This window comes from Dermochelys coriacea, chromosome 19 (genome assembly GCF_009764565.3).
Source record: "Dermochelys coriacea isolate rDerCor1 chromosome 19, rDerCor1.pri.v4, whole genome shotgun sequence".
NCBI classification, from domain to species: domain Eukaryota; kingdom Metazoa; phylum Chordata; order Testudines; family Dermochelyidae; genus Dermochelys; species Dermochelys coriacea.
Window position 1 is genome coordinate 820,151 of NC_050086.2, and position 282,805 is coordinate 1,102,955.

At 48.0% G+C, this 282,805-nt stretch overlaps 7 protein-coding genes, 3 long non-coding RNA genes and 1 pseudogene across 21 annotated transcripts; 6 read left to right on the top strand and 5 right to left on the bottom strand.

The window, feature by feature from the left end:
* The first annotated feature begins 12,010 nt into the window (after window positions 1–12,010).
* FHL3 (four and a half LIM domains 3) lies at window positions 12,011–49,608 on the top strand. Of its 2 annotated transcripts, none has more exons than XM_038377389.2 (6): window positions 12,011–12,139; window positions 43,647–43,828; window positions 43,916–44,090; window positions 44,845–45,014; window positions 45,701–45,887; window positions 46,972–49,608. In XM_038377389.2, the coding sequence occupies exons 2-6, from the start codon at window positions 43,673–43,675 to the stop codon at window positions 47,121–47,123; spliced, it is 840 nt and encodes a 279-aa protein (XP_038233317.1). In that variant the 5' UTR covers window positions 12,011–12,139; window positions 43,647–43,672; the 3' UTR covers window positions 47,124–49,608. The 2 variants fall into 2 exon arrangements, with proteins under 2 accessions (XP_038233317.1, XP_043361800.1); XM_043505865.1 differs by lacking the exon at window positions 12,011–12,139 and adding an exon at window positions 13,494–13,647.
* Window positions 26,074–28,918, bottom strand: LOC122458249. The gene is made up of 2 exons (XR_006278173.1): window positions 28,837–28,918; window positions 26,074–26,760 (listed from the first exon to the last, which is right to left on the bottom strand). It is a non-coding gene; the product is annotated as an uncharacterized LOC122458249 (long non-coding RNA).
* Window positions 49,609–64,970: 15,362 nt separating the features above from the next.
* On the top strand, window positions 64,971–84,678 carry SF3A3 (splicing factor 3a subunit 3). The gene is made up of 17 exons (XM_038377848.2): window positions 64,971–65,175; window positions 65,809–65,856; window positions 68,395–68,447; window positions 70,025–70,130; window positions 71,051–71,123; window positions 72,632–72,723; window positions 73,140–73,222; window positions 76,581–76,719; window positions 77,058–77,126; window positions 77,506–77,573; window positions 77,996–78,103; window positions 78,309–78,378; window positions 79,124–79,288; window positions 79,390–79,500; window positions 80,846–80,936; window positions 83,529–83,584; window positions 84,367–84,678. The coding sequence occupies exons 1-17, from the start codon at window positions 65,080–65,082 to the stop codon at window positions 84,442–84,444; spliced, it is 1,506 nt and encodes a 501-aa protein (XP_038233776.1). The 5' UTR covers window positions 64,971–65,079; the 3' UTR covers window positions 84,445–84,678.
* A 116-nt stretch (window positions 84,679–84,794) lies between these two features.
* LOC119845578 lies at window positions 84,795–109,087 on the top strand. Of its 5 annotated transcripts, none has more exons than XM_043505867.1 (10): window positions 84,795–85,011; window positions 91,433–91,747; window positions 98,623–98,693; window positions 100,177–100,239; window positions 100,902–101,023; window positions 101,427–101,525; window positions 102,337–102,502; window positions 104,364–104,428; window positions 105,349–105,444; window positions 105,970–109,087. In XM_043505867.1, the coding sequence occupies exons 3-10, from the start codon at window positions 98,657–98,659 to the stop codon at window positions 106,228–106,230; spliced, it is 909 nt and encodes a 302-aa protein (XP_043361802.1). In that variant the 5' UTR covers window positions 84,795–85,011; window positions 91,433–91,747; window positions 98,623–98,656; the 3' UTR covers window positions 106,231–109,087. The 5 variants fall into 5 exon arrangements, with proteins under 5 accessions (XP_043361802.1, XP_043361804.1, XP_043361803.1 ...); XM_043505869.1 differs by having other exon boundaries at window positions 91,433–91,551; XM_038378045.2 differs by lacking the exon at window positions 84,795–85,011 and adding an exon at window positions 98,793–99,034 and having other exon boundaries at window positions 91,575–91,747.
* Window positions 109,088–116,505: 7,418 nt separating this feature from the next.
* On the top strand, window positions 116,506–162,503 carry INPP5B (inositol polyphosphate-5-phosphatase B). 7 transcript variants are annotated; one of them, XM_043505871.1, is made up of 23 exons: window positions 116,506–116,738; window positions 117,069–117,134; window positions 117,787–117,866; window positions 118,336–118,433; window positions 118,942–118,971; window positions 119,757–119,867; window positions 144,605–144,698; window positions 146,805–146,975; window positions 147,891–147,992; window positions 148,398–148,512; window positions 149,250–149,366; window positions 150,222–150,409; window positions 151,903–152,014; window positions 153,085–153,194; window positions 155,401–155,536; window positions 156,235–156,345; window positions 157,296–157,437; window positions 157,651–157,886; window positions 159,089–159,202; window positions 159,700–159,784; window positions 161,199–161,326; window positions 161,579–161,690; window positions 162,082–162,503. In XM_043505871.1, the coding sequence occupies exons 2-23, from the start codon at window positions 117,078–117,080 to the stop codon at window positions 162,204–162,206; spliced, it is 2,574 nt and encodes an 857-aa protein (XP_043361806.1). In that variant the 5' UTR covers window positions 116,506–116,738; window positions 117,069–117,077; the 3' UTR covers window positions 162,207–162,503. The 7 variants fall into 7 exon arrangements, with proteins under 7 accessions (XP_043361806.1, XP_038233640.1, XP_038233641.1 ...); XM_038377712.2 differs by having other exon boundaries at window positions 116,507–116,738; window positions 157,296–157,458; XM_038377713.2 differs by lacking the exons at window positions 116,506–116,738; window positions 117,069–117,134 and having other exon boundaries at window positions 117,853–117,870; window positions 157,296–157,458.
* LOC119845603 lies at window positions 133,372–133,470 on the bottom strand (annotated as a pseudogene).
* Window positions 162,504–167,255: 4,752 nt separating the features above from the next.
* Window positions 167,256–200,723, top strand: MTF1 (metal regulatory transcription factor 1). The gene is made up of 11 exons (XM_038377610.1): window positions 167,256–167,418; window positions 168,652–169,116; window positions 183,463–183,701; window positions 184,167–184,298; window positions 184,877–184,950; window positions 187,272–187,405; window positions 188,870–188,947; window positions 190,803–190,905; window positions 191,604–192,157; window positions 193,164–193,227; window positions 194,570–200,723. Exons 2-11 carry the CDS (start codon window positions 168,703–168,705, stop codon window positions 194,953–194,955), a joined length of 2,178 nt encoding a protein of 725 aa, XP_038233538.1. The 5' UTR covers window positions 167,256–167,418; window positions 168,652–168,702; the 3' UTR covers window positions 194,956–200,723.
* A 1,771-nt stretch (window positions 200,724–202,494) lies between these two features.
* Window positions 202,495–205,712, bottom strand: LOC119845553. The gene is made up of 4 exons (XR_005289629.2): window positions 205,422–205,712; window positions 204,998–205,163; window positions 204,289–204,408; window positions 202,495–203,946 (listed from the first exon to the last, which is right to left on the bottom strand). It is a non-coding gene; the product is annotated as an uncharacterized LOC119845553 (long non-coding RNA).
* A 2,636-nt stretch (window positions 205,713–208,348) lies between these two features.
* Window positions 208,349–214,421, top strand: YRDC (yrdC N6-threonylcarbamoyltransferase domain containing). Its single transcript, XM_038377242.2, has 6 exons — window positions 208,349–208,570; window positions 209,236–209,431; window positions 210,462–210,576; window positions 212,010–212,129; window positions 212,626–212,768; window positions 213,147–214,421. The coding sequence occupies exons 1-6, from the start codon at window positions 208,405–208,407 to the stop codon at window positions 213,214–213,216; spliced, it is 810 nt and encodes a 269-aa protein (XP_038233170.2). The 5' UTR covers window positions 208,349–208,404; the 3' UTR covers window positions 213,217–214,421.
* Window positions 214,422–215,784: 1,363 nt separating this feature from the next.
* On the bottom strand, window positions 215,785–222,112 carry MANEAL (mannosidase endo-alpha like). Its single transcript, XM_038378026.2, has 4 exons — window positions 221,286–222,112; window positions 218,783–218,892; window positions 218,169–218,245; window positions 215,785–217,362 (listed from the first exon to the last, which is right to left on the bottom strand). Exons 1-4 carry the CDS (start codon window positions 221,767–221,769, stop codon window positions 216,726–216,728), a joined length of 1,308 nt encoding a protein of 435 aa, XP_038233954.1. The 5' UTR covers window positions 221,770–222,112; the 3' UTR covers window positions 215,785–216,725.
* Window positions 222,113–250,015: 27,903 nt separating this feature from the next.
* Window positions 250,016–251,796, bottom strand: LOC122458250. Its single transcript, XR_006278174.1, has 2 exons — window positions 251,149–251,796; window positions 250,016–250,540 (listed from the first exon to the last, which is right to left on the bottom strand). It is a non-coding gene; the product is annotated as an uncharacterized LOC122458250 (long non-coding RNA).
* Window positions 251,797–282,805: the final 31,009 nt, after the last annotated feature.

Sequence of the window (282,805 nt, forward strand, 5' to 3'; positions counted from 1 at the left end):
CCCGGCCCCTCCCCCCACATCCAGCCCCCTTGGGTGCTCTGCGGCTCGAGCTAGCGGAGAAAGGTACACCACCCTCTAAATGCTGGGAGTTGGAGCTAGACAAACTCAGGCTGGAAAGAGGTGTACATTTGCAACAGTGAGAGTAAGTAACCATGGAACAACTTCCCCAGGGTAATGGTGGAGTCTCCATCACTGATCATTTTAAAATCAAGATTGGGTGTTCTCCTAAAAGATCTTCCCTAGGAATATTTTGGGGACGTTCCATGGCCTGTACTATAACGGAAGTCAGGTTAGATGATCACAATCATGGAATCCTAGAATATCAGGGTTGGAAGGGACCTCAGGAGGTATCTAGTCCAACCCCCTGCTCAAAGCAGGACCAATCCCCAACTAAATCATCCCAGCCAGGGCTTTGTCAAGCTGGACCTTAAAAACCTCTAAAGATGGAGATTTCACCACCTCCCTAGGTAACACGTTCCGGCGCTTCACCACCCTCCTAGTGAAAAAGTTTTTCCTAATATCCAACCTAAACCTCCCCCACTGCAACTTGAGACCATTGCTCCTTGTTCTAGCATCTGCCACCACTGAGAACGGTCTAGATCCATCCTCTTTGCAATCCTCTTCAGGTAGTTGAAAGCAGCTATCAAATCCCTCCTCGTTCTTCTCGTCCGCAGACTAAACAATCCCAGTTCCCTCAGCCTCTCTTCCCCCCTAATAATTTAAGCACAATAAGGCCATCAGGCCTTGGAATCTATGAAACTGGTCAGGGGTCTTAAAGCCAGGCTGGTTTCAGATCCACAGAGTTCAGTGGGAGAGCCATCCCTGTCTACACTGCTAAGTATCAGAGGGATAGCTGTGTTCATCTGTATCCACAAAAACAACAAAGAGTCTGGTGGCACCTTAAAGGCTAACAGATTTATTTGGGCACAAGATTTCATGGGGAAAAAAACCCACTTCTTCAGATGCATGAAGTGAAAATTACAGATGCAGGCATAAATATACTGATACATGAAGAGAAGGAGATACCTTACAAGTGGAGAACCAGTGTTGACAGGGCCAGTTCAATCCAGGTGGATGTGGTCCATGCCCAATAATTGATGAGGAGCTGTCAATTCCAAGAGAGGGAAAATTGCTTTTGCAGTGAGCCAGCCACTCCCAGTACCTATTCAAGCTCAAATTAATGGTGTTAAATTTGCAAATGAATTGTAGCTCTGCAGTTTCTCTTTGAAGTCTGTTTTTGAAGTTTTTTTGTTGAAGGATGGCTACTTTTAAATGTTATAGAATGTCCATGAAGACTGAAGTGTTCTCCTAGGCTTTTTTATGTTACCATTCCTGATGTCTGATTTGTGTCCATTTATTCTTTTATGTAGAGACTGTCCGGTTTGGCCAGCGTACATGGCAGAGGGGCATTGCTGGCACGTATTACATTAGTAGATGTTTCAGAGTAGCAGCCGTGTTAGTCTGTATTCGCAAAAGAAAAGGAGTACTTGTGGCACCTTAGAGACTAAAATTTATTAGAGCATAAGCTTTCGTGAGCTACAGCTCACTTCATCGGATGCATTTGGTGGAAAAAACAGAGGAGAGATTTATATACACACACAGAGAACATGAAACAATGGGTTTATCATACACACTGTAAGGAGAGTGATCACTTAAGATAAGCCATCACCAGCAGCAGGGGGGGAAGGAGGAAAACCTTTCATGGTGACAAGCAGGTAGGCTAATTCCAGCAGTTAACAAGAATATCAGAAAGAAAAGGAGTACTTGTGGCACCTTAGAGACTAACAAATTTATTAGAGCATAAGCTTTCGTGAGCTACAGCATCCGATGAAGTGAGCTGTAGCTCACGAAAGCTTATGCTCTAATAAATTTGTTAGTCTCTAAGGTGCCACAAGTACTCCTTTTCTTTTTGCGAATACAGACTAACACGGCTGCTACTCTGAAGAATATCAGAGGAACAGTGGGGGGGGGTGGGGGGGAGAAATACCATGGGGAAATAGTTTTACTTTGTGTAATGACTCATCCATTCCCAGTCTCTATTCAAGCCTAAGTTAATTGTATCCAGTTTGCAAATTAATTCCAATTCAGCAGTCTCTCGTTGGAGTCTGTTTTTGAAGCTTTTTTGTTGAAGTATAGCCACTCTTAGGTCTGTGATCGAGTGACCAGAGAGTTGAAGTGTTCTCCAACTGGTTTTTGAATGTTATAATTCTTGACGTCTGATTTGTGTCCATTCATTCTTTTACGTAGAGACTGTCCAGTTTGGCCAATGTACATGGCAGAGGGGCATTGCTGGCACATGATGGCATATATCACATTGGTAGATGCGCAGGTGAACGAGCCTCTGATAGTGTGGCTGATGTGATTAGGCCCTATGATGGTACCCCTGAATAGATATGTGGACAGAGTTGGCAACGGGCTTTGTTGCAAGGATAGGTTCCTGGGTTAGTGGTTCTGTTGTGTGGGTGTGGTTGCTGGTGAGTATTTGCTTCAGATTCGGGGGCTGTCTGTAAGCAAGGACTGGTCTGTCTCCCAAGATCTGAGAGAGCGATGGCTCGTCCTTCAGGATAGGTTGTAGATCCTTGATGATGCGTTGGAGTGGTTTTAGTTGGGGGCTGAAGGTGATGGCTAGTGGCGTTCTGTTGTTTTCTTTGTTGGGCCTGTCCTGTAGTAGGTGACTTCTGGGTACTCTTCTGGCTCTGTCAATCTGTTTCTTCCCTTCAGCAGGTGGGTACTGTAGTTGTAGGAATGCATGATAGAGATCTTGTAGGTGTTTGTCTCTGTCTGAGGGGTTGGAGCAAATGCGGTTATATCGTAGCGCTTGGCTGTAGACAATGGATCGAGTGGTATGATCTGGATGAACGCTAGAGGCATGTAGGTAGGAATAGCGGTCAGTAGGTTTCCGATATAGGGTGGTGTTTATGTGACCATCGCTTATTAGCACCGTAGTGTCCAGGAAGTGGATCTCTTGTGTGGACTGGTCCAGGCTGAGGTTGATGGTGGGATGGAAATTGTTGAAATCATGGTGGAATTCCTCAAGAGCTTCTTTTCCATGGGTCCAGATGATGAAGATGTCATCAATGTAGCGCAAGTAGAGTAGGGGCATTAGGGAACGAGAGCTGAGGAAGCGTTGTTCTCAGTCAGCCATAAAAATGTTGGCATACTGTGGGGCCATGCGGGTACCCATCGCATTAGTAGATGTGTAGCTGAATGAGCTCCTGATGGTGTGGCTCATGTGGTTGGGTCCTCTGATGGTGCCGCTAGAGTAGATATGGGGACAGGGTAGGCAATGGGGTTTGTTACAGGGATTGGACCACTGATGTGGTCACCACTTTCACAAAATTATGATGAATCTTGAACAATGTCTTATGAGGTATCACTGGAAAAGTCATAATCTGTTACATGCATTTCAACAGGAATGTGACTCATCGTTGTATTTGAAGTGATGAGATTTTGCTATAGATTTGTTACTGAAACATGTTGTAAGTCTGGGAAACATCCACAGACCAGTTCCTTAGAAATAAGGGATTGTGAACACAACCTTTACATGTCAAGCCTCACATAAACAAAGGATAGGAGTACTTGTGGCACCTTCGAGACTAACAAATTTATTTGAGCATAAGCTTTTGTGAGCTACAGCTCACTTCATCAGATGCATTCAGTGGAAAAACTAACAAATTTATCTGAGCATAAGCTTTCATGAGCTACATCGGATGCATTCAGTGGAAGCAAGAATGTGCAATTAATATGAAGGACTGAATGCAGGGCATGACACAGCAAGGATTTTTCCAGCACCGGGAGGAGAGTATAAAATAAGGGACAATGACATCACCAGGCCACCTCTCCTCCCCCCCATATTGAAGGTAACAAGATTGTTTAGAAGACATAGAAACATTTGAACTGGGTGGGAGTGGTCCTAACTGGAAAAACTTTCCAGTTGGCACAGACTGCTATAGGGTTTTGGGTAAGAGAAACCTTATCACTTCAAATTTGACTTACCTTGGTAAAGTTTAGGAATTGGACTGCAATTTTATCTTTTATTTCTTTTTGTAATCAGTTCTGATTTTCTGTGCCTATACCACTTATAATCACTAAAATCTGTCTTTCTGTAGTTAATAAACTTATTTTAATGTTTTAGCTAAGCCTGTGTGTTTTTGACTGAAGTTTGGGGAATCTACTCAGGTTACAAAGGTTGGTGTATATTCATATCCTTTGATGGAATGACAAACTAATTAATGAGCTTACTCTCTGATCAAGGGGGTCTTGAGCAAGGTGAGACTCAGATTTCTGGGGTGCAAGGCTGGCACTACGGATATGCAGGTGTTGCCCCATTTGTAATTCAAGAGTGGCTAGGCATAGCATTCTGATGTATGTCTTGGGGGGTGACTTGCATGCGGAGGCTGGGGTGAGTGGGCAGAGTGACAGCTCACACAGCAAAACAGGGCATAGTGCACACCAGACGAGAGAATTAAGGTGGCACAGCAATTCCACAGTCCAAAATATACTCTGGGGCATGTCACACTCAGTCAATAGGCTTTCTGCAGTATTGCCAGTGCCAAAAGGGTTCCCAAAATCACAACACTGGCTTAAAAATCATTAGGTTTTTTTAAAGGTGGCATCTTTTTATTTGGCGTCTGGTTTTTAATCTGTAGGTCACACTGGGAGTCACATTTGCAAGCTCTTCTCCTTAACCATGAGGGCTGGCAACTTAATTGTTTCTCTTAATCCTAGCTGAGATTCTCAAGTACATAGTCACTTATCTCCAGGAACTGGGACTTTAAGTAAAATACCAAATATTGTGAGACTTGTAATAAAATTGTGAGAATGGGTAACACTGTTTCTGTGACCTAATAGGGCTTTTCATTTCAACTTCTATGATTCATTGTGGAGTTACACACCTTTTGGGAGGCTTGCAAACTCCCCAATCCTCAGTTCAGCATAATGACACAACAGCCTGATGCAAGCCCCTTCACAGTGAAATGGAGATAGGGAATACAGAAGAATTTGCAGCATGTTAGAGTATTTGTCATCTGAAAAAAATCAAACAAATGGATTTTTGTTTTGTTACAATGACAATGCCTCTCTAAATTAATACTATTAATTATGTTAATCTGTGATAAAATCATTTTATTCTATTGAAAATATTTGACTTTGAAATTGGTTACCCAGCTGTTGAGAGAATTTAATAGCTTAAAACAACTGTGATTTGGTGTGCTGTTTTCTCAACATCCTACAGGAGAGAGTTTTGGCTCAAAAAGTCTCCTGGGGCCAGTTTAATTCAGGTGATACTTCACTAGAATCCAGACTTGTCTATAGAGCTAAAGGCAGTGTCTAGGATTCAAGGATTTAGACAGACATTGAGGGGGAGAAGGGATCACGTCTGCGATCTCCACATTTGCATCTGTCTTCAGACACCTTGGAAGTGACTTTCTTGTTCATGGTGGCAGCAGTCTGTCTTCAAATGAAAGGGTGGGGCCTCCCGCTGAACATTCCCCTTCTCTATTTCCCTCCCCACAGTTCTCTGTAATGTGGAAAGTATGCGTTTCCCCATTGCAACTTCTTTGGCTGGCATTGCCACATTTACAAACAGCCTTGTGTCTTAATCCAATTACAGCACCCTGGGCCCTCGGAAATTTTACCAGAAACCTTTATTTGGCTGAACCGCTAAGATTTATTTATGAAAATAAAACCTAGAATACTTGACTAAAACTTCTGCAGATAGTTGTCCATTCCTTGCCAAACTGTGGCAAAGTCCAAAATACTAGAAATAAGTTCTTGCACTGTTAAACAACATTCTTTTATTGATTCTGTTACTTGCTATATTGAGATATGTATCAATCAGAGTCTGATATTGGCTGTGAGTGTTATGACAACATAATTGCATGTTACTGAAAACCTGCATTTTGCCTGGTAACAGATTTGTCACATCTCTGCAGGTTCCTGTCTTCATACCTGATCAGTAGGAGCCTGGGAGCTGGAGAAGCAAGCCACAGGTGAAAATAGACCCCTGAGTTTCTGCTTCTCTATAAACAATAAAAGTGTTGCCCATAGTCATAGATACCATGGGTTTAATCCTATTTCCATTGAGGTCAATTGTAAAACTCTCATTGACTTCAGTATGTGCAAGATCAGAGTCCTAAAATACATTATTTTCTGCCATGGCTTATTGTGGCTCAGATCTTTGCTCTTTCCTGCCTTTCCTCTCTTCCACTGGTTGGAAGCATCATCTGTTCTCTTGACGTCATGCATGTTGGTGAATTCCAGGATTGATGTGGCAGCAGTTGTGAACGTCCTGTTTTCTTGTAGGGAAGTTTGTCTCTTTCTTATTAAAACTGTTGAGCTCTCTCTTGCTGATGAAAAGATAGAGGTTTTGTTTTCACACCAACAGCACAATCTTTATAAAATTAGAAGAGATGCCTCTGTTTAAAAAACAAACAAAAAACCTTATTGACTGTATGGGGCTGGGTGGCTCAAAGAAATGAGTTATGGAGACTTCAATTTTTAGGTTTTAAGCTTGATTCTGATTTAAGCTAGATCAGAAGTGAGTGAATATTGTTACCATTTTTTGGCTGTTCACTGACCTATGAGAAAGTGGACTCAACCTAGTTCCAAGTGGACATAACCGCTTTTCATAAAATTCATCATCACAAGTGGCACTATTTGGTCTTCTGGTTGGCAGTCTGAGCTCAGACACAAGTACAATCATTTTGGCTAGACTGTGCACCAAATAGTTTAGATTTGACTTTAAGGCTATAAGCTTCTTGGGCACGGATTGTCTTTTTTTTCTGTCTTGAACAGGGTGGGGAACATAGTCAGCATTTAACAAACATTGTATAATGAAATGTGAGAAATCTGTGCAGTTGGTGACCATGTGAATCACTTACTGTGCCTCAGGTCCCTATCTGTGAAATGTGGATAGTACTTCCCTACCTCACAAGGCCATTATGATGATAAAACCCATTAATGATAGTGAGGTGCTCAGATACTTCAGGTGAAGAGGGCCAGATAAGTACCCAGGTGGAGCAGAATCCCCAAATTACCACTTAACCTTGACTTGAGCTGTCGTTCCCTTCAAAATTACAACAGACTTTTAGCACACTAAGGAAAGATGTATTCAATGACTTAATGATGGAAAACAAACCTTTACTATGATCCAAGTGACCTCGCTAGTCTAAACAAAGAGTGAGTCACCAAGGAAGGAGTGACCCTGGATGTAGAATCTGCAGAGAGTGCCTTAAAACTGAGATCTACTCAGTACAGCTCCTAGTGACTCAACTGGCAGACAGAAGACTCTGACAAAAGAGAAGACAGGAGGCTATAATCCAACTGAACTAAACCATAAACTTTGAGCTGTGCAATGGACACCACTCTTGAAATGGCTATTTGCCTCCAGTGTCCTAGTTCCAGACAATTTGGCTGTATGATCTATTGTACCTCATGTTCCCAGTGTATCCTATATACAAAACTAGATGTACTAGAACAAAGAGAAATGTGGCAAAGATTTTCCTTCCCTGGTACAATCCATCCACTTTTACAATGTTATCTTTACTCATGCTGTGAGGAGAAATTGAAAACCAGCAGTGCACAAACCACACACAAATTGGAGGTTTGTTTCATAGATGCACCAAAAAGATGCCTTAATTTTAGAGACGGCATCCAGCTAGAATTGTGTGAACCTGTTAATCCTCTGGTCTTAATGAAAATGCCAATCTGAGTGCTGACCTGGGAGTGGGTGGGTGTCATATACAACTTGCTTGCTGCATTCCATTTCTTCTTATAATTCATCGGCCTTTCTGCAACATTCCTTTCTTGGATTTATACCTTTTTATGATCTTGAAATTCATCTGTGGGGTTCCATCTACTCCTCTTGGAACCACAATAAAGTTGTTTTCTATTCTTTTTATCTAAATCTTCATTTAGCACAAAATGGCACTGCTAGACAAATTCCTTGTTTGTTTTACTTAACTCCACTATTCACATTTGAAGGTTTCTACACTTCCTAAGCACCTTGCTGACTATAATATCAGCTTAATATCTGATATGTCCTCTCTCAGAGGATTCTACCATGCCTTTGCAAAACACAGACTCGAGGATTTAACAGGTCTCTTCATATCTAACTACTGAGAACTTAAGTCCATTTAAAGATTTTGCTTTTATCTTATAAGACCCGAAATTTTATGGTGTGTTTTGTTCTTTTGAAGTTACGTGTGAGAGATTTCCTGCCAGCAGGAATCTGCTTCAGTCTGGTCTGGATTTTAGCCAGGGACCCCAGCTCTATTGGCTAGCTAGGACAGGCCCCAGTGAATAGAAGATGAGGGGGCAAAAGTGGCTGGTAAGCCCCTAACATTAAAATGCTGTTGTGGCCACATCCTCCCCTGATGTAAATCACAATAGCTTTATTTAAGTCAATGGAGCTATGTCAGTTCACAACAGCTGGTGATCTGCTCATTTATGTTTTAAAAAGAGAAGAAAAATCCCAAACTCAAGCAAAATTTACCTGTGCAGCCTGGCCTGTGGATAGTGCCCTGGTTTGTGTCATGCTTGAGATGAACAAAATGCACAAATTATTTATTTCGTCTGCCTTTAAATGTCAAAAATGGGCAATAGACAAAACTCTTGAAACATAAACTAATACGTGAGAGACCTAATTAATTTAGAAAAAGTGAGAAAATTAGGTTTTTATAAATTGTATCTAATTTAATTAGAATTTTACAGTTCATTTAGCAGCAAAAGAAGACTCTGTTGTAGGAGCTGTGGGTCTTTGTGAACTGACTGATATGTGGTGTGCTAAGGGCTAGAAATAATAGGGATGAATGATCCTTCCAAAGCAAAATCACCAGTCCATCCAGGTCTATCAGATATTCTGTCCTATTTGTTCTCAGATGCTCCTGTTCACTGTAAAGTAAAGCAGATGATGAAACAATAAAAGGCACCCAACACAAACAGCAGTTTCATCAAAACAAAGAGAAACAAGATAACTGAATTGCCTCTGTCCATAATAAAGGGAGGAACCAAGGAGAAAGCAAGTGGCCAGACGCTTCTTGTATTTAATATGTTTAAATGATTTACAAAAATTCACATTTTCTGCTGTGACAGTCCCTACAAAATCCAGGGTTGCAGAGCAAGAGAATACTGTGATTCCTAGCTTGATGAGCACAACAGCTCCCAGGAGGTGGTGCTCCAGGGCAAGAGATGGAGGAGGTTGGTGCAGACATTTTCAAACTAACTTTAAGAGAAAAGTTTCAGAGTAGCAGCCCTGTTAGTCTGTATTTGCAAAAAAAAAGGAGTACTTGTGGCACCTTAGAGACTAACAAATTTATTAGAGCATAAGCTTTCGTGAGCTACAGCTCACTTCATCGAGTACTGTGGCACCTTAGAGACTAACAAATTTATTTGAGCATAAGCTTTCGTGAACTACAGCTCACTTCCTCGGATGCAAATGCATCTGATGAAGTGAGCTGTAGCTCACGAAAGCTTATGCTCAAATAAATTTGTTAGTCTCTAAGGTGCCACAAGTACTCCTTTTCTTAATGCAGAAAAGTTTCACAAGGCTAATTCCCTTTCCAGCAGCCACTGGCTGCTGCCAGGACTTTCCCAAAATACAGCAGCAAGTACGTCTCTCTAGTGACCTCAGAAAAAGAACAGTGGGAAAAGTAGCTCTGACTGAAGACTATGGCTACCGTGAAGCCTTATTATATGTTGTTTGCAGGCTTGTTGTAGGCATGTTAGTCCCAGGAAATTAGACAGACAAAGTAGGTGAGGTAATATCTTTTATTGGACCAACTTCTGTTGGTGAAAGAACAAACTTTCAAATGACACACAGCTCTTCAATACGTATTTTCCTGCCAATAAAGTTTAATTAAACTGAACTGAAACTGAATTAAATTAATTCCTTGGTTCATCTACAATTTTTATATCTGTCCTCCTCCCTTATACAACTCCGGGTTGAACTTTCTTCTTATTTAAACCAAAAACATGGGTATTAAACTGAACTGATTCTACAGGCCCACTATGGTAGTTTGGCTCTTTAATCACTGCCTGTATGTCCAAACAGAACTTTAAAGGATAAAAGGAGATCTTGTTCATTCCCTGACCCTTAGTAGGAGAGTCCTGCTCTGCAGCAGGTACACTATGTACATGTCCACGCTTTTCTATAGCTGTAAATGGCATTGACATTCTTTGTAAGGCATGTTGGAGAAAAAGTATAATGACAAAACTGGATTTAAAAAGATTGAGAATAAATGAACTCATCATTAAGGGAGTTTGAAGGATCCTAATGTAACCTGAATTCCTCCTAAGATTTTAAGGAGAGCTGGTTTTGGCCTTTTGCTGAACTGAATTTCTTTGGAAGATAGTTGGAATATTTTCATAACTGTTTACGTCCATGCTTTGCAATAATGCAAACTGAGCCTCTGCTGTCCCTCACTCAGGGCTATTTATGCAGTGTGGTAAGCCTATCTACTTGGCTTGGAGCAGGGACTACTTTAGAGGAACATTATAAAAGGCTGTGAAGGAACACCACATTATTAGCACCACACATAAACCATAGATGTGGGGGACACTATGAAATCAAAAGGTAGCAGGTGCTTCACAGGCAATGGCAGTGCAAGCTTCCCACACACATTGCTCTCTGCCAGTCCATCTATCTCTTGCCTTTTACATTGTCAAGCATTGCAATGGAATCTGAGGGGTTGCATCTAAACTCTGCTTAGAAGGGCCCCCTCAAGAAATTAGAGGCTGACTGGCCCATTCAGTATCACTAGTGTGACTTCTCATTGCAGGGGCATTCTGCTGGTAAGGTGGCTACCCATACACTAGGAATGGGCTGAGGCGGAAACATCAATAGCGGAGGAACAGACTGAGCACAATGAGAGGGTAACAACCTTCACTCCCTCCTGACCTTGGGCAGATTCAAACCCAGGGCATAGAGGTGACATGAGATGCTCTTCATCCCCAGTCCCCTGCACCACCAAGGCCTGTCTGCTAGCCTCATGCTAAAGGGGAGGCAAGCTGTGAGAGAGTCAAGAAGATTTGGGTCAGGGCTAGGCTGGGCACTGCAGCGCCAGTCCTGCTGGCAGCTCTTCAGTGGCCTTCCTCCTGACTGCCAGTGGGCGCCCAAAGCCCTAGTTTGCAGAGACCAATCACAGGATTTCAGGAGGGAGTCTCTAGGGTTAGGCACCTACTTGGGCAAATTAATGCCCTTCTCCCAGGGCCCTTGCACGCCCAGCATCCCCCCTCCGGCCCTTCCCCCAGTGCCCTGCCTCCTTCCCCCAGTGCCCTGCCTCCTTCCCCAAGTACTCTCCCTCCCCCACCCTTCCCCCCAATGTCCTGCCTTCCCCCATGCCCTGCCACCCCCACCCTTCCCCGCAGTGCCCTGCCTCCTTCCCCCACTGCCTGCCTCCCCCACCCTTCCCCCCACTGCCCTGCCTCCTTCCCCCACTGCCCTGCCACCCCCACCCTTCCCCCCACTGCCCTGCCTCCCCCACCCTTCCCCGCAGTGCCCTGCCTCCTTCCCCCACTGCCCTGCCACCCCCACCCTTCCCCCCACTGCCCTGCCTCCTTCCCCCACTGCCCTGCCACCCCCACCCTTCCCCCCACTGCCCTGCCTCCTGCCCCCACTGCCCTGCCACCCCCCACCCTTCCCCCCACTGCCCTGCCACCCCCACCCTTCCCCCCACTGCCCTGCCCTCCCCACTGCCCTCCCCCCACCCTTCCCCCTGCCTGCCCTTCCCCCACTGCCCTGCCACCCCCACCCTTCCCCCCACTGCCCTGCCTCCTTCCCCCACTGCCCTGCCACCCCCACCCTTCCCCCCACTGCCCTGCCTCCTGCCCCCACTGCCCTGCCTCCTTCCCCCACTGCCCTGCCTCCTCCCCCACTGCCCTGCCCCCCCACCCTTCCCCCCACTGCCCTGCCTCCTGCCCCCACTGCCTGCCCCCCACCCTTCCCCCACTGCCCTGCCTCCTGCCCCCCCATGTCCTGCACCCTCCCCCCGCCCAGCGGGCGGGGCCGGGGGCCGGGCTCCGGCTTCCCCCGGGGACGGGGCGGCTGCTTCCGCGGCCTGAGCCGTGTAGCGCGGCGGCGCGCGGCGGCGGGGCGAGGAGCAGCCGGCGAGCGCGGCTCGGCCCGGAGCGCGCGGACCAGGGGGGACGGGGGGCGCCTGGGGCGCCGCTGGAGAAGGGGGTCCCCCTGGGGGCGCTGCTGGGCATGGGGGTCCCCGTGGGTGGCGGGGTCCTTGGGGTGTCGCCTCCCCCCTTGTCCCTGCGCGGGGAGCTGGCGGGCGAGCGGTGTCCCCAGGCTCGGGCACCCCGCGGGATCCAGCTGCCCCCGCCAGCCCGGCCCCGGCCGCCCTGACCCTCTCTCTGGGCGTGGGTTCGGGGCAGGACAGCCCTGTTCTGCCGGGTGCCCACGGGGCAGCTGCCCCTGCTGGAGCTGAATCCTCGGGCAGCCTCTGCCGGCTCGGCACCCCCGGGGCGGGCACAGGGCACCTGCGGGTTGAGCTGCCTTTTACAGAGACTCGGATATTCCGGTCCTGGCGCGGGCAGTGGTGGGCAGACCGGCGCCCCCCTTGCACGGGCCCTGGGGCAGGGGCCACGCCTGGAAAACTCCAGCCACCCTTCTGCCTCGCCATGTCCTCCCTCCTTCAGCGCCCGGGGGCAGAGTCTGTGTCTCCTTTATGTGTTGTATAGGGCCGCGCACGCCAACAGCTCACTAAGGGTAGAGACAGTCCCTTCCTTGCGAAATACTCGGGCACAGGGCAGGAGCCGGTGGCTGGTGGGCTAGTGCCCTCCTTCCTGCTCTGTAAATTGGGGCATGGGCAACACAAAATGTGAACTGTCTCTAGGAACTGTATGTGTGCCTCTACAACGAGGCTGGTCTGAGTCCTCTCTGATTTACAGAAATCCTGTGTCCTGGCTGTGAGCTGCCTCTTTGTTTTGGGATGCTGGGAAAGGGGATTGGTGTTTTTTCTTTGTTCAGAGTCTATCCTTTTAGTAAAAAGAAAAGGAGTACTTGTGGCACCTTAGAGACTAACAAATTTATTAGAGCATAAGCTTTCGTGAGCTACAGCTCACTTCATCAGATGCACTAACAAATTTATAGGAGCATAAGCTTTCGTGAGCTACAGCTCACTTCATCGGATGCACTAACAAATTTATAGGAGCATAAGCTTTTTAAAATGCATCCGATGAAGTGAGCTGTAGCTCACGAAAGCTTATGCTCCTATAAATTTGTTAGTCGCTAAGGTGCCACAAGTACTCCTTTTCTTTTTGCGAATACAGACTAACACGGCTGCTACTCTGAAACCTGCAGAATCTAAGACTTCATTTAATTAAAGAAGCTCCTTGCCCTTCTAGTGGTGAAGAAAACTCTGTCAATGTGACCAGAGTCAGTGTTGCCTTCCTGAGTCTACAGACTAGAGCTATAGTGCCACAGCTGCTTCTACCTTTGACTGAGCTTTGGGTGAAATTAACAAGACTTTAGACAGGTTCTCTGCTGCTCTTTAGAACTGTGGTCAACAGTGAACTTGACAAGAATTTGTGGCAATTTAACTTGGGGAAGCAGCTGAGGCATTGGGGAGGTGGATCACAAAAACCAGAGGCAGAGGCAGGGTAGAATGTCAGAGCACCTCTTCTCAACTACCAGCACGAGAGGTGAGCAGGGAAAGATGGGGACTTGGTTTTAAATGTATCAAATACATAATAGCCAAACCGTGATTTGAAAGCACCTTGGTGGGGATCTCTGCACCCTTTTCTTTCCCAGCAGTTGGTAAAGGGGACTTTGCTGGTGGATTTACTCTCCCCAGCAAGTAGGCGGTGAACGTTGATGGTGCTTGCCTCTTCCCTGTTTTCATATAGCTTCTTGTTAGTAAGTGTCTACTTAAAAACTTTAAGCTCTGTGTTTGCAGCATATTTCACAAGAGAGCTCAGTGGGTAATTTTACCAGTTGCTGATTTTCATGTGCCTCAAATCTGGAGAAGAGAGTTTATGTTTATTTCCTGTTAGGCACATTTCTAATGCAACTGACTCTGAGTTTGCTTTTTCTAAGGGCTTTCACTTGATTTTAAAGTTTTGATTTTTATTCTTTCACATTTTTGCAAAACCAGTGACTACCTGTGACACTCTCCTTCCTTGGAGTTCGAATGAATTCAGGGAAATATAACCAGGGATGAATTTGGCCCCAAATGTCTAATTTTTCATTACAATCTGTGTTTCTACCCCAGGGTAAATTCTCAGTTAATTATTCACTTTTTATGAATTGTGACTTTGGCACTGCCTTTCCCTTGTAGGGAAAGATTGGAAAGGAAAATCTTTTTGAGGTGAGTTCTCAGTGAGTTCTTAAAGAGAAAGTGGGAATTAAGGGCCAAGGGGATCATTATGATTTAATTTTGTAATAAAAGGAAGATGATTACACTGGAAATCTGGATTTATTTTTTGGAATGTCCAATAAGCTTTGTGGCATTTTCTGAAAGGAATATGAGAAAGGAAAGTATCCAGCCACGGTTTCTCCCAGGAAACTAGAGCCTCTGCCTGCTCTAGTACAGTTGTGATTGTTAAAGTCCTGAGCCTTAAACTTCATCCTTAATGAAGAAGTCCTGAAGCCAAACAACAGATACAGAAAAGAAACCTAAATCAAATGCTTAAACTGAGTTGCTCTGAGAAGGTGTTAGTAGGGGGGGCATTTTGCACACATCCGGATGGCACAGTGAAATCAAGAGGCTTTGGCCTTCCTATGAGTGGTTATTTTCATCCCTCAGTTGTTTGGTTTTCTAAAATTCACCTTGCTGTTTCTTTTAAACAAAGACAACAGAGAATTTGCTGCTTTAAGCAACAGGTCAGTATCTATTCAAAACGTTTTTATTAAAAACCACTTAACCTCACCTACTGCTGTATTCTTAGCTCTTCAGGGAATGCTTTTGACTTGGGTTTGTCACCCATTTGAGGTTATACGTTACAATCCCTCTTCCAAGGGCAGTGGCAGAAATCCCATTACCAGAGACACTTTAAAACCAGCCTGGACGAAGCAGCAGACAGCACCTTGTGAGGAACAGGGCCTGCCCCGACCCGAGGCTGGACTAGATGTGACGTGATGTTTTCCCATCTCTGACTTGTAGGCCTCTAGACTGAGGTCTGCTTGTTTTAAGTTTTTATTTGCTCTGCTTATCACTTTAATGCTTTTAAAATGGTAAGCCAAAGCTGCTGAATTAAAAAAAAAAAATTCAACTACCCCTATCTGTTCATTTTTGAAAAAGCATTTGATTGACTATTGCATGAGGAGTCTTTAATGTTAAAAACCTGTCTTCTACATGAACAGCTAAGTGATCTGTTGAACTCACAGCCCTTCCATGACTTGTTTTATCAAGGAACAATATAGCTTCTTGGTGGACCAGTCCAGGCACATGGCAGGAAAGAGGGAGTTGCCATTTCTGCCATCCTGTTCTTCCTCTGTGCAGTTTCCTCCACTTTGGGATGGGTACTACATGGTTGCCTGCTCCTTGCTCACGCTGGCTGGTTGCTTCCACAGAGCTCCTGATAGTGCTAGCTGCTAGCCTTGGTTTAAGTTTTTCTTGTTTAGGAATCATGCGGACCAAAAAAGTCACCTAGAATTGCAGGAGTGGTAGAAGGAGGCTCCTGTGAGCATTAGTGACTCTTTGAAACTTGCGCTGCCTGAGGATGCAGGGGGATTTGGGTTTTGGTCCACTTCGAGCGTAGGACTGCAGAGAATACAATTAATAGCTCTTCTGTGTGCAGAAGTGGCTGCTGGAGCTTTGGGAACACATGGCAAAAAAGCACAAACGGGTGGGATGGACTCTTCTCCCCAGGGGGGTAATGCTGGGACCATGCTATAAAGACTGACTGGAGTTCCTTGCTCTCAGTTGCTGAACCATCACATTCTCTCCAGCTTGAATGTTTCTAAGGCACCTGTCACCAAGGTATATTGGTGGCACTGGATGTTGTATCTACATGTCCTTCAGAATGACACCCCAGGAGCTGAGTGCTGACGGATAGGCTAAAGGTCAGATCTGATCCTTGGTAGGATGCTAGGTCACCAGCCTTCCCTCCGCCAGACTGGTGATTGGTCCCCTGCAGGGTTTGCAGCCATCTGCAGCATGCCTGCTGTCAGAGCTCTGCTTCCTGTTTACACTGCAGCCCATTTCAGAAGAGACATTGGGGTAGTCCAGCTGGCAAAGGATGCAGCAGGCAGCTGGAGTGGCTCAGTTCTCTGGAGTCATCACAGGCAGCAGTCTCTTCCCAGCCTGTATTGTAGTTCTCTCCTCTTGCCTTTATGTTGACTCAGAACATTAGCCTTGTACAGCTCTAGTGGTGTTCCCTGATGATAGATTTCATTTCAGAAGGGGTTTCGACATTTACAAGGTCAATAAGAAAAACATCCACCGTTACTCAGATAACCACTCGTAAGGGCTATAAATCTGCCAGCTTCAATGTACAAGCCAACTCCAAATTGCTGGGGTCAGGAAGAAACTTCCATACAGAGAAGTTACTGGCTGAAGTGGTCACTGCAGTGTTCCTCGCAGTGTTCCTTCCTCAGAAGCATTTAATACTGGTCAAAATAAGACAGGCCTCCCTGCCCACCTGGCTCACCCAATAAGGCACTTCCTACAGCATGTTCCTAATTCCAGCTCCATCCACACCATTGTATAGCCTTCCACTTCCTGCATGCCTAAGAGGGGAAACTAATAAAGTGATTCCTCAGGGCTCAAACTTGCATCTTCCCTAGAAGAGGAAGAGTTATTTGTGGCAGCCATAGCAGTGGTGTGGAAAATGTGTGTGGGGCCAGCTGACTTTCTGTTCGTGCTCATGGGATTCCTGCTATACTTGGCTTGCCCAAAGCCATGCTTGCAGGGCCCTTGTTGCCCCAGAAGCTTTGGCCAAAAGGACTGCAAGCCTGTGAATTGTTTGGCCTCTGCCTGGCCTTCCATATCAAGGATTCCTCAGACAAAGGGGTTATTTACAGACAACTGGGGACTGACTAATGGCTTTGAATAGATGCCAGCCTTCTGCTGGAGACGCCTGATTCGGCAGCTGTCCTAGTGACTCTTGCCGATTGCTCCAGTAAGGAAGCCATCAATCTTGCACTGGGATTGGGCTACTTTGGCATGTCTGCCATTCTGAACTTGCCAGAGCTCCCCCCGTAGAGTGCCAGCTTGGGCTGGAAAGAGGGACGTACTGGTGAAAGTCACTGTTCCTTTGCCTACTGGAATGTCTCCCTCTTGTTTCCTGTGTTTAGCTAATTCTGCCTATGTGAGACACTGCAGTAAAACTAAACATGTTTTATCCCAGCAACGTCCATCAAAAAATCTTTTAAACGGGAAACTTCACGTCCATTTTCTTGAATTTTGGAAAACATCTAAAAGGGGTGTCTGGGGTGGCGCAGAGAGAAAGGAGAGGTCGGCTAGATCTAGAGTCTTACTGGGGTGAAAGGAACAGAGAAATCTACAAAAAGAAAAGGAAAGAGAAATCTACAGCAGCAATCCCGAACTGCAGCTGGGAAGGGGGCGGAGCTGTGGGAAGGGGAAATGCCTGTTGCTGCAGTGAGAATTAGAGAAATTAGTACCCAGGTTTGTGGCAGTTTGGAATTATTTTTAAAACCCAATTATTTGGTGTCAGAGTCCCTTTCTTAAAAACCAGACTATTTTAAATATGAGTGGTGAGATTTTGGAAGCTGACTAGGCCACATAAGCCCTATTTATTTCAGTAGGGGTTGCATGGCTAAAACCCTTAGCTGATGTTGAAAATCTTTCCCCACTGAATATTCTTACTGAAGTAGCCATAATGCTGCATTGGAGCTGCTGCCACAACCTCAGTGCTTAGATACTGCGGTGATAGGACCCCAGATGGTCACCCGAAGGCCCTTTGCTTCTGTGATACATAGCTGCTAGACTTTGCCATCCCAAGCAAGCCGTGTCTTAGCTACGGTTCCATGGAGAAATGCTCCACACTGGGAAGATGTACTTGCTGTGAGCAGGTCTTTGTTCCTTCTTCCCCTTCTGACTTCTGTTGACTTTGTAAGGTGTAAAGTACAGTTGTCAGCAGTTTACAAGGAGGGAGAGAACAAGGTTTCCTGTTGAGAAAAATGTCAAGGGTCGGGTTGAGAAAGGAAAGGGGGAACTGAAGAATGTCACGTCTCCCATCTTCCTGTATCTCATCCTAAAGGAATCGCCTCTGCTCGTGCCTCACCATGTTGCTGTGTTTGCTAATTTGGAAGGCAATTTAATTGATTATTTTTTCCTTTATTCAGGCAGGAGCCCACTGAGATGGCATCCCAGGGAGGGCTGGCAAAGGGCAACTGTTAGTAGCAGTTCCTGAGTTACACTTCACGCCATTTAAAATCAAACCAAGTTACTTTTAAAATGAGGCATTAAAACTGGATCTAAATAGCATTAGTTTAAATGCATTAATATAGCATCTTAGCCATAGAATCCAAATAGCAGTGAAACAAAGGAGCTGGAGTCTCTGCTTTTGTTCTTGATGCAATCTCACTATAAGCCTTTAATTGGTCCTGTGCTCATGTTACCATTATGTTCCTGGAGATTTAAAGCTCACTTATACTATTTCTAAGCTAGCTGTGTATATAGAACCCTGTATCTTTCCCCCTTGCGGGAAATGGCTGCATCTTCCTCTGATAAAGTGTGCTGAGCTTCTCAGGTAGAAAACTAAAGAATTCTTCTTAAATCAGTGCATTGAATAAACACCCAGAAACCCCAGACCCTTTTGTTTTCATCAGAAGGCTGACTTGAGTCATGGCGGGAGAAAACTTTATGTAAGTGTTCGTGCCCAAGCTGCCCAATGCCAGTTCTATTCAGGAATCCAGATCAACTTTCTGGTCCAAAGCTGGGGGCCAGAGCCAAGAACAAAATCTGAACTGTTTCAAACTCCCTAACATAGCTTTGAATGTTTAAGCAGCCAGCCAGAGCCAAGCCGGAGCTGTTATCAGCACCAACGACCCATAAATCCTGTGTGCAGGTGACTGGACAACTGGAGTTTTTCTCTCCACACATGAGAAGGGAAAGGGAACTCTGAATAACGTAAGGAAATGCCTAGTGTTGGAGCTGCTGCAGCCTGGCTTCCCTAGTGCTTCCTTTGCCACATGTTACGCTTGACCCTGCCAGTACCAGCCGCCAATAGGAGTCAAGTAATTGTCTCCAGTGACAGATTAAACCTCATTGCCATTGTTAAGGGTCCAAGATTTTCCTTTTTTTCTCAGGTTAAACAACTGCTTGGATGTGCAGCCAAAGCAAACATGAGCTCATAAAGATGTGGAGCTAACCAATGATAAACAGCTCCTAAGAGCTGATCACTCCCATTACAGAATAGAAATGGGGATTTTTGCTACTAGGAGATGAGTAGAGGGAAGTGTGGGGATAGCCTTCCATCTGTTGCTATTAATGGGAGTTGTAGGTGTGCATTAAGGGGAGAAGTGATCTCTAAGGTAACCTCAGAGTCTATTGCTTTCATTGCATGATGCCATGCTGAGAGCTGTGTTCAAGTCCTGAGCTTGTACTCCCATTCCTGGGGTTGGGAAGGCTGCTGAAGTGGCATATTCATTCTCTTAGATGGGTCCCTTGCTTGCTAAAAGGAAATGCTTTTCCACACACTACGGAGTTTGCCCATGGAATGCATTGACGTATCGGTGAAACAAAGAAGTTAGCAGGATTCAGAAAGAAATTAGGCACCTACATGTGTGACAAATACCTAGGATTGTAATAAATTAGAGAAAACACAAGAGTTTTGGAAGGGATATTAAACTCCTCTTCTTCAGGGCATGAGCCAACCTCTAACTATTGGGGATTAGGAGAAAAACTTTCCTTGGGGGTAAGTTATTCCATATCTCCCTGCGGCAGGATTTCTTGTACCTTCCTCTGAAGCTGCTGGTAGTGGCCACTCTCAGTGACAGGATACTGGACTACATGGACCCCTGGTGTTATCCAGTGTGGAGATTCCTGGGTTTCTTGTGCAACTTGCAGCCAATGTAAAAGGAATCTGTACTGTAGGGTCTTCGAGGTAATGAAGTGAGCATCTAGGTAGACTGTACAGCGTTTGGGTATCTGTCCATCTCTGGTGCTTTGTATCTACCTGAAGACAGCTGAGATGGATAGGCCCTTTTACGTTGGACTCTTTTGCATTCCTGCTTCTGTAGGTTGTGTGGGCAGGGCCCAGGTGCCCCCTTTGTGAATCCAATCTTGAACATTTTGCCATTCTCCCATAGACCCAAAGCAGCAGATGAAAAGCAGCTGAGAAAAGTGATGTAACTTTAGAGGATTCAAAAGCTCTGGGTAGTAATTATTATTAATTATGCAGACACCTTCAGGACTGGGAACACTGTTCCCACTTTTATCTCAAGCCAGCCAGGACTCATGCTGACAGCGCACCTGGAAATGAGGTAATTGAATACTCTGCCCACACTGTTCAGATTTTGCTGGGTTTGGGCAGAGACATAGCATGTGCATTCTGTGTTCCTGGGCAACGTTTGTTCCTCAGCAGCCAGAAAGTCTTTCCACTTGAAATGAGGCAAGACAGAACATTGCTCTTCCCAGCGTGAGTAAGAGACTCTGAAGCAGCTGCGGTATGGCTTTCCTCAGAAATTTCCTTTGCAGATGTGGAGGTTTTGCTGCCGTTTGAAATACGGTTAGGAGATGTTTCCAGAGCTGTTCAAATCTGCTATTTATTTGGGTTGCCAGGGATGATGGTAACGTGGATTGGAGGGGAACGTGTGTGGGATTGCGGCAGTTAGAGCTGGAAAAGGCTCATTAGGTAACATCCAGCTCATCCCTTACAATTTACTTTGGTGCTTTGCACTTGACTGCTCTTGGACTTTGCTGTTTTGAAGTGACTTCCAATGCGTGTAAACTAACAAGGAGTGTATGGAGGGGTGTGGATACAGCACAGGTGTTGGGATCACATTTGGTGGGTGGCGAAAGCTATTCAATCCAATGCAGGATCCTGGATGTTGGCACTCATCCAAGCTGGGGAGTCCTTTGAGACTCCCCCATGAGCTAGCTCTCCTCTGGCAGCATGGCTGGAGCAGATTGAAACTGACGCTCGTTTTCTTCAGTGTTTTGTGCATGCCTGCATGTAAGGCTAATTGGACTAGTTATGGAGAAGGCTAACAAATTAAAGTTTTCAACCTCACACCACCCTCTTTCCACACCCACCCTGACTTCTCTCTGAAATATGGAGGTTGGGAGAAGTCCCCTTTGTATCCACACCTACACCCCGTGGAAAAATGCTAATCAAAGCTGTGCTCCTGACAACTTCCATTTTGGCAGAAACAGATCCCCAAGAGCCTTGCCTTTGTGGAGATAGCCCATTGGTGCGCGTGCAAGTGTAGGTGGCGCACACAAGCTATGTGCTCTGAACATGGTGTAGCTGCAGCAGTGGGAGTGCGTGACAACGTGCCCAGGTGTTGTAGGTCAAATCAGCAGGGCGGTAAAAGTAGAATCACCAGCCCTTCCATGTTAGGACTCCATCTGCATGTCAGCAGTGGGTGGGAAATGTGCTAAAACTGTCCTAGTGTAGGCAGGGGCTGAAAGCACCGAATTCCCCTTCCCAGAAGAAGTAGCCTGTGCTTACACACTGCTCTCTGGAGAGTTGTTGGGCTGAAACAAATCATTCAGATGCAATAGAAAACACTTGGACTCACCTTAACTGATGAAGCAGTTTGCCAGCATTTTGCCTCGAGGTCCCCTGTCCCAGAAGGTTTCCCAGCATAAGGACTTGAGCTGGTTTCCCAGAAAGGCTTCTCTTGGATCTGTGCTGTTGGGGATGTTGTGGCATATCATTGGCCTTTTCATTTTTCCAGGAGCCAGCCCTTGTTAGCTTCATTCTCACACCATTGTTTGGTTTTTCGAAGATGCTTTCACTAGCTCTTCCAGACTGTCATGTGGGAATTGCTTACTAGCAGGGATTTTTTGCTTTGACCCAAAGCTGCACACTGCTCCTTCTGTACCACTGCCAATGGCATTTCCAGTCTCTTCTGAGCATATGTTTTGCAATAATACACAAACTCCTTGGCTCCCGAGAACTGCCTTACGGAAAGATTAGTATCTCTTAACAAAGGAATTAAGATACTAAGAGTGAAAGCAAAGGCAATATCTTGGAGCCTGGAGGACTGTCCTGACCTTTCCCAAAGGCCTCAGTGCAGACACTGGTGTCTGGCTAGCAGATGGAAGATGTTTGCGCGGATTTTAGTCAGCTTGTGAAGTCCTCTGTCTGGTGACCGGGCTTGCTGTGAACATGCTCTGCACATTATTGCCATTTGGTTTACATCTTGCTGATCTGCAGCAGCCTCACCAGGGAGCCCCTCCTCTCTGAGATTGCCTGTGCTGGAAGTCTCCCTGCTCTGCCCTTATGTCTGGGTTAGCTCACTTCTAGATGGAGTGGGTTTTTGAGCATTGCAAGCCATGTTCCTCATAGGAAGGGTCTCACAGATGGCTTCATCACTTCTTTTTGTCTATGACTGGAAAAGGAAGAGATTCCACTTGCATCAGGGTTCAGTAGTGACCCCTTGAATAGTATCTTGCCTGTTACCAGCTGTGGAGGACATCAACATTAGTGCTTTCAGAACTATAGGAGAAAAGTACTCCAGGAAAGCACAGCCCTTCACAAAGGCAATTTAAGAATTATTATCCCTGCTTTACAATGAGGAAACTGAGGTACAGAGATTGGAAGGGACTTGCTCAAGATTACGCAGCAAATTGGTGAAAGAGCTGGGAATATAATCCAGATCTTCTGACTCTTGATCTGTTATGCCAGTAGATCTCCGCCTTTTCCAGATTGGGACTCGCCTTCAACCTAGCAACATGGCAAGATCAGAATCGTCGCGTGTGCCACACTGAGAACCTCTGTGTTAGGTCATAGCTCCCTATGCCTGGTGGAGACCTGTTTTTTTTCCTGTAGGGACAGAGAATGAATGATTGATTAGCAAATTGACTTCACTGTTCCTAGAGTGAAATGTCTTCCCCAGCTCCTGATTATTGGAGAGTATTGCCCCTGAAGGGTTTAGATGAATCAAGACATGCTGATACAGTTCCAATTGCTGGTGCTTTGTTCTGTTTATCCGTGGTTTGAGTGCTTCCCTCCGGTCTAGTTATAGCCCCAGTAACTCTTTGATTAAAACGCTTTGCTGCTGTTGAGCTGTGCTGGGGGAGCGAATGAATGTAGTGTGGACATTATAGTGCTTATTGGAGAAAACCATATGCCCTTGAGTTTCCTTCTCATATGTGAGAGTATGGGGTGTTGTGGTGACCCTTGGTTTGGGGGCAGCAATTGCACTTAAGTCATGCTGAATGGCTCTGGCACAGTTTTTAGTTAGAAACCTTTGCTGTTGTCCCCTTAGATGCAGAAACCTCATGTACTAGACTGAAAATATTTCCACCAAAATCAGAGGCGACATGTAACTTTTACTAGTGCAGGGGCACAGTTTAAAGGTTCTGGGGGGCATGTGATGACCCCTCCCCCTCCCCAGGCCACCCCTCCTGCATCTCCCACACTTGCTCCAAGCCAGCACCACCTTGCCGCCATTGTATCTATACCACCCTCTCTTGGGACAGAAAGTAGTTGTTCCCTTAGAACAAAGCTTGAGCACAACACCTTTCCTTTGACCTTCTCATGTCGGTACTCCAAGCAGCCAGAGGAGAAATCCCCAGTCTCTGGTGTTACTAACTGAAGACCATCCAGCTGGTTTGCTTACTTGTGTGTGTGTGTTGCAATATTATCTCTTAAGTCATGCAAGCTAATGGAACTTGTGATTTGGCAGGTAAAGTCTGACCTCATGGCAAGAGGAGACTTGGACTCACCCAGGCACGTGATTAAATTAACTTTGAACATAATGTTTTAGGCCAGAGAATTTCAGACTCCTCTGAGGATGCCCTACAGCCTGAAACTAGGGAGAGTCTGCTTTACCACGCTTTCCAGAGAAATGAACAGCGACTGCTTTCACCTTATTGAAACTCCTGAGAGCCTCTTCCAGGCACCTGGGTCTCGATTAGGCAAAATGTGCAGTGATAGGTTTGGAATGAGTATTTGTTTGGTGTGTTTGGGCCTGGGGACCCCATGTAATAATCTGAACAGTTGCTGCTGAAGATGTAGCTGGGGGAGCATAGTTGGAGTGACCAGATAGCAAGTGTGAAAAATCGGGACGGGGGTAGGGCGTAATTGGCATTTATATAAGAAAAAGTCCCAAATATCGGGACTGTCCCTATAAAATCGGGACAACTGGTCACCCTAAGCGTAGTGTCCATGAGATGATCCCCATGAAAATAGGGACCAAACCACTACTGCACTGAACAATCTAGCTCTTTGGAACTACGTTGGTGAGCATGTGGCCCAGGGCACCACAAGCTGAGCAGTGCAGATCCCCTGAGCTGCAGTTCCCTCCAAGTTCCCAGTTGCTGTTGAACCTCTGGAGAAGACCAAAGCTCCCTCCGAGTTTGACACCCTTAGGATAAAGGGCATCTCCAAAGAGCAGAGAGCTTCATAGGTGGCTCCCTGGCTCCTGCCTGTGATTCTTGCTTCCCCTCCCCACATGGTGTTTTCTGCATTACAGCCCCAAGGAATGCGATTTGGGATCTAGATACAAATAGTCTCATTGCTTCTGTCTGTGTGGAACTTCTTTCACTTCCACAAAGACCGGGACTAGGGACTAGGCCTCAACTTGTTTATCTGAACTCTCCTGCTCGTCTGTCTAAAGGGTGCCTTGGAGCAGGGGGAAATCTAGCTGGAGCTGTCAGTTCCTGAGATGTTCGCCCTTTGTGTGCAGGACTTTCTGGCCACGTGGTGCCAGTGTGCGGACAGCAGGCCTCATGGGCAAGGCTTCGGAAGGCTGCTTAAAGGCAAAGCCTTCGAGGCTTCGGAGGTGGTTGGATGGGTTGGGTCTGCAGCATGAACATTGCGATGAGGCTTCACAATTCCAGAGCATTCTCCAAGCGATGGTGCTCGTCATCCCGAGTAGCAATGTTCTCTTCTGCTCACGCTTGTATATGTGTGGTTCTGTGCTCCAGTGGATACGGCACTGAGCTGCCTCTCATGCTGGATTCTGAATTACTGAATGTACAGAATCTACTGGTATATTTCTCTTCCCCCAACTCTGTCTCACATGTTCTGTCCCTTTGTATCCTGGAGTCCCAGTCTTTCCTCGGCTGGGGAACTCTCCTCCTACACCGGGGCGGGCAAACTTTTTGGCCTGAGGGCGGCATCGGGTTTCTGAAATTGTATGGAGGGCTGGTTAGGGGAGGCTGTGCCTCCCCAAACAGCCGGGCATGGCCCGGCCCCGGCCCCCGCCCCCTATCAGACCCCCCCCATGCTTCTCAACCCTTGACGGCCCCCCCAACCACATCAACCCCCCCAACCCCCACCCCCCCCCCCGGACCCTGGCCCCACCACCCTGCTCTCTGTCCCCTGACCGCCCCTGGATCCCCCCCTAACTTCCCCTCGCCGCCCCATCCAACTCGCCTCTCCTTCCTGACTGCCCCCCCGGGACCCTGCCCCATCCATCCGCTCCTTCTCCTTGACCACCCCCGGAACTCCTGCCAATGACTGCCCCCCACTGCCCCATCCAACCCCTCCTCTCCTTCCTGACTGCCTCAACCCCTATCCACACCCTCAAACTCCCCTGCCCCTCTATCCACCCCCGCTCCCTGCCTCCTTACCACGCTGCCTGGAACACCTGTGGCTGGTGGCACGGCTGCACCAGGACAGGCCACCGCACGGCACAGAGCACTGGGTCAGGCCGCGGCTTTGCAACTGTCCAAAGCATTGGCTGGCGGCACAGTGAGCTGCGGGGGTGGGGGAAAAGCAGGGGAGGGAGCTGGGGGCGAGCCTCCCGGGCCAGGGGCTCAGGGGCTGGGCAGGAGCGTCCCGCGGGCCGGATGTGGCCTGCGGGCCGTAGTTTGCCCACCTCTGTCCTACATGCTGCTAGGAGCTCTTTGTAAAAGTGGCTTAAAACAAGCTCTACAGAGAATCTGCGTGATCCTCCCAAAAAGGCTTCTTTCCAAATCTCTCCTGCAACAGCTTTGTCCCTTCATTTCTCAGCCGTAAAGGCTGGCTGCTTTTTATACTGCCTCTGGCTTAGCTGGCCAGTGCTCATTCGGCCACACTCTTAAGAAATCCTAGTGGAGAATTAGACCTGGCAGCTGCAGGCCTGTTACCTCACCCCACAAAAATGCTTTGTTATTGAGAAAATGGAAACTGTCTGAGGTTTCTGGGCTGAACAGAAATCACTGGGATCAGTTTTAACCACAGCTTGGTCATGGCTGCAGAACATTCCCCTAGCTGAGCATTCTCTCTTCTAAACCATAATTTTCAAGACATTGGAGAGCTGTAGGGGTTTCACTGGTTAGCTGAGCAAATATTGGAGACTGTTATGCACTCTGCTGAAGCCTCACTGAAATCTCAGGCTTTCTCAGCAAAGACAGCCATGCCACCAGGTAACCCTTTGAAACCTGTTGCCCAGAACAAGAGTGTCCTGTGGAAACTATGCCAGGTTCATCTCTGATCTATAACCCAGACTGCCCCACTTGCTGGCATTCGCTTCCTGGAAAGTTGGTCACTCTGCCTTTGTTAAAAAGGTGGGTAAAGGATATGTAAGCAGTCTTTAAGCCTCAAGGAGAGGAGCTGTGGACGTATGTGGAGCCTTCCATGTTGTAATCCTCTAGCATCCAGATCGAATCCCCAGTTCTGAAGGAGGAGCTTTGCTGTTTTAGTGACCTTTTAGGGTCAGTCTCAGGAGTGTTCTCTGGACAGGGAGTTCTGAGGGGAAAAGAGAGAGCAGAAAAATTCAGTATGAATTGTTTTCCTTATCTGCAAGCTGATTTCCCCCCATGTTTCTGTAAAGGATATGAAATGACATTTTGGTCAATACTGGTTTGCAGAAGCAGCATTAATCTAAATATAGAACGCTCCTTGCTAACAGATCATAGTTCTGTTTACATACAGTTATATTGGTAGCTTACAGCTCCTGTTGAGAAAGTTGCATAAGCATTCTTCACTTGATATGCTAGTAGGACTGGACAAAGCAGCATTAGTTCTTTGGATGCAAATTGAACACATGATCCGGGTTTTTTTAAACCTAGTGAATCCTAGTAGGCCAAATGAATTCTTCCATCTGCTACAGATGTTTTACGTGACCAAATAGTTGAGTGCATAAAAAAACAAATATCCCTAAAATATTGCAACCATGATTAGATATTTATCATTTGACAGTGATATGTAAATATGGCTTTGGTATTTTGAGAGTTTATTTACCCAAGCTTCTAGTGTTCCCTAGGAAATCCCGTAACTAAAATGGCTCATACCTTGTCATCTGAGGAGAACAGTGACTAGTCAGCATCTCCTCGGAGCCCCTTTGAAACTCAGAGTGGGTTTTAGGAATAGTAATTCCTAAACTTACTTAACTTGTGAACTAGGCCCAGCTGTTCAGGGCAGAGTCCAGGATCAGTGTTTTAGCTGTAAAGAACTGTTTCCATTCTAGACCCCTACTTTCTGTGAGTTTAAAATGTGGCCATAAAAATCCCTTCCAGGCTCAGCGCTGGCTCCTGAGGTCTCTGGGAGATGTTTTAAATACAAAATGCAAATGGTAAAAACAATTGGCAGTTTTTTCACATAAAAGTATTTTACCCTTGTGGGGTGGGTATGGGTGGGTGGGTGAGAGTGAGTGAGATTCCGATAACTTTAAAGCAGCCTCAGTTCTGCAGGACCGAAACTCGCAATGTGGATTTCCCTCTCCTGGGTACATTGCAAGTAAAGCAGTTTCTGTGGGTGCAGCCACTGGCAGTAGAGCATGCCCTTTACATACATTCTGCACCGGCAGCAATGAGGAGGAGTGTTAACTTCCGAGTTACAGAGAGTTTCATGCTGTTCTAATGAAACAAAAGAAGTTACACTGAAGTGCAGAAAGACTCCTGAGTTAGGCAAACTTCAACTCACTAAAGCCAAGAAATTCCCCTCTCAGGTTTGCAGTTCTCCTATGACCCATTGTGCTGTTCTTTACACATGTTGTTCTGCAGTCCCTTGTACAGTAAGAGGTAGGGGAGTGGCATGGTGCTGAAACTAAAAGCTTGTCTACAGGTAAAAGTTAACATCAGTTAAGGTAGGGTGTGAATTTATAGTGCAACAGCTGTTCCTGAATAACTACATGTGTGGAGATTTGTTATTCAAGAACAAGAGAACCTTGTTTCTGTTGGCTTAGCCTGCTTTCAAAGCCCGAACTTTAACAGAAGAAGCTGGAAAAGACACGGTCACATGTGGTCACATATGAAAGACCTGTGGCCCACAGTAACTTAGTTCTATACATGTACGTTCCTCTCTCTTTTATATTTTATTTCTCTTTGTGACGAGGGTTGCCTGTAGTAGAGAGACTCTGGGTTTAGATCTGTAGCATATATACATAGGGGACTTTAGCAAAGGAGAAAATAGTCTTATAAGCATTTCTTGTGATCTATGTTTAAATAATTCCAGCAGGCTGGACTATATAGTGTATTTCTGAAACACAGGAAGCACGATGGCCTTATGGTTACAGCATTGGACTGGGACTCAGATCTGGGTTCGATTCCTAGCTTTGCCACTGACTCGCTATGTTACTAAATCCCTCTGTACTTCGGTTTCACAGTCTGTGAAATGGAGACAAAATGCTCCCTGACCTCACAGGAGTGCAGTGAAGATAAGTGTGTCCGTGTTTGTGAAACACTCGGATAGCACCGCGGTGGAAGCAGTAATGTTATAAAGGGTGGAGAGATTTAAGAACTGGTTACATGTGGAAGCTGAGCCGCTTTGCACTTACATTCCTGAAGTGGCGGGGGAAGCCTGTATCGGCAGGGAAGTACGTACTTTTCTAGTAGAGGAAACGTTCCTCAACTCAGCCTTCTCTGGAGGTGGGCAACAGGTTTTGGCCACTCACCTATGGCCTAATGCTTGGTCCTGGAGGAATAGAGAGCAGCACTGTTACATTCCCGCATGCCACAATAGCAGATTATTCAGTTTTATAAAACTACAGTGCACCAAGAGCTTCGAAGATCTTCACATTTGTAGTATGCTTTTTCTAAAGTCCATGAATTTAACCTGGGTATAGTTCAGTGGCTGCCATTAACTCAATGTACGCCTTGGTCCCCAATTCAGAGAGTTCTGGAGTATGCAGAATAATTGTGCACTCACTCAAGAGGTGTAATTAGTCTTGAGTATACAATACATTGCAAGGAACTCTGACCAAGAGAAGCTACGCTGTGTGTGTATTTTCCAGCCCTACACAAACCCGTCATGTAAGCCACTGAGGGGTGAGCACTGTGCTTGAATGGACACATCATGCACATAACTCTGAGCAGCTGAGAGGCCCTAGACCACATGTGGGAAATCCCAAATGTGGTTCAATCTATTGAAGAGAATAGACTTGACTTGACCATGCTGCCACAGGCAGTGATGCAACTAAAGTGAACAGGATCATTCTGGCTTCAGATCTTCAACATGTGAAAGTGAGTTTTGGAAGGGGATGCAGAGCTCTGGTTCTGGACAAGAGTCTCTGGCTCTGCATATCCCTCTTAAGAACCAGGCCCAGGTAGTACCTTCTGTTTAAGTAATATAGGGCCTGATCCGGCTGCGCTGATGTTAGTGGGAGTTTTGCCATTGACCTCAATAGGATGAGGCTCATTAGGTTAGTATGATGATTTTTGTTAGCAATTCATTTTAGATTAGCAAAAAGAAAAGGAGTACTTGTGGCACCTTTGAGACTAACAAATTTATTTGAGCATAAGCTTTCGTGAGCTGTAGGGGATCAAATCAAATAAATTTGTTAGTCTCTAAGGTGCCACAAGTACTCCTTTTTTTTGCAAATACAGACTTACACGGCTGCTACTCTGAAACCTGTCATTTTAGATTAGGGCACCCTTCCTGTTTGCGCTCTCCCTCTTGTCTCAGTGTGCTAGTGAGAGATGAAAGGGGTTCAGAAACTAAGTATCGCCAACAAAACCAGAGCCAGGGACTTTGTCAAATGCGGAGACTTTTAGAGGAACTTTAACAAGAGTCCAATCTTCAGCCCCATGTAGTGAAACCTGAACCTGGGTAGGAAATGCTGTGTTGATGTCACCCTCTGGTTTGTGATGTGGCTGCTTTTGTTTCTGGGCAAGCACTTAAATGTTTTGCTAGTGAAGTGGTGATTTACCGGTGAGTGGTTTTGCTCACAGCACCTGCTGTAACAGATTCCAGTATGAGTCACTGGGAGAGTCAGTCTGTCCATTGCTCCTTAGGTCATTGTGGCTGTTGGGATTGTGTTGAGTTTTAATCAGATCCATTGCATTCAACAAGCCGACGTAACTTTCTGCCACAGTTAGAGTATTGGTCTGGCTGCGTTATTGTTGCTTTGGATGGCTTGCCACAAATACCCTATTCAGCTAGCGTGTTCTCTGTTTGATGGGGAGAACAGAGGGCTGGTTATTAGCATGCTGGGATCTCCATTACTCCCCTTGTTGTTGAACTGGAGGCCCTGATCCTACAAACATGTGAGCGAGCAAATAAACTTGGAAACTTTTTAACTGTAACCAAACTGCCTTGCTCTGTGGCTGTTCTCCACTGGCTGTTGCACCATGTGCCTTGCCATGAACAGAGGAGGTTGTTGTCATTTTCAGTGAGTGAGCACAGCACATCTTCTTTACAAAAAAGAAAAAGATCATTTCTTCACCGCACAGGGTGTGAACCCTTCCTGGCCTTTACCTTGAGGACATAGCGAGCTGGGTGTCTCCTAGTTAAAATGCTGCCCTATACTTATCCCATTGTCCTGAAAAGTAAATCTGTTTCTTACAGGTTTCCCTTGCTGCTTTTTACTACTACCCCTTTACAGCTCAGTAAACACCAGGTCTGTACCGTTGTTGTTACTTCTACGTGAGAATGTAGTGCAGGAAACAGGCAGCAGACGTGGGTCTGTTTTTCTGTTTTCATAGCTCTTCAGGGCACTTTAAAGAGAGATGAGAACTTGGCCCCTGCACCAAAAATCTCAGAAAGAGATGAAGAGTCAGTGCTAGATGCTGCTTGTTGCCCAAACACAAAAGCTTTTCCTTGTGGCTGTGGTGGCAGGTAGCTCTAGTTCTGTGAGGTCATGCAGCATTTGTACAGCGGAAGTTTGAATTCCAACTCCTTACTGTTAAGTGCGGGCACCTGGATATTTGTGTCCATAGTGGCTGTTTGTGTAGTTTTGCCTCTCGAGTTGGCAAAAAGCATTTTTACCCCCCCTGGCTATAGATGGCGAAGTCTCCAGCTCAGGAGGTGCCGCAGCAGCGTCAAAGCAGTTGTGCAAGAAGTGACGTGCTTTCCACTTCTCTTTCTCAGAAATAGCTCTGAGCAGTGTTTATCCAAAGTAAATCTCGATAGCAAAAGCTCTTTCGAGTTGAGTAATGGATGATTTCTCGTTTAAAATGCTCAATATTTGAGACGAAATTTTAAAAAATAGTACACAGGAGAAGTGTTGCAACAAAGGCGACTGATTTTTCAAGTGGCTCAGGTCTGTCCTGTACGTGTAATTGACGCCGGATGACTCTGCATCCAGCTGTCCGTGTCTGGAGAGTGTCAGCCTTGCAGATGTAAACTCATTTCAGCTCTGCTTTGGCAGTGTACAAGTGAAGCAAAGAAATTATCTCCCTGCGTCCCGTGCTCCCTTGTCTGTCTCCACTAAGTAGTTTCCTGACCTGCTGCAAAGCTGAGCAATCCTACCCTTGGAGTGTGTTACCTTTTTGCAGGAGGGCGGCAGCAAGGAACTCTGCAGCTGGCACGTGCTGTGACTCTCAGGCAACAGATGGTCTAAATTTTGGTTCAGACCACAAGAAGCTATTTATTGGGATGGTAACCTGAGCCTACTTCCCTTCCCAGGACTTGATACTTCACCAGAATTAGAAGCTGCAGGCATACTGGGGTTACAGAGCTGTAATTTCCTTTGCTTGTGAGGGATGCTAGCAGCTGTAATACATGCTTTCAGCAGAGACCTCCTTTTACTCTTTAAAGGGGCCTCAATGAAAAGAGCTAGTACAGAGCCAGAGACCTAGAGTTACCAGCCAAATGGCAGCAGAGACCTGCCGGTGGGTTAAAGTTTGGGTGGAAGGCTGGGGTGCTTGAACACAGGTGACCTCTGACCTCTCTCCTTAGAGACTGTATCTTGGAGAACTAGCTACTGACCGGGTTGCTGCCAAGATTGTGCTATACCCAACAACATGCATGGGACAGCACCAGTGGGTCCTGGGATGGGAGCAAGTGTCTTGAAACCTTGAAAAGTGTTCTCCTCGCTCTGTGTACAGGGGTGTTATGGTAAAAATGAACATTTGTGTTCTCCAGCTGAGGGAAGCCCCGAGGCTGTGTGCGCCCAATTTTAAAGTGCAGTCCAACACTGCCAGGCACACATTACATAAGCATTAGAGCAGGTGACCAGTCAGGAGCCAGATATGTTAAGGATGCCCAAGCTCTCATGACAGAAGAGACCTTGGTCTCTCTGGAAGCTTCTTGCAGACCTAGGGAATGTGATGTGGTGAATGTCATGGTGCAAATCAGCTGCTTATCACAACCATGCTGCAGTGAGTTACATCTGTAGTTACCAAAGCCACCTGGATCCTGTCCTCAGCAGTGTTTGTGCTGTGCTGGAGAGTATGGGTGGTGGTCTAATTTTGCTCCTGGTATTGGCAGCACAGTTGCCTTTGCATCAGAGATGTTTCAAGAACCAAGGCTGGACCTGGGAGGGTTTGTAAGGAGCAGAAATATTTAGAATCAGCTGATGGATGAGTTGTATGAAAGCTGGTCACATTTTGACTGCTCCTTGCAGAAGCTAACAGCAAACTGTTTAACTGGTAGTCTTAGGCCCCTGTTCCTTTCTTGTCCTATTCTATGCTGGTTCTCTTCCATCGTCTTGAAATCTAGGTCTGAAATGAAAAAACTTCTCTTCTGGTTAGCTTAATGAATGGTACTAATATTTATTTGGGGAAAAAAGAAAAAAGTCCTCCAGGCAGGCCTCTGTGCAGTAGCTGTGAGGGAGCCAGTTAGCTGCAGATGGAGACAGCTGTTCTGGAAGGGAACCTAAGGTTGTCTGAATTGGCTTGGGTGGATCTTTGACGTTTATCCCATCATTTAGGCGCTTCAGGCAGTTAGGCAAAGTTTCACCTTGGTTTTCTTGGAAGAGAAAGCAAGGCAGAGCTCACCTTTTCTAGAAGCATTTGCAACCCTCTAGCCAGAGGGGAAGTACCCCGAAGATTGGAATTTTTGACGTCCTTGTTACCATAATGAAACCGAAGCTCAATGCCATCTGTTAGATGGGTGACTAGTGTGCATGGGAAAAAGGAGCTGGAGCTCAGAGAGCAATCGTGTGCTTGGGTGCTTGCCTTCCTACTTTAGAGCATTGATACGAACAGGATTTTCCCTGAACTGTGACCCCCAACCCCTCTCTCTGATAAAACAATCAAACCAGGGCCCCAGTTGCTGTCCCTAAAACTTGGCTGTAGCACCTCTCTTCCATAGTCTACTCTAGGACTGTGGGGGCCCCCCCAGCTACCATCGCAGATGCTGCCTGTTCAGTAACCTACACCTTCCTTTGTAGTAAATTTGCTCAGTGCAGCCTGTCGTTAGGCAAGACGCCTCCCTTGCAAACCAGTATTGCGGGTAAAGGAAATGCAGCTATGCAGATCAACTCTGGTTCTCTCTTCTCCTCCCAGACCTTCTCTGCCCTAAATAATAATCTAAGGAGGAGTTTGAGTCAGAATCTCCTCTGGTGAATTCTGGGGCCGTGGATTTCTTAGCAGTCTGTAAGGTGGGTGTTATTTTGTTAGGAGGAGATTCTAATGTGTCTATCTCACTCCTGTGCTCTTGGATCTCCTCCTTCAGTGAAATGGTCCATTTGACTCGTGACAGATTCCAAGCTTCTCAAACCCTTCCAATCTTCAGCTTCTGTTGAATGCACAAAATGTGCTATTTATTACCCCAACTGACTCAACTTTGTATTTGTTCTTAAGCAAGATAATGGCCCATCTCTTGAGCAAAGCTCTGGCTGTGAGTGGTTTTCACGTCAGTGCAACAATACAGGAAGGTAGTTGTAGTTCTGAATGGTTTCAGAGTAGCAGCCGTGTTAGTCTGTATTCGCAAAAGAAAAGGGCAAGTACTTGTGGCACCTTAGAGAATAACATTATTGGAGCATAAGCTTTCGTGAGCTACAGCTCACTTCATCGGATGCATCGGTGGAAAATACAGTGCGGAGATTATATACACACACAGAGAACATGAAACAATGGGTTATCATACACACTATAAGGAGAGTGATCACTTACGATGAGCTATTACCGGTGGCGGGGGGGGAGGAAAACCTTTTGTGGTGATAATCAAGGTGGGCCATTTCCAGTATTTCCAATAGTTCTGAATGTATGTTAATAACTGGCATTTATTTACTACGCCTTGAGTCCAGCCTTCTCCTCAGGAAGGAATGGCTTTGTTTCAGATTCTGATGGTGCTTGCACGTAGGTGTGTAAATCCATGTGGATTATTGATGTAAGGCTGTTGATTAATCACAGTTAACTCACGTGATTAACTCAAAAAAATTAATCGTGATTAATAGCAGTTTTAATCACCTGTTAAACAATAGAATACCATTGAATTTATACATATTTTGGATGTTTTCTACATTTTTCATATATATTGTAGTCTGTGTTGTAATTGAAATCAAAGGTATATTATTTATTACAAAATATTTGCACTGTAAAAATGATAAACAAAAGAAATAGCATTTCTCAATTTTTCAAAACTTGACCTGTTTTTTGGGAAACACACTTTGTATCTGGCATGTGAAAAGAAAACTAAACTTCCGCTTGCACTAAGGTGTAAGACTCCTCTAAGAGGGACAGGGCTGGCTGGCCATGGGGCTAGAGCACTGGGTTGGAACTTGGGAGATCTGGCTTCGTTCTTGGCTTTGTCACAGACTCCTTGTGTGACCTTGAGCTCTCCACATGTCAGCTCCCCGTCCGTCAAAGAGGGATGGTATCCTTCCCCGTCTCGCCTCGTCTGTTCCGACTGTGGCTGGTTTGAAGCCTTGTAAGACACGGTCTGTGTAGAGCGCTGAGCACAGTGGAGCCCTAGTCTCTGGCTGGCCCTAGGCGCTCTTATAATTACAAATAACAATCTCGCCCTTTGCCCCCACCCGAGATCCCGTCGAGTTTAACACTCCTGTCTTTAGCTGGTGTCCTTCCTGCGCTCTTCGCTGTAAACCATCTGCTGCTGTACGTGGAAAGATGTGCTGTATAACCCTGTATGCACCATCACATGGCTTGGGGTTACACCTGGGCTACCTCGCACCAGTGAGGCCAGCGGCACGGTGCTGCATGTTCAGGCTTGGTGACGTTCTTGCAAATGCTGACCTCGAGCTGCCTGCCCTTTTCCTAGGGTTGGTTCAGTCCCAGCAGTATTGCAGTCATAGGACAGTGCAGTGTCTTTCTGCTGAAGTTTTTAAGGGATTCAGAATTGAGAGCCATTTTTAGACATTTCCAGGCATATACGTTGGTGCAGGAACCTGGGAGCTTAAGGGATATAGGGTCAGAAATCACTGTTCCTTCACGGTTTCTCTAGTACAGCAGGGTGCATCTTTCACTTGCCGAGACTTACTCTGAAGGTGAGGAAATCCGCAATTCACCTGTCGAGTGTGCCTTAAAATCTGGTGACAATCGGGTGCTCCCTTGTGACTTAGTGAACAATTCAAACAATCTCTGCTATTTCCTACGTTCGCAGCCGTGGGCATTTCCATGCGTGCCCAGCTGAGCAAGTCCAGGGCTGTGAGAGTGCTGCTTTTTCAGCACAGAGTTCTTAAATGCACAGTGTTTCCTTATCGAAATCAGCTGTGCCCAGTGTTGGGCCAAGGCTGTCTCTGAAACTCATGCAAGGTTCAGTGGGAACAGCTGCTGCATTATAGGATTCTGGGCGGGCTCTAGCACACATGGCACTTGTGTAAGGTGGACATGTTCTGGCAGTTTTCCCACGGCTGCCAGCATTGGTGCATTCCACAGGTGAGAGAGGAGAGGGGTACACAGGCTGCCAGCTTCCTGATTCTGCTCCTTCAGTACCCTCCTGTCAGCGGGCTGTCATCTGGCCACTGCTTTGAAGGAATGCAAAAGACGCAAAATAAAACTCAGGCCCTCCCCATGTCTTTGAGGAACTAACTGCAGCTGTTTGCATTGATGGGGCTGGGAGAACGAGTCCCAGGGCCTGTGGGGATGAAGTACCCCTGGAAGTGCATCCCTGGGAATGATGAACTGAGGTTTCCCCCCACCTCATGACTTGCTCTTCATGCTCGGAATTGCAAAGCGCTCCTCAGAGTGTCAGGCACAGACTGGCAAGGAGGTTTGAAGGTGAAATCTAAAGGCAGGAAGTGACTCAGCGGCTCCAGGAGCGGGAGGGTGAAGTCTTGATGTAATGCAGCTCCCTGACAGCGCTGTGTGAGAGCCAGGGCTGGCTCAGTCATCCTGATGAAATTCCCTCACCTGTGCCCTTCTGGCTGACTACCCCTCCGCTCTCCTGAAAGCAGGGCTTGGTGAGCTGAGGCTGAGGAGGGTGTTCCCAGCGCAGCGCCAGCACCAAGCCCACCGCTGTTCCTGGGGACTCGGGAATGGGGCAAGAACCCACTCATTTCCCAGCCTGCCCACATGCTGCTCCAGGCCTGCTCAGCCTGCAGGGCTGGCTCCTGGTAAGCATCCCACCTCAGGGCCCTGGTCAGAAGCTGAAGGGCACTGGGGCAGTGGAACAATGTCCAGAACAAGTGCTGGTAAAGTTAGAAGCCAAGCGAAGGCTCTGAAGATAGAGGGAGAGGCGCAAATAAGCCCTGTAGGGAACCAAACACAGTGCTCTTGGGAACTGAGACCTTGGCCTGAGAGCCTGCATGGCCTTTGTCAGGGCTTTCGGTGGGCTGCAGCATTAGCGCAAGGGAGCTGCAGAAACTGTGATATTGATTTAAAATCTTCCCAGCCTCACTATGAGGGGTCAGAGCAGTTCCTTACACCAAGCAGCAGCTACTCTTTGTCCTGGAGGCAGAAATCTGCTGGCAGGGACAGTTGCACACAGACCCCAGCAGCTGTAGTGCTTCTGCAAAGCTAACTAGGGGAAACTATTTTCTCTTCCCCCTGCCGGTCTGGCATCCCTGGGCCCTATCTCATCTACATAGACTCATCTTTATTTGGGGAATTGCTCGCCCTCCCTGCCTGGCTGCATTTCCTCTCCTGCTTATTTGTTTAGAAGTAAATTACACAAACCCGGTTCAGGCAACTCTGGGCAGATTAGAATAGATGGAACCTGAAACATGAGCAAAGGCAGGTCTATTCCTGTATCCCGGAAAGATGAACATGTTCCTAGGAATAGCTGCATGGGCTGCTACAGGATGGCTTCTGTACGGCAGCTGGTTGTGGACCTGATAACAGTCTACAGTGGGGAGTTTCACAAGGTTATTGGCTTTCTTGTGTAAGTGAAATCTCTGGCTGCAGGAGTTCATTGTGTTCTCAACAGTTTGATTAAAATCCGGCTGGTTACACATTGCAGAAAGCCAAACAGTGGCTGCACCTTCTCCTCTGAGCTCACCCGTTCGCCTTTGTATAGACCCTGGCATGAACATAGCAATCTTCTGGGACTGTTGCTAAGCCACCTGCAGGGTCACAACAGACGGTGACACTGGAGTGGTGTTACATGGATGTTACTCTAATTAGAAAGTGGTCTCTACTGTGCATCATCTGCGGCTTGCTGACCTTTCTGGTACACTATCCTGTTCCAAGCTCTGTTCCAAACTGGCCATGTTTTTCAGAAGGTTATTTGCAAGGCGAGGCTGGGGGCCACTCAGGAGTTTGTGTTCCCAAAGGTGTTTGGTCTGGCACTCCATGGTACTGGTGTGCAAGGGAGGGAGGAAAGCCAGTTGTCCCTATGGGGATGACAATGTTTGCCAGGTGGAAAGGCACAGCTCATAATAAAAATAAACTTTTATTGTCACAAGTGACTAAAACCCTGAGTGATTTTGCTGTCTCCGTGTGCTGAGTGGTTAGCTTTTGTCTATTGCATTTCAGGTGTGACCTGTAGAGAACTGGGTTCTCCTAGTTCAGTGGCAGGTATATTGCATGGATTTCACTTGGGCCCACAGTGTTTGCAGACTCTGCTAATCCTGGAGCCTGGGGCACTGGTGCAGGGAGCAGCCACCAGCCTGTAGGTTCCTTTTTTTGTTTACTTTTAATGTAGTTAAAGATTCAAAGTGTGTCAGTCAGCTGTGGAGCAGAGCAGCTGTACTAGAGGTTCCTGACAAGCAGAGGCAGTAGCTGCAGTTCTCTGGCTGTAGCCAGGCATAGTGGGGTGACGGTACACCCAGGAAAGGTGTAAATCCAAACCAGGATGCCAGCATCCAAGGTAGTGAGGCATGTCCCAGTCTGCAACTGATGGGAGTGGTCAGCCTGCGGGGTGCCTCTCGGTAGCATAGCAACAGATGCATTTATAACAACCATCTTGGCACTAGCTGGTGTTGCCCGGGAGGAGCGGGCTGGAGTCGTCTGAGGTGGAGGTGCTGTGCATACGTGACAGGCAGCAGGGATGGGGTGGGGAGGGTAACTTATCACTGACCACATCCTGTCACCATATTGCCACTGAGTCTGAGCAGCACTGGTAACCTGTTAATGAGGGCAGAGGGAGTCTCTCCTTCTGGAATGTAATACGGCTGAAAGCAATGAAAATGACTCTACACGGCCACTCTGCAACATGCACGCAGGTGGGCTCACTGCAGGAGGGTTAACACAGCCCCTGGCTCCGTAGAGCCTAGCTACTTTTCTCTGCTACATTCGGTGGCTTTGTCTTGACGAGGCTCTCCCCTTAACCAGCTGAGCGCATGTTGAAAGTCTGTCCTGGCTACACTTGGCTTTCGGAACCTGTTACTTAGCACACGCCTACAGCACACTTCTAAATCCTACTCTAGACCAACCCCTTTAAAAATGTTTTTACAAATCCATCTTTTCTCCTAGCCCAGAAAGTGCTGAGTTCCTCCCCCCATTGCAGTGAGTGTTTCTTGCTTGTGCTCATGTATTCGTGGAGTCCAAGACCAGAAGGGACAATCATGATCATCTCATCTGACCTGCATAGCACAGGCCTGAGAACTTTCCTAAAATCATTCCCAGAACAGAGCTTTTAGAAAAGTATCCAGTCTTGATTTTAAAATTGCCAGTGATGGAGACCCTTGGCAAATTGTTCCAGTGGTTAATTACCCTCACTTTAAAATGTACCCTTATTTCCAGTCTGAAGTTGTCTAGCTTCAACTCCCAGTATTGGATGGTGGAAGACGTTCCGCAGCTAGACTGAAGAGCCTGTTATCAAAAATTTGTACCCTATATAGATACTTAGAGACTGGGATCAAGTCATCCCTTGCCCTTCTCTTAAGCTAAATAGATTGAGCGCCTTCCGTCTATCACTATAAGGCAGGTTTTCTAATCCTGAATCCTCTCCAGTTTATCAACATCCTTTGTGAATTGTGGACACCAGAACTGACACAGGATTCCAGCAGCAGTCGCACCAGTGCCAAATAACCGCTCTGCTCTGACCTGAGATTCCCCTCTTTATGCATCCCAGGTTCACATTAGCCCTTTAGGCCACAGCGTCACACTGGGAGTTTGTGCAGCTGATTATCCACCCCCACCCCAAATCTTTTCCAGAGTCCCTGCTTCCAGGACAGAGTCCCGCATAGTGTAAGGACAGCTGACGTTTTCTGTTCATAGACATACACAATTACATTTAGCCAAATTAAAACAGTGTTTATGCTCTGCTCACCAAGCAATCCAGCTCACTCTGGATTAGTGCCCTGCCCTCTTTGTTATTTACCACTCCCCCAATTTTTTTGTCATTTGCAAACTTGATCAGTGATGATTTAAATTTTTTTATCTTATGTTTTTTTATGCTGAGCTGCTTCCTGCTCCTTTTTCTTTGTTTCGCTCTTCTGTTCTCCATGCTCTTGGGCTCTCCTGGCTATTGCAGCCCCTGTGTTTGCTTTGGCATCCTCAAGTGTTTAACACCTCTGTCCTATTCTATGTGTGGGACCCAGAACAAAGGGAGAAAACAGCTTATCTAACACACACACCCCTGAGCAAATTTCCCAGGCTCATTATCTGCTGCTCTCCCCTCCCTGGAACGGGCAGCATGTGTCCCTACACAGCCAGGCAGCGGTCTGTGCCCGCAGACAGCCCTGGGCTCACTGTCCTGCCGTCATGCACTCTGTGGTCTGTTCAACCTGGAGAATAAGCAAGTTTAGCTCCAAGCTGACACCCTTTTAGCAGCGCACTCTATCTTGCAAGACAGCTGTGTGGCAGACGTAGGTGGACAGATGGACGGACAGACGGATGGACTCTGGGAAGCAGTAACCGCCAAGGAGGGGGGAAAGTGGTGTAGGAAATGCAACAGCAATTGGCTAGCTAGCACTAAGGCCACATGACATGGATGGGGATGAGGGTCTTGCCACTGGATGCCGTTCAGAGGGATGCTTATAACAACCCCCCTCATAAGGAGTCAGCAAGATCTGCACCTGGAGCCTTCAACATAGCAGCACAGGTACCAGTAGTAGGCTGTTATCCTCTGGTAAACTAGCTGCTGGAGATGGATGTGATGCACTCTGCCAGTGGGTTATGTGTATATTACAGATGGGGACAGTACTTTGAGCTAGTTGTTCAAGTACCATTTTCAAAGGGCTTGTGCAGTTTGTATCTCTTCCTCTTCCCAGCACTCTTCCTATGCGCCTGCAAAGAATGTGGTGTTAGGTCCCACCTAAGGGCTTTGTCTACATTAAGGATTTTAGCATTGCTGTAGTTTTGCTGGTGCACGCCAGCCCCCAGTGGAGATGCACTGTGGTCTGAACTGGGTCAAGTGGCACTGTCTGAGCCCTCCTTTATACCAGTGCAGTGCATTTACCCAGGGGCTTGCCTCTTCCTGTGCAAAATCGGTAATGCAGGCAGGCCCTTAGTGGCATTCTCTGCTGGCAACCATCTCCAGCATGGTTCAGGGAGAAGGGGATTGGGCAGGAAACAGCCTGAGCCGAGAGGCTGCCAAATGAGAGACCGTATTTGAGACTGAAATGTCCCTGTCCTGGAACTATTTTTTTTGAGAGACCTGTTCTTGGTTTTGATCACAATGTTGACTCAGCTGCAGCAGAGAGATGGAGTTTGATTTGGCAAATCATGCTTCAACACAGAAACACATTGTCCTGGAGCTGAGATCCTACCAGTCTGGTTTTCTCCTGTCATCTCTGAGGCCTTTACAGTATTGTACGGGGGGTGGGGGTGTTCCCTGTTGTCATCCCTTTGAGTCCCTCTCACTGAGGTGTACGGGGTGGGGGAGGGAGGTAGCAATAGACTCTTCTCTCAGATGAAGGGATGAAATCACTCTGGGAAGCAAAGTCCAGCAAGGCAGCATGAGTCCATGCTGTGAGCCTCGAAAGGGGCTGGACATGTTGCCCAGCATGCAGGAGTGACTCGCGTTATATGTTGGGAAACAAGTGGCAGGGCCATCTCCAAAGGACGGGGGCCCAGACTGCTTCCTTCATCTTCTGCAGTCCCTGGGCTGCAGCACTTCTAAACATGAACCTTCCTGGCTCAGAGTCCTCACTGTGGAGCAAACCTTTGGGGGCGGGGCCGTTCTCCCCAGGCAGACAGGGTGGCCCCCGTCAGAGCAGCTCAGGAAATCTTTCGTTATCCCGGACACACATTAATGATGCTCACTGTGAACCTGAGGGCCTGTTCTGGCTGCCCGTGTATTTTTAGCAGGTATTGGAGACTAATGGGGAGTTGCACAGCTGGTGTCTTGGAGCTAGTCATTCCTGCTGCCATAAACTCACTTGCCCCAGGATGCAGCTGCAGGGGGGAGGGGTGTGTAGGGTGTGGATGAGTGATGGACAGAGCAGTTCCCTTATAGCTTGGCTGCTGGCTGCTACTCAGCCCAAGCTGGCAAGGCTGCCATTCAGCAAGGGCTCTGTGTGTAAATCTCCCCACACTCCTCAGCCATGTGCAGGGGACCCCATTGCTGCTGTGGTAGGAAGGGGGTCAGAAGAACAGACAGGAGCTGGCAGGGATGCAGCTGGTTAATGAGTGGGTCTGAGCAGGGACTTTGTTCCCATCTGTCTGTCACGTGGCTAGGCAAGAACAGTCGGCAGCGCTCTCTCTGCATGTAGCAAGACTCTGCAACAGCTGGGAACCCTAATCCCAGGCCTGTGAATAGCCCTGATGACTCATGCTGTGCAAGCCAGAGCAGACCTTCCCCAGCCCTGCAGGGCTTCAGCCCAGCATCAGGAAGGCAACTGCCCGCAGCCTAGGCAGACAACACCGAGATGCAGAGGAACTTGCGATTGTTCCCCTGTCCTGTTCTGGGATTTATCCCTCAATACCTGTAATAACTCTTCTGATCCACTGGGTTCGTAAAGAGGATTGCAAAGCCTGGCTCTCTCTGATATAAAAGAAAAGGAGGACTTGTGGCACCTTAGAGACTAACAAATTTATTTGAGCATAAACTTTCGTGAGCTACAGCCCACTTCATCGGATGCATTTACATTTAAATGTACTCCCACAAGTACTCCTTTTCTTTTTTGTGAATACAGACTAACACGGCTGCTACTCTGAAACCTGTCTCTGGTATAAACACCATAGGCTTCTCTACACTTGGAAATTAATTTGGATTAAGGCTGGCTGTAAATTTGTAGCTACTCTGGAATAACTCCAGGTGTAGACAAACCCTTATACCTTGGAGAGAAATAGGGCCAGTAACAAATCTCGTAAACCGGCTTCTCCCAAAGCAAAACCAGAGAATGTGTTTTGTGCTTTCGTGTGTGAAAACATGCACATGCAGCAAAAGGCTTGTACTTTGGAAATACATTTCCAGGGAGGATCCTGGGGATGTGGCTTTGATTAGAAATGTCTTTGTACTGGCAAAATGACTGGGCACCGACTCATGCTCGATGCTCCCCTGTTCGTCTGCTTTAGAGCCATTTGGAAGCTTCTAGTGCTTGCCTGAGCTAGTTTCTAACATCCCAAGCTTTGAAGATGTGGTGCAGGAACGCGTCCCATCCTAGGCTTCGGGTGGGAGGCTAATCGCTGCATTTGGGTCTGTGAGAGGGATGTCTGTTTCTCCCTCTGTTGGGCTCATGCACGCACCCACCCAGCTGGTCACGCACTTCAGTCCAAAAATGTTTTTGCACACAAAATTGTTCCCATTTTTTGTTGTTCTTCTCGGGTGTTGCATGCTGTCCTGAGGATTGCAGCCAGGAGCCCGTGACCCTGCGTCGTCCAGCGACCGGCTCAGTCATTCGTTCCCTGTCAGGCTTTCTCCGTGCAGGGCCTGGTGACTGGTGTATGCATGTTCTGATGGCTGGCTCTGCTTTACGTGCAAGCGGAAGGTGCGCTCGACACCACACCGGACCATTTCTGGAAACACGTGTTGTCCATGAGCAGGAGCAGCGCCTGTGCCCCATGCTGGCCGTGTATGGCCAGGCTTAGTTCTGTGCAATGCTGCCTGACACAGGGAGCATCCTGGGCATGCGGCCCGTATCTGCCCCTCGCCTCTGGAGGTGGCGGGGGAATCATGGGGAGGCTCAGCCCTTCGCACCGCTGCGGCTCTGAGCAGATCCTAACCTATGGGGCTTCCCCGGACAGGTGTGGGAGACTCTCGAGTCAGCACCATGACGGAAGGTTTTGACTGTGACAACTGCAAGGAGTCCCTGTATGGGCGGAAGTACATCCAGATGGACATGGGCCCCTACTGCATCCCCTGCTACGATGCCCATTTCGCTAACACCTGCGAGGAGTGCAAGGAGCTGATTGGCCACGACTGCAGGGTGAGTGAGGGGCTGGGGGCTGCGCCCTAGTGGGGCCTGCCCCATACCCCCCCCATGGGCGAGTGACACCCCCGCTCTCTCTCGCAGGAGCTGTACTACGAGGATCGCCATTACCACGAGCACTGTTTCCGGTGCTTCCGCTGTGACCGCTCTCTGGCCGACGAGCCTTTCACCTGCCAGGACGAGGAGCTGCTGTGCAACGACTGCTACTGCAGCGAGTTCTCCTCCAAGTGCGTCGCATGTGAGAAGACCGTCATGCCAGGTACAGGCTCTGGGGCGGGGGTTGTTGGCAGGAGACAGAGCCTCCCCTGGACCTTGGCAGGCTCTGCTGGGCCAGCAGCTGCCCTCCTGTCATCCCAGCCGGGGGCAGTGCCCTGTGGGTGCCGGGCAAGGGCCCAGGGACATGCCGTACCTGTACAGAGAGGCCTGGTGCCAGCTCCCCTCTGCTGAGCAGACATGAGGCCCTCATTGGGGACCCAGAACTGTGGTCTCCCCTGCAGCCCTTGTCTGTGGGTTCTGTGTTGGGGGATGGCCATGGAGGAGGAGAATGTGGGGAGGCAGCTCCAGAGGCTCTGGAGCATCCTCTGCCCTGTCTCTGGGGGGTCCAGGAAGTCACTGGCTAAAGGCTGATGGAGACCCAGCCTTTGGGGGGCTGGGGCTGTGCCAGGCCCCTGGGGCATTGCCTGCCTGTTACCCCCAGGCGTCTCGAGCTCTCCTGTGCTGAGAGGCTTGACTGGTGACTCTCTGTATGAAGGGAGAACTGCCCCATGTGGCGTGACTGTACTAGGACATGAGGAAGGAATGGGCCTCCAGGCACTAGCTTTCCTGCGATCTGTCCACGGGTACAAAATGCTAGCACCAGGCCCCCCTTCCCAGGCTCAAGCCGAGTTCAGGACACAAGGCTCCGTCTCCGTAGAGCATTGTTGGTTTGAGGACATGTCACTTGCTGAGCCTGTCTGAAGGTGCAGCTGCTGTCTCCCAGCGGTGCCCTGAGCCCAGATCTGCTTCACTTCCAGGATCCCGGAAACTGGAATACAGTGGACAAACCTGGCATGAGCATTGCTTCATCTGCAGCAGCTGTCAGCAGCCCATTGGGTCGCGGTCCTTTATCCCCGACAAGAAGGATTATTATTGCGTCCCCTGTTATGAGAGCAAGTTTGCCCCCCGCTGCACTCGATGCAAAAAGGTAATGCTGGCCTGCCAGACTAGCGCTTCTGTTAGATGAGATTTTCCTGGGGCAGCCAGTGGTCTCCGCGGAAAGCAGTTCCAGGCATAGGAGGTGGGGTGCTGTTCCATGATCCCCTGGGGTGTAACCAGCTTCCTAAGGGTCATGTCAGTGTTCCCCTGGATCTGGGCCAGCAGCACTGCACCCAGCACACTGCCGGTACCTATCCAGTAGTAATAAAGGGGTGGGTGTGGCCGGGCTCCCTTCCCTGCTCGCATCATGGGGGATGCTGCTCTCCAGGCTTCTCCAAAAGGCTCTGCTGAGTGCTGTTGAGATCTCCAAGCTGAGGCATGTCTGTGTGCCTGGTCTGGAGACTTGCTGCTGCCTGATGTGTCAGCATCACACCCTGCTCTGGAGACAGCAGAGGGCTCCCCTTAGCGCCAGGCCCGCCATGGCTCTGTGCGGCTCAGTGGTTGCTGAGGGTCCAGTTGAGTTCCCTTGACTGGCTTGAGAAGGGGGTCTCATGTTATAACTGCAGTGCGCTCGTGGAAAGTGTGCTAGCCTTGCATCCAGCCCCTGTCAGTCTCCCTATGGAAAGGGCTCCGGAGGCTGAGATCTTTATAAGCACCAGGGCTCTGGGCTCCCGGGGCTGCCTGCAGCAGCTCTTCAGGGAGATACGGGTGTAACTGGTGCTTTCCCTTCCCCAGTCGCTGACCAAGGGAGGAGTGACTTACCGTGACGAGCCCTGGCACAAGGAGTGCTTTGTCTGCACTGGCTGCAAGGTTCCTCTGGCAGGCCAGCAGTTCACCTCCCAGGAGGACAATCCCTACTGTGTCAAGTGCTTTGGGAACCTCTATGCCAAGAAGTGCAGCGCCTGCGCAAAGCCCATCACAGGTAACCATGGAGACTGGAGCGCAGCACATGGTCCCTTGTGAGCGGGCACCGTGTCTCTGCCCGTGAGCAGAAAGCAGACCTTGCTTTGCCTTATTCATGGTGGTGAATTCCCCTCTGCAGCAGGCCAGCGTAAGGCGTACGCAGCTCTTGCATCCCACTGCCACCCTCCAGGGCTCACTGAAGGGCTGTTCAGAACTTCAGGCCTCCCAGGATGGGAGAATGTTATTGCCAAGAGTGCCCTGGGGCATGTGACAGGCTGCTCCTGGACTTGTTCCTCAGCAGCCTGTTTCAGCTGCTCATAGAGAGAGGCCATGCAATGGGGAAGAAGTTAAATTGCAGTGAGGAGTTTGTGTTGCTCGTATTCTTGCTCTCACTTCGTTCTTGCAAAGCTCAAGTGTTGGGGTGTGTCCTACTCTTGTCAGAGCAGTGAACATACTGTGCACACCTGGGGAGGACTGTCTGTGTTTTGGTACCCTGCAGCCTTCCTACAGAACTCGCCAGAACTCCCAGGACATGCTCCATGTGGTGGGATCTGATAGCTCTGACTGGCCTCTCTGTTAGGGATCCTGGAAGGGTTCTTCACCGCTGTAAAGTGGGGAGGTTTTGCAGCCCAGGGCTAGGCTAGGAGGCTCCAGAAATTGGACCTTTTACGCTTGCCAAAGTGAGACGAGTGGGTCTCTCCCTTCATACACCTGCACCAGGAGGCTGCCTGGTCTCCTTCACTGACCCTCCCTCCATGGCTTGGGTTTATTGCTTCTGGAAAGGCCACCGAGTCACTCAGTGAGAACGTAGGTTCCGTGGTTAGAGACAATGCTGGTTTGCTGCCCCGCCCCAGGTCACCAGTGTTATCTTTGTTGCTGTCTCTGCAATAGCACTTATGAAACCTGCACGTCGTCCTGCCTTCTGGACAAGGGGCAGAACTCAGCTTCTCTCAGCCGGCTGGCTTCAGTCAGGTCCTTCCCAAAGAGATTTAGTCATTCAGGGTTGTGCACAGACCCCTAACTGGCTGCCTGCTTACCCTAGGCCCTTCAGGAATCTGCCTTGAGTGCTCCGGGTAACTCTATGCTCTGTCCCCCTTCTCTAGGCTTCGGAGGGGGTAAATATATCTCCTTTGAGGATCGTCACTGGCACCATAACTGCTTCAACTGCGCTCGCTGCGCCAGCTCGCTGGTGGGGAAAGGCTTCGTCCCACAACACGACGAGATCCTCTGCCGCGAATGCAGCAGCGACCTATAAGCCTGGCAAGAGGTCGTGGATCGGGGCTTTATCTGCTCTTCAGGGGTTTTGTACCAGACACCCTGACAGCTGTCGGTGCAGGGCAGGAGGGAGATGTGCCTTTTGTTGCCCTGGAGAGGGCTGATCCCCTCACCACAGTGTACGCTCGGGGTGCCTGTGCCCTTCCCCTGAAGGCTAGAATAAGCCACCCTAGGCTTTCTGCAGAGTGAAGCTAAATAAAAGCCGAACAAAAGGAGCTTCCAAGTCCCTCATTATTTGCTCTTTCCTATGCGCTTGGGCGCTGGCTGAGCTGGGAGCCCCTGTCTGAGCAAAGGGGCTGGGCAGTGGGTCTTAGGCTCCATATGCTGCTTTGTCCTTCCTTCTTGTTACTGGTTTTCTTCCCTTCCCCCATGTGCTCCCTCTGCTCTGAGTGATGGGCAGCAGCTCCTGTCCTGTGAGCCAGGCTTTCCTGAGGCTCCTGCCTCCCCAGTGTGGGTTTGCAGCACAGCCTGTTCCCCTAATGTGAGGGTAACATGGTGTCTCACTGAGCAAGTTTGCAACGCTCTTTGTGCCGCTCGTTGCAGCCTGGGGTGTTTCTGGGTGGCCAGGGACCTGGCTGGCTGTGAGCAGAGCATGCTGGAGTGAGCACATGGCCCACATTGGGGAATGGCTTTTTCTGATGTCTCTCTCCCGCCTCATTCCTCACTCTTCAGGGAGATGTCACTAATATGGCAGGGGAACCTGAATCACCAGGTGGTGCTGAGGGTTCTGGCTCCCTCACCTCCCTGCAACATCTCCCCTCCCTCTGCTCAGCCCCCTAGCAGAAGGGTCCCCATCAGCTTCCAAGAGCTGCACGAATTAGTTTATTTAACACCAACTCCAAGAGCACTGCGAAGCGGCTCAGGTGCTTTCGGAGCTAGTTTTGTGCTCTGTGCGCAAGTGCTGCCCAGCTGGTAGCCAAAAGCTCTTCCTTCTGCCTGAGAGCCACTTAGCAGAGCAGTTGAAAAGGGCATTTCAGAGGCAGTGAGAGCTATTAGAGCTGATGGTGTTGTCTGCACTTTCCCCCTTACTGGGTGCTGCAGACAGGGCGCGGCCACACGCGCTCTATATATATATATATATATATATTGACCCCAAATATGGTTGTTCATCCTCTGGAAGTTTGTGCACAGTTGTCTCAGCTGCAGGCTGTGCTCTGAATTCAGCCCTGGGTGCTGCAGGGAGAGATGGATGGGAGAGGGGGATGAATGGCGGCTGTGTTTGTATTAACGACAGGCAAGGCTGCAGATAAATTGAACCAGCCCCCAAGACAGCAGTCAAAGGCTCTGCCCCTCCTTTCTCCCCCTCCTGCCAGGTGCTGAGCTCTCGTCATGCTCATTGGCTGCAGGGGAAGCCGTGGTTGCTCAGCACCTTGCAGGTCAGATGCTGGTTGGGACCTGGCTCAGCCTGCTGACCCTTACCCCCAGTCTGGGCTTCTCATTCCCAAAGAAGTAGGGCCCTATCAAATTCACTGTCCATTTTTGTCAATTTCATGGTCATAGGATTTTAAAAATCGTAAATTTCATGATTTCAGCCATTTAAATCTGAAATTTCAGGGTGTTGTAATTGTAGGGGTCTTGATGCAAAAAGAAGTTGTGGGGGGTGGTCTCAAGGTTATAGTAGTGGGGGTTGCGGTATTGCCACCCTTACTTCTGTGATGCTGCTGGCGAGGCGTCGCCTTCAGTGCTGGGCACCCGGCCAACAGCCGCCGCTCTCCAGCTGCCCAGCTCTGAAGGCAGCAGTGCAGAAATAAGGGTGACAGTACCGTGACCCCCATAAAATAACCTTGTAACTGCCCTGCATCTCCCTTTTGGGTCCGGACCCCCCATTTGAGAAACGCTGGTCTCCCCCGTGAAATCTGTACAGTACAGGGTAAAAGCACACAAAAGACCACATTTCATGCTCCGTGACACATTTTTCACAGCCATTAATCTGGTAAGGCCCTACAGAGAGGAACTGAAAATGGGTGTGACGTTGGCTCCCCAGAGGGAGGCTGGTGTCCCAGCTGGCAAAGTTTTACTTCTCTGAAGACTGGGCTATGCAAAACTGCGGAGCTGCCTCGAGTTCCCCTGGAGCCCTGTCTCACTTGGGGTGCTCACGCCCTGCCCCCTTTCGCCCAGGTAATGGGATGCTTTTCTGAATATGACTTCCTTGTGTTTTCCTTTTTATACTTTATCTGTCACTCAGTAACCAAACCCGCTGGAGGAACGGGCTAGCCCCATCCCCAGCAGGGTTCATTTACCAAGAGAATGTTATGCATGTTGAATTGTTATTAGCTGTGTATTCAAATCCTTACTGAAACCCTCGTTTGAAAGCTTTGATGCGGGTAAGTCAGAGTTTGGGTGTGTGCGCTATTCTGAAGAGTTTGGAGCGGTTTTTAGAAAGGAAGCTTCCTATGTAAGTGTCCTACCCTCCAGTCTCTTGTATGTTTCTGTAAGGCTTTATATAATAAACCATTGTAATGACACCTCTCTCTGGCTGTATTTTCTCCAAGCAGGGGTGGGAGTAGGGTGGGGTTGAATTAATGTCATCGCTGTGGGGTCAGGCTTGTCTTTAAAGAGCTATTTTACTTTTTGCTCTCCCTAGAGTTGCTCCCAAAGCCCTGAACTGGGGGCAGCCTCTTGCACTCCCCATGGTTTCCCCTCCCCCAGCAGCCTGCCCAGCCTTTAACTCTAGGATGATACCACAATCCCCACCTAGACCAGTTTCAATTTCCCTCACTCCCGGCTTTTCAGGGATGCAGTGGAGACCCTCTCCCTAGATCTATCATCTGTGACTTCAGTCTTTGCACGTTGCTCAACTACCCAGACAAAGCACTTGGGCCCTTCCTGGGTACATGGGGCAAAGTGAAGGTTTCAAGTCCAGGGACAGGAGTTAAGTGGTCACCACTCTCACCCCAGGAAGGTCTTATGTGGGCTGGTTACTTCAGTAGATCCTGGACTGGTTAAGCTCCTCTGGACCCAGCAGTGCAGTGGATCCCAGGCTGGCAGGAACTGGCATTTGAGTCACTGGCATGTGACCCTTATGACACCGAATTAAGTGGTTCCACATTACAGAAAAGCCCCTTGTGCTTCCCTGTGTTCGCTCCATTTGACCTCAGCTTCAGCTCTTGGAAAGAGCCTGTGTGGGGATGTTGCTGCAGTCCCCAGCTGGTCTCCTTCCTGGCAGCCTTCCCATCCGCCTTGTACGCTCATTACTCACTTTTATCTGCTGTGGAATCATTTATTCCCCTAACATCTGAAACTCTTTTCCACAGATTCCTTTACATTTACTAACAGCCATTGTGACTTCCTTTGGGCCTTTGCCTGGCCCCCGGCCTCTCCAGCATTCCCCCTCCACTTCCCCCTGGAGCTGTGCTACCAGCTCTCCAGATTGCCATGCGAGGGGAAGCCAGGGATAAAAGACACAGCCTCCAAGTCTCTCAGTGACCTCAGTGCTGGCTCTGCGCACTCGCAGGCCTGCCTCGATTAGAGGCTCCTACAAATGTTCGCTCTGGCGGGCAGCAAAACTATTCTTTCCATTCTGATTCTGTTGCTGCCGTTGTGTCGGGACCTGAGCTCTGGTTTTTCTACTAGGCCTCAAACAATGAGCAGGCAACTCTGGCTGTAGAGGTTTCCTGAGGGAGCCTGTCCTCTGACAGGAGCTCTGCAAGCCCATGGTTTCTGAAGAGCTGTTTCCAGAGATTAACCGCAAACAATTTCTTTGCAAACGGGCCCCCAGGCTCCTCTTTCAGTCGGGTTTAAGAGCCTCCCGTTCTTAGCCAAAAAAGGAAATGACCCAGCTGCACGTAGGGCTGGAACATCTGGATTTTATCCCTGTCATGAATGGGTCATGGATACGCACAACCCAATGCCTGATTTACTGGGAGGGAAGGGGGATGATGTAATGCACATTCGTCCCCCATGGCTCCCAGAGAGGGTCTAAAACAGTCATGAAAATATCATTAAAGTGCAAGCTAACAATGGGGGGGCAGCTGGGGTAGGGGAGGGGGGCAGAGCCTGGGGCTCCCTAGTGTGCAAGTGGGGGCTGAGGAGATGAAGCACTCACTGGCTGAAGAGCCAAGCTGCAGAGTCGGGATGGGGGAGAGCTGGGTCTGTGGCAGGAGCAGGCCACGGGGCAGGGTGCAGACTCTCGGCTGGAAGGCTCTTGAGAACGGCCCGGTAACATTGATCCTGCAGGAGCCTGAAAGAGTCTCACGGTCTGAAGTGAAAAAGTGGCCCAGGGAAGCCTCAGCACTTCACATGCCCCTCTCTGCAGCCATTCTCTGGGGAAACTAACCCCAGGCCCTGGCAGGGCAGTGGAGGGACGCTGACTTGGGGCCTGCATCGGGTTCAGCCCAAAGAGTGCATCTGCCATGAAGAAGAAATAAAGGAGCTGAAAAGCCCCAACGCGGGGGCTGGCAGGCAGGAGCGTTACTGCGGAGAGGCCGTGTGCAGAGACCAAGGGCTTTGTGCGCAGTGCTGGTGTGGAGCAGGGACCCCGCAGCAACAGGCCCCTGTGAACGTCTCCAGGACGGTTTGAGATGGCCGTCTGTGATGGAGAGGAGCAGGCGTGCCGAATGCTCAGCCGAGACAAGCAGCCCTGTATATGTGAAGCTCTGAGACACGGCAGCAGTCATAAAGGTCCTCTGCACCCAGACTGTGAGAGACCCACACGCCCCGAGCATGCAGCCCTGAGGTGAGGGCCAGGCTGAGGCAGCTCACGCACTGGGTGAAAACAGCTGTAGATGCCGTCGGGGCAAACAGACGCTCCCTGTTGGAGCACAAGCAGCATCCATGGGGCTGGGGGAGCTGGTGTCGCTCTTGTCGGAGCTGGGGGTGGGAAGTTCAAGGAGGGGCATGCAGAAACCTGGCTACCTCCCATGGTGCTTCACCCCACCAGGGGGCTTGGCAGCCACTGGGTAACCACTATGTGGGGAGGGTACATTCAGCAAGAGGCCCTCACGGCACGCGTTCCTCTGTAGCATGTGCTGTGGGTCCCTTGCAGCTCAGCTGGGCATAGCTCACTTCATCAGGCCCCTGCCCTTGCAGGGGCATAGGGCTCTGGTGCCCGCGGTTCCCCTCTCCTGCCTGTGGCACAAGCGTTCAGTCTCCTCGGGCTCATCTCGGTGGTTGGTTCAGGGCGCGGGGGTTGGGTGGCTCTGGAGGCCTGCGTTATACAGAGGCGAGACGGGGCCCCTTCCGCTCAAACCCTGACTGTTGGCCAGCTCCTGGGGCAGCAGAGGGGCCACTCGCTTTTCAGCGGGTTACTCAGTCGATGACAGCTCAGCCCCTTCCTGGCTGCCTCCTGGGCAAACACTGCTCACACCTCGCCTGTCCTGACGTCACATGAGTTTGTTTCCGCTGTGTTCATGCCCTTAAGTGTTCACATCTTGCGGCCAGGGTGTGCTGGCATGAGCTCCAGCTGACATGAGAGCTGTGGGAGCTCAGCGCCCCGGCCAGGCTGCGAGACCTGGATAGCCCCAGCAGTTGGGGTTTGATGCTCCCCGGGGACAAAACGTAGGCAACAGGCCATGCTCCCGAACTGGCTTCCTCTGCTGGTCTGTATCAAAAGTGCTGGGGTCCCAGTGAATTGACTGTCAGCGTCCAGTCCTGGTGAGGCACGGGCAGGAGCTGGGTCAGAGGGCTGGCCCTAGTCTGTCTGGCTCGGAAGAGCAATGTCCCAAATGGTCCGTGGGTTGTTCTGCTGTGTCCTGCAGCCATTCCTCTGGGGTGGGGGCCCTGCCATGCCACGCAGCCCTGCTGCAGGCCCCTGGGTAAGGAGGAGGTGCCTGGCAGGTCACTTTGGCCATGTGGAGCCTGGATGGGTGGCTTGGGGTTTTGCCTCTCTTCGACTGGAGGGACCTTGGTGTTTAACTCATTGAAAGCTGTCAAACTGCTGGTGTTTGCTGTGGTTCAGGGTCTGGGGCTGATTGTGGAAATGTCTGTAGGAGAGAGAAGGGGGAGGAGGAACATACACACACACACACACCCGAAGAGCAGGACCCCGATTCCCAGCTGTGGCATTGCAGTCCACGTGAACCCCCGGCAAGATGCTTAGTTCCATTTCCCACCCAGCCCATGCTCTGCACAGTGTCAGGGGCCGAGTGGTCAGGCTGACCCACTGCCTGGAATCACAGCACTGCTCCATCTACTCCCTAGCACTCTGACTGGGCTGAGAGAGGAGAACAGAGTCTGAAATGATTCATTGTTGGACCTGTGAACTCTCCTTCCAAATCAGACATGACCAGACAGGCCCTTTGGCACCGGAGACGGAGTCAAAGCTCATCCTCACCCCCCGCTGTGGGGTGACTCTCTGGAGCAGGGCACGTGCCCTTCCAAAGGCCCCTCTGCTGCTAGGACTGCAGCCCACAGCTGGGCATGTGCAGCACCAGGGACCTAGTGCTGGGAGGAGTTGATGCTTTCACATTGGTCTGAAGCTGCCTTATGTCAGTGACTTGCGGCACCAAAATGTGCCGTGCCGCTCAGTGACCTGTGCAGCTCTGTGACCTCTTGCGCCCTTCTTACACAAGCAGTTAAGTCGCTGTTAATGTGGACAGAGAAACAATCGGCTATGGGCATCTGAGTTAACTTCTGCCGGAGATGAGTGGGGCAATTCGCACAGCAGAGCACTTGTGTCAGGCTCAGTGCAGACCCAGGCAGGCATCGCTCACGCTTGGTTCATGTTTCTCAGGTTGTCTCAGAATTTCTTAAGGCAAACTGAGATTCTGGAGCACAAGCTGGCACTTGAGAGAGGAGCTGATAGGCCACATCATCGCATACCCAAGCCCATCTCCTCAAGGAATCCGCAGACAAGCAACAGTCACATCAGCTTGCAGCTACCTTGGTGGCTCTGGCAGGAAGGAACTGATCAGCTACCTCACAACACAGCAGCCAGGGCCACGAGGCCAGTTAGTGCGCTATAGACTTACACGCCAGCTGGCTGTGCACTGTCCATACAGCCAAGCTCTCGAGGACTCTCAGGCTGTTTCTGGCCAGGATTTGTGGGGATGGAGTGGGCAGTGCTGTTCTGGGGCATTTCAGAGGACAAGCACTCCCTCGAGCTCTATTCCCTTGGACGTGTGCAGGCCTGGGTCCTGACACCGGAGACTGGTTTGCCCTTCTTGTAATGCATAGCCACAAATGTTATTGGCCATCAAAGTCAGCCCTTGTGAACCCCCAGCTGCTGTATTGGTGTGATCTCTGTGTGCAGGGAATTCCATACGCTACTCATGTACTGGCCCAAAGCCTGTTTCCATGCTCGGGCCGGTGAGTGAGACTCACTCCCACCTTATGGGTCAGGGCGACAAGCAGGGGCTTGGTTGTGGTCCATTGACACATTCCATCATGTTCAATGCTGAAACCGAGCCCCCTTCATACCAAAAGATTGAAATAAAAGGGGCAAACAGGTGGAGGGGAGGTCCCCAAATTCCAGCGCTTCCCCTTTCCTGGGGTGCAGTGTCATGCTGGAGGGAAGTGGAGGAACAGTAAGTGCAGGATCTTATCTCTGTGTTTATTTTTAGTAGACGCTTGGGTGGAATAACTGCCGTACTCAGAGGGCGCATGAGCATGCTTGGAGGGTAATTGGACAATCTTCTTCCTTTCCATATTGTTCCCTCTCAGGTGAATTGGTTAGTCTCAAGACAGGAGCACATTTTGATTGCTGTAATTATCCTTGAATTTTGGTGGTGGTTGCTTTTATAAACTTTCATTTAGCTCAGTCATATAATATACATGATAGCACAAATGAATTATTTATTAGGAAGTTAAAGTTTAATTATGGCTTTGCTTTCTCTGCAGGAAGTCCTGGCCTGCCCCTGGCTTGGCTTTTGGGCAAAGCAGTAGTGCTGGTTTGGAGGAAGATGATTAAAATCTAAGTGAAAGTGAACCATGCTGGCTGCTCGCCACAGCATCTAGGGAAAGGCCCCCTGTAAGAAATGAGGGTTCCACAGCACAGTCAGTCTTTAAGTCAATCAGTGGGGCAGTTGCTGGGGTGAGCTTGCTGAGTTGATTTTCCATGTTTTTGTATTTAACGGTCATTAGTTAATCAAAGAACTGCCTCTCCCCAGGGATCAAAGGCTACAGCCGTGACTAGAGGTCAGAGCTGTCATCCCATTCACTCTGGGTGTGTCTACACTGCAATTAAAACCCCAGGGCTGGCCTGTACCACCTGAGAGCAGGGGCTGTTTAACTGCAGTGTAGATGTTGCAGCCCAAGTTCTGGGACACTCCTACCTTGCAGGCTCCTAAAGCCCGGTCTCCAGCCTGAGCCTGACCCTCTACACAGCAGGGCGAGGGTCTGAGCTCAGTGCTGAGCCAGAAAGGGATCTCAGGGACTCCCAGGGTTCCCACACTGCACAGCAAGCGGAAGCCCTGCCTTGCCAGGGCCTCACTCCTGCCCTGCCAGAGGCAACAGTGGCCCTGGAGCTTGGCCTGGGTGCCAAATACTGAGCATTTGTGTTGGTCTTTGCTACAGCAATTGTTTGGGAGGTGAAAAATTCCATGGCAAGCGCCTCAGGTGGCCCCACCCCATTTCCCTATCACCCAAGCTGAGCAATGGGTTCGGCTGTTGGTTTCCTCTGTCTGTTTTACAGGAACAGTGTAAACGTGTTTCCAAAAGGCATAAGAGGGAGCTTCTTTGCCACACTCCTTGGTTCTGGCTATGAGAAAATGATTTTGTTTATCTGGGGAAACAAATTTCCCATAACTGCCTCCTCCGACATCTGTGCATCAAGGGGTGGGGCATTTTTGTGAGAGCTCCTTGTTACAGTATTTTCTGCCCTTCACTGAGCTTCTCTTGAGGATTTAAACACAGCTGGAATCATTGTTCAGTGTTTTCCGGGGCCAGCCCTAGTTAAACCCAAGCAGAATGTGTTCTGAGCAGCATAGCCTGATGGCAGGTTCTGTGCACTATTTTTTCCACAGGACCCCAGGCACAGTCAGTGCACTAGACAGCCCATGCACTGGGAGCAAATGTGGTAAAGGAGGCTGTTGTCTGTAGGATGTTTGTGGCAGAAGTTAGAAGTGATGTAGTGAATGAAGTAGGGGACTGCAGGAAGAGAAAGGCAGTTGAATGCTGCCCTGAAGAATTGGATCCCATCTCTGTCTCTGCTGCAGAGTTCCTGTGTGATGCTGGGCAAGTTTCTTAAATCAAATTTTTCACAGACGGTCACTATTTGTGCATTCCCCGTTTGCTGGGCACCCAGTGCAAGACATGTGGGGCCAGATTTGCAGAAGTGCTGAGCACTCACAGCTGCAACTGAAGTCAATGGAAACTGTGGTGCACTGACTTTATAAAGTGCTAGATAATGCTCAGTACTCTGAAAAGTCAGGCCCTAGTGGTGTCAAGTTAGGCACCCAAAAGTAGTGACGGCTTCAGACAATTTGGTTGCAAATCTCTGTCTGTCTCAGTTCCTGAGCTGTAAAATGACTATATTAACATACCGTCAGCAGCTCAGAGGGTGCGGTAAAGAGAAATTCATTAAAGTTTATGAAGCAGTCAGCAATGGCCAGGAAGAAATAAATCATTTTGTATTTAGCGCAGGGTTTGGTTGTGTGCGTTAAATACCATGAGGGACCAAAATCTGAATGAGGAAAGAAATATTGAATAACTACCCATTCACTGAATGAAGCAAGGGTCCTGTGGAAAAAGTAGTGTATGATTCCATAGTCTATATCATGGTGCATATGCACCAGGAGACCAAATTAAGTATACAGCCAATTTTAACGCTAGCATTTCTGAAAGTCTGAGTGCTTGACTTTAAAAGAACAGTGTGGTTGCAATGTCATATGATACATTTATATAAAGACATGTAACAGAGTCTTTGCGGTGCACACAGTCCATGGATTTGTAGATTAGCCCTGGAAGGGACATACCTGACCCTACATTGTAATCTCTCAACACAGCTGTAAATAACACAAAGTGCAAGGCCTGGACATTTCATCCCCTCTCTGGTCCCAACACTTGCCTTTCAAGTACATCCAAGAGCAGGAGCTGATTTTACAAGCTACACAGCATTGATCCTGTGACCGAATGCAGCCCTATGTTCACACCCTAACCACTACTGTAATAATTTTTGTACAAAATCTGTTTTGTGTAGTATCATTTGAGAACTAACTCCTCACTGGTCAGTAATATGGTGACATGTATGTAGCAACATTATATGTAAAGTTATGACATACACAAACACACCTTATGATGTTAAAGGCATGTGTTCAACTCACAGCCCCAATTAGGTAGAACTGATCAAGCAGGCCTGTCTTAAACAATGGGATGTGTTTACCTCCATTTGCATATAAGGTATATACAGAGTCCTCGGATAGCAAGAGGGGGAAGAAGACAACAAAGAAAATCTGCATTTCTGCATACGCAGGTGAAAAGGAATATGAAGCCCCCTTCCTCTGCCACATTCCATTCCCCCTTACTCTCAGCTGGAAAGAACATTAACTAGGGGTCAAGCTCAGGAAAATGCTTTTCAAAGGGTGACTGAACTATAAAAGCAAGGGTCAAAACCACCCCAAGTTCTCTCTCCCTGTCCATCTCTGTCTTTCACCTAAGAGAACAAAAGAGAACCATTGTTGAACCTTGGGAGCAGAACCTGACCTGAAACTTGGTCAACAATGAAAACCTGTGGTAAGAATTTTACCTTGACCAAGTTGAAGTTAAGTTTAGTACTAGGAAGCATTGTATCATTATTTTGTAATCATTCCTGACTTTAATTCCTTACTACTTGTACTCACTGAAAACCTCTCTTTGTAGTTAAATAAACTTGTTTTACATCTAATCCAGTGTTGTGAACTGTGTGAGTAACTCTGTTGTATCGTGATTCCCTTAAAGGGTCAACTGACTTGGCTGGACGGTGCAGAAAACACCTTTTGGGAGAAAAATCCAGGACCGGGAGCGTGTTGGGATCACCCTCCAAGTGGTAATCAAGGCTGCTGGAAGCCGGAGTGTGGCTGATTGCTGACAGGCTGCTGGGGTTAGAGGTGCTTGACTTGGGCTGTAGCTATCCACAGACACTCAGGGTGGGCCCTGCCTACTGTCTGGAGCAGCCCAGGTTGGGAGCATAGCAGCAAAGTATTGTGAGGCAGGGCAGGTGGTGACAACCCCTCACTGGTCTGGATTGCACCCCGGACTGTCATAGATACCAACTGCAGCTGGGCCCTAAGCCTGGCTCTCTGCTTGAGCTATGGTGCCTGGGGCATGTCTGTTAGCTCTGCTCTGTAGTGCCCAGAATTCTTGCAAGCAACATACGATAAGAGCAGCCTGTTACTGCTAATCCCTAACTGCTACATGATCCTGCCTTGGCTGCCCGCATCCACTGCCACTGATCCATAGGCCTGGGGCTCACGGTGCCAACCCAGCCACAGGCAAAGCCTCTAGAAATGCTGCACAGCACCAGGAGGCAAAGCTGCACCGTCCCTGGCACGGATGCTGGGTGCACAGCCCCTGCTTTCCCAACGGGCCCTGAAGCATGCGGGATGTTTACTTCATTTTCGATTAGTTTAGAATATAATTGATTTGAGTACTTAAAAACCCTGGTGTATTTCCTAATTACCACTCCATGTGTTCCCTCATCTTACTGCTAGCACTCGGCAATCCCACGCTGCAGACAGAGTGGGTGTTTGGGGGAGAGGGCTGGGTGCTGGTGGTATTGGTGTTGGGAGCCCTGTAGCTGGGTTGGGGTTGGAGGCTGGCAGAACTGGGAGGAGAGAACTGCACATGGGAGGAGAACTGGGGTACGTGTGTGTAGGGAGCAGAGGGCAGGGGGAATTGTCTGTGAGATCCCAGGAGTATTTCAGACCGCACGTTGCTTCTATGCATGGGCCAGGCACATTCTACTAGCAGAGGCAGCAGCCTAGCTAATTTGTCTGGGTTAAGAATAGGATTACTTTTGTTTTCCCCTCCTCCATTCTCTTCTCCCCCCACCTTCCTTCCTCCCCAACACCAAAACAACACCCTCCCCCCAGCTCGCTGGACCCTCCTGTGACTGCTCTCGAGCTCAGGCACATGCAGGGTTTGATGAGTCTCTCTTCCCTTAACTTTGCCCTTTTCCTCTTCGCCTTTGTTTCTTGAGAAAGGTCATTGTGCCTCCGAGGCTGGGGTCAGCCCTGATCCTAAATCCAGCTGGCAGCATCTCCCTGCAGCCTGCGCCACCATATATGGTCAATCGTGGGGAGAGAACCAGTAGAACGGGGCTGGAGGTGGCTTGGACAGCAGCCATCAGGAGGGCTTCGACTCCGCTGCATTGCTGAAACCCCTCCATGTGGCTGCAAGTGTGAGCGCCACACTCTGGAGCTCAGCAGTCTTGGTACTGAACTGTCCAAAGCACAACAGAGGAAGCAAGCACCCCTCGGCCTGGGGAGAAGGATGGGGCCCAAGGGCCAGAGAGATATGCCAGGGCCCCATACAAATGTAACTCTGAAAAACCACAAGCCTCCGCATCCTTCAACACCCTGCCTCCCCCAGCATGGAAGCCCAAGCAAATCCATGCATGCAGAGCTGTCCCCACCTCCTCTCCCTTCCTCCCTCTCCCCGATCCAAGGGCACATATCAAGCTGAGCCTGGCTATTTCTCCTTAAATAGAGCTTACAGGTGACTGCAAAGATTTGAGCACAATTTAAGATAAGGCACCCAGGCAAATGGCCCCATAAAATTGATATGGGGGCTCCCCATCTCTGCACTTTAGGAGGCTCTAACATGTATTTTTAAGTGTTTGTCGCAAGGTAACACTTTTCCATGTCTGAGACAGCAGCAGAGGACCATGCACTGAGCACCAGGCCAGCTCTGACACACACCTGCCTATTCAGTATCCAGGCCAAGGCCCACCCAGCTGTGGGGTACCTTTGGGGCTCAGTAACTCTGAGCACAGCAGATTAGTCACTACGCCATGGTGGTTAGCTCCCCGCTGCACCATGGGAAATGGTCATAGGGGAAAGCCTGGCCGGTCCCCTAGAAATAAATTAAGGGGAACAACAAATTGAAGGTTTGAGGGCAGCTGCTCTGAGCAACCAAAGCAAAGAGAGGTTGCTCTGGGACTCAGAGCTTTTCCTGGCAGAAATTCACGGTTTTCTATCTAATGGGACAATTGGCAGATCAGGCCCCCCTGCTGCTGGACCTCTACCCTGTGCAGTAGGATGAGCTCATTCAGCTACGCCTGCTGGGAGGTGGGTAGAGGCTGCATCCACCAGGGCAATGACCAGATGGGAGCGAGGTTTCAAGCTGGCTAGCTGGGGCACTGGTAGTACAGTTTATGGATGCAAAAGCCTACATCTGGGGTATCACCATGCAGAAGAGAACTCCTGTGAGAGATCTGGGATCCCCATTCCACGGTCTGGTACCCCAGAACAGCGCGTATCCAGTGGTCACTACTATGGAAAAAAATCAAACCTGTGACCTCTGTGAGGCAGGGCCTAGTGTTGGAAATGAGGCACTGGCCTGGGCCATGGGCTCAACTCCCAGCTCTGCCACAGACTCCCTGTGCGACCCTAGGGAAAGTCACTGCCCCGCTCGGGCCTTTGCTTCCCCAGTGTGTAAGATGGATAATGATTCCACACTCCCTCACAGGAGACGGGTGAGACTAAATCCATTCATGGTTTTGTTTAGGCGCTAGGTCTGAATCAGATACACGAGCCAATGTTGCCATCATACTAAGAGAATCAAAACTTATCTCCGAGGTTCTCAAACTGTGGTCCATGGACCACCAGTGGTCCGTGAGCTCCATTCAGGGGGTCCGTGGATTGTTCCCTCTGAGGTGCCCGCCTGGGCAGCCGCACACAAGAGAACGAAGGGCCACCCCCCTCATTAGTGGAGCTGCGCAGGCCTGGCTCCGCTAATTAGGTGCCTGGACCCTGGAGAAGACGCACATGTAAGGCAAGATGATGGCCTTAGTGGGAGTAAGGGGTAGGTAGGAGGGGTCAGTGGGGTGGGGGGGGGGGGAATTTGGGATGTGCAGGGCTGCAGCGGCCAGAGAAAGAGGCGACTTTCCCCAGCTCCAGGGCTGCAGCTTCTGGGGAGAGACTCCCCCCTCCGTCCCAGCCTCAGCTCTGTGGCTGCTGTGGCGGGGGAGAACCACCCCTCCTTCCCAGCCCCAGCTTGGGGGCTGCCAAGGTGCGGGGAGAGAGGCCACATCCATCACATTACAAAGGTAAGACTATTGATATTAAAATATGAGTTGTGTGCTTTTACTTGTAGAACAAAAAAATACTAATTATTACTAAGGTTTTTTTATATAGCGCTTTTATCCAAAGCACTTTACAATAGTTAGCTAACAGTACAAACAACATTTGCAAAGATCATTATGGTCGGCCGAGACCCTCAGCGATTTTCAAGTGGTCTGTGAAAAGTTTGAGAACCACTGACTTATCTGATGAGAGCAGCAACTGGTTCCACCTTTCGGGGAGAGAGAGAGAAACAGTGAACAAGCTTCAGAGTAGCAGCCGTATTAGTCCGTATCCGCAAAAGAAAAGGAAGACTTGTGGTACCTTAGAGACTAACAAATTTATTAGAGCATAAGCTTTCGTGAGCTACAGCTCACTTCCTCGGATGCAGTCAAGCTGTTCTCCAGAAAAGCTTAAGCTTGCCATCTGCCGGAGGCAAACCAGACCTTGCTTTGTTCCCCGTACAGTGTCCACCAGCTGAAGAGCCTACAACGTTCCCTTCCAGTGAATGGTCTGAGAAAGACCTGAGCATGTATCTGCCCTCTAGTTACGTCTCTAAGGTAAACAGGCAGCTGGGTATTGTGGATTATAACGGGAAAATTTCTCACCCATTTCACAGTGACATCACCTTCAAGTTTCCGTTCAAAATGCTGTTTCAAAGATGATTTTCCTGGCTCGTTGTTCTGACTGTCTTGCATCTCTGTTCAGCCTCCCCTGACTTGCCTTTTTTCACTGCATCAAATACGAAGTACCTGTCTTTATTTTGAAGGCCTGTTTGGTCTACCCCTTGCCTGAACTGCCCCGTCTTACACGCTAGCGAGAGGCTGATTCCTGCCAATGCCCTGCCAGCGATGCAGCCTTCGTGGCCCATTTGTTACATTTTCGAAGAAGCGTGTTTGCAGCTTATGACAGTCCAAACACCCCCAGGCACGGGAGGAGCCTCGAAAGCAGCCGAAACCGTGTCTCAGTGTGCACCTCCGCCTCCTGCCCGAAAGCCGCTCTGTGCTGGGATGGAGGAAGCTCCCGAGCCGTCCCGCCCCAGCCGCAAAACCCTCTTCCGTACTTTCCCCACCCATCCCCAGCAAGCCTCCAGACCAGGCTCCTTCCCAGCAATTATCTCCCTCTCCCCCAGCTCCCCCACCACCCCCGACTCCCTCCAGCTGCTGCACGGCTCCCGGGGTAGGGGGAAATAGGGGTTTGTGCCGTAGCTGAAGTGAAGCATCACTCAGAGCTCCACAGGAACATGCCTCGGGAGAAAGCTCTGCCCAAAGGCCTTGCCTGACTCGGTCTTCGTCTCTCTCCGGTTACAGACCCGCTGCCGGACGCGTATTTTGAGACGAACCTACCCCTCCGCACCTGGGCTGTCGGTCCGCGCTCGCTCCGGCAGCTCCGCAGATCCGAGGTGCGCAGGGCCCGCGCCAGCAGATGGGGCCGGGCCTGGGCTCGTCACCCCCGACGGAACCCGCTCTTGTTGGGCGTTGAAATGGGCTTCCCCGGCGCCGGTCCGCACCCGTCAGCTCTGGAGAGGAGGGAAGAAGGACCGAGCGCCCCAGACGCAGGGGGCCCCCAGGACGCTTCCCCCGGGGCTCCAGCACCCCACTTCACGGAGGAATCAGGGTGCCAGCGGAGATTTCCGGTCGGGCCCGTGAGGGGGAGCACCGGGAGGGAGGGTTTCCGGTCGGGCTGGTGCGGGGGAATATTGGGAGGGAGGGTTTCCGGTCGGGCTGGTGCGGGGGAATATTGGGAGGGAGGGTTTCCGGTCGGGCCGGTAAGGGGGAGCATCGGGAGGGAGGGTTTCCGGTCGGGCCGGTGCGGGGGAACATTGGGAGGGAGGGTTTCCGGTCGGGCCGGTGAGGGGGAACATTGGGAGGGAGGGTTTCCGGTCGGGCCGGTGAGGGGGAGCATCGGGAGGGAGGGTTTCCGGTCGGACCGCTGAGGGGGAGCACCGGGAGGGAGGGTTTCCGGTCGGACCGCTGAGGGGGAGCACCGGGAGGGAGGGTTTCCGGTCGGGCCGGGGCGGGGGAACATTGGGAGGGAGGGTTTCCGGTCGGGCCGGTGAGGGGGAACATTGGGAGGGAGGGTTTCCGGTCGGGCTGGTGCGGGGGAACATTGGGAGGGAGGGTTTCCGGTCGGGCCGGTGAGGGGAAGCTCCGGGAGGGAGGGTTTCCGGTCGGGCCGGTGAGGGGGAACATTGGGAGGGAGGGTTTCCGGTCGGGCCGGTGAGGGGGAGCATCGGGAGGGAGGGTTTCCGGTCGGACCGCTGAGGGGGAGCACCGGGAGGGAGGGTTTCCGGTCGGACCGCTGAGGGGGAGCACCGGGAGGGAGGGTTTCCGGTCGGGCCGGGGCGGGGGAACATTGGGAGGGAGGGTTTCCGGTCGGGCCGGTGAGGGGGAACATTGGGAGGGAGGGTTTCCGGTCGGGCTGGTGCGGGGGAACATTGGGAGGGAGGGTTTCCGGTCGGGCCGGTGAGGGGAAGCTCCGGGAGGGAGGGTTTCCGGTCGGGCCGGTGAGGGGGAATATTGGGAGGGAGGGTTTCCGGTCGGGCCGGTGAGGGGGAATATTGGGAGGGAGGGTTTCCGGTCGGGCTGGTGCGGGGGAATATTGGGAGGGAGGGTTTCCGGTCGGGCTGGTGCGGGGGAAGCTCCGGGAGGGAGGGTTTCCGGTCGGGCTGGTGCGGGGGAATATTTGGAGGGAGGGTTTCCGGTCGGGCCGGTGAGGGGGAGCATCGGGAGGGAGGGTTGCATCCGATGAAGTGAGCTGTAGCTCACGAAAGCTTATGCTCTAATAAATTTGTTAGTCTCTAAGGTGCCACAAGTACTCCTGTTCTTTTTGCGAATACAGACTAACACGGCTGCTACTCTGAAATCGGGAGGGAGGGTTTCCGGTCGGACCGCTGAGGGGGAGCACCGAGAGGGAGGGTTTCCGGTCGGACCGCTGAGGGGGAGCACCGGGAGGGAGGGTTTCCGGTCGGACCGCTGAGGGGGAGCACCGGGAGGGAGGGTTTCCGGTCGGACCGCTGAGGGGGAGCACCGAGAGGGAGGGTTTCCGGTCGGACCGCTGACGGGGAGCACCGAGAGGGAGGGTTTCCGGTCGGACCGCTGACGGGGAGCACCGAGAGGGAGGGTTTCCGGTCGGACCGCTGAGGGGGAGCACCGGGAGGGAGGGTTTCCGGTCGGACCGCTGAGGGGGAGCACCGAGAGGGAGGGTTTCCGGTCGGACCGCTGACGGGGAGCACCGAGAGGGAGGGTTTCCGGTCGGACCGCTGACGGGGAGCACCGAGAGGGAGGGTTTCCGGTCGGACCGCTGACGGGGAGCACCGAGAGGGAGGGTTTCCGGTCGGACCGCTGAGGGGGAGCACCGGGAGGGAGGGTTTCCGGTCGGACCGCTGAGGGGGAGCACCGAGAGGGAGGGTTTCCGGTCGGACCGCTGAGGGGGAGCACCGGGAGGGAGGGTTTCCGGTCGGACCGCTGAGGGGGAGCACCGGGAGGGAGGGTTTCCGGTCGGACCGCTGAGGGGGAGCACCGGGAGGGAGGGTTTCCGGTCGGACCGCTGGGGGGGAGCACCGGGAGGGAGGGTTTCCGGTCGGGCCGGTGAGGGGGAGCATCGGGAGGGAGGGTTTCCGGTCGGACCGCTGAGGGGGAGCACCGAGAGGGAGGGTTTCCGGTCGGACCGCTGAGGGGGAGCACCGGGAGGGAGGGTTTCCGGTCGGACCGCTGACGGGGAGCACCGAGAGGGAGGGTTTCCGGTCGGGCCGAGCCCCGGGAGGGAGGGTTCCGGCCGGCGGGCGCGCGCGCGGGGAAGATGGAGACCATCCTGGAGCAGCAGCGGCGCTATCACGAGGAGCGGGAGCGGCTCATGGACGTGATGGCCAAGGAGATGCTGATTAAGAAATCCACGGTGCGCCGCGGCGCGGGCGGGAGTGGGCGCGGCGTGGGGGCGCGGGCCCAGCTCTGCCGTTGGGGCCGGGGCCGGCTCAGGTGGCGGGACCCCCAGCGCGCCCGGGGGTGGGGCAGTGACTTGCCTGGGCACGAGCCTGGAGCGACGGGACGCCCCTGCCGGGCACCGGGCGCGGCCCCCCCCGCCTCGCGGCTCCCGGGCTCGTGGGCCCCGGGCCCTTGGGCCCTGTAGCGCGGCGGCTGGTCCCCGGGAAGCCGCTTCCCGCTCCGAGCGCGATGGGGGGTGAAGCCGGCGGAATAAGCCGTGTTGCGATGTCCCAACAGCGGCGTTTTTCGCACTGACCCAGCGTCTCAAACTGTTTTACTGGCGACCTTTTCACACAGCGAGCCTCTGCGTGCGACCCCTAATAAATTAAACACACTTTTTAATGTATTTAACGCCGTTATAAATGCCGGAGGCAAGCCGGGCTTGGGGTGGAGGTTGACAGCTCAGGAGCCCCATGTAGTAACCTCCCGACCCCCAGTTTGAGAACCCCTGTGTGTGAAGCAGAGACTGTTCTCAGCTGAACTTCAGGCAATAAATCTGGCGTTAGTTAAAGTCTGGCTAATCTTCTTTTTCTGCCGTGTCTTGTAGTTACGTGACCAGATTAATTCTGATCACCGCACCCGAGCCATGCAGGACGTGAGTATCGTTCCTCTGCTTTACCTTACAGCTGTGTACCGTAAAGTTTATGGGCTGGATCACAGGATGGTGTGGTGTTGTAAATTACTTAAGCAATACATCACAAACTGTATTTCTGGATGTGGATAGCACATGAAGTTTGCAGGGTACAAGGTCAAAGGAAAATGGCTTTTTGTGCACTGCAATAGCCGATAGACATGTGGGATAACAGTATTTACTGGAGTATTGCTTAAAGTTAAACTCATGAGCTGAATTTGCCTAGTTTTGTTTCTGTCTGCAAATTTAAAAAGTGTACTCATATTAGTTACCTGTATTTGTTCTGCAGAGATACCTGACATTGAAGTTATAGGTTTCAGAGTAGCAGCCGTGTTAGTCTGTATTCGCAAAAAGAAAAGGAGTACTTGTGGCACCTTAGAGACTAACAAATTTATTAGAGCATAAGCTTTCGTGAGCTACAGCTCACTTCATCGGATGCATTTGGTGGAAAAAGCAGAGGAGAGATTTATATACACACACACAGAGAACATGAAACAATGGGTTTATCATACACACTGTAAGGAGAGTGATCACTTAAGATAAGCCATCACCAGCAGCGGGGGGGGGGGGGAAGGAGGAAAACCTTTCATGGTGACAAGCAGGTAGGCTAATTCCAGCAGTTAACAAGAATATCAGAGGAACAGTGGGGGGTGGGGTGGGAGGGAGAAATACCATGGGGAATATACTTTGTGTAATGACTCATCCATTCCCAGTCTCTATTCAAGCCTAAATTAATTGTATCCAGTTTGCAAATTAATTCCAATTCAGCAGTCTCTCGCTGGAGTCTGTTTTTGAAGTTTTTTTGTTGAAGTATAGCCACTCTTAGGTCTGTGATCGAGTGACCAGAGAGATTGAAGTGTTCTCCAACTGGTTTTTGAATGTTATAATTCTTGACGTCTGATTTGTGCCCATTCATTCTTTTACGTAGAGACTGTCCAGTTTGGCCAATGTACATGGCAGAGGGGCATTGCTGGCACATGATGGCATATATCACATTGGTAGATGCGCAGGTGAACGAGCCTCTGATAGTGTGGCTGATGTGATTAGGCCCTATGATGGTATCCCCTGAATAGATATGTGGGCAGAGTTGGCAACGGGCTTTGTTGCAAGGATAGGTTCCTGGGTTAGTGGTTCTGTTGTGTGGTGTGTGGTTGCTGGTGAGTATTTGCTTCAGATTGGGGGGCTGTCTGTAAGCAAGGACTGGTCTGTCTCCCAAGATCTGTGAGAGTGATGGGTCGTCCTTCAGGATAGGTTGTAGATCCTTGATGATGCGTTGGAGGGGTTTTAGTTGGGGGCTGAAGGTGATGGCTAGTGGCGTTCTGTTGTTTTCTTTGTTGGGCCTGTCCTGTAGTAGGTGACTTCTGGGTCCTCTTCTGGCTCTGTCAATCTGTTTCTTCACTTCAGCAGGTGGGTATTGTAGTTGTAGGAATTCATGATAGAGATCTTGTAGGTGTTTGTCTCTGTCTGAGGGGTTGGAGCAAATGCGGTTATATCGTAGCGCTTGGCTGTAGACAATGGATCGAGTGGTATGATCTGGATGAAAGCTAGAGGCATGTAGGTAGGAATAGCGGTCAGTAGGTTTCCGATATAGGGTGGTGTTTATGTGACCATCGCTTATTAGCACCGTAGTGTCCAGGAAGTGGATCTCTTGTGTGGACTGGTCCAGGCTGAGGTTGATGGTGGGATGGAAATTGTTGAAATCATGGTGGAATTCCTCAAGAGCTTCTTTTCCATGGGTCCAGATGATGAAGATGTCATCAATGTAGCGCAAGTAGAGTAGGGGCATTAGGGGACAAGAGCTGAGGAAGCGTTGTTCTAAGTCAGCCATAAAAATGTTGGCATACTGTGGGGCCATGCGGGTACCCATCGCAGTGCCGCTGATTTGAAGGTATACATTGTCACCAAATGTGAAATAGTTATGGGTGAGGACAAAGTCACAAAGTTCAGCCACCAGGTTAGCCGTGACATTATCGGGGATACTGTTCCTGACGGCTTGTAGTCCATCTTTGTGTGGAATGTTGGTGTAGAGGGCTTCTACATCCATATTGAAGTTATAGGGTCTATTCTCCACCATGCATGTGCATTACCTTTTACCAGAACTTGGGCACATGGAGCATGATTTGGATGGATTTACTTATCAGTCTTAGCATTAAAAGCTTTTAGGTATATTTTAAATCACAGTATTAATTATTTTCATTTTAGCTAATTTATTGAACAGCAAAACTTAACAGAAGAGCATGAAATGACTTGGGTACCATATTATTGCATTTCTCTGAAAACAATTTCAGCTGCTAAATTTCCCTATAATGTTTCATTACTCTTCAGTGAGCATTCTTTCATTTCTTGGTCTGTTTGACTCAAGTTTGTGAGATTATCCTTTCAGATGTAAGCAAGCTTTGTCAAGCTTCCAAGAAAACAGTTTGTTTTTCCTAACTTCTCTGCACGTTGTGCTGTATTGCAGCAAAGATACATGCATAACACTAACATGTTTTTGTTTTTTAGAGGTATATGGAAGTGAGTGGCAATCTGAGAGACTTGTATGATGATAAGGATGGGTAAGTGCCTGCAAAAAGACCTGATCTGGCCTTTTTTAAAAACTGAAAGGTCTGCTAGCTAAATGCCTTCACATAGGGTATGTCCTCACAGCAATTAAACAGCCCCTTAGCCCAAGCCCTGCAAACCTGAGTCAGCTGGCATAGGCCAGTCACGGGTTTTTAACTGTAGTGTAGACTTACCCACAGTGCTTTACAAAGCCACAGAAAGGACTTAGTAACACTTCTTAAGTCGATGTATAAAGAGAGTGAAGCATTTAGAGCTATGGCACTTGTAAAAGTAGAGATTCCCCCCCTCCCCCCAAAGTAAACTTAAGTTTTCTTCCAGGAGTTTTATTGCACTTGCCAGCTTTTAACTTGGGAGGAAAGTCTAGTGGTGGACATAAATCATTGATGAGACATTTCTGATGAGTGTCCAGACATAACCTTAGTACCATAGAGCAACATGTCATTACAAAGCTATTGCTGGCCTAAGATTTGGCTGCGAAATACCGTTTGATCACAAGTGTGTGGGGGTGGGAAGGGGAGGGAAAGAATAATTGTGTCATAAATCCAAAGCATCACGTTAGAGAAGATATTGCCACTGAAATGGTCCATTATATAAGATGCAGTTAGGGCTGTGTTATCTGCACTCCCATTTGTGGGTTTAATGAACTTTAAGAGGGGGGGGACCAACAAAAACTACTGAATATACTGATGAGAGTTTCACTCCTAGTGCATACCAAGACCTGAACATAGTTAAAGATTCCTGCAAATCACATTTAACTTGCTGTGTGTTGCTTCTTTGGTAGAATAAGGGACAAGAAAGGGTGTTACTGGTTCAGCACACTTCAGCAGTAAATTCTTCCATGGCTATGTCTACACTAGCGCTTTTGTTGGTAAAACTTTTGTCAGGGGTGTGAGAAAAACACACCCTGACCGACATAAGTTTTATTGACAGACACACCGTTGTCATTGGGGGTGATTTAATTATGCTGACGGGAGAGCTCTCTCCCGTTGGCATAGAGCGGCTGCACGGGAGACATTGCACCTGCACCAATGTAAGGTCTGTAGTGTAAACATAGCCCATATAACAGTTGAAAAGGGGTGTTTGTGGTGATGGTAGCAAATGCACCAGTGGAATCATATTTCAGTGCTTGATACTGTCAAAGCAACTCTCCAGATTTGCTATTGAATTTAATCCTGTGTCGATTGTAACAGGGTGTGGGGGAGGGGTTGTTGTCTCTTTTGGCTTGAGTCTCTCATTTGAGTGGGAGACTCTGAGAGGCTTGAAGGGCAGTAATTGGGGATGATGCACCTGAATGTCGGAAGGAGAGCAGAGCCTCAAAATCATAACCCTGTCTGAGTTTGAGATCTCTGTGTAATTTTGGTTGAGAGATTGGTATTGCAGGGTGGGTGACGATTTTTCCATATTTTTGGGAACCCTTGTGTAATCAGAATGCCAGAAGTAGACATGAAGAGAATCATTAATGAAACTCTTCAATTACATCAGTTTCAATATCTGTTTGCTATAAACAATCCTAAACCTGCCCTCTATTACCCTCAAAATCTGACTTTAATTGTTTCTCCTTGACCCTCAGGTTACGGAAGGAGGAGCTCAGTGCCATTTCAGGGCCAAATGAGTTTGCAGAATTCTATAATAGACTGAAACAGATCAAGGAATTTCACCGGAAGCACCCAAATGAGGTAAGTGTCTCTGTATGCCATGGGTATGTGGACCCACAGGACAGTGACAAGGAGTATATCTATACATTGAGTGCTCTTGGATGCTTTGCATTATCAGTTCGGTTCTTCTCAACCTATTTTGTTTATGACAAATTCCAAAATATTAAAATATGGTGAGTGAAAAGAGGTGGTTTTAGACCAGGGACCATGTCCAAGTTCCTGTGATAGAAAAGGCATTCCATTAAAGAGAGAGAGCAGCCCAAGAATGAGAAAGTATGCAAAATGCTAATCATGTCCCATGAATGTTGTGCTTTCAGCTTAGGAGCTGTGTTCTCCTCTGCTGCTGGGGGAGGCATTCAGCATTGTCTTCCATGTGCTGGCCAGAGTGTTTTTTTTGAGGGTGTGGGGTCCTCCTCCCCTCTGTGAAGAAGGTATTTTTAGGAGTTGTCTACGTAATTTGTTTCTGCATCAGTGAAAGGAGAGAACCTCTGGAATTCAAAACAGCAGAATGCCAGTTCATGCAGGGGAATTTCAAGGCAATTGCTTGATAGAGTTGACTTCATATCTGTCCCTGCAGCCTCTGAACTGAATGGCAAAAATCCTATTGCCTTGGCTTTTCCTCACTCTTTGGCCAGGGAATCTGCTGTTCTCCAGGTAGTGTACTTTGTGTATGTACTGGTTACATGTCATTGAAGAGGAACTGAATAACACACAGAGTAATATCTCAGTACAGTTTGTGTTGTATGAAATGGCAGAAACAAAAAACAGGCCTCAGTTTGCAACAAGATGAGCTTTGATTTGGCAGTGGGAATACTTCTGCAATAGGTTCATTATGGAAAGTGCAGATTTGTAAGTGTGACTTCATGTTAATTGGTCTGGACTTTTTCGCAGTAGTGTGTGTGTGTGTGTATTTTTGCTATAACGTCTGATCTTTCCGGAAGATCTGTGTGCCGATGTCAGTGGAATTTGAGGAACTGTTGAAAGCCAGAGAGAACCCCAGTGAAGAGGCACAAAGTAAGTCCATGGTTTCATATTTAAACTTAGATCTAGCAAAAACGCCATGCTTGCTTGTTTTTATTTAGTGAGTTGTCTGGTTGGCTTGTCTCTGAATCTCTCCCCTTAATAACCCTCTGAAAGTTACTCAGGGGCGGCAAGTTACGTGGGCCTATGGTGCCTGGCTCCAGCAATATTCAGGGCCGGGGGTCCAGCTCCACCAATATTTGGAGTCGGGTGTCTCCCCTGGCCCTGCCTGGAGCGTCCCCCGCCTGCTGCCCCCCCATGCACCTCCCCTGGGCCCCGGAGCATCCCTGCCTGATTAAAAGTAGGCAGCTCCCCTGCTGCTCTGCGCTGCTCTCCTTTGCCTGGGTGGCAGCCTAAGGCTAGGCTATGGCATAAGAGCAGGCTGAGGCAGCTGGCTGCTGCTGCTGCATCGGAGGAGGTGCACACATGATTGGCAGCCCTCCCCTCCCCCAGCACCCACCTCACTCACCTGAGCAGCTGCTAGGGCTTGAGTGTCTGACCCAGTGATCCTGCCCCTCCCAGCCTGCAGCCAGGGGCAAGGGGCAGCCTCCCCTCTGTGAGGCTACGGTGTGGTGCAGCAGGCGAGGAAGCTTCCTGGACCTGAGCAGTTGGGGCTTGGGTGAGTGTAGTGACACCCTGCACCTCCCTCCACCCACAGTCACTGCTTCTGCCCCACGCTGGGCAAGGGGCAGCCTCACCCCCCACCCCAGTGAGGCTACGGTGAGGGGCAGCAGCAGTGGGGGAGAGGGTTGTGGGGGGAGTCCTCTCTGGCCCTAGCCCCGGGGCAGCCAGTCTGCACCCAAGCTTCTCATTCCTGGCCCTGCCCCATCCCAGAGCCTGTGCCCCCAAGCCAGAGCTCTCACCCCCTGCACCCTAACCCCCAGCCCTGAGCCCCCTCCTGCACCCCTGCTCCGGCCCAGACCCCTCACCCAAACTCCCTCCCAGAAAACATCCCCCACACCCACTCCTCCTGCCCAAGTCCAGACCCCACACCCCAACTCCCTCCCAGATCCCGTCCCCTGCACCCCAACTGCCTGCCCCAGTCCTGACTCCACACCCCAACTCCCTCCCAGAGCCTCCCCCTACACGCAAACACTTCCCAGAGCCCCACACCTCCCCCCTCCCAGACCCTTAGGGGGATGTGTGGGGTGCAACTTGGACCCATTCTGGGCACCACCAAAAATTATACAAACCTGTAGCCCCTGTGCCTTTTTATTGTGTGTATTTTATCCACTCTGGAATGTTCTGCAGTAAAAGCGCCTCTCTCTTGAGAGTGGATCTAGTGTATTACTGTAAAGGAGCAGTTAGTTGATTATGTTTAGAACCTGCAAAAACATTAAGAAACATCTCGCGTAATATAGCTTGTATTCAGCTGCAGTTACAAGCTATGCTTACACAAGATGGTTCTAACACAAGAGGGATACTTGAAATGAGAATAATCTGCAGTAATTCTGATCTTCAGTATTTCTAATAAAGCTCTTTGTATAATGTGTCTTCTATAGATCTAGTGGAGTTCACAGATGAAGAAGGGTATGGCCGGTACTTGGATCTTCATGATTGTTATCTCAAGTACATTAACTTAAAATCATCAGAGGTAAGAGGCTATAATTGCTTAGGAGACATGCTCAAATATCTATTATTGAGTGTTCAGAGACAAGCATTTCTGGTGTCATTTTAAATAGTTCATTTCCACCCATGTGTTATACTGGTGCCTATTTTTTGGAGGCTACAGGTTAAGAATTTTTAAATTCTAAGTGACCCTTTCCTGGGCTCTCCCATTCGTGCAGTTGTATCTACAACTGCTCTCACAGGCCTCTCCACTGATGTGGTCTTGAAAGAGGCTGTGCCCTTTTTTCGCCTCTTTTACCAAATAACCCAGGGTCTCTAAAGTGGCATGCTGCAACCTAGAATGGAGGTATGGAAAGATGCCATTTCTTGTGGTCCAGTGGGTGACTGGAGATGTATTGTTAATCAGGTTGTTTTGTGTGTAAAATAAATCTTTATTTTCAGAAACTGGATTACATCACATACTTATCCACGTTTGACCAACTCTTCGATATTCCCAAAGAGAGAAAAAATGCTGAATATAAAAGGTGGGCCCTTCATCCGTGACAGGCTGTCCAGGAGGAATTAAATTCTGTGATGTGCATTCAAGGCCCTTTAATGCTTCTCCAATCCTGGGGTGGAGGGGAGTTTAGTGGATTATAGGTTTTTTGTTATAAACCATAAATCCAGTGTGTCTATTCAGTCCATGATTTTTAGTGTCTAGCAAAGTTATGAATTTAAGTGTCCAGGCATGTTTTTTTGAAGGTGTTGTGCATATCTCCATTGAGGAGAGGACTGAGAGTATGTCTGCATGGGTATAGAAAACCAGCGGCTGGCTTGGGTCAGCTGGCTCGGGCCAGCGACTTTTATCCCTGTGTAGACCTATCCTGAGAGGTCAGATTACGAGTGATCTCTTTGTGAAAGTGTTCACCCATAGATGACACGGTGGTTTGGGTCTTTTATCATTTTTCTGTGTGAGCGTCTGGTTTCACCCACATAATTGTTGTTGGGGCATTTAGTGCACTGGATAAGGTACACCGTATGGGATAGGCATGTGTAGAATCCATAGATCTTGAAAGTTGTGTTGTGGGGGGGTGTTGCTCATTGCAGCAGTGGAGAGCTGTCTGCATGTTTTGCATCTATTGATCTGGCAGGGTCTGGTGCTACTTTGAGTTGATGTGTCCTCCTGGTCTGTGGTGATCTTGCTTCTGATGATGAGGTTGTGGGGTTGTTCGAAGACCAAAATGTGGGCTTAGGAAATATTTCTTTTGGGATGTTGCCCCCATTGAGTATGGGTAATAACTGTTGATACACCGTATGGGTTCGAGTATGGGGTGGTTGGTGACACCTAGGGGTGTGTGGTTGGAGGGGGTTTTATGTTAGTATTGAAGCAGGTTCTCTTCAGGTATTTGGGTGCCTAGTTCCATAATGTGATCCGTTTCTCTGGTAGAGTTCTGTGGGTTGTGGAGTTGTAGTTGGTTCCACTTTCTGTTTTTGTGGTGGATGGCTGCCACCCGGTGTTTTTGGTAGTAGTTTTGGGTTTCTTGCATGATTTTATGGTAAGTTTCCTGTTTCGTTTTTTTCTTCCAGTATGTGGGAGCATGGGATTAATTCTTGTTTGAATTAATTAATTAATTCTTCTGGAGTATATGAGGTGCAGTATGTGATTCCTCAGTTTTTACAAAGCTCTTCTGCAGAGCTGTTCAGCAGATATGGAGTTGTAAGTGATGGTGAGACCTCTGGGGATGATGATGTTCCTTGCATTTTCTCAGGGAGTAGATTATGCTGTTAAGTTTTGCTTCCTTTTTCTTCATGTTCAATTCAATATCTTCCTTTGTTGTATTCAGTGTTATTGTAGCCGTGTTGATCCCAATATATTAGAGAGACAGCGTGGGTGAGATAATATGTTCTATTGGACCAACTTCTGTTGGTGAGAGACAAGCTTTTGAACCACACGGAGCTCTTCTTCAGGCGTGGGAAAGGTACCCTAGCATCACAGCTAAATAAATACAAGATGGAACAGATTGTTTAGCATAAGTAGTTAACACATTTCAAGGATCACTCACAGTGAAGTGGCCTGTTAATACCTCTCCAATCCTTTGGTGAGGAAGATGGAAAGCTGGAGAGGGTTTAGTGGGTTATTACAGGTTTCAGAGTAGCAGCCGTATTAGTCTGTATCCGCAAAAAGAAAAGGAGTACTTGTGGCACCTTAGAGACTAACAAATTTATTTGAGCATAAGCTTTCGTGAGCTACAGCTCACTTCATCGGATGCACATGAAAGCTTATGCTCAAATACATTTGTTAGTCTCTAAGGTGCCACAAGTACTCCTTTGGGTTATTACAACAATCTATAAGCCATAAATCCAGTGTCTCTATTCAGTCCATGATTTTAAGTGTCTAGCAAAGTTATGAATTTAATCTCCCAGACTCATCTTTTGAAGGCATTATGCAGGTTTCCTTTGAGGAGGAGAACCAAGAGGTCAGATACAGAGTGATTGCTTTGTGAAAAGCATTAATTCACAGTCAGGATGAAAATTCACTGTGGGGAATGTGAATGGGTACTCCTTAGATGTAGTTTTAGTGTTTCATAAAGTAAGGACTTTCTGCAGAATCCACACCCTCTCAGAAATGTGAGCAGGATCTAAGCTGTCAGTGTTTTGGAATTTTCAAAAATGCTTAAGTTTTGGCTTCGCTGCTCCTTTGAAGGCAAAGGGAGTTTTATCATTGACTTCAACTGGAGTAGATTTAGGCCAAGGCTGAGCGCTTTTGAAAGTCACATCCTATGTCTTTTAGCTTTTATGGTTGTGAAGAGAATTGTCCAAATATAACTAATGCAGGGTTTGCAAACAGAGCCTGAAACAATAGCTCTGAGAGGTGTGAGCTGTCCCATCTATTTGTCAAGTTAATGATGAAAATATGTTTTATCCATGCTCAAAGAATCCTTGGTTTAATGTGGCTGTGTAACTAGGGTTCACTGACATGGTGGTAAAAATATTGGAAGCCACCAAAATCTTGTCCCACACTAGGGCTTCTGCTGATGCCATTAAAGTGGTGGTAGCATTATTGGGAACACACTGCTAAAATTCCCTTCTTATGGACAGGGCCATGGCTGGGACCCAGACCACGATAGAATATAGTGCACTGGCTTGTGGAATAACCCATGTTAGAGAACCATGGTTTAACCTTGGTAGATATCTATGGCTCTTTGGAATGACTGTACCGGGGGGATCTGCCAAGGCAGGAATAAAAGAGTTTGGGCCACAAGTATGCTTAAATATGTGAGAAATATGGTGATGTTTGTAGTGTGGAGAAGGCCAAATATCAACAATCCACACTCATTGCTAATTATTTTTGTGTAAACATCCAGTGAATGTTCTTCTCTCTCCTTGTTTTCCCCCATCTGTTTCATGCTATTTATTTTTATTTTTTCTTTCTAAGTCCATACGCTTTACAGGCAAGCTTCTCTGTGTAAATGTTGAGCCTTTTCAATTTCAGACAAATCATCTCTTATTGAATTGCTGTTTACAAGACTAACAGATGATGTGGAATTAAATCACACCTACATGTATGTTTGTGAGACCGTCAGGTTGTATGTGCTGTATTTGTCAACTGTGAATCTTTCCTGTAACCTAAAAAGTCAAACAGATGAAGAAGTTTCATTCGGATTGAGGCTTCTGGTGAAATAATCTGTTACCCAGAGGTTGTTCTTAACACTCAGGAGGTTGTTCAGTAGAAGAGAGATTTGTTGGGAAGGAAGGAAATAGTGGGACTATTCCCTGTATAATTGTGGGGCAAGGGGTGTCACCATGATGCGGTTCAGTATGGCATGATGCAAAAATGTCTAATGTGTTCTTTTTACACAAACTCTGATACTGAATTAAGTGAGCTGGCTCTTCCTCTGCCAGGTATCTTGAAATGCTTCTTGAGTACCTGCAGGATTACACAGATCGGGTGAAGCCGCTGCTGGATCAGAATGAACTTTTTGGGAAGATTCAGAATGAGTTTGAGAAGAAGTGGGACAATGGAACGTTCCCTGGTTGGCCGGTGAGCAATCATTATGCACATGTGAAATGCTGATGTATTTCTCACGGCTTGCATACAGTGTCGTGGTGTGTAAAATGATCATCAAGGTTAACAGTCTCACAGTGTAGTGTAGTTTGGTTGTGTCCCAAAACAGTAGAGACACTGCTTACTGCTAATGTGTTTTCTGTCTTTCCAGGAGGTTTCCCATGTATTTGATTTTTTCAGTTTAGTGCTGAGATCTCCCCATTATTAACAATATCATCCTTCTTGAAGGAGGGAGGATATTTTGGTATTGCTGCTCAAATGTTATGTAATGTTCTGAAGATTTATCTAGCAATTTATGTGGCTTTTCTTGGCAGAAAGAGACTAGCAGTGCACTTACCCATGCAGGAGCCCATCTGGATCTCTCAGCATTTTCCTCTTGGGAGGTATGTTCTCTGTGTGTTAAGCACTTTATACTGAAAAATCTTGGTGGGATCCGTCCACCTTGTTCCTTTTATGGGAAATTCTTTTTATGGGAATGTGATTCTCAGGCCATAACCACTGTAAATGGCAAGTTCACTGTGCAGGTGGCCTGTGCTTTCTGTCACTGGAGATACCAGTAACCTGGAAGCATTTTTCTTCATCGTAGCTGGGGTCAGGCTCCTGCCATAGACGTCATTGATCTGGGTAGAAGAGAGCCACCTTAGTGCTTTCATGAGCAATGCTGCATTTTTTTTAATGAATTAAAATGGATACACTTGTATCATATTGTTGTTAACACCTGAAAGCAATGTTTGTGTACATTGGTTTATTTTAATTGTACAGGAATTGGCCTCCCTGGGACTGGACAGATTAAAATCTGCTTTACTGGCTTTGGGTCTGAAATGTGGCGGGTAAGAAGCTGTGGCTTTTTTCTAGATTCCTTTCAGTTATTGAGCTATTTGTCTCACATTGCTGCATTGGACATCTGTTTGTTTTCCAAAGATCTGTGGAATAATTCTTATAAAAGACAACCCTGAAAGTATGGCAAGGAATTTTTATCATATTCTTTGCTTTGAAGTCTGAGGTTCATAATGGACTAATACATAATGTGGAATAGTAGGACCTCATGAGCCTGGGGAAACCCTGATGCAAAAGCTGTGCCTAAGCCATGTTCCTCAAGGATCACTGAAACTGATCCTTATTCTTACAATCTCATGACCTCTGAATGATTTAATGTATAATATAATTAAAAACATAATTATTGAGCACAAACCAATCTACTTAAAAAATAAACCTACACCCTAGATTCACCTTCTTCCCTGCTTTCTCCCAGCACTCTGGAAGAACGTGCTCAGAGGCTGTTCAGCACAAAAGGCAAATCCTTGGAAGCCCTCGATTCTTCCTTGTTTGCCAAGAATCCAAAGACAAAAGGAAGCAAAAGGTGAGTCCCCAAAAGTTTCATACTGGTCAGTGTGTCTGGCCTGACTGATCAGTACATGTGCAGCAGAGGCTACAGGGAGTGGTTGATATTTGTTTTCCCAGTTTCTTAATAGCTACAAATCAAATATATCTTTAAGAATCGGGTGCATGGACAGCATTTGCAGTGCTTGAAAAGGATTTCACAAAGTTACCCTTTGTATTTCCAGGGACACAGAGAGGAACAAAGACCTTGCGTTCCTGGAAGCTCAGGTCTACGAGTATGTAGAAATTCTTGGGGTAAGGTTTTTACTTTTTACCTTTTTTGAGCTTTGTAGATGCAGTGCCTTCAAAAGGTGTTGGAAGCTCATTCATGTTTTCCATCTTATCCTTTCTTAAACACCATGTATAGAAGGGTTATTTTATGTATCGTGCTGTACAAATCTGGAAATATTTAAAGCAAGGGGTTGGAACTGCTTATTCCTGTTGTTTGTTAACCTGTTAGCTTCTAGTTAAGAATTCATCTCGTACAACAATTGATGCTGAGGATTGGGTCTGCCTCTCTTGTGAACGGCAACCCAAACAGGACAGTCATGCTGCTCTTGGGGCAGCCTTTTCTCCTTGGTGTAGAACTTAGATTTTACATCTAACCACCAGAGATAGCAAGCCCCTGTGAGTGCTGCCTTTATTTGGCTTCATGTTCTTGTCTCAGTTTTCAGTGGTCACTCTTAGAAGGCTGATTGCCACCATTGCCAAGCAATTGCCTTGGAATTAAAGCTTTCCACTGTCTTCTCTTGGTGAGAACTGCATTACACCCAGTGACCTTTCAGATTGTTGGGCTGAGCAAAACAGGATGGAGTTGTCTTGTTCGACTGCAGACAAATCAATGCAGTGTTGTGGCACAGACGCTAATGAAGCCAGTGGAGGGGATTTAACATAAGAAGGGTGAATACTCCTGTGATTTCCCCCACACATTTTTTGGTTTGTTCATTTGCTACCACATATGCTGCCATGTTTCATGCCTCTGTGCTTTCCTGCATCATAGGAACAGAGACATCTCACCCATGAGAACGTGCAGCGTAAGCAAGCCCGCACAGGGGAAGAGAGAGAGGAGGAAGAGGAGGAGCAGATCAGTGAGAGCGAAAGCGAAGATGAAGAGAATGAAATAATTTACAACCCTAAAAATCTGCCTCTTGGTTGGGATGGCAAGGTGAGCCTGGCTCCCCAGGTGCTCCAGAGCAGAGATCTTTGACTGTATCCAAACTACTTGTCTTGCCATCTGACCTAAGTTTTGCCTGGCTTGTTTTTCAGCCTATCCCCTATTGGTTATATAAACTGCATGGTTTGAACATCAACTACAACTGTGAGATTTGCGGTAACTACACCTACCGAGGGCCCAAAGCTTTCCAGCGGCACTTCGCGGTAAGTAACGCTTTGGCATTAGCCCATCAGTCAACTTTAAGGTAATCCTAGTTATATGTAACTAATGGATGGAGTCTTGGTGATTGAAGCTGTCACTTCTGAGCCAGAAGGGCATGTATGAATCCTATCCCAGTCGTGGGCCCATGCGTGGTGCTGAGACTGCAGGGCTGTACCGTTTGAGTTATAATCCATTTGAAGGGGCACTCAGGTGCCATTTGTCCTTGAGGGTTGTAGGGTCTCCCTTTTCAGGTACCCCGATTCCAATGTCTAGCAGTGCCTGAACTGTTGCTGAGTACCTGTTAGCTACCGCCTTAGATACTGGCAGTATGTTGACAGACACCTTACTGTAGTGCTCTCTAGCAAAGCTGATAGAGGAAACAAGTTCCGTAAAACTCAGATCTAAGTAACCGATTTTAATAGCTTTTAAAATATACCTAGGAGCAAACTGATCTTTCAAGAGGTATAAATGTAAGTGGATTCTAGTTTTGTTAGTACTGAGATTGTAAGTACTAGGAGAAACCTACACTGAAAACCAGTGAGATGCCTATTTCTGGATGCTGCTTCTCTCCTTGGGGCTAATAATGGTTTAATTATAATGGGCCTAAAAAGGCGTGTTTTTAACTCTGCACTTCTGCAGTATGTGACGAGAACCCTTGATTGTGGATGTGCCATTTAAATGAAAGTTAACTTTGTGCAAAGATGCTCAGGAGTATATAGCACTGCATCTGCTGCACTTTATACAGTAGGGGAGTCCCCACTCCTGCTTGTCAGTGAACTTTTGTCGGAATCCTACAGTATTTTGGCTGAAAATCCATCTTGCCAAAGCATGCGATTACTGTATTGTTGCACTCCTGGGGAGCGCCTAGCCTCGTGGAATCACAAACTGCTTTTAAACCATTGTTGTTGTTTGTTGTTATATTATAGGATTGTAGCTTAGTTCTAAGATTTGATACTATGAAATTCTCATAAGCTGATTAAGTTAATGGTGTCTAATGTGTAGTCGGTTTAAAAAAATTAGTTTAAAAGTAACTTCAAGTACTGCCATGACTAATCTTTATGGATTTACAATCAAATTTTCCTTTTTTGTGAAACTTTTTTTCTTGTATTGTTGTGTGAAAGGCCCACATAAAAGGGAAACTAACAGAATCTTGTATATAGTCAAAGGAAACAAACTGGAAAATACAGATAGAAATAGTTTTTCCTCTTGTTTTCTTTCCATTCTAGTCCCCTTGGACATTAATTTGTTGTTTTCAGACAGGTTTGACTTACTTTAACGGTGTGCCTGTGACTTTGTGGGCTATATGTAACTCTCTCCTGTATACTGATCTTTCTGCTCTGCCTCCAGGAGTGGCGTCATGCTCATGGGATGAGATGCCTGGGCATTCCCAACACAGCCCATTTTGCTAATGTCACGCAGATTGAAGATGCAGTCTCTTGTAAGTGATGTTGGCACATCTCTATTCAGAACTGAGAGCAGGTGGAGTCTGTTTTCATCTGTGCTGTTCTGTTGGGCACATGTGGGGATGTGCTGCCTGTTGTGACTGCCAGTGAAGAGACATTCAGCCAGCAATGTTCTCACTGGGGGAGCAACTCTTTATATGGTGGAACCTCAATCATCCAATTGCAATTAGGGGTCACGAATCTCCTTCAGATAATCAAGAGACTGGTTACACTCGATTGAAATGCATGAAGTTCTTCCTGTGTGTCTCCGTGGTGAGGAGGGAGAAGGGAAAGACCTGATGCAATTCAGCCAGGGCAATCCTATAGGTAAATCCTGTTACAAGCATGAAGCTTTAGCATTTTAACTGGCCATAACTTAATGATGTTGGCTTTGGGTACTTCAGTCAACGCCAGAATGCAAAGCTTCTGCTCTGGGCACCTACCTGCTGAGGGCAGCAGCTGGCACGAAGTTGCCTGCCACAACAGAGATAGTCGGAGATTGACTTCTTAGCTCTGGAAGCAAGAGTGAGCTAACTGTGTCCCCTCTTCCGCTGGCAATTCTGGAGTAGGAAGGGAGAGTCGGATTGAATTTCTGCCTGAGCACAGCAGTAAAGCCCAGAAAAAGGAGTTTAATTTTGCTGTTAAGGCTATGTCTATACAGCAGCTGGGCGTATCACAGCTCAAATAGACATACAGGTGCTAGCTCGGCTCAAGTTATCATGCCGGCCACTGCAGCCACCCTGCTGTTTTAGTGCAGTCACTTGAGAATTACACCTGCCAGCTGCTGTGTAGAAATAGCCTAAATCAGTATTTCTCAAATGCGGCCACAGCCTCTAGAGCAGTGACTGGGGGTGGGGGACGGGTGGAAAGAAGCAGTGGAATCTCCCCCAGGGCCATCAGCAGGGGTTGGGTCCTGCCCCCCTTTGGAGCCACAAATGCCAGAAGAGCATGTGGCCAGTGAGTTCCCCACCTTCCCTGGGGCAGTGACACTAAGGCTTCGGGCTTCAGCTCTGGGCTGGCGGGTGGCAGGCTCCAGTCACGGCCGTGTGATAGCGGGTGCCAGCCCTCAGCTCATCACCCTCCCCGCATTGCCCCTGGCCCCCACTGTCTCCCTGCCCACCTCCCCATCCAGGGCTAGAGCTGTGTAAGTCTGCTGTGAAAATTGATATTTGTAATTTGTATGTTTGTTAATATCACTTTTCACAGCCTCCCAGATAGCTAGTAAGTCTGCTGTGATTATTAACAAACAAAAATATCACTTTTCACAGCAGCAGGCTTATGAGTTAGTAAATCTTTTGCTTTTTGGCTGCCTTTTTTTTTTTTTCCTAATAAAAGAAACACAACAACAAAAAAAGACAAGAGTGTGCAAAGCACCTTAATTGTGTTTCTATTCTGTTTAGGTCCAGTAAGAATAGAGACAACTGTGCATTATTTTTATTATTGAATCTGCAAAACCAACCAACCTTTTACAGTGATTTGGACATATATATGTGTATATTTATTTGTTTTTCCTAAAGTTAATTAAGTATTTTAGGAAAAAAATTTAGAGCAGCCACCAGCAAGAGTTGGTGGCTGCACTCTGGGGCCACCAAAAAATTTGTTGAGAGAACCTGGAACAGATGCCCATGAAACATTCTGACTCTGGTTCAATGCAGCTGAACTAGGGTTCCCTTTATTTCCCTTCTTCTCTAAACTGGCTTGTCAGCTCATCTAATCAGAACTCTCCCCCTTATACTTGCTACTTCATCTTGCTGGCCTCCCTTCCCTTAAGAGCTTCTGTAACAGCTGGCTTGAGGCAAACTTGCCTCTTGCTTCTAAGGGGCGTGATTGCAGTGTCACTGAGCGCTGCGGGGTTGGGAAGGGTGTCTGCAGTGCCTCTGGTGAGCCGACATTCAAATGCAGCTCGTTTTACACCCGATGAGAAATGCTGCACACAATACAAACTGTCAGACAAGCCTAGTGTCTTATATTAATGATCAACCCTGTCTGAGGCTCTCTGTTATTCAGGGTAAATAGGACTAATCCCCTGAGATGGGATATTAGATGGATGGGATCTGAGTTACTACAGAAAATTCTTTCCTGGGTATCTGGCTGGTGAATCTTGCCCATACGCTCAGGGTTTAGCTGATCACCATATTTGGGGTCGGGAAGGAATTTTCCTCCAGGGCAGATTGGAGAGGCCCTGGAGGTTTTTCGCCTTCCTCTGTAGCATGGATGACTGGAGGGAGGCTTCTCTGCTCCTTGAAGTCTTTAAATCATGATTTGAGGACTTCAGTAGCTCAGACATAGGTGAGGTTTTTTGTAGGAGTGGGTGGGTGAGATTCTGTGGCCTGCGTTGTGCAGGAGGTCGGACTAGATGATCAGAATGGTCCCTTCTGACCTTAGTATCTATGAATCTATGCTGCTCAGGTATCTACCTGAGCTGTGATGGCCAGCCTCTCTTGTTGAGTAATCTGTGCAATCCATGTCAGCCAGTGAGACTGAGGGGTGTGTGTTTTAAGAGTGAGCAGTGTACATTCGGCGCTAGACTAAGTGCTGATAGTTCAAGGGAAATGGCATTCTGATCCAATGTGACTTTGTATTTGCAGTGTGGGCAAAGCTGAAGCAGCAGAAAGCTTCGGAGAGATGGCAGCCTGACACAGAGGTGAGCTGAGGATCAGTATTCAGGTGTTGCCATTACTGTTTGGCTGAATCTGTCTTGTTACCCTGCATAACTTCTAGCCCCAGCAAAAGAGGTACCAGTTCCCTGAAGAATCTCTTGAATGCTGGGGAGTATGTTTGGAGACCACCCTGCTTGTAACAGAGCCCCTGTTGGTGGAACTGTGTAGATCTGCACATGCCTCACTGGGAATGTATTGCTTGTTAGTATGACACCTGCCCTTCTCTCTGTCTAAGCATCTTCAGAACGTGTCTCTGCAGTGTCTAAACCCTTCCTGTTTGGAAAGGGGCAGAGGGAGGGGGAAGTGAGGTATCTTTAATCTAAATGGTGAGAGATTCCATGGAGTCATTCTGTGAAAATTGTAACTAAGAACCTTCCATTGTAGCCCAGGGGGGACCTACCATGACGGAGCAGACTGTTTATAGAATGAGCGTACAATGCAGTGTGAAATCCAATTTATTACAGAATTTGCCATTGTCCTGCTGAGTTTAGCTAAACTGTGATAGAGTGGACAGTATACTGCGGCAGGCAGTGTAATAACTTAGCATGCTCCACCCCAGTCCTCATTGCAAACAGATATTTATCCTTCTTTGGGAGTCCACTGAAAGACCCTGTGTGGAGATGTGCAGAAGAGGGGATCTTAGTCTGTTTTAGTTTGAGGGGCTGACAGGCTGCTGTTGGTGGAGCTAAACCTCAGTTACTGTTACTCTCCCATTCTTATTTCATGCTGTGCCCAGATACTACCAATGTTCTCGCTTCCCTTCTAGGAGGAATATGAGGATTCCAGTGGGAATGTGGTGAATAAAAAGACCTATGAAGACTTGAAACGTCAAGGGCTGCTGTAATGTTCTCTGGTTGGGGGATTTGGCACCTCTGAGGCCCTTGATGAAGCACACTGAGCCCTGTGCTTTCTTCTCTGTACTTCTGCATTTTCTGTTCCGCATGAACATACATTTCAAGGACACTTTGTAGAATCACTTTCTAGTAAGTCCCTTCTTGTGCAAGGCAGAGTTGTGATGGTCCAAAATGTATTTTATACTAAAAAGATACTGCAAAAATAAACTGATTTTAATGTAGGACGTCCTGAGTAACTTGTCTCCTTTTGTAGCCTGGTAAGGAAGAGCTCAACTCTATAAAAATATCAAGAATCTCTCATGCACACAGCTATTAGAGATCACAACGCCCAGTGTAATATCGTTGCTTCTCTGATGCTTCAGTTCTTTGAGCTGCTTTGGTGGGATTGACTTCTTTAAAAACCACCCGTGAACATCCCAAGTTAAAGTGAGCATTAGGTCCAGAGGACTCTGAATTGAGCCGTGTGAATAAGACTCTTGTTTTCCCTTTCAGTCCTGGTTTCTATCCATGCAGTTACTGTAGGAGGAATTGGGCGCTAAGAAGCTGGTGAGCTACTGGTGAGTGGCACTGCAGGAGAATGAAGAGCAGCAGCAGGTAGTGTGAAAGGGGGTTTCCAGTTCTATCAGCATTCTTGAGTTTTTTCCCTCCCTTTCTTGATCAAAAACATGACAGCATTTGCTGCAATGGAGTGAGTATCTTGAGGCTTCTGCACTTGAGGTGGTTAAGTGGTCCCCTTGACCTTGTACTGCAAGAAAACAACCTCCAGCCTCGTTGTATTATATTACTTAACCACAGTAATGGCAGTGTATGAATCAAGTGTGTAGGTTCCTTTTTAGTCTTGCTGCTCCTGAACATCTAACATGAACTGTTGGGAAATGGAACATGCTGAATCTCTCCGTCGCACTACATCTGTTTGGCTCAAAGCCGTGTTAGCATTAGCCCATTCCTGAGCATTGTGCTGTCAGTGTGCTGTAAATCTGCTTGAGCTGAGGAGGGAGATGCAGGAGGCTGGGCAGGAGTTTGCTTGGAGCGAATAATGTAAGGGGCTGAGGGGATGAGGCAGCTTTAACCTTTCCTGTAATGTGGAGAGCCCAGGTCAATAATTTGGTGGTCGAGTGTTTGTTTCAAACAGTGTATGTCCATGAGAAGAAAAAAGAAATCTCTCATCTAGCCCTCGGGGAGGGGAAGCAGAGGATGCAAGGGGGGGCGTAGTCTCTCCTTGATAAAGCTGCTTGCATCAGGTTGATTTAAACTTGATTAAACTCCGTGTTCAGTATGGTTAACCCTATGCCTGAACCTCTGCATAGGATTTTCCTTGGGGGCTGGTGGTGTGTTTTTGTTGGGCAATTTTTGTCTGAGTATGGTAGCAGATTGAAACGAGGAAGACACAATAGAAGGTCCCAAACTAACCTCAATTCCTTGTTCCATTCCCAGAGAGCAAAGGTGGGTGTCAGGGTGACAGGCTGACTATACCCTGAACTAACGTTATTGAATGAAGTTACACCCTACTTAGGGTTAGTACCTTTGGGGGATATTGTATTGGAAGTGCAAATATTTGTGAGATTGGTGGGGACCTCTTTAGAAGGGAGAGGAGACTAATGCCCTCACGGGAAGGGATTGGGACATTCAGAGGTGTTTTACACCTGAAGTGGATTTCCTAGGAAATACCTTGGGGTGAGGGAAAAGCACATTCTCCCCTCCAGGGCGAAGCTTTTGAAGATAAGGCCTGGGGAGAAGGATCCATTGTATGCTAATTATCTGCTACAGGGGTCTTTCATCTGGAGTTTCCAGACCTGTATAAAGGGCAAACTGAACATGTTGTTATTGTGCTTATTTTGAGCTGAGGCTGTGACCCCAAAGAATTCCCTGTGTTAGGATTTGAAGGAGGACTTGGGGACATGTTAGGATTTGGGGGTGGAGGGACCCCGGTAAGCTTATTAGCATATGTTTGGGTTCTTTCACTATTTTTATTGTTTCTCTGTATTGTTTAGGAATACAGTAGGCTTGCATAGAGAGACCCATGTGGCACTTGTAACTGTACCAATTACACTGTTAGCTGTCTCTGAAGAGAGAGCGGGCAGGTCTGTTTAGATGGACTGTCTTTGATGGGATAACACAGTGAAGGCCAGGGAATGGTGCAGCCTGGAAATACCCCGGTCAGAAGGGAGAGAGTCGTGTGTTTCCATGAGAGAGAGGCAACAACTGGGGAGCTGGAAGCCAAGAGTGAGTACCTTTGCTGGAACACAGCAAGGAAATACAGGTGCAGTGGCCCTGAACTGTGAGTTTCTCTGGCAAAGTGGCATCATTATCCAAATATGCAATCTGCCAGCCAGCGTCAGTTCAGCAAGTCCCAGAATTATTCAGCAGAGGGCACCCCAGCCACTGTCTTGGAAGTTGATCCAGGCCAGTTGTCTCTAGCATGTAACTTGTGCAGTTTCATCTCTCTGTTTATGGACTGGCCAGAATTCTCAAATTGATTTGAGAATTTCCTGCAGAAACTTGTGACTTTCTCCCCTACGTGAACAGCAGGCCTGTGTTTGAAATTCCTGCATTGATTGGCTGCATGTGCGATTTAGCTTGCTCTGGTACTTGGCTAGAATCTAGCTGCTAGATGATGTAACGGTACAGTACAGATCTCAAACCCTTATGCGAGAATGTAGTTTGAAAGCTGCTCTCAGTGAGTGCTCAAGCTTCATCATCCATTGTAAAACTCTCATATTTGGGGAAAGGTCAGGCTTTGGAGCAGGTCTGAGCAAAGCCCCTCAGTTACAAGGGGAAAAGGATTCTGTCATAGAGGAAACTTGGAAACTGCAGGAGGAGGTGTGGTTAAGCCAGTGAGATGCCCCATGGGTGTCTCATGCAATGAATATGCACAGCTTAACTTCCAGGTTATTTTGGAGCATGGTTGAATGGAGTAATTCCCTAATTTCGGGTGCTAACCCCTCTTAAAGTACATCCAGTATTGATCCTGAAACAGGAACCCTTAATATCCGTGTGTTTAACATGGAATGATGTGCTGCCCCCCTTGGGCCAATAGAAACAAAACTGGCAACATTGTCCTTCCTCTCTGATGCTACAGTATATGCAGCTGCCCCTGCCTGTGTTGCTTTCCATTGAAACAGGGAGAATAATCACATCCTGTGCTTAAGAGAAACAGGCTTCACGCCAAGCTGAATGCGCAGCTCTGTCACCTCCCAACTCACAGCAGAATGAATGGATGGAAAGGACCAAACCCATTTTGGATTACAGGGAACATGGCTAGAGTGGAGGGTCACACTCAATTTGGCACTGCCTGGCCTGATGGGCTGGATCAGTATGTGACAAACAGGGAAAGTTCATATTTCCGGGGGGGGAGAGGAGAGTCTCCCTGTAGAGGTGTCTCCATTAGGAAATGCCAGGTCATGAGCTGCTGCTGTTCCCAGAGAGCTGAACCCCAGAGGTGGCACCTCAGCCCATTCTCCAGCCAGTGTGCTTCTGCCCCCAAGCTTGGTGACACAAGCTGCCCTGGGGGAAGTGCAGAGCTAGACTGTATCAGTGATTAGCTGCAGCCCAGTGCTCACAGGTGAGGCAGGACTATGGAAAATCACTATAGAGCATGTTCCTAGGAGGTGGGAGTGCTGCTGTCCTGAGACAAGCAGCTGGGGCTTGTATTCTACCCCTGCAGCAAGTACAGGGTTTCCCATGGGCTCCTCTGCCTGCCATGCACACTTGTTTGGCTCCCCGGTGGGTCGGCCTCTATTCCACCTTGGTCCTGAGACCCGCTGGGGATATCAGTTGGCGGCTCCTTCACGGGAGCACGAGTGTGTACTTGGTGTGGTTCACCCCAATCCCGGACACCTGCCCCTTTTGCGGCGTGAGGGAAACCCTTGTGCACGTCTACCTAGAGTGCGCCAGGCTGCAGCCCCTATTCCGGCTCCTCAAGAATATTTTGTTAAGATTTTGGTTGCACTTTTCCCCTGACCTTCTTATCTATGCACTCCCTGTCTGTAGCTCTACCAAGACACGGGATCTCCTGGTCAACCTCCTCCTGGTCCTGGCTAAAGTGGCCATCTATAAAACCAGGGTGAGGAGGTGAGTTTCCTGTGGCTGTGGGGCCTATTTCCGATCCTCCGTCCATTCACGCCTCCGGGCAGAGTTCCTCTGGGCGGCGTCCACTGACTCCCTTGACGCCTTCCAGGAGCAGTGGGCGCTATCCGGGGTTCTCTGCTCAGTGTCCCCGTCCGGTTCCCTTCGTTTGACCCTTTGACCGCACTCCTGTCCCTGTTGTTCATTAGTTGTCCCCCGTAATTATTTGGTTTTCCAGGTCCTGTGGACCCCCCCTCTTAGGCTGGGGGGGGATTCTTTAGCAGTGGGCAGGCTTCGCCCGCTCACTTCCTGGATCCCAATGAGACACTTGTTTGGCTCATTTTGCTATGTTAAAATCCCAGTGACCAGAGCTCCCTAGGGTGAGCAGGTCTGGGAAGAAAGGGAGTGAGTAATCAAGGCTAATTGGGTCTGGCTGGGCAGGTTGATTACTGTAATTACTCCAGCCCTGTTCCTGGCCCTGAAGGGACAGTGAAATCTAGTAAAGGTGTTCTCCCATGTTGGGGCGGGCAGGCATTGGAGATGGCTGCAGATGAACTGGGGAAGAGGCAACAGCCCCTGTGCTCAGATTCCAGCAGTAGCTGAGCTGGGGCAAGGGCAGTTTCTGATGGGGGGCAGGCTGGAGCAGGTGAGGGAGCAGTCCCTGTGTGGGCTTCGCTGCAGTCCCTTCGTGTCAAAGCAGCAGAACCCTGGATAACAGCGCGAGGTTTGTATCCAGCAGGGAAAGCCCCACATGTCATGCCAAGTGCAGAGGAAAATACCAGCTTTAGCCAAGCGTCCCTTGATAACACACACAACGGCATTGCAATCCCAGTGAGGGGATGGGGACTGAGCGCAGAGCTGGGTCACAAATTCTAATCCTAGCTCTGTCCCGGACTCGCGGTGACCATCTGTGATCGGGGACAGGGCGGCCCTGCCTCCTGTGGGCTTGGGAGTGGTACGGGGAGTTCATCAAGCGCTTAATAGCATTTTAGAATCAGATGGCAAGAGCCAAGGTACAAGAATTTCCTTCACAGGCTCTCCTTCACCGCTCCGTATTCCATTCCTAGCCTTCAGCGCTACGACCGAGTCCTACTTGTGCCTGGGCTGGCTGCAGAACCATTTTGCCAAGGCAGCTGGAAGAATCTGAGTCCGAAATCTCACAGGCCCAGAGTACTAGGAACAGCCGCCCCATGGGTTGGCTCAAGCTACTGCAGCAAAGACCTTCCCGTTGCCCAAAGAACCTGGGATTAAAGCAACTGGGCTCATGTGCACCCATCCTCCTCCAGCTCCAGAGTAGGGAACAGGTAACCTAATAGCATGTGCACCTAGGACAGTGATTAATGGTTGTCAGGACAACCTCTCTTGCCTCTTCTGCCCTGGCAGAGTGTACAAAGGCTGGAGCTGGCTGGGGACTGGTGAAAAAGGATCGACTGAGCAGACATTTTTGGATCAGACAGTTGCTATGAGCAGAGAGCCACAAAATTGTTCCCAGTACTCCCCTCTCTGCTGATGGTTACATTCAGCAGTGCATGTGGGCGGCGTCCCTAGGAGCTGCCCCTGATAATGGCACTTGGTCTCCAGTGAACCAAGATATTTAAACTTCTGGGTTTTATTAGAAATGCAGCCGTGCTCCATTGTCCCTAAGCCTCTGACTGCCAGAAACCGGGAGTGGGGGACAGAGGGTGGATCGCTCCGTAATTGCCCTGTTCTGTTCATTCCCTCTGAAGCATCTGGCAGAGGCCACTGTAGGAAGATAGGATACTGGGATAGATGGACCATTGGTCTAACCCAGTGTGGCTGTTCTTATATTGTACAAGCCCTGGAGAACTCCATGCACTGGGGGGGACGACAGATGGAAGTGGGGAGAGCCAGCTGGGGCCATCAGTTAGTCTCCTTGAATGAGAAGTCCCCAGCCTCACTCTAGAACCTGCCCTGGGAGAACTGTACCTGCTAAGCCCTAGGGGCTGCCTTTTAGCTCCTCTGCAATGTGTCCTCTGAGAGAACATGCAACCGGATGTGAGTGAGCCTGTGGGCCTGGCTCCTCTCTGGCTGTGGGTCAGAGGGCGAGCTCTTCGGAGCAGGTCCTGATGTCTGGCTGTGTTGTCCGCACTAAATCCTAGAATCATGGTTGCCTAGGTGCCTCTTACTAGCCCTCTTTGCTCAGGGCTGAGTGCCCAGGGAAGCTGAATCTGTCCCTAGAGCCCCCTGGCAGGTGTGGAGGACTCCCCAGTTCCGTGGGTGCTCTGACAGTGGATTCCCAAGTGCAAGGAATTTGAAGTGCCGCCATGAGGAGTTGTCCATGTGACTGGCCTGGCCATAACTGAGAGGGTGTAGCTCGGTGAGAAGATGCTTGTTACAGGCCAAGCGAGGCTGTATTAACCTATGTAGGTGCTGGAAATAGCCAGGGGCTGGCTATTTTCCAGGGCAGGTTACCTTGCCTTGGCACTGAGCATGGGAGGTTGGGAGCCAGCCTGCCTGCCCAGCCTTGTCTCTTTGCCCCATATGGAAAAGTGCTACATTTGGCACAGTGATGTTCTTTCGTAGCCCCTGTCTTGTTCCCATTGACTCTGCAGAGGGGGGATGAAGTCAGAGGCAGGAGAAGGGGTGGTGTAATGAGATCTGTATTTAATAGATGACAAACTGGCTGCTCTTCCTGCGCCATGCTCTGTGCATGTGGCCGGGTGGATCCCGTAATGGCCATTACTGTTGGCAGGGAAGTAAAGTTGTCTGTGCAGGGACCCGTGAAGTGTACGCGGAACCTGCCCTGCCTCCCTCGCTCTCCCGTTGACAGCTGGGGCCTTGGGGTGGAGGGAGACAGAGCTCACTTACTGGCTGTGCTACCTGTCTGAGAGAGAGGGAATCAGCCTGACTCTTCCCCACCTGCAGCCCCTCAGGAGTTTTGCTGTCACACAGGTTGGCTCATGAGCTGTTCACATTCAGAAACTTCCTTTCTCACTGGTTAATGCAGCCCAGAGCTGTGCCTGTCTCCCTCCACTGGACCCCGCAGCCCTCTGCATCCCTGGGAGCGGCAGGTAACAAACACCTCTCACTGGCTAATGGTTTGAGCCACTCTTCCTGGGCGGGGAGGTGGGGCTGCTTGCCAGCCACCAGAGTGAAGCACCTGTGCTGCATGCACCTCAGGCAGTAATTGTTGCCGAGCACAGGCACCCCCCTCCCGACTCCGGCTCCTTGCAGGGCTATCACGGCTGCGGAGAGCAGACAGGCAGGGTGAGTTGATGCAATGTGCTGTCCTTCCCCTGCCCTGCCTTGCGGGGAAACCCCCTTTTTCAGGTGGTTGGACCTGACCCTTACTCTTTGTAATCTCTCCTGGAGCCTGGGTGTGGTTGTGAGGAAGGAGACTTCCAGCACCTCTGTGCGTTATTCAGGGGCAGCTGGTCCTTCGGTAAGAGCCTATGTGGAAGCAGGGACCAAAGCTGTCAAAACCCCACCAGGCTTCCTTACTGGAGCTCACTGTGCAGCCCCAGAGTGCCAGAGATCCTTTGGGTGTGTTGCCGTATAGCAGGAAGATGGCCCCAGGACTTTGACTGACTCTGCTCCTAACAGAGCTCAGCTCAGCATGATCCCAGAGCTGATTTCTAGCTTGCTCCCTTCCTTCAGAAAGGTTAATCTGATCGCTCCCTGCTCTCCTCCTGAAGTGAGCTCCAACCTCCACCCTGGAATGGGACAGATCTGCTGCCCTGGTCCAGATTCAAGAGCTGCTGGGTTCTGCCTTGTTTCGAAGGCTGGGGATGGTGTAGGAAGGGGGACCTCACCCAGTATTGGCTTCCATCTCATTCATACTGGACAAGTGGCTGCAGTCAGGGCTAGCTGGAGTGGATGTCTCTGACTACCCTGAGGCAGTTCTGTCAACTCTAACTGCTCAAAAAGGATGAGCCGGGCCCTCACAATCAAGAGCTTTTAAAAAAATTGGGTTCTTTTTATTTCTGTCTGGTCTTTGAGCCTGTAGGATTCGCAGCTTCAGCTTCTTTTGCAGGCAGGAGGACTAGACATTTACTGTAAATGAAAGCTGAGATCCTCATGTAATCACTGGACTCCAGGAGCTGGGGGTTTATGAGAAACGCCAAATACAGCCAGACTCCTGATAAAATTGTAACCAGTGGTAGCAGGCTTGCCTGGTTCTCTAGAACCTGAGGGTGACCTTCCTGCTATGAGTGGGGGCAGGGCGGAGGCAACCAGCAAGACTTGTAATAAATAAATAATTTTCAGTAGAAAATCTCGTGCTAGGCTCCCTGCAATCAGCGTAGGGAAACCATCCCCTTCCCATAGAACCAGCCATGGCTCCAGGGTGTGCTCCAAGGAGTGAGCTGGCAGTAGGAGGGTGATGGTTTTGTTCCACACACACAGCTGGTGGGAAGGAGTTAGGCATCTGGACATGTTCTAAGGTGATCCCTGAAGGGCTGCTTGATGGGGCCCCTTGGGTGCCACCTCCCAGAACGCACTGAGTGATGGTGCTGGGAATCTGCTTCAGCACCTCCAGATAATAAACCAGTTCTGGCCACAAGAGCTGCCACCCTACATCAGACCAATGGGCCTGGGTAGCCTCACTGATCCAGTGCACCGGGCCCAGTATCCCTGCCTCACTGGATCTGACCGATGGTAGCTCAGTTTGGTATCTGGCCATGTCACGGTGGATCAGGCCAGCTGGGCTGGCTTTGTCGCTCCAGCACTGCTGCACTGATTATAGCGAGACTCCTGTCCAACAAGCAGAGGGAGTAGAAATGTGTCTGCACATGTTCCTTGGGTGACTTTTGGGAACCCAGCCTGTTACAACCTTTATCTGGGCATCATTGCACAAAGGCCAGAGGTGCTTTTGTGTGTAAACTGGTCATTCCATGCAAGGCCCATGTGTCTGGCCAGTGTTGCTCTCTTAGCAGCAATGATTCCTGCACTTGGTTGCCTCTCTGAGGAGCCTGCATCTGGAGCTACCCATGCAGAGGTGGCACCATTAAAATCAATGTCATGGAAATGCATGGCTTGGGCACACCAGGGCAGCGAGAGACAGCTTCTCTTTTTGCTCGTCACTGAGAAGGGGAATGCGGAAGGGATGTTGCTGTTTACTGTGGCGTCAGTCCAGTGTACTCCACTTTCGGCAGCTCTTTACAATCCAAAGTGTTTCCCTCCCTTCAGTGGAGCCTCTTTTAGCTGTGAATGTTTCAGAACTACCAGGCCCAATGCTCTGCTCTTTGCTAAACCCCAAGAGGCCATGAAGGGTGTTTTTGGAAATGGGCATTTTTCTTGCTAGTATTTTCCCTTGTCCATTCAAGGTGAAAATCCCCATGTGCAGGGGACTGGCAAAAGGCCTGTTTGCCCCTGACATCCCATCTGAGCCTTCTTCATGGGGCAAGTGGGAACATCAGTCAGTGAGCTGGAGCTAAATCCAGCCTGTCATGGTCTGGCTGCGCCTGCGTTCCCTTAGCCTCTGGGGCTAGCGCCGTCACCTAATGAATTCTGCACTGTTGTTATCTCCAGGAGGGGCTCTCAGTGGGGCAACAAAACGGGAAGGGCCAGAATGGGACTCAGCAGGTTTAACTGAACTAATGTTTTGCGAGCTGGGCATAAGGCCGTCTTTCGGATGAGAAGTAAACTGGGGCCATGGCCCCTTGTGGCCAGCATAGAGCCTCTGGTTTGGTTTGATAGCTGATATTTTACTGATGTCCTAAGCTGGGGCCCAAGAGTCAGTTACGGGAGCTTTAAATCAGGTTTGCAGACTAGTGAAAGATGAAGCTGTTGTGTCAGAGATGTGTGCTCAGTGGTTGTTACCCTCGCTCCAGTCTGCTTTGCGTGGCACAAGACCTCCCATTAGCCCATCCACCAGGAAAGTGGCCTTGGCAGTTGGAGAAAGGTGAAAAGTAAAGTAAGCTATTCAGGAGAGAGGGGGAGAATTATGCTGCTGATTCTATTGGTCCATAGGATTGAAGGGAACCCAGATACAAGTCCAGTGTGTTCCATAACTCAACTGATGCTGTAACAAATGGCAAGATCTGCCCTGTCCTGTCTTCTAGCTCACTGGGTCTTTTCCTGGGAGTTGGGGCATGTGAATCCCAGTGTCCTGGCAAACTGCAGACTGGATACTTACATGCTGTTCATGTAACTCCCCTCTCCTGCAGTTTCATGTAGATGAGGGAGGGACTTGTCTTCCCTTGCTGCCCTGGACTCTTGTGTTGCTATTTGCTGTGAAATGTATCTCACAGAGCTGGTTGCACTTTGATGGGTGAAGTGATTCCTCTAGGGAGAGCTCTTAGCAACTTTGGGGTTTTTCTGCATAAAGGCCACTGGGTAAAGATGAGATTATTACAGTCTCAAGTACTCACTCTAGAAGGATTCATCTCTGCCCAAGGAGAAGTGTGATGGGGCGACTGTTCCCTAATGCAGGGTTCAGAGGGTTGAGCCTGTGTGCGGAGTGCAGGATCAAAGCTGACATTTCACCAGCTCCTTCCTTTCCTGTGTGGGAGTCGTTAACACTGTAGTTATAGGCTCACTCATTCCTGGCAGAGAGGCCTCTCTTTCCCAGCTGTTCACATCTTTATTTTGAATAGAAGAAGCTAATTGCTGCCCAGTGCCTATCAGCACAGTAACCTGTAGGCATTGCCCACCGGGTCTGTTTGCAGCTTTACGAATTACCTGTGAGACTCAAGCAAACACAATGTCGCTATATCAACCGAGCTGCATGGGGGCTCCCATGTGTGTTTACTTCGTTTTGAGCCCCTGGACGACGGTGCTGACTGGTTGCTATGGCAGCCTTGATGAGTTTGGGGAGCCTTACGGGAAACAAAATGATGGTTGTGCCAGAATTGAGGTTAGACTCCAGGTCTGAGCCTGCATCCTTTCCAGTGCTGCGTCTGCTAAGGCCCTAATATTGCTCATCTGAACAATCTCTGTCATCACCAGATTCCTAAATCGCCAACATGATACCCAATCCCCCTGGATTTGCACAATACACTGTGCAGCTCCCCCCAGCTGCAGTGTGACAGAGGACAAGAATCTGCACTGAGAGACCCCAGGGTTTATCTAGTCCCAACTCCTGCTCTTCCTTCCATGTAGCCCAGCCAGCCTCTGAGGTTAAAAGCAGAGCGTGGCTCTGTTGCTGGACGACAGTGTCCAGGAATGCCTACCCAGTGGTGTTACTAGGGAGGAAGGGGCTAGGTCATTAGCCCAGAGATAGAGGAGCACCCCCCGGCCACACAAGAAGAGAACTCAGCATGGGCCACCTCAGTGCAGGTTCCTGGCAGGGAGCCCCCCACCTCTGCGGCTGCAGGAAGTGGGGAGGAGGTGGCGGCCCCGAGTGAGGGAGGGCCTGGTCCTGGCTGGAACCGCCTTGCCGGCCCCAGGCAGGTCTGTCCTGCTGGCCTGGAGGCAGCCATGCTTGTAGCTCAGGGCCATGTGGTTCTCCCTGGGATGAGCCGGCGGGAGCACCCCTGGCCTGTGTACTCTGCAGATATTAACATGGTGCCGTGGGGCTGCAGACGCTGAGGGGAGCTCTGGTAAGTGGGCAGATTCTCTGACCGTCTGCCCCAGGGGAGCGCTGCTCCCTGAGGCCTGTTTCTGCTCTTGTTGACTTGCTGTGGGCTGCCACGGTGACTGGAAGGGCCCCGGTTGCTGCGCCTGAGCAGGGTGGTGGCAGGGGCATTTCTTGCAGTTCTGCCCCTCGGCTCAGAAACCAGCGAGGGTGACGAGGGTCCCTGGTGAAGCGGAAGCAGCAGCGTGAGAGGCGAGAGCTGCACCAGCAGGCACAGGTTGGGGCAGGGACCCAGGCCTGGACTCAATTAGGTGCGAACAGCTTGAGCCCACTGGGGAAGCTGAATTAAGTTCCCAGGCTCAGCAAAGGGAGAGATGAGCTGGGTGCAGAGCTAGGGGCGAGGGTGAAGGTGAGTCGGGCGAACTGAGTTGAGCTGCCTGTTCTTGCTTAGTCTGCCTGGGTGTTTCTGGGAACACCTCTGTCGCACTGGATCAGGTTGGAGCCTCCTGCGAAAGGGAGAGTTGCCTCTCTGGTGTGGCAGTGCGGGATTTGCGTCCCCCAGGAGGGCTGATTGGGACGCTGGACTAACCCTAAACATGTCTGGTGAAATGAAGAAAGGGCAGAATTCCCAGCGTGAGCCGTGCCAGAATCATCCAGAGAGGGGTGGGGAGCTCTGGGTTTGAGGGACTGGTCGAAAGTGCACCTTGGAGAATAGCTATAGTGGAGTGATGAATTGGAGGCCTCCTGGGTCTCTGGCTGAATTTCTGATTCCTGTCTGCTACCTGCCCATGGCTGAGCCGTCCTTGTGCGCATACTGGTGAACAGTGAGCACTGGGCCCCACCATTCTACGAGTGTGAACTCTGAGGCCTGACTGCCACTAAAAAGTGAGGTTAACATAGCTACAGAACTCAGAGGTGTGAAAATCACACTCCTGAGAGCCGCAGCCACACAGACCTAACCCCCAGTGTCTACGCAGCTAGGTCCATGGAAGGGTGTGACTGTTGACTCAGCTGCCATCACTCGGTGGGGTGGATTACAGCAATAGAATCGCGGAAACCATCTGTGCTACAGCAGCCTGCTTGCAGTGCCATGGCTGTAGTGTGGACATGGGCTGAGTTAACCAGGGTTCGCTCTGCAAGTCGCATGGTTTTGTTTTTGTTCCCTGGGGTGACTTACAACTAGCCAGCACTGTGAATTGTGACTGTGTGTAGCCCACTTACGGGTGGGTCTTACTTATCTCTGGTAAATACCCCGGGGCCAGGGCTCTGCTTCTCTGGCAGCCACTGCCATGGGGAGCGCTCCAGTGTTGCTAAAGCTGCATTGAATTGCCTCTCTGACCAGACTGCAGCCCCAAACTGTCCCCGGAAGCACCTCTGTGTTTCTGAATGTAAGACTTGGGTTGTGATCAGGGCAAAGCTGGCTCCTCAAGTTCCCTGCTGAGCTGGGCTGCAGGAGAAGTTTTATGCTGGCTCCTGGGGACAATGGAGCCGAGGGGCCGGCAAGGGGCACTTCCATTTGGAACCTGAGCCCAGGTGGGAAGGTGCAGCAGGGCTGCCCAGCCGGCTCACTCTCCTGTGTCCCCTGCAGGCAGGGAGCTTCTGCTTTGCTCCCCGGGTGGAGCTGCATCACCGAGGGAGGCACTGACGCTGCTTCCAGCTGTGGTGTAGCCACAGGCGCGGTGTAATCCACACTGAGCAGCGAAGCCCCCTGGCTCCAGCAGCCGTTCAGCGCAGCAGGCTGGAGAGCGCAGCCGTGGCAGGTCTGGTGGGAACAGGAAGCTCCTTCTGAACTAGATCAGATGCTGCCCGTTTGGCTTAGGCCTCTTGTGGCGTTAGCCTGATGTTAAACTTGTGCCCCTATGTCTGTCTTCGGCACACGGCAGGCGTGACGCTCTCAGTGTGGAGCTGCTGGAAGGGGCAGGGGGCTTTGGGCGCCGGGGCAGGGGGATTTGGGTGCCAGGGCAGGACTGGGAGGCAGTTTAAGACCGTGAGCGAGCCGAAGGGTTGGCGAAATGATGCAGTGAAAGAACGCCCCATGCTGACACTGGCTGACACTGGCATGTCGTTCGGTTCAGAGGCAAAGTCATTTGAGATAAGGAGGCTGTGGACCTGGAATGAGGCCTCTGAAAGGTGTCATTGGACGGGGCAGCGTGCCCGCCATGTGGGGCAGGCTCAGGCACAAGGACTAGGAATGTAATGTCAAAGGAGAGCTTGGGTCTCCCACATGATGCTCTGGCCAGTGGTGGGGCAGCAGGTGCTGGATCCTGCTGGAGATAATGAGGCCCATGAGGAGAGCTGACCACAGACAACTGGGAGGCCAGACCTGCGCTTCACTGGCCCAAATTCCTTCATGCTTTAAACACACGACCTGGGGAATTTCCACGGGGGAAGGACCACTGCCAGTCTTGGAGAGTTTCTGAACTTTGACAAGGTCCTGAGATGCTCTGAATTGCCCTCTCAGGAAAGTATAAACAGGAATGCCGCTGGCCTTGGAGCCTTATGGCTCACAGGGAGCTGCAGCCGGGTCGATTCAGAACAGTTTGTCTCATGGTTGCAGTACGTTCACAGTTGGGTCCCATGGCAGTGAGATGCAGCTCTTACTCTGTCTTCCCTTCCCCGTCCCCAGGGTTCTGTTGGTGTGAGCACCTCCCTGGCTGAAGATGGCAAGTTGGGAATGCCGGGTTGCTCCAGGCGGAGGTAAGTGACTTCATTTCAGGAGCAAAGTGTCAGTGACAATCCCAGCCTGTTAAGAGCAAACCTGCTAAATGACAAAATGTTCCTCCTCTGCCCCCTCAGACGTCTGCCTTCAGGCTGCTTTGGCCACTTGGTAGCTGGTGCTGGAACTACTAACGAACCAAACCCAGTCTCACCACGGACATGTGCCACGCAATGCAAATGGGAGGAATAAGACAGCGTGGAAGCCGAATTGCCTCCAAGGGGCGTTCTTGGGGGAGATGAAAACACAGGGCTTACCTACTGCGGAGCTGGCACTAGTAGTGTCCCAGACCAATGGCCTCTAAGTGTGGTCAGCAGCCCAGGTATTGCGCAAAGCCTCTGGCCATGTGATTTAAGCTACAGACTCAGCCTGCTGTTCCTGCACCCTGTGACAGCGGGTGCCCCACACACAGCCGCCGTGTGCATGCTCCCGTGTGACAGTGTGGAAGTGCTGGTGTGAGCCCCACTGACACATTGTGGAGGGAGCAGCTGTTAGTGGGGGTGACTGCCAGGGATCTCGGAGACAGCAGGCAGCATCCCTAGTACTGTGGGAGATGCTCTGCTACCAGAGCACCCTCGTATCAGGGGACCAGGCAGCCCCGCCTCCTGCCCTGGTAACTCAGCAGTGCGACGAGGGGTCATCTGCTGTGCTGAAGATTTGTGATGCTCTGCCATGCTGGCACCTCTGCTCTCCAGGGTGTGCCCAGGCTGGTGAAAGCTGCTTCCTCTAGCCTCTCAAAGGGCCCACAAATAACTCTCATGGCTCAGCTGGGCCCTTACAGTTCTAGACAATGGCTGTGTCGTGTGGCCTGAGGAATGGCAGGGTATTCACTCCCCTTGCCTGCACAGTGCACTCCCCCTGGGAATCAATAGCCCAGGGCTCAGGGCTGCATCCTGCTCAGTTACTAGAAGCAGACGCTGCTGCCTTGGTGACGTTTCCTGTAAACTGTGCAATGCCTACCGCTCACCCCAGCAGTGAATACAGCCTTGCTGTTCTGTGTTAGCAACACGCTCCTTCTGCCCTCCATAGGGCATTTGTCTGGGACTGGGGCTATCCTGGAGGTGTCAGTCCTGGATTCAGGGAGCCCTTCATGCTGCCTTGACAAGTGATTAATTAGTCTTCTTATTGAGTAAAAATAGTGAATTGGGAGGAGAGCCATCCAAGGACAGTCCATTCTAAAGGGTTTGTGCAAGAGGAGGGAGTATGGCTCTCTAGCTGAAGCTGCTGTCTCCAGACCATGGTCAGGCTCCTGCAGCATTTCCTGTGTGCACCCGCTGTGCCAGTTGACTCCCAGACACCCCCTTCTGCCAGGACTTCTAAAGCCGATGACTCAGAATGGCTTGGCCTTGGAGCCCAAGCGTGAGAACACTGACACTTCCCTAATGCAGCGTATTCTGCAGTGGAGTAACTCTGGCAGCAGGGGTTACAAGCTCAGCACTGTGCAATCTCCTCTCTCTCTTCCAGGCTTCCTCCTGCTCTGCATTTTGACTCTGCATTTTAGCTCTTGGAATCCTCTTGGATCAGCAGGTGAGGTGCAGGTTGGCCAATGGGAGAACTCTAGGCACCTTTTGCGGAAACTGCTTTAGAGGTGGCAACAGCAACAGGTTTTGTTTGGACGCTTGCCCCGCCCTGTCCGAGATGTGTATGGTGGGGGCACAAGGGAAACCACACATAGGAAAAATCTCAGCGTTTCTGATTTGTGTGCTGAGCTCTTCTCTCCATGCAGCTGCTAGAGCTCCAGGAAACCCAGGTTTAACCTGCCTCCCCAGCTACCAGCCTGTTCCCTTCTGATGCAGATCTAATTCTAGGAAAAACTTCTCCTTAGGCAAAGCGTCACTGGTGAGCAGGGTTATGGGGCCAGGCTCACCCCTTCAGTGGAGATCCCAGCGGTGAGGGAGGAGCTATAAAATCAGCCATGGGTTTATCGCTGATGCTAGTAGTCATGCAATGGAGTATTGTCCACACGTTGTCTCTGGCTCCCCAGACACTCACATTTAGAGTATTTCCCCTCTGGTACCTTCCATATCCCACACATGATTGCCCTGCCGATTTCTGTACAGCCCCTCAGGCAGCATGCTATGCAAGGGCAGGACTGCAGCTTCTCTGGACACCTACCTCTCAAGTTGTTATGAGCACAAGATACGTTTCCCTCCTGATGACTTATCACTTGGAAACCTTCTATCTTCCAGAGACGAGCCCTCCTCCTGCCATGTCTTTTTCCGCCACCACCCCCTCTGTTCCAGAGACTTTCCCTATTTCCAGCACATGTATGGTCTCCAACTACTCTGCGAATGGGACAGAAGACACACCTGTAAGGAAACTGCCTTCGGTCAAATACTGTCCAGGGTTTCTGCCAGGAGCCCAGAGAGGCGGGAGGGGAGTGTGAGTGGGGAGCCGAGAAAAGAGCAGAGTTCCTTTGCGGCTCTGCTGGGAGGGAAGGGGCTCCTGGGGGGTGGCTGATAAGACACTTTCCTAGCTGACAATTAAGGCTTCCCCCAAAACTGGATTTCTTGGTGCTGCATGAGCCCACAGATTCCATCCTAGGGCAGCTGAGCAGACGCTCCCAGAGGCAATGAGTGAAATGCAAGGCCACAGCAAATGACAGCCAAGAGGAGCGCTGCTGGGTGCATTGCCAGTGTGGGGCTGGCATGGGCAGGTCTGTAGTGAGAGAGGTGCCCTCGGAATATGTGTGCCAGTGTATGCTCTTTCCGCAGATCACCTGCCAGAGTTTTCAGTGCTCTGGAGAGAGATGCTACCAGGAGGAAGCTTATGCCAATGACACCATGACCTGCCACAATGAGTCTCACTGTGAGGTAGGGGAGTTCTCCGGGTGGGCACTGTGCCAGTCACCTCTGCTGCTCCCTGCATGAATGAGCTGCTTGCACTAACACCCTGGGTGCAGCACTCCTAGACCCTGGGAGAGCATCCTGTCTGATGTCTCGGCTCTGCCTGCGGGAGCGGAGGGAGATCATAGAAGCTTCCCAAGCCCTGGGTTGCTGTGATGTGTTTTGGAGGCGGGGGAGAAGGATGCAATGTGAATCACAATATTTCCCTCCCTCGCCAGCATATTGCCTGGTAACCCCAGAGCTTATAAACCTGTGCCCAGTTCCTGTTCTTGTCCTTTTGCACAGTCTGTCACTTATTCCTGCTCTGACTGTTTTTTGTCACACTCTCTCCTAACCCTGGTTTGTGGTTTGTCCATCCCCTCCCCACCCCTATTCTTTCCTCCTTAACGCCATCCTGTCTCCTATGTTCTTAAACCTGCCCTTTGCTTAGTGCTCGCAGGAGCAGCCTGGTGTCTCCCATGACCTGCTCCCTGAGATAGAACTAGCTGGTCTTAGAGCTTGCCAATTTCTCCTTGCTGTCAGAGCCGTCTGTCGGCTGTATCGGGGTGTGTCCCCTTCCGGGGGTTCCCCCTGGCTCCAGCATGCCCAGAGCAATCCCTGGTGCAATTTTTCAGGCTGTTCTCAGTGGCATCGGGGACTGCAGAGATGAGCCCACCCCACACCATGAGCTCTATGGCTCCGCTAGACACCACTCCCTAAACAAGTGCTGGGTGTGTTGGCCAAGTGTGGCTGACAGCATCTTGAGTACATGGCTCTGGCTCTTCCCTTGTCCCTGCAGCTCTATCGTCTCAACAGCACAAACTACACAGCCAAGTGCAGCAGCGAGTGTGGGAGCGGGAACGGCACTGAGATGTGTGTGACCAACGGCAGCGTGAGCATGAACAAGTGCGTCCTGGAGTGCTGCAACTCGTCCCAGTGCCTGCAACTCAATGCCACCACCTACGGTAACCCGCCTGCTGGGAACAGCCCGGCCCACTGGCCACCTGCACTCGGCTTCTCACTCTGAGCAAGAGACTTTGCTTCCCTGCAGCAAATAGAAGGGTTCATTCTATTGCAAGTGGCCAGAGACTGATGTGTGTTGTCTCTCACATAGGGCCCAACCTGCATTGTGGCTTTTATTTCTCTAAGGCAGAAGGAGCAGGGCTGGAATGGTGGGGTGGACCTGGGGCGCCTGCCACCTGGGTGGAGGAGTGGGTTTATTTTGTACTCTCACCATCTTCCCCTGCCCTTTGGCTGATGCATGGCAGCGATCATGGCCCTCTGCTGGATTGTCAGACCTGCTCTCATGAAAGTTATAGGCTCTGTGCTACTAACAACTAAGGGGGCTTCACCTTGAGTGCTGGGTTCTGTGCGTGTGGTGCGAGATCAGAGTCTATCCCTGCTGGGGCTCTGAAGCCCGTAGGGGCCGTAGAGTAGCTGAAGTTCCTACGTGACAGCAGTCTCCATCCAACACATTTTTCTGGAGGCAAGCCACAACAGGAGAGGCATCTAGAACCTCCACTTCCAAAGAGAGCCATCGGTAGTAGTGATGGGTGCCTGTCCCTCCCATGCGTAGAACCTATCCCAGCCAGAGTCTGGCTCAGGAGCTGGCTCTGGTGCTTGTGGGGGTTTGGATTCCCGACGGCTCAGGTTCGGCCGGAGGGATTCCATAGGAAGGCCTCTTGCAGGATAACTAACTGAATTACGATCTCTCGCGAAGGCCAGGCACCAGATTCCTAGAAGCACTGTAGCTTTCTAATGGTGCTTTCTCTAGAAAAGCCATCCTGCAATATTTTGGCAGGAAAGTCTGATACCCACAGGCTGTGGGGTCTCTCAGCCCTGCTGGAGTGGGCAGAGCTTGGTGGCTCAGCTGCATGCACTTGGGGTTTCTCTTAGTGCTGCCTCCTCTAGCTGCATCACAGTCGCCCATTCGCCACCTCGAGAGTCTCCCACGTATTCTGATTTCCCTCATTCCATCCCACAGGGGTAAACAAACTAGTTCTCTCTTCTTCCACTGTTGCGATCGTGCAGCACTTCCTGCTTCTCTGTTCTAGTCAGGCCAGCAAGCTGGGTGAATTCCAGGTCTCCTCCCTGGGAGTGACTCCGCTCTGCTGGGTCCTGGGGGGCACACAGGCCTATAGCTGGACTTAGCCACCTGTTCAGATTCCCATTAGGAGTGTGAGTGGCTCACTCAGCCACTCCCCAGACCACTCACTGCCATTGTGCCAAGGTGAAACTAGTGACCAAATGATCACTAATTAACCTGTGGAACTCACTGTCACAAGATGTCAGAGTCCAAAAATGTGACAAGACTTTTTCTCAAAGGATTAGACACTTCTCCGATGATGAAAACATCCACAGTTCCATTAGCTGGGGCAAAAACTAGAAAGGCTTGGGGCAGAGAACAGTCCTTACCGGAGGAAGAAATAACCTGCCTACAAGGGACATTTCACAGATGTCCATTGTGGGGGTTTCTTGAATTTGTCTCCAAGGTGCTGTCAGACCAGATACTGGGCTAGATAGACGCCTGGCCTGGCAGTTCTTAGGCACCAAACACACCTGAGCTTTGGTAGGGAGAGCAGGGGTTGGTGGGAAGTAACAGATGTGGTTCACATTCTGGAATGAGGCTGCTGAATACCTGTCTCCTGTACTGAAGTGCACTAATGTAAATCCCCATGTTAAAATGACTCTAGCAGCTTCCACTGGGGCGTATCAGTCTCTGGACATGTTCTGGATTCTAGACCTGGGTCCCAAGGCTACATGGATATGCAGAGTAGCAGGAGGGCATAGCTCTGTCTCACTGGTCTCCTTTCGTGACTTTTTCAGGTGACTTGCCACCCACCACCACTCCAGCTCCCACAACTACCACCATGAAGCCCCCTCCCAGGAATGTAAGTATTGCCTCCAGCATGATCAGACAGCAGAGCTGTGTAGGCACGTACCAGTGGGATCCTAAGCTGAGTAGCGTTGCCATGAACTGTTAAACTGTGGTGTTCCACCCCAGGAATGGCTGCCTTTCAGTGATGCGTGAAATGTTCCCCCATGCTATGTGCTCTCAAAGGCCAATATGTAGCCTCTGTGTAGAGCCTTGTAAGGATACGGTCGGTAACAAGCCCAGCCAAATGTTCCTCTTCCGAGGCCAGAGAAAGAGCAAAATTCCATGTGCTGCCAATCCATGTAGCTTGGAATATTAGTTGCAGGATGAGCCTGATTTTCTCTCTCTCGCACACACACACACACACACACACACACACGACTCACATTCTGTAGGGAACTGTCATGCATCACCCCCATAACAGGACCCTTTCATCTCAGTCCTCTGATTCTTGGAAGAGATTCCCAGATGATGGCTGGGAGTTTGCTTATCTCCATGGAACCCTGCAGAGCCCCCTCCATGAGGGTGGAGGCAGAGGAGGGTTTGGCACTTGCCAGCTAGGGTGCAATTTTAGTGAAGTTTGGGTGTCAGGAGTTGATTTTTCTTTGATCTTTTTGTATTTGGAGTGTCAGTGAATGTTGTAAAATGTGGCTGCCAGCCCCTGAAAGATGGTCTTGTCAATGAAGATTTGGGCTTGCTGGAACTGCCTGTACAGTGCCAGTCACTGCCCAACAGCCACCTGGCTCTTGGAGGGCAATCTGCTGATCCTGGGGTCCCTGGGACCACTTGCTTTCCCTGTGTGACTTTTAGCTCCTCACACAAGTGTCTCATAACGACCAGGCAAAAGGAAAGTGAATTAAACATCAGACCTTGTTCTGGTAGCTTTGCTCTCTGGAGTGATGGGTGTTCACAGTGCCTTTCGTGGCTGTCTTGTAGGGGAAAGTGTGCACAACCTTCTCCTGTAATGGAGATAGATGCTTCAAAGGCCAGAAGTCTGTTGCTGAATGCATCGTTGGATACAATTTCTGTGAGGTACTGGACTTGTTTGGCAATTCTTTAACCACTCTGAGCTATGCCTTTTAACTAGAGCTGTGAATGGAGCAGGACTGAAGGGCTCCAGGCCAGGTCTCCGCTCCGTCTGACATTGCTCCATCAGTGCTGCCATTTCACAGCTGATGCTGGGCTCGTGTCAGCACTTGCAGCATAGAGATGTTTTCGGCTCTTGTGCCATCCTGACAGCTCTGGAGTGCTGCTTCCACAGAGCAGCTAAAGCAGAGTCATCAACAGCAAACTTCCCTGGGACAAACACCTGGGGCAGGGAGTAGTTGAGTCTCTGTGGTTCTCTTTGTCCTTGACCTCTTGGAGATTCCAACAAGCGCCTCAACTAGGGTAGTGATATGGGCACTGCAGCTTTTGTTAAAGCTGACTCTGTGCATCCTCTCCCTCTGAACCAGGAGGATGTGCCTGGGGGGTTTGAGTTGGTCCCATTAACATGAATGCAAGAACCCAGAGGGGTGCTAAAGCCCAAGACTGCTAATGTCTGTCTCCTTCCTGCAGATGAAGAAGACTGGCTCAAATTACGTGGCTGGATGTAGCAAAGTCTGCAAGACCGCCAGCCCAGTGTGTGCCAGAGGAGCAGCTGCCCTCTGTTACCAGGAATGCTGCCAAGCTACCCCTAAAACTAGCTGCCTGAAACTGGATGGCAACGTGCACTTCAATGGCGCTGGGCAGGTGGCTCTGGCCCCACTCCTGAAACTCCTGGCCTGTGGTGTGGGTCTTCTCATGCATTACAGTCTCTCCACTTTCCTTCAGGGTTAAGCAATGACCCTCTGAGCTCCATAGGCTGACTAGGGAAGGATTCAGGGGCATACACTATATTGGCTAAAACTGGCACAAGATCTAGGGTTTCTATACCTCTTAAATTCAGCTAAGGCTGGCTAGAAAATTCCATCTATTGAATCAGCATCACAGGAAGGGAGATTGCTGGAAACCGCAGGCCTTCTCCTCTCTGTGCGGGCCTGGCTAGCGCCCATGGAAGTTAGTGGCTAGCACCCATGTGTGTTTGTGAAATACAAATCCCAGTGAGTGCAGCTGACTGAACCAGTAGGATGTGTCTACGCTGCAGTAAAACACCACTGCTGGCCCCTGTCAGATGACTCCAGGATCCAGGAGGTGGGAGGGTCCTAGAGCCTGGGCTTCAGCATAAGCCCAGTCTCTACACTGAATTTCACAGTCCCACACCTTGAGTCCCACAAGCCTAAGTTAGCTGACATGGACCAGCCACAGGTGTCCTACTGCAGTGTAGACAGACCCTTAGTCTCTCCCATGTGGATTCTCCAATTTGGTACAGGGGAGGGTGGAAACTAGTGGCCACGGGGATGGATATGGGGTTCCTGGTCCTGTGGAGAGGGTAGGCATTGTGCCACATGCTTCCTTCTAGCCACAGGAGTGATGTCAGCTGCTCATTGGACTGGCTCCTGGATGTGCTGTCTGTGCAGAACAGATTAGGAGCTGGCTAGCTGCTGTGGGGCAGCCCACAGTGAAACCCCCTCCCTTCTGAGCACCAGTCATTCAGTGCCAGCACCTCTTCCTGACTCATGGGGGTGAAGAGGGCAAGCTCCATCCACTAGGAGACTCTGTGAATTACTCTGCCACCGTTCACGCCTCTTGTTTGTATGTAAAGCAGCTGTCTGTGTAGCAGGGACGGTGACTGAGTGAAATCACAGTCCTCTGCTGCACACACACCCCAGCCCTCCCCCATGGAAGGAAAACACTTTAATGGGTGTATCTGAGCAGGGAGAGCTTTCCATTATGCTAAGGTGCCTCTGCTAACCAAGGGAACACGCTGCTAGAGGGGGCAAGGCAGGACTTGGGGCTGGTCTACACTGGGCACTTACACTGGCATAGCTACATCTCTCAGGGATGTGAAAAACACCTCTGGGAGATGTAGCTCTGCTGACTTAACCCCTGTGTAGAAAATGCTAGGTCGATGGAACAGTTCTTCCCTCAACCATAACTGCTGTCTCTCGGAGAGGTGGAGAACCCCTCCCGTTGGCATAGGTAATGTCTGCGTTGAAGCGCTACCGTGGTGCTGCTGCAGTTTAAGTGTAGACACACCCTTGGATTCCTAACCCAAGCACTGCCCTGGTCAGTAAACCAACTGGCCTGAGCTGTCGGCTGAAGTCACTGGCATCTTCCTAAAGGCCAAGTTTGTAGAACCTCCTGTCTTACCATCTCCCGAGGCTAGGCCAGTCTCCCAGCATCCTGGTAAACGCTGCCCCACATCAAGGACTAATCAGTGGCCCCACTGACCCCTGAAGGTGGTAGTTCCCCTAGCTGTACGTATTCACCAACCTTCATAGGCCAGAGAGCACAAATCTGACCTTGACTTGGTCTGAGGTGGCAGCCCCGCTGCTGATGGTCACTGGCCCAGCTGATTTGAATGTTGGCTGGTATTAGTGTATCTGATTCTTTGATTGATTTAAGTTAGCTTGTATGAGTAGTTCTGAATAGTAATAGGTTGCTGTTTTCAAGTTCCATACATGACCTCTAAGCCTTATTTTAACTTCCACGGTTAGTTTCTTTTTGGAATCTTATATTTTTAATGAACCTTAAACCCCCCATGATTGTGCCTCTCCCTGTGAAATCCAAAGGGGAACAGAGCAGACACAGCCTATGCATTAAGCAGGCTGCAAAGCTGCACACTTCCCTGCCAAAAACCCGTAGGACTATGTGACTTCAAACAAAGTGAAGCATCCTGGAACTACTGCCGTGTGACTTTACTAGTCTGAGATTTTGGATTACCTGGAATGAATGACATCCTGCATGGGCGGTGCAGATAATAGGCAGGGGAATGCTGTGCCTCCCCAACATTCCCGCGTGGCCCTGCCCATGCTCTGCCCTGGGACCCCCTCCTGCTGCTAGTTGGCCCCAGCTCAGGCAGACTGCTCCTCTTCTGGGAAGCCTGCTGGGGCTAGGGCAGCTGGGACTTGGGGTGTCTGAGGCTACCCAGCTCTGACGGCCTGAGGGGGTGGGTCAGGTCAGGAGCTATCCTCCCCGAGCCTGTAGTTCACCCACTGCCCATACATCCAGCTATAAGAATGATGGGGTGGAAGAAGCCTCTGAAAGGGCAGAAAATCCTGCCATAAATCCAGGCACAAGCAACGTCCATCTGGGGTAGTGACCTGCTTGCAATGTAGCTTTTCTAAGCATTCACCTCAATAACTAGCTTATAACCACACTGATGATGGAATGTCTCCTGCCTGGGTGGGCTGAATTAGGAACACCATATTTCTTCTCTAGAATCATATCCAAGGAAACAGGGTTCCTCTAAAAGTGGCACATGTGTCTTAGGAGCCTGTTTGCCAATCCCGGAGTCTTTACTGTCTAAAGGGTGACTAATAAAAGTAGAACCAGGATCGTAAGGGACTGTTCATTCTAGCCATGTTTTTAATCCGGGATTAGTCTGTGTCTAAAAGAATCTGCTGTGAGCTATTGTTGCACCAAATGTAGCTGATACTGATTAAGTGACTGAATTGTTTGCTGGAAACCACAAGGCAGAGATTGCTGATAGTTGATGATAGATATGAGCTCTGTTGTGACTGTTGTTCTCTGTTGTTCTATTTTCAGAATCTGTCCTTTGAAAAGGCGTTATAAATAAATATATTTATCAACCTCCGTGTTTAATTATTGGAGGCGATCTTCTACCGTGACTGAAGCCTGCTTCAGGGCTTGTCATGCTGGGGAGGTCAGGGAGACAGTGACTCAAGGCAGTTGTGGAGTGGGGGAGGGTGGTTGGCAGGCCCTTGGGTGATGAATGTGGCTGAAACGACGTGTACAGTAAACCCTTCATTGCTGTTGCAGCCTAAACTAGGAAGTGCCTGGCGACCTCTCTCTTGCTGGCATGGGGACACGGTTATTATTTTCAGCCAAACTCCTTGAAGTCTTCAGTGTGCCCCTTCCTCTGTGCAGGACTCCTTGTTGCCATGATTGCCTTGCCTACTCTGTGCTGTGACCCCTGCAGCCTAGCCCACAGCCGACTCGTTCTGATATGTTTACAGACCCCAAAGGTGGGGTTTTTATTTGTTACAGACCTCAAATGGAAAAGGAGTACTTGTGGCACCTTAGAGACTAACAAATTTATTAGAGCATAAGCTTTCGTGAGCTACAGCTCACTTCATCGGATGCATTTGGTGGAAAAAACAGAGGAGAGATTTATATACACACACACAGAGAACATGAAACAATGGGTTTATCATACACACTGTAAGGAGAGTGATCACTTAAGATAAGCCATCACCAACAGCAGGGGGGGGAAGGAGGAAAACCTTTCATGGTGACAAGCAGGTAGGCTAATTCCAGCAGTTAACAAGAATATCAGAGGAACAGTGGGGGGTGGGGTGGGAGGGAGAAATACCATGGGGAAATAGAAAAGGAGTACTTGTGGCACCTTAGAGACTAACAAATTTATTAGAGCATAAGCTTTCGTGAGCTACAGCTCACTTCATCGGAAGTGAGCTGTAGCTCACGAAAGCTTATGCTCTAATAAATTTGTTAGTCTCTAAGGTGCCACAAGTACTCCTTTTCTTTTTGAGAATACAGACTAACACGGCTGCTACTCTGAAACATGGGGAAATAGTTTTACTTTGTGTAATGACTCATCCATTCCCAGTCTCTATTCAAGCCTAAGTTAATTGTATCCAGTTTGCAAATTAATTCCAATTCAGCAGTCTCTCGTTGGAGTCTGTTTTTGAAGCTTTTTTGTTGAAGTATAGCCACTCTTAGGTCTGTGATCGAGTGACCAGAGAGATTGAAGTGTTCTCCAACTGGTTTTTGAATGTTATAATTCTTGACGTCTGATTTGTGTCCATTCATTCTTTTACGTAGAGACTGTCCAGTTTGGCCAATGTACATGGCAGAGGGGCATTGCTGGCACATGATGGCATATATCACATTGGTAGATGCGCAGGTGAACGAGCCTCTGATAGTGTAGCTGATGTGATTAGGCCCTATGATGGTATCCCCTGAATAGATATGTGGACAGAGTTGGCAACGGGCTTTGTTGCAAGGATAGGTTCCTGGGTTAGTGGTTCTGTTGTGTGGTGTGTGGTTGCTGGTGAGTATTTGCTTCAGATTGGGGGGCTGTCTGTAAGCAAGGACTGGTCTGTCTCCCAAGATCTGAGAGAGCGATGGCTCGTCCTTCAGGATAGGTTGTAGATCCTTGATGATGCGTTGGAGGGGTTTTAGTTGGGGGCTGAAGGTGATGGCTAGTGGCGTTCTGTTGTTTTCTTTGTTGGGCCTGTCCTGTAGTAGGTGACTTCTGGGTACTCTTCTGGCTCTGTCAATCTGTTTCTTCACTTCAGCAGGTGGGTATTGTAGTTGTAGGAATGCATGATAGAGATCTTGTAGGTGTTTGTCTCTGTCTGAGGGGTTGGAGCAAATGCGGTTATATCGTAGCGCTTGGCTGTAGACAATGGATCGAGTGGTATGATCTGGATGAAAGCTAGAGGCATGTAGGTAGGAATAGCGGTCAGTAGGTTTCCGATATAGGGTGGTGTTTATGTGACCATCGCTTATTAGCACCGTAGTGTCCAGGAAGTGGATCTCTTGTGTGGACTGGTCCAGGCTGAGGTTGATGGTGGGATGGAAATTGTTGAAATCATGGTGGAATTCCTCAAGAGCTTCTTTTCCATGGGTCCAGATGATGAAGATGTCATCAATGTAGCGCAAGTAGAGTAGGGGCATTAGGGGACGAGAGCTGAGGAAGCGTTGTTCTAAGTCAGCCATAAAAATGTTGGCATACTGTGGGGCCATGCGGGTACCCATCGCAGTGCCGCTGATTTGAAGGTATACATTGTCACCAAATGTGAAATAGTTATGGGTCAGGACAAAGTCACAAAGTTCAGCCACCAGGTTAGCCGTGACATTATCGGGGATACTGTTCCTGACGGCTTGTAGTCCATCTTTGTGTGGAATGTTGGTTTAGAGGCTTCTACATCCATAGTGGCTAGGATGGTGTTTTTAGGAAGATCACCAATGGACTGTAGTTTCCTCAGGAAATTGGTGGTGTCTCGAAGATAGCTGGGAGTGCTGGTAACGAAGGGCCTGAGGAGGGAGTCTACATAGCCAGACAATCCTGCTGTCAGGGTGCCAATGCCTGAGATGATGGGGCGTCCAGGATTTCCAGGTTTATGGATCTTGGGTAGCAGATAGAATACCCCAGGTCCTGGCTCCAGGGGTGTGTCTGTGCGGATTTGTTCTTGTGCTTTTTCAGGGAGTTTCTTGAGCAAATGCTGTAGTTTCTTTTGGTAACTCTCAGTGGGATCAGAGGGTAATGGCTTGTAGAAAGTGGTGTTGGAGAGCTGCCTAGTAGCCTCTTGTTCATACTCTGACCTATTCATGATGACGACAGCACCTCCTTTGTCAGCCTTTTTGATTATGATGTCAGAGTTGTTTCTGAGGCTGTGGATGGCACTGTGTTCTGCATGGCTGAGGTTATGGGGTAAGCGATGCTGCTTTTCCACAATTTCAGCTCGTGCACGTCGACGGAAGCAGTCTATGTAGAAATCCAGGCTGCTGTTTCGACCTTCAGGAGGAGTCCACCTAGAATCCTTCTTTTTGTAGTGTTGGCAGGAAGGTCTCTGTGGGTTAATATGTTGGTCAGAGGTGTGTTGGAAATATTCCTTGAGTCTGAGACGTCGAAAATAGGATTCTAGGTCACCACAGAACTGTATCATGTTCGTGGGGGTGGAGGGGCAAAAGGAGAGGCCCCGAGATAGGACAGATTCTTCCGCTGGGCTAAGAGTATAGTTGGATAGATTAACAATATTGCTGGGTGAAATCAGACGTCAAGAATTATAACATTCAAAAACCAGTTGGAGAACACTTCAATCTCTCTGGTCACTCGATCACAGACCTAAGAGTGGCTATACTTCAACAAAAAAGCTTCAAAAACAGACTCCAAGGAGAGACTGCTGAATTGGAATTAATTTGCAAACTGGATACAATTAACTTAGGCTTGAATAGAGACTGGGAATGGATGAGTCATTACACAAAGTAAAACTATTTCCCCATGGTATTTCTCCCTCCCACCCCACCCCCCACTGTTCCTCTGATATTCTTGTTAACTGCTGGAATTAGCCTACCTGCTTGTCACCATGAAAGGTTTTCCTCCTTCCCCCCCCTGCTGTTGGTGATGGCTTATCTTAAGTGATCACTCTCCTTACAGTGTGTATGATAAACCCATTGTTTCATGTTCTCTGTGTGTGTGTATATAAATCTCTCCTCTGTTTTTTCCACCAAATGCATCCGATGAAGTGAGCTGTAGCTCACGAAAGCTTATGCTCTAATAAATTTGTTAGTCTCTAAGGTGCCACAAGTACTCCTTTTCTTTTTGCGAATACAGACTAACACGGCTGCTACTCTGAGACCTCAAATGCTAGCTTATGACAAATCATAAGCAGGGCACTGCTTAGTGCTAGTGGAAAAATTCACACTGTGCTAACAACTGCCTTTGAGAGGAACAGATCCTGTCATCATTGTTTGGGTGCAGTCCTCAGCTGCTGGCAGGCCTTGATGCTCATGTTTATACTTGAGCTGGCATAAATTACACACACAAACATCCCCTACAACATTTTACGGATACTTATAGTTTGCAATCCCCAGGCTAAGCTTTCCTTGCAGTCTGCCTCCTCCCTTCCCACTGTTGTGAGCTTCTGCTCAGGGGCTAGCAGGAGCCTGGGCTCTGGAGCAGCAGGTGTCCTTTTCTCCTACAACCAGGAATGTTCCCGCTGTTCGTTTATGGAACGAGTTGGGGCATTACCTTAGAAGAGGGATATTTACTCCATAATCGTTCCTAATACCTGGAAGAGACGAAACGTAAAATGGCGCCACATTTCAGGCTTCTGGAAAATGAAAAAACAGCTGCAGAATTTTAGGAATTCAGTGTCCCTCTAGGGCAGATGGAAAAAAGCATCTACAGCAGCCTACTGGCAAAACAAGGTTTTTCCTAATATCCCTGACCCCTCTACTTCCACTCCAGCCTGCGCCAGCTCAGCAGATGCTGCTGGGGGCCCAGCCATTCATTTATAACACTCTATACAATGCACCTAATTTCTTCAAATAAGAATTTCCCCCCCAATAACGTTAAGCAAATGGACTATTTTGGCCAACCCCTTTCTACTCTTCCCCCCCCCAGGCTGTCTCACAGGCATAGCTAGTGTAACCATTCTGGTTGCTCCAGCAGCAGCCCTCTTCTCTCCCATCTTAGCAGTGATTCAGGTTAGATTCCTGTCCGTCGGACTGGGGATGGTCTCATAGATACTAAGGTCAGAAGGGACCATTCTGATCATCTAGTCCGACCTCCTGCACAGCGCAGGCCACAGAATCTCATCCACCCACTCCTATGAAAAACCTCACCTATGTCTGAGCTATTGAAGTCCCTAAATCATGGTTTAAAGACTTCAAGGAGCAGAGAAGCCTCCCTCCAGTCATCCATGCTACAGAGGAAGGCGAAAAACCTCCAGGGCCTCTCCAATCTGCCCTGGAGGAAAATTCCTTCCCGACCCCAAATATGGCGATCAGCTAAACCCTGAGCATATGGGCAAGATTCACCAGCCAGATACTACAGAAAATTCTTTCCTGGGTCTCACGTTTGTGTAATGCTCTAAGTCAGCAGCTTCACACATGCTGAATGTATAGAAACCACTGAAGAATTAACCCCCTCCACACCATTTCACTCATGATGGGAGCATGGGAGGGAGAGTGTAGCCCCAGCCTCATGAGAGAATGCTCAGAACAAAGGCAGGTGTTTTATTGCATAACTGCTTGGCCACGACAGGTGCAGCTGGAACTCGATCGTGACAATTGTTAATTGAATCCACACTCTCCTGTCTTTAGTATGCAGAGAGTTTGGTTTGGTTTCTTGGGCCTGGTCTACACTAGCAATTTATGTCAGTATAACTACATTGCTCAGGGGAAATCCACACCCCCAAGCAATGCCGTTATACCGACCTAACTCCCGGTGTAGATAGCGCTCTTTTGGGGGGAGGGCTTCTCCCATTAACACAGCTGTGGCCTCTTGGGGAGGTGGAGTTCCTGTGCCGATGGGAGAAGCTCTCCTGTCCACATAGGTTGCGTCTTCACTGAAGTGCTACAGGGGTGCCGCTGCATTGGTTCAGCTGCTCTGCTGCAGGATTTTAAGGGTAGACAAGCCCTCGGTCTGGCACCTGCTCCCAGAGAGACTCTAAAATGATTGATTTGCATAATGAAACTGATGCTTCACATTTTGCTCACACCGGCTGTGGCACAAGATGTTGCTGCATTTTAATTGGAAATGATTTGTTTTCAGTAAGGTGCGACTGAAGGAGATGGTGTTCTGAATTTTGCCATGAAATGAATCTTTCCAAGGCTTCACTAGTCCTGGAGTTTCCTTTACTCTGATTAAGATTTTTTTCAGAATGCTTGGTAGAAATGAGATTTGCTTTAAGCAGGGATGTTTCTCCCTTTAGGTCTGATATTTCCAAGCATAGGTGCTCAGCACTTTCAGCAATTCCACAGGTTTCTTTAAGTCTCGGGTTTGGTACCCAAAATCACCAGTCAGTTTTGAAAATCTTCTCCAAACTGTCTAATCAAAGCAGGAAATAAAATATAAGAAAATACCTGGGGATTTGGAGGCTTGTTTATATTTTGTACCAGGAAGGACAAAAAAAAAAACATTTTGGGGGAAATTTGTTTGCTCTTTTTTAAAGGGGAAACTGTCAGGTAGTTTAGGCCCGACATTTGAGTTTTATTTTTTTAAAAAGCTTGTTGTGATGTTTGTTTATTTATGTATTTGTAATAATGGCTCTTAGTCTTAACCCTTCCCCTGCATTGTCTGAAATCCAACCATTGCCACACTGGGGCAGTGCCTGTGACACAGGAAGTGAAAGTGAGTGTCCTCTGGTTGTCCAAGCGGAAGTGCAATCCCGGAGAAAAATCACAGTGATTATCTAATGGCTCTGAAGCTTTCTGATAACACTGGGAAGGACAATGTATTTATTTATTCATATGTGATCTGTAAGATGACATAATACATTGCTTGTTATGTAATTAAAGGGTTAAATGTGGAGGGCTCAGTGCAGGAGGGGAGCAGATGGCAGCAGGAATGCTGGGAGTTGAAGGAAGACTGCTGATGTCAAATGGCAGCCTACAGCCAGGTACCATACAGTGCCCTGAGGGCTGATCACCTGTCTGTGTGTGACAGGTGCCAGGGAGAGGTGAGGCTGGGAAAACATAGGGAGAAAAGGGCTTGCTCTAAGTAATTAACAGAGAAAATAAGGAAATAGCTTGAGAAAAGCAAAGGGCACAGGCATCAGCTAACCTGGTGCAACAGAAACACTGGAAACGGCACTTGCTCCAGATGCCAGCAGGTAATGGGACAGTGTTCTTAGAAAAAAAGAAAAGAAGGACTTGTGGCACCTTAGAGACTAACAAATTTATTTGAGCATAAGCTTTCGTGAGCTACAGCTCATCCGAATGCATCCGATGAAGTGAGCTGTAGCTCACGAAAGCTTATGCTCAAATAAATTTGTTAGTCTCTAAGGTGGTCACAAGTCCTCCAGTTCTTTTTTGCGAATACAGACTAACACGGCTGTTACTCTGAAAAGTGTTCTTAGAGAAAGGCTATGAAATGAAAAACCTACTTGCTGTGATGTCCTGTTTGCTCCACTGAGGGGCCAACAGGCAGTGAGGAAAAACTTGCTGACGTGTTGAGAGAACTAGCTCCAAAAGGAAACAAAAATCCATCTGAAATCACTGCAGATTCTCCCCTGGGTCTGAGCATGGACCTGGCCCGTGTCTGGGAGACAGAACAAAGATCGGCCTGTTCTTTTGTGAGGTGAGGGTCTGCAGGGCTCACAGGAGCTGGAACGCTGCTTCCATTCAAATCTATAGACATGGCCCTGCCAGCTGCTCCTGCTTTAATGCCCAGATTCCTGATGTGGAGATCTGGGACACCGAGAAGGGGAAAGAGGCCAGAGCAGATGGAACAAGCCCGAGAGGAAGTGGGAAAGCAGCCAGGCAGCAGCGGGGTGGAGAGGAGGAAGTGGGAAGGAGGCCTACAGGAGAAGAGGGGGCTCCAGCTGCAGAGGGGGCCGGAGTTACGAGGAGTCTGGCAGCAGACATGATTTCAGCGTTTTCGTGACAGTTTCAGAAAGCGGGTCTGGCGGAAGCTACTTCAGGCGACTGCTGGAGCATCTGAGGTGGAGTGATCCCGTCTGCATCTCCAATCTGAGCCCTTAGCGGGAAGGAGGCAGCAGGGGAAGGATCTGGTACAAATACAGCAGCTGGTATGTATCCGATTTACATTGCGAAGTCTGCAGATAGCCATTGATTATTGACCTGTGTTCGGAAAGCTGCCAGGTAGCATGGCTTGGTCTGTAGTGCAGACAGGGCCTCTGTTTTGCTGCCACAGGCTGGGGCTGAGTCACTCTGCCAGTGCTGATGCAACCCACAGCCATGGTCAGATCAGCGTGTCCCACTCGCTTACTGCACGGTCTAGTGCGGTACTAGCTTCACTGCGTGGCACCACCTTGTGGCCTGGTTGTTGCAGAGCTGCATTAAATCAACTTGGCGAATTCACGTATGTAATTCACTGACAGCAACCCTTTGCGTTCCAGACCTGGAGGATGGACGAATCAGTTGCTATTCAGGAGACCCTGGCGGATGGACAGACCTGCCTGATCATATCCTTTGCACCAAGCATTTCTTTGTAGATAAGTGAACGTGGCATGGAATTACCAGGGAAATCACACCCCTTTGTCTCCTGTTTCTGCCTCTCAGAGTTACTGAGCATCAATGGAGACAGGATCATTACTTTGAGGCCATCTGTTAATCCAAAACAACCTGTATGTCCCAGTCCTTTTCATGGCACAATGGCCTGGGTGCTGTGCTAATGATATTGGGCCAAATTCTATGGCCCCTAATTGAGCAAAAAACCCTTCCCCTGACACCTTCCATCCGAAACATCAGTCACGCTTTACAACTCCCTGCCTGGCCAGGGCAGAGTGGAAGTGGACCACTCCGCACACCACCGCAGGTGGAAGAGAGTCTTTCTCAAGAGGCGAGTGGCTGCACACAATGGGCCAGGACAGAGCATGGTGGGAGGATCCAGGGTTGAGCTGAAATGGCAGGAGGAATTTTAAGGAGGCAGAACACCTGGCTCCTAACTGATTCTGGATGTGAATGGAGGCTCCAGACAGGAAACTCAGAGGCTGAGCAGCTGGTGGCTGCTGCAGTTGAAGACAGGTTCAGAGAGAGAGAGCTCAGCCTCCTGCCTTTCTGGCTGCCCTAGAGGATTTGTGTCTCTGTTGGCTGTTCCTTGACCACGAGCTGCATGCGGTACAGGGTATCCTGGCTGGTGAGGAGAGTGTGGAGAGCCGGCTTCTGGGCCTTGTGCGGACCCATGGAGAGCATGCGTAGGTGCTTGAGACAATGTCTGATGGGCCACTCATATGGGGAAGGCAGGGCCCTCTGGCTGGCCGTCTCTGCAGGAAGCCCCAGAATTGAATGGGCCATGGAGACTGCATGAACTCCCCTCCCACCCCAAAGGTGCTCTCTCCATGTCGGGATTTGGCAAAATAATGTGGGAAGGTCGTTTGCCCTGCCACTACCTGTTTTGTACCTGATCTGTATTTAATCAGAAGAGCCTAGACTCCAGGGCTGCTAGTCTGGTACTTTTCACCAGCAACTTGTATAAATTATTTTTTAAAAACCCCACCCTTACGGGGTGCGTTGGCAGGCACAGGACAGGGACAGGAGCTGCAGGGGCTGCGCTAGCAGGTAAGTGTGGTGCTGGGATAGGATGGTGTTGAACCATGCTGGCAGGGAGCTCAGTGCTGATGCTGGAATGGAGGTGGCATTACTCCCACTGCTCTTTGCTTCCAGGCTCTTCCTGTACACTCATCGGCGAATGGCTATAACGGCTGAGGATGTCTGGTTGGAGAGAGTCGTGCCGATCACCGAAGGATTTGCAGCAGAAGAAGGTAGAGCTGCCCTCTGCATCCTTCGCTTGCTTCCTGGAAGGAGGTTCTTGCTTCTGCTCCTCAGAGATCAGTCAGGTGCCATCTTTTCTTGGGGTCAGGTAAAGAGAGGATCTGCGTGTGGAATAGAATCTGAATTTTGCTGTGCTGCTGCCTGAAATTTGGAAACTGGTCACCCTTTGCCTTGTTTGGCTGTAACTTTTAAACAGCTGAATCCAGTGCAATAAATTAACATTCTCAGGAAAACAGGCTGCATTGGATCCCATGGAACCCAAACTATCCTATGCACCCCCAGCTCTGGCAAGAGGAGAGCTTAGAGTTACCAAATAATACTCATGGCCTCCTATCCCTTCTGATTTCTAATGCCTCCTTTTCTGTCCCTTATCAGAGGGTGCTCAGGGTCGGTCTGTCTGTCTGAGCTATTTATGAAGTATTATCCCTGGATAGTAGCAGTGTGGCTCAGGCCCCACTTGCCAGGTTTTCTAATGGAACTGCTTTTCTCTTTTGACAGTTACACCTGACAGTGACCTTCATATCATTGGTGAGTCTCTTCTGTTGCTATGATTCCCACGAGGTACAAGAAAGATTCCCATATACTGAGGTTACAAGCTCTATACGAACCATTATTCCACGATTTTTGGTTTGTGGAGTTTGCTCAGGGTTGCTTATGGGATGTCTGGGGCTGAGCTGCTCCAAATTGGACACACTCTGTGCAATGATGGAGTCTTGTCTTGCTATTATTGGGTAGTTTATAAATCTGGACACTATTACTAGTTAACCAGTGTATTGCCAACCCCAGTTCAAACTATCGTTTGGCTAAATGATTCCGGATTGTTGCTAAACGATGAGTTCTAGTTGGTCTCCCTAGCTTTCACTGGAGTATCAGCTGGATACTATTATCATTTATTTAAATTGTAAAAGCCCCCAAAATGTGTTAAGCGCTGTTCAAATGCAACTGTATTTCAGTGGCGTGGGTAGGGATTCCTTGTCTAATTTTTCTGTTTGTTTAAGTTTTATAAAATATTTTGGGATCATTTGGTCTGAAAGGGACCAGAGGAATAATAATGATGATTATTTACAAATCCTATTTAAAAATAAAAGAAATTCATCCAAATACAGGAAACTGAAAGAGGTGATGAAGCTGATTTCTTTCCTTGCAGCTGGCGTGGTTTTCTACTGATTTGAGTACTGCGGATGTGGAGACATGTCCAGTGCTGGCATGGCTTTTGTGTGCCTGCAGCACCTAAAGTAGTGTTTAGAAACCATAAGTGTCTTCTCCAAACTTAGCAGCATTAATTCCAACTCTCCTCTTCCCGCCATGTGTAGGTTCTGATGTGACTGTCCAGATAAGCTCGGAAGATGCTCAGCTGGTGGTGCAATTGCCTTTTGGGTCCCGTACACGCACATTCCTACAGGAGATCAGCAAGTGCCGACCAGGTACAACCCTCTGTCATATAAGTATTGAAGTTAATCCATAGGTTGGTACAGATGCTGCAGACGAAAGAGGAAGTCTAGGTTAGGATTTTGTCTTTGTATCATGTTTTCTCTCATCGTAGGAGGAATGTTAATTCCAGTATCCCTGTTGCTGCCTCCTGTATTTACACAGCTAGCTTACAAGCCTCTGGATGTACTAACCTTCAAAATCCATCACTCTTGTCTGTCACTAGATGACTCAGCAGAGATGCTCTGAGCTTTGCCTCAATGGCAAGTAGGAATAGTATTTATATTGTAGCTGCGCTTGGGCTCCCCACTCATGGAGCAGGGAAGTAAAATGTAGCCTAGAATTGATCCTCAAGACACTAAATCTGAAGCTATGACATGTGCTAATGCTGTAAAAGATCACAGAGAGCTGGTTCCAGGGAGGCAGCAACTGTTGGATACTCCTGTTCCCCACTCTGTCTTCCTCCCCTTAAAGACTAAGGCCTGGTCTACGCTTAAAACTTAGGTCAACATAGCTACAGTTCTCAGGGATGTGAAAAATCCACAGCCATGAGTGCTCTAGCTACACCAACTTAACCCCCAGTGTAGATGCAGCTAAGTCACCGAACAATGCTTCTGTTGACCCTAGCTATTGTCACTCGGGGAGGTGGAGTTCCTACAGCAATGGCAAAACCCCTTTCATCATTGTAGCCTGCATCAATGCTACAGGGTTATGCGTGCATAGCTATGGTGCCTTGCTATGCCACTATAATCCCCAAAGTAGAAGCGTGACCTAAGCTGTGTCACAGCTGCCATCTTTCCATGTGGGATTCCCTCCTGTGATCAGCCATGCTGGGCAGAAGGATTGGTGTTCAATTCATTTTCAGTTCTGTCCTAGGGGAGTACTATTGTTCTGTTAAACAATGTCCATGTTTCACCCCTGAGGTGGCGACCGTTCAGTGGTGGGTGCAGTGATCCCTGTGTATGGACTTTCTCTTGGCATAGGGTTAGTTTATAGAGCACTTTGAGATCCTTTGACCTGAGATGAAAGACACTAGAGGCATGTAAGATGTTGTTTATTTAAAATCACAATGTTAAAAATATGGTGTGGTGTTCCCTCCATCACTCCAGCCCAGGGAATGGCTGGGACTCTCGGTATGCCTACTCAGAGCCTCATCAGCTTCCTCTAGACCGACAGAGACTATACCAGCATAGCTCAGCATCGTTGCTGTGCCAGTATAAGCCCATAGACTGTGTCTAGTAGATTGGTGAAGCCTGATTTCCCTTTACAAAACCATGTTGATTTTTCCCCAACAAATTATGTTCATCTATGTGTCTGAGAATTTTGTTCTTTACTATAGTTTCAATCAGTTTGCCAGGTACTAAAGTCCAGCTTACCAGCCTGTAACTGCTGGGATCACCTCTAGAACCCTTTTAAAAATTGGTGTCACATTAGCTATCCTCCAGTCATTTGGTAGAGAATCTGATTTAACTGATAGGTTACAAACTACAGTTAGTAGCTCTGTAATTTCACATTTGAGCTCCTTCAGAACTCTTAGGTGAATACCATCTTGTCTTGATGACATATTACTGTTTAGGTTATCAATTTGTTCCAAAGCCTCCTCTAATGACATCTCAATCTGGGACAGTTCCTCAAATTTGTCACCTAAAAAGAATGGCTCAGGTTTGGAAATCTCCCTCCATCCTCAGCCATAAAGACTGATGCAAAGAATTAATTTCGTTTCTACATAATGGCCTGATCATCCTTGAGTGCTCCTTTAGCATCTTGATCGTCCAGTGGACCCACTGCTTGTTTAGCAGGCTTCCTGCTTCTGATGTACTTTAAAAAAAAAAATTGTTATTACTTTTTGAGTCTTCAGCTAGCTGTTCTTCAAATTCTTTTTTGGACTTCCTAATTATATTTTTACACTTCATTTGCCAGAGTTTATGCTCCTTTCTATTTTCCTCACTAGGATTTAACTTCCACTTTTTAAAGGATGCCTTTTTGTGTTTCAATGCTCTTTTTTTTTACTTTGTTGTTTAGCCACGGTGGCACTTTTTGGTTTATGGTCTATTATGGTGTTTTTTAAAAATTTCTGTATAGCTTGCAGAAATTTCATTTTTAGCACTGTACCTTTTAATTTCTATTTAACTAACTTTCTCATTTTTGTGTAGTTCCCCTTTCTGAAATTAAATGCTACAGTGTTGGGCCGCTGCGGTGTTTTCCCCGCCACAGGGATGTTAAATTTAATTAAATTATGGTCACTATTACCAAGTGGTCCCCCTATATTCACCTCTTGGACCAGATCCTGTGCTCCACTTAGAACTAAATCAAGAATTGCCTCAACTCTCGTGGGTTCCAGGACTAGCTACTCCAAGAAGCAGTCATTTAAGGTGTCAAGAAACTTTATCTCTACATCCTGTCCTGAGGTGACATGTACCCAGTCAATATGGGGATAGTTGAAATCCCCCATTATTATTGAGGTTTTTATTTTAATAGCCTCTCTAATCTCCCTGAGCATTTCACAGTCACTATTACCATCCTGGTCAGATGGTCAGTAATATATCCCTATTGCTATATTCTTCTATTAGAGCATGGAATTACTATCCATAGAGATTCTGTGGTACTGTTTGGTTCATTTAAGATTTTTACTTCATTTGATTCCACGCTTTCTTTCACATATAGTGCCGCTCCCCCACCAGCACGACCTGTTCTGTCCTTGCAATATATTTTGTACCCTGGTATTACTGTGTCCCATTAATTATCCTCATTCCACCAAGTTTCTGTGATACCTATGATATCACTATCCTCTAGAGGTACTCTAGTTCACCCATCTTATTTAAACTTCTAGCATTTGTATATAAGCACTTTAAAAACTTTTGTCACTTTTTAGCTGTCTGCCATTACATGATGTATTTGAATAGGAACCTTTTTCATTTGACTGTTTCTCATCAGATCCTACCCATATTTTATCATCTTCCATCCTCTCCTCCTTACTAGGACATAGAGAATCTCCATTAATGGATCTTCCCCCTAAGGAATGTCACTATCCGAACCATGTTCTCTTCCGCACCTGTCGGCTTTCCTCCAGCCCTTCATTTAAAAACTGCTCTATGACCTTTTTAATTTTAAGTGCCAATCTGGTTCCATTTTGATTTAGTGAAGCCCATCCTTCCTATATAGGCTCCCCCTTTCCCAAAAGTTTCCCCAGTTTCTAATAAATCTAAACCCCTCCTCCCTACACCATCATCTCATCCACACATTCAGACCCTGTAGTTCTGCCTGTCTAACTGGCCCTGTGCTTGGAACTGGAAACATTTCATAAAATGGTTCCATGGAGGTCCTGAACTTCAATTTCTTACCTAGCAGCCTAAATTTGGCCTCCAGGACCTCTCTCCTATCCTTTCCTATGTCATTGGTACCTATATATACCACGACCACCGGCTCCTCCCCAGTCTATCGAGATGTCTCGAGAGATCCGCAACCTTCGCACCAGGCAGGCAAGTCACCATGCAGTTCTCCCGGTCATTGCAAACCCAGCTATGTTTCTAATGATTGAACCCCCCATAACTATTACCTGCCTCTTCCTAACAACTGGAGTTTCCTCCCACAGAATAACTCTCATTCTTCAATGGACAATCATTCTGTCTTGAGATGTAAAGAACAATGTAGCCGTGCAGGGAAAGTCGAAGGGAGCAGGAAAGGTAAAATGGCAGCAGGAATGGCTTCTAGGGTTTAAATCATCAGATCGTGTGTACTGAGATCTGGTATAGCAGGAATATTAGGTTATGAAGGCTGGCATGACTGCTCAGGGTATGATTGGGTCCAAGGAGAGATGAATGACATTTGGGTCGCAGACGGTGCTAGGTGTGCAAGGGTTACGAGGGAAGCCAGGAGTACTAAGGGCTGATCCAATTTGCCATTGACTTCAAGGGCAGTTGAATTGGATGCTAAGTGAGTTCCATGGTGTTGTAATGCTAGTTAATGTGCAACCTGCATTGGATCGAGTTGTAGGTTCGCTGTCACAGGCGCAGCTGGAAGCTCTCCAATGAGCAGTTAATATCTGCATCAAGTAAGAACCCCCTGGATATTTTTCTCAAGGTGGGAGTCTTCAGGAGTGCACATGGGTTTCAGGCAGTATATACTTAACCTGCACAGCTATTCCTGGGACTCCTGCTACAGCTCATTTACTCACAGAGCTGAGGCCCCTGCCAGTCCCCGCTGCGGACTGATGCTGCCTCCTTCAGACGCAGTATGTCGGTGCCCTCTGGGCGCCAGGTCTGACTGCCCTGCTGCAGGTGCTGCCTGGGGGCCCCGGCAGCATTTGGGACCCTGGCTCAGCTTCCTCAGCAGAGGCCCGGGTCGCCAGGGCTGCTGTGGAGCACGGTGAAGTACAGAAGGGCGGGCTCACAGGCAGCCTGGCATGGGCGCCCTGCGGCGAGCTGGCTGGGGCGGATGGCGCGGGAAGCCTGGCCCAGGGGTGCTCTGAGGTGTGGGGCTGGCGCGGGGAGCCCGGCGGGGGCGCGCGGGAAACCCGGCCCGGGCGCTCCGAGGTTTCGCTCCGCAGCGTTCCACGGGCACAGTGGGGCAGGGTGTGGAGACGGGGGCAGAGGCGAACAGAGGGGGATGGGAGCGGGACGGGTGTAAAGGGGAAATGGCGGGTTTTTGGAAGGAGGTGATTGGCAGAGACTGGGGCGGGGCTTGGTGAGTGGAGGGGCGGGGCCCGGAGGAGGGGCTGAGGGGAGGTCCGCCCTCCAGGGGCGGGGCCCGGAGGAGGGGCTTGGTGAGTGGAGGGGCGGGGCCCGGAGGAGGGGCTGAGGGGAGGTCCGCCCGCCGTGGGCGGGGCCCGGAGGAGGAGGAGGAGGGGCTTGGTGAGTGGAGGGGCGGGGCCCGGAGGCGGGGCTTGGTGAGTGGAGGGGCGGGGCCCGGAGGAGGGGCTGAGGGGAGGTCCGCCCGCCGTGGGCGGGGCCCGGAGGAGGAGGGGCTTGGTGAGTGGAGGGGCGGGGCCCGGAGGCGGGGCTTGGTGAGTGGAGGGGCGGGGCCCGGAGGAGGGGCTGAGCTGAGGGCCAGGGCCATGGCCGCGGCCGGGTGGCTCCGCGGAGGTAGGGGCCGGGCTGGTTGGAGGCGCAGGGATCGTGCTGGGTGCGGGTGCCCACGGGCTGCAGGCGGCCGGGCCGGGCCGGGCCGGGCCGGGCGGCGGAGGGATGGGGAGGAGGATGACGGAGGTGGGAGCCCGATGGGGGCGGGGTGCTGGGGGATGGGGTTGCCTGGTGGGGGGCGGGGGCTGGTCCCTGTCTCTTTGGCCCAGTCAGGCTGTGAACGCTGTAATCCCTGCCCCCCACAGGCCTCCTTCCCCTGGCCCCCTGGGGCTGCATTCTGTTTCACTAAATCCCCCTGCAGTTTCAGTGGGGTGCAGGATTTCTCTCCCCTTCTAATCTATATAAACAGCTGTCATGCCCTACCCCAGTGGCAGCTGCATCTTGGTCCTGCACGGAGGGGCAACTCCCTGGATAAACAGCAATTGTGGCTGCTGCTTAGTTCAGGGGAAGCATCCCTTTGCAACATCTGATGTACCCACCCCAGAAGAGGCTGCATCTGTGTGCTGGATGAAGTAATCCCCGTCACGGGTTTGGGGAGCCTTCAGGAAGGAAGGTGCTGTTTTGTGTCTTTATGATGTATTAATAAAATTCCACTAGAGAATGCTCTGAGCATGAAGATGCACATGTGGTTCATGGATCACTGTAATAAGGCTGATGAAACAAATTCAAATTGAAACTTGTACAGGCACTAGTGCGTGTCTGAATAAATCTTATTAAAGAACCTGCTGATGAAGTGAATTACTACTTGTGTGTATATATATATATATATATATATATATATATATATATGGTGAATATATATAGAATGGTGACATATACTTATATATATGTCACCATTCTAAAATTCAGACTATTGTAATAGGTATAAGATATTAAACTGTGTGGTTCCCTCAGGGCTGCTGAGGTGATTGCACAACAATCTGATAAGCAAACAGCCATGTCTCTCACTGTTTGAAAAGAGATAAAAATCCCTAAAATTGCAGTATGAGATCAGTGTAATACACTCAAAACCCAAGATATCCATGCTCATCTTATAAGGTGCCTGTAGTGCTCTCTTTGCATCCTTTCTGGATCACAGCCTATCCAGTTTTTAGAGTAGCAGACGTGTTAGTCTCTATTCGCAAAAAAGAAAAGGAGGACTTGTGGCACCTTAGAGACTAACAAATTTATTTGAGCATAAGCTTTCGTGAGCTACAGCTCACTTCATCGGATGCAGTGTGCATGTTGTTTTATTTCCCCGGGTGGTCAATGTGCTACCAGTGACTGACATTAACTCTTCCTATACCTGTGTACAGTTTCAGAAATTATTCTGAAGTTCAGAATGGGAAACCTTGGTTCAGCACAGATAGAAATGATAGGACCTCCTGTTATGTGTAGCAGAATGCCTTAGTTTGTCAGGTATGTGTACAGTACCTATCACTGCATTACCTAGGTCACAGTGCCTAGCCATGTGTCTAACACAAGTCTACCAAAGAGATGTTTTGTAGGGATTTTTTCGTAGGAGACATGGGCCCTAATCATGTTACCTCTGTTAGTTATGTAGTGGTGTTGACTTCCTGTGTGTCAATTTGAACACATCCCTGTATACACAATGCTGGAAGGTCCACTCTTTGGACCTTGGATATGAATTTTCATCAGGTTACAGGTAAAATAAGTTTGATTTTCCTAAATCCTTGTAGATATTTATTTGCAACATAGATGTACCGTTGTCTGGCAAGTTTTCTGTTGTCTGTGGGTGCAGAGGCCAAGAAGAGTAACAGGCTCATACAGGTCAACACAGAGGTGCTTTTGCAAAATTAGTCGAGGAACCACATCCCACTTCTAGCTCAAGGCGTTGCTTAAATGAGCATGTAAAACCCTCAGAGTGCCTCCTTTAATTAGTATCAAACCTTGAAATGAAGCCTGTGACTTGTCAACCAGAGGCAGTTTCAGCTCGATTAGCACAATATTTCAGTGTACTTGGAATTTCTTTGTCACAAATATAGAATCTTAAAATATTAGCATAGTCTGCCCCTGACAGAGCAGTGGATGGGAGTTACTGTGCAAACTGGTGGAGGGTAACTTCAGAGAAGGATCGGGATGTTATACAGGAGGATCTGGATGACCTTGTAAACTGGAGTAATAGTAATAGGATGAAATTTAATAGTGAGAAGTGTAAGGTTATGCATTTAGGGATTAATAACAAGAATTTTAGTTATAGGTTGGGGACGCATCAATTAGAAGTAACGGAAGAGGAGAAGGACCTTGGAGTATTGGTTGATCATAGGATGACTATGAGCTGCCAATGTGATATGGCTGTGAAAAAAGCTAATGCAGTTTTGGGATGCATCAGGAGAGGCATTTCCAGTAGGGATAAGGAGGTGTTAGTACCATTATACAAGGCACTGGTGAGACCTCACCTAGAATACTGTGTGCAGTTCTGGTCTCCCGTGTTTAAAAAGGATGAATTCAAACTGGAGCAGGTACAGAGAAGGGCTACTAGGATGATCCGAGGAATGGAAAACTTGTCTTATGAAAGGAGACTTAAGGAGCTTGGCTTGTTTAGCCTAACTAAAAGAAGGTTGAGGGGAGATATGATTGCTCTCTATAAATATATCAGAGGGATAAATACAGGAGAGGGAGAGGAATTATTTCAGCTCAGCACCAATGTGGACACAAGAACAAATGGGTATAAACTGGCCACCAGGAAGTTTAGACTTGAAATCAGACGAAGGTTTTTAACCATCAGAGGAGTGAAGTTTTGGAATAGCCTTCCAAGGGAAGCAGTGGGGGCAAAAGATCTATCTGGCTTTAAGATTCTACTCGATAAGTTTATGGAGGAGATGGTATGATGGGATAATGGGATTTTGGTAAGTAATTGATCTTTAAATATTCAGGGTAAATAGGCCAAATCCCCTGAGATGGGATAGTAGATGGATGGGATCTGAGTTACTACAGAAAATTCTTTCCTGGGTATCTGGCTGGTGAATCTTGCCCATATGCTCAGGGTTTAGCTGATTGCCATATTTGGGGTCTGGAAGGAATTTTCCTCCAGGGCAGATTGGAGAGGCCCTGGAGGTTTTTCGTCTTCCTCTGTAGTATGGGGCATGGGTGACTGGAGGGAGGCTTCTCTGCTCCTTGAAGTCTTTAAACCATGATTTAAGGACTTCAATAGCTCAGACATAGGTGAGGTTTTTTGTAGGAGTGGATGGGTGAGATTCTGTGGCCTGCGCTGTGCAGGAGGTCGGACTAGATGATCAGAATGGTCCCTTCTGACCTTAGTATCTATGAATCTATGAAACTTATGAAAGTATCGCCACAGGGAATTAGACTTTTATAGTGCCCTGGTTATGCTGAGTTTACGGCTGGTATTGTGAAATACAACTGATTAAAACCTGTCTGTGTTAGTAAGTGTAAAGAAGGAGGGAACTGGATTTGTGTCAGCTTGCTCTTTGTATAAAGGGAGCCTGCATAGAGTGGGCTTTTAAAACAAACAAAAAAGTGACCAACGCCACTGCCAGCTCATGCGGCTTTTTCCCTTGTGATTTTCTATTGCATCCTGATAGCAACACAAGACACCTTTGGAGATGCCTCTTGACAGAGACTGATGCCAGGCCTACGTTTGGAAGGCTTTGCCAATAGAATTGTATAGATAGACCAGCAAAGCACTTCTAGTGTGGACACAACGTATATTGGTAAAACTGTGCCTTTGCCAGTATAGCTCAGTTTTGCCGGTATAACTACATCTATACTAGTGATTTTTGTGACCAGCGTAGCTGTGCTGGCAAATCACATCTCATCATGCACCTGACATAGCTATGCCAGCAAAAGTTTATGGCATAGACCTGGCCCAAGAGGGAGTTGTTAGTTCTTGAAACTCTTTACCCTTCAGTACCTCTCCTTTGAGGTTATGAGTTTCTCTCTTCCCAAGAACGAGGAGTACTTGTGGCACCTTAGAGACTAACACATTTATTTGAGCATAAGCTTTCATAAAGTCCACTTCATCAGATGCATGCAATGTAAAATACAGTAGGAAGATATAGATATATATACACAGAAAACATGAAAAAATGGGGGTTGCCATACCAACTCTAATGAGACTAATCGATTAAGGTGGGCTATTATCAGTAGGAGAAAAAAAAACTTTTGTAGTGATAATCAGGATGGCCCATTTCAATGCGAGCAGTGCCCCTCTGCCAAGTGCATTGGCCAAACCAGACAGTCTCTATACAAAAGAATAAATGGACACAAATCAGATGTCAAGAATTATAACATTCAAAAACCAGTCAGAGAACACTTCAGCCTCCCTGGACACTCAATTACAGACCTAAAAGTTGAAATTATTCAACAAAAAAACTTCAAAAACAGACTCCCCATGAGAAACTGCAGAACTGGAATTAATTTGCAAACTGGACACCATTAAATTAGGCTTGAATAAAGACTGGGAGTGGATGAGTCATTATACAAGCTAAAAACTATTTCCCCATGCTAATTTTCCCCCTACTGTTACTCGCACCTTCTTGTCAACTGTTTGAAATGGGCCATCCTGATTATCACTACAAAAGTTTTTTTTCTCCTGCTGATAATAGCCCACCTTAATCGATTAGTCTCATTAGAGTTGGTATGGCAACCCCCATATTTTCATGTTCTCTGTGTGTGTGTGTGTGTGTGTGTGTGTATCTATCTATCTATCTATCTTCCTACTGTATTTTTCACTGCATGCATCTGATGAAGTGGGCTTTAGCCCACGAAAGCTTACGCTCAAATAAATTTGTTAGTCTCTAAGGTGCCACAAGTACTCCTTGTTCTTTTTACTGATACAGACTAACACGGCTACCACTCTGAAACCTCTCTTCCCAAGGACACCAGCTTGAAGTTATCCAAATCACAAAGACTGTTAACAGAAACAAGATGTATTAAAAACAGAGAGAAAATAGAATTAAAATGAAAAACTGTTTGCTTAACTCATTTAGATTGACACTTCTCGTAAACTAAACTAAATACGGCTTTCTCAGCTGTTACAGAAGAAAAAGAAAAGCGAATAGCAATTCTCTCTGAATATGCTGTGGTCCATTTATCAGCATTGCCCTATCCTGATACTGTCTCCCTTGCTGTGTACTGGATTCTCTTCGCAAGTCCCTGCAACTTGGTCAGCTTGCATGTTCAGAGCTGCCTCTCTCATTTTTGTGTCAGAGGTGTTAGAGTCTATTAAGCCATTAGGGTGAGGTTTCCTTAATATTTACAAAAAGTCTTTTATCAGAACTCCTGGCTGGGAAAATGGTCAAATGACTATTATCTCCTAGAGAGACAAGGTGGGAGAGGTAATATCTTGTATTGGACCAACTTCTGTTGGTGAGAGAGACAAGCTTTTGAGCGAGGGAAAGCTCTTCCTCATGTCTGGGAAATGAACTCATAGTGTCACAGCTGAATACAAGATCAAATGGATAGTCTAGCATGAGTAGTTAGCACATACTCTTAAGAGCTAATTCAAGGTAAGGTGGTTTGTTAACACCCCCGTAATCATCGGACAAAAAGGGGAGTTGTGGGTTACAGATTGTTGTAATAAGCATAAATCCATTGTCTCCATTCAGTCCATGATACTTAGTATGTAGCAAAGTTATGAATTTAAGTTCCCAGGTTCCTCTTTTGAAGGTGTTGTGTAGGTTTCCTTTGAGGATGAGGACTGAGAGGTCAGATATAGAGTGATCACTTTGTGAAAAGTGTGCACCCACAGATGATATGTGGTTTTGTCTTTTATCATTTTCCTGCGTGAGTTCATTCGAGAGCATAGTGATCCGCTTCATCCACATAGTTGTTACTGGGGCACATAGTGGATGAAGTACACCACATGTTTTGATAGGCATGTGTAGGACCCATGGATCTTGAAAGGTGTGTTGGGGAGTGTTGCTCATTGGGTCTGTAGGTTTTGTATCTGTTGTTCTAGCAGAGTCTGGTGCCGCTTTGAGTGTGTGCTGATCTGTGGGGAGCTTGCTTCTGATGATGAGGTTGGGGAATTTGAAGGTCAGAAGAGAGGGTTCAGGAAAGCTTTTTTCAGGATGGGGTCTCCACAGAAATGGGTTGCAATTGTTTTATGATACCCCATATGGGTTCGAATGTGGGGTGGTAGGTGACAACTCGGAGTGTGTGGTTGGAGGGGGTATTATTTCTATATTGAAGCAGGTTCCCTCTGGGTATTTGGGTGGCCTGTTCCATGATGCGATCTACTTCTCTGGTGGAATGTCCTTGTTTGGTAAAGGCAGTTTTGAGTACATTAAGGTGTATATCCTGGACTTTCTCCTCAGAGCATGTTCTCTGGTATCTGAGTGCCTGGCTGTAGATAAAAGATTTCTTCATTGTCTACAGCCAAGCTCTCCGATACAACCGCATTTGCTCCAACCCCTCAGACAGAGACAAACACCTACAAGATCTCTATCATGCATTCTTACAACTACAATACCCACCTGCTGAAGTGAAGAAACAGATTGACAGAGCCAGAAGAGTACCCAGAAGTCACCTACGACAGGACAGGCCCAACAAAGAAAATAACAGAACGCCACTAGCCATCACCTTCAGCCCCCAACTAAAACCTCTCCAACGCATCATCAAGGATCTACAACCTATCCTGAAGGACGACCCATCACTCTCACAGATCTTGGGAGACAGGCCAGTCCTTGCTTACAGACAGCCCCCCAACCTGAAGCAAATACTCACCAGCAACCACACAACAAAAATACTAACCCAGGAACCTATCCTTGCAACAAAGCCCGTTGCCAACTGTGTCCACATATCTATTAAGGGAACACCATCATAGGGCCTAATCACATCAGCCACACTATCAGAGGCTCGTTCACCTGCGCATCTACCAATATGATATATGCCATCATGTGCCAGCAATGCCCCTCTGCCATGTACATTGGTCAAACTGGACAGTCTCTACGTAAAAGAATAAATGGACACAAATCAGACGTCAAGAATTATAACATTCAAAAGCCAGTTGGAGAACACTTCAGTCTCTTTGGTCACTCTATTACAGACCTAAAAGTTGCAATTCTTCAACAAAAAAAACTTCAAAAACAGACTCCAACAAGAGACTGCTGAATTGGAATTAATTTGCAAACTAGATACAATTAATTTAGGCTTGAATAAAGACTGGGAGTGGATGTGTCGTTACACAAAGTAAAACTATTGCCCCTTGTTTGTTTCCCCTCCTACTGTTCTTGTAAAGTGCCGGAAATGGCCCACCTTGATTATCACTACAAAAGGTCCCCCCCTTTCCCTCTCCCCCCCCCCGCCACTCTCCTGGTGGTAATAGCTCACCTTTCCTGGTCGCTCTTGTTACAGTCTGTATAGAATGCACCCGATGAAGTGAGCTGTAGCTCACAAAAGCTTATGCTCAAATAAATTTGTTAGTCTCTAAGGTGCCACAAGTTCTCCTTTTCTTTTTTGCGAATACAGACTAACACGGCTGCTACTCTGAAGTCTGTATAGTAACACCCATTGTTTCTTGTTCTCTGTGTATATAAAATCTCCCCACTATATTTTCCACTGTATGCATCCGATGAAGTGAGCTGTAGTTCATGAAAGCTTATGCTCTAATAAATTTGTTAGTTTCTAAGGTGCCATAAGTACTCCTTTTCTTTTTACGGATAGAGACTAACACGGCTGCTACTCTGAAACTTGGTGTGTTTTGGTTACTGGATCTATGAAGGTAGGTGTGGTGATCCATGGGTTTCTGGTATATAGTTGTCTGTAAGTTACCATTGTTTAAACTGATCATGGTGTCCAGGAAGTTGAGGCTAGAGTGGGAGTGTTCCAGAGAGTTTAAGGGATGGGTGGCTGAAGTTGTGGTGGAAATCTATGAGGGAGTTTGTCTTCTGTCCAGAGGATGAAAATATCATTGATGTATCCCAGGCATATCATTGGTTTTGTGGTGCATTTGTCCAGATTTGTCTCCTAGTTATCTCTGGGAGAACATTCCCCCACTTCACTCCCAACCTTCCTGTCTCCAGTGCTGGTATGTCAAAAGCCCAAGTAATTTCCATTTCTTAAAGAAATCTGATAATCAGCTGGTGATCTGAACCTTTCTACAGAAACTAGCTCATGACCTCAGGCTGAATACACTATAGCCTGGTCTACGCATAGATTTTGTACTGGTCCAACGGATTAGGTTAGAGGGGGTGACTTTTTTTTTTTTTTTACTAAAATAATTATTTCACTGCAACTTACTGTGGATAATTTTACCAATATAAAAGTGTGTTATACCAGAATAGCTTATTCCCCTTCCTGTACAGGAAAAAGAACATGAGAATGGCCATACTGGGTCAGACCAAAGGTCCAGCCCAGTATCCTCTCTTCCGACAGTGGCCAATGCCAGGTGCCCCAGAGGGAATGAACAGAACAGGTAATCATCAAGTGATCAGTTCCCTGTCACTCATTCCCAGCTATACTGGTATAACTGTTACATTAATTTGCGTGTCATCCTTGTGCAGGGGCCATGCTAATCTTCTCTGTATCATTCCAATTTTTTGGGCAGTTGTACTGCTTTAATTATACTGATAGACAAGGCCCTAGTCTCAGCCCATGCTGGACACACATAACTAGGACGTGACCCTTTAAAAATTATTGTATTAAATTCTCTCACCATAAAACATAAGTTATTGATACACCCTAGATCCTCTGTCACATATATCTTCCTGTTTGGGCTTTATCTTATAAATATTGGAAATGGCAAGTCTGGTCTCATGAAGGACTTCTTGAAGGACTCAGCACCCTGAAAATCAGTCAACTTTAAATAGGGACATGACTGATGTGTCTTGGGGGGGAGTTGTGAAGATTAGTTAATGTTTGCTAAGTGATTTGAAAAGGAAAAGCACCACTAGTACAAAACATTGTCTGGAATGTGTGAAGCCCATATGTGCCTGTGGATTTAATATTGATGTTTCTGATAAGGGAGGTACTCCCTGTGGTCAGTGTGAAAGTCTGTGTGTCTATGGGGTGGAAGATAAAGGAAAGAAGGGGAAGGATGAGAATGCTGCTCTCTGGGAGCTCCAGATAGCTTATAGAGAGAAAGAGGCCAGTGAATTTCTGCAGTTGCTGTGATTGCTTTCTAACATGGCTCAGGGACAGTCTTTCCCTCTGAAAATGGCTACACAGGAGAGAAAATCAGCCTTTGTCATTTTTTAAAAATAATAACCAAAGAAAAGTTCTCCTCTAGTCTGACCTGTCTGTCATTTGAAGGTGTCACAGGCAGGGGCAGTCCTTCTCCTTCTCTGTGTGCTGACGGTCAGATAGGCACTTCTAGGCTGTTTACTGTGCCCTTACATGGGTGGCCAGTGGCCACCAGGATTCTTGCAGCACTCTTTCTTCAGCCTGTTTCTCTTTACACTCCCAGGTGTCCCATTACATTTCATAGTGGCTATCGAATGGCTGTGTTGGTGTTTAAAGCTTTCATCAATTGGAGGCTGTGGTTCGCTGTGACCTCAAGCTGCCAGCCATGCAGGCACGGGCTTAGGGGTATGCAGTGACTACTAGAAAAGGTGTCAACCCCAAGGGACTTGACCTCATTATCTGCAGACCTGTTGTGATCTTGCATACTCTTCCTCATTTGGCCCAAGGACTGTATGCTGCTTCTCTCTGTGGTCAGCCTTAGAGCATCCAGTCTTCTGTGACCTTCCTGTTCTACAGGGGAGTTTTGAATCTGGACTGCAGTGTCTCACGTTGTCCAGAATGACCTAGAGATAAGCAGTTTGTATCTTGCTGTGACTGAAAAAGCCTCAGGGAAATTGGACCTGGTTACACTTTCCATCTTGACTGCTGTATGATTGTAGTGGTGGTGGTGGTGGTGGGGTGTCTCTAGCTGCTGGCAATCGTGAAGCCTTATGAAAGGATAATGTCAGTCTAGCAGATTCTTCAAGGGATCCTTCCCTCCAGACAATCTTTATCCCTGATTGCTCTTCCTGTTTTTAAATTCTTGGGAGGCACTTGGATATTATGGTGATGGGGCTACATAAGTACCTAGGTAGATGATTGGAAAGTCCCTATTTACCTGATCCAACTCCCATTGACTTCAATGGAAATTAGATCTGGCCCTGTTTGTGGCTTTCTGTCTTCAGAATGAACCATGCCTATGCTAGAGCTGTAGGTCCCTGTCCAAGGTCATAGTGGCTGCTTTGACTTTTGATCAAGCATCTCAGAAGCCCCTCTCATGGCTGTATCTCGCCATCTGAAGATGTGGCCATTGGCAAAGCCACACAGCATGTCAGGCTGGAAAGAGAAAGCGAGGGCTATTTGTACACAGAGCCCACACAAGACATAACTAGAGGTACGATGCTCAAAGTCAGAACTGTTAGCAAATAGCCATTTGCACTTTGCAGAGCATGACACGGACAGATTGGGGCTTCTCCTTTGCCAGCATAGACTCATGTATAAAATTGTGTTTTGAAAATAATCCCTTGAGTGTAACACAACAGGGAAATGTAATTAGACATGTATAGGTCTGGGTATAGTTTTGTTTTCAGTTGCCACTGGAAGTGGCCAGAGCATTCTCTGTGCTGTGATGGAAGGTGTGACTTCCTTTTGCTACTTACGTGGCATGTTACAAACAATGAATCCTCACAACCCTCAGTCCCCATGATGGAGAAGCCCTGTACTAGTTTGTCCATTTGTAAAAAGAGATGTTGTGAGACAGGGAGAGACTCGGAGGCCAGAATTGGAACTTGGGCATTCACGGCTCCTCCACTCATGCTCAGATCTGGGTACTTTTTTGACCAAATTCATGGATATTGAGATTCTTGGCTTCAGAATAATTTGCATTCCTCCTTCTTTTGCCTTCTCCATTTTTCAGTTTTATATCCTCTTCTTTTTTTTGTTCCCTCGCTTACTGTAAAAATGCTGTGAATTTTTTTTAGCGTGTGCTTTATCACTGGTGGGAGGAATCTGGGGATACAGAATAGAAGAGGATGGGGAAGGGAGATCTGGAATAGCCAGTCAGAGATGGTGCCTGTAAAAGTCTGAAGTTTAAAACACTTGCACTTTAAGGCTTGACATGGAAAGACCTTGCATATATATTTGAAAGAAGTACCTCAGTGTTGAACAGTTCACAACCACAGCTGTTTTGCAAATAGATTCTTGTGGTATCTCTGAAGCATAGCAACATAGTATCTCCATTTGTGTGAATTAAAGCCCCTCAGCCGGATGCTGAATTCTCAGAGAGGCTGATTGGCCTTTGACAAAGTTGCTTTTTCAAGGCTTTCCTGTGTTGTTTTTGTCATCCGGATCTAACAATTGCTTTCATCCCCGACCCCCGATTGGCTAATGGCAGGGGCAGTGGAGAACATGAACATACAAGGTGCATATTGACTGTTTAGCTGGGCAAGGGCCTTCTGTACTCTCTGCCAGCCACGGTGCAGGAGGTGACATACAGTGAATTTATGCAGAAGGCAGTTTCTTTTGTCAGTTGGCAGGAAGGGGAGGCTGTAACTCCATCTGACTTGCACCTTAGAATTCTGCTTTGTTTGGATCAGGAGTACATACAGCTTCTGATGCAGGTACAGTCCAACTGGAACAGTTCAGCTGTTCATAGCTGCTGAGGGAGGATTTCTAAGGGGAATGCTGGTGTGCTTTATGCCACTTCATTTGCCAGCCTGGATATGCTGCTCTAACAACCTGACTAACCTTGGATTTTTACTAAGCAAGGCTCACTTTTTATCCTTTCTCAGTTGGAGCTGGAGATTCCGTTTGGGTCTCCTTTGCTACACTGGGTCCTTTGTAATCAAAAGGATGTATTAGCTGAGGTCAGTATAATTGTTTGCAATTGATAAAGCTAATTTGATTTGATCTGCAGAGGTCCAAGCTTAGGATATCAAATGGATTGCTGTGGTCTGCCATGGGACAGTACTTTAAATATATCTTTACAATCTTTTAATAGGAAAGGCCTAATTAGCTGCTCAATCCATTTAGCTGCAAATCCTGTTTACAGTTTGGGCCATGCACACTCTTCTTGAACTGAGTTCACAGAGCATCTTTATTTTTGTGCCTGGTCTTATTTTAACAGTTAATTTTTTTCCTCAAGACTCTGTATGTGTTCTAGCTCATTGTATCTTCAATTTCTTGCCCCATCTAGCTAGAACCATCCTTAGCTGGACTTAAAAAAAAATCTATCTGGCCAAACATATGGTGACAGGGTGCCACCTGGAACTGGGGTACCACTGAGCCTGACTGACTCACCAGCCTGGGTTCCCTTTACACTGTACTACTGTGACCCCCTGCCAAGCCTGCTCTCATCTGCACCTTCAGCAGCACATGTACAGGTAGGGACACACCCAGCTGCAGAAACATACAGACGCTGTGATCAGCTCTGCATGGGAAGGCTTCATCTAAGGAACTGTTCAGTTACTCAAGTGCACACACCCCTTCTGGAGGGTAAACCCAAAATTATACCATCTTGCACTGCACAGAGATCTGTACAGCGTAAGCTCATGAAATTCGCCCCCTCCGTCAATGTGGAGAGGAATATACACAGCTTTCTACCCTGGTTATAATTCCCCCACACTGGTTTTAGACAAAGCAAAAATAAGTTTATTAATTACAAAAGATAGATTTTAAGTGATTATAAGAGATAGCAAACAGATCAAAGCAAATTACTTAGCAAATAAACAAAAACACAATCTAAACTTAATATACTAAAGAGATTGGATATGCGTAGCAACTTCTCACCCTAAGTGATGATTTAAGCCATTTTCAGGGATTCTTAAGGGGCCAGCTGCCCTTGCTTGAAGCTTAAAAACCCAAGGTATTCCTTTCACAGGCTAGAAATCCCTCTAGCCTCGGTCCATCCCTTCTCCCCCAGTCCAGTCCTTGTTCCTCAGGTGTTTCCAAGAGTCTCTTTGGGTGGGGAGTCAGTGAAGAACCACAATGATGTCACTCCCCTGCCTTAGATAGCTTTTGCATATGGTGGGAACCCATTGTCTCCCAGCTTGGTTCCCACGCCTGGTCAGTGGAAAAACACTGGTATTCCAAGATGGAGTCCAGCACCAGGTGACTTGGTCATATGTTCCTGTAAGGTCACAGCAGCCATGACTTGGAAGCTGTTTGTAGCCTCCTTAGGAAGGCTCCCCGGTGGGAGATTAGCTTCTTCTAAGACCTAGTGTTCTCCCTAATGCATTCCCCAGGTGTAAAACACATTTGTAATAGATACATAGACAATATTCCTAACTTCAGATACCAAAATGATACAAATAGGATAATCGTATTCAGTAGATCATCACCTTTTCGATGCTATCTCACATGACCTGTCTTGCATAAAATAAATCATAGTTATGCCATACTTATATAATAATAACATCTCTATTAAGAATATTAGGCGTAGTGTCACACAAACTAAATTGATTTGATGAAAGGAAACAAAGTTCCCAAGGATAGAGGCTCTTTCTTTTGGTTACAGAAGTTACAGGTTGAAAGGCCCATTAAGTAGGTAATTTGGTTCATGCCCCTTTTCTAACAACTTGGGGCCAGTCCAGGGTTGTTCTCCTTTCTGACAAATGTCGGTGGCAGGATGGACTTAGGATGGGAGGGAGAAGCAGCTTCTAAATTATATTTCTCATACTTTTTACCCCTATATGGCATTCTGTGCATACAGGTTGCACACTCACTCAGGAGATCCTCATATGCTGATGTCAGGAAGGATAATAATAATAATAATAATAATAATAATAATAATAATAATACAGGCCACTGTAGGTGACTTCCTTGACCTTTCAACCTCTGCTACCATCTCCTGGCCCCTTACCTATTTCATATAGCAGCCCTGTAAGCAGCATTCACCATGCACCTGTGAGTTCAGGCTGCCAGCTCTTTTGCCATTTGTGGCATTAATGCTGTTCCACCTGCTGGCAGGTGGGATGGACTCTGTTTGGGCAACTCTGCCAGTTATATCTTTCCAACCTGAGGATGACAGAGACAGCTGGATAGAGACCCTGCCCTCTAGGGATGTAAGCCCAGGTTGAATCTTGAGCCCCTCTTGGGATGGATTTCAGGGCCTAAACCAGAATACTTGCCGAGTCCCTGGCACCGCTTGGTTGCTAATGACTACACTCATGCTCGCAGAGAACGTTCGTAGCACTACCCCAGGGACTGTGCAGAGTTGCTGCAGGTTGGGAAGGGATGTTTGGAGGCAATGAATGAATTTTCATTAGTATTTCAACTTATTTCAAGACTGAAGTGTGTCTTGTTTGTTCAGTGTAATATGATGCTGCAGCCTCTAGATTTATCTCGCTCTGCTTTGGCTTTATAATGGTTAAAAAGCCTCAGGCAGGTTTGGCAGGCCCCAAAATTTGACTTGCCTTTTTTTGTTTCCTGTATATTCAGAACCCATGTGGAGAGAATAATCACACCTGCTTAATGAGGAGATCTGTGTGGCTCCTTAGCTCATTAGATTTTGGGACCTTTTGGCTCCATCTACTTCCACCCCAGAGGAAAGTGCAGGATTGTTCCTGGGCTCCTTGCAGCAGATGTGCCAGTGTTTTCTGTCTAGCTTCAAATGTGATAAAATGCCTTGGATTGTGTTTAAAAAATCCCAAGTGGGTGGATGCACCATGGATCTAGGTTGGTCTGATTTGAGGCAAAACAGATCAGGGAGTTGCCCCCTGGGCAAGCTGGTAATTATCATTCTGGGTTTATACTTCACAATAATTTCCTGATAAAATAGTCGCTGTGCCAATCTCCTTTGCCTATCTGTTTTGGCATGTGTCCTAACGAGGAAAAATCCACTGGAGGAAATTGGCCTTAAGATAAAGGAAAACAGCCCCCCCACTCCAAGCTGTTTTAGTGTGCAGCAGACTCCACTCCCTCAGAAGCCTTGGCGTTTGCACAGCTCTCTCTGTAAGTATAAAAGCACTCTACAGAACGGGAGCTGATCTCCAAGGAACTCAGCCTTGCTCAGCAGAACAGTGGTGCTGATATGGCTTCCATCTTAATGGATCCCAAAGTGTTTTTTGGCATTCCTGCCATAAGACTCTGGGCATGATTGTGTTTAGAGAGAGTGAGCGATCACCTTGCTCCTCAGTGAAGTTCATCACTTTATGGGGGAAAGGTAGCAGCTGTTCAATTCCTGTGTCTCCTCACAATCTCAGAGGCCAGTACAGAAGTGGCAGTTTTATGCCAGATCTCAGGAATTCCTTTTTTCTGGATTAGAGCCCAGCATTCAAAGGAAGGCTTAGTTTATTTCAGGTAAACAAGGGCAGCGGAATAGAGATTGGAAGTACTTGTTGCTTTAGCCTGCTCACCTGAGCCTATGTCTACATTACTGCCTATGTCTGCAAAATGTATTTCGCTCAGGTCACCCTTCTGACTGACATAAATTACGCTGACATAAGCAGTCATGTGCACAGTGCTATGTTGGTGGGAGATGTAGCTCTCCCGCTGACATAGCTTATGCCTAAGGCTATGATTTGGTCATGGAGGTCACAGAAGTCACAGAATCCAGGACTTCTTCAGATCTCTGTGACTTCAGCCTGCAGCGACTGAGAGCTGCAGGCTACCCCCACCTCCCCTGGTAGCCAGGAGCTATGGGGTACCCCTGCTTCCTGGAGTGGCAGGGGTCCCCTACAGCTCCCCAGCCGTCGTGAGTGTGGGGGGAATTCCCCGGAGCTCCCCAGTTCCCATGGGTCCGCAGCACGGATTCCCTCGGAGCTCCGCAGCTGCCACAGGCAGGGGTCCCTCCCAGCCAGGGTCAGGGGCCACAGCTCCCAGCCACAGCAGGGCAGGGTGCTGAACCCTCCTCCCTCCCCCTTTTTGTCATGGATATTTTTAGTAAAAGTCAGGGACAGGTCACAGCTTCCGTCACTTTTTTTTAATTGCCTGGGACCTGTCCCTGACTTTTACGAAAAATGTCCATGGCAAAATTGTAGCCTTACTTATGCCGCTCGCGGGGGTGTGGTTTATTTCATGCCAATGGGAGAACCCTCTTCCATCGGCATAGAGCGTCTTCACCACATGTGCTGCAGTTGCGCAGCTGTACTGGTGTAGCTCCGCCGCTGCAGCCCTGTAAGTGTAGACATGCCCCGAGGCTGGAGCTTTGTGGATGAATGCTTGTGATTGAGACTCCATGAAAGCAGAAATGTCTATTGCTGCAAAACAGCACCAGTAATTTCTGTGGCGGAATTGGCTTAGGTCTGCTGTGTAAAAAGCGACTGCATATGACATGTCTCCTTTCTTCTGGTACTATTTTTAGTTTCAATTCCAATTTCTTCTTAAACTTGTGGGAATTTCTACACAAGCACTTTCAAATGCCTGCTCAGGAAACACTGATCCATGTACCAGCTGGGTGAACCCCCAGGGAAAGCTGGAATTGGTTATATCACATCTGGAGCCAGACATCTCCTTGTTAGTGTAGACATAGACAAGAAAGAAGCACTGGTATTTATCCATCTCAATCCATTGCTGCTTCCAGGAGAAGTGACCCCAGTTCCAACCCTACCTGACTTTGGATTTCTGAGCTATAATGAGTTTTGATCCTCATGCTCTTAGAATCAACCTCCAATAAATCCTCCCGTGAAGTATTTATTCTCAGAGGATTCTATGGGCAGAAGGAAGTTTTCCAAGCTGAGGGAACAACTGTTTCTAGTCTCAGAGTAGCAGCCATGTTAGTCTGTATTTGCAAAAAAAGAAAAGGAGTACTTGTGGCACCTTAGAGACTAACAAATTTATTTGAGCATAAGCTTTCGTGTAGCTCACGAAAGCTTATGCTCAAATAAATTTGTTTCTAGTCTCAATCTCCGGGTAAAGTATGTAAAATTCTGTATCTAATTTCAACTGCTGGCCTGTAGAGAATTTGGTAGAAGTGATAAAATCTTCAGCTTTGCTGTTTTGTCATTGCAGTACAGAAGAGCTCAGCTGGGTGTTTCAGTGAACAGAACTGTTCTGTCCAGCTTCATTTGTTAGATTTGTAATCTCAGAAACAAACTCTCTTCATTATCTGTAGGTTTGTTTACTAGGCAGAGTAAGCTGGAAACTGCTGTTTCATAGAATCATAGAAATGTCAGGCTGAAAGGGCCCTCAAGAGGTCATCTAGTCTAGCCCCCTGTGTGGAGGCAGGACCAAGTAAACCTAGACCATTCCTGAGAGGTGTTTGTCTAAACTGTTCTTAGAAACCTTAACCTCCCTTGAAATCCTATTCCAGTACTTAACTATCCTTACAGTTAGAAAATTTTTCCTGTAACTATCCTAAATCTCTCTTGCTGCATATTAAGCTGATTACTTCTTGTCCTACCTTCAGTAGACAGGGACAGTTGATCATTCTCTTTATAATCCCGTAACATATTTAAAGACTGTTAACAGGTCCTTCTTTAGTCTTCTTTACTAAAGATTAAACATACCCAGTTTTTTAATCCATTCCTCAGAGGTCAGGTTTTTTAACCTTTTCTCATTTTCATAGCTCTTCTCCAGACTCTCTCCAGTTTGTCCACATCTATCATAAAGAGTCGTACCCAAAACTAAATACAATTGAGGCCTCCAGCTGAGGCCTCATCAATGCTGAGTAGAACGGAACAATGACCTCCTGTGTTTTACAGATGACCACTCTTTTTAACACACCTCAGGATGATATTAAGTCTCTTTTTGTAACTGCCTAATACTGTTGGTTTATAATCAATTTGTCATCCCCTGTAACCCCACAAATCCTTTTCAGCAATACTACTGCCTAACCAGTTATTTCCCATTTTGTAGTTATGCATTTGATTTTTCCCACTAAGTGTAGTATTTTGCACTTGTCTTTGAGTTTCATCTTGTTGATTTCAGACCAAATTCTCTGATTTGTCAAGTTCATTTTGAATTCTAATAGTATCCTACAGAGCACTTGCAACTGCTCCCAGCTAGGTGTTATCCACAATTTTTAAGGATACTTTCCATTCCTTTTTCCAAGTTATTAATAAAAATGTTGAATAGTATGGAACACAGGGCAGACCCTTGGGGTACCCCACTAAAGTCCCCCCTAGTCTGACAGTGAAACATTAATAACTACTCTTTGAGTATGGGTTTTTCAACCTGTTGTGCACCCACCTTGTAATAACTTCTCTAGTTTGCTTATGAGAATGTCATGTGGGCCTGTGTCAAAATATCAAGATATTTGTGTATCTGCAGTAAAAAAAACAAACAGAAAAAAACTCAGCCCCATAATTAAATTGTTATTTTGACACCTGTAAGTATGGAACTTGGTCACTGGAGAGGAATGCAAAATGATCTACTGCAAAACAATGATTTGTTTAGTGTATGAGTTAAATTTGCATAGTGGCTGGTACTTTACTGTGAAGTGCACCTTGTATCAAGGCTGAGATCTGGCACTTGCCATGTTGCTTATGCTGAGGTGGGGCTGGCTTTCCACCCAGGACTCTGCACTGAGCTGGATCAGGGTGGGGACAGACTAATGTGATTAGTGAGTTGCTCTTTGTTATGCATATTTCAGCAGACACATGGAAGCCCTGAAAGTGAGATGTGTGTTTCTCTTTGCTTTCTCTCTGTTTCTTTCCTGCTGTGGACTTGGCAAAGGCTCATTACACATGTATGTTTTGAAGGAAGGATTGGGCAACCTTGGGAGTGCAGAGGCCTTATATTGGGACCTAGAGATAATGGGTAGCCCTGTGACAGAGCAAGCTAGTGACGAGGCACTTGCTGAGGAGGGAACACATTAGTACCAATGAGAGCAAAGGTGCATCAGTGTATCAGCTCCTCAAGGTTCCTTTTCTGCACCATCTGATTGTTATAAACAGGCCAGTTGTGTGGCCTGATTGCCTTGTAGGAGTTTTAAACAAGGAGCTTGAGCAATTTTTCTCTGTACTGCAGTGGTCCCCAAACTTTTTACCTTGTGTGACCCCCACCCCCACTGCCGAGCCGGGGCCGGGAGTGGGACCGCAGCTCTGGTAGGTGGGGACACAGACAGAGGAAAGGGGGATGAGGCTGGGGCCACACCTAGGGGCTGGGCCGGGAGCTGAGCTGAGGCAAACAGCTGGGGCCCTGGGTACAGGGCCTGGAACTGGAGCCCAAGACTTGGGGCCAGCAGCCCGGGCTGGGAGCGGAGCTCCAGGGCTGGCAGCTGAGGCCCCAAGTGCGGGGCCAGGAGCAGAGCTGGGTGGTGCTCCCTTCCTATCTGCTGTGGGGGCTGGCCTGGGCCCCCACTGTGCCCCCACCCCCGCATGTGCAATAGGAAAAGCAGTTTTTAGTACTCTGGGTAGGATTCTCTTTTTTTAAAAAAAAAGTCACTGTTCTGAGTTTTTCAAGCAGATAAATGTTACTTTTCCCATTGGTTCCTTCCCAATTATTATAATACAAAATCCATATAGTAGTCTGTAACTCCTGTCTGTATCAAATGGGTTTGTTTTTTTTACTGGTACAGTAATTTGTGTACATATTCTTAAAATCCTCCAACAAAATGTTCCTGTATTTTTTTTTCTTTACTTAGGAGCACTGAACTGTGCTTGTGGGATTATAGCCAGTATTTTGAAAGACCCTTTTAACCTTCTTATCTCATGAGGAATGCAACACACTTAAAATAAGAGCCTGTTTTTTTTTTTTCTGTGAACTTGGGAAAACGCTTGGCGTACAGATTTTCCTTGTATTTGTCTCAGCATGTAAGCATTGTATGGCATGTTCCCTTGTTCTGTGTAAAGTTTTTCTTTTCCTTTTAGGAGTTGTTGGGTCTGAAGACATCAAAGAGAATGAAAAACATATCATAGCTAATCATAGCTGGAGCCATAACAGCGATGATAAAGCTACCCCTAGGTACAGTATATCTTAAATCCTCCTTGTCAAAGGAGACTGCGAGATCTGTTGTGCATGGCACCTGTGCTTGTAAGTTCTAATGAAGAATGGAATTGGTGACTTTGTATATTTGGGTATTTAGCTGCTGTCACCCTCCACAGAGCATCATTGCACACTGGTAGCAAATGATGCAAGGTGCCAGACAGGATGGGGGAAGTCTGCAGTTATTTATAGCGTGTCCAGAATAATTCTGAGCGGTGCAAATTGCTGATAGTTCATGTGTCCCTGGAGGAGGACGACATAGTAAAACTTTCTGCCTTGACTTCCTGGTTTTCATGTGGCTGAACTAAGAAGTTATTGTGCATAAAGGTGGCCATGTGGTACACACCAGTGCCATCTGTTGGCCAGCCTGTATTTGCAAAGCAAGAGAGCAAATAATATGCAGTGTTGTTGTAGCTTTGTCATCTCAGATATTAGAGAGACCAGGGTAGGGTGACCAGGTGTCCAGTTTTCGACCTGAACACCCGATCGAAAAGGGGCCCTGGTGGCTCCAGTCAGCACTGCCGACCGGGCCATTAAAAGTCAGGTCGGTGGTGCTGTGGAGCTAAGGCAGGCTAGTCCCTACTTGTCCTGACTGGCAGCGCGCTGCACCACGGATGCAGCCGGTCCGGCTCCTGGGCGGGGGAGGGGGGAGTGGAGACGGGACAGGACTCCATGCGCTGTCCCCGCCCTGAGCACCGGCTGCGCACTGCCATTGGCCGGGAACCGCGGCCATTGGGAGCTGCGGGTGCGAGTAGCTTGCAGAGCCACCTGCTGTGCCTCTGCCTGGAGCCGGACCTGCTGTCCGCTTCCAGGGCGCAGTGCAGTCTGCAGTGCCAGGACAGGCAGGAAGCCTGCCTTTGCCTCCCCGCTGCACCACTGACCAGGAGCTGCCGGAGGTAAGCCCGTGCCCCAACCCTGACCCCCAACACTCTGCCTCAGCTCTGAGCCCCCCTGCCCAAACCCCTCATCCCCGGCCCTACACCAGATCCTGTATCCCCAGACAGAGCCCTCACCCCCCGGTGCCCCAGCCCAGAGCCCTCTTCCACACTCTGAACCCCTCTGCCCTAGCCTGGAGTCCCCTCCTGCACCCCAAACCCCTCATCCCTGGCCCCACCCCAGAGCCTGCATCCCCAGACGGAGCCCTCACCTCCTCCCAACCCCCTGCCCCAGTCCAGTGAAAGTGAGTGAGGGTGGTGGAGAGCGAGCTACCGAGGGAGGGAGAATGTAGTGAACAAAGCGCAGGGGAAGGGGAAAGGCAGGGGGCGTGGCCTCTGGGAAGGGGCATGGCTAGGGTGTTTGGTTTTGTGGGATTAGAAAGTTGGCAGTCCTAGACAAGGGCGTGAGGTAATAGAGCTTGGTTCAATAAAAGATATGACCTTACCCATCTTGTTTTTTTAATAGGGAATAATAGTAATTTTAGTCTATAGGGCATTCCCACTTCTCTGACCTCCCAGATTGCTGCTTTATAACAAAAATATAACATCCCATCTACTAAAACATTATTAAATACATAATATGAAAACCATACAACCATCCAAACCATACAACCAAACTAAATAATCTCCCCCCTTCCCCACCACCACCACACAGAGAGGACAGGGAGGGTCCTGTGCAGGGACTGGCCTTGACGGAATGAACAGCTTTCCATTCTCTTGTTAAGGTGGGGAGGGCTGGGTGGAGGGAGGCAGCTGGTGAGAGAGTTTCACCTCCCCACCCCAGTAAGCGGGGACACCATTTAAATTCCATCAGAGACATGGTGAGTGAGGCCTCGCCTAGACCCACAGGCTGCACTGATTTAATGAACTCAGCTTTTAAATCCCTTTAGTTAAACTGGTAGAACACTTGTGTACAAAAGATCGGAGTCCTCTTGAGAAATCCTCATTTCAGCCTTGTTCTGTCACATGCAGCTGAGATGATTAAACAGGCTGACATATGTGAAACTGGTTTTCAGTAGGAGAAATTCTCTCCTTTGCAGGATGGAGATTGTTTTTTTTCAGATCTAAATTGTGTTTTGTTGAGCTTGCTCTCTGACACACACACACAGTGTTTTAGTGTCTTGTTTTTGCTTTCTGTTTCTGCTTTCAGACAGAGTAAATCCAAAATGGATGTAACCAGTGAGATGATGCGATCCTCTAGCATGATGATTTCAGGCAAGGGTTGTATCTTATTAGAGCAGAAGTTTGGGCTAAGAGATAATATAGTTAAATTTCAACTGGAACGGAAAGAGGATTCCTACACCTACCTCCAGAATTTCAGGTAACAACTGTCCTTGGGAGTACAATTTTAGGCATAATTGCAAAATAAGTAAATCTCATACATTTAAAAAGGAAAAGGAGTACTTGTGGCACCTTAGAGACTAACAAGAAATGAGCTGTCGGTCATGAAAGCTTATGCTCAAATAAATTTGTTAGTCTCTAAGGTGCCACAAGTTCTCCTTGTCTTTTTGCAGATACAGACTAACACGGCTGCTACTCTGAAACCTCTCATACAATTTTTTTCCACCAAATGCATCCGATGAAGTGAGCTGTAGCTCACGAAAGCTTATGCTCTAATAAATTTGTTAGTCTCTAAGGTGCCACAAGTACTCCTTTTCTTTTTGCGAATACAGACTAACAGGCTGCTACTCTGAAACCTCTCATACATTTGTAATTTCACCTGAAATCCCCAGCAATGGGAAATTTTGGAGGAAAATAAACTTTAGCTCCTGCCATCTGGAACAGCCTTTCTGCCTCTCTCCTCCATTTACACAGTTGCAGAGGAGCATGCGGTCACATGAAAAGCCCCTGCTTAAGCAAACAGCCTTTTTTGTACATCTTATTCATTCTTTGTCTCTTTTCAGAACTCACCTGAAAATGCTGCATCTCCCTTTGCCTCGGACTTTTGTCTCTCCCTTGCCTCTGTTTATTATTTATCTCTGTAATGGTTTCTGGGAGACTGTTTGTATAAAAGATGATGTTTAGTATTGAAAACTTGAGTTTGGTTCAAATCTTTTAAAACAAGCCCTTCATGAATAAAAGAACAAGTGAGAAAATTGTCCCAAACTCTTCCCACACAACCCTGCTTGTAGTTCTTTTGTAAAGTAGATACATTCTATCAAATGCTGCAGGAAAGTTGCTATCACAGGCTTGGGTTGCAGCTCTAGGATTTTGTTGAACCTAAGTCTCTTTGCAGGTTTTTTATTGGAACGTACAATGTGAATGGCCAGTCACCCAACGAGAGCCTCCAGCCTTGGCTGAGCCATGATGTTGAGCCTCCGGATGTTTACTGTGTTGGGTGCGTATTTCTTTCCTGCTAGCCCTTCCGGAAACATCTCTAGGTAGCTTGCTGATGAATGTGTCGTGTGTAGCTATCCAGCGAAAGCATTGCAAACAAGGGTTTAAAAGTGAAAACGTTTGCATTATCTATAGTGGCTCTTATTCCAGAAGTGTTTGTTCTCTCTAGTGGCACAATGTACTTTGGATGCTTTTATGCCACACTGCGGTTAAGTCAATTTAATACTCATGATAATTTACTTTTGCACTTAATGCACTACTAAAATCAGCATAACTGGATTAGAATTCCAGTTCCAAAATCAATTTATATTTTGTGCACTAAATGTATCTCTTCCCCAGCAGAAAAGACTGGGAGAGTTAAAACAAGTAAAGTGAATGCATCCATGTGTTCCTCCCTCTGTTATAGCTTCCAGGAGCTCGATCTGAGTACAGAAACCTTCTTTTTCAATGACACACCGAAGGAGGAAGAATGGTTCAAAGCTGTAACCGATAGTCTTCACCCAGATGCCAAATATGCAAAGGTACGTGTGGCTTGGGGGTGAAACTTAAACTAGTTTCCAGTCAGGCATCTTCTCATGTTTGCTTTCCCCTCGTTTGTCTCCAGTGTATCTGTCTCCTATAGGTTTTTGCCAGGCCAGCAATGCTCAGTGTGGGTGGTATATAGCACTTCTGTGCAAGGCTCCCAGACATGGTCACACCCTCCTGAGAACATTCCCATAAGCAATAGTAGTGAGAGCTAAGGACATTTGTGCCTCACGCTGTGCGTTAGAGAAGGGCATAACAGAGCAACCAGGCAAGTAGAGCTCCCTACTCTGCTGAGATGAATGGATAGAAAGTATCTTGGCACTTGCTGACCTCTGCTCAGCAGCAGCACCAAGCAATGAGCTGTCCTGTAGTAGGACTTTTGCTTTAATTTTGTTTGAGGTTTGGTACCTGCTCCTTAAAATCCTTGCTTTGGCTTTTTCTTCTCACCTCTGATCCAGGCATGTACCTTCTCAGGGCTGATTCTCCCTCAGGCAGTGATTGGGGTATTGAGCCACTTGCCCTGAGTAGGGCCAATTACTCCTGTCCCGTGTTGTGCTGTTGGAGCACCTACCTCTGTGTGTGCCATGTGTCAGGTGGGTGGCTCCCTGGAAGAACAGTGTTGAAGCATTAATATTTTTGGTTGTTTATACTTCAAGCTCACAACAGGGTGGGGTAAGGTTTTGCCCCGAGAAACAGTCCTGGCTATTAGTATGCAGTTGGCTTTTTCTTCCAGGTTAAGCTTGTACGACTTGTTGGGATAATGCTGCTGTTGTACGTGAAGGCAGACCATGCTCTGAACATCTCCGAGGTGGAAGCCGAGACAGTGGGAACTGGAGTCCTGGGGAGAATGGTAGGAATGCAGTGTGTGCATGGGCAGGTGGTGGGAGGTTATCTTTGGGAGGGTCCTGAGTAGCCTGTTCCCCAGGCCCTGAGTCACCATGACTGTTCCTGCAGCTAAAGGAGGCCTGGATGCAGCTGTCTGTCAGGGAGACACAAGGTGCTCCCAGGGCATGAAAGAGTGATACAGAATCTCGTCTTTGGTACGTGCCTGATTGCATGTCGTGCTGGACTGACTCTCAAGAGAGTTTGAAATTGGCATGGAAACCGGGCTGGGCTGTATGCATCTGCTCAGAAGAACAGAGTTCAGTTCTCCTCCGGTAGATTTCATGAGATTTTTGAAGATCACGTGGACCACCTCTTTACCCTTGGAACCTACCCTCCAGTAATCCCCCAGATGTTTCATGGTGAGGGAAGTTCTGAGCATGGCCCAAAGCTGCCTTGTCATCTTACAAAATATTCTTTATGGCTTGTGTTGAAAGAACCAGTTTGTTACTTGGCAGTTTTAATAACTTGCCAAAGCAGCCAACCAGCTTATTCTTAATGGTATAATCTGCTCTCATACGAGCCGTAGCCTGAATTGCAAATTGAATTCCATGCACCCTCCTGCTCTGCTTTGCTGCTGTTTTCATGATGTACTATGCTAATACTTGTTGACCCTCCCACAGTGGTGGAAGGGCATGGGCTGGCTCACTCTCTGAGGTTTGTGTATATTCTGCTTAGGGGTTTGAGCCTTTCTCTTTCCCCTGGAACCAGACTGTCTGTGCCAAAATCCTCTGACTTGTCCACTACTGTTACCCCAGTTTAGACATCAGTTCATCTACGGTCCCAGAAAAACTCACAACCAGTCTCTCTTCCTGCCTACTAGGGTAACAAAGGTGGAGTTGCTATACGGTTCAAGTTCCACAACACCAATGTATGCATTGTGAACTCTCACCTCGCAGCTCATATAGAGGAGTACGAGCGGCGGAACCAGGACTTCAAAGACATCTGCTCTCGGATGCAGTTCTGCCAGTCAGATCCAAAGTTGCCACCCCTTACTATAAGCAAACATGAGTATGTTTCCAAGGTCTAGATCCATTGGATCACTACAGTTCACTGCTTGGCCTCTGGCTTTGATGGGACAAGTGATGGGCTGTATCAGGGTGGCTGGCTATACTTTCTAGTGTAAGCAATTCCCCAGCAGGAGCTTGAGAGGTGTGGTCGAGTAGTCTGAACACAGGCCATGGAGCCAGGAACTTGTCAATTCTAGTCCCAGCTTTGAAAATGGCTCCCTGTCACTGTCTCACTTTCCCCATTTGTAAAGTGGAGCTAACACATACTTACCTCCCCAGGGGGTTGTGAAGCTTAGGTTTTTTTTCTAGTGTGTTGGAAGATTAAAAGTACTATCAAAGTACTAAGGACTGCTATTGTCTGCTGCTGTCTCTTTTAGATCGATCCCAAAAGTAAATTGTAAGTAAATCTCTTGCCTAGTGCATTGTCTGTCTTGTAATAAATACTTAGCATTCAGGTAGGGCTTTCCTTCCATAGATGTGATAGCACTTTGTGAGGGTAGGTCAGAATCATTACCCTCATTTTACAAATGGAGGAAGCTGAGGCACAGGACAACAGTGACTTGTCCAAGGTCACACAATGAGTCTGTGGAAGAGCTGGGAATAGTATTTGGGCCACCTGGCTCGCAGTCCTTTACAGTATCACATGCACACGTGCCCCTTTTCCAAATACGGATAAACTAAATTGTATTGGAATGTTAAAGGGGATAAAAATTCAGATTTCTCGGCCTCCTGGTTCAACAGAAGCCGGAAGGGGGGAGTTGTGTGGTGGGACTGGCTGGGCAGGAAGCCTGCAGGTACAGTCAGGATGCTGTTGCTGTGTCCCTGCTAATAGTGGCCTGGCAGACCTAGCCCCTACTTCTTTCCTTTATACTAGTGAACCTTGGGAAGCTTGTCCCTGATTAAATGTCCCATTCTAGGGAGTGAAGATGAAGCTAACGTGCCGGATTGGCTCTTGGGAGCTGCAGACACATTAATTTACTGGGGACTGTGCCTTGCCAAATTGCCCAGTAATATGGGGGCATGTTTTCTTCAGGAGCTCTGAGTTTCCTTTGTGTGCTTGTATCATGGCAGTGTTAGTAATTAAGCATGCCTGCAGACAGAGCTGGGTGTTAATGTAGCCCTGCTTGCACAGAGATGCTACAGAACTGTGCTGGGGATTAACTGGTTCATAAACAGAGGAGTGCAGAAAGCACTGTGTCATTGGTATATTGCTGCAAATACTAATGATATGGTGCAGTTGAATTTCTGCAGAGGTGCCTGGGACAGCAGTCTCTGGCTTGCTCAACCCTTCCTTGCTCAGGAAGATGTGGTTTCATCAGGCTTCCCCTTCACATTTGGCTGAGGGTGCCTGGTTCTGAGCACTGTCAGCGGGGTGAGATACAGGATGCCGCATGGGGACCTGTAAGAGACAGTAAGCCCTTCTGGCTGCTTGTAGAGACTACAGTAGCTGACTCTGTCAAACAGGGATTTCACCCTTGTGTGCTGTCCTTACAGTATCATCCTGTGGCTTGGGGACCTCAACTACAGGATAGAGCGGCTGGAGATGGAAACGGTGAAGATGCACATTGAAAAGGAGGATTTTCAAGCTCTTTATCAACATGACCAGGTACAGACGTGTCCTTCCAGAGGACAGGTGGGCCTACATCCCATTCTCCTAGGAAACTGACTCCTCTTTAGTGGGAGGCTTATGAAACTCTCATTTGCTCTGAAAATCATCTGCACACTGACAGCATAGCTAACCCTGGCTATCAGGGTTCGCAGCACCAACATGCATTAGAAGCTGCTGTTGGGTTGGTTTGTTTGATGTCCATGGAATGATCTGAAATGGCTGCTGTCCCGGCACATAAGAGTTTGAGCCAGGAGCAGCGGTCCCTCCCGTGGCTCAGTTGGCCTCAGCATGCACTTTGTACGCCAGGTCATCATCCATCCACCTCCTTAATAGCTGGTTGTGGGGCAGGACACCACAGCCTGGCAAGAGGAAGTCAGCCCTCTGAGGTATTGGAATAAGGGCTGCTCAGAGAGTTAGGTAATATTGCCATGGGGAGTGTGAAAGCTACTCAGCTAATCCAGTTACACTTCCCTTGATTTGCTTGTCCAGTGTGGTTATCATGAAGGTTAATGTGGTTGCCCAGCCCCTCCTCTATGAAGGGTGGGTGCAGGTGTGACTGTGCCCATGAATATCTGGGTTCCATCTCCCACCTGGAAAAAATATAAGTTGTGAAATGCTAATCTCCTAGTACTATTGTGAGGCCTATGAGAAGCGAATCCACAAGACATTTGTGTGTGTATATGCGTTTTCACAATGGGCTCGATACAGTAATCTGTGGATGAAAATTCTCTCCGGCCTGTGTTACGCAGGAGGTCAGACTAGATAGTTGTAATAGTACCTCCTGGCCAGGAAATGTAAGACTCTGCATAAAATACTGTTATCACGCTTCAAAAGTTCTAACATTAGAAACATTTCCATTCCTGTGTCTATGGAGATTTCCTTTGGAAATGGCAGCACAAATGTTAGATTGTGCATGCACGGATGGGGGACGTGTGTGTCTGTGTGCAGGCATGCACACACTTTTATCAATTTCCCAGAGTATGGTGCCCTTTTTCCCCACTTGGGACTCCAGAAGGACTTGTTTAAACAATCTAAGTTTTTATCTGTTTGGCTTTTTTCCCTACTAGTTGAAGAAGCAGATGGACAAGAAGGCTGTCTTTGATGGCTTTACAGAGGGAGAGATTACCTTCCGGCCAACCTACAAATATGACACTGGCTGTGATGACTGGGACACTAGGTATGTCATGTGTACAACCTCAGCTGTCATGTCATTCACGTCCCTTAGCTCCTGTATGTATTGTTTAAGGCAGTAAAAACAAGTCTACAAGACCTTTTAGACCTAACAGACCTGAGGAAGTTAAAGAATTTCTGATTTTTTTTCCAAATGTTTGTACAGATTTATATTCCACTTTTGGTGTGTGTGTATACCCAGCGCACTTGGGCTGGAGACTTTTGGTCAGCAATACCCATTGAGGTGGCTCACGCACCCCGAGTGTCCTGGTGCTTACAGCTGAGGGTATAAAGAGTAGGGGCCTCCCCCTCATCTTGCAGTTCCTTTTGGCTGCCCATGGCTACCAGTTGGAGCTTGCGATCATGCCTCACAGCTTACACAGCTCAGCATAGCCTCTTGCTCTCTCTTTCACTTGCCAGTTAAGACAGCTTTCTTAGCCTCAATAATGTGCTAGGAGAGGAGAGGAGCTGCAGGCTCTAATGGCAGGACCTCCATTTATGGTTTTCTATAAAGATAAAATTTCATGAAGGCCTCATCTGAAATTGCTATCAGAAGTGGTGTCTGATTTTCATTTAAATCAAATAATAAATCTATTGATATTCTTTCTGCCCGCTCATGAGGAGGAGAAGAGGTTACATGCATTGGACATTTGCAGAGCACTCTTGTTTTATATTGACAGAACAAAGCTTGTAGCTCCTGTCTGAGTCTTTGTGGCTCACACTGAACGGATGTGAGGACAAGCTCTTTCAGCACAAACATCTTCTCATGCATCAGGACTTGTTATGACTTAGCAAATGTGACATCTCCAGCAATAATTATCGCACATTCTACCAGGGCTTGGGCTACCTCGGAGGCTTTCCTGAGAAAGATTCCAATCATGGACTCTTGCAGAGCAGCTGCATGGTCCTACCTTTGCTCACAGTTATGCCGTCATCAAAGCATCCAGAGCTGATGCAAACTTTGGAAAGAAAGTCTGTTGTTGTTTCAGTTGACTCAGTCTTCACCACCAAAGGGGCATTGCTTGGTATTACCTAAAATGGAATATACATGGGTATAAGCACATGAAGAAGAAGGAACAATTACTTACCTGTACAGTAGCTGTGGTTTTTCAAGGTATGCTGTACAAATATATATTTCATGACCCTGCCTTTGATCCCTGCTACTTCCGATAAGAGCAAGATTCCGGTGCAAAGGAATGGGTGGGCTGCCCTTCATGCATTCTTTTGAAGATTCGAGGATACTCAAGATATGTGCATCATCCCAATGGGCACTGCTGACCAAAAGTCTCTGGCTGGAGTGCTCTGGACGTGCAAACACCCTAAAGTGGAATGTGTGTACAGTCTCTAAGAATCACAGTTACTGTACAGGAGAGTAACTGTTTCTTTGAGTCCAGTGCCAAGGTAAATGTCCCAGACTCTCTTCCTTGAACACATTTTGGAAGACTTGGAATCCCATCACTAGGTTTTGTGGGCACTTGTGCTGCCCCCTCTGCTATGACTCTGATGTTTGCTGGATTTTCCCTACCCCCGTCAGGAATAAACCCTTTGATCTCCTTAGTTTTGAAGCTTCTTCCAATGTATCACTTTCTTCCTTTTCACACAGAATTTTTGGAGATCTTTTATTTGCTGATGCCCAGTAGAATCCTGCCTGGCTTGGCTTGACTTGTCACAAAGAGTGCTTTCTTACTGCAGATACCTATGTGCATACCTCAAAAGATTACTGGGTGCATATATTCTTCATGTATTGCCCAGCCATTCTGTACCATGCTGTTCTGGCTGAATTGTAGATTCTGGCTGCAAGGGTCAGAATGTTTGATTCTGCTCAACAGTGTTAAAGGAGAAATTTTAAGAGAAAAATTTAATTTTAAAACTGGGAGCTTTCTTGCTTTTTCCAAAGTCCCTCCAGTCTGAAGCAATTCAGGATAGTCTCTAAATGCTGCTTCTTGTATAGTGTCGAGGGGGGGGAAAAGCCTGCTCCTCTTAACAAGAACAAAGGTGAATGATGGTACAGAAATACGTAGACAGACACACCCACCCTCTGCAGCTTTGCACAGAGAATGTGTTGGAAACAAGATGCAGGTCCTGGTAGAGCACTGGCTAACCCTCCTCCACTGGAGAGATGCCTGTTCCTGGCAAAGTTCTACTCTGCCTTGCACTGTTACTGCCCCTAGACTGTCTTCTGGGAAAGCTTTAATTGTAGCTTTCTGTTTTAGTGAGAAAGGTCGTGCCCCAGCGTGGTGTGATCGGATCCTCTGGAAAGGGAAGAATATTTCTCAGCTGAGCTATCGCAGCCACATGGCTTTGAAAAACAGTGACCATAAGCCAGTGAGCTCCATGTTTGTCATAGAGGTAGGTGCACCATTATTCATAGTAGTAACAGTGCTAACCCTTTCCCTAAGGTAGTCACAGTGGCTGTACTGATTCCTTCTCTTCCCTTATAAGCTATTGCTCTGTGTTTGTGCTTCCCCTAGCTTGGCCCTGATAACAATGCCCTGAAATGGGACTGTTGTTCTCAGTAAAACACAGATGTGACTCCGAGCCTGTTGCTCCTGGCAACATACAGTTGAGCTCATCCATGAGCAGAAATAGGTAGTTGTTCATGAATGTCTCCTTACACTTTGTTTCCTCCTTTTTACCTATTTCCCTGGAAACTGCAGCGTTTACATCAGCTGACAGGAGTGTAATTCGCTGCCAGGCTTTAACAAGCTGATCCCAATGCAGGCTGGCTGATTTTATCTGCTAGGTAGAGCAACCTCCCACAAAGCCAGAAGCCTGCCCAGCAGTGGGCAAATGTTGGCCCATTTTATTCACGTTAGACCATGAAGGCCCGCTTTTCTGCATTGAATGAATTCTTTGGTAAAGGCTGGAAACTGGTTCCATTTTAACTTGCTTTTAGTAATAAATCTGCAGTAATTTTCCATGTGTTTTACCTGCGCTTCTGTATGCCAGCCTTCTTTAAAATCAGGTTGCTCCATATGTTTCGACTGTTACAATTCTCCTGCAGAGACACAGTAAATGCCCATTGGTGAGGTGTGTCCCCCTTTCAGGTGAAGGTTGTGAATGAGGAGCTCTACCGAAAAACCTTTGAGGAAATAGTGCGCTCGTTGGATAAAATGGAGAATGCTAGCATCCCGTCAGTGATCCTTTCCCAGACGGAGGTAGGACATGTTCCCATACTTTCCCTCCCAAGATCATCAGCTCAAGGGAGAAATGAATCCTAGAACCAAGAGGTAGTCCAGTGTAATTGTGAGCACCAAGGGCTGTGAGTCAAGACTTGTAGGGTCTATTCCTGGGAAGTTTAAGATAGAGGAATAAGCATGGAACTGGCAATCAGGAGCTCCTTAGTTCTAATCCTGGGTTTGCAACAGAGTCATGGTGAGGCCCAAAGCAAGTCACTATCCCATTCGGCCTCCCTTTGCCCCTCTGTAAATGAGAATGAGAGTACTAACTCAGGCCTGCTAAAGGACTCTGGGATCCAGGATGTAAAGCAGTTGGTACCAGTGAGTGCAAAGTAGAATGCTCACTATTTTGTTTAGTGACTTATAAAATTCTGCTACTTGCACAGATGTTCCATAGCTGCTGGGAACAGGTACTTTCCATTAAAAAACCCAAACAGTACACCACCCTCTGTGCCCCGAGTTGAGTAGTGCAGGGTGGAATAATTGTATCCCTCACTTTAACTTGTTCTTAAAAACATGAAACCTAATAAACCTTGAACTGCTGAGATGTCTGGAGAAGGTCCAATACGTGAATGTCTCTGCTTGGAGTGCTGGATACCAGAAAATCTATTCAAATGGAGCATTTAGGTCCCCCTGCGTAGCTCTAGCTTCAGTAGAGTTACACCAGCAGTTAATTTGTCCCACTAGGCTGATTGGCACAGATGACCTGGGTTCCTAGGAAACATACAGCCTTTGCAGGTCACAGTTAATGTCAGGAGCTGGGTGTTTAATGTTCAGGCATGGCAGATATTTCATTAACTAATGATTAAGTAGCTGAGGCACATGGATGTTCTAGGGGAAGGACCTTTCCCTTCTCTTTGAGGAAGTTGCTGGCTGAGGGTGGTGATGGAGAAGCAAGAGATGGTGACACTGGCAATATTTGTTTCTAGTTCTTCTTCAAGGATGTGAAGTACATGCAGCTGCAGGTGGAGACCTTTACCATTCATAATGGACAAGTGCCTTGCCAATTTGAATTCATCAACAAACTGGATGAACACACCTACTGCAAAGAGTGGCTGATTGCAAACCCCAGTAAGGGCTTCCTGTTACCAGGTGACTGACTCTTCCAGAAGATTCTGCTTCTAACTGTTCATCCCATATTAATAAACCAGTATCTGGCTTGTTCCACTTTGTTCTCCTTTCTGTTTGGAGTCTGTCATGGCCCCTGTATTAATCTGCCATTTGATTGGACTCGTCGGTTTCATGACTGTATTTACTGAGCATGTGTTTATTTTCTTCCTGCAGATTCTGAAATGACTATCGAATTGGAACTGTTTGTTAATAAATCAACAGCTACACGTTTGAACTCCAGAGAAGAGAAAATCGAAGACATTCTGATTTTGCACCTTGACGGGGGGAAGGATTATTTCCTGTCTGTGACGGGAAATTACCTGCCCAGCTGCTTTGGGTCTCCAATCCAGACACTGTGTTACATGAGAGAACCTATCCGGGACATGTCGGCAGAGTCCATTCGAGAACTGGTAGGTTAATGAGGGAGCTGGAGATCTTTTGGAAGCTTTCCTTTCCAAGCCCAGTAAAACCCCCGCACCCTCTATTCGGCATTGGTGAGGCCTCATCTGGAGTACTGTGTCCAGTTTTGAGCCCCACACTATAAGAAGGATGTGGAAAAATAGGAAAGAGTCCAGTGGAGGGCAACAAAAATGATTAGGGGCTGGAACACATGACTTATGAAGAGAGGCTGAGGGAACTGGGACTATTAAGTCTGCAGAAGAGAAGAATGAGGGGGGATTTGATGGCTGCTTTCAACTATCTGAAAGAGGGTTCCAAAGAGGATGGATCTAGACTGTTCTCAGTGGTAGCAGATGACGGAACAAGGAGCAATGGTCTCAAGTTGCAGTGGAGGAGGTTTAGGTTGGATATTAGGAAAAACTTTTTCACTAGGAGGGTGGTGAAGCACTGGAATGGATTACCTAGGGAGGTGGTGGAGTCTCCTTCCTTTGAGCTTTTTAATGTCAGGCTTGACAAAGCCCTGGCTGCGATGAGTTAGTTGGGGATTGGTCCTGCTTGGAGCAGGGGGTTGGACTAGATGACCTCCTGAGGTCCCTTCCAACCCTGATATTCTATGATTCTATGAACCCTCACTCAGTGCCAGGCTATTAAACCTCAAGCTGCCCCCTCTTCTCATAGTGTTAATGAGCATTCTCCCAATTTCCTTTTATTAGTATTATGAGGTTTATCGCAAATAATCATGTTGACACCACCTGTTCCCTTAACCCCAGAAGGGGCTGGCTTGGTTGATGCAACTTCTTTTCTCTGATGTAGTGTTTTCACAATCACCTGGGCTCTTTGAGCTAACTGAGTTCCATGCAGAATGTTAAAAAATGGTGTTAAAGATCCCACGGCACTTTTCCTATGAGTAGAGATCTACCTCAGTGTCCGAGGCCTTCTCCTCACTGGTGTGCATTTGGTGCCCATTTGTTATTTCATTTAGGTGGCGCGGTATTGGAAATCTATGTATTTTTTTGTGTGTGCATGTGTATGTGAAGCAGTTTGCCATCCTTTCAGGTGGAGGTTCTCTGTAAGTGTTTATGCTGTATTAGTCTATACTCAGACCAGTTGGTGAGGCTGCCCTACTCCATAATGTTCCTTAACGCTAAAACCCCTGTCTCTCACTCTTAGTGCTTTGCAGAGTTAAATAAGAGTCTGGCTTGCTCCTTTGCAGACCCTGCTGCCACTACAGATGAGTGATGACATTTTTCAGGATGAGAAGCCCCTGGACATCCCCAAAGAGCTGTGGATGATGGTGGATCATCTGTACCGCAATGCTTCCCAGCAGGTAGGCAATGTCTGCATTTGAGAAACCGCCCTCTGTTCTGCCAGACACTTAGATGAGTTTTGAAGAACATCATGGAAATTAACAGCTTTTGTTGATGCTAGCAGCATGGACATTAGCCAGAAGTGGGAAGTGTCCCTTCTCGCAAGTGTAAGGAGATATAAAGGAGACTTGTGTGACAAGAGGCACGAGCCCCTTGAATGCACTGAGCATGAAGGAGACTGACTTTGTGTAAAGATCCAAGTAATGCATGTCAACAGCTGTTTTCTTTTGCTTTGTTTCGTACTGCAATACAGTAACCTGGGCTAGAACAGTTGACTATATGGTGCCTATTGATATGCACCAGTCTGGAGAGACTTTCATGGCACCCCTTGTACACCTATTCTGGGGTCTCTGGGTAAAGTACGAGTCACACGTGGTTACAGTAAATAGCATTGTAGCAGATTATTCTGTTTGTTTCCCTCTCTGTGAGTCTGACATCTGTGATTTTTCTGTTGCAGGAAGACCTGTTTCAGCAGCCAGGCCTAAGATCTGAATTTGAGCAGATCCGAGATTGCTTGGATACGGCAATGCTTGATACACTCCGTATCCTTTGGAACTAATGTTCAGTGAGGCTGATTTGTGTATTCCGTGCTAGAACCACTTTACACTTGGAGCCTCAAGCAGCCCTGGGGGCTCCATTACATTTTAGTGTCCCTTGTATTCTGTTAACTGAGATGTGTTTCTTTAGCACTGATTGTATCAGGTCACAATGTGTCTGCCAGGTCTTTGCTAAATGGACCAATGGTCAGTGCAGGATGACCAAGCTTGCTTGGGGCCACCCCAAAACTGGAGTGAATTCCTTCAGGAATTAAGGGCCATCCCAAATCTTCCCACCTTGCTCAAAGTGCAAGGCATGTTTCTTTGACCTTGTCTTCTCTAATGTAAACATATAGCAATATGTGTATATATAAAATATAGATTATCCAAAACAAAACACTCCACTGCACACATGTCTTCCCCTGGGGAAAGGAGGAGAGAACAAACACATGACAGAGGTTAGTCACGTTGCTTAATATACTTCTAGAAGGTGTTCAGATCCTAGAGGGACTAGCGTGGTGTAAGAACATGAATAGAATAGTGACTGGTAAATGACAGGTATAAATGGTCCCAGTGTTCGCTACATGGAATCAGTTGGGATAGTACAAACTCTACCAGAAGAGCCCTGCAAATCCGTGGGTATCTGCTTTATATCCGAGGACCATTTTTGCAGATAGCACAGATGCTGATACAAATTTTGTATCCGCGCAGGGCTCTGACAGGAAGAGCCGGGCAGGCAGTTGTGAGAAACAGCAGTGCAGACCCTCCACCTGCCCTGGGAGAGGCCTGGAGGACAGGGACACAGACTCCCTGGGGGACAGCTGCTCAGCCTCCCTGCCCAAGACAGATGGAGGGTCCACCGTGGCTGCCCACAGCTGCCCTCCTGGCTCTTACAATGGTCGGGCTGTGGCTCTGAGCCACCCCCCTGGCTGGAATTGGAGACCCGCGCTGGCATGCCAGGGGAAGGGGAATGTGGCTTGGAGCCGCAGCCCAGCCATGGTAAGAGCCAGGCAGGCAACTGTGGGGCACCGCAGTGTACCCTCCACCTGCCCACGGTGCAGGGGGAGGGGGGCTGAGAAGCCACTGGCCATGTCCCCACCCCCCAGGCTCCCTGCCCAGCTGAGGGCAGGGAGAGGGTCCGTGACTTCGCGCGGGCTCCCCCACAGCGGGCTCTGGCAGGGGGGTGCCTTGGAGCCTCAGTCCGGCCACAGTAAGTAGAGCCCTGCAAATCCTCGGCTATCCACAGACAATTTTTGCAGATTGGATGCCAATACATGTTTTTGTATCTGCGCAGGCTCTATCTACCAGCTATGAACACGTATGGGAGTTGTGCTGAGGTCTCACCACAGATTAAAGGTTCAGCAGAGTTGCTAACAAACCAGATCACTGCACTACCTTTTCTTTAACCACATTGAGTCAGTCAGCAGCAACCATTCAGTAGCTGAGGCCCTGCTGTTGTTCCTGGAAAGCCTGCCAGAGCCTGTTATCTGCTACAGCCTCTACAACAACTGTTTGCATTGTGTCAATAATTACACATTGAGCAGCCAGGTAATGCAGGCCCTGCTGCAGAGGGTTAACATAATGCCTTAAATGAACATTGAGTTTGAGTGTTCTGTGCCAAGCAGATAACGGGCTCAAACCCAAATGAGCGTATAGTCTCATGGCTCTAGAAGGTACCTAGCACTGGGGCTCCTGGTTTTTATTATGTATCATTAAGGCTTGTATAATGGTATCGATGCTTTGAGCTTCTAGTCAATCTCTTGGTGGTTTTTCAGAGTAAAGTTCTTGCTTTCTTTCCAGGTTGTCTCCATGCTGCCCATGTGCCATAAAAATGTGTTTAACTATCTGATGGCGTTTTTACGGGAACTACTGAAAAATTCAGGGAAAAACCACTTGGATGTGAATATTCTCGGTAAGGTGAACAAAGTGACCAGTCTTCTCTGTGGGGACTTGTAGTAATTCATATAACAAGCCATGTGTTTCTCTGAAATGACTGCATTAGTGTTCCCTTGCTGTCTGCTATTTCTGGTGCCTGGTATGTAACCTGGCAGGAATCAGATTTCGGCCAGAAACGCAGAAAATAAGGCATTGTCGCACAAAAAAACACTCTCTTTTGGCATGTAGAACATTAAAAAAGTGCTGCTGAAAAAAGGAAAAATTGTGATGGCCAACTTTGAACTACCCGCTCCTCCTCCTCTCCCACCCATCCCCAAGTGGAACCCAAGTGCTCCCCAGTTTTCTGTTGGGGAGAATTATCATTGACATCTGGCTATTGACTGGCTTTTATTGTGTCTTTTATGCAGCTAGTATATTTGGTGACTTGTTGCTGCGACCTCCTCCCCAACATCCTAAGCCTGATGTAACTGAGAAGAGGAAGGCTCAGCAATTCATCCAGCAGTTCCTCTTGAGAGAAGGCAACTCACCATGAATTCTAGATGCAGCTAATCTGTTTTTTAGATGAAGCTATCAAGTTACTGTAAAAATACTTTTGTACCGAGCTTCAGAATGTTACAGTATTTTATTCAGAGTACAATCTGTTGATATTAAATACAGATCAGACATGTAGAACCAGTTATCACTATATTAAGTTGTAAAGAATATTGAATTTCTAAATAAGTTTTATAAGACACAGAGCACTGACATTTTATACTGTATTTTAATTATTTAACTTGTATTAAAATCTCAATTTTAAGGTTCCTTTTATTTAAATAACAATAGCCTCTTAGTGAACTTTCTCAGCCTGCCTTTCAGCCTCTTTCCCTGTTGGCTGGTCTGGGTGTTTGGTCTGTTCATTTTAATTAAATCCCATCCATTAAAAAGCATGAAGCAAAGTGAGAAATGAGCTACAGAACAGGAATTCCCAGGTCTCTTGCTAACTTTGCACAAACTGATCAGTAGAGTGCATCGAAGAGCCTTGCTTTGGGTTTGTTCAGAGCTCACGCAAACAGGTGAATGAGAAGAAATTTAACAATTTTATATCTAGATGAAGAGACTGTGAAAATACTATTATCCAGACCTATGTAGATCAGCTCATTTGCTGAAGATGTTTGCTATTTGTTATCAGGGCAGTGACTGATAGCCAGCATAATGTGAGATGGTTCTGTGGCAACTAAGAATATTGGGTTGATGAAATTACAGTTCTGATGAATTGTTTAGCTTTGCAAATTCTATTTTAAACATTCTATTCCATCATATTGTACAGAGTGGCAACTTTTTCTATAATTTAATTATATTTTGATGCTATAATCCTGTTAACAATAGCTACAGTGAGTGTTTGTCCCACTTCCTCCTCTCTGGATAGAGCTGCAGTCTGTGGTCTGTCACTTGGCTTCCCAGTTTTGCTGTGGTTTTGGGGGTTAAAGCGCTCTCAGCCTTACTTACTTCCCCTACTAAATACATTTCCTTTTCCCTCTTTTTAGTTTGAGGAATTCCTGGTCTTTTACATCTGTGTCTCCATCAATCCCTTCAACAGTTAGGAGTAAAAACTTTCCCCCTCACCTGTCTAGTTCCACTAAACCAGTGGTTCTCAACCCATGGGCTGCTTGTGGCCCAGTCAGCACCCAGCTGCAGCCCATGCGACATCCTCAGGGTCATACAGGTAGTATATATATTGTGTAGATATGGCCCACATAACATACAGAGAGCTTCATATGTGGCTCACAATGGTAAATAGGTTGGAACTTCCCCACAGTCATATTCTATACTGCGTATGGACAGCTCTGGCCTGTGAGGAAAAACTACAAGCCATTTGAAGATCTTAAGTAAGGGTTGCAACATCTCTCCTGGTTTCTGCTCCTTTAGCAGAACAAATGCATTCCTGCTCTATCTTCTTTTTTAGCTATAATCCTCTCTCCCTTCCCTGATCTGAAATCAAGATTGGCAGTGAAGCTGGTGTAGAGGGAACTGCTAGCCTGCAGAAACAGCCTGGCACTTGCCCACAGAAAGAGTGGTTGCTTTATTACCTTTGTGCTATGTTCAGCCTGTGCCAACCTGGAAACCTTAACCACTTCTACCACCCATTTTCAGTGTTTGTCTCTCATGCCAACATTATGCTAGGAACTGCCGACATTCACTAGCTAACAATATTTCAAAGTCCTTTTATTTTATTTTTTTTAAAAGCCCTATCCTGGGTCAGTTGTGTATCTAAATAGTACCTCTACCACCTAAATATGTAATTATTTGGGCTGACAGCAGTGAGGTTGCACAGGGGCAGCTGAAACTTCTAAAACGTAGTTAAGTTCCCAAATCTCTACAGTATGCTCATACTGAACTGCACAAACCCTGTCATTTCTTGGTTCAGTCACCCTCTCAGATCATAGGTCAGGAGAATAAGTTCTAGCTCAGACTGACACACAAGAGCATGGGTATAGCCATGGTTCATGTGAGGGAATTTGGCTGGTCGTCCAGCATCACATGAATTGAGACAGCTGAAAAGGTGCCTGAGTAGGTTAGTGCGGCCTGCAATGTGCAGAAGGTCTGACTAGATCAGTGGTCTCTAACCTTTATACATCCAATATCACTTTTTGAATCTAAGGGCAACTCGGGATCTACCCCACCCGTTCCCCAAAGCCCTGCCCCACTCACTCCATCCCCCTCCCTCTCCGCCACCCTCACTCAGTTTCACTGGGCTGGGGCAGGGGTTTGGGAGGGGGTGTGGGCTCTGGGCTGGGGCTAAGGGGTTTGCAGTGTGAGAGGGGGCTCTAGGCTGAGCCTAGGGCAGGGGCTTGGGTGGAGGAGGGAGTGAGCGGTGAAAACTCTAGGAGAGAGTTTGGGTGCAGGAGGGGGCTCTGGGCTGGGGCAGAGTGTTGGGGTGCAGGAGCGGGTATGGGGTGCTGGTTCTGGGAGGGGGCTTAGAGATGGGGGTTGGGGTGCGGCCTCCCGCCAGGCAGCACTTACCTCCTGTGGCTCCCGGTTGACAGTGGGAGCAGTGAGGCAAAGGCAGGCTCCCTGCCTATACTGCCCCCACACCGCTCCCAGAAGGGGGCCAACGCGCCTCTGGGGTGGGGGTAGGGGGGGCATGTGGCTCTGTGCGCTGTCCCCTCTCAGCAAGCACCGCCCCTGCAACTCTCCTAGCCAATGGGAGCTGCCGGGGCAGTACTTGCAGGCAGGAGTAGCACATGTGGAGGGAGACCCTTGCCCCTGGGTCCGTGGGGCTTCAGTGGCCGCTTCCAGGAGGGGGGTGGGGCCAGGGTAGCCTTTGCAGCAGCCCACGCTGTGCTGCCACCAGAGATCGCAATGACTGGGAGATCCTCTAGGATCGACATCGCGATCGACCAGTTGGTGACCACTGGACTAGATGATGACAATGGTTCCTTCTGACAGAGTCTATGAGAAAGCAGTCTCAATAGATACCTTTGATAGAATTCCCTGAAAATTAAATAAGAACCTGGTGAGTAGAGGCAAGAAGCACTAAGGTAACCTGAGGTGAAAGCTGGGTGGTGCAGTGGTCTGAGGCACCACAGAAGGTCGCGTAGGGCTCACTGCTGGGACCCATCCAGGTAATAGCTATGGTTTGAAAGAGAGAACATAAAACATTATGCAAATGTTTATGGCTGACACAAGTGATTGAAGGACATGGATTTCCCGAGGATCCACAGAGGCCGTGGAGATAGGCAGAACAGCAGAGGGTAGGGAGTGCTAGGACAAAGCTGGTGCCATGCGTCAGGAGTTAAGCACGGTCCCTAGAGGCATGCAGTTGTACATTGCCCTGGCTCTTGGGCAGCACTGGAGTGTCAAATAATTAGATGTATTCATCGTTACCAGCCATAAAAGGTCAGCACTCCAGTCTGTGCAAGTGCAGTAAGACTTAATTAACACCCCTTCACCTGCCTCTGGAAGAGCTCAAGCCATGTCACAAGCATGAAAAAACTGCCCTTCCCACCGTGCCTTAGAAGGTGGGCATGTGTCACGGCCCGTTTTTCTCCTTGGCATCTAGGTACCCTTATCATCTTGCTACACGTAAAGGCGGCTGAACCATCACCTCCCTCCTGGTTCGGGGTGCCAGGCGTCCGGTTTTCGATCGGAATGCCTGGTCAAAAAGGGACCCTGGTGGCTCAAGCTTGTCACTGGCGACTGGGCCATTAAAAATCTGGTCCATGGTGCAATGGGGACCCAGGGCTAAGGCAGGCTCCCTGCCTGCCCTAGCTCCATGCGGCTCCCGGAGGTGGGTGCCATGTCCCTGCAGCCCCTAGACACATGGGTGGCCAGGGAGGCTCCGTGTGGGCTGGCTCCGCATTTCCCATTGGCTGGGAACCGTGATCAATGGGAGCTGCAGGGTCAGTTCCTGTGGGTGCGCGGAGCCTTCCAGCCACTCATGCGTCTAGGGGCTGCAGGGACCTGGCGGCCACTTCCTGGGAGCCACGGTACGCGCGGCCAGGACCCCACACCCCAAACACTCTCTCCTGCACCCCAACCCCTGCCCCAGGCCGGAGTCCCCTCCCGCACCAAACCCCTCATCCCCAGCCCCACCCCAGAGCCCACACCTGCAGCTGGAGCACTCACCCCCCTCCTGCACCCCAGTCTGGTGAAAGTGAGTGAGGGTGAGGGAGAGCAAGTGACTGGGGGGGGTGGAGACGGTGGGGTGGGGGTGGGGCCTTGTGGAAGAGGCAGGGCAGGGGTGTTCAGTGTTGTGTGATTAGAAGGTTGGCAGCCCTACCCCTGGTGTTACTGTGATGCGAGAGCACTTGCTCTACTGTCCCTGCTCTGCTGCCCGCGCACCTCTCCGAGGCGGAGACCTAGGCAGCGACCGGAAGAGTGGTGCGTGGTTACAACACAGAAGTGGGTTATTGCCCCAAACTAAACACCATATTCCCTGAACGAGAGGAGGGTAAACGTTACCCTCCATGTCCTGACTGGACTGACCCCGTCCCAGGACGCACCCGGGGCCCAATGCAGCCATGCTGCCGGGAGTCCCCACATGACAAACGGCCACGCCTTTCTGTTCCTGTGCGGAGTTGTAGCCCTGCTGCCCCCTTAACAGGCAGCAGGTTTAAAACAAGCAAAAGGAAGTATTTCTTCACACAACGCACAGTCAACCTGTGGAACTCCTTGCCAGAGGATGTTGTGAAGGCCAAGACTATAACAAGCTTCAACAAAGAGCTAGATAAGTTCACGGAGGACAGGTCCATCAATGGCTACTAGCCAGGATGGGCAGGGAGGGGTCCCTGGCCGCTGTTTGCCAGAGGCTGGGGACGGGCGACAGGGTGGATCCCTTGCTGCTCCCTCTGGGCCCCGGCACTGGCCGCTCTCGCAGACAGGACAGGGCTGGTGGGACCTTTGGGCTGACCCAGGCTGCTCCCCCTGCCCTGCCCTGCCCTGCGCACGCCCCCGGCCATAGGGGTGGCTGCTGCCCAGCGCTCAGCCGGCTCCCCCCGCACACAGGACCCGCTGGCCCCGCCCCTCCCCCTCTCCTGGCCACGCCCCCTCATCCCCACAGCCTCGCCCGTCAGAGTCAAGCCACGCCCCCTCGACGGCCCCTGAGGTCCCTCCGCCCCCACCCCGGCCACCTCCGCCTCGCGGGCGGGGCCGGAAGGGGCGGGTCTCGCGTGCCCCGGGAGTGCCGGAAGCGGAAGTGATGCGTTGGGTAATCATGGTGCCGCGGGGAGGTTGCCGCTGCCGCCGCCGCCGTTACCGGGAGCTGGGTGAGAGCGGGGCGCGCCCAGCCTGGGGCTGTGTCCGGGGCAGGGCGGCCCGGGGTCCTGCCGGGGCCCAGTGGGCGCGACTTGGGGCCTGCGTCCGTAGCCCGGGGCAAACGAGGGGGCGGGACCCGGCCTCCGCCCGGGAGAGCGGTGGGGGCGGGGTGAGTGTGCAGCGCCGAGCGCAGGGGACCCGGCCTCCGCCCGGGAGAGCGGTGGGGGCGGGGTGAGTGTGCAGCGCCGAGCGCAGGGGACCCGGCCTCCGCCCGGGAGAGCGGTGGGGGCGGGGTGAGTGTGCAGCGCCGAGCGCAGGGGACCCGGCCTCCGCCCGTGCTTTGTTGCCATGTCAGGAGAAGCCCCGTGCCCACCTGGCCTTTCCCCTCCTGGCTCAGCGATCAAGGGCTGGTGATAGGCGCACGCTGTTCTCTGCTTGGCTCCTGGGGGTGGTTTTTCAGGGCTTGTGGTTGGTGCCGTCTCATGTCCAGTAGTCGTTTGTCTCCGTTGCGGCCCTGAGGTTCAAACGTGTTAGAAAAGCTCATGCAGTTTCAATGAGTGCAGCCCTAGGCAGCAAACAAGAGATGGTCCAAAGTGGGCAACATACCCAGCAAAGTGACTATTTGTCTTGTCTGTGGAAGAGTAATCTGGTCTGCTGCCCTGGGTATGTTTGCGCTCAGCTTCTTTTTATAAAATCTGGGAGACTTTTGCACAGAAAAAAGCCTGTTATAGTAACATACTATAACCCATTAACTCTAGCGCTTTATATTGTAAATAGCTGAAACTTTTTCTATTGTAGTTGCACTTAAAGACCCCAGTCAGGGAATGGGGTCCTGTTGTGCTATGCACTGTATAAACACACAATAAAAAGACAGTCCTGTCCCAAAGAGATTCTTGCTTGTTTCATCATTTCAAGACAGCTAGTTAATCTCTGGCAATATACAGTCATTTGTATGTGGCTTTTAGTAGACTTAGGTACAAGAGGCCCAACCTCTATGGAGGCATGTGTCTTCTAAATCTAAAAGAGAACTATAGGCTTTTTTCAGATCTCATACAATATATAAAATAGAATAAAAACTTTCCTGCACTGTTTGTCTTGATTTTCTGAAAGCGAGACAAGGTTTCTGGAAGTGAATTAATGGGGACAGGAAATATAAACTTGTTGGAGTTCACACCCTTGAGGGATTTAGGTGAAGTCCTTATCTAAATATTGATATGCTTACTCTTGTGCTACTCTTGTTACAGATGAGTTGTTACATTTTAATTTCATGATGCTGCACTGAATTCCCTTAAACCATGGGGGAAAATAGTCCTGATGGCAGCATTCACTACTATGACGCGGAGGAAGATGAACTGACCCAAGATGATAAAATGATGAGGTTTGTGGACAAAAATGGTCTGGTTCCTTCATCATCTGGGACAATTTATGACAGGACAACTGTTCTAATTGAACAAGACCATGGGACATTAGAAGATGATGAGGATGAAGGACAATGTGGAGATCACTTGCCTTTTTTACCAGAGGGTCATGAAGAAGGATTTCATTTAATAGCAGATCATGAAGGAATGTCCCAGGGTTATGTGCAACATATTATTTCTCCAGATCAGATTCATTTGACTATAAATCCTGGTTCAACTCCCATGCCAAGAAATATTGAAGGAGCTACTCTCACTTTGCAATCTGAATGCCCAGAAACCAAGCGTAAAGAAGTAAGTGACCAACTATAATCGTAGAACTTTGCCCATCTTGAGAGCTGTTCATCTGGTGATCTCAAAGCACTTTGCAGATATTGTTGAGGGTCTCCCCCCCCCCCAAGTGGTACTGAGAATTTAGCTGCACACTAAAGGAAAACATATGACTAACTCCACATAACTGTTTTGAAAATCTCAACCATTAGGTTTAGCTTCACAGTAGCTCTGTGGTTGTGTAGGTAAGTACATGATAAATTGCCCAGGATTACACAGTGAGTCAGCAGCTAGAATCAAGAATGTAACATATCAGTCCTGATTCACAGTCTCTCCTGCTCTCACTACTTAGACCATTCACCTTATTATGTAACTGTTACTGTGTGAAGAGAACCCCAGTTTCATGACAGTGCAGTAATCACTAAATATAGTAATAAAAGATGACTGGAAAATAAGGACCATGATAATATTGCATGTGCTTTAGTGGTCTTTCTTTCTAAATAGCTTGATTAGTCTTTCACAACTCTTAAAAATATTGCCAGAACTAAGCATTTAAAATGGATATAAACTTTCTTAGCCTGCGGTGTACCAAGTTTGGCTTAGGAAAATTTCTGCAACCCAATTAAGTGTCAAATTCCAGCCCATTGTGATTTGAAATTTTTAAAATATTAAATCTTCATCACCCACACTGATTTGAAACAGAAGCTTGACATAACCTTAGTTATAGCATTATTACTGGGGATACTGTAATAAGCAGTAGCAGCAAGTGAAATTTTAGAAAGTCACAATTGTACTTGATTAAAATGTGACATTTTGAACCAGCTTACTCATGTGACATGGGTGGTTCTAGTAAGAGAACACACGATTTTCATAGTGAATTTTTGTTGTGTTGAAAGCAAAGTGGGTTCGGATAGACTTGGTAAAAAAATTTTTTTTCCAAAAATAATGAATTGTATGCGGTATCTTTAGCTGACTAGGATTAATATAATCTGTCAGCATTTCAGACTTCGGGCTGGTTCTGTAGTCCTTGCTCATGGTGAATGAGGACTTACATGAGTATTTCCATTAAAGCCAATGGAACTACTTGTGTAACTGATCCTGTCTGTGAGTAAGGGCTGCAGAATTGGGCCTTTAGTTAGAATGGGTTTGAAAGCCTGAATAATTTAGTTTAGCAAGGGACCTTGACTGACGTTCACTTGGCAAAGTGAAAGTGGTTCAGTAGCAGCAGCAGTTGCTTTCAAGTAAGAGATGGAATTTCTGGACCGGAAGGTCTCAATCAGAAAGTCTGTTAGCCTAGGACTCAAATGGGATATTTTCTTTTCCAATTTTCAGTAGTGTTACTGGCTGCTGCACCCTGCTTTCTTCGCCGCTGATTTATTACTACCATTTATTTTCATGTCATGCTACAGTTTTCCTTTGTTCTTTATAGGACACTCAACTTGCCACTTCCAGTGTCTGAGAATAGTGGTGTGTGAGAGCTAAATCAGTGTGGATCCTTCTCCAAATGTGTAAAAAATGGGATTCTTCTCCTCTTACTTTTTGAGGTGTTTGAAAGGCTTGGAAGATTTTTTTTTAATTGTCTTTTCTGCTTTGTTCTATGCTGTAAATTCAGGCAGTGACTACTTCACTCTTTTTGTAGAAGAGTCAAGATGACTAGAGAACTACTAGTAGTAGTAAAGTGAATCCTGGGGAAATGTGGTCTTATGTCTGCTCAATTTAAATTCTTGACCACTAGTTGGGAGGAAAGATGTTTAAAGACTAAACACCCTTGCACCTTCAGTTAAGGTCTGAAAAAGCTATTCCACTAGTTCTTTGGCCCTTACGAAACAGGGAAGATGACTTGACGTTGCTTATATTTGAGATAGAAGCAAAATAGAAACCTGTTATGAACGTTCACAAACTAATAAAAGGGCTTAGTCCCAATTTCTTTAATTTGGAGGTCACCTTTAACTCTTTTGTTACATCTCATTCTACCTTTAGTACTACTTTCCCCATGAGAATAGCTAGTACTTACATCATCTTAGTTTCATAAGCTTTCTACTCACTGGTTCTAGTTCACCATGAACTCAGTTTAATCTTGTAATTTGTGCTCCTTCTGTTTTAAATTATTCAGCAGTCTGAACAATTTAGCTAGTTGGACAATGTTCCATCCCATATGCCACCAGATTTTCTTCACCAATAAAGATAAACTTAACTTCCTCTTAGCCCCTACTCATGTATATGTGTAAAATGTAGGCTCCTTCTGGTTACCCTCCAAGGTTGTGCTATCCTTTCTTTGCAAAGTGAATACAGAACATAGCTATAGTTGCCTTCTACAGAACTGATACTGTTTTGAGTTTGTGTTCTGCCATCTGTGGCTGTGTCCTAGTGCCATGTTTCATTGGTGGTGATGGCGTCAAGCCTTTTTCTGGTAAACTCCCATCTTTTCCTGCTCTGTACTCTGCATGACAGCTTCATTTTAGATGTTTGGTCCTCTTTTCCCAGACCTTTTATCTATAGTAAACAAACACTTGCTCTTTGTACTAAAAGATGTGTATTGCTTTGAGTATAGTTGTATAGCTCCTCATCTCACCACTTATACGTGCAGCCATGGACCAAGCGATTGTTAATAGCTTCTGGTAGTGCCCACAATCTTGAGTAGCTCACAAGTATGTAAAACACTTTCATGTATTGCAGTAGTTGATGTAAAGATGATTCTCCTGCACGTGGAGCTTTTTGATGCAGCACTTTGCACCCTAACTTCAGGACAAACTGCATTACCAGGGATCCAATTTATTTTAGTGTTGATGTGTATTAGTAATGAGTGGTACTAAAGCTGATAGTCCTGTTAGGAAAGATAATGTACCTTTTTCCAGCTAATAAAATTCACTTTCCTACCTTGTGTCTGTTTTTAATCCACCAGTCTACTTTACATGCCAGACCTTTCTCGTGCTTTGTCTCAACCTATGACTCTACAACTATAAGATGAACTTTTTAAACTGCAGAGCAGATGTGTAACTGTTCTGCAGTGCTCAACAAAGATACCTTGCCTCAGCTGTCTTGCTGTTACTAAATCATGCTGTATGGTGTGTTTTAACTAATACAAAATTGCTGTTGCCTTCTCTGCACAATGTTTCTCCTCTCCCGTGGATGCTAGATTTTCCAGTTCTCTATCTTGTCATGGAGGAGCATTTTAAAAATGCTAAAACTTCACAAATTTCTGTTCTCACTTCTCTGAAAGCTGGTGCATGACTGTTATCTAGGCTTAGGATACTTTTCATTTTAAACATGTCAGTGTTTTCTTTATCTTTTCTCTATCTCTGTGCTGTTCTATACTAGACCAAGGAATAAGAAATGAACCCCCATATCTGGCTGATAGTGTGATTCCCCTTTCCATCCAGTTAGTCCACTGATGTTCCTTTGCAGATGTTTGTACCCACTCATAAGAGGCCATCCAGTACATGTTTCTGCTTGTGGCCCTCTACAGAACTGAGTGAGTAATCCCTGCAGGCTCCTGTGAGTAGATAGTACCCAGTTAAATAGACAAAAGTAATGTCTTAGACTGAATCTGTTGTAGGAAATCCTGTGCAGCAATTCTCAGATGGTCTGTGGGCATGGTGCTGTCTCCTCGTTTTCAGCTGCATTAAGGACAGCTAAAATTTATAGAATTATAGAAATGTAGGTCTGTCAGAGACCTTGAGAGGTCACCTTGTCAGTTCCTTGTGCTGAGGCAGCACCGGGTATACCTAGACGTTCACTGACAGGTGTTTGTCTAAACTGTTCTTAAAACCTGCCAATTATGGGGGTATAGAATCGTGGAATATTTATTATTTCTTTTCCATGAGCAGTTGTTGCTGCAGGCAAGGGCATCTCTTTGTAAAGCACATTAGATTGGAGGTGGTGAGGGTTGGCAGAATGGTCTCCGCTGCTAGGGAGAAGTAGTTGAAAAAGAGAGAGGTTTAGTCTGTGGTGCTGAGAGTTGAAGGCTGTAGGTCTCCTCCAACCCCATATTGGCTGCTGTGTGACACCAAAGAGCTATCCATTGTCCTCCTGTTGCAAGTGCCAAGGCTGCTTTTCTTACTGTGGCAATGCTTGCTTTTGCTTTTGCTTTTGCTTTTGATTCTTTCATTTCTGTCTATGCAATCTCTCTCTCCTTCCACAATCCACCCTCCCCTGCTGCTTTTGGCAGTTAAATATTTTCCATGCTATTCAGAATTCTTCAGCGTGTGGTGCTTTTCCTAACCACACCTTTCCCTAGAGTGTAGAGTTACTGTGCTATTAGCACTTGGTAACTGCCCTTCCTCCATTGATCTAATGCTCGTGATTCCTGAAAGGTCTGTTTCGGGGATAGCCGTGTTAGTCTGTATCCACAAAAACAATGAGGAGTATGGTGGCACCTTAAAGACTAACAGATTTATTTGGGCATAAGCTTTCATGGGGTAAAAAAACAAACAAACCCAACTTCTTGTTTACCCATGAAAACTCATGCCCAAATCTGTTAGTCTTTAGGGTGCCACTGGACTCCTCGTTGTATTTTTCTAAAAGGTCTGTCTCATTTTCACACTTTGGTACCACTTATATAGTTTATCGTGGCATTCAGGGCTCATGGACTTTGAAAAGCAGGTGTTCGTAGAACCATAGAAATATAAGACTTGGAGAGACCTCAAATCCTGCCCCCTGCGATGAGACAGAACCAAGTAAATCTAGACCGTCCCTGGCTAGTGTTTGTCCAACTTGTTCTTAAAAACTTCTAATAGTGAGGAGTCCACGACTTCTATTGGAAGCTATTCCAGACCTTAGCTACCCTTACAGGGAGAAAACTTTTTAATATATCTAACCTAAATCTCCTTTGCTGCAGATTAAGCCCATTACTACTCCTTGTACCTTTAGTGGACATAGAGGACAGTGATCAATTGTTCTCCTTCTAACAGCCCTTAACAGATTTGAAGCCTGTTATCACGTCCCTCCTCAATTGTCTTTTCTCAAGACTTAAACGTGTCCAATTTTTTTAACCTTTCCTCATAGGTCAGGTTTTCTAAACCTTTTGATCATTTTTTGTTGCTCTCCTCTGGACTCTTTCCAGTTTGTCCGCATTCTTAAAGTGTGGTGCTCAGAATTAGACACAAGGGACTAACTACTGCCAACTAAAGCGGGACAATGATGTCTTGCATATGACACGGTTAATACACCCTATAAGCCTTTTTTGCAGCGGCATTATAGTGTTGACTCATTCGGTTTGTGGTCATAGAATCCTAGAATATCAGGGTTAGAAGGGACCTCAGGAGGTCATCTAGTCCAACTCCCTGCTCAAAGCAGGACCAATCCCCAACTAAATCATCCCAGTCAGGGCTTTGTCAAGCCTGACCTTAAAAATTTCTAAGGAAGGAGATTCCACCACCTCCCTAGGTAACGCATTCCTAGTGAAAAAGTTTTTCCTAATATCCAACCTAAACCTCCCCCACTGCAACTTGAGACCATTTGCTCCTTGTTCTGTCATCTGCTACCACTGAGAACAGTCTATATCCATCCTCTTTGGAACCCCCTTTCAGGAAGTTGAAAGCAGCTATCAAATCCCGCCTCATTCTTCTCTTCTGCAGACTAAACAATCCCAGTTCCTTCAGCTCCTCCTCATAAGTCATGTGTTCCAGTCCCCTAATCATTTTTGTTGCCTTCCGCTGGATGTTTTCCAATTTTTCCACATCCTTCTTATAGTGTGGGGCCCAAAACTGGACACAGTACTCCCAATGAGGCCTCACCAATGTAGAATAGAGGGTTACGATCACATCCCTCGATCTGCTGGCAATGCCCCTACTTATACATCCCAAAATGCCATTGGCCTTCTTGGCAACGAGGGCACACTGTTGACTCATATCCAGCTTCTCATCCACTGTAACCCCTAGGTCCTTTTCTGCAGAACTGCTGCCGAGCCATTCGGTCCCTAGTCTGTAGCAGTACATGGGATTCTTCTGTCCTAAGTGCAGGACTCTGCACTTGTCCTTGTTGAACCTCATCAGATTTCTTTTGGCCCAGTTCTCTAATTTGTCTAGGGCCCTCTGTATCCTATCCCTACCCTCCAGCGTATCTACCTCTCCTCCCAGTTTAGTGTCATCTGCAAACTTGCTGAGGGTGCAATCCACACCATCCTCCAGATCGTTAATGAAGATATTGAACAAAACCAGCTCGAGGACCGACCCTTGGGGCACTCCACTTGATACCGGCTGCCAACTAGACATAGAGCCATTGATCACTACCCATTGAGCCCAACGATCTAGCCAGCTTTCTGTCCACCTTATAGTCCATTCATCCAGCCCATACTTCAATTTACTGGCAAGAATGCTGTGGGAGACTGTGTCAGAAGCTTTGCTTAAGTCAAGGAACAACACGTCCGTTGCTTTTCCCTCATCCACAGAGCCAGTTATCTCGTCGTAGGTCAACTGTAACTCCAGCTCCTCTGCGACAGTATCACCACCTAGCCAGTTATTCCCCATTAAGTACTTTGCATTGTCTTTATTGAATTTCATCTTGTTGAGTTTGGACCAATCCTCCAGTATGTCAAGATCCGTTTGAATTCTAATCCTATCCTTCCGAGTGTTTACAACTCCTCCAGGCTTGGTGTCATCTTTTACTCTCCACTCTATTGAATTGTCCTGGACCTAGGACTGACCCATTACAAACACCCTTCCACTATGATAGTGAACTACTGATAAGTACTCTTTGAGTACAGTCTTTCTACCTGTTGTGCACCCACCTTATGGTAATTTCCTGTAGACCACATTTTCCTAACTTGCTTATGAGAATGTTATGTGGGACTCTGTCAAAAGCCTTACTAATCCTTCTCTAACCTTAACCTACGTTACTCTATTCCTATAATACTAAGGGGTTAGGACAACCTTTCGCTGTGTAGCTTGCTTCCACAGTAAATTTGCCCAACATTAAAATACATTTGAACTCCAGATGCTGTATAAATGAGCCCCATTCCAATATTTAACTGAAACTTCTATGCAAAGAATTTCGCTTTTCCTACCGCCTTCATTTTAGTTGGGAGATTCACTGAGCTTCCCTAGCTCCCTCTCTGGACCATAGGAGCACTTCAGGATCACTGTCACTTGTGTTCTCAAGCTGGCAGCGGGGTCTAGACAATTAGAAATGAAAATGGTGATAAAGGCACAAAAATAAATCTTGTGCTTTAGGTACCGAGTGTAAATTAAGACCTGTTTTTAGACTGAAGTTCTGATTGATCCAGCATGAAGATGAATCTCTGTGTGGAATTTAATAGAATGCTAGAAAAACTTACCTCCTTTTCACGAAATAAGCTTAAATTATTACAATCACATCCTAACACCAAGGAGACAGGATTCAAACCCCATGTTGGTCACAGTGGAGAACAAAGACATTCAGTTACTTTCCTACTTAAGTGATTAGTCTTCCGCTGGCAGCTAGCTGCTGTATTATAGCATATTTCTATTTGTTGGGGTGCATGAAGCTTTTGTATATGTAATTTGCTTTAAGGTTCTGTAATGACTAGGATCTATCATCTCATCAAAGGAAGGTGAAATTAAATGTATAATTTCTTTCCTTCCTTCCTAGTGTGAAATACTACTGTTGTATCAACAAGAGACTCTGGATTGAATGAGAATTGACAAATGTAATTTATATATATAAATAAAAACAGGAGAAAAGGAATTAAATACTAAACAACAAAATGTGTCCCTAATCCCAAACACAATTATTATAACACCAACGGGTTTAGTGCAAACTGTGATCCCACTTTACTGCCATCAAGCCTTCTGCATGTTGCTTGCTGTAAACAGGCTTAAAAAGGCCCTGGGCCTCTGTCTTCACCTACATGTGTCAGTAGTGCCAGCCTCTTCGCTGTAGCTTGTATTCACAGGAGGCAGGTCATCTAATACCTGGCAGGGGAGAGATGTCCGTTGACTTTTGGTTTTGCGTCGGCACTTAATAATCCTTGTACTAGCAAAGTGCAGTGAACTATACAAAAGGAAAAAGCTTTACTGCCCTCCAAGAATGTGCTGTCAAAAAGGCAGACAGACACCTGGGAGATCCAAAGGTGGGGTTGTAATTTAGTGGGGGGATGTGTCTTGTGGGGTTTTTTTAATGTTGCCCTTCAAATCCTCCTCTTCATTCCGAGTGAAAGGGGCCTCACTGCTGAGCTGGCCCCATGTAGCACTAGCATAGGACCAAAATGTGTGCTCTGTATACAGTCTCAGGTTGGGAGTGGTGTGGGATTTCACTGTCCCAGTGGAGGCTTTGAGTTGGTTCATGCCTATGGTTCAATAAGCCCTGTATCCATAGTGAATGTTGGCTTAGCTGTCATCACCCAAGTTTCTCACTTTCCTAGGTGATCTTTCAAACAGGCAGGTCTTGAGCTTGTGCCTAGGTGCCCTTAACGGAAACCAAAGGTCAGAGTGGCCATGTTTGTGAGGCTCAGTGCTGCAGGTCCCCAAGTGCTGAATTATCCAGCTGACAGAGCCTTCTGAAATGATACAAGCCAAGAACACTTTCAAAAGTGGCCACTAGTTTTAATGGGTGGATGTCAGTTTTTAGGTGCCCAGTTTGAGACATCCATGACATTTTAGAGGTGCTGAACATCTACATTTCCCAGTGATCTCCAGAGGCATTCTGGGCACTCTGTATCTCTTAGAAATCCGTCCTAGTATATCTCTTGTGGGACAATCAAAACATGATGCTTGCAAAATCAGTGGTCACTTTTATATATGGTAGCCTTAGTGGCTAGAGTCTTGTCTTTTTTTTAACAATGTTAGTAATGTAATGTTATTACATAAAGTCTCTCACCTTTCCATCTTGCTTTCCATACATCCATGCAGCACACAGAGGGACCACTTTCGCAAAATACAGGTCTGGTTCAAAGAACGGTTTGGGGAAGATGCGTTTAGTTCTCAAACTGTCAAAAAATAGAAGTGTTTAAAAGCTGTAGTGGAGAAATATCCTGAATGTTTCTGAATCTAATGCTGGGGTCTGTAGGAAAATCCAGCTTCTAAAATCCAACTGGGATTTTCAAAGTTTCTAAGGAGTGGCCTAAATACTCCCATTGCATGCAGTAATAAGACTCTCACTGATTGAGTGGGAGAAGAGTTAGGCCAGTGCTGCATGTTTTTGAAAATCCCACCCCAAACTTCTGTTTAAAATAACTAATATAATTTCCAGAAAATCAGCACACTGCATGTAACAAGCTCTTTCCTACCTCTAATGCAACCTTTGCATAGGTGGCACCATTTACAGAATCTTTTTTTAAGCAGAGACTGATTTTAATTTTGTCTCTGATTGTTCCTAATATTGTGTATAGACCTTCTGAAAGGTACAGGGGGGAGTGTGTGCACTAAATTCTGCATGTGTATGAATCTGCTTCAAATCTACTTCCTTTTCTGATGATAAAGGTTTTTAACACATCAGAGTGATGCTTTTAAAAGGGTACAGGGAGGTACCATGAACATTATTACATGAGAATGTCAAGCTCATCTCCAAATACAGCCTAATGTACTGAAGACTCACTGCTCATTCAATTTATACCAAATACAATGCAAAGCATTAGCCAGTTGCTTCCATTCCTGGCAGGACTGGGGTGAAGCCCTGGCCTCACAGAAGTCAGTAGCAATGCTGATTTTAATGGAGCCAGGATTTCACCCTTCTTAAAGCCCCAACCCTTAGAAGCATAGGCTTAGGTGGGATTCCTCAACTTTCATTAGTATCCCCCCCTCCCCTGCAAAAAAAAAAAAAGCTTGAAAACCCTTGGCCTGAGTGCACCCTAACAGCTCAAACAGAGAAGTCAAATATAAAGTACACAACTTTAAAAAAACCTCATGATTTTTTAGCACTTGACTCCTGATTTTTAAACACCCAGGCTTGACATGACTGTTTCTACTACTCCAGTTCCTGTTCTACACAGCTCTATTAGAGATCAAAACCAGACAACACTGAGCTTTAAAGGTGGATTTCAGCCTGGTCCTTAAATGTAAACCAAAGAGGAAGATTTTTTGAAGCTTAAATATAAGCTTGTCCTTTATCTCCCATCCTCCCACCGTACTCAGTTGTCTCCCTTAGGTATTTATATACCCCTCACTACCATAGTATCTGAGCATGTCACACTTCTTAATGCATCTTCAGTGGATCATCTTTCTTCTAGAATTATTTACCCTAGTTTCCTCAAGATGCCCTCCTTTATAATCTCTAGAAGGAATTACCTACTGATCTTGGCTGGCCCAGCCATCCTTCCCTGGCAATTTCTGCACTGAAGTTGTGTGGTCTTTCCTCTGCTCAGGGAGAGCATGTGTGAATCCTCTCTTTCCCAGCCAGACACTATTATTTACAGTTGTTTTAAGGGTCCTGCTTATACCATTCCACACAAAAGTGAGTGGCTTAAAAAGTAGCTAGTTTCAGAAAAGTACACCCAGGCAGCAGACTGTTCTCTCTCCAGCCTACTCCTTTTCACCCCCATTTTACTGGTACACTTACAGAAAAGCCACTTTAGGAAATGAGGACAGAAGTACATGGCATTTTTTTCTGCTTTCTGCAAAACTTCTATTGCTATTTTTGTGTAATTTCTTTGTCTGGATTATGTCATCTAGTTTTTGGTGTCTCCAGTCTCTTTTTCTCTCTCTTTACTTATGGAAGTTATAGTTCCTTCCCCTGCTTCACATTTTCATCCATTCACTCTTTCCTAGTTTCTCTCTCTTTCTCCTTCTCTGTCCCTATGGATAAAAAACACTTTCCCTCACTAACTTCACAGGTTTCAGAGTAGCAGTCGTGTTAGTCTGTATTCACAAAAAGAAAAGGAGTACTTGTGGCACCTTAGAGACTAACAAATTTATTTGAGCATAAGCTTTCGTGAGCTATAGCTCACTTCATCGGATGCATAACTTCACAGCCATCTACTCCCTGCATTCACTCACCCAGCTCCTCCAGTCTCAGCTACCTCTTTGTCTCATCACAGTCCACAGTTGTTGGTCAGTTGGAAACAATGATAGTTTCCCCCTTTGGGATGATTTTTTTAATCCTGGCTTCCCTTTGCACCTGCATACAATTGTAGGTGAAACTATTTGCAGATGGAAGTGAGGGCCTGGCAGACATCTATCTCTGTCAGTTAGAATCAAGATTTTTATACCACTCATCACCTTGGTATCAGAGGCCCCTGCCAACTTAACTATTAAACATCTAACTACTTGACAACATCTATAGTTCATTACTTTGATGGCTATATGACCCTCATTTGTACCATACATCACTGTGCTTCCTAAACTACACTCATAATTATTTGTGGGCATGGCAAATAATGAAGAGGACAGCTTATTGATACAAAGTAATCTGGACTGCTTTGTAACCTGAGTGCAAACAGTATTTGTTTTAATACAGCCAAACGCAAATATATGCATCTAGGAACAAATAACGCTGGCCATACTTACTGGAAGGAGGACTCTATTCTGGGAAACAGTGACTCTGGAAAAGACTCGGGGGATCATGTTGAATAATCATCAGGGAGTTTAGACTTGAAAGTAGACAAAGGTTTCTAACCATCAGAGGAGTGAAGTTCTGGAATAGCCTTCCGAGGGAAGCAGTGGGGGCAAAAGACCTATCTGGCTTCAAGATTAAACTCGATAAGTTTATGGAGGAGATGGTATGATGAGATAACATGATTTTGGCAATTAATTGATCTTTAACTATTCATGGTAAATAGGCCCAATGGCCTGTGATGGAATGTTAGATGGAATGGGATCTAAGTTACTACAGAGAATTCTTTCCTGGGTATTTGGCTGGTGAATCTTGCCCACATGCTCAGGGTTCAGCTGATCACCATATTTGGGGTCGGGAAGGAATTTTCCTCCAGGGAAGATTGGAAGATGCCCTGAGGGTTTTTCGCCTTCCTCTGCAGCATGGGGCATGGGTCACTTGCTGGAGGATTCTCGGCACCTTGAAGTCTTTAAACCATGATTTGAGCACTTCAATAGCTCAGACATGGGTGAGAGGTTTATTGTAGGAGTGGGTGGGTGAGATTCGGTGGCCTGCATTGTGCAGGAGGTCAGACTAGATGATCATAATGGTCCCTTCTGACCTTAATATCTATGAATCTATGACTGCAAGGGGCTTTCAGTAGGTTCTTGATCAGATGTGCTATTGATGAAGTATTCTTGGTGCTGATATTGTGCTGTTTGTCATATTCTCCTAACTTCCAGTGTGTCTTCTTGCATCACTTTAAGCAGCACCAAAATACATTTACAGCCTGATAACATACCTGGAAATCTCCCTACTCCCTTCTCCTTCCTTCTTAACCCCAAATGACAGTGAAGAATGCGCATTCTCAAATATTCTTGCATCTATCTACTCTATTAAAGAAAAAGGGGGTAGGGAGGAGTGCTGAATCACTGAGAGGATTAAAGTTTCTTTCTCTTGTCGTTCCTGGGATTTTAGGGAAAGGAAGCAGCTAGTGTGGTCTCAGGCCCTACTATCTGCTTTAAGAGAAAAGGCTTGCAAAAATTTGTTAGGAGACCATGAGTTTGCAATGCACATACAGTCCTTGTGTCCACCCATAGCAGCCGTTCTAAGTGTTTTACATGTGCTGATTGTGATACCTGGAATCCACATGAATCCAACAGAACTGGTGAAATCTGTATTGGTTTCTCCCCAGTGTGGACAGAAAGCTATAAGTGGTGTGGCTGTACTGGTTCATCTAGTCTTTCCAATTTCATTGCACAGTTCAGTACCTTGTATTTGGAAATTACCCCAAAGCCTCTTCTCATAGCAACAGTGCCGGGTGCTGAAAAGTAGCACTTTGGGAAATATAAGAAGGTTGTGGGTTGTGTCCTTCCCTAGTTATCTTCCCATATCCAGTGATTAAACTAATCTTCAGAGAAAAAGCAGCAAGTTCTTTCTTCTGTATTGTGGCTTTGCTCTGTCTTTATAAATGTTTCTAAGCCTCTGTTGGAATACTACATTTCCACTAGCCAGTCACCCACTCAGTGCACTGGGGCTCTAGAATCATTTTGTGACTGCTGGGAGTTCTCAACCATTGCAGTCAAATTTAAAGCTGTCAGTCTAATAATTACCATTGAAGAGAGAGCCAGTCTAGCATAGCAAATTTATGATTTTTTCCATGTGGAGAGAGTCCAATTCAATGAAACATTCTGACTTCCATACTATGTAAGCCTCTAATGCACCCTTTCCCTCTTTGGTGCAGAAGCTTGGCAGAATTTCTGTCAGATCTACTCTGACATGAGTCAGGTGATCCAAGCAGCTGGTTGGGAATTCTGGGTTACTTGCCTATCGCCTTACAGCTCCATGTTTATAATCTCATTTTGGTTCACAAAACAATCTGCGCGGTAAGAATTAAAGTCTTTTGTATTGGCATGAGTTTCTTTCCAGTTATATCTCTGCAAACCTTTGCTTTGTTGAGCTGATATTCCCAGTTAGTGTGGGGTCTTTGGGCAGTCTCATCACATTATATGCGAAGAAAATGCCCCAATTTTACTATGTTTCTGCTATAAATTATATTGATATGTAAGAAAATACAGACTAGATGGAACAAAGTAATCTATAATCCACAATAACTTGTAAGAGTTCCATTCACTATCGGTGTATTGGAGCAGCACAGTGCAGAGTTATCCCTCTAGGGCCTGGTTTTGTACTCCTTATTTGGGGAGGTTGGTGTGAGTTTAGAATTTCTACGGATTGCATGGCTGCTCCTTGTGGACTTGTTAATGTGCGTTTGAAACTGGACAATTGTCTTGGTCAATAGCTGAACATTTTAGAAGATTTTGAATTTAAGTTCAGACACGCTTTCTTTTTTAAATTAAAAATGAGAGCGAGCAAGTATAGAGCAGTATTTCATTAGACTCGTAGTTCTGTGAAATGCTTAGCAACTATACTTCCATATACCTCCACAGGGTGAAGTTAAGGGGATTCAGCACTTTGCTGGATCATGTTAGAAAAGTATGTATCTGTCTGCCTCTTCCCCTAAACATACCAGCACAGTCGAATGCCAATTGCTAAAGGCTAAGTTTATTAATTTGGAATGCATATGGGGATTTAGACCTTCACTTTGATTTATTATCCCACTAGACTCATGTTCCTGTGCTAGATAAACTCTGTAAAATTCTGTTTCTGTAGATTTGCCTGTGTTTTTCCCCATAATGCAAAGTAATGTGATACTTCATCTGTTAATTAAAAAAAAATACATTGGTATCATTCTGGGATCAGAATCCAGCTTATTGTCTTTATTTGGAGCAAAAGCCTAGCTATCCACACCAGGCAACTAACCCACTCAGAGCCCATGCTGTGGATTAGATCCCAGAAGTTCTAGAAACTTGGTTCAGCTGAATTGTACATCTTGTAGGCTTAAACTCTGGAGCATTTTCCTCATAGGTTAAGAGATACCAGTGCACCTTTGAGGGCTGCCCTCGCACCTACAGCACTGCTGGGAATCTGCGCACTCATCAGAAGACACATCGTGGGGAATACACATTTGTCTGCAATCAACAAGGTTGTGGCAAGGCCTTCCTTACCTCCTATAGTCTCAAAATCCATGTCCGAGTGCACACTAAGGAAAAGCCGTTTGAGTGTGATGTGCAGGGCTGCGAAAAGGCATTCAATACACTGTACAGGTAAGAGCCCTTCCATGCAGCTCTGTTGTCTTGCATGGCAGATGGTTACCACTATCTTTCATATCAAATTCAGTTCTTGTTTGAGCATCCTGGCTGCAGTTATTGGGAGTGGATACTTCTCCCAGCTCCAGACCCAATCCTGCTATAGAATCTCAAATCAGCCTGAAGATCCTCTTCCATCAATACCAAGAACTGAGAGAGCAGCATTTGTGACATTATCATTAATTATTTGTGTGGCAGTAGAAGTAGTTGCGTGGTCCCCTTTGTGCTTGGCATTCAAACACCTAGAGCTTTCAGACACTTTGGATTTATGTACTGCAGTCCTTTTATAAACACTGATATTGATAAATTTAATGACCAAACAGAATTTAAGCCTTTGAACCTGTGTTGTGGTCCTTGCTATATGGCTCATTAGCCTTGCTGTGCTGCATGTGGTAAGAGGGATTTCTTTGGAATGCTTTGCAGGTTGAAAGCACATCAGAGGCTTCACACAGGAAAAACATTTAACTGTGAAAGCGAAGGCTGCAGTAAATACTTTACAACGCTCAGCGATCTGAGGAAGCACATTCGAACACACACAGGAGAGAAGCCATTTAGGTAAGTCACTAGAAGGCAGTTTCCCCTCTTCTGTGGGGAGAATGGCAGGTGACTTTGGTAACTGACTGTGTGAAGCAATGGAGTCACTACAAAGAAGAGTCTTGTTCTAAGAATCTAGAGACAAACTACATGAAATATTTTCACTTTTAGTCCAGCGAGGGAGGCTAGATACATGAGCATATATGTACTGCCGCTTCTTCAGTTGGCGAGAAGAGGACAGCATTGCAGTTAGTCGCACCAGATTACTCTGTTGCCAAATAGATCAGGCTGGCCAAGCTGCTGTGAGGAGCAGCATATCTGCAAAATCTGTTGTTTTTTCTCTGGTATGGTGGAAAGTGTAATCCATAAAATATGGTGATTGCAATAAATGGCTTTGTTCACTCTTTTATATTTTGCTGTCACATTGTAATCTGTGCAGCATGTGTAGCCAGATACCTCCAAATAGCAACTATTAACAGAGTTTAAATCTGGAGCATCCTGCAGTTCAGTCAAGCACCCAATGGGAAGCATGACTTCGCATTATACCTGATATATTCAAAACGTCTGATGCTAACTTTTCTGTTTGGTGCTTCACTCAGGTGTGATCATGACGGCTGTGGAAAGGCTTTTGCTGCAAGCCACCACCTTAAAACACATGTTAGGACACATACTGGTAAGTCTGGAGGGATCTCTTCTCTAACTGAGCCTCTTTTGTTTATACAAACTTTCATAAGCCTAATAATGCTTATACCTGTAGTCTATAGAGAAGCACAGCAAGGGCATTTAATGATCTGCTGGTCAGGTTGCAATTATTTGTTTTGTTTATTCAGATATAAGGAATAATAAAAAAAGATGTCAAGGTACCCTGACATTTAATCTTTCAACATCATAATACATTCAGCAGCAGTTAATAAAAACAAACATTCAGATGGGAACAAATTAACTCAACTCAGCCAGCCAGTGAAACCACTACAAAAGACATCTTTCCTGTTCCTGTTGTCTCAACCTTCTCCAGAAACAGAAGGAAATAAACCAGTACTGCACCAAAAGTGGTGAGCCATTAATAATTCAGTTAGGAAACAAGAAAGGCAGCTATCTCAGGGTAATAAACAATAGAAAAATTTCCTTTCAATTTAAATTTGGCAGCTATTGAATTTCACCAGCATACCTCACAAATGCAGCAGTAATGATGTGTAAAACTTAAATATTCACTAACTCACTTGACAAATTTGGAAACTTCTGTTTCTAAGGCTATTATGCTGCATCCCGGAAGTGACACTAACGCTGTTTAGTAGGCTGTTCAGACATGTTCCCACAGGTTCTACATTCATTGTTTACTCTTTTCAGCATAACATTTAGTGTGGGGTGCTTTATACGGTGGAATTCACCTTGGACCATTGTAATGTGGGTATGTTACAGAAATTCTCTCTGAGAGTTGCTGTAGCAACCCTGTACAAGACATTCAAACTTGAGTATGTCTTTATGGGAGGCAATGTCCTTCTTTCCTTATCAAGTTAAGGGGGGTTGTGATAATTGGACCTATAGATATACCCTAATTTTGAGCTCAACTCTAAAAAATGTGTGCAAGTTCATAATAATATCACAATAACCTATAACAAACGTTGATGGGAAAAGGTAGGAAAGGGAGACAGACTGAGTTAGTCCAAACAAAAAGGCCTAATATAATTCAAGGACTGTATTAAAATGATGCATGGTAAACACGAATAGTGTGGAACCATATTTTGGCTAGTAGGTTTAATTGGTGGACAAAATAGCAAGGGGATGCTTTATTCCACACATCACTCCCTTTTTTAAGTCCTTAAAGAGACTTTGGGGTGAAAACTTGTTGCTGGAGTGAGCGTCACCGTTGTGCCTGTGCCCCTGTTGTCTGCTGGAGTCCTGGACCATCTTCATCCTAAACCTGAGAGCTGTCCTGACCAGACTGGGCGTGGGGGGGGGGGGTACCCAGATGATATCTCCAGCGTCTCTGGCTAAATCCCAAACATCACCTGGGCTGTGAGACTCCTCTGCCTGTTCCTTCCCCCACCTTATTTCTTTTCTTTCCTATGTCTCTCTTTTTGTTTTCTGTTTAATAAAAGTCTGGCTTAGCCACCCAATACTGTATATTTTGCAACACTTCTGTGAGCCTGTGATCAGAAAAAAGCAGCAGATAAATGCAATATGCTAAACAGCCTGATGCTGATACAAATTTGCCAGGTCTTGGAATGGCTGGTAAGATCGTGTGCTGTGCCTGTTTTTCAGCAATGAAGTTGCAAGCGAAAGACAAAAGCTGCATTTTCTGTCTTTGCTGCTCTTTTCTCTCCCCTTTTGTGTGTGTTTGTCTTGGTTTGTCTTGTTTTGTCTTCTAGGAAACGGAATTGGACTTTAACAGCAGCAGCAATAACAACAGCTCCAGCCCATATCAACTAACTTCTTCTTCTCTTTTCCCCCAAAAGGACAGCAATTATCATCTTTGATGCCATCTAAGAGACTGTCAAGCAAGGGGTTTTTCCTTCTAGAAACTCTCTCCAGCGAAAGGGAAAGGGAACAAGGGACGTTGTTAAAATGAAAACCTTACTTTACGTTTCAGATGCTTTAACTGTTTTCCATTATTTTCTGTATCTTTAATAAAAGATTACAAAGGATTGTTAATGGTGTTTGCCATGGGACTGAGCAGGTGGAGGTCTCTTTATATGAAACCTTGTTTAAAATGGTTCAGTGTTGGACAGTGACTGGGTTATGTTAACACCTTTGGTCTATATATTCCATCTAAATTAATACAACAGTGGTTGAAGTGAGACCTACAGACTAGTGGAAGAAGAGCTGAAGCAGTTAGAGTGCTGAAGCTTACTTGTTTAGTTTCCCATATTTTAAGTACTGCCATAGCTTGGAGGATGATTCTAACTTAAGCAAAATGGCTTTGGTAACTTGTGTCTTGTAAAGAGATGTCTAAACTTTTGTACAAATCAGTGTGGTGTTTTGTGCTTCTTGTAGGGGAGAGACCTTTCTTCTGTCCCAGTAATGGCTGTGAGAAGACTTTTAGTACTCAGTATAGTCTCAAGAGCCACATGAAAGGTCACGAGAAAGGACACTTGTATAATGCACTTCCCAATAACAACGTATCTGAGGTCAGTAGCTTTCTCTTTTTTCTTTTTAGAGCTTTTGTGATAGATTGAAACAAAACCATATTTTGGGGAGAAGTTCCTGAGGCAATAAAGCGTATGCAACATTGTGCTGCAATTTTCAAAGAAACTTAAGGGTATTTGGTGCACCGCTTCCACTGGAAATCGGTGGGATTTTGGTGCTTAACTCCCTCAAGTACCTCTGAAATTCCCAGCCTTAAACTTCAAGATGGATCATGCCTTATCAAGGAACAAAATCAGGGTGGATTGATTTAAATCAGAGCTGTTTAAGTCACTGATTTTTAGTTATGATTAAAATCAGCAAGTAGGAAACCTTGATTTAAATCATTTTTTTAATTGTGTTTCTGCATTTATACTTTTTAGTTATTTTTCTAAATAAAGGTTAATTTTCATTGGTTGGTAACCATTAAAACATATTGATTTGCAACTAAATATAGCCTTTACACTAAATTTGGGCTGCTTTTTGTGAACTAGGATACAGTATATGTGTACACATTTGTTTATGTAATTATATATACCTTAACTTACATTTATTCAAATTCTTAATTTTTTAGTTTAGGAAATGGTGGATTATGCATTTCTTATTTACTAGATTAATTTTTATTTGTGATTTTTGTCAAGCTTTAATTGGATAGAAATTCAAATTCAATTAAAAATGCACAAAAGCAGCATTTTAATTGTTTATATTTAATAAAAACTACCTTAAATGCACTGGAAACATAAACAAAGTGATCAGAAATTTTACCAAATATATTTGCATTTAAAATGAACTGATTTATTAAACAAAGGAGATATCTGTAGCTAGTGAATAAAACTGATTGTTTCTGTTCACCATGTCCTTGAAGATTTTAGAATGAGTAGACCTCATTGTCTCTCAACTAGTTTTTATTCATAGATTGGAAGAGGAAAACAAGGTTTCCTGCTTTTTCAACTCCTAATTGGTTTAACTTTGAATGAACTAGTCATTGAACTGATATAGTTGAATACACTGAGGTGAAGAAAATATTCTCTCTGTACCAGCAGAAGAGGCTACTGCTGTCAAAAGCTGGTCTAACACTTCAGCAAACTCTGGTTCCAGGTGCTTAGCCCGTGACTTCCACTAGTTCAGTGGCTTGGCCTTTCTTTAAAACTTGGCAGCAAATTATGTACTAAATATTATTTATTGTATTTAATTGAAATAGATTATAACTTTTGTCTTTGAGATAAGTTATCACTTTCAGATTTAATTTTAAATAGATTTATTTTTTTAAATATTTAATTTAAATAAAAAAAATTAAAATCCAATTTTTATTTTTTTTTAAATCACTGATTTTATCCACCCTGAACAAAATAGCCTGACAAGCTGTGTAGATGCCTTTACCTCTTTCTTTAGAGATCTAAAATATTGTGGAATGTCCAATATTGCTGACACTGATTTAAATACATAACTGCAGTTGTATTCCTCTTCAGGATACAAACCACTCACTTTGTCTGAGCGACTTAAGCCTCATTTCCACAGATTCGGAACTGCGGGAAAACTCTAATACAGTAAGTAGCCATGCCCATAATTTGAGATTTTGTCTTTATTACAGTGTGTTTGCCCCATCCACAGGAACACAGGGTTTAAGTTTTCAAAATTGGCTGGTTTTGTTTCACTTGCTCTGTCCTTTGGCATTATCTGCTTTTGGTCCCCATTTTGTTCCTCTTGTCTGGGTGTGGCCTCTCTAGCGAGAGGGGCATTGCAACGACTTGCTCTAGGATTGATACCAGTGTTCAGTGGATTTTTTTTGGCAGAATGCAATACATCATGTGCTGACAAATGCATATACTTCCTACACAGCCCTTCTGATTCCTTTCCTTCTTTCATTATGAAATATTGCCGCAATCCTAATGGGTGAATTTGGCATATACAATGCATTTGATTCTGACTACTGAGGCAGATGCAGGTAGTTGTAATACCCTACATATGATTTTAACTTTTTCTTCACAATATTGTTTCTCTGAAGCGGGGACAATTCCTTTAAAAGTAAAGCAATCCTAGTGTTTCAGTGAATTAGTAACATTTTATGTGGGCAGAAGTAAATTAGGCTGGATACAACAGTATAGAAAAAAATTAATTTTAAGTCACTTGAGAGCCAGAGATCTAACTCTGACCAGCTCTGAGCTGTTTGGTTAACAGTAGCTGGATAGCTTGTAAAATGGGTAACCTGTTTATATATCTACACATTGTGTGCTCTTTGCTCTGATTTGGGGGTATCTGTCTAGGGAAGAACCCATTGCAAAGACTCCAGGCAGAAATAGGTAGAAGAAAACATTAAATCAAGCTTGTCCTTTTGGCACTTGCAACTAGTTAAGAGCCTGATGTTGGAGTCAGAATTAGCACCATTTGCTTGTACTGCTGTAGTCTCTACCATTTGGCTTTTCCCTCCCCAGCCATTTCTATAACTTGCATTTTGCATCTATTGGTGGAATCGTATACTAAGGCTATAACTGGCTGTGACACAATCACTTAATTAGGTTGCCTCCAGGTGTTGCTGAAAGAGATGGCATCCTTTTGCAAGCTTGTTTGGGAAGAGGCTTGTAGGTACTTGTAGGAGTCTGTGCAGGAAATAATTCCACCTTGCTGCCATCTCAAGCACAGACTTTTGGCTGTTTGTTGCAAATGTCCCCGTAACCTGAAAACAGACTTTCTAATTCAGCAGAGTGAAAAGGAAGGATTTTTCTCCAGAACTAGCAGTGTTCCTTTAAGATCTAACCTTATGATAAAACTCTCTTCTTATCTAGTAGGGAATGTGGCCATAACTAAATCTTGCATACAGAAGAATTAGACATGGTTGAGGGGCTGGTATCTTTTAGTGGAGTTAGCTCGTGGAGCTAGCTCATGGAGCCATTTAACAAATCCTGTTCCAAGAACAGTTCTGACATTACGGGTAACACTGGTGCACAGACTAGGAGGTAAACTAAGCAGAGCCATGTTGGCTTGTGCATAAGAAAGTTTCCCAAATGATAGGGGTAAAACTGATATAAACAATTCTAATGTTTCAGATTCTACCCAAGTATTACAAACAACAAGGGGTTAAAATGAAATACAGCTACAGAAGAATAGTTAAGTGTCCTTTTAAGGGTTTTGTCAAGTTCAGGGTTGTGCTTAAGTTCTCTATAAAGGGTTGTTCATTTTATTGGTGAATTTGCGTCATGGCTAGTGATAGCTAACAGACATCTTTCGTGCTGTGTGCTAGTTGCATAAAGTACAAAGTACCCTGCCTTTTCTGAGGGTAGCCCATTTAAAATAACTGAGCAAACAATTGCAACATACATATGCTAGATGACCGGCATTTATGCAAATAGTTTAAGATTGTGGAGCTGTTATCTAACACTTCTCTCTCCTTTTTCTTCTCCCCAGACACATGGACGAGATCTTAGCACAATCTCACCAGCAAGCATTTTTGAATCTATGTTCCAGAGCCCAGATCATACAGCAAATCAGGAAGATTCTCAACAGACAGGTACACTTTGTATCTGTGCTCTTTGAGAGACCTTACCGCCTATCTGTGCAAACAGCTAATTCCATTTATGCATCTCAGACTGAGAATTATTGCCTAGTGGATAATATAAAGCCTTAGTAGAAACCAGACAGGTGTGTCATTAAAAGGGCTGGTGGGGAGCATCGCCAGTTTAATTTATTTTGATTTCGGTATTCATAGTCTGTGGAGTGTTGGGACAGCATCACTAGAACTGAGATCATGTCTGCAGCAGCTTTGTCTGTCATCCTATGGCACTGAAAATGGTGCTGCTGGGCTTATCTTTCTTATAAACTCCTCTGTACTAGGTTTCCTCTCGGAGCAGGTATTTATGGCTGAATGAATGAAACCATCTGTAGAAGGAGGTTTATAATAGAAATACTTACAGCTCCTGAGAGCTAATGGCTCTAACAGGCCTGTGAGTAGAGTACAGTGTTATTGGCTTCCTAAATTTAGATATAGAAAGGTCTCTGTCCTGGGTCCCTAAAATGTCCCTATTTAATTGGCTTGCATTAATGAGTTTTGTACAGGGCTTTGACTATGAAAAGCATTGCTGTTGGCATTCTATTAGCTAGAGGGCAAGTTAGGCTTCATTTCTCAAGGTTCAGTGAATAGCAGTTTTTCTGGACCATGTGAGACTTGGTGTATTCATATTTCTTTTTTACTTTTGTTTCCTTTGGCAGCTGCCTTGATTGAAAGTTTTAACAGTGATGCAGACTCAGTAACTACTGTTCAACCTTCTGTAGGAGATTCAGCATCTTTATCTCTCCCACTTGTACTGCAGCTTGGCATCTCCGAGCCTTCTCACCCAGCACTACAAACCTCCGCACCCCCTCCAGCTCCCACCTCCATAGGAACCAGTTCACAGCAAGCTGCGTTTGGAAATCCTGCAACTATTTTACAGTCCCCAGAAGTGCCTGTTCCGCATAGCACACAGTTTGCAGCCAGTCACCAAGACTTCCTACCACCCACTCAGACACCACCACAGCCCATTGTACAAGGACTTTCAGTGGTTGCCGGAGCCTCTGCCCCAGCAGCATCGAGTGCCACTGAGCCTCTGCCAGGTGTGGTTCAGTCTGTGCCTGGTGGGAACTCTGTTCTGTCAAGTAATCCAACTATAACAATTACTCCGTCTCAAAGCACTGCTATTCTGCAGTCCAGCATAGTCATGGGAGACCAGAACTTACAATGGATTTTAAATGGTGCCAATGGATCTCCCCAAAATCAAGAACAAATGGTTAGTATTTACCATAACATTGCTGAAACACTGTTCAAAACATTCATGTTCCTCACATAGTGCAGGGGCTGTTTTTTAATAGAAAAATGTCTAATTTTAGTATATTGGAGAGGGACAGGATTCAATCCCATCCCAGGTGTGTCTGCTTCAGTTTTGGGTAGCGGTGATGTTAATGGCTCTGTACAGATCACAAATTGACAATCCCTGCCCTCAAGAACTTAAAAGGTAGTCATGAAGGAGAAAATGTCTGGAAAATCCAGAGGTGAGGAAGATTTAGTGGATTTTCTTCTTCTTGCTTGGCAAACTCCTTTGTATAGGCCTCACAGAGGATGTGGACTTGCTGTACCTGTGGCATTGCAGTGTGAGGCCCGAGAGTAACTTGTATTTAATTGTTTTATATCCATCTTTGTGACAAAATAGAAGCACAAAAACTCTATAGTGTTTTCAGCATTGAGGCATTTCATAGTTTATACATTTCCGTAGCTTAATCCTATTGCCTCATAAATTGGAGGAGCCTTATATATAAGAATAATGGAAAAACCTTCTGCAAAACAAGGATGTGTCTGATGCTAAGTGAATCTGTGGGCTTGAGACCTCAAGAATAGTTTGTGGTGGTCTTTTTAAGTAGTGAGCCAATGCCATCTGAAAAAGCTTCCTCTGTTGTGAATGCCAACGAATAAAGAGTCATTGATATGAACTCTCTGGATAAAATGGAATATTGGTTAAGTATTTATTAATTTTTGTTGGAAGTGTGAACAATGTGTGTTGGCAAATTCACAGCACCTCAGTTCAGTATCTCAGGACTACCTATGTGATTGTCCCAGTTTTGTGATATCCAGAACATGGAAGTCACCGTATCAAACCAAACTACTTAATTTGTAATCCAGTTTTCCAGTCATTGCTCTGGGATACAAGTTTCTCTTGCTCACAGTTGTTTGGAGTTTGCTTTTGCTTAGTTGGAGATCTGATTTTAACTGCATCAAATGTGTTTTTATTTTTTTTAAAGCCACAAGTTCCGAAGGTGGAGAAAGTCTTTTTTACCACCACATTACCAGTGGCTGGCAACACAGGTTTGTGCATTTGAAATGCAACTTCTTACCTTTTTATAGTCCCGGTGACATCTCCTTGATATTACTTGTTGGGGTGTTTTAATTGCTAGTTAAAAAGTCCAAGAAAACTTTCAGCTTTTTACACTCTTAAAGGGTACTGGTTTAAGCCTAGTTCACTGTAGACTCATGTTTGACCTTATTTTGGGTTATTTGCATTATAACATTAAGAAGGAAACAAAGATAATACTGAAGATACTGGGGAAAAATTTGCTAAATATATTGTCTTAATTAGTTATCTCTTTTATTAAAAATAATGTGGTATTCTAATGGTATGTGTATGAGTTGAAAAAGTCAAAGTAGCTCCTTTAAGTTAGATAATGCATTCACTGAGATTTAGAGCACTTCCAACCTTAAATCCTTATATGAGGGGAGACGGAGCAGCTGATCATTTACATTGTTTAATCCATCCAGCACCAACAGTTTGCTGGTTGACCACCTCTCTGAGTTGCATCTAATAAAATATATAGTCATATATATTTTGTTTTTATCTAGCATCTTTCACACACAATATCAGATGCTTCACAAAATCAGTTGAAGGCTAAAGAGAACAGGCAGGTTTGAAGATGAGATTTTAAAAAAGAAAAGGAGACAATGTTAAACGGAGAAGCACAAGTGAAAGACCCCTCCCTGCGGTTACTAGACAGGAAAGCAGAGCAAAGAGAATGAACAGGAAGATAGCTGACTTTGAAGTGTTGAGAAAGGGAGGCTGATGGGAGGCCATAGTACAATCCCTTGGGATTGTCTCTGCTTTAAAGGGACAGAGGCATTTAAACAGAAAAGGGCTTTAATTTTTAAACGCCACTTCATCCTGTGACTACAGGTCAAGTTCTGTACTATTAGAGGAGTTAATGACTGAAACCTAGGCAGGCTGAATGTTGCTTCTCTACTTAGTAGTAACTAGCTGCAAAGAGCTTGGTGTGTTCATGTGATCTGTGCTGGTATAATGTATCTTGACACAGCTCTGATTACCTGTTACCTTCATTGCCTCTTACATGGCTGAGCAGATTTATAGTTACGTGCTTTAGCTCATAGTCAGGTTAATGATGACTTGGGCTTCCACAGTTCCCCTAGCTTTTAGTTAGGGTTATTTGAAATGCTGTTTCCCTTTCCCTTGATCTCATAGTTGTTGTTTATATGATGCCATAGGCGTGCATGTTACTTGAGACAAACAAAAATGGGAGTTTCCTGCTATGAGGAGTTTACATCTGAATTAACCCTAAAAGATTACGTGCGTCTCACTGCACTGAGATTATGCAGTTCTCTCACTTCTACGCCTATTTGTATCTTTCCAATTCACCTTCAGGAAACTCTGTTCAGCAGATTGGTCTCAGCGTTCCTGTTATCATTATAAAGCAAGAGGAGGCCTGCCAGTGTCATTGTGCCTGCCGAGACTCTGCCAAGGAGAAAGCAACTAGTAAAAAGGGATGTTCCTCGCCTGACCCAAAAACTTTGGAGCAGCCAACTCTTCAGCTGCAGCCTGAGACTTTTCCTTCCTCCTGCTCCTCTTCCTGTGAGCCCACCGGTCAGATGGCTAACCCTTCAGACTCGCAGACTGAAACATTAAGTGCCATAGACGTATCAGATTTCCTGTCCCTTCAAAGCCCTGAAACCCCATCCAATCTGATTCCAATTGAAGCACTACTACAGGGGGAGGAAGAAATTGGTTTGAATAGCAGCTTCTCCAAGTAAAGATGCTCCAGATTCTCCTTCCTTGCACCTGGAGGCTAAAATCCTCCTCCTTAGAAGCAGACACTGAAGGCTCAAGAGTGTTTTTTTTTTTTTTTTCTTTTTTTGAAGTTTTGTGGCCTACTTCTGCTTCTCGGATGTCATTTTAGTCATGTCCCAGGAACATCCATCTTTTGGAGTTGAATCTTTAAAGAAAAAAAAGATTTAAAAAAAAAGCTAAGTTATATATGAACTGTTTTGGCTGCACTGTCTGTCACTTTTGCTTGCTGTCATATGTGAACATGGAAGTTAAGGTTACTCGTCTGCATAAAGATTATATAAAAAAAGAAAAAGGTGGGGGTTTAGTTTCAGTCAGTCTCCTGTTGCACATCACTTTTATGTTTGGGGGTTTTGGTACGGGCAGCGAGTGGGTCTTTTGTTACAACTTCTTGGATCTGTAATCTCCTTTTGTCTCCCTCTGTGTCTGATACTGACCATGCACTATAGTAGGGGCCCAGAGAATGACGTTTCTGTAGCAGAAGATGGTATTGTTGTAGTAGGAGTTGTCTGATCTGGAGCTTTTCTGGAGTGACACTTTAAGATGCTTTTGTTGTTCATGGGATACTTGTCCCATCACCTAGTTAGTGGGAGGAGTTGGCTGTTTGTATTATGCTAACACTAGTAGCAAAGCCAACTGAAACCTTTGGGGAGTTCCTAAAGAAGAGTATGAGGTACTTGTGCTCCTGCTGTGTTTATTCATTTGATTTAAATCAGGGCAGAGAGTACATTTCAGGCACATTGCTTCCTAATTTAGAAATGTGGTCAGAGCCTCTTCCTATATAGAACCTGCTCAGTTTGCTGCCTCTTGTAAAATGCAGTGGGTTTCACATGTGGTGATATTGGTGCCTGTTGATCAGATTGGCCAAAAGAACAACATCTGACTTTCTGTAGAAACATAAGTCAGGCTTTAAAAATCCACACCTAATTCATCAGGAGCGCAACACCTTTGCAGGTAACTCTCTTCTTTTGTTGACAATGATTCCTTGTCAGCATATAGTAAACTAGAATTCAGTGAGCATGTCCTGTAACAGTCCAGAAATGCTTCCTCTTTTCTGTTAAACTCTATAATCCCTGCCTGAATCTGCCTCCAACCTGCTGTAGTGTCAGCTCTCTGTGCATGGGGCTATTTCTTGACTAAAATGCATTACACAACTTAGTAGTTTTTCATATCAAGCTGAAACTCTATATTCTAACTGACTCAGGGTGTAAAAAAAAAAAAAAAAAAACCACAAACTCCCCTTCCACCAAAAAGCCTGTAATGTTGCAATAAATGCAGTCTCATTTTAAATGGTTTATTTATGCTGCATTATTTTAAGATGTAATTTTATAGTATTTTATCCATCTATCTGGCTTTGGCTGTGAGTCTTTTTGTGTTGAAGGAAAGAATATTAAATAGTCTTTATTCAGTTTACAGTGTTAGGTATAGTGATATGACCATAAGCCAAATAATGCTGATCAACTGTGTTCACTAGATTTAAGGATGCAAACTCCTGGAAGATGGAGGCTTTTCCCTTCTCTCCCTTTGGTTTTCTTCCTGTTTACTCGCATCTTATTGAGGCTGCACTCAGCACCTGTTTTTGGGGAGGATCCTGATAGAGCAGCCAAACCTTCCTTCTTAATGTACTACAATGAGGTGTGTCGGCTTCTAAAACCCACCGGAGAGCTGTGTAGCCTTACCAACATCTGACATATTCTTAGGCTGAGACAATGGCTTCATCTCTTGTTCTGTCCAATTGTAAACTCACTGCTTAGGTGCAGACAGAATTAATTTAAGGGAGCAGCTTTCAGCCAGTCTAGAGATCTCCCCCACTTATACAGCATTGGAGGATGGGGTGAGGATGAAGGCATAGGGGCAGCGAAATAGGTGACTTGTAACTGTGAAGAGTGGTGGCAATACTAGCACAGTACACTCTGTGTCCTGGGTATCCTAATGACAAGGGCTCATGAGATGGCAATAGAACTGGAAATTCCCTGGCTGTTTTCCTTTCCAGCAAGTGCTGGCTCCTAGTGCAGTGGTGCTGGAACATACCACAGGGTCGGGGTGCGTAGGGGTTCCTCCTACTGTTGCTGTAGCACTGAGATTTTCATCTGTAAGATATGAACTAGTAAAGCATTCCAGTGTTTTCTTCTCTCTGGGATTCCACCCCACCCTGCTGGGCAGCACTGCAAGGGGATTGATCTGGGCTGGCATCTCACACCCTTCGCTCGGGACACAGGCAGGCCGGCAGCAGTGAGGATGGCCGTTGAACACACATGAAATTAGGCTCGAGTCTGTTCAGTTGAGAATGTCTTTGCAAGAACTTCTGACAATTGTCCAGTTTCAAATTCTGATTTGAAGTTGCATGGAAGTGGGAGGTGTGGGGTCAGGGCAGCAATCTGGCAGCCGTGAGGGACTTGCACCTTTGTCTCTAGCTCTGCTTAGGTGTTCGGCTTTTTAAAGAGCATTTGAGAGAGAGTGTGAGTGTGTGTGAGAGAAAGTAAAAGTATAAAATCCCAGGTCCTGCTGGGGTCATGGAATTTTTGCCTTTGAGTTCAGAAGGACCAGGATTTGACCCTAAATCTGAAACATTGGGTAGCTGATGGACTTGGTAACCTTTCCTTCAGGGACACTGGGTGTGCAGTAACTCCCTTGTGTGAATATGTGCATTTGACCTGGTGTGATTCAGGAGTGGTCTATAATATTCTCAGTTTAGGTGAGGCTACGAAGGGCTCCCAAGGACGGCAGAGTAGCTGGGTTTCATCAGCACCTTGCCTGTCCCAGCACAAAGACACACGTCCCTTAGGCAGTTGCTTTGTTAATGTTCTTTGCTTTTTTCACTTGTGCTCTGTGTCTGAATGTTAAATTATGCTGCATGTGTCTAAGCACTCCCAGCACCCTCCCGTGCCCCGCTGGCTCCTGAGATGCTGCACAGTCAAAAGCTGTGCCCAGCTGCGGGTATCACCTGCACATTGGTAGAGGAGTCTGCGAGTGCCTGGCAGAGTTGCAGCTGAGTCGTCAGAGCCCCTGACCCCAGGGCAGCTGGAGACTTTTCCCTGGCTCAGTAAATTCACAGCACTATAACAAAAGTAAGGGAAAGTTTCAACCTTTTGAGACCTGCAAATGCCAGGCTTGACATCAGACTCCCAGAGAGGAGTATGCACTGTCAGGCCTCTGAGATTGTTGTGAATGTCTTGTACAATGTATACAATTTGTGAATTCTTTTCCATATCAGTCTTCACAGCAGAACTGCACTGCTCCATATAGCTCTGTGTTTAAGCATTTGCTGTTTGATGGCTCATGGAGGTTTACTTGGTTCCTATAGCTTCTAGAAGGACACACAAGCTAAGTACAGAACTGGTCTAAATACCAACATTGGTAGCTCTGGAAGGCAAGTAAGTAATCCCAGTGATCTGACTGAACATGCAGCTGGAGGTAGGAGAACTCACTCTTCATGCTTGTAGATGGTAGAGGCTCCTAGGAACAGAAAGTCAGCATTTGTTCAGGGCTGGTACTGAATTACATAGAACAATGTATGAATTGGGGACTTCTGTAATGCTGACTGTGTCCAGAAAGATGAGTTTGCAGAACCTCATACCAGTATCTAAAATGCACTTTAGGTTATTTTATCTTTAACCCAATTGCTGCAATTTCTTTTGTATATACTTTAGAAAGTTTATTTTTGCTCTGATTAAAAGTTAACAGGGGTGTGCAAAGATGAGCACTTATCTTGGTGCAATACTTGTCGCTAAAGATCATTGTCCCCTGTGGTCGGTCTATGTCTGCTTAACTGAATTTGTGTAGTAAGTAGCTCAGTGACCTGTCACCCTACTCTTTCTATACACAAACAAAATTATGTATCCTTAGCGAATGTCCAATCTATGCAAAACTTCCACTGGGAGCACAGTGCTTTAGCAGGCCCTGCCCTCTCAAGCTTTGATAAGCTGCTTATCACTTGTGTTAGAAGTAATAGGCTGTTTTTATTTGTTGTGTTCATCTGTATGTCTCCCCTCAATTTCATTTCAGAATGAACATGAACAGATGTGACAAACTGTTCCTAGACAGGCATGTTGCACCTTTTAGAGTTTATCTTCACAATCATTTTCGATGTCATGTTATCTGCCTTACTTCGCTGAGAATAACTCTCCAGCAGAATCATCAAATACTGCTTTTGCAACTGCAGCAACATTGTTAACCTGTTTACAATATTCTTCCTGTTCCAGTTAGAAGTAAGCATTGGCAAATGAACTCATGGCTAGCCTGAGGGTCTGGAACTGCTTGAGGGAGGGAGGCACTGTTAGTTTAAGGTAAAATTGGCCTCTGAGCTCATATGAGATGAAAAACTAGTCTCTTACGGACAATATTATGCATGTGGCAACTGAAATGGGAGGCAGCACAGTCCATTGTATAGGGCAGTGGATTGAGAGTCAAGTAAACTAGTCCTGACTCTGCCACTGACTGGCTGTGTGACCACGGGCAAATCACTTAACCTCTCTATGCCTCAGTTCCCTCATCCATAAAATGAGGAGAGTGATGCTCATTCACCTTTGTAAATGCTTTGAGATGTATGAATGAAAAGAGCAAAGTGCAGAGTATTACCAATACAAGCCAGCTGGGCAAAACAGTTAATAATTAGTCAATTGGGCTGTGAGGCAAAAATAAACATCTCTTTAACACAACACATTTCTGATTGCATTGGTTTTAATTAGTAGCTTTCCTCAATATATTTTGGAAACAATGTCAAGTTTCTATAAATGTTACTGTAGTCAATACTCATGGACAGGGCTGAACTTTAAACTTTTTTGCATCTTGTCTTGATATAAATCATACGTTCTAGAAGTTGGATTCTGTGTCTGCACTGAGAAATGCAAACTAAACTGGATATTTATGTAGTAGCATACATAGTCTAAATGTGTATGTTCTTGGAACTAGTTTAAAAATCCCACACCATGCTTTTGATGGTGTGCAAGCTGGCCAAAATTTGGTTCATTATGCAATGTACACTTTCTCAACTAAATGCTGTTTCTACTTTTTCTTACAAGAAATTTTTTTCATATGATCTTTTTCAGCAAAATCAAGGGTATGTTTTTGCAGTATCATAGCTACGGTAGCTGGCATTGAAAGATTTTCCTTGCTCTGTAGCTTTGTGTCCTTCCATCTGCTTATGAACTGAAGCTATTCATTTGACCCTTATTTTGGAGAGAAAATAGTTGACATTTTGTTTTATTTACAGACTAGCATCAGTTAGGAGGGCAGGAGTAGCTGCCGGTTAGTTATTGAGCATTTGCTTCAGCATTGATCTCTGCATAATCTTCAGACCAGCAAATCTAGGAAGAGTTTAGGATGTTTTTATTGCTTGTGTTTTACACGTACTGGGAGCTGGGCAATGGTCTTGGAGATGATTTTAAAAAACAAACGCATCAATTTCTCAAATGTGTGTGTATGGTATTAAAGGAATTTATTTAACTATGAAACATGGGAACAAATGTACTTGCATTCAGCAACATGAAGATGTTAGTTACAGGTACAGTACTTCCAAAGGAAGAGCATCTCCAAAACCCAAAAAAGAGTAAATATGAATTTGTATTTTTGAAGAATGTAAAATGTGAAATAATGGTGTTTGCTTAATTGCTCATTTTGTATAAAGTTAATATTGTACTTTGAAATATCTGCTAAGATGTGGAAATTAACATTTTTTGGAATTGAAAGCAATATTAATACTAATGGAATCCTAATTAAATGCTTATTTAAATAATGTGGTCCTGGAGTCATTCCTCAAGGGATTGATCAGTTTCTTTGAAATGTGAGTCTGAGCACTCTGATCTCCTTTCCATCAGAATAGGGCACTGAGACTTCGGAGTTTGAGAGAATAGTTTTCCTATGCAATTGGATTTCTTCCTCCCCGCCCCATACTAAAGTTTTTGGATCCACAACCTTCATGTCCATAAAGGTACTTTCAGGCATGTGGAAAGGTGGAATAGTTTAAGATGCATGCAAAGGACTAAGATCAGCTGTTGTAAATACTTATGCTATATACTACTTCCCCCCCCCCCAAAATAATCATGAGGCACAGCATTCATCCAAAGACCCCAGAGTACCCCCCAGATTCAGCATACAGGGATCACTTCATTCCCCCCTAAATGCAGAAATTGTTCAGCAGTGCACACCCCCACCTTCCAGGAATGGAGGGACTAATCTCTTCATCCATTTGAAACTGCAGAGGGAATGAGGAAGGTAAAATAGAATTGTTCTGTAGGGCTCTCATATTTTAGTATTCCTGGTTAAAAGGTGCTTACCTAAGTATTTCTAAGTAGTAGTCTGTGATAAGGAGCGTAAGTGGCAATACAAGTAGAGCAAGAGGAGGTAAGGAGAATGGACTGGCAAATACACAACCAGCCATGGCACCAGCCTTTGTTTTGGAAAGGCTCAAAGAATTTTAAACAAATTGAGCTTGGACAATGAGATTGCCTTTCTTAGAATTTCAGGTACATAAGAGGATCTAGATAGAAGTGGGCAAACTTTTTGGTCCGAGGACCACATCTGGGAATAGAAATTGTACGGCGGGTCATCAATGCTTACAAAATTGGGGTTGGGGTTTAGGATGGGGTGAGAGCTCTGGTTGGGGGTGCAGGCTCTGGGGATGAGTTTGGGGTATAGGAGGATGCTCTGGGCTGGGACTTAGGGGCTTTGAGGGCAGGAGGGAGATCAGTGTACAGGAAGGGGTGCAGGTTCTGGGGTGGGGCTGGACATGAGTTTGGTGTGTAGGAGGGCGCTCTGGGCTGGGATCAAGGGGTTTGGAGGGTGGGAGGGGAATCAGGGCTGGGACAGGGGCTTGGGGCATGGGGAGAGGCTCAGGGGTGCAGGCTCCGGGCAGTGTTTACCTCAAGCAACTCCCAGAAGCAGCGGCATGTCCCTTCTCTGGTTCCTCCATGGAGGCACGACCAGGCGTCTCTGCATACTGCTACATCTGCAGGCACTGCCCCTGCAGCTCCCATATGAGCATGTAGGAGCCAGAGCGGGGCCATGCGGCTGCTTCCTTGAGTCGCATGGAGCGGCCCCCAACCCTGCTCCCTGACTGGAGTGCCAGAATGGGGCAAGCCCGAGACCCTGCTCCCCAGTGGGAATTTGAGGGCTGACTTAAAACGGCCCAGAGGCCGTAGTTTGTCCACTCCTGCTCTAGACCCTGCGTTACTAATAAGTGTTGAGGAATAAGAGTAGGAAAGGCTTCTTTGCCCAGCCTTGGCATTATCTATCTTCTGTACTTATTCTGTAGCAGCTGAGTTCATACCACCCTGGGGAGGTACTTGTGATTTGGCAGGTAGAGAGGCTGTGACTTACTGAAGGTTACCCAGAAAGTCTGTGGTGGTGCATGGACTTCAACCCAGGTCTCCCAAGTCATAGGCTAGTATCCTAACCACTGTACCATGCTGCTGCTTAGCCTGCCACCCCTTTATAACGGTCAGCTAGCAGGGACTGCAGGTTTCTGCAGTCAACGCAGAGAGGGTCATATGGGCATTGCATGTTGTTGAAAAGTCTCAAATAGGTGAGAGCCTGGCTCAGGTGCAGTAACTGGCCTCTCAAAAATGATCCAGAAGCTGCCAAAGGAGGGTACTTATTTGCTTTAGGGGCAAGGGAATAAATACTGGCTGCTGACCTCTCTACGAGTACCTGGTGAGCCAATTTAAGGACCTCAGGGGGTACATAAGGTCCCTAATAATTTAGGGCTGAAGTGTTTGGGCAAGTCTCTCCCCAGCAGCAGAGCTGACTTTATGTTCTGCCCTCTTATATTGTCAGTGGTCTAGGATTTGTATTACAGGAGCACAAAGGAACTCTACTCCAGGATTGAGACCTCCTTGTGCTAGACACTTGACACACTAAAGGGAGAGAATCAAGCTCTTCACGACAAGGACCAAGTCTGTGATGATAAAATAGGTGGATACAACAAACAGCTGGGGGAAGGAGAAGGCCAGTGAGATGATCGCACTTTGGGTACAAAGCATTGGTCAGAGCACATCAGGGGCAACACTGAGGCTTCATCTCACTCCAGCCACAGCCCTGCCTTTCCAGGAGCAGAATGCTCTGGAGCTGCACAGTGAGGCTCAAAGTGGGTCAATTCTTCCATGATTATTGTAGGCACCCTCTTTAACCTGTTCTCAGTCAAACTGAAGTAAATCAAAGCATGTTGGCTCTGGCAGCAGCTTCCTCAAGCTCCTAATCTGAAATGTCTAGTGTCAAACCAGGGCAGCTGGGAAGCAGGAAACAAGCTGCTGGTCTTCTGTGTCTCCCCAGAGCAGCCTAAATCATATGGAGCAGAAAGCAAGGTAGCAGCAGCTGTCTGATGTGCTGTCAAAGGTTTCACACTCCCTCAGGGAGGAGTCACTGCTCCATGGTAATACTCCTCCCCAATTCAAAATGCAGGTAGGAACAGAGGGGGGGAAGGAATTTACAATCTGGAGCCACCCTCTGCTGAAGGTAGGAAGGGATGAAGGACACAGATCATCAGGACAAAAGGTGAGATGCAGCCCCTGCAGTGCAACTATTCCAGCTGTGCACTAAAAGATCCTGAGACTGGAGGGGAATCTACTTTCCTGTTAGCGACCCAAGGCAACAGCAGAGAGCTTGAGTGGGGTCAGCAGCACTGATCAGAGCTGGGCTTGTTGTAAGACTGTTTCTTTTTCCAGGCTATTAGCTTCAGCCTGTCACAAGTTTTCTCAGAGCTAGAGTAAACAGTTGTCATTTATTTCTAGACAATGGACTTGAGAGTTGAGGTCACAGCAACATGTACTTACACACCACACCAAACGTACGCAAAGAGTTCAGGGACTAGAGGGCTAAGTACATTTTGTAGGGTACAGGCAACGAGAGTTGTAGTGGCTTCCTTCATCAATAGCCCTCAGGTGATCAGCTCATTAAGCATTTCAGGAATTCTTGTTCTCTTCTTGCACAGGCAAGGAGCTGCCCTCTGTTCTGGCAGGAGCCTAGCAAATAATAAAACCACATGCATCAGTCCAATGCCTCCCAGGAGCTGCTTTAACACAGAATTCAAGGGTGGCACCGACCTCACAGCACTAGGGTCAAGATGCTGCTTTCCAGAGATCATTACATTTTCTAATGAACTTAGTAATTGAAGAAAAAAAAATGGAGCAGCCCCCCCAGTCTTGCCATTCATGTGGCGATACAGCCTGTGGAAACCAGGGCTCCTTACAGGAGTTGCTCCATCTTGAGCTGACCAGTCATGTAATGTTAAAGGAAAAGACTGTGGGGGCCCTCTTTACAGAGGCCCTGCTGCAAGGAAAGTGGGGAAGATCACAATACTTAACCCAGAGAGCGGCCTGAAGACTGGTGATTTCTGCCATCAGCTTGTCGCAGCTGGCAATGTTTGCCAGGAGGCGCTGCTGCCGGACTTCAAGGGATCTTAGCAGGGTTCTCACACCTTCAACCTGCAAAGGAGAGGAGTCACCACAGGACATTCTCCAGGGTCAGGGGAAGAGTAATTAGGGATCCCCTGGGCTCTGTCATCCAGAGCCAGTGAGGGTCTCGCAATCTGCACCAGGCTTGGCAAGCAGCATCAGTTCCAATGGGAACCTCCTTGGCAGCTGCCTGCAGTGCCCAGCAGCGTTCCCATGAAATCCACAGGACTGGAGCAGTTACATTAGTTACACTTTGTCTTGAACATGGAAATTGAATCCATGTTTCAACAAAAGCAATAAACCCTCTGGAGAGGGCAGCAGCTGCGCTAGGCGCAGGGCTTGTCCTCACCACTGAGTTAATTCGAGTATTGCCCCTAACCTGAACTGCAGCCACACACCCCCTCCCCCGCTTAACTGGAGCATGGTGGTGAGCCGGAACCAGCTCAGTCTCCTTCTTTGAGTCCATGTTAAAATGCTGCTTTATGGCTTTGACAAAGTCTAAAGACAAACTGCACACAGACATTTGAATTATTCTTGCATGTAAACCTAACCTCATCCCTACAGCCAGCCTCCATCTCCTCATGCCATAAACCACACACATTCATACAGCCATACAAACCAGTGACTCAGTGTCTGGGGGCTGCTCAGCATCCTGTTTCATAGCATCCTCTGCATCCATTGCCAAGCTAGAGTTCAGAGCAGTTAGTTTTAATCTTAAGGGGCAGGACAGTTAGGTATGAGAGTTGGCATCCAATTCACCAAGTTCCCAGAGTGGATCAGTAACACTGAAAAAAAAAATTAGTTATAAGGGGTTTCTCTCCCCTGCTCCCAATAACAAATTAAAAACCCAGGATGATGCTGGAGCAGGCCCTGTTAACTAGAAAATCAGAGCTTGTCTCTTTAGCCTCTCTGCCATTAGAAGTCAAGGAAAGGTGTGATGAACAAGGTACTTATTCCCACTTATTTGAGATAGATTGATAAATTATCCAGCAGGTCATCAATTTCCAAAGCTAGGCAAAGGAGTGTTTGACACGAACACTTACACTCCAGGAAAAAGTTAATCAAAAGCCAAAACAGAATCTTGAGGCAAACAGTGAAATATCACTGGGACCTGTTCCATTGAGTAGCTTGTACACTCAGAAACCATACTGGGAAATAAGGCAGTTTCCAAGCACAAAAGGATTTAAAGAGAAAAAACAGAAGGTTTTTCTCAAACTATTTGTTACATGGTAAATTCTTTGCCCTAGAAGGACTATTTAGCTAGAACATGCTTTGTTCCCAGCTAGTGTTGGTACTGAAGAAAAGCAGCTAGTATCACCTTCTGCTCTCCTAGAGCAGCCAGGTGCTGAGGCCTTATTTATAATGTCCTTCAGTGAGTCAATTGCTACCACCTGTTTTCCTTGAGACCTCAGCTTGTTCCATTTCTAAACAGGCTGCATCTCTAATTATATCATGTTCTTAAGGCTTCAAGCAAAACTGTAGTCTTTGTAAGAAACCTATTCTTTCTTTCCTTCATTCAGGCTTCGCTAACTTATTTCCAACAGGTCTCTGTTCTTTGTTGTCAGCTGTAGTAAAATCAAAGGTCCCTGTGGTGGGTGCCAGAAGAGAGAGTGGCACCCATCTTGATGTGTATTCTCCAAAGAGAGCAGGCAGCCCTGCATCAGCTTGGGACAACAGTCATTTGATAAAGCAAGGAAGGCCTTTTGTGACCGGTACCATGAGATTAAATGGCACGTCACAGGATCCTTTGGATCATAATGAATGATTTCTGTAGTCGTACACTGACAAGAGAGATTTGGAAGTGCACTAAGCAGAGGAGGCTTAATGTCTGGACTCAGCAGGGCAGGGCAAAAAGAGGCGGGAACTACATGTTAGCTTCTCAAAAGCTTCAGAAAAAGCAGATCTGAAAGGCATGGTGGCTTGGTGTATTCACCAGAAAAAGGCAGCACTCAGCTGTGCAAATCAAGCACTGTGGAAGCCAGAGCTATGGACTGGTGTTAACCAGAGAGTGGGCCGGGGAATGCAGGTCTAGCAGAGTAGACAAGAACTACACTCTGGGGCGTTGTACCCCACCCAACCTGCATTGCCACCCCAGGGGGAAGCCTTTGGCATGTTAACGGGATAGTGTATCTCCTGGCTGTCTACCCATTCTATTTTCTCTTGCCTGAACAGCACAGAGTGTAGAGAACAATTCATTCACCTGCCTCACATGCTGTGACAAACTGGGAATTTTCTGGTTTCAGAGTAGCAGCCGTGTTAGTCTGTATTCGCAAAAAGAAAAGGAGTACTTGTGGCACCTTAGAGACTAACAAATTTAAGAATTTTCTGTAATTTTCTGTAATAGTTGTATGAATGATGTGCCTGGCAGTGACTTACTTGACTAGAGCTTGCTATCCAGTAGGTGCAAAAAGGTTAAAAGGGTGCTCTTGGGGCAGAGCAGGAGACATGAGAAGTGTGTGTGTCACTAACTGTCTGGGTTGGTATAACTGGGTCATTAAAAGACTGGCTGAAGCTGACCCATATCAGTGGAGGGTCTGGAAAAACAAGGGGAGCCCCAACCATGCAACAATTGACACATCCATGAGAAACTATGACAAGCAGAACACATGAACTCAGCATGGGTCTAGAGGAGAACAGTGGGCCAAAAGATGATGAGAAGCTAGGACAAAAACTGGCCTTTGGCGAGACACAGGGCTCTCATCTGGGACTGAAAGACACAGAGCCAAGGTCAGGGGAGAAAGCCGAAATGGATTCCAAAGCAGCTTAGCTGGCTGATTGCAGGGTCTTGGCCAGAATGGACTATATCTTCATCTTTGCCTCTCTTGGCTAACCAAGGATTTGCCAGTGATGTGTTCCAGTTGACTAATAAACCCTGCTCCATTTTGGAAAGGCAGCCTGAGGTCACTGCAAATACTTGCTGAAGTGCATTTGTCCCTGAAGGGTGTAAAGTCTCTGATCAGGAGTCTATCTCAGTTGACTCACTGGGCAGAGTTCACGGTGTGAAGCAGGAGTGCTGGAGTCCAGGCAGTCAGACTCGAAGGCAGTGAGGCCTCATGGCCTACCCTGAAGAGAGTGGGACCTCCTGGGGGTCTGGCACACTGAAGGGATTCCTCTGAGGGACTGTTTAAAAGCTGGGGGATAGCACAGATCCTGTGGATCTCTGACACACATGTAATAAGTAAATTCCATGAGTTTCTTCTGCAAGAACTTTATTGCCATAAAGCAGAAGGGTCATTCTAAATTCAGTGCCAGTCAATGTTTTACTTGTGAAGTTCCTAAGGTTGAGGGAGGGAGAAGAAGGAAGGAAGTCACATACAGAAGGCAGTTTGTGTAGTGCTTAGAGGAGGATGGTTGGTGTCTGGACTCCTGGGTTTTATTTGCAGTTCTCGGGGGACAGAATGGGTTTAGTGATAAGAGGGTAGGTCTGAGAGTCAGAAGACCTGGACTTTGCTCTCAGCTCTGTCACTGACTTGCTGTGTGACCCGTGCCTCAGTTTCCTGGTCTGTAAAATGAGGGCCATGGTGCATTGAACTCCTGGGAATACAGGTGCTAAGTACCTGTAGTAATGGGCACTGCTCTCTGAGGCCATCATGCTGAAGGGCAAAGAGGGGAAAGGGCAGTTAGTAAAGAGTGTGACTGTGCAAACGGTCGGGCTGTAGAGAGGGGAAGGGGGCACCTGTTCCCCGGCAGGACGACTATGGACTCTTTGGAGCCAGGGATGCTGGGCTTGTCCAAGGGGTCAGGCAGCAACTCAGCGACAGCCAACAATAGAACCCAGGAGTCCTGGCTCCCAGCCCCCTCCCCAGCTCTAACCCTGCAGAGCCCACTCCCCTCCCAGAGCCAGGGATGGAACCCAGGAGCCCTGGCTCCCAGCCCCGCCCCTCTAACCACTAGGCCCCTCGCCCCTCCCAGAGCCAGGGACAGATCCCGGAGTTGGAGGTGCCTGTCTCTTTAAGGAGCACGACCGGAATGACGTCATCGCGGCTCTTCCGCGCGGAAGCGGAAGCGGAAGCGGAAGTTCCTTCCATGCTGAGCGCGCGCGGGGCCACGCTGGCTGGCTGGGCCCGGGCCGCTGAGGGGCCTCGGGGGGGGCCGGGGCCGGGGCCGGGACGGGCCGCGGAGCTGCGGAGCCTTCGCCGCCCGCTGCCGCTGCCCGGGCCCGGGCGCAGCGCGGCGCAGAGCGACCCGCAGGGTGAGCGGGGGCGGGGCCGGGGCGCGGGGGAAGCGGGAGAGGCGGGGGCGGGCGGGGCTGGGGCGGGGGAAGCGGGAGGGGCGGGGGCGGGGCCGGGGCGGGGGGGAAGCGGGAGAGGCGGGGGCGGGCGGGGCCGGGGCGCGGGAGAGGCGGGGGCGGGCGGGGCTGGGGCGGGGGAAGCGGGAGGGGCGGGGGCGGGCGGGGCCGGGGCCGGGGCCGGGGCGCGGGAGAGGCGGAGGCGGGGCGGGGCCGGGGCTGGGGCGGGGGGGAAGCGGGAGAGGCGGGGGCGGGCGGGGCCGGGGCGCGGGAGAGGCGGGGGCGGGCGGGGCTGGGGCGGGGCGCGGGGGAAGCGGGAGAGGCGGGGGCGGGCGGGGCTGGGGCGGGGGCGCGGGGGAAGCGGGAGAGGCGGAAGCGGGCGGGGCCGGGGCGGGGGCGCGGGGGAAGCGGGAGGGGCGGGGGCGGGCGCGTGGCCGCGGCCCGGGCCGGCTCCTCTCCGCAGGGCAGCGGGAGCCGGGGCCGGGTGGTGGCTCCGCGGCCGCCCGTGCGCAGCTGCAGCGGGCGGGTGACGGGGGCCTCGCTCGGCCCCAGACCCCGGGGCCGGGTCGCCGCGGCGGCAGGGGACAGTCCGGGGGAGGAGCCGGGCGCTCACTTGCTGCTGTCCGCAGGCTGGCGGGAGACTCTCCAGGCCACCGCGACCGTCCTGCAGGCGGGCGGCCTCGTGGCGGTCCCCACCGACACCGTCTATGGAGTCGCGTGTCTGGCCCAGAGCTCTCACGCCGTCAGAAAGATCTATGATCTGAAAGGGCGAAATGGAGGTAAACCCCTGGCCATCTGCCTTGGAGACGTGGAGCGTATCTACAGGTGAGCATGTGCCGTGGCTGGAGCCACTTCAGGGATTCTGTCAACCTCGGGATGACTCGATCTCTTAAAAACCGGCTTTTGTGAAACCATCAGAAATAAGCCACGCTTTATTAAACCGGGGCAGAGAGTTGTTTTAAAGCAAGCTTTCCTTTGCAGCGCTTGGGCGCCTTCCAGGTAGCTACCGTCGGCTTTGTTTTCAGTTTTTAATACTCCGAGGGGTGTATAATAAAAGCAATAGTGAGTTGAACTAATCTGACTTCATGGTTGGTGCTGAGAGAAATGCAAGCTCTTTAAATCACAAAAGTAAATGCAACGCTCAGAATTCAGTTTTAATAGCTAACGTTGGTGACGCTGGGGAAAAAGATGAGTTTGCAAATATAGATTTTTAAGTTGTATCCTCTCTGAGCATCTCGAATCTGTGTCCAGCACAGCTTACAGTAGAGCAGGTACCTTCTCCCATATATTGAAATGGGGGACAGATGTACCTAGAGAGCCCAGGGAAGGGAAATCTCCCTCAGAGAGGGGTCATGGACTACCAAAATTCTCACTCTGTGATGCTTTAATCAGGGAGGGCCAGCCTGTTTTTGTGGCATTTTGCTTCCTGTCTCATTACAAAAGGTTCCCCCCCTCCCCCCCCCCGCTCTCCTACTGGTAATAGCTCACCTTACCTGATCACACTCGTTACAGTGTGTATGGTAACACCCATTGTTTCATGTTCTCTGGGTATATAAATCTCCCCACTGTATTTTCCACTGAATGCATCCAATGAAGTGAGCTGTAGCTCACGAAAGCTTATGCTCTAATAAATTTGTTAGTCTCTAAGGTGCCATAAGTCCTCCTTTTCTTTTTGCGAATACAGACTAACACGGCTGCTACTCTGAAACCTGCCTCAACTGTGCAATAGCAAAAATGTAAAACTTCAGGGGAGGGAGTTGTGGTAGCTGGGAGCATGGAAACACTCCCAGTGATGGTTAGTCTCTTGTGACTGTATCTTGTAGCGATTTTAAGTATATCTCAATGTACTTTATAGGTACTGTCATGTCAATGTGCCAGAAGAGCTGCTACGGGACCTACTCCCAGGACCTGTGACCCTGGTATTGCAGCGCTCAGAAGGACTCAATAAAGACCTGAACCCTTTCACATCGGTAAGTCTTTGGGACATGACACACATCTCCGCAATTTGACAGGTGACAATCTTCTTCTTTGTGTGTCGTTCTTTGGCCTTCCCACTCACATTTTTGTGCGTTCACGGCATTCAGCATTGATTGACATCTTCTTGAAGCCAGTTCCTGCCCTGTCAATAACAAACATGAGCCAAGATGGACACATTTGTAGGTGTCCTTGTCACCTATCTGAATGTGATGTGACTTGTAGTTTTTGATGTGCTGGGTGCTTACCTCAAGACGGCTTATGAAGCTGGTAGAAAGACCTATCCTTCCTTTTCTGTGGTCCAAATTTTATTCTGTGGGCCACATCCAGAAGTAGAATTCTAGAATCAGATCACTTGTTTTAAAGGATTTAGAATTTACCCATTAAGGTGCTAATGGGGGTTAAGAAGTAATAAAACTAAATTAAATAAGATAATAGCTCACCTGTTAGTGAGAACCCTGAGGAAAAAGTTTCTGGCACTTGACTCCCAATGTCAATCTCAATATTTGTAACAGAACATTGGAAGCAGCAGTTGAGGGTGTTGCTGTCCAGCTGAGAAATTCCCTCAGTAGGGCCACAGGCTGTCCATAGTTCAGACCCCCAGTTTAGTTCCCTCTCTGACAGTCCAAAAATTAGAAGTTGAACTTCAGTGACATATCAAGGCAGAAATATTTTTAATGGTATGCAGTTCATCCCCCTTCCCTATTCCAGTCTCAGAGAGGAGACGGGCAGTGGCTTCGCTGTAGTCAGTGAATGTGCTCAGACCCTGGGGCATGTGCAGCAGTAAAGAGATTCCCTCACCCTGCCTTGGGGTGGGAGATGCCAGCTGCACTGATCATAGGGAGGCAGGGACAGCAGGCCCAGCCCCCGCTTAGCTGACTCTGAGGCTGTAGAGACCCAGCAGCCACTACCTCCCCTTCCAGCCATGCCTGAGACAGTGGCACAGCAGCCCAGTGGCCAGGGACCCACCACCTGCACAGGAGGTAACAGGCTGGGGTGCCCTTAGTACCTCCCAATGGGAGAGCACCTGCCAGGGACCTGGCACTGTAGGCTGGCAGGAAACTGGAGGCCCTGGTACTTCCCAAGCCTCCTGTAGGAGGGGGGAAGCTAGAGCCCTTACAGGCTTTCCACACGGGGCCTTTGGGGCTGAATGGTACCAGCTGCTCCTGCACTGTGTGGGTTATGCCCTGCCATGGCAACAGGGCATGTCCCAGCACAACTGAAAATTGTTAAGTGGACGGGGTAGCAGCTAGATGGAATTATTATGTGGGCCAAATCCAGCCCTCAGGCTGCCATTTGGACCACACTTCTTTAGGTCAGCAGGGCTTCATACAACATAATGGGATACATCTGTAGCTCAATGACTGTTGCCTATAAATGCATCCTCTCTTTGGCTGTTGCATATAAACACACCTCTCTTCTCTTGTAGTTGGTTGGCGTTCGTATTCCAAATCACACTTTCATTAGGGAGGTGGCACAGGCTTGTTCAGGACCACTGGCTTTAACGAGCGCTAACATCAGTACTCGGGCGAGCACACTGACCATCTCGGTAAGGCTGGTTTTGTCACTGGGGAGAACTGCCATGCTAGGATTTCAGATAGGAGTTGGGAGAAGCTACTAACCTGTTGTACAGTAAACCCCAGGACCTTTCCCCCAGTGGTTGTGCCTCATCCTTCTGTTACAGCCCCCCTTCACAATAGACTATAGATCCCTGCTGCTGTGCTGGGAGCCTCCCTAAAGGTTGAGGAAGGGCAGAGTTTAAAATGCAGACTGTTTAAAGGCTTCCGGTGTACTTTACTAAACATGATTATGTAGCAAATGGTTCTGAACCTGAGAATCTTTAGAGGGCACTTGTAGCTCCTAAAATAGTGAAAGCCTGTGTTCTGATGTCTATGGTGCGTTCAGATCAGAAGCTCAGAGAAATGAGATCTCTTCCCTGATACTAGAGACCTACAGAGCTTCACTTGTGGTATCCATTTAAAAACTAAAACAAAAACCCCTCAAAAGCTTAGTTGGCTGAACCCAATTTTCCCTTCTTGTCTCAGGAATTCCAAGACCTTTGGCCTCAGTTATCGCTGGTCATTGATGGAGGTGCAATTGGAGATATCCAGAGTCCAGAGTGTCGTCTGGGGTCAACTGTGGTTGACTTGTCTGTATCTGGGAAATACACCATTATTCGGCCTGGCTGGTAAGCACTCTTTGCTGACCATAGCTGCAGCTTTCACTTTAGGTAAAACAAAATGCAACTGAAAGTTAAAACATGGGGCTTGTTTTGCCCATTTCCCTACAGTGGTTAGTGTAGGATGTTGTCAAAGTGCAGCATTCTCTAACACCTAACTAATTTGCCTGTCCAGAGATGCTGAAAATTGACAGATATTGGGTTTAGCAGGATATAACTTGCTATTTCATAATATACCCCTCTTTTTGCACTGCTGGGCTGAAGATAACCTTGCTCAGCTGGTTCTCGTTTTTTCCCTACACTGCAAAATACAAAACTGGAACCAACTGAGTTCTGCAAATGGGAACTTATTTCTAGTCACCACTCCACTTGCCTTTATTTCCATAGTGCACTGACACCGACAGTTGAAATCCTGGGAAAGAAATATGGCTTGACATCAGAACCTTCTTCTTCGTGAGATACCAAACTCTGGAAGCTGTGAGGAGTCGGTAAAACTGGGCACCATGTGCCTGTCTCTTCAGGAAGCCAGTGTCAAAGGCCTTGTTTAATAAGGTCAATGGTTGTATCAGTCCTCATGTCTCACCCTGGGTCTTTTCATCATTTGTGTGTAATGGGTATTGGTCTGCTGTGCATGTTTGTAAGAAACCAAGTACTCCTGACCTCCTTGTGCAAGTGTAATATCCCTGATTACCGTACAAGGGATCTTTTGCCTTGTGCAGTGGGGTTTACTAGGATTTGAAATAAACGTCTATTTGCGATATCTTGGCAAACTGCTGTTCTTGCATGGGACAGAGGATAGTGTTTTACTGAAATACCTATGTACAGCACTTGGGTTTGATTCGGATTTAAAGGCAACCGATTGCCGTTTTGACTTAAACACACGCCACAGTTTTTAAATGTTTCTTCTGTTTTACTTAGAAATATCAGGAATACACAGTCTCCTCTTGCTTGGTTTTGCAGGAATGAGCTTTGACTCCTTTAGTAGAGAGAATCTGTCTTCTAACTGTCTGAGTGTTTGGCTTAAATAGTAGAGCACCTGAAAGAGAAATGGCTTTTTATTTTGGCTTAATCTGTTTCTCATGATGCCATAATCTTACTGTTCTCCAGCAAAAAATAGTGAGTCTAGACCTGATATTTCTAATGGTGCCAAGCAGGAGAAACTTTTCAGCTGCTCTTTAGTTGTCAAAAAAGCATCCCTTTTGCAAATCATCTAAGTTTTACTTTTAAGTGATGGTTGCTAATCCTGATACTAGACTAAATTGTTATTTTTTTTTCCTTGTAAAAGGTGAATGCACTTCAGGATCTGTCCTATCTTTTGAGTCCCTCATGAACTGTTCCCTTCATCACTCATGAAGTTGTTGCTTTCCCTATTTAGCTGACCTGCAGACTAGAATCAGTCTGTAGTTTTTATAAATCTTAATTCAGTGAGATTATTAGAACAATAGGAGGAGGCCAAAAGGGTCTGAGCCAGTATTTATTCTTCTGGGAACACTAAAATGAAATTAATCTGTTCATGTTGATATTTATTAGTGTTTAAAAACTGGTGACCAAACTGTGTTTTTTGAAACACAATTCTGTGTAATAAATGCTTAGATTTAAGGTGTTTGGATCTCTGCAATGCCTCTTTGTGTTAGTGCCATTAAAGTGTAAATTTTATACGTACACTGTTACCTTCTGGAGGTGGTGGCTTTTCATCTTTCGAAGACTAATCTCTGTGCAGCCTACCGTTACTTGTAGAGATGAGGGTTTGACTAGCAACTATCTGCTAAACCAGGCCCATCATGCAGCAAGACATGGAACAGCTGGACTTTTATCAAATCTTGAAAAGATGAACAAGGGCTTTATAACCCAGATGCTTTTGTGAGTGAGACAGAACCATAGGATAGCTTTTTGCTTATTTCACTCTTGCACTAAGCTGGCAGGACCTGATGAAGTGTATAAAATTTGCAGATGACTCTTAAGGTGGGAGGGGTTGAAAGCACTTCAGAGGACAGGATTAGAATGCAAAATGACCTTGACAAACTGGAAAATTGGTCTGAAACCATCAATAAGATGAAGTTTAATAAAGACAAGTGTAAAGTACTTCACTTAGATAGGAAAAATCAAATGGGGCAGGAAAGCTGAAAAGGATCTGGGGGTTACAGCGGATCACAAATTGAATATGACCCACCACTCACTATGATACAGTTTCCAAAAAAGGCATTCTGGGCTGTATTAACAGCAGTGTTGTATGTAAGACATGGGAGACCATTGTTCTATTGTACTCAGCCCCACTAAGGTGTTGGCTGGAGTGTTAGGTTCAGTTTTGGGTGCCAGATTGGGAAGAGACCAGAGGAGAGCAACAAACGTATGAGGTTTAGAAAACCTGACCTATGACAAAGGGTTGTTAAAATGGGTCTTGAGAAGACTGATGGGGTGGGAATCTGATACATTTTCAACCATGTCAAATGCTGTTATCACAAGGACAATGATAAATTGTTCATGTCCACTGAAGGTAGGACAAGGTTTAAACGGCTTAATCTGCAGCAAGGGAGATGAGGTTTAGGTTATTTAAGAACAGGTTAGACAAACACCTGACTGGGATGGTCTAGGTTTACTTGGTCCTGCTTGAGTATAGGGAATGGGCTAGATCAGGGGTTCTCACACTTCACTGCACTGTGACCCCCTTCTGACAACAAAAATTACTGCAGTATATTACCCCAGGTGCGGGAGCCAATTCCAAAGCCTGGTGAGGCCAAAACTGAAGCTCAGGGGTTTGTGCCCCAGGCCCAGGGCCTGTTCCCTGAGCCACAGTCTGAGAACCACTGAACAAGATGACCTCTTGAGCTCCCTTAGAATCTTACACGTCTGTGATTCTAATTCTCTCGACTGAGCGTGAGTGGCTAGATAGTGTGTTTTCAATCATTTGCATTAAATGGAGAAAAATGAAACCATCAGTACTGTCACTGTGCAGCAAAAGTCAGAATTTATATAAATTAAGCATAATTAATGTGACAAGGGAGAACCTCATGCACTAACTCGGATCTAAAGCTGCCGCTTCTCACTTTATTGATAAAAAGACAAGTTCAAATGAGTTCTTAAAACACAAATTTAAAAGGGAGTGGATGTACGATAGTTACAAAAAAGGGTATTTATTCTATAGTGATGTAATTTCCTTCTGGGAAAACACATTAGTATCTTCAGTTACATTTTATTGCAAGTGGTCACACTTCACTTGATTCTAGAGTGGAGATAAAACAAAGTTAAGGCCAAGTTTTGAACATGTGAAACACTAAAAGGGCATTTAGTACAGATCACTGCAGTTCATTGGTTGCCAATACAGATAATAGGTTAAATTCCAGCTCTTATTATTTTTAGTTATTTGGATATGTGGCTCACTGAAACCACCCAACCCAAAGCGTATTTAATTGCATGGGTTTGTTCTACAATAAACAGTTTTGAGGAACAATTAACTCTTTGTTTCAACCAGCTAATAAGGGAAGTTAATTGTCAGAGCTGCTAGTGGTGTGTGGAATATGTCATCAGCAGGCAACTGGTGAAGGGCATAGGATAAAATAGATGCTGGGGGTAGGAGCCCAGCTAATATCTAAAATATCACACTAAACATATGCACGGTAAGAAAAACAGATCTCTTGCTCATTCATTCCCTGGCCTGGTCACTTACAGGCCAGTTCAGATCCAGAAGGCTTTAAAAGGGACACCTGTACTGAACTCACAGCAGCAACGGAACAGACTGCTGCTTAGAGACCTCTGCTCACGCACATTTCCTCCTGTGGTTGTGGAGTTGGTGCTAAAACCAGCCTTAGGGCTGTTCATAGAGAACACTCTGTTTAGCTACCTGAACAAACGCACCTGTCCTGAACAGAGACTGGGACCCATAAGCTGTTTTTCTCAACCAATTCTTTTTAACATGACCTTTTTCATAAAGCAAAGACAGGCTGTCTGAAGGCTTCCCATATATAATAATCACATCAGCCATTGCTCCTTCTCCTTGCTGAAGTGTTCTGCCCACCTGCGGGTCAGCTCCAGATACATGTTGGGCTGATGAGGCAGGTAGTCCAGATACAGGCGTGTTAGTGTCTTCTTGGGCACCGCTTTCTCAATCTGAGTGCCTTCATGCCACTCATTGAAGGAAGTGATGGAGACTATCTCTGGCCTCACCATGAGTGCAGCCTGCAGAGCTGTTTCATAATATTTTCCATTGACTCTGTTGCGAGTGTTGTGGTTGTTCCAAGGGCGGATACTAGTGTCAATGTAGCCTGGGCCAACGCTGGGAATGAACATCAGGTTGTTTGAGTCACAGAAGGCTTTGATAGCTTTCCAGTTCTGGTGGGATGAGCCGAAAGAGAAGCCATTGGATGCAAAATATGTGTACATGCCATCGTATCCTGCGGAGAGAATATCATGCTTGTGTCCTTCTTCCACTAGCAGTGCTATGAACACTGCATCATAGGGGGTGTTGCGGAGGGAATGAGAACCTGACTGGGTGAAGAGCTTGGCCCAGGATTCAGGGGGTGTCAGGTAAGAATCATATATGTAAAACATTGGGAGGCTCCGTCCTGTACTGGTCTTGTACTTGTAAAAAGCTGCATGTGATCCATACCTACAGAGAAAGAACAGACCATTTCAGTAAGTGATTGGCGCCTGGGGAGCAAGCCCCATGCTGACTAGCAGGCAGATATGCCCATTACAAAGCAAGTGCAGCCTGAAGCCCAGCTCAATTGCATGCCCTGGTAGTTTCACTTTAGGCCTTTGCATGCTCCCTGTGTCGCCGTTTACCAGAATGGTTCAGCTGCATTGCCCATGATTAGACAGACAAAGGGGAGGATGTTGCACTGGACTGATCAATATTTTAGACCCACTTTACCACCCGAAGGGAATGCCTGGAGAACAAGAAAGCTTTGTTGCATTCCCTGAGAGACTCCATCAGACTAATTTATACTTGAGATATACTGCAGTGATGACCACCATCGACATGCCAATAAATGCACTGGGGACACGTGCGCACTTACAAACTGGCGAGAGATCCACCAATGGATGGTAATAGCTTTTGGTTACTGCCTGGTTCGCCTGTATTCCAGCTAGTGACCCACAGTGAAAAGCTCTTTATTCCCCAGCATTTAAATCTTATTTTCTTGTTACCATCTCTGGCAATGGCCTTTCCTACAGACTCTGGGGCTAATATACTCACTTTACAAGGGTTGCTGAGGATGACATATAAGTAAAGGGCTTGGTGTGATGCTGTTGCAATTCTCTGCTACAGCACCCTGTGGCATAATTTACTTAACAGAGCGAGCAAGAAGTTTAGTACAAGACAGACATGGTTGGCCTGATGCTCTGCTTTGTATCTCAGCACAGAGTTGAGCCTGAACTATGCGCTTGTGGCAGCGACTGAAAGCCAAGACTTACTTGTCTATGATGTATTTAATGTTCTCATGCACAGTGTGGTCGTCGCGCCCTTTGTATGGCTGGATGTGGAAGGCAACCTTCAAAATAAATCATGGAGACATGGTGACCAGCACATGCTTTCCCTGTGACAGTAAGTCCCAGACCCTTTGAAAAGGTCACAGTGTCCATTCATCACAGAGCATCCAGAAGCTGCCTAGGCAGCCCCCTTGCAGGAAACAGACGGAGGGTCTGTTCCATCATAATAGGGCATCATAAATACTAACAAATTGAGTTAGTCTTTAAGGTGCCACCAGACCCCTCGTTGTTTTTGTGGATACAGGCTAACATGGGTACCCCTCTGAAACATAATAGGGCATGTAACCTATCCGTTTGTCCAGATTAGTTTTAATAGTTGCGAGAACAAGCTGTAAAGCCCTCTCATGAAGTGATGCTTGTTTGTGCTCAGCTGTTGCAAAATAAAGACTCCCCACTACCTCCCATAATGACCCATTAAAAATAATACAAAGCCACTGAGACTGCAGAACAGGCGGCTGCTGGAGAAGCACAGTGGCAATTCCTGGCTAATTTGAGCAATTAGTTTAACAGCTTCAAACAACAAGAGAGAGCAGTCTTACCTTTATGGTATATCTGTGTGCAGCATCCAAGATAAATGGCACAAGACTATCTGATGGCTCCCCATTATCATCTGCCAGACCAGGTGGGTACCAAGACAAAACCAGGACTCCTGCAGCAAGTTGCAGAAGGAGATCAGGACCAACCAAATGCATTGATATTTAAACCTTGCCTGCCTTCTGCCTCTCCCATGCAGTACCAGAACTCAACCTTATTTCTAGTCATTCTAACAATTGGACAGAGTCCTCTAAGCTTAGTTGTCAAAGCAGTTAAATCTCAGATTTAGAAAGGAGATCCCTTAAAATAGGAGGATCTGAACCACTGGCTCTACCCAGCTTGGATCCTCTGTTTTGATGATACCCAGGTGCGGGGAGATGGTTATAATTGTCCTCAAGCATTTGCAGGATGTCCGTACCAGTAGGTATAATTCGTAGCAGGGTAACAGCTTGAGAATTCCTCAGAATGAAGTTAAATTCTCAATCCTTTTCTCAATAGCACCATCCATGGCAGATTTCTACAGGAGGAGCTGTTCTAAGTGCCTGACCTAGTGCATAGTGGAAAGACACTAGTCTGTATTAATAATATGTTCCAGTTTAGTTATGTGGAAGATCTGCCGCAGAGGTGTTTTAAATCCTGTTATACCACAAAGACACTGCATCTGGAATGGAAAAGATTCATTGAAAGAACACTGGTAAACACTGTAACGTGACCTTTCTCGAAGGAAAAGCCTCTGGCTTGAAAGGAGGTTTTTGTTCACCAGCCCTGTAATTTAATAATGGAGCTGTCCATAGCAGGGGGTGCTGAAATGTCACCTGTGCTTAACAGTCCCAAACTAGCAAGCTGTTTCTCAGGTGATGGTTGGAGAACTATTAGACTGAATGCTGCGAGCAAAGCCACTTTAATACAAGGCCAGATTAAGATGAACTGACACAAACTGACTTCCCATTGCTCATTATTTGATTAATGAGAATATAAAGATGTCATAACCTGACTCACTCACTTGTCACTGAAAAGGAGCCAATTTTGATAATGATAGTTTGTTTTGATCTGGTTCACACTATCTTCCTGCTGTGATCTCATCTGATCTTGAAAGCAGACTGGGCTGGGCCAGTACTTGGATGGGAAATCTCCAAGATAAAAAAAATACCACACTCAATGCTACATGAAGAGGTGCTGGTGACAGAGAGAATGTACAACTAATTCAGGCCCATTCTAGGGAGCAGTCGGCTGCCACATCTCAAACAGAGGTCCTGAACTCTTGGAGTCAAAGGTCCCTGATATCTTTCGTGTCACGAGAGCTGGATGTTTGCCCCATTCAAGAGTCAGCTTTGGCAATTTATAGCATCTGTTTAATTTTGGAATTCACTTGTCCCAGGGGATCTTGTACAACACAGAAATTTGAAGGGGCTGATCTCTTAATAAAATATATTTTGGTACCAGTGCTAATAGGCTGTTCAATACAGTACATAATTGCTCTGCTGTATTTATACTACTACACTTTGCAACCTACACAGTAAAATATGCAAGTTAAAAAGAAAACACTTAGCCTTGAAGGCAAGCATAGAATGAACCCAATCTATCAATACTATTTTCATTCCAGCAACACCTTCTGGAAGTCTTAAATAACTTTCTTTCCCTTTTTGTGAAGGCAAAAGGCATACTGTTTGCCAATTTTTAAAAGTTAAGGTTGAATAGCTTTGCTACAAGCTGCATTTTTGATGAGTTTTAACCAGTGCTTTCTAAGTCTTCATATAGAAGTTATACTCCAGTTTGTAGAATGAAAGTCTCTCAGATCCTTGCACTCAGCCAAAGGCTCTTTTAATGTCCTGGGGTTTGTAACTATGCATCCCCATGCTGCAAACACTCACCTGCTTAACTTGAGTCATGCAAGCAGCCCCCTTAACTTCACTGTGAGTGCTCACATGAGTAAAATTAAGCATGCAGTTAAGTATTTGGAGAAACACTTACTAAAAGGTTCATTTTCCTCGACATTCAGCCTAAATTTTCCTTTAATTTATTCCTATTACTCCTACCGTGACTGCCTTGTTTCGCCCTCAGTGTCTCCTCTCCCACCTTGGTGCTTACATCCTTGTTAACTTAACCCCCTTGTCACCATCTGGCCTTCACCATGGGTTAAAGGTACAAAGCAACGTAGTCTTTCTCAGGAAACTTCACTGTGAATGAAAATTCAAATACATACACCCGAACATTGAAAGTTGTGATGCTATCCTCTCTGAATTGGGGTTAAAGCAGTTTATGAGTTATTTTTCCAGTATTTTAAAAATATTAACTTGTGTACCCCTGATGGATTTAAACACTAATGCTCGACTCCAGCAAGCAGATCTGTGCCTGGAACACCAGTGATTTCGCTGCGGTGCTGCAGGGATGCAGAGGCTCACCTGCACACATCCGCTTGTAAGACTGGGGCCTCGTTTGGTACTCAACATCTATGAAAGCGTTAGGTGCACTGATAAGACGATGAAACATATGTCAGGACATCCTTACCAATTGCTGCCGCTCTCAGCTGGTTCATGTGCTCCTCCAGCACTTCAGGGTCCCTGGAGCTGTAAGGTCCCAGCTCAGGGTAGAAGCTAGAGCCAATGTCCTCTGGGGGGCTGTGCCGCCCTTTGGGGTAGCTGGCAGATATCTTGGGGTCCCAATGCGGCACCATGACATGGTCCCAGTGCAGGTACTTTCCTTCAAAGTGGGTGTTCCCATACCACATGTAGTAGAAGATGTGCAGGTCATAGTACACAGACGGTGTTGGTGCCTTGGCGTCACTGCTGGTAGCCACCTGAGGCCGGGAGATGGCCTCATGGGAGACAGAGCGCCTTTCCCCTCGCTCCACGAAGGGCACCAGCTCCAGCCCTGGGGCCAGGTCTGAGAAGCCGTCAGAGGGTTTCAGAGTCCGCAGGCCCATCATGGTGCCGAAGATGAAGAGGGTGAAGAGGAAGAGGGCAATGCAGGCTCTGCGCCTCAGCCGGGCCATGGCGCCGGGGGCTGCACCAGGGGAGGGGGCAGCCAAGGGTCCGTCAGTCACCCTCCCCCCCAATAGCGGATGGGCTGGGGAATGGGGTCAGGGCCAGCACAGGCCAGTGGGATTGGGGTGGGCAGTCTGTCACGGGGGAGGGAGGCAGGGGGGTTGGTCAGTCAGTCAGTCGGGCCCAGCAGTGCGGGAGTCGGTCGGTCACTGGGGGAGAGGTGGGCCCGGGTGGGTCGGTCTGTCACTGGGACAGGGGGTGTCAGCAAGTCGGGCTCAGCGGTGGGTCAGGCCCTGGTGGGCTGGTCGGGTCCGTCAGTCCCCGGGGGGCGGGTGTGTGTGTGTGTCACTCTGTCGGTCAGTCCCCGGGGGGGGGTCGGGCACGGGGGGGTCAGTCGGGCGCGGGGGCGTCGGTCCCCGAGGGGGGTTGGTCGCTGGGGGTGGTCGGTCGGTCACGGGGCCGTGGGGGGGGGTCGGTCGGTCAGTCACGGGGGTGTGGGTCGGTCACACGGGGGGGTCAGTCGGTCACGGGGCCGTAGGGAGGGGTCGGTCGGTCACGGGGGGGTGTGAGGGGGGGTCAGTCGGTCAGTCACAGGGGTGTGGGTTGGTCACGGGGGGGTGGGGGGGTCGGTCACTCGGGGGGGGTCGGTCGGTCACACGGGTGCGGGGAAGCGGGTCGCGGGGGGGGTCGGTTGGTCACGGGGGGCACGGGGGGGGTCGGTCACACGGGTGCGGGGCAGCGGGTCGCGGGGGGGTCGGTCGGTCACGGGGGGGGCGCGGGGGGGTCGATCGGTCACGGGGGCGCGGGGGGGTCGGTCACACGGGTGCGGGGCAGCGGGTCGCGGGGGGGTCGGTCGGTCACGGGGGTCGGTCGGTCACGGGGGGGGCGCGGGGGGGTCGGTCACACGGGTGCGGGGCAGCGGGTCGCGGGGGGGTCGGTCGGTCACGGGGGAGCGCGGGGGGTCGGTCGGTCACGGGGGGCGCGGGGGGGTCGGTCACACGGGTGCGGGGCAGCGGGTCGCGGGGGGTCGGTCGGTCACGGGGGGCGCGGGGGGGTCGGTCGGTCACACGGGTGCGGGGCAGCGGGTCGCGGGGGGGTCGGTCGGTCACGGGGGGCGCGGGGGGGTCGGTCACACGGGTGCGGGGCAGCGGGTCGCGGGGGGTCGATCGGTCACGGGGGGCGCGGGGGGGTCGGTCACACGGGTGCGGGGCAGCGGGTCGCGGGGGGGTCGGTCGGTCACGGGGGGCGCGGGGGGGGTCGGTCGGTCACGGGGGGCGCGGGGGGGTCGGTCGGTCACACGGGTGCGGGGCAGCGGGTCGCGGGGGGTCGGTCGGTCACGGGGGGTCGCGGGGGGTCGGTCGGTCACGGGGGGGCGCGGGGGGGTCGGTCGGTCACACGGGTGCGGGGCAGCGGGTCGCGGGGGGTCGATCGGTCACGGGGGGGCGCGGGGGGGTCGGTCGGTCACACGGGTGCGGGGCAGCGGGTCGCGGGGGGTCGGTCGGTCACGGGGGGCGCGGGGGGGTCGGTCGGTCACACGGGTGCGGGGCAGCGGGTCGCGGGGGGGGTCGGTCGGTCACGGGGGGCGCGGGGGGGTCGGTCGGTCACGGGGGAGCGCGGGGGGTCGATCGGTCACGGGGGGCGCGGGGGGGTCGGTCACACGGGTGCGGGGCAGCGGGTCGCGGGGGGGGTCGGTCGGTCACGGGGGGGCGCGGGGGGGTCGGTCGGTCACGGGGGGGCGCGGGGGGTCGGTCGGTCACACGGGTGCGGGGCAGCGGGTCGCGGGGGGTCGGTCGGTCACGGGGGGCGCGGGGGGTCGGTCGGTCACGGGGGGCGCGGGGGGTCGGTCGGTCACACGGGTGCGGGGCAGCGGGTCGCGGGGGGTCGGTCGGTCACGGGGGGCGCGGGGGGTCGGTCGGTCACGGGGGGCGCGGGGGGGTCGGTCGGTCACGGGGGGGCGCGGGGGGTCGGTCGGTCACGGGGGGCGCGGGGGGGTCGGTCGGTCACACGGGTGCGGGGCAGCGGGTCGCGGGGGGTCGGTCGGTCACGGGGGGCGCGGGGGGGTCGGTCGGTCACGGGGGGCGCGGGGGGGTCGGTCGGTCACACGGGTGCGGGGCAGCGGGTCGCGGGGGGGTCGGTCGGTCACGGGGGAGCGCGGGGGGTCGATCGGTCACGGGGGGCGCGGGGGGGTCGGTCACACGGGTGCGGGGCAGCGGGTCGCGGGGGGTCGGTCGGTCACGGGGGGCGCGGGGGGGTCGGTCGGTCACACGGGTGCGGGGCAGCGGGTCGCGGGGGGGTCGGTGGGTGCCCGGCTCGGGCGGTCCCAGCCCGCGCGGCCCCCGCGGACGAGGCGACGCGCGCTCAGGGGCGCAGCGGCCCCGCCCCCGGTCAGGCGCGGCTCGGCCAGCGGGGCGGCGGCTCCGCTCTGCGCTGCGGGCCCGACCGGAGCCGTCCCCGCCCGGCAGCGGGGGAGCTGGGGACCCCTGCTGGCTTCCGCCGGGGCTGCAGCTCCGCACTCCGCCCGCCCGCGCCACTGCGCTTCCACGGCCTGAGCGGATCCCGCAGAAACGTCCCCACAGCGGGAACAGAGGGAGGAAGCGCTGCGGCCGGAATCGGTGCGGGCAGGCCCTACACGCACAGAAACAACCAGCCTGAAGCAGCCCATCCACCGCGGGGGCAAGGAGTCCGGGAACAGTCTACATACGCCGGGGGGGGGGAAGGCTAGAGAGGCCTCCTCACTGTGCCGACTGAGGTGGCTGAGTTCCCCCCCCGGTGGATGGTACAATCCCAGCAGCACCGTGGACGCGTGGGGCCGTGATCTGAATTAACTCCTTCCCTGCTGCACATGGCAGAGGGGCGTTGCTGGCACATGGTGGCATAGATCACATTGGTAGATGCGCAGGTGACAAACAGACAGAGACAAACACCGACAAGATCTCTATCATGCATTCCTACAACTACAATACCCACCTGCTGAAGTGAAGACACAGATTGACAGAGCCAGAAGAGGACCCAGAAGTCACCTACTACAGGACAGGCCCAACAAAGAAAACAACAGAACGCCACTAGCCATCACCTTCAGCCCCCAACTAAAACCTCTAGTTTGGATGAGTGGATGAGTCATTATACAAAGTAAAACTATTTCCCCATGTTTCAGAGTAGCAGCCGTGTTAGTCTGTATTCGTAAAAAGAAAAGGAGGACTTGTGGCACCTTAGAGACTAACACATTTATTTGAGCATAAGATAGCTGGGAGTGCTGGTAGCGTAGGGCCTGAGGAGGGAGTCTACATAGCCAGACAATCCTGCTGTCAGGGTGCCAATGCCTGAGATGATGGGGCGTCCAGGATTTCCAGGTTTATGGATCTTGGGTAGCAGATAGAATACCCCAGGTCGGGGCTCCAGGGGTGTGTCTGTGCGGATTTGTTCTTGTGCTTTTTCAGGGAGTTTCTTGAGCAAATGCTGTAGTTTCTTTTGGTAACCCTCAGTGGGATCAGAGGGTAATGGCTTGTTTTCTCCCCCCCACCCCACCCTCCACTGTTCCTCAGCCGTTCTTGTTAACTGCTGGAAATAGCCCACCTTGCTTGTCACCATGACAGGTTTTCCTCCTCCCCCCTCCCCGCTGGTGATGGCTCATCTTAAGTGATCACTGCCCTTACAGTGTGTATGATAAAACCCATTTTTTCATGTTCTCTGTGTGTGTATATAAATCTCCCCACTTTATTTTCCACCGAATGCATCCAATGAAGTGAGCTGGAGCTCACGAAAGCTTATGCTCAAATAAATTTGTTAGTCTCTAAGGTATTATAAAGGCTCTAGCTGTAATGGTTGCAAAGAGAAGCTCAGAAGCTCAACATGAATGATGCGTAACCGATGTAGCAATGTCTGCCTGAGTCTGCAGAGAGCCTGAAACAAGAGCTCCTCTGAAAAGCACCTTTCTCCTCCTCAGTGATGGAGTAGTGACCCCTTGACAGCTCCAGCTTGGGGATCCTGCTCTTTCTGCCAGTGCACCATAGATGGCTGTCTTGTGCTTTCTTTGTCTGAAGCTTGGGGTTTGTTCAAAAGATTGCATCTCCAGCAGCACAGAGCCCCACAACACCAATCTGGTATACTAGTTCAGTGCTGACTCAAGAGTGAAGAGGGCCATGTATTGAACCCGTAACACCAGGTCCTGGAGCATTGAAGCATTCTTTGGAGGTCTCTGATCTAAACACAGACCATGGTTGTCTCTGCTTTACTTTTGCATTCTAGCAGGGATGCCAGCAGGCAGTGCCAGGTAATTCTGGGAGAGTAGTTTGATTGTGAAGTGTGTGTGTTTGTATGTGCATGTGTACCTATGTTATGTGCATGCATATGGCATGTGTGTGTCAATTGTATAAGGAATATGGCTTTGCAATAAAAAGCTGATAAACCTCGAATATGTTCTATGTGATTTGCTGGTATCCAATGAAGAGGGGCTGTCCAGGGGAATTTAAAATTAAGCAAGATCTAAATTCAAAGGGAAACTTGACCCATTTCCTCTGAGCACTTGGACCCTCATGGGCAGCGCTAGGTACAGAACAATTCTCACCACGAAGAAAGTCTGAAATGTGTTTGGTGATAGATACCATGGTGATTGGCTCCCTAACAATACCTTTATATGGAGATGTATTTGTAATAAAGGGCAGATTCTGGATTGGAATCAGTGGGAACTGAAGATGCTCATCTCCTTGCTGGAGCAAGCTCATAGCTTTGAATGATAATCAGGATCTTGTTGGCCCCTTGGTCTTTGTGTCCTCAAATGGCAGTGGGAACAGAGAGAGGGTCCAGTGGTGGAGAATGAAGCCTGTTGCCATTTGCACTAGAATCTCAAGTGAAACAATTCTAAATAAACAGCTGATAAAAGATTAAACTTATTCAAGAAAAGGAAAACGCGCTCCAGCAAACACTGAAATGTGACGATTAGAGCCATTAATGGGAATAACATTTTAATTGGGTGACTCTGTTATGCACAAATATTACAGACGATAAAACTCCTGCTAAATGGAAACTGGGTAATGAGATAAACCTGTCAAGGGAACAAATCGCCTGCGAATCTGGAGCCGGCGTTTCGTAGCTTCCCAGTAGGTTTGGCTCTGCCAATGACATTACTTTGCTTAATTGAGGCTGACACTTTCTCCAAAGTGATGGTGGTTTCTGGCTGAGGTTTGCTCACAGAATCTGTCCATGCAGAATGACATTCTTTATGAAGAGTTTGGCTAAGTGTTAGTGAGCTGGAGTAACAGCAAGGAGTTTGTCAGCTTGCCTGTGAGAGAGCTGATTGGTTTAGAATCTAATCAGAATTCTCTCTGCCCAGGTTAGAATTTTACTTTCAATCTTGATTCAGCGCTTTGGGCCTATGTATTATAAAATCATTTGTCTTCACCCACAGGTCCATGTGAATCAAGTACTGCACATTCCCTAAGGCGTGCTCTACTCTAGCAATCTATGGAAAAGTCAAACCGCTGAGCGACACAGTTATACCGACCTAACTCCCTGTGTAGATAGTGCTCTGTCAGCAGGAGGGCTTCTCCTGGCCATGTAGCTACAGCCTCTCGGGGAGGTGGAGTGCCTGCACCGATGGGAGAAGCTCTCCCTTCAGCGTAGGTGGCATCTTCACTGAAGTGCTCGAGCGGCGCAGCTGCATAGACGAGCCCTAGGCAAGAGACCTTTACAAAGCTATAAGAGGCTTCCACAGGTGGCTTCTGGAACCAAAGGCACAGCTCCTTTCCTTAAACAAAAATAAAGACATCATCAGAAAGAGCTTGGGAATCAAATGGATCCACTCTCAGATACACATTGAGTTCTGTTCTGTGGCTTTATCACTAGCAGGTCCTTTGGGTATGCAGAGCGTTATGAGCTTAGGTTAGCTGTAAAGTTGGTCTCTAGGGAAGGGAAAGAACATGGTACCGTAGTTTCAGGCTTTCACCATCCAGTCAGCATTTCTGGCTGCTACTCATTCACAGACCTTGCTATCACCTGAGTCTGTGGTACAGATACACTTCTCAGTGCCACAAGTTTATTGAACAGGAGCCAGACCAACATATCAAGCAAGGGGCACCCTTGCCCGTTCAGCTCTGGTCACTCGCATATGGCATTCATTCATGTCAGCATCATCCTAGAAGGAATCACTCCTCCCATTCAATGCAGACAGCTACTGGAGAAAAGTGACTGATTGATGTAAATGCTGATCTGCTTTAAGGCAGGAATTGCACAAGTGGATGCTCGTGGATGCTGGCCAGTGTGCAGTGCGCTAGGGCAAGGAAAGAGGGCGGGGAGCTCTTTTCTGACCCTGCTGCAGCGCCCTGCGGGAGTCTATGGCCATGGTCAGTGGTTCAGCCTACAGCGCTCCTGATGTCACTGAGAGCTATTGGGTTATCCAACTCTTTAAAAACCCAGCCAATAGCTGCTGCTCTCTGGCCACCCAGCTCTGAAGGCAGCACAGAAGTAAGGGTGGCAATACCATGACCCCCCTAAAATAATCTTGCAACCCCTCTGCAACTCCCTTTTGGGTTAGGACCCCCAACTTGAGAAACACTGGTCTCCCCTGTGAAAGATGTATAGTATAGGGTAAAAGCACACAAAAGACCAGATTTCACAGGGGGAGACCAGATTTCATGGTCCGTGACGCGTTTTTCATGTTCGTTAATTTGGTAGGGCCCTCACCACCTAAGATTCACTTCAGCCATACAGGTTTACGTGGAACGTGGGTGATGCACAGGCCTTGTAGGGCTGAAGTGGAAATTATGTGGTATCTAGGCCTGTTGCTGGCTACACAGCACTAGAGTGAATTCCATGCACTGCACACAAACTGAAGAGCCCCAGGTGCAAATATCTCAAGGAAAAGGAAAAGAGCATTTTTTAAAGCATAGAGGCATGTTCGTTGAAACGAATGGCATGAGCAGCTCCACATGGCTTTGCCTCTCAGCGCTTTGAGCAGTGAAGCCTTTGCCAGCCAGAGCTTTTAGTCAGCAAACTGCTCTGTTAGTGCCACCGAAGCTCTTACGTGCTTTAAACACATTCATGTGTTTGCGCCCTGCAGTGGGAGCAGCTGCTGGTCCAGCCGGTCTCCACACACACCAATCTCAGTGCAAGTTACAGAGAGAAGAGTTCGGGTAGCATCAAAAGGCAGCATTTATCTTTCACAGGAAGGAGAGAAATAAATGAGTGCAATGTTATGACATATTCAGTGCTGCCAATGCTTGTGATTTTGTAGCATGTCTTGCAGTACCAGGGGCTTTTCTCGAAGTCCCAGTTTCTGAAGTCATGAGGGTCAAAGAGAATATCAGGTTTAATTTTTTTTAAAAGTAAGTTTCTAGCCCTCATGGTTGCAGAGAAAGAAAAGCTTGAAAATGTGACTCGAGTGCACCCTCATGCTTGGAAACCAGAAGGCAAATCAAAAGACCTCCCACCCTTTCATTTTTCCCCCCAAGTCTCATTATTTTTAAGTCAATCTCATGATTTCCGGGGCATGACTCATAGTTTTTGAATGCTAGGGTCGGCAGTGCTGTGTGTTTATTCATCAGACTCCATTTGCTTGGGCTCCTTTAGGGCCCCTGTTTGTATGTGGATTTCCCCTCCCTGCCAGACTTGCAGTTATTTGCTAGAAATGGGAAGGCCTTTTAATCTAATTTCCGTCCTGCAGTCTCTTCCAGGTGCAGTGAGTGTGTCCCTCTGAGCTGGTTGGTACAGCAAATGTGACGTTACACCCCATATTCTTCATGGAAATTTGGTTATGGTACGAATATGGTGTGACTAAGATATACTTTATGCAAGATGGCTCCTGTAAGGTTTCAACTGGAAAGGTTATGATTTACCGAATGTGATTATCCAATTTGTTTGCATGTATTATTTCTGTATCTAAAGTTGGGAATATTGACTACGTAACAATTACATCTGTGTGTGTACTTGGGAAACGCCCACCAGACAAAAAGAAAAGGAGTACTTGTGGCACCTTAGAGACTAACAAATTTATTAGAGCATAAGCTTTCGTGAGCTACAGCTCACTTCATCGGGGCTCCGATGAAGTGAGCTGTAGCTCACGAAAGCTTATGCTCTAATAAATTTGTTAGTCTCTAAGGTGCCACAAGTACTCCTTTTCTTTTTGCGAATACAGACTAACACGGCTGCTACTCTGAAGCCCACCAGACAGTAAGCAATCAGCCTTAATGGGCCATTAGAAAAAGACAATAGGTTTTTGAAGATGTGGATCCCACATCTGCCTGGAGTTCCTTCCTGTGGACATTGCAAATAAACCTGGTTTCACAGTTGCTTTGACACTTTGACAAAATATCACCTTGGACACTGCTGGTACTTTTCCTCTGTAGGGGGATGGGGATCAAACAAAGGTTTCCTGCCTTAGGAAAATTCTTTTTAAGGCTGGGAAGGGGATTAATCTTGACTCTTTCTTCCATTATCTACCCAAGAAGAAAGACTGCTGAAAATACCTGAAGAGACAAAAGAACTAACCTGAGGGGAAAGGTAGGGGTGAGTCCAGACTGAGTCAGGGATCTAGTTTGTGAAAAGAGATAACTGGCAGTCTAAGCTATAGAAACTCTGATGCTTGCCTAAAATAACATTTAGGGTGAGAGATTACTTCTTGAAACCAGTCTCTTTAGGATCTTAAGTGTAATATGTGTGTTTTGTTTTATTTGCTGAGTAATCTGCTTGGCTCTGTTGCTATCCCTTATCATCACTTAAACAAAACAAATTTATTATATTATAAAAGGTGAATTTTAATATTAAACCCAGTTTGTGCTATTTCTAATGGGGGGGGAGAAGTTGTGCATATCTCTCATCACATTGAAGGAGAGGGCAAATTTTAATGATCTTATGCTGTGCAGATCTTTCTATACAATGCAAGACAGTATTATTTTGGGTTTATTCCCCAAAAGGGGTGTGCACGTGAGTGCTGGGGGAGTCCTCTCACACAGAGCTGACTTCAGTCTGTGTCTGCAGCTGGGTGTGGCCCTACCTGTGTGTGTGTGCTGCAGGAGGCTGGAGAGCCTAATTCAGCAAAACAGGGAGAGAGAATCTAGGCTGGTGGAGCAGGAGGGGCTCAGTAAAACCCCAGTACATCAGGTGGCATCCCAGAAGGGGGGGTTTAACCCGTCACAGCGAGTTAGTTTTGATGTGCTCTGATTCCTTTTCTTGGAGATCTCTCTTCTTCATTCATGCAAAGGGAATTGTGATGAGTGTGACCTTCCAGTCTACAACTCCTTGCATTCCAGTACACTGCAGCCACCAAGAACCAGATGCAGAGATGCAGCCAGTGGGGTTAAATATTCCTGCTCTTTGATGGACAGTGTTAAATTGCACTGTTCAGCCCTGCCATCCCACGGGTAAGTGCTTCATTTCCTGTCAAACAGCTATCTGCAACTGTTCCGGAGAGGTCAAACTGCAGAGGGTAGGTTTCAGAGTAGCAGCCGTGTTAGTCTGTATTCGCAAAAAGAAAAGGAGTACTTGTGGCACCTTAGAGACTAACAAATTTATTAGAGCATAAGCTTTCGTGAGCTACAGCTCACTTCATCGGATGCATTTGGTGGAAAAAACAGAGGAGAGATTTATATACACACACACAGAGAACATGAAACAATGGGTTTATCATACACACTGTAAGGAGAGTGATCACTTAAGATAAGCCATCACCAACAGCAGGGGGGGGAAAGGAGGAAAACCTTCCATGGTGACAAGCAGGTAGGCTAATTCCAGCAGTTAACAAGAATATCAGAGGAACAGTGGGGGGTGGGGTGGGGGGAGAAATACCATGGGGAAATAGTTTTACTTTGTGTAATGACTCATCCATTCCCAGTCTCTATTCAAGCCTAAGTTAATTGTATCCAGTTTGCAAATTAATTCCAATTCAGCAGTCTCTCGTTGGAGTCTGTTTTTGAAGCTTTTTTGTTGAAGTATAGCCACTCTTAGGTCTGTGATCGAGTGACCAGAGAGATTGAAGTGTTCTCCAACTGGTTTTTGAATGTGTTAATTCTTGACGTCTGATTTGTGTCCATTCATTCTTTTACGTAGAGACTGTCCAGTTTGGCCAATGTACATGGCAGAGGGGCATTGCTGGCACATGATGGCATATATCACATTGGTAGATGCGCAGGTGAACGAGCCTCTGATAGTGTGGCTGATGTGATTAGGCCCTATGATGGTATCCCCTGAATAGATATGTGGACAGAGTTGGCAACGGGCTTTGTTGCAAGGATAGGTTCCTGGGTTAGTGGTTCTGTTGTGTGGTGTGTGGTTGCTGGTGAGTATTTGCTTCAGATTGGGGGGCTGTCTGTAAGCAAGGACTGGTCTGTCTCCCAAGATCTGAGAGAGCGATGGCTCGTCCTTCAGGATAGGTTGTAGATCCTTGATGATGCGTTGGAGAGGTTTTAGTTGGGGGCTGAAGGTGATGGCTAGTGGCGTTCTGTTGTTTTCTTTGTTGGGCCTGTCCTGTAGTAGGTGACTTCTGGGTACTCTTCTGGCTCTGTCAATCTGTTTCTTCACTTCAGCAGGTGGGTACTGTAGTTGTAGGAATGCATGATAGAGATCTTGTAGGTGTTTGTCTCTGTCTGAGGGGTTGGAGCAAATGCGGTTATATCGTAGCGCTTGGCTGTAGACAATGGATCGAGTGGTATGATCTGGATGAAAGCTAGAGGCATGTAGGTAGGAATAGCGGTCAGTAGGTTTCCGATATAGGGTGGTGTTTATGTGACCATCGCTTATTAGCACCGTAGTGTCCAGGAAGTGGATCTCTTGTGTGGACTGGTCCAGGCTGAGGTTGATGGTGGGATGGAAATTGTTGAAATCATGGTGGAATTCCTCAAGAGCTTCTTTTCCATGGGTCCAGATGATGAAGATGTCATCAATGTAGCGCAAGTAGAGTAGGGGCATTAGGGGACGAGAGCTGAGGAAGCGTTGTTCTAAGTCAGCCATAAAAATGTTGGCATACTGTGGGGCCATGCGGGTACCCATCGCAGTGCCGCTGATTTGAAGGTATACATTGTCACCAAATGTGAAATAGTTATGGGTCAGGACAAAGTCACAAAGTTCTGCCACCAGGTTAGCCGTGACAGTATCGGGGATACTGTTCCTGACGGCTTGTAGTCCATCTTGGTGTGGAATGTTGGTGTAGAGGGCTTCTACATCCATAGTGGCCAGGATGGTGTTTTTAGGAAGATCACCAATGGACTGTAGTTTCCTCAGGAAATCGGTGGTGTCTCGAAGATAGCTGGGAGTGCTGGTAACGAAGGGCCTGAGGAGGGAGTCTACATAGCCAGACAATCCTGCTGTCAGGGTGCCAATGCCTGAGATGATGGGGCGTCCAGGATTTCCAGGTTTATGGATCTTGGGTAGCAGATAGAATACCCCAGGTCCTGGCTCCAGGGGTGTGTCTGTGCGGATTTGTTCTTGTGCTTTTTCAGGGAGTTTCTTGAGCAAATGCTGTAGTTTCTTTTGGTAACTCTCAGTGGGATCAGAGGGTAATGGCTTGTAGAAAGTGGTGTTGGAGAGCTGCCTCGTAGCCTCTTGTTCATACTCCGACCTATTCATGATGACGACAGCACCTCCTTTGTCAGCCTTTTTGATTATGATGTCAGAGTTGTTTCTGAGGCTGTGGATGGCACTGTGTTCTGCATGGCTGAGGTTATGGGGTAAGCGATGCTGCTTTTCCACAATTTATGGGGTCCCCCCCCTGCTGTGGGTGATGGCTTATCTTAAGTGATCACTCTCCTTACAGTGTGTATGATAAACCCATTGTTTCATGTTCTCTGTGTGTGTGTATATAAATCTCTCCTCTGTTTTTTCCACCAAATGCATCCGATGAAGTGAGCTGTAGCTCACGAAAGCTTATGCTCTAATAAATTTGTTAGTCTCTAAGGTGCCACAAGTACTCCTTTTCTTTTTGCAGAGGGTAGGTAGCTCCAAAGAGGTGAGGAAAAGCTTTAGGTTTTCTATGGCTGGTGCCCAGGAGAAGGGCAAGGGATGGCAATCTGCAGTCCAATGAATTGGCTGTCAGCCTACCCTCCCTGCGTGAGTTCAGTTCCTGTGAATATCAGCAGTGACATTTTATTTATGACTTGGCAACGTAAATTGTTGGTGCAGGAGCTGAAGGCAAAGGGTGGAACCATTTACATGCAAAATATTCTGAGAGTAATGATCAGATGGGAGAGTCATCAGCAATGTGAAATGCTAATGGGAATAGTCGATGTCGAATGATGAGTTCTAATGGGGCAGAAGTGGTGGGGTTGCCAGCTAGTGCTGCATCGTTTCCCGTGTAAATTCTGTATTTTGAGGGCCTCGTGTGATGAATCAGTTTCATTATTGGGATCCTGTCCCCCACCTGCCATACTGATGAAATTCCCTTCATGGAGCAAAGGAATGGAAAGCCCGGAAATGAGGGTTCCTAATTGATTTGAAATTGGGGCATCCATCACCATCGGGGCTGGCTGCCACCTGAGATGACTTCTGAGCTAGTGTTTGTTTGATACATCAATCCACATGGGCTCATTATTGCTGCAAACCCCTGAACCATTCCTTGGAATCCCGACAGGTCCCAAACCCTTCCTGTCCTCCAAATCCATGCTGAGGATGGAACAAGACAGGTTCCCACCTCTAGATGGCACTAGGTCACTGCAGGGAGAGTTTAAACAGGCGCCTTTAGCAGGCTGGGTGTAGGACAAAGAGTATTTCCCAATGTGTTTAAAAGTTAACATGTAATGCAGAGTGTGCAGGGCCCAGCTGTGTTATGTTTGTACAAGGCAACAAAAGCACCTTCGCTTTTCAAGGGTGCTGCAGTCTTTACTTCTCCCGGGGCAGGGGTGTGAGGGGGTAGGTGGGTCAGGAGCAGGCCTGGAGACAGTGCTGCTTGCTGCTGGGGTGCAGAGAGGTTACCAGTTGCTAGTAGGTGCTGGAGCAAAGAAGTCTCGGTTCTGACTGTGCTCAGCACTTGCCACAGCAAAGAGGAGAAATTAGTGCCTGTTCCTAGCTCCTGAGTGTCATGGAATTGGGATGTTTCTGTATAGCCAGCGAGCAGCTGTTTCAATCACTGCTAATGGACTCTAAGAGACACAAGAATGACCATACAATGACCTCCCCTCTCTATGTAACGCGTCTGTTAGTGGCAGTTCCTGCTGGTGTACAGGAGACACTGCGTCTGCCCATGGGAATCGCTCTCATTCACAAAGCCTTTCGGGGCAGTCCTTGCTTCTCCTGCAGCGCCACCCCCTTTGTACCAACATCCAGTGACACAGGAGGGCTGGGATGGTTCAGACGAGCATGACTCCCCCTGACCATGCTGGAGATCCACAGAGATTGATCCCGCAGCAGCAGGACACCCTGCCCCAGGCACTGGAGGGGTTGGGTATGTAACAAAACCCACAGCGTGTGGGCGGAGGGGCAGGTGGAGCAGCATCCTCAGCAGGGGCCGAGTTTCATATATTCTATGTATTTCTGTCTCAATTTGTAAACTCCTGCCCAGTGCTAGGCCCGTGGGCACAGGACAGACTGAAAAGCCCTCATCAGCCCAAGGGGCCCACTGACGCCATGTCCCTGCTTGACCCACCTTCCCGCTTCTCTCCTTGGGGGAAGGCAGCATAAGAAGGCAGTTTGATAGTTAGCAACCCCAGGCTTGGTCAGCCTGAGTGAGGAGCAATTATTACAACACTGGCAGCCGGCAGGGAGGGAACCAGGGAGAGCCCTGGCTAGGGAGCTACCCAGTTCTTTGCAGGGAACCCGGGAGGACAGGATCCTGGCTCTGTGACTGCAAGGAGAACAACTGAGGCCTCAAGGTGTTAAAACCTGCAGATTTCTGTTTAATTAGGAGAAAACAGCAGCCCCCAGCCAGGGGCAAAACCTAGCGACCCCTCGCCCCCCCCCAAAGAGGGCACTAATGAATCAGCCATCTGCTTTCTCTCTCTCGCTCTTCCTAGCGGGCTTCTTAGGCAGCCCAGAATGGGACACGCGTCCCAGCCCCACAGAGCAGAAGGGAATGATGTTAGCTAAGAAATGCAGAAGCTGCCATGTGGTAGAGGGCATTGAATTATGTATCCTGACTCTGTCCACAGCACGCTTCTCTGTTAGCCCAAGTGACTCTGTGGGCCCCAAAGCCTTGTTTCAGGCTTGTGTCTCTGGCCCAGGCCTAGCACAACCCTTGCTGGTGTCTCTGAGCAGCCCTTCAGGGGGCTGGTGGGCAAGGGGCTGGGGCATATTAGCTGGCTTGTCTGGCATTGATGCATTTTAAGCTGTTGGTGCTCTGTGCCTCTGCAGTGACAGCTTTATTTGTTAATCCAGAGTCAGGAGGACAAGCCGCATGTCAGGCCTCTGGTAGGATGTCTGGTGACCTTGCTCCCTCGGAGGAAAAGTGGTCACTATAAATTACGTCTTTACTCTGGCTTCCAGGTGTCTTCTGGCTGCTGTCGCTAGCAGTTCAATTGTGCTCAAGCTAAGGAGTCAGTCACTGTCAGTGCCTTTAGGACACGACCCAGAGTGACAGGACTCAGGCATTTGCAAATTCATGGCTCTGGAGGGAGAGCTGCAAGGAAGAGCTCTCCCCACTGACGAACATTTCAGCAATTTCCTACTGATGTGAAAAGAAAAGAAGTACTTGTGGCACCTTAGAGACTAACACATTTATTTGAGCGTAAGCTTTCATGAGCTACAGCTCACTTCATCAAAGCTTATGCTCAAATAAATTTGTTAGTCTCTAAGGTGCCACAGGTACTCCTTTTCTTTTTGAGAATACAGACTAACACGGCTGCTACTCTGAAACCTACTGATGTGAGAGGCTGAATAATTGTGTCAACTTTAAACCTGGTTCCACATGCCTGTTCCCAAGGGCAATTTTAACTGGTTACTTTGGAGCTATAAAGATATGCAATAAGTATCACGGAAAAGACAGATCAGTCAAGAGCCATCTCTGCGACTAGCCCTTCCCCTCCCTTTTCTATAAAATGTGTAAGCTCGGAACAGGCAAGGCAACTCCCACTCAGCAACACGGACAAGACCCTTCCCCATTTGTATAGGGAGTGATCATACAGCTCCCCACCATGGCAGGGTTGTGAGGCTTTGTTGGTTAATCTGTGCAAAGTGCTACGAGAACCAGGGGTGGATGGGGTTTGAGAAGGTGGCAGGATGTTGCTGCTGCTGATTGATTACTGCATGAACTAATGAGATGTGCTAGTTAAAAACCAAATCAAGAAAGTGAAAGGAGCAGAAGAAATAAAACTAGCAAAGGAAAAATGTAAAGAATACACATAAGAAAGAAATCTTCGTTAGTGAGTGTTCGTGATACAGCCCCATGGGACTCAGAGGTCATTGACACACAATAATGGACATGGTCACTGCCCAAGGGACTTACAGAAGCCTGGGGCTAGTGGGTCACTCTTGGATAGGAAGAAAGAAGCAGATAAGCTAAGGCCAACGGGTTAAGACTCGCCAGTCTGTCCTGGCAGAGAGCTTCAGTGGGGTCTATTCAACTACTTCACAGTGGAGGAGTTTGTTGGTTGTCCCTGTAGTTGTGCTGGGAGGTGTTTGTTGAGGGCTGGCTGGAGCTTTGGGTCTGATCTCCACTCTGTGATGTGCTAGCATTGGTGTAACAGGCTTTGCATTAGCCCAGCTCAGAGTCTGACACAGTGAAATGGCAGTGAAATGGTCCAAGCTGCTCCCACCAGAGGTCAGAGTTAGGGCCAGAGATTGAGCCAAGCTCACTAAGTCCAGGTCCTGTCTTGCTGGATGGGGAGTGTCTCTGATTCCCTGCATCTGGAAGGGAATAGCCAACAGGGCGGTGGAGGAACAGGCACACAGTATCCAAAGTAATCATCAGCTGGAGTTCATACCAGCTCGGTGCCTCTATTCAGCACCACGGCCAGCGGCATGAGTGCGGACACGGGCCAGAAAGGGTGTGTTTCCCCCCGGTACTCACTGGAAGAGCACACCTTGCTCCCGGGGGTGGGCCTGAGCACTCATCACATGGGGTCCGGGTGCCCCCGCCCAGGAGCTGTGGAATGCTGTCGGGTAATGCTTTGCCCCCTCTTAGCCCTGATGTCTGAGACCCCCGAAGGCATGTGGGGGGCTGAGGCCCAAACCCAGGAGCGAGGTGTGTGCAAGTTCCTGGGCTCTCTCCATTGCTACTCTGATCTTCCAGTAGCTGGGCTGGCTTCTGCCCTCCATGGGTCCAGTTCTACTACCCATACTCACCCAAGCTCATTGGCTTCCTTCCCTCAGGTGCCATCTCCAGCTCTCTGAGAAGGCAGCTGGTTTTTCTGCTCTAGTTCAAACAGGGGGTTCTCTGGCCTGTGTTCTGCAGGAAGTCAGATGAGATGAGCACAACAGAACCTTTGGTAGAACAGTCAGACAAAGCAAGGAGATGGCTCTAGACAACTGCAAGGAGCCTCGCGGTCCAGGGGCCAGGTTAGATCCCTTAGAATAGGCAGCCCGGGGTGGAGTTTCCATTGCAGATGTGGGCAGCAGATTCAGGGCCATGGCCTCCTGCCTCCAAACCAATGTCCTAACCTGGAAACCTCAAGTCTCAGCAAGACACTGTGCTGAGATGATTCCTCTACAGGGCTCTGTCTCCAACAGGGCACCATCCTGCTCCTATTGAAATGCATGGGAATTTTGCCCTTTTTCTCACTGGGGGCAGGATCATGACTTGAGTGAGTGCAGAAGTTGTGAGTCACTCACCGCTCTGTGGCTGAGCTGCTCAGAGACACAGACCAGCCAGTGGGATCTTTGGACCCCCAGCGGAGGGTGTCCCCAGCTCGCAACTCTGAATCCAGAGAGTTTCCAACATGGCAGCTTAGCTGTTCTGTGCAGCTGCTGGCTCTGAGCTAGGTAGTTTCCCGCTGCTTTTATTATCCTGCTCTGTGCATGTGGCTCAGTGGAGCACAGCTGCAGAGACAGGCCTCAGGCCAGTCGGGAATGGCTATTGGTTTGGCCAGCACATGCTCCAGGAGGAGATAAAAAGAAAAGGAGTACTTGTGGCACCTTAGAGACTAACAAATTTATTAGAGCATAAGCTTTCGTGAGCTACCTGCCATTACCAGCGCCATGAGCCTCCTTCGGGAACATCAAAGAGGCATCTTAGTACTCTGCCCTCCCACATTGTGTTTCCCCAGCACCTCTCCCCACAGGCTCACCCCTTCCATGCCAGGGAGGTCAGTGTTCTCAGCCCCCTTTCACAGAGGAGGGGCCAGCTGACGAGTGACTGCCCAAAGGCACAGCACAGATAAGTGGCTGAACTGAGCATAGAACCAGGTGTCCTGAGGTGAAGTCTGCTGCTCTAACCCTTAGCTCTCACTGCCTGGCAATGCTAGTGCTAGTTCTCAACAGGGGAAGAGGCAGGGATCATTTTTTGACTCTGCCTCAGGCAGTGACTGGTAATTCTGGGGCTCTCAGGGAAGAACTGTTGTCTGAAGTCCCCAGTGTTCTCACCCAGCAGAGTTTAAACCTGGTTTGTTTTATTCCCATTAACCTTTATTCCTAGGAGGAACTTTTCATAATGCATTTATAATTGCAACAACGTTCTTTGAACAACAACAACAACAACAAAATGTCTTTAATAGATGAAAAATGTGCTGAGTGAAAGCAGCCGCTTGCCAAACAATTTATTACCAAGTTAAGGCTTTATCTTTTAATCTGAAAAATATTTATCATTAAGGACTGATTAAGAAAGGGCTGTTTCTTTGGTGAGCAAAGCTCTTCCAGATCCTCTGTCTCCATTCCTTTCACAAATGAATTGCTAACTGATTTTTCTGATTCTGAAGCTGAAGTGGCCTCTGTGCATTTGTCTTTAATTTTTAACCAGTCGTTTACAAGGACTTGGTGCAATGATTGGGCCTGTATCCATCTATCACCAACTGCCTCCAGCTCACTGAATGCCAGGGGAGACAGGAGCTGTGATCAGGGTCCAGCCCTTTAATTTGATCAGGTTTGGGGCATGAGCTTTACAGCTGGATAAAGATTCAAAGCTGTTAAGGCCAGAAGGGCCTGATCTACTGTCCTGCATACCACAGGCCCATGAAGTTACCCAGGGAGTCCCGCAGCCAGCCCAGGGCTCCTGGCTGAGCTAGAGCAGATCTTTCAGAAAGAGCCTCCAGACTTATCCCCAAGGCGCCTCCTTTACTGCTCGCTTATGTAACAGAGCCCAGAGGCAGGACTATCTGCTTGCCTGAGCTCCAGCCCAAGCAGGTTGCTCTCTGCAGGACCTCCTGGCCTTCCATCTAGCTCCTGTGTGCTTCAGACCTTGTCTGCACTGGGAGCAGAGCATTATGATAGAAACCGTGCTAACCCTTGGCATCTCCCTAGGCTCAGCCCCCGCTCGCTAACACTGGCTGGTCCACACGAAAGGCCAAAGCTGAACAATGGGCTGCTTAAAGCTGTTAGTTAACACCTGGACTAAGAACTAGAGCTGTATCCAATGGGAGCTGGCTTGGACCTATGGGAGTTAGGCACTGAGGAGTGTTAGAGAAATATCCTTTTCCTTGCAGAGCGAGAAGGGTCAGGGACTCTTTGAAGTTGCTGATTTGGTTATTCTGCAGGTACCTGCCCCAGCAGATCATCTCTGCAAATGGAAGAGGCTTCCCATGGGAGGAGAACATGACATAGGAGCCACCAGATGCTTTAAGGTCAGTGCTGGGACCAGCAGGATTCTGACTCACCTGCTTGAACTGGTCTGCTCCCATTTTAAGCAGAGGGATGGATCTGTAGAATAAGGGAGTAACTGGTGAAAGTAAGAGCAAAGACATTTTCATGCTACCAGGCCCTGTATGGAACAGGATGTGCCCTTATGGATCAATCAGTGTCTAACTTCACACCCTTCCTTCCCCGTGTTAAATGCCCTTGGATTCCAGGCACTAAATCCTATTAATTTCCACTGCTGGAGGGGCAGGATGATTATTTGGAAAGCAGCACATGCTGTACGGGGTGACTCCCGGGGTTCATTCTTCTGCCATGGCAGCAGCATGAAGATTATTCATTTGCCTTCAAGCACAAACTGACTCTTCCAATTTATGATAATGAACTTGGGGGACAAAAATTAATCCTCCTCTGGTTTCTTATAGCTGGGAACTTTAACCCTACATGGGAATCAGCTATTAAACTTGACAGGAATTCACAACTGAATTAAGGCTAGGTGGAAAATAGCTTATGGGTCAGAAATACTTCAAGGATCCTGGCGTTTCTGATGTTCAAAACAATGAACTCCTGAAATTAATACAGCAGGGCAAGGTCTGAGCTGCTTACAGTCTAAGGTGAACTTCCAGGACAGCTCAGCTTTCTAATGTCTCCATCGGGGATTCCAGGGCTGAGAGCTCTCTTCCCCTCCGGAATGGAAAGGACGTGGTCAGGTCATGCTGTCCGGAACAGAGATGTGACCAGACACGCAGCGTGCACAGCGCAGTCAAAGTGGCTGCTGGTCTAAACTGAATTCCAGGCTCTCAGGCCACATAAGAGCTGCTAAGACAGAGTCATCTCTCTGTCCCTGGGCCTGCCTTGACCTTCATCTGGCATAACCTCTCCCTGCTTTGGGAGCAGGGAGGAGAGTGCAGGGCGCATATTCTCATGCAGTGTGCACAGCAGAAGAATCCCAGAACTAGAGTTCCCAGAGAAGAAAGTGCCAGTAAAGAACCAATGTCACCCCAATTAGCTGCTGCTCTCGACAGAGGATTCAGATTCTACCTGCTTTTCTTGTTGGTAAATATTCAACTCAGAACTTGGAGCTATTGCTCATCTGTTCAGAAATCCCCTGGTTGTGGTACCTCCTGGCAAGGGCGGAGTCAGGTGTGTTATCTGCATTCCTACACAAGAGCAGCCTGGCTGCTGGGGCTGACTGACTTATCACAAGAACTCAAACCCAGGAATTACTTTCTAAACAATCCCACAGGCATGCAAGATAAGAAACCTGGCAGCAGTAGTTGATCGATTGGGGCATTTCAGTCCATTCAGTGAAGTGCACGGTAAAGATGCAATTATTGTCGGCTATAAAGTGCAGCATGAAGCAAGTTTATTTTATCAGAATACCCAAGGAAGCCAGAGCCCTTGGAGATCAGTAGTTGAACATACAAAAACTGCTGCAAACCAGCTTTTCTGTCCCACACTTGGTACAAATCCAGGGCTACTGCAGCATCTGTAACCCTGTGAAAATCTCATTGGCCTGAGTGCTCTGAGCAGGGAGAATATAGTTTGCATTTAAACTGGCATTTGACCCCCACATAAAATCCCATCTTTAGAGCCTCATTAACAGTAAATTCAAACAGAGAGAGAGAGAGAGAGAGAGTTTAAAAGAAAAGGAGTACTTGTAACCTTAGAGACTAACAAATTTATTTGAGCATAAGTTACACCAGACCAAATGGGACTAGAACTGCACCCCGCAGTCTTCCCCCACCCCCACCACTTCTTCTCTTTCCAACTGAGAGCTTAGGCTGCTGACACCTCATTTACAGGGCATGCAGCTATGTGTCAATGTGTGAAGGCAAAGCCAGCTGCTGTCTGGGGACTTGTCTTTCCTTTAGCTTTGGCTCCAGGGGAAGGCTCTGTCAGAGTTATTGGCTCCAGGGAAAGAGGGGATCCCATTTGGGTGGGAAAACTGTTAGAACTTTAGAAAAAAAATTCTTTAGAATTGGAGTTTGTTAGAGCGATGGTTCTCTCTCTCTGTGTCTGGGCAGCGGGGCCCTGCTCTCAGCAGGGGCAGGGTCTATCTCTCCCTGTGTCTGGGCAGCAATGGGGTGACAGAGCCCTACTCTCAGCTGGGGCAGGGTCTGTCTCTCCCTGTATCTGGGCAGCGGGGCCCTGCTCTTAGCTGGGGCAGGGTCTGTCTCTCCCAGTATCTGGGCAGCGGGGCCCTGCTCTCAGCTGGGGCAGGGTCTGGCTCTCCCTGTATCTGGGCAGCGGGGCCCTGCTCTCAGCTGGGGCAGGGTCTGTCTCTCCCTGTATCTGGGCAGCGGGGCCCTGCTCTCAGCTGGGGCAGGGTCTGGCTCTCCCTGTATGTGGGCAGCGGGGCCCTGCTCTCAGCTGGGGCAGGGTCTGGCTCTCCTTGTGTGTCTGGCAGCGCCCAGCACAATGGGGCCCTGATCTCAGTTATCAATAAATAGTAACAACAGAATGATGTTTATGGAACCCACTGATCTCCCCGGATGCTCATGCCCCCAACAGGGTTATGTTGCCTTTCAGACTGACTCCGGATGGATTTATTTGGGTTTTGGAACCTGTACCCGCTGGGCGCTTTGGATAAGCAGGAAGTCCTGGTCCTATGCGCTGGGGTCATTACAGACCATGTGGCACTTTCTGTAGGATGACGGTTTGTTAATTCTGTGCCTTGGCCAAAGCCCAGCCTCAGCGACTGCACTCTGCCAACCTAACCCCTGTGCTGCGGTGTTGGAGGGCTGCCATGTTCCCTTTCCTTGCCAGCCAGTTTTGTAGGTATACTTTTCATGTTCTCTGTCTATATATATATATATATATATCTGCCTACTGTATTTTCCACTCCGTGCATCTGATGAAGTGGGTTTTAGCCCAGGAAAGCTTATGCCCAAATAAATTTGTTAGTCTCTAAGGTGCCACAATTACTCCTTGTTCTTTTTGACTGGGGGTGGGGACCCATCCTGCTAGGAGCTGTAGCTATAGGTTATGCCTACACTAGAAATGCTGCCGTAGTGTAGCTATGACAGCAACGGAAGGGGTTCATCCATCACTGTAGTAAACTCACCTCTTGGAGAGGCTGTAGCTAGGTTGATGGAAGAATTCCTCCACAGACCTAGCAGTATCTATATTGGGGATTAGGTTGGCTTCATTACACTGCACAGGCCATGAAATTTTTCACAGTCTTGCAGGCTGGTCTACACTACAAAGTTAGGTCAGAGTGGCGTCATTGCTCAGGGCTGTGAAAATGTCATGCCCTGTGCCATGTAGTGAAGCCAACCTAAGCCCTGGTGCAGACCTCACTCAGTCGACGGAATAATTCTTCCTAGCTCTTGAAGAGATGGAACGGAGGAACCCCATCTGTGGCCGCAGTATTGGCGCTACAGCTGGAGCCTTTCTAGCACAGACATCCCCTGGGCGTTATATGAAGCTGAGCTAACTTTGTAGTGTAGACCAGCCCATAGTGCTCTAATCTTCCATCTCCAGGTGCCGTGATTCTAACCAGCCAGGAATCCCCAGTGAAGGGTGACTTGATCCCTGTCCTGCTGCACCCGCCTGGCAGGGTGTTCTGCTGGCTACTGCCTTAACCTGCCTGGTTCCATTCAGATGGCCCCTGGTGCCTGCTGCTGCCAGCATGCAGCCCTGTCTGTGTCACAGTGTTTGGCGGGTGCTCCCCAGCCACTGACGCCGAGGGGCTGTGCGAGGCGCTGGTTCAGCACTGTCCTCTCCTGCATGCGGATGAGCTCGGTGTGCTGCACACGTCTGGAGTCAGGGAAGCCAATGGCATAGGAGACTGAGGAATTAGTTTTCCCAGTTTCAATCTTCCATATGCATGGTGGCCGGCTAGCCAGGGGCCCGGGAAGGAGGGGCAGAACAGGACAGCATCTAACCGTCACCAGCATCGGAGGGATGGTGAAACGCCTCGGAACCCCCCGGGGGTCTGGCGCGTCCCCTGTTTACCACACATGTGTACCAAGGTTGGACAGAGAGGCACAGGAGACCCTGAGTGTGTCAACCACGGATCCAGCTACCCAAGCTATCTGTGACAACAGACAAAGATGGGTTCCCTCAACCACCCCGGCGGTGGCAACAGAAGCTGAGCTCCTGCCCTCCCGCTCCCCCACAACCCAGCACAGACAGAGACTATTGGCTGGGGTTAATGAAGCCAGAAATGTCACATGACAATTTGTAGCTGATTAGATCTTTCAAACACTATTTATGTTGATCTCCTTTTAATTTACTTTCCCTGTAAGCCAGACGCTCGGCGTCAGACCAGGGCACAGGCAAGCGGGTCCAGCTTGCCAGACGCTCACAGCACAGAGTGGAGATTTTTCATCTCTGAGGCTCCAGCCAGCAGTGGCTGATCCCACCCTGCAAGGCTCTGTCCAGGCGAGGTTCCTCCAGCTGCGGGGCGAGGGGGAGCGCTGCTAAGCTGGGTTATCTGCAGAGCTGCTCGCCACCAGCACTGCCCCACGGGCTGCTAGTCTCACTGGAAACTGGGATGGAGCCTGCCTGGCCACATGTATGCTGCTGTAACAGGGACGCTGCAGAGCTGAGACCTGGCGGGGGTGACGCGAGACCAGCAGCCTGCTCCCCGCCATGTTACTGGTTCAACACCACAGATTAACAGAGGGCAGGAATTACGAGGGAGGCTGGAGTTGTGATCACGACACTGGCCTGGGGCTCAGGAAGTTGGGGTTCAGTTCCCTGCTCTGCCCCAGACTCCCCATCTGACCTGGCTGGACAGGTCACTTGGTGTCTCTCTGGGGCCCCGCTCCCCTCTGTACCAGGGGGATAGTTTCCTTGTGGCCACCCCTTGTCTGTCTCGTTGAGCTAGTCTGGGCAGGAGCTGTCTCTGGCTATGTGCACGCTCAGCACTCGGCACAACGGGGACTTAATTTGTGATACAAATCCCAGTTGGAGGCAGCGCCTACATGGCCATGAGGCTTCTTCCACCCACTCTAGGTGAGGCAAGTGGGGCTTGCCGTGCTGATGATCTTGCGGTCTTGGTTAAGTCAAGGCTTGGCTGTTGTAATGTGCTCCCCAGGGGGCTCCATCTTTGGAGCACTCGGAAACTGAAGTTAACACAGAGCGCAGCTACCGCCTCGCTTGGGGCTCCCATTGCTACGGGGTCTGCACTGGCTGCCTGTGAGCTTCTAGGCAGAGGGCAAGGTTCAAAGAGCTCAGTGGCTTGGGACCAGTTTGCTTGGCTGATGGCTCTCTCTCTCTCTCTGTGCCAGGCTGCTGTAGCAGAGATGAATTGAGGGTCTCAAACTAGAGCTCGTCCTGACCAAACAAAAACATCTACAACACCTGGGAGCAATGAAATGTTTCCACATTAAAAAACAAACCAAACCACAGTGACACTCCAAGGACACAGCGCTGCAAGTGACACCGGCAACAAACGAAACTGAGAGTGGGCACAGTGATTTCCATCCTCTCAACTGAGCAAAACAGACACAGCCGAGCAAGAGCATAAAGGGGCTTAAACAAACCCTCTTTCCCTCCTTATGATCCAAGGTGTGATCAGTGCCCAGGGAAGGAATTCGGTTTGTTTCCCAGCTCTTTCAAGTCATGCCCAAGGAACATAGACTCAGCAATGGTGCAAGCAGAGTGATCCACAGAGTCTGCTCCGCCTAAAATGTTGCTAAGTACAGAGAGGCATGCAGAGTGTTGGAACTGGCCCCCATGCTCATGTTCCCCCATGCGTGTACGTTAGAGCATTTTGTCCTTCTTTCTGCACTGATGCATATCGAGTGGCCACAGCTTCTCTTCCAGATCTGCTAAAGGCACTTTCCCAGCAGCCTGGCTGTCCTGCATTCCCCAGGAGGTTGGATTCAGTTTTCACTGAATTAAATTAGCAGTTCTATGATAATTGATTAAACAAGAAAACGTAAAAGGCTTTTTTTCTCCCAGGGAAGGGCTGCTGTAAAATACACTATGGGAATGTAATGATGCTGTGGCTTAGATGCCTGGTGAGGTGCTATGACGCTTGCTGGTTTATCTGCCCACATACCCGGGCAGAATTGGGCTGCTTATGTCAATATCAAACACTGCCCCCTTGAAACGGCGGTACAGAAGTCAGTGCCACGGAAGTTAAGCTCAGAGTTTTTGTGAGTTGCTTCCCCTGAGGTTGCCAGGGCAGGATCGGTGCATCCTGAATCCTATTTCCCACCGTGATTCTCAGGAGCTAAGTGGGCCCATAGGATGGCATATAACTGATTACTCCAATCAGTGAGCAGCAGTAATAACCCGGAGGACAGGAGAGCAGTTGCAGATAAATTTCCTGCCATCCAGCAGCACCAGGCAGATCAGTTTTATGACTCGAGGAGAGCAATCGCTCATCTCCTTTGAGTGAGTAATAGCTGGCGCAGGTGGACAGTGATTTCTTTGCATATGGAAGCAATTTTAACCTTCTCAGCCTAGGGAGGAGCCAACCCACTTCTCCTCTAATGGGAAGAATATTTTTAAAATTAAGGGGTTGCTCTTGATTGCACCAGTTTTGCAGCATTGTGACCCACACTGGCTTTGGTGGCGTTACTCCTGATTTACAGGAGGTCTGTGAGAGCAGAATCCTGCCCTACGTTTTCAGAGCTCATTAGCAAGTGTGTGACCATGAGCCAAAGCCCTAACATGGCATTGCCAGTCCCTGCTTCATGACACTGACACATCACTGGCTCTCTGGGGGAGAGAGGTCCAAGAAGCCTCTAACCAGAGCTTGAGGAATGTTATCAGGTGGCCACGGGGGGTGGGGGTGGGGGTCAGCGTATCCAGTAGCTGAACAGCATTTACTGACGCAAAAATAGCTCTAGTGTGTGCTCCCAGCACAGGCCACTGTGCACTGGCTGCCTGCGGGCACTGGGGGCTACTGTTTCCTCCACTTTCTCTCTAACACCCCCACCCTGCCCTGCCACCTGGTGTGGGGGCTGCTCCCGCAAGGTCTCTACGTTCCCTTGGGCTGCCTGACGTGTATGGGCATGTACTGGGGCAGTGGGCACCATGGAACTCATGTGACCAGAGAGCATGTGATCCACGAGCACATCAGGAACCCCACGGGACAGAAAAGCCCTGGCACTGGCCCTGCACAGGCTCATCCCCTTGGCACCAGCATGAAGCTCTACCAGTGAAAAAACGAATGCAGCTGCAAACAGCTCTGAAGCCCCATTTCACAGGGCCTAGCACAAGAGTGTGGAAATCTGGCCTTGCACTGTGGCTGTCCTTGTTTATGTCTGTGAGGTGTCCTGGCATTCTGGGTCTGGCTCTGTCTGGGACACAAGGAGCTTTTGGGCTTTGTCCTTGGAGCTGGTGTCACTGGGAGCTCTTTCAGTGAGGGAGAACCAGACCCCCTGAAACCTCTGCTGCCCCTTTGCCCCCAAACCCCAGTGTATATAGACAGACATGGAGGAGCACATGTGCAGCCCGTGCCTGCGGGGTAAGGAAGCCCCTGTGCCCAGTAGCAGGATGGACACTGACAGGGACCCCAGGGTTTGGGGAATGCGGGGGAGAGGAAGGCAAGTGCAGGGACAGCATGTGTCTTGAAGAGCTTTATCCCCCCGCCCCCACTGATCCCTCTGCCCTAAAAGGCCCCAGGGTGCTGCACCAACCCCCCAGGAGGGAGTTGGACTCCATGCCTTTCCGGGGGATGCTGGACAGTTGCAGGCAGCATTACCTCCTCATGCTGCAGCACAAGGGGTTGCTCCTGCCCCCAGGGCCTGAGGCGCTGTGGGGGCTGAGGAAAGGCCTCTCTGGCTTTCACACAGGTCACTCCTTGCTGCTGCTGCACTGCCATTGCACAGGCTTCCCTGGAGTGAACCTACCGCCCGCCCTTCCTTCGGGGATTCTCTCAGGGGCCAGCTGGGAATTCTGGGCCCTAGAGCGGGAATACACCAACCAAGCTCCACTTTCATCCTGAGCAGCTCCCAGGGAACGAAGCTCAGAGAAAGGGAGTTGAAGGGGGAGTGGGGCAGAGTTCCAGGGATGCCATAGGTCTTTCTGCAGGGGAATTAGCGATGGTGAAATGCTACCCTTCGAAGGCACTGAACACTCCTCTCTCCCCCTGGGACTTACTGAACATTGTCTGTTGTTAGCAATCAGCATGCTCATCCCACCACTACCCATACTGGGAAAAGCAGCCCCTCACCTCCCTGCAGCCCATGGGAATTCTGCTGGGAGCCTTGGCCGATTTCCAGCTGGGGCTGGAGGGAGTGAGGGAGGCAGCAGCAGCTGCCGGTGCCTGGCCCTGACTTACAGTCAGACAATGGCTCAGCCCAGGGTCAGGTAGCATCACATAGGAAGACGGGGCCAGGTTTTTACTCGCCTGGGAGAGGGAGGAGGCTGGAGGAAGAGACAGAACAGGAGTCCTGCTGTGAGGGGCTGGGGTGGGCTGGATACAATGTTCTGTGCCATCAGGCCCCAGCGCTTACACACTGGGCAAGCTAAACTCACTGAGAAACCAACTCTCGACGTCAGAGGGATTGTAAAATTCAGTATTCAGTTAATTATTTTTTGATTAAAAGAGATCTTCCTCTTTTTTTTTATTCCACCAACAAATGATTCCCTGCATAATTAATAGATATGGCGCTTCCCCTCCCCTCCCCTCCTTTTAATCCTAACCCCCTTTATTTACTTTGTGCATTATGAGGACTCTGGTATTTTGGTGCAGTTGGAAAATTTAAGAGAAAATTATAAATAATAAGACTCCATTGAAAGAGCCTTTTCAGTGCTGCACTGTGCTCCTGGCTGGGTGGTCCCTTGGGACCCCTCGGGTGCAAGGAAAGGAGCCAGCAGCCAGCTAGCTAGCAGGAAACAGGCTTTCACAAAGACAAGCTCCCAGACTGCTCAGGGCCCCCCTAGTTGATTGGCTGATAACACAACTGGAGCCATCAGGCCCCTTTTGCAAAGGAATTGTCAATTTTTATTCGTGTGCCATCTCTCCCTGGGGTCTGTAATGATGTCCTCGAGGTACTAGGAAGTGGGCTGGCTAGAAAGCTGTCAAGTACAATTACTTCATTACACTGGGACACAAACTACCATTAGCCAAAGCATGTTTTGACAAGACTTCAAGGGAACTGCAAACTCCTTCGCTGGTAGAATCTCACTGCAAACAACACTGGGAGAGCCTGGGGGTTGAGCTGCTATGACATAGCAAGGAGGTGTCATAGATTCTAAGGCCAGAGGGGCCCACTCTGCTCATCTCATCTGACCTGTACAGCACAGACCACAGAGCCTCCCCCAGTGATGCCTGCACTGAGCTCACTTACTTGTGGCTGACCTTGAGCAAATCCTTCAGAAAGGAACCCAGTCCTGACTTACAGAGCCTCCCAGGGACAAAGAATCCATCCGGCCCTTGGGAAGCTATTCTTATGCCTTATTTCCAGTTTGAGCGGCTTTAACTTCACTTCCTACTAATGGGTTTTGTTCTACAGTTGCCCAATAGATTAAAGGGACGTGAAACAAACATCCCATTCTGTCCTAGCAGGTTCTTGTATCATCCGCATCACTGCGGTATCGGTGCACCTTCCCGGAGCGCATTATGTGATGTGATGAACATCCAGCGTCACTGGTTTGTTCTCCCTCTCGCATCCTCTCCTCAGCGGGAGAATTGGGGGTGCAGTGGAATGGTTTGTTTAAAATGCTCATATGCTTTGGGTTAATGGTAGAGAAGTCAGGGCAGAGAAACATGCCTTACACTTGAAGTGGAAGATCAGGAGGTTTGCGATGGTCCGTAGCTCCCATGGGAGTTTGTTCCCTAGATATCAAACTAGGTTCAGATGACTCCAAATTCAAGCTTGTAGCAGGTTCAGTTATTTGCAGCAAGTTAGCAGAGCTTGCTGGGGATGGGAGGACACAGGGAAGTGTTGAATGAGAAATGTTGTTTGGAAAAAAACCAAACAACTGTTCAAAGCATGTTTCTAAGAAATAAATGGTGTGTGGTAAAGGAAGACTGGTGAGTGTAGTGAGGTCACTCCTGCACCTGTGTTTTCAGTGCATCTTGTCACTGCACGAGTGAGGACTCCAGCTCTGCAGAGAGGCAGACATCTAGGCCATAATTGCACCAGAGTGCTCAGCACCCAGCATCAGAGCCGAATTTTCTGAAGAGCTCAGCAGGTTGTATGCAGCTCAGGAGCTACAAGGAGCTGGATTCTAGAGAAAGAAGTGATTAAATAGGGGGAGAAAGATACAGAAACTCCCGCCATGGGAGTGGAAATTGTCCCTGCAGAGGGAGCTTTCATCGAAGTTCAGGGGAAGGGTCAAAGCAACCAATAACCTTCACCCTCTGCTCGTGCTGGGCTTTGCAGCTCCTCAGCCCTTACAAGGAGGGAGGAAACCTTGGCAACTTTCAGGACAGGTCAGACAGGAGCCATCCCCATGCACAGATGACAAGCGCGATCACCTGCGGGAAGCATGCACTGGCCACGTCAGCTCCATCACCTGCTGACAGCCAGAAACATGTGTTCAGGGCTGGATAAGTCCTGTGGCGAAGGGAGCCTCTCACCCATTCTCCTCAGACATTTACTGCTCATGCTCAGCACCCTATGGTGTAGAGTCCAAGCTGCCCTGTGCTGCTGGCATTGGAGCTGCATGGGGATAAGAACCTGAAAACCAGCAACTCATTGCAGGCTCCTTCCCCCAACACCTCCCAGTGGGACAAATACCAGCTCCCAGCTCACCTGGGCATGTATTCCCCTCCTCCCAGTCTGACCGCTCCTCTCTGCATGACCCAGGAGTACTGTGACAGGGTTAGGACTCACCACTGCTGGCACCTCCCTCTGGTTGCTCCAGGAATTAGCTCTGTCTATTCATGGAGCACCTTTTTCGCATGGTACCTTGCCCCTCGTCTGCTCTGCTGCTTTGGGGACCCTCGTTGCTCCCCACTCAGCAGCATCCTCTTCAGGACACTGCTCTCCAGCAGTGCCCACTGCTCCGGTCTCACCCCCTTCCGGTGAGTTTGGTGTTATCAGCAGTCCACAATCTGCACCTGTTGTAGTGGCCGGCTGCAGCCTCTACGTCTAGCCCCTTATCGCAGGGCCCAGCCACAGCCTGGATCGGGCCACACTCCTCTTCAGCCCAGTGTAGCACAAGGGGAAGGGGGGGGAATCCAGGCACACCTGCTACTCTGGGTCCTGACCCAGGGACCCTCTAGCGGCAGCCTCTCCGCCCTCCTTCTCTTCCCTTGCCTGCTATTGTCCCTGGCCCACTTTCCCTTCAGCCCTATGCACCTGCCTGGCCTTGGCCAGCCATCCCCAGCAAGGTGCTTGCTTGCTTGCTTGCTTGCTTGCTTGCTTGCTTGCTTGCTTGCTTGCTTGCTTGCTTGCTTGCTTGCTTGCTTGCTTGCTTGCTTGCTTGCTTGCTTGCTTGCAAGGAGCCAGTTCTCCTCCCTTGACCACCCAGGAGAGACTGCCTGTTCCCTTCCTGGGCAGCCTTTATATACGTCTGAGTCTGGCCCTGATTGGCTGTCTCTAACTCAGTCTCTGATTGGCTCCCTAGCAGGCCTTCTCTGATTGGCTGCCCACCTGTACTGCCTCCCTGGCCTGCTGAAACCCCATCTAGGATAGGAGTGGGGCAGCCACCCCACTACAGGTACAAAGGTCACATGCTGAATCTTGGGCTCCCGGCTAATCAACGACTCTACCAGGAGAAACCAGCTTTCTGATGGCTCGTGCTGACCTGGGGATTTGTGAATGGCTGGCTACCTCCTCCTCCAGGTATTGTCACATGCTTAAGTCTGTACAGCTCCCCCAGATATACATGCATCCCTCTCCCATATATCCATGCATAGAATCCCCCCCACCATGTCTATGCTGTATTATACACATAGAAGCTGTGCATAATAAAGGGACATAATTAAGGTTGCAAGGTCAAGTACTCAAAAGTTAGGAAGTGCCAGAATTCAGGTTGCTTGTGCAAACTTAATTCAGCCCCCTTGTGCATTGTGCTACTGCCTTTAGTTACCTGATAACTGACTATTTATACCCACAGGACCTCTGCTTCATTCAATGACAAAGCCCCAGTGAGGGAGCTCAGTGTGTGTGTCCCTCTGCAACAGTCTGCATTGAACCGAAAACAAAATGACCGCCTCTCTCTCCTGATAGCAGAGCCCTTGGAGATTTCAAGGATGTAGTCCAGAGAAAACAAAGACCATTTACTCAGCTAAACACACCACAAGCTTGTCTCTTCTGCACCAAGTCAGACATAGAACATGAATGTCTAAGTAGCTCAATAAGCTGGAGAGTAAATTACCTGCTGCACAGATAGGACCTGAGGGACCCTCCATCCTCCGACAAAGTGGTTCTGTTGGTGTTGTTTGTCTCAACTTTTATTGCCGCAACACAGGGCCGAGCTCACCCTCTGTATCCAACAGTGAGGCACCACTTCCTGGGATTAGAAGTGAGTGGGCAGGGGCATGCATCAGGGCCAGAAGCCATTGAGTAACTGAGAGTCATTGCAACTGCCCAAAGATTTCCCAGCAGCCCCCTCGAATCAGGATAACACAGGGTCCCACTGCAGAGTCTGCGCGACTCCAGTGTGCGTCAGACTCCTCCGGACCTTCCCTTTCAGTACCCGAGCTGCATGGTCAGCAGCAGGGACTCCAGCCTCAGTCGTAGGAGATCAGTAGCATATTGGAAAGTAGCATGTTCAGTTATTTTCCAGAAATACCCATCCAAGTAAAACGAGGCTTCCCTCAGCTGCCTGTGTGGATGGAAGTCCCGAGTGGGTACCCTGCGATTTCAGGGCAATTTAGAAAGCCCTGTTCAGCAGGCAGAGTTTTCAACCCCCCAGCCTCTATCCCTGAGAGCAGAGGTCATTCCACAGCCATGAAATACCACTGCCAGGGACACCTCCGGCCTCGGCAGCGGTCTCCACTTGGGACGCAGCATTTTATCTGGGTGTTAATGCTTCGGGGTTTGCTCATACACTGGAGGGAAGAACTGAAGCTTGTGTGTGTGTCTGTCCGTGTGCCAAAGGCCTGCACAGATAGGCACATGGACTCAAGTCTTGGTTGCTGTAGGCCAGGAAGCCACAAGGGCTAAGGATTAGCAAAAAAAAACCCTTTCTGTTTAGAAGAAAATCTGAATCTGGAGCTCCAGAGTCCCAGCCAGTTCTCCCCTCCCAGGGAACGGAGCAATTGCTGCTCTGCACAGTTCTGACAGCCCAGGAAGGAAAGGCCTGCAGTGCTTGGCTAGAGGCAAAGCGTGGAGTGGCCTGTCCTGTAATGGCTGGAATGTGAATTCCCAAAACTTGTTGCAGCGAATTACAGTGAGATTTTTAAACCCAAGTAATTAAACTGATGCAGAAGGGCAGATGGATGCTTTTATTTCAGTTTAAACCAGGCTTATTTTGGTTTAGCTTAATTTGATTAGGAACAGGTTTAAGCTAAACCAAAACAATCCACTCTTAAACTGAATGTCCAAGTGGGGTTTGCACTGGTTTGACTGAACCAGTTTAAAAACTGATTTAAGTTAAACAGGCAACTTGCGCTGGTTGACATGGCCTTTGAGGAATGGAAGATACGGGGACATGCATCAAAGGGAAATACAGAACCTATTTCACAACAGCAACACCCAGAGAGCTAGTGAGTGACAGCCTGGTGGGGCAGGAGCTGTAGAGGATTTGCCATGGCTCACATCCCGTGGCAGTGCATGCACAGAACGTGGGCTCTTGCCTGCACATGCATGGCATTGGGAATGTGTCCTTCGTGCTGAACTCAAAGGTTGTTGTGTTAAAGGACTGAGTTAAAGCACAAAATCCAGAGAGAGTCTGATGCCCGCTTAGTAGACCAGTAGAGGGCCCTGGCACATAGACCCACAAGCCTCCTTTGCCTCTTGATAGCGCCTGATATTAGAGCCCAGGCATTTAACTGCTTAAGCACTTACCAAACTCGTATGCACCTGGCTATTGCACAGTGCTTGGGCCCCAGGGTGACAGGCCCTGGAAAGCACCATGGATAGGTAGCTTTTCAAGGTGCTCTGTCCGTTGGGCAGCATTGGGCTTGTGTCCTGCACTTAGTAATAGATCTGTGAGGAATAATAACTGTTGGCTAATTTTGTCAAAACTCCCTCAAGTGAGGAGCACAGAGAAGGGATCTCCCACTTTGAAAATCTTTGCTGAAGTTCGGGCCCCAGGAACGCACAATCTCCCTCCAGAACATTTCACCACAGGGTGGTTTGTCTCTTAAAAGCAGGTCTAGTTTGTTTAAAAAACTCTTGGTTTATTGAGGGAAAAATCCCTTCCTAGGACTGCCTGAGTTCATTTCCTGGGCAATTGCTGTTTAAAAAAAGCCAGCGTGACAAATCTTCCTGTCTGATCCACACCCCCACCATCAAGATTTTGCTCTGTCTTTGTTCATGTCTATTGCACTTGCCTTTCATTGTGGGATCCAATCTCTCCTCTCTCCCCCCAGGTTTTAAATCAATAAATGGTAAAAGCTAAAGAGCTTCTCAGGCAAAATTTCAGTTAATTTCTTTTTAGTCTCCATCTCCATTAACCAGGGACAAGGCAGCTATTAGCAGCTAGTAGTATAAAGCAGAGCTCAGCTGGAAGGAAGCACAAGCATTCTGGAGGTAACAAATCCCCTTGTTTATGGGTTAGCCAAGCAAAAGATCTCAGTGCTGTCTTATCAAGGACAATTAAACATCCCCTTTGGTAGCAGCTGGCCTACCATGAGGAACAGAAAGGATATGCCTGGGTGGATTTCATTCTGCTGCCTCTGAGGGCCCCTGCTCTAGCACAAAGATGTGGCTCGTGTTTCGCCTGCTTTTCAGGGACTTGCTAAGGGCTTGTGAAGATGGTGTTCTTGTTGCTGAGCTGACGAGCTGTCTCCTGGTGAGAAACAAATTTAGTTAACCTCAAATTAGTCAGGAAAATGGGAGCTCTTCTTTGAAACGATGTCATTCAAATCATTGCACCTGAAATTATCCCCCTAGGAAATGCAGCCGGAGATATTAATTAATTCACTTCGACTCCCAGATTAGTTCTGCAGCAGTCCTTCTCTGGTGTGACTTTGACAAGCCATGTACAAGAGAAGTTCTGGGCAGGGAGCATTAGAATGGCTCTCACAGTTCCCTATTAATGTCCGTGTAGCTGACCATCAAAAGATGTTAATTTTCAGTTTTACATAATCACATCTACTTTTCCCATGGCTGATGATGATGCCCTTTAAATACCCTTCAGATGCTGACAGCCAGCTTCCCCACGAAGGGAGCGAACAGCCTCTCAGCCTCCAGGGGTCGGAAGGGAAAATAAGTGGTGAATCTGTTGGGATTTTTTTTTAATCTTTAAAGATCATCTTTAAAAACTGCAGCATGAGCAGAAAGATTTGTTTAATTATTCTGGGCACATTTGGGCAAAACCCTTTGCTCGTTACAAGGTGTGTCTTTTGCTCTCTGCTCATGAAGTGAAGGAAAAATGCAGCGTTTCATTGTGGGAGGTTCTGATTAAGGATACAACACCTGAGAGGCCTCTTCTGAGCAGATGGCACATTCCTTAGCCTGGGGGAGTGGGCAACAGGTTAGACAGAGCAGAGGTCAGGACTCAGAAGCTCTTGTTTAGCAAATTAATAGGCAGCAGGTTTAAAGCAGGCAAAAGGAAGTATTTTTTCACACAACACGCAGTCAACCTGTGGAACTCCTTGCCAGAGGATGTTGTGAAGGTCAAGACTATAACAGGGTTCAAAAAAGAACTAGATACATTCATAGAGGACAGGTCCATCAATGGCTATTAGCCAGGATGGGCAGGGATGGTGTCCCTAGCCTCTGTTTGCTGGAAGCTGGGAATGGGCTATAAGGATTGGATCATTTGGTGATTCTCTGTTCTGTTCATTCCCTCTGGGGCACCTGGCATTGGCTGTGTCAGAAGACAGGATACTGGGCTAGATGGACCTTTGGTTTGACCCAGTCTGGCCATTCGTATGTACTTAATATGGACAAAGAAAATCCAAGGCGCTCGAGTCACCCCCGACGTTGTGTGACACGAGCTCCCAGCTGCAGAGGTAGCACAGGTGCACTGGCTGCACCCTGCATGTTGTCAGCCCTTTGCCCTCATGTTGCCCTTCCTTTCTACTCAATGTGCAGGCTCACTGGAGGTTTAAACCAGTAGCTTTTTTGTGCATGCTGTGGTTCTCCTCTTACTCCCATGTGGGTAACTCAGGAGCACAAGCAGTGGTGTGAAATGGAGCCATGCCAGGAGGCTGGGTCCTTGGGACTTGCTGTGTCACCTGCTGTACCCCAGAAGAACCGTGATGCCGATTGCTGGTGCGGACATCAGGACAAGGTCCCTGATGACTCGAAGGCAGAACGCAGGCTCTGGGGCCTAGAGTTCTAGACATGGTGCTGGCCAGAGATGCTGTGTGGGCTGCAAGCTCTGAAGACCCAATCCCCAAAGCAGGCCCAGCATAGACAGCAGACACGCCAGCTACCTGCACCTCGCCAGAAGAGTCGGCTCGCTCTGCCTGGGAGGGGAGCGGAGTTCAGGCTGCTTGGGGTCACCACCGATCTCATGGCTGCTGTGTGTTGGGCTGGGGGAAGCTCCCACTCAACCACAGAGGCCACTGAGCGCATGGTTGCTCATTGCTGCCCAAGGCTGAGCTCAGAGCAGTGACTGAGCAGTGGAAGGCTGTGTCCCACCCCTAACTGAGCCACCTTGCCCCAGAGCTGCAGGTGCTGCTGTCACTGTGAAACCTGCCATATAAACCACTCGGCTCACAGTCCATTCCTGCCCCTTTCAGTCAGCATGATAAGGTGGGGACATGAAGCAAACTTGTGGCAAGGGCACTACTGCTGTTCTCTGCGATGACATTCAGTAATATTTGGCAGCTGATGGAGCTCTATACTGCAGCGTATGTACATCTGAATGTATGCAGCAGGTGTAACCGCAGCGTGCAGCATGTATACACACACCAGAGCATGCAGTATGGGCAGACCCCAGTGTTTGTAGTGTGTACACATCCCAGTGCGCGCAGTGTGTGCTGACCGCACTGTACACAGTGTATACATATTGCAATGTGTGCACTCACCGAGTGCAGTGAACACACATGCCAGCGTGTGCATTCCCCGGTGTGTGCAGTGTATGATTGGAACAGTGACCATATGGTTAAATCATTGGACTGGGACACAGAAGAACCAAGTTCATCTCCCATCTCTACCACTGATAGTGTGTGACCCTGGGCAAATCACTTAATTTCTCTGTGCCTTTGTTTCCCCTCTAAAATGGGGCTAATAACACTGTTTCTCCTGCCCTTTGCCTGTCTCATCTACTTAGATTGTCGGCTGTTTGGAGTAGTACTTGTCTTGTGCTGTTTGTTTGGGTGCTGCCCAGCACAATGGGGGCCTGAGCTCAGCAGGCTGCTAGTGGCATATAAACAATAGTAATAAAATATGCATGTGCCCAGGTGTGCTGCTCCCAGGCCGTGCTCCCAGAAGAGTCCTGTTCGGTGCAGGAGATGCCCTGCCAGATAGCCTGTCCCCTTCACTCACATGACCCGCCTGCAGCCAGTCCTCCCTTCTGCAGGCCATCATGTGCACATGGACCTGCGGAGATGAGAGTTCAATGCAAGAACTAAATACATCTCTCCACTTGTGCCTTCTGTGGTGAAAGCTGCTGCAAATAATCTTTTAGAAATGATTCCAATTAGACGAGCACATCTCTTTGTAATCTGCATCCCTGTACTGCTGTCAGACTCAATTCAAATTTAATTTGCAGAAGGTGTATATCGGGCAGCTTTTTTACTTAGCACAAAACCGAGAGGAAGATAACATTGATGGAAAAAATAATACAGGTTCATATTCTTTTTACCTTAAGGAAGGAAAAGAGATGCCAGAAAACTTAGCCAAATTTACATTTTAATGGGAAATGTTACAACTGCCTGCTCCGGGAGGCACAAATTGCTTTCCGGATTGGACCCTGACTTTATACCAAAGTGCATGGAATTAAATCGATTAGCCTCCGATGAGATGAAGGGGCCTGCCTGACAGGGAGATCAAGGACCTTGGAGTATTGGTTGATCATAGGATGACTATGAGCTGCCAATGTGATATGGCTGTGAAAAAAGCTAATGCGGTTTTGGGATGCATCAGGAGAGGCATTTCCAGTAGGGATAAGGAGGTTTTAGTACCGTTATACAAGGCACTGGTGAGACCTCACCTAGAATACTGTGTGCAGTTCTGGTCTCCCATGTTTAAAAAGGATGAATTCAAACTGGAGCAGGTACAGAGAAGGGCTACTAGGATGATCCGAGGAATGGAAAACTTGTCTTATGAAAGGAGACTTAAGGAGCTTGGCTTGTTTAGCCTAACTAAAAGAAGGTTGAGGGGAGATATGATTGCTCTCTATAAATATATCAGCGGGATGAATATAGGAGAGGGAGAGGAATTATTTAAGCTCAGCACCAATGTGGACACAAGAACAAATGGGTATAAACTGGCCACCAGGAAGTTTAGACTTGAAATCAGACGAAGGTTTTTAACCATCAGAGGAGTGAAGTTTTGGAATAACCTTCCAAGGGAAGCAGTGGGGGCAAAAGATCTATCTGGTTTTAAGATTCTACTCGATAAGTTTATGGAGGAGATGGTATGATGGGATAATGGGATTTTGGTAAGTAACTGATCTTTAAATATTCAGGGTAAATAGGCCAAATCCCCTGAGATGGGATATTAGATGGATGGGATCTGAGTTACTATAGAAAATTCTTTCCTGGGTATCTGGCTGGTGAATCTTGCCCATATGCTCAGGGTTTAGCTGATCGCCATATTTGGGGTCGGGAAGGAATTTTCCTCCAGGGCAGATTGGAGAGGCCCTGGAGGTTTTTCGCCTTCCTCTGTAGCATGGGGCATGGTTGACTGGAGGGAGGCTTCTCTGCTCCTTGAAGTTTTGAACCATGATTTGAGGACTTCAATAGCTCAGACATGGGTGAGGTTTTTCATAGGAGTGGTGGGTGACATTCTGTGGCCTGCGCTGTGCAGGAGGTCGGACTAGATGATCAGAGTGGTCCCTTCTGACCTTAGTATCTATGAATCTATGAATCAAAAAGCCAGCTCCCGCTGCCCACCTGATGCGTGGGATGGGCCAGGCACTGCTGGGGTTTTCAGGCTCCCCTTGCACATTGGCGTGATAAGGAGTGGCCAAGCTGGATGTGAAGGTGGGATAGGCAGATGGGGGATCACATGGGGCCACTGTCCACCCCAGGTCAGTGCACTCCAGCTGCCAGACTTATCTACCCAGTCAGCACTTGTCCTGCCATAACCCAAAGTGTGCAGCCCCACTGGAGTAGGGAACAATGGGGAGACCATTCAGACAGTCACGGACTCATTGAATGATGCCCACATAGGCCTGGCGCTGAGGGGACACAGCCTTTTCCCCAGGATCCAGGGATCTTGCCGGGGCACTGCCCAGGGCTCCTTCCAGCCTCCCCCTCTTCAGATGCCTGTTCCCCCTGCAGCTCCCTGGGGCCTAGCTGAAAAATACAGAATAGGCAGGGGCAGAGCCTAATTTACACTGGGGTCAGGCAGGTCATTAAATCAGTGCTGGGATGTCGGCTCGGTCGCCCTCCATCGGGTCTGTGCCAGAGAAAGAGCAAACGCGCAGCCTGGAACCATCTGGGGGCCCCTCCTTGCATTGACAGTCCATGTTGGTGACATTTATTTAGATCCTGGACAGCAAGAGGCTCCCTGACTCTCTGCGTGCCATGGGACCGGGTGTGCACAGGCTCGGATGCACCCTTGCGCTGTGCAGAGGGCCGCAGGGTGCAGGGAGCTGGGCCTGTCCAGAACAGACACAAGAAAGGAGCAGCACCTGTCTTGTGAATCTGGGACACCCCAAGATACTGAGGGCTGCTGAGGGCAGCCCGAAGTACACGTGAACTTTGAGTCACATTTGTGTGATTCCCAGGGCTTCAGGGGGCTCTGTGCTGCTGGAGACGCTGCCTCTCAGAAGACATGTCAGGGCCCTGTTAGGTGGCAGGCACAAATGCAGGGGAGCAGAGTGGGGCGGGAGGGTGCCATTGCAGGACAGGGGTAAACGGAGCACTGCTATCCAAGAGGGGGATACACTGACCTGTGGGGGTAGCCCAGGCTGTGCTCTGTTCCTGTGGAGAACGCAGTTCGCCTTGCTGCATCCCAGCACGCTGTGGGAGGTCACGCTGGACCATTGCTTGAGGATGGGCCGGGTCAGCACCTGGCCAAATTCCCCTGCAGTGTTTCACTCCCTGACCGGCATTATCTGAGCCGCTGTGTCCCTGAGGGAGAGGGGCAAAGACCCAGGAGAGTGAGTGAGGAGGGCAAGGAGACCAGGCGGGGAGACCTGAGCCTGCAGCTGGTTTGCAGCTCTCACCCCAGGGGCAGCTTGAGGAAGTGAATCTGAATCTCATGGCTGAGAACTTGAGGCTCTTTATCTTGTTGCCTCTGATCGTTCCATTCCCCAGGGTCTGGTCGCACGGGCCGCAGCTGCGGGGGCCGCAGTGCCCAAGTCTGAGACTCACCTGTGCAGCAGCCGGATTTTCTTTATGGGTCACAGCTGCTGCTTCTGTGCATGATCCCTGAGCGTTGTTTATTAACCTCTCCGACTGATCCCCCACCAGGCCCCAGCTCTCCCACATAGCCTGGCTGGGAATACAGGGAATGCTTAGCCGGCATTTGTGGGCAGATAGCTGAGCTGGCATATTTGGCCTCTCTGCAGGGTGGAGATATAGAAGGGCCTGGCTGCACTGCCTCTCTGTTCACCGTTTCCAGGAGCCCCCAGAGGCTCCGTCAGGATGGGGTCCCAGGGAGCTGGGCTCTGCTCAGACACACAGCGAGGTCCCTGCCCGGAGGAGCCAACGTCTGGCTGGAAAGAGCTGAACAAGCGAGTGGGCCAGCAATCGGATGGATGGGGACAAGTGTCACAGGGACTGGAACACATGGGTACGTCGGCAGCTAGGGATGATTCCATATTGCTGGGCAGGGCAGGGATAACATGGGCTGGCTTCACCTGGAGAGGCAGAGGATGTGCCGGAGGGGAGGTCAGTGTGGGGAGGGTGTCCTGGGCATAGGGGCAGCATGGCTGAGGTCCAGCAATGTGTGTGGGAGAGACAGACAAACAGGCACTGGTGGGGAGGACAGGCCACATCGCAAGAGACAAGAACAGAGAGGTGGGTGGCAGGGTCATGACAGGCCAGAACGGGGCAGCCAGGAAGCTGAGCCAGGAGCCAGGCACTGAGCGAGCGTTGGCTGCACTCGCTCCCAGCTCTGTGTGGGACTCCTAGCCCCACTTTACCTCCCTCTGGTTTGGGCAGCCAGTCAGCTGCTTTTGTTCACAGCTAGCGCTGCCTGCGATTGTTAGCGATTACACCAGCAGCAGGCCTGGGCCAACGGCTGTGAGACTCTAGCTAATGGTCAGTCACAGGCTCTCTCTAAATACGCTGTTTATCAGCAGTGCCTGCAGGCCAAAACCCCAAGGGCCCGGGCTAGACAGGGTTGTCCCATAGAGATAGGTCTCCTCAGAGCATTTGGCAGGAGCTGGGCAGAAGGGGCTGGCGAACGCTCTAGCCAGCCTTGTTCCAGTTTGTTCAAGTTCTTAGCCCGCACTCCTGGCCGTGGTATCCGAAAACACCTGGAGCTGGGCCAACGGCCCTCGGCAGCGTTTTTATAGGTTGGAAGATGTTTGTTTAAAAAAGGAAACCCGGTTGTCTGTCAAGGATGAAATTCCGGCCCCAGCCAAGTCAATGGAATTCAGTGATGGGATTAAATGGCCATCCAGGGGTGCCTGCTGGTCCAGGCACTGGCCGTGGGAACGTCTGGGGAGTGCTCCAAACCTCTGCTCTTCCTGTCAGTAGCTGTTCTATTAACCTGAAAGTGCCATGTTAGCCTTTCCCCTGGCAGATGTAGCAGGTGCCCTGCTGAGAGCCCGTCACTGAGCACAGCCATTCCCACTGGGCTTTCAGTGCCCTCTTGTCTAATTGCACCTGCTAATTAGAGCCGCTCAAGCCTGGAGCCAAGTTCCGTGAGCTCATCTCCAAGATACCAGCCTGGTGCTGCAGATCTTCATGCAGGGACAAAGGCTGGGAAGAGATGGCAGAGAATTATTTAATGTCCTAAACTTCTTTGAAGATGAAAAGTGCCAGCTAAGAGGCCAAGTATCATTATCTGCCAGACAGCACCTGCCACACCATCCCATCCTGAGTGGGGCTTCCCCAAGCACTGGCCTCTGCTGGAATTTAATCTAGGAATAACCAGGAACAGCCAAGATTATAATTGAGTCCTGTCCACTTACTGCAGCCCTGCTGGGCCCTTGAGGCCCCAGGTGTTGAGCTGGTGGCAGGCTTTTTGCCTTCGCCCCTCCTCCAGCCTGGGTGCTGTGTGTACCAAGGTGCAACTCCTCCATCCAGCCTCCTCCCGCTCCTTTGCATGCACAGCTGCCCCATGCTGGCGATAATGAGTCAGCTGGTCCCTAATGCATTCAGGGATTCACCAGCCACTGAGCTCATTTTTCAAATGATTTCTCTGCACCTCAAGGCAGTTGGTTTAATATACAAGTTTGATTCCTTCTCTCTGCAGCTGTAGCAGGCAAAGGGTTTTATTTGCATCAGATATTCTTGGCAGTAATGACTGAGGTATCTGAAGAATTGAGCTGACCATTAATAATTCAAAGGGCTCGCATTTCCAGGTATTTACTTAGTTTAGAAAAGTTGCTGGTAATTATTTTTCCTGCCTGGTTTGGGGCAGGCAGGCATCTTGCAACTGCCACTATGCCAATGCCCTTGACTCCTGACTGGCAGCTCTTGCTACTGTCTCAGTCCTGGGGGGTGCCCTCCTGCTCTGTCAATGCACCACAATATCCCCACCCGCAGCCCGCTGGTATTCCAGCCCTGGGCTCTCTTCAGCCATCTGCTGATGCCCCTCAGTCCTGAACTGTAACCCTCTTGTGTTGCAAGCAGGGTGTCTCAGGCCCAGCAAGGGCTGTGATGAGCTCTATGTTATGAAGTGCACCGGCAGATCCTAAGAGTGGGAGGAGAGTGCAGAGATGAAAGGATCTGCCAGCACTGGCTCCCGGTGCTGTAGGATGGTTTGCTGGAAGCAATGCTGGTTTAGTCATCGCATACTTGGTGCAGCCTATCTAGGGACATGTGAAAATACTATGAGGTGAGTGTATAACTGGTTGAAAGATCCTACGCAAAAAGTAGCTGTCAATGGTTTGCTGTCAAAGTGGGGTGATGTATCTAGTGGGGTCCCACAGGCTCTGTCCTGGGTCCAGCATTAGTCAGTATTTTCATTAATGATGTGGATCATGGTGTGGAGAGCATGCTTATAAAATTTGTGGATGAACCAACTTCGGAGGGGTTGCAAGCACTTTGGAGGACAGGGTTAGAATGCAAAACATTCTCGACAAATTGGAGAATTGGTCTGAAATCAACAAAATGAAATTCAATTAAGACAAGTGCAAAGTACTTCACTTAGGAAGGAAAAATCAAATGAACAAGTACAAAACGGGGAATAACTGGCTAGGCAGTAGTACTGCAGCAAAGGATCACAAACTGATGCAGTTGCAAAAAAGGCAAGTATAATTCAGGGGTATATTAACAGAAGTGTTGTATGTAAGACACAGGAGGTCATTGTCTTGCTCTACGTGAGGCCTCAGCTGGAGGACTGGGTCCGGTTCTGGGCTCTGCGCTTTAGGAAAGATGTGGACAAATTGGAGAGAGTCCAGAGGAGAGCAACAAAAGTGATAAAAGGTTTAGAAAACCTGACCTGTGAGGAAAGGTTAAAAAAATTGGTGATGTTTAGTCTTGAGAAAAGAAGACTGAAGTGGTGGGGGACATGATCGCAGTCTTCAAATACGTTGAGGGCTGTTACAAAGAGGCCGGTGATCAATTATGGGCACTGAAGGTAGGACAAGAAGTGATGGGCTTAATCTGCAGCAAGGCAGATTTAGGTTAGAGATTAGGAAAAACTTTCTAACTCTCAGGGTAGTTCAGCTCTGGACCAGGCTCCCAAGGGAGGTTGTAGAGTCCCCATCACTGGCAGTTTTTAAGAACAGGTTGGACAAACCCCAGTCAGGGATGTTCTAGGTTTACTTGGTCCTGCCACAGAGCAGGGGGCTGGACGAGATGACCTCTGTGGTACTCTGCTTTAACTCAGAAGCTGCAGCCTAATCACACCCCAGGGCTGGCCTGATCTTGCAACCCAACAGAGGGACAGAAACCCTGTGACTAGACTCTGGGAGCTGGCTCATGGGGGATAAGCAGGAGAACACCCCATTCATAGGCACACAGAATCCAGGCTTGATCGGAGGACTAGCAGCATGAGCTGGGGATTGGCATGTGCACTCAGGACACAAGGTGACAAGAACAGCAGCACTCAGAGCGAGGGCTTCGCTGGTGCAGAGGGGCTGATGTGGGGGAAGTACCCCTGCTGGCTGCGAGGGCAGAGGCTGCCATATCGTCCCCCCACTTCACTAACAGGAACAGGTGCTGGGCATCCCCTGAGGACATACTCTGTGATTAACATTGGCCATGCAGAGCCCAGCAGAAGGGTCTGTGTTCACAGCCAAATCCCATCCCACGCCCACAGCAATACAACATGCAGGTGGGGAAGTGCGGTGGCACACATGCACACACACATGCACACGTGTGCACACTGGCAAGTAAGGGTCTTCCCATCAAAGGCAATGATCAAACTGCCCTGATTTCAGAGAGGGCAGGGGCAGGCCCGCAAGAGAGAGCGGCCAAGGAAATAAAATGCAAAGCACTTTGTGATGGCAGTGAGGCGATGGACGTGCTGAGCTGGAATGAACTGAGGCTGGGGTCCCATCAAGGGCATTTCACGCAGGAGGCACACGAGCCATGGGGGCATTGTCTGAGCGAGGCCCCAGTGAACACGGAGATGGGCGACGCTCTACCTGTCAGTGCTCCTGCCAGGCATTGAGTGAATGAATCCCTGAGAGGCAGGGAAGCAGCATCCCGTGAGGGGAAAGGACTCACCCATGGTCACCCAAAGAGTCGGTGGAGAGACAGGGACAGTAAGGAGGAGGTCAGCCTCCCAACCCCTGTTCCTACCCACCTTCTGGAGGGTTGCTGGCCAGAGAATAGCTTTCTACTCTGGGGTGTAAAGCTCTGCTGGGAACCCTCTGAAACTGGCAGCCTTTGCCATTAGCAAATCCTAGGACTGTTTCTTTCTCTTAGTTGGAAGCCTGCTGCTGTAATGCCCAGGACTGGGGCAGCACACGGGAGCCTCTGGCAGAGCAGTTCATTTTCCAAGCAAAAACTGCATTAGGTTTGTCTGAGAATCTCACTCCTGGCACATGGCACTATTCGGATCGCCAAAGTAAATCTGCACAACTGCAGGGGTGCAGAAAAAAACATCACGTGGCCAAGGGCGTCACTTCTAACATTCAAAAATCACCCTGCCTGGAGGCTGTTTCCAGTCCCAACAAAATAACCAATTGATGTGATGAGACACAAACCGGTGCACGGGCTCCAGCGCCCATGGGCCATTTCTCTGGTGAAACACTGCCACTGTCTGGAACTCCAGGTAGTGATAAATCATAGGTGACTGTCAGTAATTTATTGCTGCCTTGTGCAAAACACCGCAGCGGCACTGGGCATCTCCCAGGGATCGCAGTTATTCCAATCTTTGGAATCATAGTAGGTTTGTCATGGGTTAGATAATGATAAAAGGCCAGAAAGACAGCAAGGCGCAGCAGCTACTGAGCGACTGGAGACGGAGAAGCACATGTGCAAATGGCATAGATTTTCAGCTGTGGTTGCCATGTAGGTCACCTTTCCCAGGCTCTCCTATCTCTCTTTGGCAGGCCAGGCCTCTAGTATGTTGGACCTTAAGGCACTATATCGGGGTAGGCAACCTATGGCATGCGTGCCAAAGACGGCACATGAGCTGATTTTCAGTGGCACTCACACTGCCTGGGTCCGGGCCACTGGTCCGGGGTGCTCTGCATTTTAATTTAATTTTAAATGAAGCTTCTTAAACATTTTAAAAACCTTATTTACTTTACATACAACAATAGTTTAGTTATATATTATAGACTTATAGAAGGAGAACTTCTAAAAACTTTAAAATGTATGACTGGCATGCAAAATCTTAATAAATGATGACTCGGCTCACCAGTTCAGACAGGCTGCCGACCCCTGTGCTAGGCTGTGTGTCTGATTACATGCCTGTTACTAGTTCATCTCAAATTACCTGGTGTTGGCTGGACCTGGCCCACTGTCTGCGTGGACATCTCTGCTGTGTGCTCCGTATTATCATCCTGGCTTGATAGAAGTAGGACTAGTGACAGGGGATGGGAAAAGTGCTGAAAACCAGGTGTTTTTTGGAAAGTCACCATAGATGTTCTGTGACGATATGGACCAGCTCAGGGGAGGAGTGCGCTAGGCTTAGGGGTCATAGTTCCACACCACACTCGTTTCGAGACACTGAGCTGGCAGGTGGGGGTGCAGTGCCAGAGGCTTATTAAATACAGATCTTCTCTCTGCTCTCAGCAGAGGGCCTTGGTGACTCTTCTACCCATGGCCCTTGCGGCAGTGGTTCCATACCATGAGCCCCCGGAACCAAAGAACCAGGGTTCAGAACTCCTTTCCTATGGAGCCATCGAGAAAGGGAGGGTGGTCACGATCCTGGAGATGGAGTGATCCCAAGGCTGAGTACCCAGACTGTACATTACTGCTAACTGGGATCAAGCCCTAGCTGCTGACTGGGCTGCAGATCTCTCCAGGACGCTCCTGCCTTGGTGTTGGTGCTTTTGTTACGTTTATAGTCTCAGTTGATTTTAATTAATCTCCCTGAGAGACTCTCAGATATTGGGGGCTTCAGAAACCCGGCTCCTGCATAGGTTTAACAGGCTCTCGCAGCCCTAGCTAGAGTCATAAGGACAGACTGGAGAAGCTCTTAGCTAAGAATTTTAAATATTATGTAGAAAAGTAATGGGAGAGAGAAATGTTTCCAAAGGGAAAAAACTTTTCCAGCTACTTTAACTGTGAATCAAAATTTACATTTTGAGTTTGGAAATCAATATCAATTCATGGATAATTCGGCTCCATTGTTTACAGGTCATCCATCAGCTTCAGATCTCGGATTAATAGAATCATTATTGGGTTTTTGTTTGTTTGTTTGGTCAATATTAGTAGTTTATTTAGCTGTTCTCTGGGATTGTGTTATAGTGACAAATTACAGACTTTGGGGCATTTTTATCAGGTAGAGTCTAAGAAAATACAGATGGATGATGTCATTATAACAAACATGCGGACAGCAACATCAGCTCTGAACAGGTGAAGGAGATGTGACCATCTGGAAGCCAAACAACGCCAGACTGGTGCTCTCATGGTCATCCCAGGAGATTTTGTCTGCCTCCCATGGCACTGATTCCAGTTATTGCTCCTCTTCCCTCTGGATCTCGTTTGCCGCTCCAGCTTGAGGCTGGCTTTCACTGTTGTAGAGCTTTAAAGAGGTGTTGGTGAACTGGGTTCTATGTCTATGGAATCTGAGAAGCTGGAAAGAGCCTGATGATGCTTGGCACATCCTTGAAGCAAGAACTTTGTGATTCAGAGAGGAAGTGAATGTGCATGTGGATAGCAAGTGTCTCCAGAGTTATAAGAATAAGTTAGGGCTGACACAGGGTTTTGGAAGGGATAACACCTCATGCTTCAGCAATTACACCAGTCTCCATCTATTAGGGATAATCGGAGGCAGATTATCCACATGTGCTCCTGCAGGGCTCTGTGATGCTCTTGTGCATTAGTGGATTGTTGCATTCTCTGTTGCATTAGTAGATTGTTGCATTCTGCTGTGAAGATCTGACAGTGACAGGGAATGGCTAATAAAATCCTGCTTGGCTTGTTCCCTGTTTTCATTTGCTTGTTTTCTAGTGGAATAGGCAGGTAACAGTTGGGGAACCTCCCATGCACCCACATGTGCAGAATGTTTTGAGGGATTATTTCCTCAGGCTGCACAACAGCAGAATAGCTGGCTCAGCTCGAGAACAGGAACCCAGCTCCTGGAGTTTAATTAAATGACCATGCTTTTTATAAAGATTGTTATTCTGGTATCGATTTTGGCTCCTGGGTATTTAATATTGGAGTAAAACTCAGTAAGGAGAATAGAAAGAACTGCTCACCTGAGTTCCGAGAGTTTGTTAACAGCCAGAAAATATTGACTGCATCCCTATTAATGCACTTCACTTCCTAGGGCCCGTACAAACAGCAGCCTTAGCAATAAAGAGGCGACTGGGCTTTAACCCCTTTGCGTGGGCCGGGTTAGGTTTCTGAGCTGGCTTCACATTGCTGCTGGGTGATATGCTAACTGACGATGACAAGTGACTATGGACACATGACAGCCCGTAGTGAATGTTTCATATGGAGACTGGCTTTGGAAGCTTGGCCATTTGACGTCACACAGGACTGAAGCCTGATGGAGTTCATTACCAGTTTTCATGGCTGATTTTTGTTTCTGTTTAACAAACGTGTAATTTTGTTCTCCGCTCTTCCAGTCTGAGGGGAATGAAAAAAGAAAACGTGAAAGTCTCTGATGTCAGATGCTTTGCCAGCCTGTACTAGATTCAGCCGCTGGAGACAGATTCTGCTCAGTTACGCTGCTCTAAATCTGGGGCAAACACCACGGAAGTCACCGGACAGATACAATAGAATAATGGTGCCTAGATGCAACAATGAGGTGTGCTCCAGTAGTAGCAAAAGCAGGGGGACAGTCAGGCAGACAGACAGACATGCAGGGCCAGATTCTCAGCTGGTGTAAATTGATGTAACTCCATTGACTTCCATGCAAGTATGTTGATTGACCCCAACCAAGAATCTGACAAACAAATAGTTTAAAAATAAAATATCCAATTCCCCATAATTTAAATTAGCTCCAATTACCTGCAATTGGAGCTTTTAAAACACACTTTTCAATGTCTTATGCTGAGACCTGCTTGTTGCAGAGTGAATCTTGATATGTAAAATATTTGCACCCTTTTACATGGAGATACATTTTATTCAAGATGCGAGGGTCTAATTCATTTGGAGTTACTCAGTCGGATTCAGCCCCTACTACCTGAAGAAAATGCAGTTGTTTTGGGGGACTGAATGGCTCAGGAGATAAGGTGTGGGATAAAGAGCTGCTGTCTGCTGCCTTATGATCTCGGTTCCAAGGCTCAGTGTACCAGGTCTCAGTTCGGCAGCATGGAACCTGGATTTGGGGCACTCTGGTGTGGCAGGTTGGAGATTCAGACTGAATTTTCAAATGGGTTAAGTGTGAAGATTGATGATATAATCCTACCGGGCCCAGTTCAGCCGCAGTCACTAGTCATTGCCTTTGAACTGCTTGGCGGCATGTATAAAACAAGATAGTTCCATTTATCCAGTTCCTAGTGTACTACTGATAGCACAAAAATGCTCATCTCAGCTGCAATAACTGACGCTGTTGTGGCTGTCTCAGCAGAGAGGCCAAGGACTGATTGGGACCCAGAGCTGCCAGGAGGGGTTCCCGCCAGGTTAGACAGAGGTACATTGGGGCGGGGTGGTGAGTGAGAGTGAGAATGTGTGTGTGTGTGTGTGTGTGAGAGAGAGAGAGAGAGTGAGAGGCAGGGAGAGGGAGCTTGCATTATTTCCCCCTGTGCTGTATGGGTTCTTGGGATAAATGGAGGGCTCCAGGCTCTTGCTGTCATCCTTCCACTAGTGGTAAATCACTTCAATGAAACGTTATAAAACACAGATTTCTGTCTTTGAAAGCATGGCTATTAACTGGGTGATAGGAGAAAAACCAAACCTAAACCGCCAGCATGATGGTGGCATAATTAATTTGTATTAAAGTGGCTTTCATGTGACAGATGTTTTTCCAAGAGCCACATTACAGGATAAATGAAGTTTTCTGAAGTCATCTGGAGTCATGAAGAGTGAGTTTGTTGCTTTGGGGACTTAGCAAGTTCAGAGAATGACACGAGACTTGTGAGGAGAAAAGCGAACCAGCCACAGGCTTCTTTCATGCTAATTCGTTATACACCAATCTGTCTTGCTTGGCTTTCACTGAGTACACGGGGCCAGATTCTGCCATAAAGGCTCTGATTTTAATAAACTGCACCTCTGTGATGGCGGTGTGAGTGAGAGGAGAATCAGGGCCACTATGTGCATCTAAGCAATGTAATATATAATAAATATCTCCACCTCCTTCCTGCCTCTGGCTTTGACAAGGGGTCCCAGAGCGTCACTGCTAATGAGTGAGCTCACATGTATAGTGGTGCCACCTCCAAGAAGAGGGAAAGGTCAAATAATTCACCCCCAAACTGGATGAACAAACCGATGTCAAATACAGTACAAACTTCCAGGGCCCCAGCACAGGGGAGCTATCCCGCCTGAATTCACTGGCTAAACCCTGGTTGATTTTAACTGAATGCATGGCATTCACATAGTGCAGGGTGGCCAAGAGTAGAGACGAGGGCATGATGCCCACTGCAGGAGCTGGAATGATACTTCTGGGTGTCTCTGCTTTTGTCAGTTGTGTCACAAACTTAAATACTATTTCAGAAGAGAGTTTTCCGCATCTGTAGCCATTTGGCTGTTCGCCAGTACAGGGCCCTGTGCTATTAAGTGTAAATTACCTGTGAAATTTTTTTTAATACTCAGAGAAATAATCTGATTAGTAGTTATTGGTGCAGAACGCTTGGGGTGTTTGCAAAGTTAGATGACTCTGAGGAAGGGCTGTTTCTTTGCAGCTGCCTGTCAGTTTTGTCATCTAATTATGGGACGATAGAACACCAATACTCTGGGGTGGGGGAAAGCTCAATGTAATTGTATTGGTCATATATCATAGCCACTAATTACTTGCTTTGGAATTAATGAATGTTTCTGTGGTTGGCTGGGGAGCTGTCATGGCCCTGGCTCGGGTTAAGTAGTTCCACACTTCTGACTTTAGAACTTAGATTCTAGACTTTTTAAAACATGGAGTGAAGTCCAGGCCAGCTCTGTATTCTCATTCTGCTAAAAAGTCCTTCCCTTGGCTCACACTTTTTTAGAAGAGACATTCAAGCAGCGGCGGGAGGAAGGGGCAGATCAGATGACGACGGGCACTCAAGAAATAGCCCAGTCAGACCGACAGAGGAGAAAGGAATCAAGGTGATCAGCAGCACCGACCATTGTCCTTGTGTTACAAAGGACTCTGTGGTTCTGGAAAGCAGGAAATTCTGACCCAGTGGTGGGGAGGAAACCTGGCAATCACCATGTCATAGCTGTCTGCACAACACGCACAGGGCCAGGGAGGGCTGAATGGGGATAGCTGAAGGCACAGGTTGGCCCATTATATCTATATCCACTGTAATAAGGGGGCTGAGTTCCTGTGACGTAGGAGCAGTGACAGTCCTTGTTATCACAACCCTCCACCTATTGTTATGCAAAGATGAGACCCCCCCAAGAGCGACCTGCAGCCCCAGGCCCTGCTTTAGGAAGCTGGGGACAGTACCGAGGGGTTCTTCCCAGGTAATCACTGAGTTTCCTGGCAGCTCTTATGGTCCCATATCTCTGCCTAGGCCCACGGATACACAGCATGCCTCTGTGCCTCCCAAGCGTGGATGGAATTCCCCCACATGCCAATGTCTAGCATGCCTTAAATCTTCAAAGTCAGGTCTACGTGATACCTAGTGCTGATCTCTAGACATCAGGAATTTCCCCCCTGCATCTATTCCTCCTTGAGGAGCCTTGAGCCAGTTGCCTCTGGCTCACCCAACCTGTGATTCCTCTGGACACATGGGCCCCAGGACATAAGTAAATGTTGATCATCTTGCTCCGCATTTGACTGCAGAAGTGAACAAGCTGAGTCCTAATCCTTTCTTCCTGCCATTCCTTCTTCTGCCACTTTTAACTTTTAATCACTGAGGCTGCCCAGCTGGATTTCAGGGCGATATTGCCAAGGATTGCTTTATTCTTCTGGAAAGGTCACCTTTGAAAATAGCTTTCAAAGGAACAAGAGTAACTCCTGTTGCTACTCCCTCCCCATTGTGTGCACTTCCCTGCATTCAAATGAATAATGTATAGGGGACAACAGCATAAATGAGAAGGGTTTGACATAGACATGGGGCCTATTTACCTCACTTTAAAAAACTGAAAGGCCAAGGGCAAAAACGCCGGTGTCTGCGGCAGGAGCTCTTCCAACGTTCATGAAGCGACTGACAGAAATATGTGTTTCCATGGCCCTTGTCAAAATAAAATGGCAGGTGATCATTGCAGTATCGGAGAACAATAAATCAATGTCAGCTTTGTTCTCAGACTGCTAGGAGAGCAAAGAAACACCACTGATGAGAGTTCTGTGTGTCTCTAACCACTTTAAAACTCTTTGTTCTCCTCCAGCCGTCCTGATCAGTACTATAGGGGATGGGAGAACAGGAACTCCAGAGCGGGGTAGGGGGCTTAGACACGTGGCTGAAGGGAGGTCAGCATTGACTTTCACAGCCTTTATAAGGTTGCTTCTCATTGTAACCCTTTTCCTGGAGATGAATAGTCTCTGGGAGATGCAGCCAATTAGCTGGAGTGGCCGATTAACTCTGGCCCCCCCTGCATAGCGGGCCACTTCCAACAGGGCTTTGTAGCTTTTTCCTCCTGGGAAGGATACTAGACCTGTTTCCCATGGGACCAGGCCAAGAGCGAAAGTGATTTGCTGTTGGAGGCTTTTTTGACTTCCACTTGAGCCACTAGCTGACTGTAAGCTCCCCGGAACAGGGGCTATCTCTCTGTTATGTGTTTATACAGCACCTGGCACACCAGGGCTGGGGATTCTGGGGAACACCGCTCCCACAGGGCACCATCAGTGGGTACCGTCACTGTGGCACAGGCCAGGTATGAACTAGCAGCCTGTCTCCTGAGGAGCCAATGCCCTTATGCCAATGAACTTGAGTGGTTGCTGTCACAGAGGGCTACTTGAAAGCATTGACCCTTAGATAATGAATTTGAGTCACAACATGGGCCTATGGGAAACCTCTCTGTGCAAAGATGGAAATTCTGCTGCTTTTTAAAAGTAATTGGGAAGTGTTCTCGTTCCTTCTCTAGAACCTCTGCAGAGGTTCCCCTGGCTGTGCAGCATGGGGCACGTGACACATGGCAGCACGAGCACAGCTGCCATGGGTTAGGCCTCAGATTTCACTCTTTGCTTGTGCCTGGTCCTGGGGAAATGTTGCTAAACATGCCATGCTGACGTCTCTTCCTACGAAAGGATCCCAAGTGTCCCCTTTGGACAAGGGCAGTGGGGATAGGAGCCCGGACCTAAAGGGGACAAACAACTGAGAACCTTCCTCATTCCTCACCTTTATCTTTCGGCTTTACGGAGGTGAAACTTCACCCCCACTGGTACACGGATTCACTTTATGGAAGGAGCAAGAGGCACTAGACATAGCGCTGTGGAGGGTCCCTGAGAATATCCATTGTGGGAGACCGTGATTTGACACCTTTGTGGGCAATGCTGGTGCTGCAAAGGCTTAGTGCAGAAACCTGAGTCTTTCTGGCATCACATTTTCCAAATGACCTGGAGAGAACATAGCAATGTGGCAGCGGGCAGGGAAGTGGGCTGGTCTCTCAGGGCTCGCTCTGCTCATGTCACAAGGTACAGGACAGACCGAGTCATCACACGTAACCGTGACATCTCTTGTGAGATCATCCAGTAGAAGAAAGGGCCAGGAAGATACGAAATGTCAGGCTCAAAGGGGGAGGAAGATTTCATCTGTAATTTATAATTCAGTCTGAAACTCGGGTGTCACTGCTCCATAATGAAAGGCCCGTGATGACTGATGCGAGTCACACTCAGAGCACTGGCTAATCAGGAAGAAACGCTGGAAGACGAGGCTGGGGTGGAGGAGGAGTGATAGGCACTGAGTTTATTTGTCACGTATTGTTTGTTTCTAACAAATATTGTTTTCAATTTAATAATGAAATGTAAGAGCTTCTCCCTGTGCCAGGAGCTGAGCTGCGTAATAAATTGATTTGGACCCTGCAACATGAGTGGTCAGATAGCGAAGTCCCTATTTTACAGTGATGAAATTGATACAGTAAATTTTCCCTTCACGCACAGTTGTGTGTCAGCTTAATTCTAGTACTAAATTGAAATCAAATGAAGTCATGCGGGTTGGCAGCACAGACGGCCTCACTGACAAAGCTTTGTGAGCACACGAGGCTGCAACAGGGAGAGGAGTGCCCTGGAACCACTGCATAACTACACAGGGGTCTTAGTTTATTTCGCCCAAATACCTGCTTTACTCCTTGGCTGTGTCTGCCTGAGCACCAGGATCATATTGCGGCCATTCACTGGGCAATATTTGGTCCAAAATGTGGCTACAACTGGGAGTCGGCAGCCATTTGAGCAGTTACCTTGCAGCCAGCAGCAATATGGATCCTGAGCGGGATGGGGAGGCTGGCTGTGAGGCTGCGGGACAGGCCTGGGACCAGTCTCAACTCTGTCCCAGCTGCCCTTGGGCAGGTCACTTCATCTCGCTGTGTGGGATAATAATGCCCATGGGCTTCCTGGGCTGATTGTACAGCTAGCTCGTCAGGGAAGGGGTTGCTTTTCCCCATGTAGCCCCCAGCACAATGGGCCCTGTCTGAGCTGGGGCTCTAGGGCTGCTGTAACAGAACGCTGGTAATGAAATTCAGTGTGGAAATGAGCATCAGAGGCAGGCTGGGTAAGAAACCCCCTTCCCAGTTTTGGAGCTGACAGGCAATCACTGCCTGCTGACAACGGGGGTATTCGGAGACCCAGTACAGGTGCAGAGAGCCTTGGGAGAGACTTCTCTTCTCACTGATGAGCCAACAGGAGCCCAGATGAAGGTGTGGGGAGCAGCTTGGCATTTCTGGTTGTGGTTTGAATCACCCACTAAGTGTCCTGGGCCCAGGAGAGCCGGTGCTCTCATGGGAATAATGCAAAAATAGCATCTGGAATTTGTCTCCATCCCTGCAACTGGGCCAGGTCATGTTCATCTCTCAGGGACTCTTACTCTTCCCCTCCTCGCCTGTGCCTGCCACCTTCTCCCCCAGGTTCTCCCTTCCCTGGGTTTCCCAGTCTGCCCTGCCACCTCAGCCCCTGGCTTGTAGGCTGGGAGCTCGGGAGGGTGGGGCCTGTCTCAGTTCTGAGTCCCACAGTGCACCCAGCATGCAGCTAATGCTCCAACCGCACCACCCCTATGCCCTGCCTCCCCTCAGCCTTGCACCCCAGGCTCTGTGACTGGAGGTGAGCAGAGGGAAGAATTCAGGCCCTCTTCAGCACCAGGAGAATCAAAAGAGACAGGAAGGCCGACGAGCTGAGGACTGGGCATTTTGTGACACAGGTGAGCATCTTTCACTGAAATGGAAGTGACACTATCCCCATACATCTGTCTAGTCCTTTGTGATGGGGAAATAAACTGACAAAGCTGTTAGATCCTCAGAACAGTCTGCCACTGAGTCAATGACCCCTGAGTTGGGGGTAGCTTCCAGTCCCTGGGCACAGGAGGGAGATGGGGCTAGCAGACACCCTCTCAGGCACTGGGCTGGGGAAGCACTAGTGGTCCCAAGTCTGGGGGGAAGGTGCTGTGTGCAGTGGTATCGTCCTCACTCAAACTCAGGCTGCTCATAAATCAAAAAACTTGATGTGAACTTTGGCACAGGCCATAAATTCTGCATTTATCATTATTAGAGATATGTCAACATTTCAGAAATTGATTTATAGTTGGTAATTTAGATCATGAATTGTTTCTGATACAGTAAACTATTCATATCCAAAGCCCATCACACAACTTTCTAGTTATTAGGAATTAATGACTCATAAAACTGGGCCCGGAACAGATTGTTAGTTTGAATGAAGGGTAGGTTGTGACTATTAATCTCTTCCCCCCCAAATATATACACAGAATTCCTAATAAATGGCTAATTGGGCTAATACATTATTTCTTTAAACACGTCTCCTCTGGAAGCTGAATTCTTGCATTGTTCAGGATGGAGGGGGGTGCAAAGGGAAATATGTTTTCACCCGTGACAGTAAAATGCCAGTCATGGTCAGGAGGAGCCATTGGTTTCTCTCCTCCTCAATTGTACAATAAATATGTTTTTTTCTGCACCAACAAAGCTTTGAAATTCTTTATCTGGAGGATAAGAATCATCTGCTACCTCAACACCATGTAAATGGCTTTTTACAGATAAAAACTTTGTCATTTTACTTCTGTGCCAAGTGCCACATAGTCAATAGTTTATTGTGCTGTTTACAAAATAGTTCTCTAAGTGTCTAGTGTGGCTGTTGTTGTTTCCTAATGTCATAGCAATTTTGCATTTGTGTAATAGTGCCACAGAATTGACATTATATAGCTAGACAGATTGTCCTGTCTTAAGCAGAGTCTCATAGTAAACTGGCTGGCAGCTGCTAAATTGATGTGCTGTGTTTACATACCTTCATAAATAAAATATTAAGTCCTAAACTAAAATCTTCTAAAGTCTAAATTAAATTGACTCAGAGCCTAAATCATCAGCTAAATACATTTTATATACTTCCAGGGGCCAGTGCTACCCCGGGGATTGTAGCGCAGGGGTCGTGAGCTCAAGAACTGCAGCCCCTTTTAGCTAAATCAATCACATTCTGTGGCTGTGAACAAACATGAAATGAATATAAAATTTCAGGCATCAGTTCAGGTGAGATTTACCAACAAGTCTCATTATGCGAAGAACAGGGCTATATGTAAATTACTTTTCCTTGAATGCCACTAGAGCCGGGAGGGGTGACATAAACCATGAAAATTGGCCATTTCACCTTCTTCTGACTGTTTATGACAAACATTTCCCAAGTTCTTCTGCGGATCAAATTGAGTTCCTGCAAAAGGTGGGGGCCTGGCGAATGGAACGCCATCGTTATACTGTTGCCAGCTCTGCCTGCTCAGAAATCACGAGACAGACCCCAAATAGCGGGAGAGGTGGGGTTTATACAGCATGTTTGTTTAGGGGCTTTTTGTTCTGATTTCTGAGCTCTTGGCAGAAATCGCCCCTTTGTGTGTGTGCGTGTGTCATCACTGGGTGTGTACACATCCATATGTGCATGTGTACTGTGGGTGTATGCGCATGTTCCAGAGAATCAGTCTGAAGTGTACAAACACCCACACCTGGGCAGCCACCTTCCTTTCCTTGTGATGGGTGGGGAAGACCCTTCCCGTACATTTCCGTGATCCCTACTCAGGGAATTTCAGATGCTCTTTCTCAGGGGACTGCCCCTGCTCATCCTTGCCCTGCTCTTTCTTTCTCAGGGCACTGCCCCTGCCCCATGGAAAGTGCCTTGTGGTAATGGAGCTGCTGCTTCTCCCCCATGGACTGGTGCTTCTGCTCTGCCCCAGGCGCAGCGGCTAGTGGCTGAAGCCAGAACTGCAGGAACCCTGAGACACCAGGAACTTCTCATGAGATCGTGAGAAATAAGAAACCCCCCAAACCAGCAACACCCCCATGCCCACCACAAATGCTGCAAAACTGCAGGACTCATGAAAGTATCACAGAGTTGGCAACACTGGTCCTGTCCAGAAACCTTGGGTGCAGAAGTGTCAGTTATAAGGGTTATTATGCACCATGTACATCCTTGCGTGGTTCCTGTGTCTTGTGGGGCTGACCTGGGACTAAAGTGCTGGCCCCTTTGCACTGGGGTAAAGGCCACCCTGAGCGAACTTTCAGCCTGAGCAGTGGAGTCAAGCTGGCTTCATTTCCTGGATTACTTTCCTTCAACAGATACTAAACGATTGCAGTGGACTCTCCTCGCTGCCCTTCACTCTGGTTTTGGCTGTAATGTTTATTAGCCTTCCCCACAGTTTACCCCACTATGAAGAAAGGAGAGGGCAGAGAGTGGGGCTGGAAGTGATAAGTAACGGTACCCTGTTCCCTTATCATTGAATGGGGCTCTCTACAGCCTTAGAAGGAAGGTGGCTACACGTCCCTGTGTAATTATATACCTTGCTATTGATAGAAGGGGAAATTCACCCTGTGCAAAAAGCCAACCAAAGGTCAACACACCACTGTTTAAGCCTTATTTTGAGGACTAAACTGGGCCTTAAGTGACTGTTGGGTCTTGTGTTGCTCCTTTGCATGGGCGGAATTTACCCTGAGTGAGCAAGACAGTTCGATTTCAATAACACAGAGCCAGATTCTGAGAGCCCCAGTTGCTTGATTATTTTTTACTATGTAGAAGATGCGTTTGCATTCTGGTGTCTGGGGAATAAATGTTCTGCTCATTCACTGTGACATAAACTATTGTATTTTGGTTAAAATATTACAAAGCAAGGCTGATGTTATGGAATATGCAACATTATCTCTAATAAGTAATTATATTTCATAATATGAATTAACTGAAATCTTGCACTTAAACTGAGTAACTAATTACAGACTTTTTAGCTTAATAAAGACTGAGTGAGGAAAGGGATAATATATACAGTAATTATTGAGTTAAGCAGAATGTAATGTGCATCCAGGGCTCATTTAAGACATTCTCAGTCAATATTTAATTACTGTTACTGCTCTCGGAAGTCTGCATTATAAATGTCCATTGTGCTCACCAAAAAAATCCTTGTTTCTCGCCTCACCTGCAGCTGTTGCTCTGTAAGTTATTGAGTGTGATGATGCCTCACATCCATTAGCATGACAGATGTCAGAGTGGGAAGGAAAGTGTCACACTGGGGAGCAAAGTACCTAGGGCTCCACTCTGCCAGGTTCTCAGCCCTTCCTGGGAAATGCGGAGCTGCCCTCCCCTCCCACTGCACCTCTCGCCTGGCAGCAATTTCATCTGCTGGTCTCTCCACATGTGACGGTCACCCCCCAGCAGGGTCCCGTTCAGTGTGGATGAAAACCCACCCGGGGCACAAGCCCCAGGCAACCCTTCAGTGCTACATTAGTCCTGCTTGAGGGAGCAACCAGCCAGGTTTTGGGAACCGACACAACAATTGGCCCACAGGTGTAAACAGCATCTGGGGAGATCTCGTCCATTGCACTGCAGGGATGGGATTTCCCAGGCAGCTCCATGGATAGATATTCTCCCCTCTCTGGTATCCTCCTCAGTGGCGTTAGGGACAGAACGGCCCCTGCTTCACTGTTCACTCCACTGGGCAGCTTCTCAGAAACTGGGCTGTTTCCATTTGGGGGTGAGTTTTGTGCAGCTCGCAGATTAGTTCCCATTAGGGCTCCATTGAGCTTGCTGCTCTAAACCTTCCGTGGGCGCTCCTGCCTGGCTGGCTAGCATTTCCTGGCTACGATCTCTGAGCAGGGACTCTGTGTGCTTTCAGGGGTGTGTGCGAAGTCTCCTCTGACATGTGAGTCTCACAGGAACAAAGTCAGTTTGATCTGCAGCCAGAGTCTAACATGCTTTGTAATTGTCAGCGTCCTACATTCATCAAGACTCAGTGCTAGCAACTTCTCCTTTGCTGGGGCTTTCATTCCCTGCACACGACACTTCAGTCTGCAACAGCTTTTCAGTGGAATACCCAGCGCTCCTGCCAAAGAAGGAGCTGGCTTGGTCTCAGCTGGAGCCCTAGGAGTGAGTGCCGGTGCTATGCCTTTGTCCTAGTTCTCCCTCTCCTTCTTTTAAGCAGTAAGAAGCCACTTGTCTATCAGAGCTGATAGCTGCCTGGAGACCTCTCTCTCTCCCTCTCTCTCTGTTGCGTTGGCAGCAGAAACCCAAGCGATGTGTCACACAAGAGACACTGGTTAGAAGCTTCAGTGTGGCAGCAGGTTGTGAGCACATAGGCCTGGACCAAAACCTGTGACCAGCAAAGGTGAAGTCCCCTTTTTACGGAGTTCGTGTAACTCTTCTCCCAGACGTGTGTGTGAAAGGCAATAACTCAATACTCTTCTCGCAAATTGCAGGGCTCTCTCCTCCTAGCAGATACATAGACCCGGAGCCATCGCCCCGTGTCTGGCTATATATCACTGTACACACCGCAGAACAGTTTTGTGGCGTGCTTTTCTCCATCTCATTTCTTCCACCTTAGATGGTAAGGAGCGTGCTGCCATTGCTGCAGCCAGCTCACCAGTGACAGTGCTGGGAACACAAGACTAGAGACAAGTGCTAAGAATTCTACCATGGTCACCCCATGGTCACACCGTGACACCCTGATACCGCCCATGGGCAGGTCTCCAGCTCTTTGAGGCAGGTGGATTCTAACCGACCTGGAAGGTGGCTTTTGTATCCTTAGAAGGCAGGTGTTGGGCATATGCCTGTATGCAATTTACATAGCTTGTTACTGACCTCGGGTGATCTGTGCAGCCAAGCAGCACATGGTCTATGCTCTGCTTTAGTCCAGCTTCTACAACCCTTCTACAGTGCTGGCTCTTCTGCAAAGAGCAACTACTCCAAGGGTAAGCTCTGTGAATCCCATGCTATGGCCGCGTGTCGAATAGCGAGGATGGAAGGAGAGTGCCCAGGAAGCATTTCACTTGGCCATCTATTCTTGTCCGGCCACAGCTTTGGCAGGTCAGTTAATTACACCAGATTCATGATCAGCTGAAGGGGCTGTATATTGCTTCCCATAAACTAGCACGCTGCACCCTTGGTGAAATGGTGAGTTACAGCTGCTGGCAATCATTGTCATGGCAATTCAGTTATAGGTCTTCACATGATGGGAAGGAAACAGCCTTGATGCTCCTGTCCAGACAGTATGGAGACTTTCCTCTCCATTGAAACAGACCCTTATTGTTAGCCAGAGATCCCAAGCCCTGAGGTCCAGTGATCCTGGGCCAGCGTATGTCACTCTGACCCTTTGGCAGCAAAGGAAAAGTCTCTCCTTCAAACACAGGGAAACTCTGGCAAAAGGACTGTGTCCACAGTGTCCACAGTGACTGTGAAAGAACCACAAGGCTCCTCTGCAGCCAAACGGATGCAATATCTGCCAAACACACCAGCCTTCTGCCTTTCCCCAGATGCTGCTGGGGCATGCTGCTGCTAATGGAGGGCCAAGCTAGTGATGGGTGTTAGCAGACAAATGTGTGTCTGACAGGCAAATCACAAAACCCAGGCACTTTACCTAACCATGGCACTGCTCCTGAACTGCAGAAAAGTACCTGCTAGAAACCTGAGGGTGCAATGAACGTCTAGGGCCCTGGAAGTCACATGAACGTGGTTGAGTCTCCCAGTGGGCAGAGGTGATGGGTATGTTTCTCTGAACTTTCTGGATATCCAGAACTCTGAGCAGAATGGTCACCGTGCCAAGTCCATTACTGGTTGTGAGTCTGGGTTCCTGTCTCTATTCTGGGAACACAGCCTGTGCTGGGAGGGAGGGAATGGTGGGGAATAGAGGAGGGCAGGATGAGCCAACACTACACTGGGACGTCTGCACACTGCTGACACAGGCATGTCTCTGCGAATGCCAGCTCCCTGTGCTCAAGGACTGGGGCTGCAGTATGTTATGGGAGCAAGTCAGCCACACGTTGGATGCCTTCAAAGAGAAAATGCAAATTTTTGTTTGAAAAAGATGAGTCACTAATTGTATTTAAGCGCCTTGCTTGATATTTGATTTGTGCCTTACACAGCTCCCAATGCAATGGGTTGTGAAGAAGGATGAAAGGCGCCTCTTAGGACGAGAGGCAGCAGGATGAAGGAGCTATCTTTCCTTTCACTGAAGCATTATGCTGCGTGGCAGCTGCTCTGTGGCTGGGATAATGATGTCAAAGCCTGGGGTGTCATCAAGGTCTCCGACCATCTGCAAGTGAAGAGCTCTTTTTTTCAAATTACGAACACTGGCATCTGATGTCCTCCCTGGTCCAAACCAATTCTGAAGGATATTGGAAGAATTAGTAGATTTATTTTTCTTTCAGCCTGTCCCAGGTGACAGCAGAATTAGAGTAAAAAGTGCCAGCTCCTGTGCTCTTGATTTAGGCAATAACCCAGTGGCATTAATGAAGGGTTTATCATGATGGGGGCTGTGCTGATTTGGAGAACACAATATTCAAGGTAACAAAGTCGGCCGAATTAAAAGTTTAACAGCTTAAAAAGGTCTGATAGTACAACAAATTCTTCTGGGACTTGCCAGGGCTATTCCATTCCTTCTGGAGAGTGGAGATGCTGCCAGATACCATTATCCTTCCTTCAGGGAAGGGGCAAGTAGCGACTGTTGGATTTCTCTTTCTATGAAGGATTTTTTGACAGGAACCCAAACCTCTGTGGACAGGGCTTTCATGTGCCATTGCCCCATCAGAACCGGGAGATGAGAAAAGCTGCCAGTTCCTGAGCTCCGTCACCATGTTCTGTCCTTGTCAGGATGAGACAGGCATGCATGTGGGACCCAACGAGCTCAGAGAGCAAACTGTCCTGCTCATACAGACACTGGTGCAGTGCCAGGAGCTGGAACCTGTGAGAAAGCCAAAGGACTAGGGCTGCATTGTCACTGCCAAGACAGGTGTGGTTTTATGTGGATCAAAATCCCAGTGGCCGTGAGGCCCACTATCCCCCACCTGGACTGACACCCACTCGCTAG

Bases quoted from the DNA above. Each gene is read 5' to 3' on its own strand.
- FHL3 (XM_043505865.1), top strand. From the start codon at position 13,611: ATGTCAGAGCACCTCTTCTCAACTACCAGCACGAGAG. The intron at 43,829-43,915 runs GTGAGTGAGGGG...TCTCTCTCGCAG, and splicing joins TGATTGGCCACGACTGCAGG to GAGCTGTACTACGAGGATCG. The intron at 44,091-44,844 runs GTACAGGCTCTG...CTTCACTTCCAG, and splicing joins TGAGAAGACCGTCATGCCAG to GATCCCGGAAACTGGAATAC.
- SF3A3 (XM_038377848.2), top strand. From the start codon at position 65,080: ATGGAGACCATCCTGGAGCAGCAGCGGCGCTATCACGAGGAGCGGGAG. The intron at 65,176-65,808 runs GTGCGCCGCGGC...CGTGTCTTGTAG, and splicing joins TGCTGATTAAGAAATCCACG to TTACGTGACCAGATTAATTC. The intron at 72,724-73,139 runs GTAAGAGGCTAT...CTTTATTTTCAG, and splicing joins TTAACTTAAAATCATCAGAG to AAACTGGATTACATCACATA.
- LOC119845578 (XM_043505868.1), top strand. From the start codon at position 98,657: ATGGCAAGTTGGGAATGCCGGGTTGCTCCAGGCGGAG. The intron at 98,694-100,176 runs GTAAGTGACTTC...TCTCTCTTCCAG, and splicing joins CCGGGTTGCTCCAGGCGGAG to GCTTCCTCCTGCTCTGCATT. The intron at 104,429-105,348 runs GTAAGTATTGCC...GCTGTCTTGTAG, and splicing joins TGAAGCCCCCTCCCAGGAAT to GGGAAAGTGTGCACAACCTT.
- INPP5B (XM_038377712.2), top strand. From the start codon at position 117,078: ATGGACGAATCAGTTGCTATTCAGGAGACCCTGGCGGATGGACAGACC. The intron at 117,135-117,786 runs ATATCCTTTGCA...CACGAGCTGCAT, and splicing joins ATGGACAGACCTGCCTGATC to GCGGTACAGGGTATCCTGGC. The intron at 161,691-162,081 runs GTAAGGTGAACA...TCTTTTATGCAG, and splicing joins CTTGGATGTGAATATTCTCG to CTAGTATATTTGGTGACTTG.
- MTF1 (XM_038377610.1), top strand. From the start codon at position 168,703: ATGGGGGAAAATAGTCCTGATGGCAGCATTCACTACTATGACGCGGAG. The intron at 169,117-183,462 runs GTAAGTGACCAA...TTTTCCTCATAG, and splicing joins CAGAAACCAAGCGTAAAGAA to GTTAAGAGATACCAGTGCAC. The intron at 184,951-187,271 runs GTAAGTCTGGAG...TGCTTCTTGTAG, and splicing joins ACATGTTAGGACACATACTG to GGGAGAGACCTTTCTTCTGT.
- YRDC (XM_038377242.2), top strand. From the start codon at position 208,405: ATGCTGAGCGCGCGCGGGGCCACGCTGGCTGGCTGGGCCCGGGCCGCT. The intron at 208,571-209,235 runs GTGAGCGGGGGC...TGCTGTCCGCAG, and splicing joins GGCGCAGAGCGACCCGCAGG to GCTGGCGGGAGACTCTCCAG. The intron at 212,130-212,625 runs GTAAGGCTGGTT...TTCTTGTCTCAG, and splicing joins CGAGCACACTGACCATCTCG to GAATTCCAAGACCTTTGGCC.
- MANEAL (XM_038378026.2), bottom strand. From the start codon at position 221,769: ATGGCCCGGCTGAGGCGCAGAGCCTGCATTGCCCTCTTCCTCTTCACC. The intron at 218,246-218,782 runs GTAAGACTGCTC...TTTATTTTGAAG, and splicing joins CACACAGATATACCATAAAG to GTTGCCTTCCACATCCAGCC. The intron at 217,363-218,168 runs GTAAGTCTTGGC...CTTTCTCTGTAG, and splicing joins ATTAAATACATCATAGACAA to GTATGGATCACATGCAGCTT.